This window comes from Stenella coeruleoalba (genome assembly GCF_951394435.1).
Source record: "Stenella coeruleoalba genome assembly, chromosome: 2".
NCBI classification, from domain to species: Eukaryota; Metazoa; Chordata; class Mammalia; order Artiodactyla; family Delphinidae; genus Stenella; species Stenella coeruleoalba.
In genome coordinates this window covers 85,930,535-86,163,180 of record NC_137147.1, presented here as the reverse complement: position 1 = coordinate 86,163,180, position 232,646 = coordinate 85,930,535, and the positions used below count along the sequence as shown (strand labels likewise).

The 232,646-nt window shown below is 42.8% G+C and overlaps 6 protein-coding genes across 15 annotated transcripts; 4 read left to right on the top strand and 2 right to left on the bottom strand.

Moving 5' to 3' along the window:
* The first annotated feature begins 15,701 nt into the window (after positions 1-15,701).
* On the top strand, positions 15,702-84,448 carry TP53BP1 (tumor protein p53 binding protein 1). 6 transcript variants are annotated; one of them, XM_079911939.1, is made up of 28 exons: positions 15,703-15,875; positions 16,449-16,633; positions 16,914-17,007; positions 17,235-17,319; positions 24,882-25,012; positions 25,595-25,747; positions 26,100-26,229; positions 27,574-27,740; positions 29,074-29,200; positions 29,997-30,091; positions 32,682-32,887; positions 40,569-41,895; positions 46,169-46,288; positions 47,060-47,263; positions 50,664-50,721; positions 52,579-52,671; positions 57,427-57,910; positions 61,472-61,624; positions 68,352-68,623; positions 69,287-69,436; positions 69,732-70,162; positions 73,168-73,359; positions 73,779-73,994; positions 75,599-75,814; positions 79,870-79,964; positions 80,498-80,697; positions 81,198-81,343; positions 81,739-84,447. In XM_079911939.1, exons 1-28 carry the CDS (start codon positions 15,869-15,871, stop codon positions 81,924-81,926), a joined length of 5,925 nt encoding a protein of 1,974 aa, XP_079768065.1. In that variant the 5' UTR covers positions 15,703-15,868; the 3' UTR covers positions 81,927-84,447. The 6 variants fall into 6 exon arrangements, with proteins under 6 accessions (XP_079768069.1, XP_079768066.1, XP_079768065.1 ...); XM_079911938.1 differs by having other exon boundaries at positions 29,071-29,200; XM_079911941.1 differs by having other exon boundaries at positions 29,071-29,200; positions 82,704-84,446.
* TUBGCP4 (tubulin gamma complex component 4) lies at positions 83,733-128,890 on the bottom strand. 3 transcript variants are annotated; one of them, XM_079911947.1, is made up of 18 exons: positions 128,753-128,890; positions 118,793-118,921; positions 115,780-115,902; positions 115,339-115,392; positions 114,841-114,897; positions 111,978-112,057; positions 110,359-110,560; positions 107,492-107,657; positions 107,129-107,253; positions 93,690-93,740; positions 93,178-93,283; positions 91,312-91,419; positions 90,746-90,884; positions 87,486-87,681; positions 86,796-86,930; positions 85,231-85,347; positions 84,474-84,613; positions 83,733-83,863 (listed from the first exon to the last, which is right to left on the bottom strand). In XM_079911947.1, exons 1-18 carry the CDS (start codon positions 128,828-128,830, stop codon positions 83,851-83,853), a joined length of 2,019 nt encoding a protein of 672 aa, XP_079768073.1. In that variant the 5' UTR covers positions 128,831-128,890; the 3' UTR covers positions 83,733-83,850. The 3 variants fall into 3 exon arrangements, with proteins under 3 accessions (XP_079768073.1, XP_079768074.1, XP_079768075.1); XM_079911948.1 differs by having other exon boundaries at positions 87,486-87,663; XM_079911949.1 differs by lacking the exon at positions 128,753-128,890 and adding an exon at positions 120,286-120,393.
* Positions 128,891-129,133: 243 nt separating this feature from the next.
* Positions 129,134-140,933, top strand: ZSCAN29 (zinc finger and SCAN domain containing 29). 3 transcript variants are annotated; one of them, XM_079911945.1, is made up of 6 exons: positions 129,134-129,232; positions 130,115-130,552; positions 131,036-131,240; positions 133,214-133,912; positions 136,208-136,675; positions 137,680-140,933. In XM_079911945.1, the coding sequence occupies exons 2-6, from the start codon at positions 130,238-130,240 to the stop codon at positions 138,546-138,548; spliced, it is 2,556 nt and encodes an 851-aa protein (XP_079768071.1). In that variant the 5' UTR covers positions 129,134-129,232; positions 130,115-130,237; the 3' UTR covers positions 138,549-140,933. The 3 variants fall into 3 exon arrangements, with proteins under 3 accessions (XP_079768071.1, XP_079768072.1, XP_079768070.1); XM_079911946.1 differs by lacking the exon at positions 129,134-129,232 and adding an exon at positions 129,451-129,564 and having other exon boundaries at positions 133,217-133,912; XM_079911944.1 differs by lacking the exon at positions 129,134-129,232 and adding an exon at positions 129,451-129,564.
* Positions 140,934-142,373: 1,440 nt separating this feature from the next.
* MAPDA (N6-Methyl-AMP deaminase) lies at positions 142,374-190,497 on the bottom strand. The gene is given in 12 exon segments (XM_079912603.1): positions 142,374-143,195; positions 143,198-143,377; positions 143,918-144,018; positions 146,101-146,239; positions 148,442-148,522; positions 149,566-149,692; positions 151,829-151,910; positions 154,967-155,051; positions 158,547-158,607; positions 159,097-159,227; positions 159,469-159,697; positions 189,973-190,497. Coding segments are annotated over 11 exon segments (1,107 nt in total). The 5' UTR covers positions 159,532-159,697; positions 189,973-190,497; the 3' UTR covers positions 142,374-143,138.
* On the top strand, positions 165,720-169,144 carry LCMT2 (leucine carboxyl methyltransferase 2). The gene has a single exon (XM_079912602.1). It carries the CDS (start codon positions 166,199-166,201, stop codon positions 168,257-168,259), a length of 2,061 nt encoding a protein of 686 aa, XP_079768728.1. The 5' UTR covers positions 165,720-166,198; the 3' UTR covers positions 168,260-169,144.
* LOC307182346 (protein-glutamine gamma-glutamyltransferase 5-like) lies at positions 180,466-225,449 on the top strand (the record flags this gene model as incomplete). Its single annotated transcript, XM_079913590.1, is given in 18 exon segments — positions 180,466-180,514; positions 181,239-181,340; positions 182,086-182,321; positions 182,325-182,331; positions 201,700-201,763; positions 201,765-201,816; positions 209,163-209,240; positions 209,244-209,291; positions 209,857-210,034; positions 217,329-217,464; positions 218,112-218,215; positions 218,321-218,382; positions 218,386-218,560; positions 222,599-222,663; positions 222,665-222,953; positions 223,469-223,629; positions 225,008-225,141; positions 225,294-225,449. Coding segments are annotated over 18 exon segments (2,094 nt in total). The 3' UTR covers positions 225,448-225,449.
* Positions 225,450-232,646: the final 7,197 nt, after the last annotated feature.

The window sequence follows — 232,646 nt, the reverse complement described above, 5'->3', positions numbered from 1 at the left end:
GAGGAATAGGAGATGAGATTGGAGATAATAGAGGCCAGATTACGTAGGGCCTTGTAGGCATTGTTAGGACTTTGGTTTTTACTCTGAGTGAATTAGGGAACATATGCAGGCATTTGAACAGAGGAATGGTATGGTTTGATGTAGATTTTTACAGGATCACTTTGGCTGCTGTATTGAGAATAGACTGTAGAGGTTGTAAGGATTAAAGTGGGAAACCACTCTCATGATGTCCAGCACTGGACTCCGATCACCCCTGAGGATGAAGTGCCTGCCGGACTTTGACACCTGGGGGTCTGAGGCGCCCTGGTTAAAAATAATAATAATACAGTGAGAATACAGCCAGGGGACTTGCAGTAATCTTGGTGAGCAATGATGTAGCTCAGATCAGAGCAATGTCAGTGGAGATGGTGGGATGCTAGACACACAGTATTTTAAAGGTAGAGCCAATCTGACTTCCTGCCTCCCAAATGGGGAGTGAGAGAGAAAGAGAGTAAATAGTGACTCCAAAGTTAAATGAAAAACTTTTCAAAAGTTGTCTATAGGAGGAAAGAAGAAACAGATTGTAAGGCAGCCAGGGATGGAAGGTAGACTTTTAGAATTTATCTTATTTTGTAAATTTGACATTGGAATCATGTAAATGGTTTACATAAGTATAAAACAAAATTAAATCAAAATGACCAATCTGATAAATAACCTGTCCCAGAATATATTTTTAAAAATCTACAAATCAATAAAAAAAGACAACCCAATTATAAAGTGGCCAAGCAATTTGAATGGGTTTTCACTAGAGATGATATACAAATGACCAATAAGTACATGAAAAAGTGTTTAACATAATTAGTCCTAAGGAAATGCAAATTAAAATCCCAGTGGGGAGTCCCCTGGTGGCCTAGTAGTTAGGATTTCGGGCTTTCATTTCCATGGCCAGGGTTCAGTCCCTGATCAGGGAACTGAGATCCCACAAGCCGCGTGGCACAACCAAAAAAAAAATGAAAAAAAAAATAAAAAATAAAACCACAGTGTAACATCACTTATCCATAAAATGGCAAAAGTTAAAAGACCAATAACACCGAATGTGAGCAAGGATGTGGAACAACTAAGACTCTTATATACTGCTAATAGTAGTGTAAAATGTTATAATGACTTTATTAAAGTATTTGGAAGTTTCTTATAAAACTAAACATCTACACTATGACCTAGAAATTGCATTCCTAGGCATTTACCCAAGAAAAATCAACACACGTATATCCACAAAGAGATTTGCGATAGTTGTTCATAGCAACTTTATTCATAATTGCCAAAACCTGGAAACAACCCATCCATCAGTAGGAAAATGGATAAACAAATTGTGTTACCTTCATGCAATAGAATACTACTCAGCTGTAAAAAGGAACTACAAATATACACAGCATATATGAAAAATAAAAAACATTATGCTGAAATAAAAGAAACAAAACACAAAAGAATATTTTTTGGTCTCCTGAGAAATAGATACCAAGACGTGATTAGATGTGCAAGAGATTTATTGGGGGAGTATATTGGTTATCTATTGCTTTGAAGCAAATTACTCCAACATTTAGCAGCCTAAAATAACAAACATTTATTACGTCACATAGTTTCTAAGGATCTGAAACCCAGGAGCAAATTAGGTGGGTGTTTTTTTTTTTTGCCGTATGCGGGCCTCTCATGTTGTGGCCTCTCCCGCCGCGGAGCACAGGCTCCCGACGCGCAGGCTCAGCGGCCATGGCTCACGGGCCCAGCCGCTCCGCGGCATGTGGGATCTTCCTGGACCGGGGCACGAACCCGTGTCCCCTGCATCGGCAGGCGGACCCTCAACCACTGTGCCACCAGGGAAGCCCAGGTGGGTGGTTTTGACTTAGGATTTCCTGTGAGGTTACAGTCATGATGTCAGTTGAGGTTATGGTAATCTGAAGGCTTGAGGCTGAGGCTATATGATCTGCTTCCAAGATGGCTCATTCACATGGCTGTTGGCAGGAAACCTCAACTCCTCACTTTGTAGGACTCTCCATAGGTCTGCTTGAGTATCCTCATGACAGCTGGCTTCTCCCAGAGCAAGTGAACCAAGAAAATAAGGAGGGAGCTATAATGCCTCTTTATGACATAGCGTTGGAAGTTAGGCATCATCACTTCTGCCTTGTTTTATTTATTAGAAGCAAGTCACTGAGTCTAGTCCACTCTCAAGAGGAAGGAAATTGGCTCTACCTTTTGAACGGAGTGTCACTGAATTTGTGGATATATTTTAAACCACCACAGAGGGAGATCAAGGGAAGGCAGAGAGAGCTTCAGACCAAGATACAGGTCTGACATGTGTGGAAAAGAGAGAGGAAAGGAATGAGGATTGGATAGGAAGAGTCTTATCGTACAGCGTAGGTCCCAAAAAGGTTTGGCCAGGCAGATGAAGAATCTTCAAGTCAAAGGACCTGTTGGAAGAATCCTTTTTATCACAGGATTGGGCCTGCCTTTGTAGCCCTGTTGTTCTCTGGCATTGGCTGGGATTAGCCTATGGAAGTGTGGCTTTGGTGCAAACGTGGGAGTAGGTCCAGAGGGGCAGCAGGTGTGGTCACCAACCAAATATACTCTCTGAAAGAAGATTTCAGTGATGCGTATTCATGATCACCACAAGTGCATACTGCATGAATAAGTTTATGTGAAATTCTATATAGAATGGGCAAAACGTATCTACAGTGATAGAAAGCAAATAAGTGGTTACTGGGGCTGGGGAGGGGATGGGAATTGATTGCAAAGGGGTACAAGGGAATTTGGGGTGATGAAAATGTGCTGTACTTGATTATGGTAGTGGTTACACACATATATACATTGTGGAGTTGATCAAACTCTATACTTAAAACAGGCACATTTTATTGTACATAAATGATGTATAAAGTTTACTGAAAAACACGATGAACTACCACTTCACATTAACAATACCAAATGTTAGTGAGGATGTGCAGCACCTGAAACTCTCATATGTTGTTAGTGGGAGTATAAAATTATACAACCATTTTGGAAAACCGTTTGTCAGTTTCTTATAAAGTTAAACAAATACTTATCCTATGACCCAGCAGTTCTACCCCTGCATATCAGCCCAAGAGAAATGAAAACGTATGTTCACAAAAAGACTTATTTATGAATATTCATAGGAGCTTTATTTATAATGGTCCAAAACAACCCAAATATCTATCAATAGTTGAATTGATAAATTGTGGAACATGTATACAAAAGAATACTACTGAGCTGATACATGCACCAACATGGATGAATCTCAAAAATGTTGTATTGTGCAAAGAAGATGGAAACAAAAGACTACATACTGCATGATTCCATTTATATAAAATTGTTGAGCAGCAAAACTAATATATAGTGATAGAAATAAGAGTATAGTTGCCATGAAAAACTCTCTGGAGTGAGGAAAATGTTTTATATCTTGACTGGTATATAAGTTTAATAGGTGTTTATATTTATCAAAACTCATCAAATTATACAAATGGGCTGTGCATTTCACTGTATTTAAATTTTACCTCAATTAAAAAATCAAAATGAAGAAAGCAGTCACTAAAAATAAAAATCAAAGTGAAATAAATTAACCTGTTTATTGGTAGAATTCTTTCAAATGACTTTAAAATATAATAGTTTAACTGTATATTATTTTCAAAAAATTTTATTGTGATAAAATACACATATGGGACTTCCCTGGCGGCACAGTGGTTAAGACTCCCAGTGCAGGGGGCCTGGTTTTGATCCCTGGCCAGGGTACTAGATCCCACATGCATGCCACAACTAAGAGTTCGCATGCCACAACTAAGGAGCCTGCATGCCGCAACTAAGGAGCCCACCTGCCGCAACTAAGAAGCCCGCCTGCCACAACTAAGACTCGGCACAACCAAATAAATAAATAAATAATAAAATAAAATACACATAAAATTTACCATTTCAACCATTTTAAAGTGTACAGTTTAGTGATATTAAATATGTTCATAATGTTGTGGAACCGTAACCACCATCCGTCTCCATACCCTCCTCCACCTTTTTTTTTTTTTTTTGGCGGTACACGGGCCTCTCACTGTTGTGACCTCTCCCGTTGAGGAGCACAGGCTCCGGACGCGCAGGCTCAGCGGCCATGGCTCACGGGCCCAGCTGCTTCGTGGCATGTGGGATCTTCCCGGACCGGGGCACGAACCTGTATCCCCTGCATCGGCAGGCGGACTCTCAACCACTGCGCCACCAAGGAAGCCCTGTAGCATACTTCTTAATCTTACATTTTTATGGGATATACCCAAAGGAAAGAAATGAACTGCAAAAAATGTTAAACTGTTTTCATTTGCCATCTTGTTAGTAATATTGGGTTTTTTCAGAAATGGTTTTATATATGTAATAGAATAAAGAAAATAAATAAATCGTGCTAATGTTATCAGGAACCAAGATGTTGATTATACTAGAAAGAGATACAAATATAAAATCAAGAAAGTTAGATAAAATCCCTGAAATCCTACATTTAGTTAGAAAAAGGCAAACAGTGACCAACTCAGTAGCAACAAGCATCCAACCATCCAAATTGTGGTCTTTAAATGCCATTTACTACTAAATGAACTAAGACTTCTTAGAGAAACATCTGATTCTAGATCTGAGGCAGGAAATAAACAAGATGAACCTGGAACATCTTGTTGTATCAGAAACATCTGATTCTAGATCTGAGGCAGGAAATAAACAAGATGAACCTGGAACATCTTGTTATATCAGAAAGCAAGGAAGCTATCCAAGACTACTGGAATCATGTCAAGAGAAATCTGGGGCTAATCTGAAAGGACTTCCACAGCTCAACGATGGGACAATATGCTTTTTTCTTTTTTTAAAATGTACTTGGGTCCTCTTTATTTTTTATTTTATTTATTTATTTATTTTTAGCTGCGTTTGGTCTTCTTTGCTGCGTGTGGGCTTTCTCTAGCTGCGGCAAGCAGGGGATACTCTTCATTGCAGTGCGTGGGCTTCTCATTGCGGTGGCTTCTCTTGTTGTGGAGCACGGAGCATGGAGCACAGGCTCTAGGTGCATGGGCTCCAGTAGTTGAAGCACGCAGGCTCAGTAGTTGCGGCCCACAGGCCCTAGAGCACACCAGCTTCAGTAGTTGTGGCTCGCAGGCTTAGTTGCTCCACGGCATGTGGGAATCTTCCTGGATCAGGGATCAAACGCATGTCCCCTGCATTGGCAGGTGGATTCTTAGCCACTGCGCCACCAGGGAAGTCCCAAGGGACAATATGCATTTCAAAATGAAGAATAATTGCAGTGGGTTGAAGCACACCAAATGTGTTAAAACCCATAGTTCATAGTGATACTAAAAACAAAAAAATCTCATAAGTCATCCAGTATGCTGGAGAATTTCATTATTTAGAGAACTATTCTCTATTACATGAGAACCTCAACTCATTATTTTGAAAACTAGTAAATCAAAGGAAAGAATCAAACATTTATCCTGCCATTCCTTAGGTAATCAAATATTTGATGAAGGGAAAGTTCTTATTTATAGAAGAATTCCAGCTAATGAATAAAGATAGTGTTCTAAAATTAGAATATCACTTTTTTACAGCCCCTCATGAAATAATGCAGCTAGATAACGATTACCAGTGACTGCTAAGCTGTCAGGTAAAAAGATGGTAATATTTGAACCTATTAATCAATTGTAACAGAACAAAAATACATTAAACCAGATGTTACATGCCTCCTGATGAGATGCAATAGGAAGTTTATACCAGTTATTCTTGCCAAAAAAAGGAACATAAATCTGAACAAGTATACCTATCTGTTCATTTATAAAAAATAAAAAAGAAAATACTTTATTTATTTATTTATTTATTTATTTTTATTTATTTATTTTGGGCTGCATTGGGTCTTCCTTGCTGCGTGTGGGCTTTCTCCAGTTGTGGCGAGCAGGGGCTACTCTTCGTTGCGGTGCGTGGGGCTTCTCCTTGCGGTGGCTTCTCTTGTTGCGGAACATGGGCTCTAGGGCACGTGGGCTTCAGCAGCTGTGGCGCGCAGGCTCAGTTGCTCCGCGGCATGTGGGATCCTCGTAGACCAGGGATCGAACCCATGTCCCCTGCACTGGCAGGCAGATTCTTAGCCACTGTGCCACCAAGGAAGTCCGGAAAATACTTTAAATACTTTAAATACTTTTTCTGATTGCACAACAGGGATGCAATCAGAAAAATCCACGAAGTTGGAAATTTTACAGAACAGATGATGTGATTTCATCAACAAATAAATAAATTGCAGGAAATAAAAAAGAGGAAGACTTACAGATTAAAAGAGGCCTAAGGTAAGTATCATCCAAATGCAATGTGTAAACTTTGTTTGGAATTGTAAAAAAAAAAAAATTATGAGACAATTGCAGAAACTTGAACACTATATATTTGATAATATTAAAAATTACTGTTAATTTTCCTTGGGTGTGTTAATGATATTATGTTTAAAAGATTCTCTATATTTAAAACACATACAAGTATTTATGGATGAAATGATATGATGTCTGGGATTTTCTTAGAAATAATCAGTTGGGGGGAAGTGGGTGGGAATATAGTTGAAACAAGATTGGGCATTTATTGCTGGAGAGGGTGTGGAGAAAAGGGAACCCTCCTACACTGTTGGTGGGAACGTAAAGTGGTGTAGCCACTATGAAAAACAGTATGGAGGTTCCTCAAAAAACTAAAAATAGAGTTGCCATATGGTCCTGCAATCCCACTTTTGGGCATATATCCAGACAAAACTGTAATTTGAAAAGATGCATGCACCCCAATGTTCACTGCTGCAGTATTTACAATAGCCAAGACATGGAAGCAACCTAACTGTCCATCGGCAGATGAATGGATAAAGAAGTTGTGGTACACACACACACACACACACACACAGACACACACACACACACACAATGGAATACTACTCAGCCATAAAAAAGAATGAAATAATGCCATTTGCAGCACATAGATGGACCTAGAGGTTATTATATTAAGTGAAGTAAGTCAGATATAGAAAGACAAATACCATATTATATCACTTATATGTGGAATCTAAACTATGACACAAATTAACGTACCTAAGAAACAGAAACACACTCACAGACATAGAGAACAGACTTGTGGTTGCCAAAGGGAAGAGGGGAAGGGGGAAGGATAGATTGGGAGTTTAGGATTAGTAGGTGCAAACTATTGTATGTAGAACGGATAAACAACAAGGTCCTACTGTATAGCAGAGGGAACTATAGTTAATGTTCTGTGATTAAATCATAATGAAAAAGAATGTATGTATATGTATAGCTGAATCACTTCGCTGTACAATAGAAATTAACACCACATTGTAAATCAACTATACTTCAATAAAATAATTTTTATAAAAGATTGGGCATTTGTTGATAATTGTTGAAGTTGGATGATAAGTACATGGGTTATTTTTTCCTTTCTATTAAAAAAGAATGTCTCCAAGCTTTTTGTTATAAACAGCAGGAGGGATGAAGTTGCCATCAACTGAGATGGGGAAGGCTGCAAGTGGAGCAGATTTGATAGAATGAGTTCAGTTTTAAACATGTCGAGTTTAAGATGTCAATTGGACATCCAAAGGGAGATATTGAATAGGCTGTTAGGTATATAAGTTCAGGATTTGGGAGAGAGGTCAGGGCTAGAGATATAAAGTTGGGAGTCATTGGTATATAAATGGTAGTTACAGCAATGAGACCGGATGAGATCAGAAATGAGTGAGACTAGACAGAGCTTAGAACACAGTAAATGCTCAATAATATTCATTATAACCACATGATTAAAATTCTTTCTTTTGATTTCTTCTTTGCACTCCTACAGCACTTTTATTGTATTTTGTATTATAGTTATTTGTATATCTCTTTTTGAAGAATATGGGCTACTTATTTGCAGAGCTTCCACCAATTTGGGCTTATCTGATGTTTCCTCATGATCAGATTCAGATTATGAATTTTGGGCAGGAATACAATTAAAGTGATGTTGTTTCCTTCTCAGTGTATCATATCAAGTGACACGTGATGATGTTTTGTCCCATTACTAGTGATGTTAACTGGGATCACTTCATTAAGTTACCAGATTTTTTCACTGCAAATTTACTACTTTCTGTTTGTAATAATTCAGTACATTTTAGGGAGATAGTTTGAGGCAATGTAAATACCCCCTTTTCCAGCACAGTACTAGTTTTAGTATCAATGATATTTATTTATTTTAAATCATCTTTATTGTAACACATTAAAAAGTGAATGAAACATAAATGTACAGATGTATGAATTATAAATACAGTAAATCCCCTACAGATGAACGAGTTCCATTCCGAGAGCATGTTTGTTAAGTCCAATTTGTTTGTAAGTCCAACAAAGTTATCCTAGGTACCCAACTAACACAATTGGCTATATAGTACTGTACTGTAATAGGGTTTTTTTTAAAAAAATATTTATTTATTTATTTTTGGCTGACTTGGGTCTTCGTTGCTGCGCGCGTGCTTTCTCTAGTTGCGGGGAGCAGGGCCCCCCTTTTTGCTGCGGTGCGCAGGCTTCTCATTGTGGTGGCCTCTCCTGATGTGGAGCACAGGCTCCAGGCTCACAGACTTCAATAGTTGTGGCGCACGGGCTTAGTTGCTCCGCAGCATGTGGGATCTTCCCGGTCCAGGGCTCAAACCCGTGTCCCCTGAATTGGCAGGCGGATTCCTAACCACTGTGCCACCAGGGAAGTCCTGTAATAGGTTTATAATACTTTTCACAGAAATAATACATAAAAAACAAACAAACAAAAAATAAAGAAAACATTTTTAATCTTACAGTATAGTACCTTGAAAAGTACAGTACACCAACTGCCAAACACGGACTGGCATCGAGTGAACAGGCAAGAAGAGTTACTGCCTAGTGGAGGGAGAGGAGGTGGAAGATGGTAGAGCTGAAGAATTGTCAGCAATAGGAGACGGAGGGCAAGCTGCAATTTCACTCGTGCATGACGTTGTTGGCACAGTTTCTGGTTCCTTGCTGGAACCAGATGCACATTCGCATCTTTGAAAGCTTGCAGCTTGAAGGTTCATATGTAGGAAACTTAACTGTAGTACACGTGTGTAGTGCCTCTAGTAAGAAAATAGAATTTCCAAGCACCCCACTTGGCTCCTAAAGAATTACAACCTCTTTATACCCTCTAAAATTAACCACTAGGCCTGACTTAAATATATTTATTTATTTATTTATTTATCATTTATTTATTTTGGCTGTGCCGGATCTTAGTTGTGGCACGCGAACTCTTGTGGCATGCATGTGGGATCTAGTTCCCCGACCAGGGATCGAACCTGGGCCCCCTGCATTGGGTGTGCCGAGTCTTACCCACTGGACCACCAGGGAAGTCCCTAGGCCTGACTTTTATTGAATCAGATAATTTCTTTATTATTTTTTTATGATTTAGGTATGCATCTTTATTAAAATTTAGTTTTGTCTCATTGAAAAACTTTTTTATTATAGTAAAATACACATAACATAAACTTTACCATTTTAAACATTTTAAAGTGTACAGTTCAGTGGCATTAAGTACATTCACACTGTTGTGCAGCCATCACCACCATCTCGCTCCAGAACTTTTACATCTTTCCAAACTGAAACTCTGTGCTTATTAAACAATAAGTCCGTATTCCTCCCTTCCTCCAGCCTTTGGAAACCACTGTTCTACTTTCTGTCTCTGTAGATTTGCCTATTCCAGGTATATAAATGGAATATAAATGGAATCATACAATATGTGTCCTTTTGTATCTGGCTTATTTCACTTAGCACGTTTTCAAGGTTCATCCATGTTGTAGCATGTTGGTAACACTCTTGATTCTTATTCTGTAGTACTGGCCTCCAGGAAATTAGGGATTGGAAAGAAAAACTGAGAGGGAGGACAAGAGCCAGGAACTCTGGAGTCATGAGATGAGAATTTTATTTTATTTTTTAAATTTATTGTTTTTTAAATTTATTTATTTTTTATTGAGGTAACATTGGTTTACAACATAAGTTTCATGTGTACAACATTATATTTCTACTTCTGTGTGCCCTACCGAGTGCTCACCACCAAAAGTTTAGTTTCCATCTGTCACCATACAGTTGACCCCCTTAGCCACTTTGTCTTTACCCAACCCCTTCCCCTTTGGTAACCCCTACTCTGTTCTCTTTATCTATGTGTTTGTTTTTGTTTGGCTTGTTCATTTATTTTTTGTTTGTTTGTTTGTTCCTGTGGTATATGTCTCTCTCCATCTGACTTCACTTAGCATAATACCCTAAAGATCCATCCATGTTGTCACAAACGGCAAGATTTCATCTTTTTTTTAATGGTTAAGTAGTATTCATATATATATATATATATATATATATATATATATCTCACATCTTATTTTCATCCATTCATCTGTTCATGGGCACTTAGCTTGTTTACAGGATGAGAATTTTAAAGAGGAGGGAATCAGCAACACTATCAAACATGATAGAGGTCAAAGCTAATAAGATAACTTGACAAGAAATTTTCAGAATCAGTTATTAACAAACATTTTTAGAGTAACTGCTTTGTTCTAGGCACTAGATTTATGGAGGTTAAAGCTAGATTGCAAAGGATTATGGAGTTACTGGTATGGAGAAAGCAGAATTTGGAGGGCAAGGACAAAAGAAAGCCCTGGAGCTTGATAAAGAAGTGGAGTGGAGGGGAGATGCTACTAGGATGTGGAGATTTGAATACTTCTATAAGGGGAGGGAATGAGCCAGAGAAGGTAAAATGGCAGGCCCCATCAGTATTCAGATAGACAAGGATTCCATTTTGTTCCCCCCTCATACCACAACCTTCTGTTTCTACCTCTCTCTTTCCAGGTAAGCAGCTTCTGGTGGAGTTGAGCTCTTTGGATTAAACATTTGGAAAGGTAGAGTCACAATTGTGCTTGGTGTTGTGTGTTTGAGAGACTCGGGTTGATAAGAGGGCCTCCAGCTAACTGGTTGGCTGGAAAATTAAGCAACCTTGAAGGGGTGGCAGTGTGCTGCCTTGGTGGGGTTCTGCTAATGTGCCTCCAGGGCCTTATCTATATTTTGGTGTGGCAAAGTTGGGGCTCTGGAAATGTTTGAAAAGTGGGTTAAAGTGAACAAGGATGATAAACAAAATGTGATCTATACCTACAAGGGAATATTATTCAGGCTTTAAAAGGTAGGAAATTCTAACACATGCTATTAAAATTACAACATGGATATACCTTGGGGATATTATGCTAAGTGAAATAAGCCAGACACAAAAGGACAAATATTGTATGAGTCCATTTGTGTGAGGTACCCAGAGTAGACAAATTCATGGAGACAGAAAGTAGAATGGTGGTTGCCAAGGGCTGGAGGGAGAGGGGAATGGGGAAATAAATGTTGAATGGGTACAGAGTTTTAGTTTGGGAGGATAAAAAGGTCTGGAGATGGATGGTGGAGATGGTTGCATGTCAATGCACTTAATGCCACTAAACTGCACATTTAAAAATGGTTAAAGCGGTAAATTTCATGTTATGTATATTTTACCACACTAAAAAAAAGCATAGGGGGGGCTTCCCTGGTGGCACAGTGGTTGAGAGTTCGCCTGCCGATGCAGGGGACACGGGTTCGTGCCCCGGTCCGGGAAGATCCCACATGCCGCGGAGCGGTTGGGCCCGTGAGCCATGGCCGCTGAGCCTGCGCGTCCGGAGCCTGTGCTCCGCAATGGGAGAGGCCACAACAGTGAGAGGCCCGTGTAGCGCAAAATAAAAAGAATCGGAGCCATGTGGCAAAATGTTAACAACATGTGAATCTAGGTGAAAGGGTTTATGAGAGATCATTATACTGTTTTTTTATTATACTATTTTTGTAACTTTTCTGTTGCTCTGAAATTTTTTTCAAAATAAAAAGTTTACTTAATATTAACAGGAGGACGTTCTGTAGAGGTAAGGTATAGACCAGTTAGGATTGCTTCCACTGCAGGGATTGCAGGTACCTAGTAAGCATATAAGCCTGGTGTTAAGAAGCTAATATAGTATCATAGGCAATTATTGACTACCTTAGGCAATTTATTTTCACATTTTAATCATGTCATCACCTTTTTGTTGACTTAACTTCTTCATAAGGATGTGGAATTGACAACTTTTCATTTTTCTCCTCTGTTTTCTTCATATTATTTTAATTATTATGAATTTCTAGAACACTAGGGACACCCATATTTAGTATTCAAATAAAAATACAAAAAGAACAAAAAAGTTTTGTATCAACTGTTTTGCCATTTCTTTGTCACTGTTCTCCTCCATCATGGATATATAAAACCTCTGCAGTTAGACAGACTGGGTGGGTTCTCACAGATTCTGAGACATCGTGCAAATTATGTCATCTCTCTAAGCCTTAGTGTCCCCATCTGTAACCCTCAAAGAGATATGAGGCTTTTAGGTGAGAAAATGAATGTAAAACAGAGCAGAATAGGGACTTCCCTGGTGGCGCAGTGCTTGAGAATCTGCCTGCCAATGCAGGGGACATGGGTTCGTGCCCTGGTCCAGGCAGATCCCACATGCCACGGAGCAACGAAGCCCGAGAGCCACAACTACTGAGCCTGCACTCTAGAGCCCGCAAGCTACAACCACTGAAGGCCGCGCGCCTAGAGCCCGTGCTCTGCAACAAGAGTAAGCCACCGCAACGAGAAGCCCGCGCACCACAACGAAGAATAACCCCTGCTTGCCGCAACTAGAGAAGGCCTGCGTGCAGCAACAAAGACCCAACGCAGCCAAAAATAAATAAATAAATAAATAAACAAACCAACAAAAAAACCCAGAGCACAATACCTGCCACATAGTATAAATGTAATACATGTTAATAATGAATTATATCATTGGTATATGACTGGGCGTGATTGTTTAGGTCCAAGTGCAACAGAAGGCAGCCTAGGGGTCAGAATAATTCTATGTTAGATGTAAGTCAGTTTGTAATACTTTAATATTGCAGCTTAAAAGGGATATGTGACAGTTTATCATTAAATTTAGTACTTATCCTCAGTAAAGTTCTCTGCCACTGAGCTTCAAAACTATGAGTTTCCAGAGGAAAACCATGAAGCAAATGTAAAGATTGGTGAATAGTGTCTGTGAGGTAGGGTTAAACCATCTGGGGTTCTTTTACTTAGAGAAGTCTGTGAGGAGACCTCAGAAAAAGACTATTAAACTAAGTATGTAGCATTTATGTTCATTGTTTGATTGGTAGAATTATTGGAACAGATGACATGATCCCAGCCTTAGTAGAATTTGTCCAGGTTTTAAACTTTCCGATTAAAGACAATATGAGTGGGACTTCCCTGGTGGTCCAGTGGCTAAGACTCTGCTCCCAATGCAGGGGGTCTGGGTTCGATCCCTTGTTGGAGAACTAGATCCCGCATGCATGCTGCAACTGAGAAGCCCACGTGCCAAAACTAAGACCCGGCGCAGTCTAAATCAATAAATGAATATTTAAAAACGAGGATCCTAATGTAATACAAATTTAAAAATGGGATAACGAATAAGATATTTAAAAAAAAGAATTTAGGTTAGATAATTAGAAGAAAATTTTCAGGCAATGAGGTCTGTTAAACTTCAAAGTGAGTTAACATAGTGTCTGATGGAATTTTCTGACGGAATTTTCTCCTCTGGTGGGCTTTAGAGGTAGATTAGATTTCTCGGAGGTGGCCTAGGTAAAGATGCACCTGTAGATAGGCAGATATGCTGATGGTCCTTTGCAGTCTAAGAGTCAATAAAGGACTTTGGCTCACCTGACTCTAATCAGTCACAGCCTCAGTGGGTAACCATCCTGCCTGCATTTTCTGATCTTTTTGGGTAATTTAATGATTAATTTCATTATCATCCTGCTTAACAAGGAATTCACAGTTTTTCTTCACAGTTTTGTTTTGGTTTTTTTAAAGCTCTTGTTCTATTTTGTAATGGGAATGGCTCAGGCTCATTTATTTATTTTTAGTCATGCTTATTGAGGTTTAATTTACCTTTTAGTATATAGTTTTATAAGTTTTGACAAACATACAGTTGTTTGTCAAATGAGCAAGAAAGCCTGCTTATTTATGTCTTGCTTGGTGATGGGAAATGCAGTAGCAGGACAGAGAAGGGAAAAATATAGTGACTTTGGGGAATTTTTATGGTAATCAAGGTCAAGATTTGTCACATCAGGACCTGATTGTTGGTGTCCTCTCACATCGAGCAGATGAATTCACTTTGTCTACCGAGTGTAGTCAATATTGACCTTACCTGTTTTTTTCAGGATTAAATTTATTTGGTCACTGGTATTCTGTAGCATTGGTGGGGGGGGGGAAGAGAGGAATCAATTATAAATGATTTCAAGATTAAGAAGTGGGATGTGTCTCTGTGTTCTCCATTCCACTTATTGCTCCACTCATAAAACATTCTGGGGACCCTAATTATATTCTAGTTATAGCAACAATAGATTCTAGATTTTTCAGGAAAGTTTCATTTCAAAGATTCTGTCCTTTTGTTCCCATAAATAACATATACTGAGATGACATGCTTTGATAGGGAGAACATTCGTTGGTAGGAAGGTCCACTTCAGCTTAGCCTATATCAAGTATTGAATTGGGTATTTACAGAATTGGAGAATCATGGTTGGGCTGTGCTTAAGTCATTCTGAGGCTGGGGTAGAGAGAGAAAATTACTTCCTATTGAATGCCTACTATGTATATGCCTGGCAGTGTGCTAGGTGCTTTCCCTATTGACAGCTGCTCTGGCTAGAATTCCATCCCAGATCCAACCACCACTTAAAAACAAAAATCAACACCCCCTGAAAAAAACCCAGAAACAAAACCATATTCCTCATGGAGCCTCTTTCATTAATACAAGTCACAGCTGCCACACCCTCCATAAGACTCCGGCACCATAATTAGGATAATAGACTCTCAAGGCTTCGAGGGACCTTTGAGGTCATCTAGTTAAAGGGGCGGCAGCTGTTCTCTTCACCACCGAGTCTGACAGTTACTGTGCTCAATTGTCTCAACCGGACGTGCAAAACATGTCTCGGTCTATGGTCTCTGTAGGCTGCAATTCCACAAAAGATAGGTCAACGATAAGCAAATGTGAAGCTTGAACTACGACGTTTCAGACTGGAAAGGGCAATGGGGAAAAATATGGCTTACCGGGGCCCTCAGACAATGTAAATGGAAAAAAAATTTTTTTTTTTTTTAAAGAACTGGCAGAGACGTAATGTGAAGCCCTTGAATTCGCGTAGAGGCCTACAAAAGGGATCCTGATTGACCCGGTAAACCCCAAAGAGTCCTCTCTCTTCAGTTTAACCAGCTCTGAAATTCTAGCCATCCTGGATCTTCTTTGCCCTTTTATCAGAAAGCCGGGAAACCCTCTCCTTTTCCACGCAAGAGGGTGAGAGAGGGGCCTTATGGTGCATGAACGATAGAAAATTGGTCTTTTCTCTTATGTCTGACTAGTGGTACAAACAACCGTCCTGGAGGCAGGGGAATATATTTCACGCCCTCTCAAGGTCCCTTCGGTTCAAGGATACTGTCATTCTCCGGCTGTATTAGAGGGACGGCCTGCAACGTCCAGGCTGCCATGGAAACACGCCGCCGTGTTCCTTTTTCTTACGTGGGGCGGGGCACTCCGCCCAGCCACCAATCATCCACAGGTTTTCTTGAGTGGCGGGCAGCAACAGCGAATGGGCGAGCCGATACCGCGTGACGCGACGGGAAAGGGGGAGTTCGCGGCCCGTGGCGGCGGTGGCTACAGCGTCGACCTGGGGATCGAGCTGGAGGGACCTCGGGAGCGAGCGGAGATCTCTAGCTGGAGCGCGAGGGACCTCCCGCCGGGATGCCTGGTACTGTTTCGAGAAAAGTGGGGGAGTAGTAGGCTCTGAAGGCTTGGGTTTCGGGTCTGAAGGGGATGGCCGACCGGAGGGGGCGGGGTGGCAAGCATGGCGGCGGTGACAGGGAAAGGGTTGGAGGGCCCTGAGGAGGGGGTGGGGTAGCCCTAGCTGGAAAGGCTGGGTGGTCGTGAGGAAGCGTGAAGACCTGTGGGGGTTAAAACGAGCAGAGATTACAGAGAAGCCTTTTGCGGGGTGGTAGAGGCTCCAGAAGGACGTAGGGAGAGTTGTGGGGGATGGAAAAAGGGGCGGGGAGAGAAGAGGTTAGGAAGGAGGGGAAAGGGTGTCTACGGGAAGGTGATGGAAGGGGGAGAGAAGGATAGGCAGGCTGATTGTAAATAACGAGGAAATCGGGCCTTGGAAGGTATGATAGGAAAGTGATTGCAGCGATTATAATGTTCTAATTGGAAGAGTCCTACACTGGTCCCCTTTTCCAGGTCTTGTACTTCTGCCTCGTTTTTTAAGCTCAGACTGCATGAGGAAGGCTAGTAGGTTACACAGAACTGATCTTTTGTTATTCCATTCCAGGGGAGCAGATGGACCCCACTGGAAGTCAGTTGGAGTCAGATTTCTCTCAGCAAGACACTCCTTGCCTGATCATTGAAGATTCTCAGCCTGAAAGCCAGGTTCTAGACGATGATTCTGGTTCTCGCTTCAGTATGCTATCTCGACACCTTCCTAATCTACAGACGCACAAAGAGAACCCTGTGTTGGTGAGTGATAGGTTGCTTGGAAATGATTGAGTAGATTTTTTTTTTCCCCTAATCTAGACCAAGCTGCAAAGTAAGTACTTGGGAGATCACTATCTTTTGGATAAAGTTGGCTGGAAAATAAAATCATTTTCACAAAAATATGTATCATTTTGGATTACTTCATATATAGTATATTATGAAATGTATATTTCATATTATGTGCATATGTATGTATACATTATGAATGTATATTTTGTATGTATATTTTCTGGGATGTATATTATATATGTATATTTTCTAGGATGTTGTGTCCAATAGTGAACAAACAGCTGGAGAAGAACAAGGAGACAGTAATAGTGGCTTCAATGAACAACTGAAAGAAAACAAAGCTGCAGGTGAGGTCCATTTTGCAAGGGTGCTCTTGTTGGAGCTGGGTGGATATAAACATTATGTGGTTGTGGTGAATGTATGTAAGGAAGTCTGGCATAGTATCTGGTGCACAATACTCAAAAGGTTGGTTTTCTAATGTAGCTGATTAGATTGGTATTGTCTGCATTCTTGAATTTGTATTACAGTTTGGTGGTAAATGCCTTTTCTGCTAATATCCACTTATTTTTTTCAGAGTCTGTGGATTCTTCTCATTTGGACACATGTGGTTCCATCAGTCAGGTCATTGAACAGTTACCCCAGCCAAATAGGACAAGCAGGTATACTAGTGTTTGAAGGAATTTATTTAAATGTATTAGTGGATCAGTTTTTTTATCTGTACCTGTTGTCTCATTCCAAGGATAAAAGGATTAATCTTATTTTTGTGAATTAGGGAGTGGGATTTGAGAATTGTATTAGCTAGCATTCTGTTGGTACAGATAGCTGGAATCTCTTTTGTGAGGTGGTAACATTTTTTTGCACCTACATTATTCAGATTGTGATCTACCTTGTGCATGTGAAACAAGCATTCCTTATTCTTAGCTTGGATATGACTTATTACTAGAAAAAATAATCAAAAAATATTTAGGTATATTATCAAAACAGTTAAGCATGGTTTCTGCCTACCAGCCAAAGAACCTCGCCAGTTTTAGACCCAGAATGTTTAATTCATACCCTAAACTGTATTCAGTTTTTACTTTGTCTCCTGTATATCTTTACATTGTCCATTTATTGAGTTTATCCTCTATGTTGGGCACTACATGGGATGTTTAATATATACTGCCATTTAATTTCATCCTTAAAGCAGTTGTACGATGAACACATTATGTTACTTCCCTTACTTAGGTGGGGAAGTGTTAGGCAAAGAAGTTAAAAACCTTGCTCTAGAATGCATTGCTAGTAAGTGACAGAGCTGGGCTTTGAGTCCTTCTGACTCAAGTGCCTCTCTTTCTTTTTTACTATTCAATACCCAAATTCTCCTAAGATCAAAGGAGAACATAGGAGTCTTGGGGTGGTGGAATAGAAAAGGGAGGTAGTCAGAGAGGAGGATGTTAGTATGAGGTGAAAGACTAGGGTTTTATCTCAAAAATAAGTGCTTTTTTGTGTGTGTATGTTTGTGTTCTATTTAATACTCTGTGTTTGCACTTAAATTTTTTCTCTCAAATCATCAGTTGGATGCTTTAGAACAATCCCCAAATTGGTGGACTTATTTTGGCCCTCAGGTGGGTTCTGGTTGGCCCACACATAGTTGTAAAATATATTTGAATTAGTTGATAGAATTTAAAAATAGGGAAATTTCACATAGAACTTAGATTTCCAGCTTCTGGGATTACTAGGCCGGAAGTAATGCAACTGTTGTATTATTGGCAGCAGTTGGCGGGAGCTGTGAGCAGCCAGCCTCTGCTTAGATAGGGCATGAGTGCTATGGTCTGTCATAGTGCCTGTAACTCACTGTTGTATTTGGACACTGAGGCCAGGTATTCTTCTTTCATTTATCCTAGGGCTTGTGCTTTTGTTCTTAAACCCAGCCACTTAACTCATTTATGTTACCTTTCTTTGCTTTTTGTAGGCATTTAAGTTTTTGTGATACCTCTTTAGGAACATGTGCCAGGCTTATCTGTGTTTTTGTGGCTCGGCATCTGAGTTTGAACCAGTGGGGACAGAATGCGTGTGTACCCCTTGTTATAAATTAATGGTACTGTTTGAGAAGTCTCATGCTACTTCTTTTCCCTTTTTGCATCAAGGTGTTGCTCTTTCCTTAAAAAAAATACTTGAATGCTTACATTTAGTAAACGTGCAGGCACTGTGGTAGGTGTTTTAAAGCATGTTTGCCATTATGGAGCTTACAATTTAATAGGGGAAGCAGATGTTAAATAATTACATAAATAGCTATTCAGTGAGAACTGTGATCATTGTAAAGAGGAAAAAAATAATATATAACCTAACATGGGGGATAAGGGAAAACCTCTTTGAGAAGGATGATCTAAACTATAAATACAAATTTGTTAGGCATAGTTGAAGGGCTGGGGAGAAGTGTGGCATGTGGGAGGAGGAGCTTTCCAAACACAGGGAGCAGCATGTGTAAAGGCCACGAAAACCGCAGAGAATGTGGGGTTGATTCCAAAAGGGGTTGACTTCAAAGCACATGTATACTGATCTCTTTATGTTGTCTTTATTTATTAATGCAGATATTTTGAAAAAGGCTGTTTGTGAACTTTTATATATCATAAAATTCCAAAAGATCTTCCTCTCTTATCTAATGTCCTATTGTGATGTAAGCCTGTGGTCCTAAACATGAAGTGTCCTAAAATATGATGCTGAGGATATTTTTATTTCCCTGTTAAACATTTAAGAAAATTGAGGTGATTGTAGATTCACATGCATTTGTAAAAAATAATAGAGAGAGATTCTTTGTGTACTTTTCCCAGTTTCCCCCAATGGTACCACTTTGCAAAACTATAGTATACTTTCACAACCAGAATATTAACATTGATAAAATCCAATGAACTTATTCACATTTCCCTAGTTTTACTTGTACTCATGTGTGTGTATTAATTTTTATACAGCTTAATCACCTGTGTAGGTTTATCCACCACTGAGGTCAAAATGCCGAACAGGAGCTCCAGTGTTGCCCTTTTATGAACACACCCACCTCCCTCTCCTGCACATGAACCTCTGGCAACCGCTAATTAAGACCATCCTCTGGGGAATTCCCTGGTGGTCCAGTGGGTAGGACTCTGTGCTTTCACTGCTGAGGGTGTGGGTTCGATCCCTGGGTGGGGAACTAAGATCCAGGAAGCCGTGCAGTGGGACCAAAAAAAAAAGATCATTCTCCACTGGTAAAGTTTTGTCATTCAAAATGTTATATAAATAGGATCATACAGTATATAATCTTTGGGGATTGGCTTTTTTCAATTAGCATAAGTCCCAGGAGATCCATCTGAGTTGTTGGATGTATCAGTGGTTTGTTCCTTCTTATTGCTGAGTAGTGTTCCATGGTATGGATGTACCACAATTTGTTTAACCATTTGCCTATTGAAGGAAATCTGGGTTGATTCTAGATTTTGGCTAATGTAAATAAAGCTGCTATGAATATTTGCATACAGGTTTTTGTAAGTCTTCGTATCTCTAGGATAAATGGCCAGGTGGGCAATTGCTGGGTCATATGGTAGTTGCCTGTTCAGTTCTTTTAAGAAACTGCTGAACTGTTTTCTAGAGTGGCTGTATCGTTTTACAGTCCCACTAGCAGTGTATGAGACATCCAATTTCTCTCCATTCTCACCAGCATTTGGTGTTGTCACTATTTTTTATTTTAGCCATTCTGATAAGTGTGTGATGATATCTCACGGAGGTTTTAATTTGCATTTCCCTAATGGCTAATGATGTTGAACATCTTTTCATGTGCTTCTCTGCCATCTGTACATCCTCTTCAAGGAAATGTCTGTTTATGTCTTTTGCCTATTTTCTAACTGGATTTTTTTTATTGTGTTTTGAGACTTCTTTATATATTCTATATATTAGTCCTTTGTAGCATATGTGGTTTGCAAATATTTTTCTCCTACTCTGTAGCTTGTCTTTTCATCCTCTTAAGAGGCTTTTTCCATAGAGCATGTTTTTAATTTTGATGAGGTCTGTTAATTTTTTTTTTTTTTTTGCGGTACACGGGCTTCTCACTGTTGTGGCCTCTCCCGTTGCAAAGCACAGGCTCCGGATGCACAGGCTCCACGGCCATGGCTCACGGGCCCAGCCGCTCCGCGGCATGTGGGATCTTCCCAGACCGGGGCATGAACCCATGTCCCCTGCATCGGCAGGCGGACTCTCAACCACTGCGCCACCAGGGAAGTCCTGTTAAATATTTTTAAGAGTGATATAAATACATAATTTATTTTAAAAAGAACTTATGAAAAGCAAATAGTCCATTCCCACCATTGGTCCCCTTTCACAGAGGTAATGCTTTTTAAGTGTTTGTGCTTTTATTTCTTTGGGAGGTTATCTTCCTAGCTCTTAATACTGTTGTAAAACTAAGTAACACTGTTGTATTACCATTTCTTGTTTTATCAAATTAAGACACTTGAGTTCCATAATGAAAGATGAGGTTTTTAACTCACAACAACATTCTCCTAATTTTTGATGATAATTGTTTTATTTCTTTCATTGGCTACTTCTGTATTTTTAAATAATATATTTAAACCTTTGTTTTCTTTTTCCATCAGTTTTGGATAGTGGAGAAAAGTTTAATATCAGTACTACTTTTTGTTTATAATTGGATTAATTTCAAGCCTCTTCTGATTCACCTGATCATTCTAATTAAATATTTATTGAGTATTTCCTATATGCAAAGCACTGTTGAGTTTTGGGGATGCAAAGTGATCAGAAGAGATAAGAAACCCTAGACCTTAATGGAGCTTACATTCTGGTATGGGATATAGCAATACATGATAGATAAGTAAAAATATATAGTATCTTAGACTCTGATAGGGCTGAAGAGAAAAATAAAGCAGAGAAGGGGATGGGAAACATCAAAGGAATTGCAAGTTTAGGTAGGGTGACTTAGGGGATGCTTTAGTGATGTGACATTTGACTAAAAATCTTAAGTAAGTGATCTCTACTATTATTTGGGATAAATGTAATCCATGCATAGAGAACAGCAAATGCAAAAGCCCTGAGAGAAGCATGTGCCTGGAATACTTGAGAAATGACAAGGAGGTTAGTGTGGCTGGCGTGGAGTGCTTGAGAGGAGTGGGAGAAGAGGTCAGGGAAGTAAAGAGGGAACCAGAATATATAAAGCCTTATGGATCATTGTGAGGAATTTGGCTGTTACTCTTAGGAAAGTATTTAACGGTTTTGAGCAGAGGAATGACATGATCTGACTTAGATTTAAACAGGATCACTCTGGCCGCTGGATCAAGAATAGACTGAAGAGTATACAATTTTTATTTGTCCATTATACCTCGATAAAGCTGGGAAAAATAAAAATTAAAAAAAAAAGCTCTTCAGATTAAATTTAAAAAGGAATAGTCTGAAGGGAGAGCAAGGGTAGAGTCAGGAAGACCTACTAGGAGACTACTGAAATAATTTAGGCAAAATGTGACAGTGGCTAGACCAGAGTAGAAGTGGATGAGGAGTGGTGAGATTCTGGGTTTGTGAAAATATGATTCAAAGATAGATTGGATGTGAAGTATGCAAGAAATGAAGGAGGTAACAGTGATACCATGTTTTTCATTTGGGAACTAGAAGAATGGAGTTTCTGTTAATTGAGATGAGAAGACTGCAGGGGAAGTTCAGTTATAGACCTGTTACAGTTGAGCTGCCTTTTCAATTGCCAGTTGGAGGCAGTTGACAATGTGAATGTCTGGAGAAGGTCTAAGCTGGAGATTTAAAATTCCAGAGTCATAAGCATATGGATGATGTTCAAAGCCATGAGTCTGGATAAGATCACTAAGGGGGCGAGTTGTAGGTGAAGAAGAGGTCCAAGGACTCACTGTGCCTACGAGCGTTAGGAACTTGAAGAAAACCACCAAAAGAGACTGAGGAAGATCCAAGGTGTGTGGTTTGTGCTGTCTTTCATTTGCTCTTCTACTTTTTGTCATACACACTCTTGACTTTCTTTCCCTATGTTTCCTGAGGTCAGGCATCTGGTCCTCCCAGTTGTGTAGGTAACATTCTATTTTATTTTTGTGGAAGTCTTTATTCAGTCCTTTTTTCTCTTCCTTGGATCATGGTCCCCAACTTTGCAAATTTATGTTTTCTTCTCTTTTATGCTTATTAAACTTATGCTTAATGGTCTTTATATGAAATGTTACAGGAGGCAAAAATGTCATCTATAATTCTGCCACCCAGAGGCTAATTGCTGTAAACATTTTGGCTTATTTTCCCTGTTGTTTTTTGTTGTTGTTGTGCATTTGATATACATAGTTGACACATGGGAAGTAAAAGTTCGTGTGTTTCTTGACCTTTTTGCTTAACAACATGAGCAGTTAATTTCCCCTGCAATTAAAACTCTAAATAACATTTGCCCCTAGTTTTTTATTTTAAAAGTTTAAACCCACAGTAGAGATGAAAAGATACTATGCATTTTTTCAAAAGATACTATGCATTTTTCTGTGTGTGTGTATAAAATATACCGTTTTGAAACAAAGTTGCAGAAATCATAGTTCCCCTCAAATACTTTAGCATTCATCCCCTAAGAAAAATATTATCATAATACCCTTATCACACCTAAGAAAATATCGATTCTGTAAAACCTAGTAATAAGTGCATATTCAGATTTTCCAGGTTGTCTCAAAGATGGCTTTATTTTATATATATATATATATATTTTATCCAGTATCCAATCCAGATTATGGTTTACATGTTGTATTTGGTTGTTTTGAACATTTTTAATGGCTGCATAAATTCCATTTTATGGATTATGAAATTAGTTAATCATTTACCTACTGTTGGGCTTACAGTAGGTTGTTAGTCACAGTGAACTTCGAAAGTAAGTTTGTATCAGGATCTTTTCATATTTCAAATTATTTTTTACAGTTGAAATTACTAGGTATGAACATTTTTTAGAGCTCTTGATACATATTTCCCAGTTGTTCTGCAGAAAGGTTCTATTAGTTTATACTCTCATAAACAGTATGTGATAATGCTAATCTCACCTCAGGTTTGGGCAGCACTGAATAGTAGTACAGTATTTACAGTTTTTCTTTTCTAATTTGATTGGCAACAAATGGTTTCTCTGATATCTTACCTTTTTTTTTTTTTCCGCGGTACGCGGGCCTCTCACTGTTGTGGCCTCTCCCGTTGCGGAGCACAGGCTCCGGACGCGCAGGCTCAGCGGCTATGGCTCACGGGCCCAGCCGCTCTGCGGCATGTGGGATCTTCCCAGACTGGGGCCCCAACCCGTGTCCCCTGCATCAGCAGGCGGACTCTCAACCACTGCACCACCAGGGAAGCCCTGATTTCTTACATGTTTAAAGATACTTGTATTTCTTTTTTTTGTGAGCTGTCTTTTCTGTTGTTTGTCCATTCATATCTTGAGCTTCTTCTTACGAGTTCCTTGTATATTATGGAGACTATTTTGTTATATTGTTGCAGATATTTTTTCCTAATTGTTATGTGTGTTTTACTTTTGTTTATCGTTTTTTGACCTGTGATGTCTTCTTTTCAATACACAGATGTCTTACCTGAATTTTTTTCAGCCACTGTGGTTCTCTGTTATGTATTCTAAGAATTTTTACTAAAATTCTTTTGTGAACTGTGTTCTATTAAATAGATGTTTTTTTTTTTTTTTTGCGCTACGCGGGCCTCTCACGGTTATGGCCTCTCCTGTTGTGGAGCACAGGCTCCGGACACGTGGCCATGTCTCAACGGGCCTAGCCGCTCCGCAGCATGTGGGATCCTCCCGGACTGGGGCACGAACCCGTGTCCCCTGCATCGGCAGGCGGACTCTTAACCACTGCGCCACCAGGGAAGCCCAATAGATGTATTTTTGAGCCCCTTCTCTGCACATCTAATGCACATCTTCTCTTGTCACTTGTCAGTAATTCTCTTGAGTGCAAGATTTTTCTATCCCTGCTCAGATTTTTTCAGAGAAAGATAAAAATCAAGTATGTTTGTTTCTTCCTCTGTCTCTTATTTGTATTACTTAATTCTGTACTACAGTGTTTTGAGTTGTTAACCTTTTAGGTGCCTTTTGTAGAAAGAAGCAATAATGGGGTGAGGTTTTTTACTTTTTCAAATTTGCTTAAAACGTGGTTGGTGTGTGGGGAGTCACAATAAAATTTAAAGAGTTCTTTGAGCAAAATATCCCGGCCTATCTGCGAACACATGATTGTGTCTTTTTGCTGTATAGTGTTTTGGGAATGTCAGTGGAATCTGCTCCTCCTGTGGGTGAAGAGAAGGAAGAAGAGGTGGAAGAGAAGGAGAAAAAGGAAAAAGAAGGAGATATTTCAGATGATACCATACACTCCCTTGGTGCTGAAGGTAGCTTTATGCCTTTTTCAGGATAGTAGATTGGTCTAACCCCTTTAACATGAGCATGCAGATGTCTAAATTTCTCCCTTTTATCAGGTTATAGATTTCTTATTAAATTGAGAATAGTCGTTAGGAAATTTGCTGGTAGCCTAAGATAATCCACCTAATTTGGTGTTCAGGAATTTTTAGCTCATTTTTTAGCCCCCTTTTTGCATACTGACTCCTACTTCTTTTGTATTCATTTGTTTTTCAAATATTTTGGGGATGCATGCCTTGTGGGGTGGAATTACAATATGAAGTACAGTGCTCTCTGCGTGTGTGTGCGCGCGGCTTATGTATTTCTTTAGAAAGTAGAAATAGTCTACCTTTATTAGGTGCTTATAAGGTTTTATGGTACACAGTTTTTGCTTCATTATGCATTTTCCCCCTTTGCTTTTAGTGCTTCTATTCTTAATTTTATTTTGAAAAAATTTGGGGTGCAGGGCTTTGATGTGAAAGACTTAATATGACCTTCTTTTGCTAAAGGGCAGCACCTTGCATAGTACATAATGTTGTGGGATGATACCTGATTTCTTGTGGTTTTCTTCCTAGATCCTGCCTCATCACAGCTGGGCTTTGGGGTTCTAGAACTTTCCCAGAGCCAGGATGTTGAGGAACAAACTCTGCCACGTGAAGCAGACAATCTACAGTCAGTAACCACCAACTCTGCTTATACTAGGCTATCTGATGTGGATGCTAATATTGGTACGTAACATGTTTTCTGGCATTTAGAGTTTGTTTATAAGTATTTTCCTCCCATGCTAGAGCTAGTTGTTTTTTCCTTGATATATCTTATAGCTATCTAAGTTAATATAATCAAAGTTAGTATAGTAAGGTTGTAGAGTTGTCTGGCGAGTACTTGTCAGTTGATGGCTTGCATACTAAGGTTTTTTGTAAGTGGGTAATTGGTTATTTTCCTTTCTGGAATGATGCCTGTATATATTTTCAGTTTGTATTTCTTTCTTTAATATCTTTGCCTTTTAAAAAGCATTTGGGACTACTTTTAGTACTTTGAAAAATTAAATATTTCCTTCCTGTCTTCTTCTAAAACTTTAAGCAATTAAGCATGAAGAACAGTCTAATGAAGGTATCCCCATGGCAGCACAGCCCAGTAAGGATATCCCTGTGGCACCACAGCCCAGTAAGGATGTATCTGTGGTAGAAGAGCAAAATTCACCACCTGCAAGGTAAACCAAGTTCTTTCTAGAAAGTATTTTTGGGTTTCTGCTATCAGGTTACACTCATTTCACTTGGCCAGGTGGAAACTTTTTTAGAAATTCTTGATTTTTTTTCCCCCCTTGCCTGGGCATATTTATGGTCCAGTAGAAACATTTATTGTTTATGAATTCTCATTGTGTCATCTTATCTTTAGGCATATTACAAGTCCAATTTATTGCTGCTTTAACTGTAAGGATGATCCCTTAATCTTTGGTTGTTACTCCACCTCTCTGTTCTTTGTCTGCAGAGGCACTATCTCTCTGTGGTCTGTCTTTCTAAATTCTCTAGTGTTGTAAGAGTCAAAAGAATATTATATTTGAAAGTCTACTGTTTTTATACTTGAGGAGCACCCAGATTGCTTTGGGTCCTCAGGTATCCTGCGTCTGGTAGCTTATGGCATAGATAAATAGGGAGGTATTCTTTTCCCATGTCTTTCAGGCTCTTAACTTGGTGGGAATTGGGCAGTATACCTCTGTTCTGCCTATGGTGATTGTTGTATCCAAAACAGCGTTGTCTCTGGTCAATACCTCAAGTTTAGATATGGCAGAGGACAAGTGGGATGCTTCCATTTTGGAGAAGGGAATGAGTAAACATTTAGTATTCTTTTGTTTCTTCCTTCAGTAGAAACAGTGGGGAATGGGGTACTGAACAAAGTTGAATATCAAGAGAGGTTGTCTTTCTAATGCAAAACACTCAGTTTAACATTCCGCTTTTCCTTAGGAAATTACTCTCTAGGTAGTTTTGCTATCCTGTTTACTCTGGGGAATGGTAGAGTAGGTGAACCGCCTAAGTCTCTGGAACGGAGCCAGCAGTGAGTGTCTTACATGTGTAAGTAGTATTTGTGTGAAGGAGTCTTGGTTTGGGGCTTGGGTTGAGTAGATCAGATCAAAAAGGTCAGCAGAAGATAAAGTGTGTGGCTGGTGCAGAGGATGATTTACATCCAAGCTCTTTCTGTGGGAGGTCATTGTTCTGGCATTGCTGCCGTCTGGATCACACTGCTTCATGCACCTCTAGATAACAATGTATGAAACAAAAATCCCTAACTCACTTATCAGAAATCTTGGACAGCATGCAGCACTGCAGTGAGCAGAGTGGAAAAGAGGTATTGCTTTGTGAGAGACTGAGACACACTTTGAAATGGGCTGAGGGCTTTGCATCATTATAAAGCGTAGCTTATTTCACTTTTAATAAATAGTTTCTGGAAGTTTTGAAATTAAAAAAGGAAAACACACAAAACAGGAAATGCTTCTTTCTTCAAAGATGAAAGCCTTTGAACATGGTAACTTTTTTTCCTGGTGATACGAATTTCCTAGGTCAGAGGACATGCCTGCTAGTCCCAAAGGCTCTCTTGCTGCTGTGGAAACAAAAGAACAAATATCTGTTCAGGAACTTCTGGAAGGTGGGATGCAGATTCAGAAGTCACCAGAGCCTGAGGTTTTGTCAACTCAGGAAGACTTGTTTGACCAGAGCAATAAAACAGGTACAAAGAGTAATTCGTTGCCGTAGCTCTTCTTTTCTGAAGATCTAAACTTTTATTTCTGTTCTGAAACTACTGTTTTAAGTCAGAAGGCACTTTATAGGTGTGCAGACTTGTTTGTGGTATGGAAGGAAAGTACGTTTCTAGCTGATTGATGAGAAGGGCTTTTTGGAAATAATTGCTATTTAGCGTGTGGTAACATAATTTTCTTTCTCTTTTGGAAATGGAGATACTGAAGAATACTAGCTAATAATATGGCAGATTTAATGTTATGGAAAGAGTAGCTATTTCTGTTATCATAAGTCTTCAAATCTTAAATATGATAATTAAGTGAAGAATTTCATGTTCACCTGGGTAACAGTCACTTATTCATCTGTTTATTAGTTCCTCTGCCACAAATAGGAAGTTATGGTCCAGCAGAAAGAATATAATACCTTTAGAAGACTAGAATGGTATTTGTTTCACCTTTCATTAACCCCCACCAGTGCCCCATGCTGCAACCTCACAGAGCCAGAAAGCTTCAGTAACAATCAGCAAAATATGATGTATTGGTTGTAAGTAGGGAGGAAGAGAAGGTTATACTCCGGTACTATGCTGTGAATGTGTGCAGGACATACAGAGCATCACCAAGAAACCTTTTCTGGTCTCTCATTAAAGCTACAAGGTTGTATTTAAGAAATTTCTTTATTCTTGCAATTAATACAGCTGATACTTCATTTGTTGCTAAGGAGAAGGGACCAACAGGAGCCTCTTCATAGTATAAATCAGTAATGACTGCTCATATATCCTTTTACTTGTGCTTTAGTATTTTTTCTGTCTTTTGAGGAGCCCAGGTTCTAATCATGAAAATTGTTGCGTTCATATCATCAGGTGTCATGCACATCGTTTTGACTTCTCCCATCTGCATCATGGCATGAGCTTTACTTCACCTTAGGTAGACCTTGGAATAAAGGGCTCGCTTGCTGTCTTATAATAGAAACTTGACCAGAAAGAAGAGCAGCCAAGGAGAGGTTTAAGCGTCCTGGCTTTTCTTCTCCAAGCTTTAATCATGACAGAAAGGACTAAGGAGTTCTTTTTGTCAATTCTTTATTAAAGAAACCCATAATTCATTAGGGAGAGGATGTTTAATGGTCACTCAAGATTTGTGTTAGTGTGGCATTCCACTAATTGTACAGCAGTTAGAAAACAGTTTCTGCCCTCTTGGAACATGGGTGGATATATGAATATTATGCTTTTTGTACTACTGAGTGTGTTTTGTTTTTTGTTTTTTTGACAGTTCAGTAATGTCAATATGAGAAGTAAATGCAACTAGAATTTTTTTTTTTTTTCTCAGTAGCTTCTGATGGTTGCTGTACTCCTTCAAGGGAAGAAGGTGGGTGTTCTCTGGCTTCCACACCTGCCACCACTTTGCACCTCCTGCAGCTCTCTGGTCAGAGGTCTCTTGTTCAGGAGAGTCTTTCCACGTAAGTAAGCCTAAAATAACCCTTTAAAGGAAACATGTGCCTGATGGTTTTAGGCTAAGGTTGAAAGAGCTAAAGTTGGTAGTCCAGAAGTCTTTTTGAAACTGAAAAGTAAACTCTAGGCTTAAGAATTTTGGGGAATAAGAACTTAGTGGAATTATCGAAGGCAGGTAGATCTGCTTTCCCATTTGGAGATTTTAAAATTGTAGCCCAAAAGTTTCACCAGGAAAGAAACTGCCCAGTTATTTAGAGACTGTTACATGTCCAGAACAAGCTGCCTGCTGCTCCATTTGGCTAGCAGTTCTTCCCAGCTAATGGCATAGGGGTGCAGAAGAGGTTATGCTAGAGTTGACAGTAGTTGGATTTCTTTATCCGTATTAGGGCAAAGAGGTTGCTTTTTCTTTTTTTAATAAGAATATACATGATCTTTCTCATAATAGGCAAAAAATGGAGTAAATATTTGTCTCAAATCTGCAGATGAATTAATTTTTTTAGCACTATCTCATCCTGCTTTTCAGTCATGATGTCTTTGTGTCTGGTCATTTACTTTCTCTTGTAATCATATGACTTTTCCCTTAATCTTTTTTTTTTTTTTAATTCTAATTTTGGATATGTGTGGTGTGAGAAATAGTTATTGAAGTATTGTTCATGGCTCTTCTACCAAGGTCAGTTAGCTGTTTGAGAGAAGCACTAATAAGTACTTGAATGAGTTACAGATATTTTTGCTGTTAAAAAGTAGAAAGCAAGTGCGAAGCTGTAGCTGTGGTAAAATAACCTGTGGCTCTCTCTTTGTATAAAGGAATTCCTCAGACCTTGTTGCTCCTTCCCCTGACGCCTTCCGATCTACCCCCTTTATCGTTCCTAGCAGTCCCACAGAGCAAGAAGGGAGAAAAGGTGAGCTCTCTTGATCTATCTGTTGATCTCAGGTTAGAAGAGGGGCAGCACTTCTTCTGCCTTGTGAAGTGTACTGTTCCTTTACATGTTAGAACACTGTGACCTCAACTATTCGCTAGGACTCATGTCTAAGCTTCAGGGGAGTGGCCTAGTGTTAAATGCTTTCCTCAGTTCTTTGCTCTTCTAGCACTGATTCTTCTGAGAGTTCTCTATTGACAGTTTAATTTTTGAAAAGACCCTTAAGGGAAAATTGTTCAAGTTGAACTCAAATGAATTATCAATAGTATAATGAAGAGCTTTATTGCTATTGGCCTAATAGTGTCCAGCAACATGATAGCATGTTACTGGTCAGAGGGAACCAAAAATTGTTTCTTTTGCTCTTTATAGGTTATTTCTGCTATTATCAAAGCAGTTTTAGCCAAAGCGTCATTAGGAGCAGGTGGTAGAAATTTTGGCTTAATTCCCTTCCTCCGTTGAGGACCTAGTGATTTTATATTACTTTATACACAAGAAAGTTTTTCTTTTTACTTAATTTATGTCATTATCTAAACCTCTGTTGCTCTCTTCTAGTCTCCTATCCAGTCATTCAAGATATTTCTAAATTTTTCCTACTTCTACAAAGCCTTTTCCAATAAATTCCATGATTTTTTTCCTTTTCATTCTTTCATATATCAGTAATGGTACAATAGCTAATATTTATTGAACACTTATTTTATGCCAGGCACTGTTCTTTTTGCTTCTCTTTCGTTCTGGGTTCTTCTGTTTGTTTCTTTTTTTGTTTTTTGTTTTTTAAATCCTCACAACATTCCTAAGAAGTAGGTGTTACTTTTATCCCCATTTTACAGATGAGAAAATGGAGGCACAGAGAGATTTCACAACTAAGTCCACAGAGGCAGGATTTGAACTTGGGCAGCTGCCTCCAGAGCCTGTGCTCATGGGTTTTCATTTACCCATGACAAAATTTAATCTTAGACTTTCTTCTGTCACAGAGTTTGTGTCTGGCTATTTTCTCTTGAAATCAATGTAGGTATCCAAATGGACTAATATCATTCTAAGCATAACATGATTAGTGATATCTTTAGTGAAAAATAAAAGTGAATCCATTCTACAAAAAAGGCTGTTAATGCAAGTTAAGTTTGGCTTATCCTTAGAACCATTTTTTCTATCTGTAGTGTGAACACTGAAGATATATAAAAGTAATTATATTAAAAATGCTCTCTCCCTGACTGTAAACATAATTAGTACTTACTGTGGAAAGTTTGGAAAGCATATGGGAAAGTAATGAGAAGAAAATAAAAATCACCTGTGATACCACAGTCCAGATATAATTAGTATTTGGATATGTGTTTCCTTTCAGAGTGTTTTCTATGCATAAATATAAAGAAGTATGTTTACACAAGTGGGATCATGTTATGTATATGATTCAGTGTTCTTTTTTTTATGTAACATTGTATTTTCCTTTGTTAATTTTAGATTTAATGCATTTGCTTAATATGTGCATAACTATGCATGCAACTGTATGGTTTTTTGTATTTTGCTGTTGTTGTCTAAGAATATTAACCTAAAGCCTTTTTATATGTAGTGCTTAGAACAGTCCTTAATAAGTGCTTTGTCACGGCAATAAAGATAAAAAGGTGTAATGAAAATACTTAACACAGCTGTGGTAGGGAACTAAAGGCCTACAGCATCAGTTCCCGAACATAGCATTAGAGTGGAGTGTGCGTTTGAGGCCAAGCTAAGCAGCAGGGGTAGGTATTGAGGTGGAGGTGGGGCGGGTACCTGGTAGCATGAATGTGGATTATAGGGAAAAACTAAATGGCATAGGTACTTTGTGAGAGTGGTCTAATGGAAGCCTGTTTGGGGTCAAGCTGTAAGATAGAGGAAAAGGGGTTGATGAATCAAATACCTAGCAAGCTAGCCTGGCTCTGAGGAAGATCCTGTTAGCCTACAGGTGGGTAGGATACTATACGAAAAGCAGTGTTTTGTGTTTTGTTTGTGTTTATGTTTCCCTCCTGAGCAATTTGTCTCAGGATTAGTGTCCTGTACTCTGTTCTTTGATAAATCATTGCTGCTTGTCACTGATAGATTTTTTTTTTCCTTCTTCTCTATTTGTCCTGGCATCCACCTCTCTGCACTTAGCAGTTAATGCAAATAAAATGAGTTCATAAATATGTAGATATTTACTTAGAGTGATGAACAAGTTCACTGCCTTTCAAGGCCTGTGGTTAAATTAGGTGCCATTAATCTGGGCGTTCCTATGCAAATGTGAAAACTGAGCTATAATCAGGAAAGGGTCTGAGAGGAACCTAGTTAATTTACTATCATATGGATGGATGGGTATCCCTAGATGAACCCTATTTTAATCTATATCTGAGTATTTTAGGAGTGTGGACTTCCCTCCCCCAGGGGAATAAAGTGTTGCTAGATTTCCAGGACTCAATCTTCTATTAACCTATCAGCTTTTCTGAAAATTGTCACTGTTTTTTTTAGGGATGAAAATATCTGAGTATAATTGTTATTAGTGGTATTGGAACATGAATAGTATTGATGAGTGCTTATTTCTCAATTTGTGTTTCCTATTTTAAACTAGATGAGCCAATGGATATGTCAGTGTTATCTGAAGGGGGAGAGTCTTTTCAGAAGAAACTCAAAGGTGATGAACCGGTAGGGATAGAAAACCCTCCTCTCCCACCTGAGCCCACTATATCACCACAAGCCTCAACACCGGTATCTCAGAGCACACCAGTCTTCACTCCTGGGTCACTTCCTGTTCCATCCCAGCCTGAGTTTTCTCATGTGAGTATCATAGAAAAAGTTTTTTCCTTCTAACATGTTTTTTTTTTTAAACAACTATATTGAGGTGTAATTTAGAAACCATAAAACTCACCCATTTTAAGTGTATAGTTTAGTGATATTTTAGTAAATTTACAGAATTGTGCAGCTGTTATCAGAATCTAGTTTTAGAACATTTCCAGGGTCATCTAACATCTTGATGTACTTTTTATGTTTGAATTTTGTACTACGTCTTTTTTTTTTTAACATCTTTATTGGAGTATAATTTGTACTGTGTCTTTAACTTCTTAAAAATGTTGCTTTGAAATTGAAAGGGGGCATTAGTCATTATTCTGCCTTAACACATGAACTTCTCACTAAATCAACCCTAGGCTCTCCACCAGTTGTCAATATCTCCTTTCAAGATGTTCAGGGGCCTCAAACTTTTTCATTTTGGAGAAACCACTTTTGGAGCCTCCTGAGTTCTAATCTGTGCTATTACCTTCTATTCCTGGTATATAACTGTCACCTCCCTTTCATTGTCTTTGGAGATTGTCCTTACCTGTCTTTGTGTTGGATTCCTCTTGGGCTCCGTGTCTTCTTGCTTGGTTTATTCCCTCATTTTGATGGAGGACATTCTTTAGTAGCATACTTTCTACCCTCATACATGATTCATAGTTTGTAGGAGTATAGAATTTTAGGTTGGAAATAATTTTCCTTTAAACTTTTGAGAGCATCGCTCTACCGTCTTCAGACTTCCAGTGTTGCTGTTGAGAAGTGTGGCCAGTTTGATTTTGATCTTTAATATGTGAGCTGTTTTTTTTCCTTACTGGAATCTTGTAGATTTTTCTTTTTATCCCCAGTGTTCTGAAACTTCCAGACCCTTGGCATAGGTCTGTTTCCTTCATTGTGTTGGTAAGCCCTCTCAATCTAGAAACTCAAGCCCTTCAGTTCAGGGATATTTAATTATTTAATTTCTTCCCCTTTGTTCTTTTTTTTTCTTAATGGAGTACCTATTGTTCGGATATTCATATTCCTAGAATAGTTTTGTAATTTTATTATTTTGTGTCCTACTTTCCATCTCTCTCTCCTTTTGTTTAACTTTCTGGATGATTTCCTCAACTATTTTTTTTTAAAACTTAAAAAAACCCTCACTTTATTGAGATATAATTCACGCATCGTGTTGTTCACCCTTTTAAAGTGTATAATCTGGTGGCTTTTAGTATATTCACAAAGTTGTATAGTTATTCACCAGAGTCTAAATTTTTTTTTTTTTTTTGCGGTATGCGGGCCTCTCACTGTTGTGGCCTCTCCGGTTGCGGAGCACAGGCTCCGGACGCGCAGGCTCAGCGGCCATGGCTCACGGGCCCAGCCGGTCCGTGGCATGTGGGATCTTCCCGGACCAGGGCACAAACCCGTGTCCCCTGCATCGGCAGGCGGAATCTCAACCACTGCGCCACCAGGGAAGCCCCAGAGTCTAATTTTAGAACATTTCATCACGCTCCCCCTCCACCCCCAACAAAAGACCCCATGCTTATTAACAGTCACTCCCATTTCCCCCACCCCCAGCCCTAGTCAATCACTAGTCTACTTTGTGTCTCTATGGATTTGCCTGTTCTGGGCATTTCACATAAGTGGAATTATACAATATGTAGTCTTTGGTGACTGTTTTCTTTACTGTAATGTTTTCACAGTTCATCCACGTTCTGACATGTATCAGAACTTCATTCCTTTTTATTCTGAATAATACTGTGTATGTACATACCGCGTTTTATTCATCCATTTATCAGTTGATGGACATTTGGGTTGTTTCCCCTTCTTGGCTATTATAAATAATGCTGTGTACATTTGTGCGCAAGCTTTTGCGCAGATGTGTATTTTTATTTTTCTTGTGTATAATTAGGAGTGCAACTGCCAGGTTCAACCATTTTTTAACTTTCTCTGAGACATTAATTTCTACTCTTGGATTTTTCATTTCTATACTCTTTTTTTTCCTTGAATGTTCTCCCTTTTTAAAAAAAAAATAGCATTTTGTCATTTCATGGGTATACTATCTTATCTCCTTAATGATATTAGTAATAGTTTCTGAGAAGTTTTCTCCCTGCAATAGTCACTATTTCTTCAAATAGATTTTAGTTAGTTTTGTTAGTTTTGATGTTTGACTTTTAAAGAGGCTTTCCTCAAGAGTCTGATAATAATCCTTGATTTTCTGACTGCTTTAAGAGTGAAATCCCAGAAAACTGATTAGAAGTTCTGAATTGGTTGTTAGTGCTTCATGTGTCTGGAATTTACTGTAGTGTGACATGCAGGGCCATTTTTGGGGTCCCCTAATGTCAGTATCTTGATTTATCTTGTCTTGTTCACGTTCCCTCCTGTCTGCCATTGCTTTAGAAGTCTATGATGGAAGAGGACTGGGGGTGTTGAGAGGCAGGTGCAGGTTCCATTGAATATGTAAATTTTCATTTAATCTCCCTGTTTTCAGTCTGGTACTTTCTGATAACTGTGCCTCTTTTCCTCCAGTTCAGGGATGCTCTGTTTTACCCTCTCCAGGGCAGAGGAGGGTCAGGAAGAGCGAATCTGGGGATTAAACTGCTTCTTAAATAGATTTCCAGCCAGTGTTCCTCCTGTTTTTAGCACTACCCTCATCACCACTTCCAGAGTTACCTGGGCTACTGCCAAGTTCTGAATCTTTTTTGGGACATGGTAGTTCTGAGGTATAATTTGGGTTACTTCTTAGCTTTCTCCACTGCTGTCTTAGGAATTCAGTTTTCACTAGTCTGCTAGATGGATGACCACTCTTGCAAAATTTTATTGTGGTTATCTGTTCTTTGTTCTCTTTTTCTTTCTTTTTTTTTTAAAATAAATTTGTTTATTTAGTTATTTATGGCTGCATTGGGTCTTAGTTGCTGCGTGCGGGCTTTCTCTAGTTGCGGTGAGCAGGGGCTACTCTTTGCAGTGCGCGAGCTTCTCATTGCGGTGGATTCTCTTGTTGCAGAGCACAGGCTCTAGGCTCACGGGCTTCAGTAGTTGTGGCTCACGGGCTCTAGAGCACAGGCTCAGTAGTTGTGGTGTATGGGCTTAGTTGTTGCGCGGCATGTGGGATCTTCCTGGACCAGGGCTCGAACCCATGTCCCCTGCATTGGCAGGCAGATTCTTAACCACTGCGCCACCAGGGAAATCCCTGTTCTCTTTTTCTTGAAAATGCATTTTAAAAAAAAATCCCTTTACCATTGCTTAGTGAGATTTTGGAAGAGAGTTAAAGAAAATGTGTGTATTAAATCCACTGTTTTTATTTGGAAGTTCCATACTTTTTTCTTTATGTATCAAACTCCTTACATGTTAGTCTTTTTTTTTTTTTTTTTTCTTGCGGTATGCGGGCCTCTCACTGTTGTGGCCTTTCCCGTTGTGGAGCACAGGCTCTGGACGCGCAGGCTCAGTGTCCATGGCTCACGGGCCCAGCCGCTCTGCGGCACGTGGGATCTTCCTGGACCGGGGCACGAACCCATGTCCCCTGTATTGGCAGGCGGACTCTCAACCACTGCGCCACCAGGGAAGCCCACATGTTAGTCTTAATGACTCACCTTTGCACATCTGTTATTTCTTCTGTAGATTGGTTATGGAAGTCCAAGTGAACCTAATTTTGATGTTGTAATATCTATTTATTAATTTTTGTTTGCGTTGGGTCTTTGTTGCTGCACGCGGCCTTTCTCTGGTTGCGGCGAGTGGGAGTGGTGGCTTCTCTTGTTGCGCAGCATGGGCTCTAGGCGCGTGGGCTCAGTAGTTGTGGCTCGAGGGCTCTAGAGCACAGGCTCAGTAGTTGTGGCACACGGGTTTAGTTGCTCCGCGGCATGTGAGATTTTCCTGGACCAGGGCTTGAACACGTGTCCTCTGCATTGGCAGGCGGATTCTTAACCACTGTGCCACCAGGGAAGCCCCATGTATTTCTTTCTTTTTTTCCTAATATATTTGTTAATTTCATAGCCTCTTCGACCCTTCACCAGGATGTGAGGGCTGAGGAGAGGATTAGTAGAAAATAGTTTGATATTTAACACTTTCTCATTCTTGATATACATATTAATTTGGGGATGACAAGTCAGAGTATAGATGATTGTTTGTGTGGCTCCTAAACTCTGTGTGTGTGAGACCAGTTTTTGACTGGTTGGATACTATGGATTTATGTCTGTTGAATCTAGACTGGTTGACTCATTGAACGAAGTCCTGACAGTTCTTCATCAGTCTTTATCCAGAGCCCTGAGGTGGTTTTTTCACTTAACTTCGTTATTCTGACTAGGCCTTCAGGGAGCCTCAGCGCTGTGGATTATTAGGGGCCAGACACTCTGAGGCTAGATCCAGGCAGTCTTAAGTACAGCTTATTGATAGGCTGGTTAGCCCCTGAAGTTTTACTTTGCTGACTGAAATTATACATATATTGAAAAAATTCTGTAAAAGGTATCACGTATTTACTTTGATAACACTTAAAACATATTCAGAATGTGGACAACTGCTTAATGAATATGAGGTTTCCTTTCCTTTTTTTTTTTTTAATTTATTTAATTTATGGTTTTTTTGGCTGCATTGGGTCTTCGTTGCTGCGCACGGGCTTTCTCTAGTTGTGGCAAGCGGGGGCTACACTTTGTTGTGGTATGTGGGCTTCTCATTGCAGTGGCTTCTCTTGTTGCAGAGCATGGGCTCTAGGCACACGGGCTTCAGTAATTGTGGCACGCGGACTCAGTAGTTGTGGCTCACGGGTTCTAGAGTGCAGGCTCAGTAGTTGTGGCACACAGATTTAGCTGCTCCGCGGCATGTGGGATCTTCCCCGGCCAGGGCTCGAACCCGTGTCCCCTGCATTGGCAGGCGGATTCTTAACCACTGTGCCACCAGGGAAGTCCCTGAGGTTTCCTTTTGAAGTGATGAAAATGTTTTCATTTTCATTTCAGTAGATAGAGGTGGTGGTTGCACATTGTAAATATTCACTTTAAAGTGGTTATTTTATGAGTTTGACTTTTAAAAAGGTATTTATAATTTTATTAGCAATGTCTTAACTATAAGCCTTTGTAAAATGACTTATTTTTTACAAGAAAAGTAAATACATTTTTCCTGTAGAGTGTGTATAATATACAGATACGTGAAAATAAGATCATCAATTATCCTGTCTCAAGTAACTGCTCATAACTTTTTTGTTTTGTTTTTCATAACTTTTTGATAATATATATTTATTAACTTAAAAAAATGAAAATTATATAAAAATGTATAGACCACAATAAAATATATATTCATATACTTTTTTAACTAAAAACCTTTCTATTTAATGCATAGCCTGAATGTTTTTCTATATTTTAAAATACTCATCTACAATTTTGTGTAATTACAAAGTATTCCATCATGTAGGTGTATCATAATTTTTAAATGAATCTCCTATCAGTGGATATTTAAGATATTTTATATTATTTCCTTTTCCAAATAATAATTTTAGTACTGAACAGCAAGCACTGTAGCTAAATCCCAGTGTATTTTCATCAAATAATTTCCTGGAACTGGAATTATTGGACTAAAGGGTATATAAAATTTCAAGGCTGTTGTCGTGTATTGCCAAATTGCCATTAGAAGTGTTGAACCAATTTAAAACCAATTTATTCAGTCATGCCTCAGAGTATATGAGCAGATTGAAATTTAAGACTATTTTTATAATCTAAAAGTGTAAACAGTAACACCAGACATTGAAATACCAGAAGTTATAGAATATACAGAATGTTTGGCAACCTATTTTGATTCCTCATTCCCTTAAAAATAGGAAATGAATGCCTTACCAGCTATGTCTAGAGCGTTACAGCATTTATGTTAGGCAAAATAACAAATTAAATTCTTACATAAAAACATATTTTAACTTTGGGTTATTTTCTTTTTTTTAAGGTATTATTTACATAAAATAAGAACGCCATTTTAAATGTATAGTTTGATCAGTTTTGGTAGTTGTATACAAATGTATAACCACCATCACCATCAAAGTACAGAACAGTTTCCTCACCCTAAAAAGTTTCTTCATAATCCTTTGCCCCCATCCACTCTTCTACCCTAGGCAAGCATTCATCTGCCTTCTGTCACTATAGTTTTATTTTTTCAAGAATTTCATATAGGTTTTCCCTGGTGGCACAGTGGATAAGAATCTGCCTGCCAATGCAGGGACACAGGTTCGATCCCTGGTCCAGGAAGATCCCACATGCTGCAGAGCAACTAAGCCCGTGTGCCACAGCTACTGAGCCTGCGCTTTAGAGCCCGCAAGCCACAACTACTGAAGCCCGCGTGCCTAGAGCCTGTGCTCCGCAACAAGAGAAGCCACTGAAATGAGAAGCCCACGCACCACAATGAAGAGTAGCCCCCACTCACTGCAACTAGAGAAAGCCTGTGTGTAGCAACGAAGACTCAACACAGCCAAAAATTTTTAAAAAAATTTCATATGATTGGAATCAAAAGTGTATGGTGTTTTGTGTTTGAGTTCTTTAGCCTAGCATATTTTTGAGATTCGTTCATATTCTGGCAAGTTTTAATATTTTAATCCTTTTTATTGTTGAGTAGTATTCTGTAATATAGATATCCACAATTTATTTATTCACCAATTGATGAACATTTGGGTTGCTTCTAGTTTTGGGCTATTATGAATAATACTGTTGTGAACATTTGCATACTACATCTTTGTGTGGACATATGATTTTATTTCTCTTGGGTTAATTACCTACAAGTACAATTTCTGAGTCATATGGTAATATTAATGTATGTTTAACTTTAGAAGATAGTACCAAACTGTTTTCCAAAGTGGCTCTAGCTTTTGCATTGCCACCAGCAGTGTATGACAGTTTCACATCCTCACCAACAGGATGTATTCTTACTACCTTCAGCCTTCCTTGTTGGTATGTAGTGGTATCTGTTGACTAATATTATTGTAAACTTTGAATTTTACATCTTTATGAATGCTAGCATATTTTGAAATAGTGGGATGTGAAATAAGGACAGGCATACCTCATTTTATTGCACTTTGCTTTATTGTGCTTTGCAGATAATTTATTTTTTACAAATAGAAGGTTTGTGGCAATTCATCATTGTCGGATGACATTTAGCATTTTTTTAGCAATGAAGTATTTTTTAATTAAGGTATGTACATCTTTTAAAGATATAATGCTATTGCACACTTAATAGACTATAATGTAAACATAACTTCTATGTACACTGGGAAACCTAAAAATTTGTGTGACTTGCTGTATTGTGGTGGTCTGGAACTGAACCTGCAGTATCTCTGAGTTATGCCTGTATATATTCCCACTTTGTGAGAACCGAAGTGGACTGTGTAGGCATATGTTCACGTGATTCCTGTATAATTGATAGGCATATGTTCACGTGATTCCTGTATAATTGAGGGCCCATCATACAGTGTATGACATGATTTTAGTAGTGGTATACAGTTAAATTTAAGTGTCTTCCTACCTAAGTTAATACCTTTAGGTTTTTGTTTGGATTGTGCTTATTCTAGATCAATGATTCACAAGAAGATCATTAAACAGTGACTTGTGTTGATGAACAGACTGGTGATCATGGCCCTAGAGTTTTAAAATTCTTGCGTAGTTGATTTAGAAATTTTAGAATTGAAGGATTAGATATAAAAGAAATACGATTATGACAAAATGATTATTTGTGTCTTTTTGTTCTTCCCTAGGACATTTTCATTCCATCTCCAAGTTTGGAAGAACGATCAAATGATGAGAAGAAGGATAGAGGTTTGCATAGTTCATCTTTGACTGTTGAGTATTCTAAAACTTCAGAGACTGAACCAAAGAATTCCTCTGAGGATCTTGGGCTTTCTTTGACAGGGGATTCTTGTAAGTTGATGCTTTCTACAAGTGAGTATAGTCAGTCCCCAAAGATAGAAAGCTTGAGTTCTCACAGGATTGATGAAGATGGAGAAAGCACACAGATTGAGGATACTGAACCCATGTCTCCAGTTCTCAATTCTAAACTTGTTCTTGCTGAAAATGATAGTATCCTGATTAATCCAGCACAAGATGGCCAAGTAGAACTGAATCAGAATGATGATAAAACAAAGAGGGTTAACACAGAAAGCAGAGACGACATTAGTATTTTAACTGATGGTTGCAAAGGCAGAGAAGAAACTGTGGCAGAAGACGTTTGTATTGATCTCACTTGCGATTCAGGTAGTCAGGCAGTTCCCTCTCCAGCTACTCGATCTGAGGCACTCTCTAGTGTGTTAGATCAGGAGGAAGCTATAGAACTTAAAGAACATCATCCAGAGGAGGGGTCTTCAGGGTCTGAGGTGGAAGAAATCCCTGAGACTCCTTGTGAAAGTCAAGGAGAGGAGCCCAAAGAAGAAAATATGGAGAGTGTTGCATTGCACCTTTCTCTGACTGAAACTCAGTCCCAGGGGCTGGGTCTTCCAAAGGAAGTCCCCAAACAAGAATGCCAGGAAGCTATGGAAGTTGAAACCAGTGTGATTAGTATTGATTCCCCCCAAAAGCTTCCAGTACTTGACCAAGAATTGGAACATAAGGATCAGGAAGCATGGGAAGAAGCTACTTCAGAGGACTCGAGTGTTGTCATTGTAGATGTGAAGGAACCATCTCCCAGAGTTGATGTTTCTTCTGAACCTTTAGAGGTAGTGGAAAAATGCTCAGATTCTCAGTTGTGGGAGGATGATGCTCCAGAAATAGAACCATGTGTTGAGAATAGAGCGGATACCCAAGAGGAAAAGAGTGCAGAATATGAAGGAGATCTGAAATCAGTGACTGCAGAAAAAGAACCTGTAGAGGCAGACTCTTCACAGCCTCCCTTGACTTTAGTGAGAACAGATGATGCTCCAGGACCTGGCCAGGAAATGCAGCAGACCCAACCAAAAGAGACAACAGTTAGCACATTAAGGGAAGACTCAAAAATGGCTAATACAAAGCAGCTGGACTCAGGTGTAGGGGCCCAGCCACTGGAGAAAGCCTCTGCCCATGCCTCACAAAGCTTCTGTGAAAGCTCTAGTGGTAAGTGTGATTACAAATTGTTCTGTGTTTCCAACCAAATTATAATTTGGAATGGAAGGTAGGAGAGAACCACATGCTTATTACATCAGGGCTGAAAATTAACTTGGATTTATGTTTATGAGCAACCAATAATAGTTGGGATATTTAAAATTTGGGGTTGTATTTTTCTTTTGTAGCTGTAATTATTTTTAGAATCAGAGATCAGTTGAGGTTTTTATCAGCTTTATAACTCAGGAGTAATCAACATGAATTTTCTAAGTATTTAGAAATTGTACCAATCTGGTATTTTCTACTTAGGTTCAAACCTTGTTCCATATTTTTATACTTTGAGAGTGGCTTTGTAGTACAGGGATCTTTTTTGATTACCTTACACAGTTAAATCATATTCAAAACTCTCTGGATTGTTTCTTTCTTATGGGCATTAAGTAAACTTTCTAAATTTGGTTCAACATATATACATCTTAAACCTTAAACTGGGGAAGGTGTTAGCTTGTGTTCTTTATAAAGTCAAGAATGAGAATATAGATTACTTTCTGAAATATTTCTAGAATGTCATGTATGACATTAGCTGAAAAGAATTCAAACTTTCTGAATGTCCAAAGTTAGTATAATTTAAAAACAAAACAGGAACTTCCCTGGTGGTGCAGTGGCTAAGAATCCACCTGCCAATGCAGGGGACACGGGTTCGAGCCCTGGTCCAGGAAGATCCCACATGCTGCAGAGCAACTAAGCCCGTGTGCCACAACTACTGAGTCTGCGCTCTAGAGCCTGTGAGCCACAACTACTGAAGCCCGTGTGCCTAGAGCCCATGCTCCGCAACAAGAGAAGCCATGGCAATGGGAAGGAAGCCCGCACACTGCAATAAAGGGTAGCCCTCATTTGCCACAACTAGAGAAAGCCCATGCACGGCAACAAAGACCCAGTGCAGCCATAAATCAATTGATAAGTAAACAAAGCAAACTCCAAAAACAAAAGAATAAAAACAAAATGCAGACTTAAGAAAGCAAGCTTCTAAGGATATGGAAATGAGAAACAGTATTTAGGTAACACCATCGCTATCAGTATGGGTGATCATACCTTTCGGAGTTCCTGGAACAGTCCCGTTTATACTTCTTGTTTAGGAGTGATTATTAGTAGTACTTTTTTTAATCTCAAAATTTCCCCTGTGCATTAGGCTTTATATTCATGAATATTTTTTTTCCTCTTCAGAATGAGAAATGTTAGAGCTGAAAAGGAGGTTAGCCGATATTGAGTTCAGTCTCTTCTTCCTAAAGTCATGTGGCTAGTTAATGATTGAAGTGGAACTAGAACTTAGGTCTCCTGATTCCCAAGTCTATGCTTTTTCCTACTATAAAACTGTATGATATAGTTTCTCTGATTCTGTTGAGTTATGGTAAAGAACTGTCTGAATGACCTAATATTCTATATTATTGAAGATTTTTATAATTTCATTACATCTAAATACTGTTGTCAATCTAAGTCATGTTTTACAGGAAGGTTGCTTTGGTTGCTATACAGAAAGAATCGTGGGTTGGGGAAAGGGGGAGACTTCAGGCAGACAAGGTAATTGATAGGTTGTTGTAATAGTCCAGGAATGAGGCATTGAAGACCAGATAAAGGTAGTGGCAGTGCTGCCTGTATAAGAGCCAATTTTCCATTAGGTTTTAGTGATGTGTTAGATCAGTGGTGCTAAGATAACTTTTCATAAATAGTCTTCTGTAATTAACGCTTGCATATTACATTTGCGTATTATGGTTTGTCACGTAGAAGGATGTACTTAGAGATTTTATACAGATTTTCAAAAGTCTGAATGGTCGATCATAATGTGAGGGATGGTTCCTGTCAAGAGAGCAGAATAGGTGGTTGTTCCAGGAATGAAAATTATATAAAATATATCTTTGGAACGTATGATGCTTTGTGAGGTGTTTTTTTTTTTTAATTTTAGTTTCTGTATATTTTTAAAGTTCTTTATTAACTTAAAGGACTTGCTTTTTAAGGAGTTGCCAAAGAATGAATGCTTACCTATCAACCCATTTCTTTTTGCTATAACTATGGTGGAATTCTTTGCCATTTAGATAATGACGTTGAGATTCTCCACTTCTGCTTTTCACAGTTTCTTTAGCAGCGCATGTGTACTTTTCATCCTTTATTTCTGAAGTCCATTCATTTTCTCTTTTCATCCCTTCAAGTTGCTAATTCATTTTCTTTCATGTAGATGTAAGAGATGTTTTTTGTTGTTGTTTTGTGATTTTGAAGAAAAAATATCAAGGTGTGCTTGATATTAAAGATAATGAAGGGTGGAAGTGGAATGGGAAGAGATGAAAGAAGAAAAATGTGGTATAATAAGAAGTATATTTGGTCTTCATCCAGTTCCTGGCACCGAGCTCCTAAAACCCTTGTAATTTCCTAAGTGATAGTAATAAGCTTAAGCCCTTTCTGTCACACCTGAGTAATGCTATTGAGGTGATTTAGGGTGGGATCTTCCCTACATAGCCTCAGGGATGGGGCTGTTCACCAGAAAGACAAAGTGATTGGAGGGTTGGAACTTCCGGCCCCACCCACCAACCTCCTCGATGGTGGGGGTGGGGATTAAAGCTCTATAAAAACTCTTGAACAACAAAATTTGATGTTTCCTGGTTGATAAATGAGCCAGGAGGGTATCTAATCCCAATTCTAAGGGAGACAGAAGTTCCTGCTATCAGAACCCTCTGGACCTCACCCTATGTACCTCTTCATATAGCTGTTGATCTGTGTCCTTTATAATAAACTGGTAAACGTAAGCAAATGTTTCTCTGAGTACTATAAGTAGCTCTAGCTAATTAATGGAACGCGAGGAAAGTGTCATGGGAACCTGCAGTGTAGAGCCAGTTGCTTAGAAGCACAGGTAACAGCCCGGACTCTCACTGATGTCTTAAGTGAGGGCAGTCTTGTGGGACTGCGCCTTTAACTTGTGGGATCTGATGCTACCTCTGGGTAGATAGTGTCAGAATTGAGTTAACTTCATAGGACACCCGCTAAGTGTGTGCTGGGAATTGGAGAATTGCTTGACGATGTTGGGAAGCACATTAGACAAACTGTTTTCACAAGGAATAGTGACTGGGTATGCCAGATTATAGTTATTTTGAGCCATTCCAGGAAAGTAAGTACAAATTTTCATCTGTCAGGTTTAAGAACAGCAATCTGGAGTAATTCTTTTATTCTCCCAAACTTAGTCGTTTTATTAAAAGAGATAATTAGAAAATCAGAAAATGTGATTTTGGCAATTTGCTAATTCTGATTAGAAATTGGAACTGAGACCTAGTTAAAAAGTAAAGTTTTGTTTCTTTACAAATGTTTAATTTAATAATGACTAACCAAAATGTGTACAATGGAGATGCTCATATATGTGAGATTTACCATTGCACAGAGATTTAGATATGAACACTACCGCTGTGGCCTAGAGTGAAATGCTGGTCAGTACTGCTGAACTGTGAAACCCAAATGATTTCTGTTAGAACCAGTGAGTATTTTGAAGTCCTTTAGCCCAGTGGTCCCCAGCCTTTTTGGCACTAGGGACCGGTTTTTTGGAAGACAGTTTTTCCACAGATGGGGTGGGGGGTGGGGCAGAAGGCGGGGGTGGGGGGGTGGATAGTTGAAGCGGTAACGCAGGCGATGGGGAGCGGGCAGCGGCAGATGAAGCCTCGCTTGCCGCTGCTCACCTCCTGCTGTGCGGCCCGGTTCCTAGCAGGCCCAGTGGTTGGGGACCCCTGCTTTAGCCCATGAAATCCTTTGTCACCTCTTTGAGTAGATTGTAAATTTTAAGTATTAACATCAGATTTTAACATAGAGAATCCTACAGATTGCTAAAGCTTATAAATTAACTCCTTGGGTTAGCATTACACAAAATTAAAACGTCTAGATTTGAAACTATCCAACTTTGTATCACTGAGTATCCCCATATGTACTTACTGTCTTGAGGCTCAGATGTTTCTCTGTTCCTTTTGACCCCATGTTCCTCAGGCCTCCAAACTTTTGGGCTTCCTCTGTTTGCCTGGCCCCTGGTTGTCTGCTTTGTGTCAGTCCTGTTGATGGTTGTACAGAGAGCAGAGAAAATAGTAGGAAATTGGTTGAGAGGCCTGGTGAGGGGGGTTGGGAATGAGGCAGAATTTGGGAGCAAAGGAAAAGAATAATTGAGATATTTCTTGCAGTTCTCCTCACCTTTGCTTTTTTTATACTTCTGTTTTGGTTTCCTTTTTGTTTATCATTGTTTTGTTTTGTTTTTTGTTTTCTCCAGAAACTCCATTTCATTTTACTTTACCTAAAGAAGGTGATGTTATTCCACCATTGACTGGTGCAACTCCACCTCTTATTGGGCATCTAAAATTGGAGCCCAAGAGACACAGTACTCCTATTGGTGAGTGATTAAAATGTAATGATGTTTAAAGCAGAATTTCTGAGATATCATTCTTTATGCCAGTGATTCTTTTATATCTCAGGAGTTGGGCCTGCCTGATAAGATTGATTTTTGTCTTAGGAAGAATAAGGTTGTGGTGTCTGATTCCATGAGTTTACTCCCAGGAGATGTTGAGCAGTGATGAGAGGAAGGAAAGAAAGGATGGAAGGAAGGAAGGAAGAATATTTATAAAGATTTTATTCTATTACTTGCAAGGCCATAGACTCTGAGTGCTAAGCAATGATATAGAGCTGTTTTATGAGGAAGAGGTAGCAGGTAGGGTAGAAGTACTGTTTATTCAGGACCTTGGCTAATCAGTCTGCTGCTTGACAGGGGAAGAAAATTTAGATCCTCCTTCCCTGAAGCAGCTGGTAGTCTTCTACATTAACCTATTTGTTTTCTCTAGTCAGTGCTGGGAGGTAACAATCATGCCGTCTGGAGTCTCCTGCTACCTATGCTTGATGCTGGCAGATGTGGGTTGGCTGAGGGCTCATGCAGCATCCTTTGTCCAGATGCAGAAGTGGAACTGAATCCTGTTGCTCTTCTTAAGACCAGGTGTCAATACTAGTGCGTAGTTGTTGATACTTGTGACAGGATCTATCTTAGGAATCCTCTTCAATCCTGCAGAGCTTTGGAGCCAAACAGGCAAATTGATGACCTTGAATTGTTATTTTTCATATTTGTATTTTAGTGTTCTTTCTTCCTTCCTTCCCCCTGCCTCCCTTCTTTCAGGTATTAGCAACTATCCCGAAAGCACCATAGCAACCAGTGATGTCATGTCTGAAAGCATGGTGGAGACCAACGACCCCATGCTTGGGAATGAAAAAGGAGATTCTGGGGCTGCCCCAGAAACGGGTGATCAATTGTGTCTGAGAATGAAATTGGTCAGTCCTGAGACTGAGGCGAGTGAAGAGTCTTTGCAGTTTAGTCTGGAAAGTAAGTTTTATTTTGTGTTAATCTTGGGTAACTAGTAGCTCCACATCTTCTGGAAGTATTAATTATCTTTCTTCTAGTTTTAATGATGATACTTTTATAATTATAAATGTATTTGTAAAGTCTTATTCTCATGAATTTAATTCTTTGTTTTAGGCTAGTCACTGTTAATGTTACTGCAGATGTTCTGTTTTGTAACCTCCGTGGTACTGCTTGTATCTCTGTATTAAACTTGTGTCTATATAAACTAATTGGTTTTCATAATCAGAAGGAGTTCAGAAGTGGGTAGAAAATTTAGGATTGTGGATTCACATTGTAGGTTTATGTTAGCTATTTCCCACATTAATTGCAAGTTGTTTGGTATGGCTAGAATACAGAGAAGGTATGAGGGAATGGCTGCAAAGTCGGGACTAGATTCTGAAAGGCCTTTTACATCATGCTGAACAGCTGAAGAATTTTAGGCAAGGGAGTAATACTATCAGATTTGCTTTTTTTAAAGGATCAGCTGAATGTTTGAAAAATTTGTGCCTTTGTTCATCATTCCTTTCCTTGCCCATTTTCTATTCTGCCTGGCAAATGCGGTCTTTAACCAGGAAGTGGGGTCATTAGTAGTGGGGATGGAGGTGAGGGGATGAATTTGAGAGATGAATAGTAGAATAGAGAGGACCTTGGGACCAATTAAATATGGAAGCAAGAGAGAGGAAAAAATATAGAATGACTTTATATCTACATTTTGTTTTCATGATAGCACTCTGAAGTAGATATCCTTATTTCCATTTTATTGGTGAGAAAACTGAGACTAAGAGAGGTTTTAAACCTGAGGTTACAGTAATTGGTAAGAGGTGGAGCTGGAGTGTGAATCAGATCCATCTGACTCTAAAGCTTATAATTCTTCCATTAGGTAGTTTGTAAAAGTGGTTTAATGGCGTTAGAAGAGGAAGAAGTTTTATAAAGGAGATTGTAAAGGAATATTCCAAGAAGAGGACTAGGAGAGTATAACGCCATGGAAGCCTAAGGGAAGGAGAGTTAAAAGAAGACAACAATGTTATATGCAGAAGTGAGGGTCTAGTAAGATATATCTGAAAATGTACACTGGACTTGCAATTAGGATCCGTTTGGTGACTCTAGCAAGAACTACTACAGTATAGTGGTTTGGGTAGGAGCTATACTGAAGGTAATTGAGGAGTGAAGGGGAGGAGAAGAGGCAGCAAATGTATTCTACTTTTGAGAAGTTTATGTGAGAAAGGAAGAAAAAATATGGCAAGTTAGAAATACAGGACTGAAGGAGGTTTTGTTTTGTTTTTTTTTCATTTTTAGACTGAGGGATACCTGAGCAGGTTTATAGATTGAAAGGAAATCTCCAAAAGAGAGATGCGTTAAAAATGAGACCCCTGAGAGAGAGATGGAAGGGGAGCTTTTAAAGACCACAGATAGAGTGAATGGACTTGAATAAGGATTTCTCATTCTCTGAGACCAAAGAAAAGAAATTTTAGCTAATATATTTTGAGTTCTTACTATATGCCAGGCATATATTCCATACATGTACAGCTCATTAAATCTCATAACAAACCTGTAAAGTAGATCCTATTGTTATTCTCATTTTACAGCTAAGGAAACTGAGGCACAGACAGGTTGGGCATGTTCTCTAGAGTCACACAGCTAGTAAATAAAGTAGCCTGAATCAAAGTAGTTCCAAGAACCAGAAGTCTGGTTCTGAATTATAGTGCTATTCTGTTTCTCAGTGCTTATTGATTTGAAAATTAGAACCTCAGTAGAAATAAAGTATTTCATGTTTCCATCCTTACTGTCATCTTCTCTGAAATCAAGTAGGACTTATCAAGAGAGAGTACATGGTAGCTTTGAATCTTTAGATTTGAAATTACAATTGGGAAGACCTTAAATGGAGCTAAATGTTAAAGATGACCATATTAGTAAATTTTCCTACCTTTCCTGATAATCGGGCACCATACTCACAGTTTTCCTCATTTTATCCTCACAACAAACCTATGAGGGTTGGTCTTGCAGCTTGTGGGATCTTAGTTCCCAGACCAGGGATTGAACCCCAGGCCCACAGCAGTGAAAGTGCAGTGCAGAGTCTTAACCACCTGGACTGCCAGGGAATTCCCGTGTTGGTCCCTTTTTATCCCTATTTTATGGATGAGGAAACTGACTCAGAAGATGAAGTTTACCCCCAGGTTGGACTGCTAAGTGCTAGAGCCAGGGCCTGAACCAGGTTTCTGTATCAGAGCCAGTGCTCTAACCACCAAACTTCAGCTGCCTCCTTGATGGACTATTCAGATTATATTGGGTTATGACTTATTTTAGAAATGTTTAAAAATATTTGTTATTTTCTCTAAGACTGGAATGAATTGTAAATGAACAAATTTTAATCCCTAGGCATTAGTAGCATTGCTTTGAGGCTATGGGATTCTCTTCAGTATGACCTTTAATTTTTGCTACGGATTCTTTCTTGAAAATGTGTTTTATTTTTCAAATATCTATCCCAAAAGCACTTTGGGAAGAACTTGAGTACCTTCTATGTATGGGTTCTTTTAAAACTGTACACTGTTTAAAATTTGTGCATGAACCTGAGACATTTTCCTACATAATCGATTTTATTAAAGTTTTTCCTTTTTAAAAAAATTTTATTGAAGTTGATTTACAATGTTGTGTTAGTTTCAGATTAATAAACGTTTTTAGAAGTTTTTTTTAATTTGTTTTAAAATTTTTAAACTAAAATTTTTTTGTTTATTAATTTTGCGTTTTTTTACTACATAATTTTTTTACTTGTATGAGAAGAGATGGATTGAGATTCAGAAGTTTCATTTTCATTTTTAAATGTTACTACTTAGTAATTCATTATATTGTATTTCTGGAGAAACTGAATAGTCTTCTGTAGGAAGTTTGAAAGAAAATTGGTAGAAGTCAGAAAGACATACATGGTGGCGCAGTGGTTGAGAGTCCGCCTGCCAATGCAGGGGACACGGGTTCGTGCCCCGGTCCGGGAGGATCCCACGTGCCGCAGAGCGGCTGGGCCCGTGAGCCATGGCCGCTGAGCCTGCGCGTCCGGAGCCTGTGCTCCGCAACGGGAGAGACCACAGCAGTGAGAGGCCCGCGTACCGCAAAAAAAAAAAAATGATAAGTCTTTTCATGTTCACTTATTATTCTTACTCATTTCCTTTTTATTATTTGTTGCAAAATACTAGTAAAGCAGGTTTTTATTTTTCATTTTTATTATTAATTTTTTATGTCTTAGTGAAAGGAGGCCTTCAGAAGCTTCTGAAATCCAAGCATTATTTTAGAGTATCATTGGGTTTGAGCAGGTTTTTAAGAGAAGGTTTTAAGGTGTGATACTGAGTTCTGTTTCTCTTTCCTTTCTTTACTTGCTTTTGTTTTTATTCAGAGCCAGCAACTGGTGAAAGAAAAAATGGATCTACTGCTGTTGCTGAGGCTGTTACCAGGTAACCAGAGCTGGTTGCTATTTAGAGGAGTTTAATATACAAAGCCACTGGTAATGAGGGGAAGATAATTTATCAAGAGAGGAAAAAAACTTAAAATGAAACTTCAGCATAAAGGGTTTAGCAGTGTGTTGAATGTAACCCTAGGCTTTCTTATTAATACTTTAATAAAGCTTTTGCTATACTTAGAATAAGATATTTAATGGTGTTTCCCTTTCTCCCTTTTGTTCATGTGGGAGTGCCATTTCTTCTTTTTCTGTGGGTGAGATTGAGATTGTTTTTGCTATTGGTGAGGAAACAGGGTTAACGAGATAGCCATAGACCTTTTTCCTTTTACGGTCCAGCGCCACTGCCTGACCCCCCCCCCATAGCCTCAGGCCATTTTCTCTTCTGCCTGCCAAATTAGCTACAGCCTTGAAGTGTTATTTTTGCTTTGTCATGAATGCTGTAATGCTTTGAGGATGAGTATGACCCCATCCTGAGGCTCTGGTGGTAAGCTTTGCCATCTGGTGGCCGTGAGAATAGAATTGTTTCATTGGTTTCTGGCGTGAGTCATCCAGTATGAAAATACTACCAGCGGTTGTTGAAATATAAGTGAGGATTCTTAAATCAGGCTAGACAGGTACTGTACGTAAGTAAAGTGCAGGCTAGGTGCAAGAGCATGAAATGTTGACGATGATGGCCAGCTGAACGTGTGTCCCATTTAAAAGGGGGGGTTAGCCCTTGCTCATTTCCAGCCGGTCATTACCATGCACACCTACTGCTGCCAAATCTTTAAATTTGTAAAGAGAAATCAGGATTTTTAAAAATAAAATTTTCTGCTTGTCTGTAGACTAAATTTGATCCTTAGTTGGAAGTTTCTGACCCATCTGAATCCTTTGATTTGTACCAAGCTGTGTCTGGAGAGATTGGTTGTTTTCTGAGTTTTTGCATATTTAATCTGAAAGATAAGTACCTTTGAATCCTTATTCAGTTGAAGACTCTTTAATGATATGTTGAAGAAATCTCTTTGGTTTTAACAGAATTGTGTACCCGACACAACTTGTTATTAGTCTGTACATGTGCTTGCTAAGAGAGAACAGAATATGCTGCTGAAGATTCCTGGATCCTTTGGATGGACTGTAGCGATGGAAAAATAGGGGAAAAACTTGAGGCAGAGGGTTGGATTGGTGGATCATGGAATGAGATTCACTGGTATTGTTGTGAAGCAAATTTTGTATATGAGAATCTAGATTTTAAGAATCTTTGACTATTTACTTTACCATTGGGTTCACCATAAGAAATCATTTAAAGTAAGCTCTGTAGCACGTAGCACAGTTTAAATGATCACTGCTTCCTCTGCATTTAGGTGAAGCAGTACCGCTGTTTTTAAGTGTTGTCTGTAACTGGGCACTGTTCAGATTACTTGCTGCCATCTTATTTCTCTCTCACACATTTCATTATTGAAGGTTTCAAGTATATACAAAAGTAAAGAGAATAGTATAATGAACTACCATATATTCATCACCCAGTGTCAAAAATTACCAACTTATGACTAGTCTTGATTCATTTATAAATACTTCCAGCACTCTCCTCTCCACTGGATTATTTTTAAGCTAATTCTAGCATTATATCATTTTATCTGTAAATATTTCAATGCTGTCTCTAAAAGATAAGAATTCTTTACTTTGAACTTAACCACAGTACTACTGTCATGCTTTTAAATCTGACATTGATTCCTTAATGTCATCAAATATTTGGTATTCAGATTTTTCAGATTCAGAGAAAGGATTTTATTCTCTCTGTGCCTAAAAGGATAATTTCCAGAGGTACTTTTCCTTTCAGAACTAACACAGTATATTGCTTTAATTTGTTTCTTAGTCCCCAGAAGACCATGTCTGCGTTTAGCTGTGTCTGTGAAGCCCCGCAAGAGGATGAGGCTCGAAGTCAGGATTCCCCCTCTGTACCCATCAGGCAAGCATTATTTTCATAGCATCTTTTGGGCTACATTGATTCACAAAATGGTAGCAAAATCTGGAATATACTGCTACTGTTTTGTGAACTTGAGCTTACTCTTTTATCTGAGGGACTGTGACATATTCTAGGTGGATTTATAAATAAGCTGTCAGAAATTTTATTAAATATTTTATAGATACAGATTTTTGTCTTTATCTACCAGTTCTAGCAATTTAAAATGATTCAGTCTTCATAAACTTATGAAAATATATCATTCTGTATTTCTAAGATTATTTCCTTTTACTTAGTTTGAAAATGTTTACTTTTTTAATTAACTTTATTTATTTATTTATGGCTGCGTCAGGTCTTCTTCGTTGCTGTGCGCGGGCTTTCTCTAGTTGCGGTGAGCGGGGGCTGCTCTTCATTGCTGTGCACACACTTCTCACTGCGGTAGCTTCTCTTGTTGCGGAGCACTGGGCTCTATGCGCGTGGGCTTCAGTAGTTGTGGCTCGTGGACTGTAGAGCACAGGCTCAGTAGCTGTGGTGCACAGGCTTAGTTGCTCTGTGGCATGTAGGATCTTCCCAGACCAGGGCTCGAACCTGTGTCCCCTGCATTGGCAGGCAGATTCTTAACCACTGCGCCACCAGGGAAGTGCCGAAAATGTTTACTTTTAACAGACTTTTTATTTCTCTTTAATTTCCCATATGGCAAAACTGAGGTAGATGTTCAACATCTCAAATTTAAAGTTTGCCAGACTCGATGGAATTAAAAAATTCCCATAATTTCTTTACTCCTTCATCTCTTAGAACAGCTCTGAAGTGGGAAAAACTTTTTTGAATTACAAAGTATTTCTTCTCTATTAGAAAAGTATCTTGTTTGGAATATGTGGTTCTTATATTTAGTATAGGGAAATAAGTAATGGCAATGGAATAAGTTTGTATTATCATTATGAAGTGGAATCTTTTATCTCTAGAAATCAATGATTTTGTAATTAGGGAATATAATAATGTTTTGTCAACAGGTATATTCCTAATAGTGTTATTTGCAACATAATTTATTTTTTTCTTTTTTTGTTGGCTGCACCGTGGCTTGCGGGGTCTTAGTTCCCCAACTAGGGATTGAACCCACGCCCTCGGTAATGAGAGTGCAGAGTCCTAACTACGGGGCTGCCAGGGAATTCCCTGCAACATAATTTCTGTGTTCCTTACTGATAGAAATATTTAAGAGAAACATGTCAGTGCTTTTATTGGACATTCTGATGATTAAATGTGAACTTGTTGGTATTTTTGGGAATCAGATAGCCCAGATGATATCCTCTGTTGTATCAGGAGGCTTGTTAGGCGAAATGCCACCTTGTTTTATTCCAAAAATGGTATGGTGTTGACCTAGCAATTAGGAAATTAATCGATCGCATCGTATTGCCTTCCTATTTTAAAATAGAGACTTTTTTTTTAAACATACTTATTGAAGTATAATTGCTTTACAATGGTGTGTTAGTTTCTGCTTTATAACAAAGTGAATCAGTTATACATATGTCCCCGTATCTCTTCCCTCTTGCATCTCCCTCCCTCCCACCCTCCCTATCCCACCCCTCTAGGTGGTCACAAAGCACCGAGGTGATCTCCCTGTGCTATGCAGCTGCTTCCCACTAGAGACTGTTTTAAAATAGAGAGACTAGGATGCTGGTGATTTTTGTTCAACCTTGGTAGAACAAGGGCCTGAGAATCCAGCTGTTTTTTGTTGCTGTTGGTTTTTTTTTAATTTATTTATTTTTTATTTTTGTTTGCATTGGGTCTTCGTTGGGGTGCACGGGCTTCTCATTGCAGTGGCTTCTCTAGTTGCAGAGCACGGGCTCTAGGCACATGGGCTTCAGTATTTGTGACTTGCGGGCTCTAGAACACTGGCTCAGTAGTTGTGGTGCACGGGCCTAGTTGCTCTGCAGCATGTGGGATCTTCCTGGATCAGGGATTGAACCCGTGTCCCCTGCATTGGTAGGCAGATTTTTAACCACTGTGCCACCAGGGAAGCACTCCAGCTGGTTTTGATTCCAGTTCCTCCGCAGACAGACCTACACTCAAAACAGAATGGTTAGAAGTTTATTAAATATGGAGGTTTTTTCTTCCATGTTTCACTTTGGATTAATTTTACCCAGGCTTTCCCTGCTAAAATTTGCTTTCTTTGCATCAGTTTCTAAATCTGACAGAGTAGAATTGTGTAGCTGGAACTAATGAAGAAAGAGAAGTGTGGTCCTTCTTACAATTATTGAATTTCTTCTGTCTCTTTTCTGGTACTGAAGTTTCCTTCTTTATTGTTTCTTGGGAGATTAATATACCACATCTTTATGATAGATGTTTCTTGGAGGGAAGTGACTGTGATTTGAACATCATTTAGTTATTTGACTGATGCTAACCCAAGAAAGATAGATACCAAAATTCTGGTATTTGACAGGAATCTGCTGAATATTGCTGATGTTGCAATGATATACCTTTAGTCTTTAGAGAGAGAGGAGTTCCAATTAACAGTTTGGGAGAAAAAAGCAGCCTAATATTTGTCAATAAGAATTAAAAAGTCAAAAATAAAACAAAGAAAAAAATAAAGTTTTGTTTTAGAAGTAAAACTCTATTCGGAAGTTCTACACTAAATAAATAGCTTCTGAGGTAAAATGTCTAGGCTTATTTAAAGTGCGGGGAACAATGGTAATTGAATTCTTGAAATGGTTAATCAAGTCTTGTCCCTTCTAGCTTTTGGCTCACTTTCATTATTGCTCAGCTGTTGATATGTTAGATGTGTTAAAGATTCAAACATGGGTATTCAGTTCATACTTTGTCTTATGCAACTAATATCAATGAGCATCTGCTGTGTATCTAGCACTGTGCTAAGTAATTTATATATATGATCACTTATAAACCAGATAGGTGTTATTCGTCTGTCTTCTGGTGATCTTATTCTTACCTATTCTTCACTGGACCATATATCCCCATTCAGTTGAGGTTCCTGACAGAGAAGACACAGGCTCTAACAACCAAATGCATACCAGGCTCTCTTTGGCTAGAACTCTTTTCTAAATCCCACTTTGATCTCCTGTTTTGGTAAACTGAGCTGCACAAGATAGAAACCTCAGAGACTTCTCCTTTTGTCTTTCTTCTCCAAGATCCAGAGCAGAGCAAGCCCCAAAGAGTTCTTCATGCTTCTTTTTTCTGTCTACCCAGGTCAGTTCAGCTTCTAAGGGTGAGAGCTCCTCCCAAGTTGGAGACAGCTTTTTCTGTCTAGATGGCTCCATCTTTCTCTGGCCAAACACAACAGCATGTGACATAGTTTCTAGACCCTTTATCATCCTGGATGTTATCTTCTGGGTATATCTCAGTTTATGCTTTGTAAAATATGATGACCTGAAACATTCCAGATGTTTTTCCATGGTCAGTTCAGAATGGGTTCTTTTTATCTTATTTTGGTTATTATATATTTAACACAACCTAAAAATGCATTAGTATGTTGTTTTTTATAGTACAGTGATGCATTCAACTTATGGTTTACTAAAAAGTTAGAAGTTACGGGCATTTTCTATATGATGAACACAGTTATACAATTAGTTAATCTGAAAGTAGATTTTTGCAGTTAATTGAGAGAACATTCTTTTGTTGAAAGTAAATTTATTAAGCACTTTATTTATTTTTTTAAATTTATTTTTATTTTTTGGCTGTACGCGGGCCTCTCACTATTGTGGCCTCTCCAGTTGCGGAGCACAGGCTCCAGACACGCAGGCACAGCGGCCATGGCTCACGGGCCCAGCCGCTCCACGGCATGTGGGATCTTACCATACCGGGGCACGAATCCGTGTCCCATGCATCGGCAGGCGGACTCTCAACCACTGCGCCACCAGGGAAGCCCTAAGCACTTTATATTAAACCCCGTGTTAAGTGTTTTAAGTGTGGAGATGAATAAGATGTGAATGTCAAGTTTCTGTGTAACCTGCTCACTTGGAGTTAATCTGGGCCTATTTATTCTGGTGTATTGTTGAGAGCATTTAAGAAAGCTCCTAGGCATCTCAGGGCTTCATGGTATCTGGTTTGTAGGAGACATGCATCAAATGCTTGTGGGATATATGAATAAATCACTGATAGCCAAATGGGAAGACTAATGAAAAGAAATACCCTGAACTGTGAGGAACCAAGTCATTCTGAAATGGTTAGTTGTAGATAATGTCAATATAGCTAGCAAAGACAGAATCTCACCTACAACTCTTTCCTTTATAGATTGGGTTTCTTTTCCTAAAATTATTAGTCAAGGGGTGTAATGAACAGTATCTAGAATGCTAGGAGTCATTTAAGGAATATTAGAACCATTAATAAAGCCAAATGAGACATCTTGACCTAATTGATCTGTTTTGAAGTAGGTCCCTAAGTTGCCTTCAGTGTTTATGACTTCAATAATGGTTTTGCATCCTTTGTTTACCTTATTTTCCTGTGTCAGTTTTCAGAGTTCATAGCTAATGGAGAGAAGAAATTTTATGGCTATTTTACCATCATGGTGGAATAGTCCTGTGCACCGTTCTTTTTTCACAGGAGTGAAATTATGATGAGAAATCTTGTAAGGTCATATACTCGGTCACCTCATTTTCACCCTTCCCCACTTATCTCAGAGTGTCAAATTATGGTTCCCCCTTGACACACACACACACTCACACACACTCACACTCACACTCACGTATACACTTGCTTACTTGATATGGTTTCCTTTTTTTGACATGGTTTCTTTATGTGCTTGATTTTCAGGGGGAACTTGCTGCATTTTCCAAGTACTCAAGATGAAGAGGAGAAGGGAAAATTAGAAGGTGACCAAAGGACCAGCCAGAGTCAACAGCCTATGAAGCCCAGTAGTCCTATCAAAGACCCTGCTTCTCCTACCTCCCTGGAGATGGCCGCACAGGAACCATCCAGTCCTCAAGGGGAAGCAATGGAGACAGATATGCCAGAAGGCCAGAAAGAAGGACAGAATACCAGTCAGGAAAAATCTAGTGAAGCCTTGATTGAAAGGCCCAGCCAAAATAACGTAGGAATCCAGACCATAGAGCATTCCCTCTGGGTCCCCGAAACTGTTTCAGCAGCAACTCAGACTGTAAAGAATGTGTGTGAACAAGGGACCAGTACAGTGGACCAGAACTCTGGAAAACAAGATGCCACAGTTCAGACTGAGAGGGGGAGTGGTGAGAAACCAGTCAGTGCTCCTGGGGATGATACAGAGTCACTCCATAGCCAGGTGAGAGAACATACAGGGTACCTCAGGGGCCCTGTTTTCAACTTTCTGGATTCCCAGAGAATTTAAGTTGTGGTACTTGTACTTAATGATAATTCTTAACAGTTTTATACAGACCAGTGTTTAAAGGATAAAAACAATTCATCCAGGATTGGGATAGGGTAGTGAAAATTATGGGTAGCTATAGCCAATAAGATAATCTTTCAGGGAAATGGAATAGTACTAGAGTTTGTCAAGTAGGTCTTTACTGGAAGAGAAAGCCAGGAATATAGTCTGGGTCCTGTAATACTTTTCTACATTCAATCTTTCCTTCTGCCATCATTTCTCATCCTCCTTCATAACTGTAAGAGCTAATTGCTTGTCCCCCAAGTCTATTTAACCAATGTTCCCAGGAACTGAGAGAGTAGAAAGTAAAGGAGGAAGGAGTAGAAGAAGCATGAAGGATAGTTTATCACAGTATTGTAAACAAAGAACACTAACAGGGAAAGTCCCCAGGTGACCAGAGACTGCAGAAAGAGGCTAGGAATAGACATACTGGGAAGAAAAGGTTTGGGGCTGATGAACGTGAGACTGGAAGAAGAACAGCTTCTTGGGAATAGAGTAGGGAAGTGTAGGTACTAGTGAAAATTGAGTGGGTAAGAAGTGGTGGTAGTAATGTACATGCTAACAAGAGGAAGTTCATAAAATTTCATTAGTAATAGTGGTTAAATTGCCTTTTCAGTTGCTCTGGTAGATCATCTTCACTTGGGATCTGCCTAGGAAAGCTTCACTAGTGATGTGCCTCTCATTCGAATGGTCCAAGTTGCTTGTTTTATAAAAATAAAATAATTCCTATTTATTGAACACCTACAGTATATCAGCATTGTGCTCAAGACAACCCATGAGGTTGGTATTATTATTCCCATTTCACAGGTAAAGAAACCAAGCTGAAGAGAGGTTAAGTAACTTGCCCAAGATTTTGCCATCAGTAGGTGGCAGAACTGGAATTTGAACTCAGCATATCTGACTTCAGAATCGGTATTCTTTTCATTATGCTATGTTGCTTTTCTGTTTTTAAATCACAACTTGTGTAGTCTTGTTCTGTTTATCCATGCCTCTCCAAAAATTCTGTTTATATTAGCCTTTTATAGTAACACAGCCTCTGAGACCTAAGACCTTATCAATTCAGGAAGTTTCAAAATAGCATAGCCTTTTGGATATAGGGGCTGTAGCACATCAGACCCTATTTTGCAGCTGTTTATTTTCGCCCTTAATTTAAAGTGTTTGATTCTGCCACATAGTAATTAGGTTTCTCTGCCTTTATAAAAAGAGTTTATCTTAAAGACAGCAATCATGTGGGTGCCACTAGATTGTATTTTCTTTTACTTCTTCATATTCTCCCTCTGTCAAATAGGAAAATAATTTCTGTTCCTGTCTCAACATGATGATAGGAGCCAGTGAGCCAGAGCTCAGGCTTTGGAGTCAGACAGCATCTGGATGTTGTGAAAGTTGAGATAAAGTTTGCAAAGCTCTTAGCACTGGGTCTGACACACAGTAAATGCTCAATATGTGTTGGCTACTGCTACAACCTATTGATTATTATTGTTTTAACTACTACTACTGCAGCTGTTACCAGCACAACCACCACTTATGCTGTACTACTACTATGTCATACAGAGCGAAATGACATATTTAAGAGCTAGTTGCTCCTGCTAAGGAAAGAAAAGTGCTAAAAAAATACAGATGCAGATTGGGTACAGAGTTTCTGTTGAGAAAGATAAAAAAGTTCTGGAGGTGGATATGGTGATGTTTTTACAATAATGTGAATGTACATAATGCTACAAACTGTTTATTTAAAAATGGTTAAAATGGTAAATTTTATGTTAAGTATATTTTACCGCAATTAAAAAATATAAATGGTGGGTACAGTAACAGAAATTGGGGTTGGTGTGCCATCTTTTGAAGAATGGTTGGAAAATGAGGAACGCGGTATGGAGGTTTTCCAAACATCAGTGCTTTTTTATCCCTTGCAGTCTGGGTAGGACTCAGTTCAGTACTCAGAGAAAAACATAGGCAGCCTACATTTGACATTCCTTAAATTTCCATTTATGTGTCAAGTGGGCCTAGAGCCAGGTTTTCTATGAAGTGAAAGTACGGTTTTATTTTTATTTTATCTTCCCTTAATCATAACAAGATCCTCAAGCTATTTATCTTTACAGAAACTTCTTTTCAGAAGACTATTTGAAGAGAGTAAGCATAACTTTCTTTTTATCTGCCCTTTTTCCCTTCTCTCCTTTCTTATTCTATCAGACATCTTTATTTAGGTATCTCTCTTGAAGTGATCATTTGTCTGGCTGTTGTAATGGAAGAATACAGGGAGGGTTTTTGGCCACATTTCAGGGACATATAAAGCACACTGAAACCTTTTAGACCCCTGTGTGTGCAGGCAGGAAGTCCAGGCTGCCATGGCTCTGATACACCCTGATGACTGACGTATGCCCTGACCATTCATTAACCAGAGTTGTATATACAGAAGTATTTTAAGGAATTGGTTGAGTAAGTTTCCACGCATTTTATTTTATTTATATTTATTCACATAATTTTAGTAGATATTTCACCCCTAACATGAAGTTGGAGTGCAAATTATTCAGAGAAATTACTTTAGGTAAATTACTACCACACTATCAGGAAAAAACCAGACTCATTATTGCAGTGGTAAATATAACTCTTTTGAAAGACTTAGATACCTTGACACTGACTGCAGAAAGTAAAATCAGTCTACTATAGGGGAAATAAGGTGGGAGAAAAAAGTGTGCATTTCCTCTCACAGTTGCAGAGCCATGGGGTAGAAGGGGGGTGAGGGGCTTGGATATGGATAAATGTGATCTAGGTGTTATGAGAAAACATGTAGGTAACAGTTGTCATAAAAATGTAGGGTTTTATTTAAAATATATAACTGATTATGGTGCAACTAGATATGAAATCCTAATTTGCTAATGTTCTGTGTTTCTGGACACTAGCTCAACTCTTTAGTTACAATCTCTTATTTGGAATAGATCAAATATTTCATATTTAATTCTAGGAGAAATCAGTGTGTCTTGTTCCAGGTATAAATAAACCGTAGTTTTTACTTACTAATGCAGAAAAAACAGACTGCACTGAGACTAACAGATGTTATTGCTTTATATAAAGTTCTAAAGAATGCCTTCCTTTTATCTGAAGAGCCTGTTGTAAGTGTAAACTTGAATGCTGATTGACAAGTCGGCAACAAAATCAGAAGGATTACAGTCTCAATGTGCTTTTAGGGGTCAAAGTTTCACTTAAATATCCTAGATATAAGTGCTAGATGTTATGCTTTTAATTTAGGCAGGAATAGGTTGTTTTAGGTGAAACTGATACAGACTTTTCCTAGCCTCTGGCTAGACAGCTGGTCCATCCCTAGTGTTACCTATAGGTGAATAGAAACAAAGCAACGGGAAAATTCCATCACATTAGATTCATGGAACCTCTGAACAGTGCTCATCATGAAGCAGTTGACTTGTGATTCTGACAGTTTGCAGTGAGACTCTCTATTTTTTATCATAGGGAGAGGAAGAGTTTGATATGCCTCAGCCCCCTCATGGCCATGTCTTGCATCGCCACATGAGAACAATTCGTGAGGTTCGCACACTTGTCACTCGTGTCATCACAGATGTGTATTATGTGGACGGAACAGAGGTAGAAAGAAAAGTAACTGAGGTAATGTACACTGTGGGTCTATGTGGCAAATTTTTTTCAATAGAAGAATTACCCTGGCTCTCTACCTGCTCCCCTCTTCCCTATACAACTAGCTACTAACACTGTTTTCTTTAATCCTTTTATGAGAAAGTATAACAACTGGGCTAGAGTTCTGAGTTCTGTCTTTCCCAACTATGGGTTTGCTGTTTGACCTCTGGTCACTTATTTAACCAATCCCATCATGCACTCTGTATCTATAAAGAACAGATTGATAAATCTCTCATGTGTAAAGATTTTATGTGTTTAAAAAAAAATTTTTTTTTAATTGTAGTTGATTTACACTGTTGTGTCCATCTCTGCTGTACAGCAAAGTTACTCAGTTATACACATAGAGACATGCTTTTTTTAAATATTCTTTTCCATTATGGTTTATCCCAGGATGTTGAATATAGTTCCCTGTTACGTGTTATTTTTAATCCGTGGAAACTAATGAAGTGTAGAACTCCCTGCTTAGCTGCATGTATTTTCTCATCGTTTCTCACTGTTTTCTCACGTGTTACCATTTTTTACTCATTGATCTTAGTTTCCATTCGTGTGTGGTTATGAACCTGTTAGTAGGAGATGTACCTTTTTTTTTTTTAATTATTTATTTTTTTGGCTGTGTTGGGTCTTTGTTGCTGCGGGGGCTACTCTTCAGTGCGGCGCGTGGGCTTCTCATTGCGGTGGCTTCTCTTGTGATGGAGCACAGGCTCTAGGCGCACGGGCTTCAGTAGTTGCAGCACTCGGGCTCAGTAGTTGTGGTGTGTGGGCTCTAGGGCTCGTGGGCTTCAGTAGTTGTGACGCACAGGCTTAGTTGCTCCACGATATGTGGGGTCTTCCCAGACCAGGGCTCAAACCCATGTCCCCTGAATTGGCAGGCAGATTCTTAACCACTGCACCATCAGGGAATTCCTGGAGATGAACCTTTATTTCTTAGTAGGATTCATTATGGACTCATTCCCAGTGTCAGCATTACTATTGGTGTTTATTGACTGTTATAGTGTACAACGTTGTATGCTGACTTTGTTTAGATCTAATACTTGCTGAGGTTAGAGAGGTTTTCTAGAATTAAAGATCTAGCACTTTTTTCTTGGTATATATGTTAATATCTGGGAACCATTTTAGTAATTGATAAGAGGCATAGCTATTCTATTCCTTAGTCAAGCACTTTTCTTTAATTCTGCCAGCTAGCCATATAGGAGGTTGTGCTCAGGGAGAATTAAACTGGTGTATAGTTTTATTTATTTTTTTTGAAATTTTTAAAATGAATTTATTTATTTATTTGGCTGTGTTGGGTCTTTGTTGTTACGTGCGGGCTTTTCTCTAGTTGCGGCGAGCAGGCTTTCTCTAGTTGCGGTGAGCGGGGCTACTCTTCATTGCGGTGCGTGGACTTCTCATTGCAGTGGCTTCTCTTGTTGTGGTATGCGGGCTCTAGAGTATAGGCTCAGTAGTTGTGGCGCACAGGCTTAGTTGCCCTGCGGCATGAGGGATCTTCCCGGACCAGGGCTCGAACCCGTGTCTGCTGCATTGGCAGGTGGATTCTAAACCACTGTGGCACCTGGGAAGTCCAAAACTGGTATATAGTTTTAAGTGGAACATATTATTGCTATTGTTCATTATTGGGCCATTGTGGCCCTCATGTCAGAAAGGATTTTATATTAGTTTGAGAAATTGTCTTTTTTTTTTTTTTTTTTGGCCATGCTGTGCAGCTTGCAGGATCTTAGTTCTCCGACTAGGAATTGAACTTGGGCCCTCAGCAGTGAAAGCATGGAGTCCTAACAACTGGACCGCCAGGGAGTTCCCAATTCTTTATTTATTATACACTAAGTTCCAGAAATAATTCTTTTAAAACGTTGATTTACCTTCAATTTTATGTTTACAAAATTTTTTCAGTGTTATTACTATTTTGGAAAAATTGTGAGCTTAGCAGCTTTATAGAAAAAATTTGCTTTCATGAAAAGCTTTTGTAACTGTTGTAGTCTACACTGAACTATGTGCCAGGTACTAGTTTTAAGTGTTAAACATATTACTTTATTTAATATTTTTTATGGTGCTTTCTAAAGTATATTTTTGGAAACAGCAGGCCTGCTAGATACTCTGAGAGGGAAAACAAAGTTCCATGGTCATAAATATTAAGTTTGAGAAAACACCTAGTGCTGTAACTGCCCCCTCCCCCACCATGGAGATTCACAGTGCATATTACATTAAAGGGTCTAAGAAGCCCTCCAGTAAAGATATCTATTTTGGGACTTCCCTGGTGGTCCAGTGGGTAAGACTCCGTGCTCCCAATGCAGGAGCCCAGGTTCAATCCCTGGTCGGGGAGCTAGATCCTGCATGCATGCCACAACTATGAGCCCGCATGCTACAACTAAAAGATCCCGCACACCACAACAGAGACTCCACAACTAAGAACCGGCGCAGCCAAAGTAAATGAATAAATATTTTTAAAAATCTATTTTATTGTGTAACACAGCATTTCCTAAATTTATTTGACTATTGAACTTTTTTTTTTTGTGGTACGTGGGCCTTTCACTGTTGTGGCCTCACCCTTTGCGGAGCACAGGCTCCAGACGCGCAGGCTCAGTGGCCATGGCTTATGGGCCCAGCTGCTCCGCGTCATGTGGGATCTTCCCAGACCGGGGCACGACCCCGTGTCCCCTGCATCGGCAGGCGGACTCTCAACCACTGTGCCACCAGGGAAGCCCAGCATTTTTTAAAGTAATGTGTATTATACACCTATGTTACATAGTTTGGGAAACACTTGCCATGATTAAATAAAATAGTAATAGCAAATAACATTTATTGAGCACTAGCTATATGCCAGGCACTCTTTTTTTTAAATTTTTATTTATTTTTTACACAACAGTTTCTTATTAGTTATCTATTTTATACATATTAGTGTATACATGTCAATCCCAATCTCCCAATTCATCACACCCCACCACCTTCCTCCCTTGGTGTCCGTACGTTTGTTCTTTACATCTGTGTCTCTATTTCTGCCAGGCACTATTCTAAGGACTTTTACGTGATTTAACTCATTTAATTCTCACAACTAAGCTGTGAGGTGGATATTGTTATTCCCATTTTGCACTCAAGAAACTGACATAGCAAGTTAAAATCACTTGCTTAATGCTACAAAGCTAATAAACAGAGGAACTAGAATTCATCCCAGGCAGTCTAATTCCACAGCCTGCATTCCTAACTACTACATTGTGCTGTCTCATAAGAGTGAAAGGGATGTGTGTCAAACAGAAGGTGTGTGTAGTAGTTCAGAAGAGGAGGAAACGTCTGAAGAGAATTTTGATAAAGCCTTTCTGGGTGAGGGCCAGAAAGTACTTGAGTTGGACACTGAAGCTTTTAGATATTGGGAGATACAGGGAAAGGGTGTTCTATACAGAAAGAAGGCTTGGTGAGCAAAGGCACAGAGGCAGAAAGTAAAGAGCACAGATGTGGGAACAGTACACTTGGTGGGCAGCCCAAAGATGTGTAGAGGTGTGAAGGTGGACAGGTTGACGTCAGAGGATTCTGGGAACTTTCCTTCCCTCATCTCTTGTAGCCTTTGTTTATCATATTTTAAAAATTTTATTCATCTATTTACCAGCAGCTTCTTTTTTGCTGTGTTCCTAGCACTATGGTGGGCACTGAGACTAAGAAGATAAAAAGACAGGGTCTCTATTCTCTTAGGAGCTTATTTACACTTGACATGCAACAAATCCAGAACTTGTGGTTGCTGTAGTAGAGGTATGGAAAGATGTGTTAGAAAGAGGGGCCAGAGCCTGCTAGCTTACCTGAAGGTGACTAAAAGGCCTCACAGAAGATGTAGTGCTCAAAGTGCGGCAGATGAGATTGAAGGGCAGGGGAGAAGGACGCTGCAGGCAGAATGAAAAGGTTTGTAAATATGTAGACAGCATGGCATGCTTAATGAATATTTAGAATGTGATAAGGACGGTAGGGTAGGGAATTGTGAGAGAGGGTGCTCTTGAGGATGGTAGGGGCCCAGAGCATAAGGCTTTGTATATCATAGAAGAGAGTTTAGATTTTTATCTTTTGTGTGATGGAAAGCCTTTAAAGAATTTGGGGGAAAGGGATGACATGCTCAGATTTGCATGTTGGAAAGGTCCGATTGGCAGCAGTGTAACGATTGGAATGGGAGGGGTTAGAGGCATAGTTCAGACAAGAGGCAATGAGTGTCAAATTAGGACAGTGGTAGTGGGGATTGAGAGGAGGGAAATAGATGTGAAAAAATACATATATAGAAGGTGAAATTGATAGACTTTGGTGAATTCCTACATGTGGGGTTTGTGGGAGAGGGAGGAATCATATATGATGCCTGGGCTTTTTGCCTGGGCAGATAGATGGTGGTACCATTTACTGAGAGAATATAAATAGGACACTGGTTTGAGAGAGAAGATCCTTCATGCAGTAAATATTTACTGAGGACCTCTTTTGTGGCAGGCACTGTGCTATTTTGAGGATAAATCCAGGAAAGAAGGTGGTCACTACTCTGTCTTAATGTGGCCTCTGTAGTCTAGTAGGAAGGACGCACAGGAAAAAAATAAGCAAATACATTAAAAAGATCATGAGGCCACCTTGGAGCCTGGGCCCAAGTCATTATAAGAGCAAGGGCTCAACTTTTGAACAGTTGCAAAGGCAGGTATAGTTAGCTACTGTTCTTTGGGCCTACTCTCCAACTGAGACACAGCCTGGAGTCCCAGCCCTCTAGGCTGGTCTTGCCCCTGCTCATTTGCCGTGTCCAAGAGAAGGAGTTGACTTAAGTTCTGAGCTCTCAACACCTGCTTTAGTCAAGTGGCCTTGGCAGATTATGCTGACTCACATCCAGCTAAAGAAGGCAAGTTGGATGATAGGAGATGGTAACTGGAGAATGGTGAGATTTCTGGAGGTGGTGCAGCTTCTGGTAATGACCCTGGTAGTAGCAGATGGCTGAGGTAGAGTAGAGGAAAAGGTTAATGGTGGTAATTAGATCAGGAAAGATTGTTGCTGGATGGGTCATCTGATGGATGTTAGCCTCGGAAAATGACAGCGGAAGGGAGGCTGTGAACCAGGAGTATAAGGTGTTCATGCATGAAGAGTCAGTAATTGATAGAATGTTGGTGAGTAACAATGAGGGAAGGAGAGAGTTTAACAGAATGGCAAATAATGATTTGGTAGGAACAAGAAGTGGGGAGTTAGAAATGATCTGTTAATGGCAGTGGGGAGCAAGGAGGCCTCTCATCTCCAAACGCTTGAATTGAGGTTTGGTTGAGAAAAACCAGCCCGTGCTACAGAGAGCTGCAGGGGATATGAGTTTCACTGGGGAGGTCCAGGATTCATTCATTGAAGGCAAGGAAATGAAGAGAAGATGACAGATTGAGTTTTGGATCGGTTAAACTGCAGGTGTCCCTAGTACATACAAGGGGAAGAGTTTAGTAGGCATTCGCATCCGTGAATTTGGAGCTGAGTCATCATTGTATTTTTGGTAGACAGGCCGGAATAAGTCAGGTAAGACTGGCCAGAGAAAGCATGGGAGAGTGAGGAAAGGAATGAGAACAGAGTCCTGGGAAATACTAATTTAAAAGGAATAGGCAGAGAAAGAGGAACCAAAAAACAAGTGCAAATAGAAGTAGCTAAAGAGGTAGAATGAAAGGAAGAAAAAGTGACTTTATAGATTTTAGAAGAGAAGAGATTTTCAAGAAGGGAGTGGTCAAAAATAATCATTTAATCATCTTATAGCATTATTTAAACATGTGTGCATTGCATACTGTCTCCCAGAGAGACTGTAAACTCTTTGAGGGAAGAGTCTGTCTTATACTTCTCCATATTTTCTCTGATAATTAGCACAATAAGGCATGAACAGGCTAGAGTAGGAAAGCAAATGTACAGCACCTGTGCTGTAATTTCTCAATCCTGTGCCCATAGAGGACATTGCTGATTGGTCCTAGAACCTTTCCTCACTAAACCTGGGAATTAGCCTTAGTGGCTGCTTAAAACTGAGCTCCAGGCAACCACTACCAATCCATCAAAGTAGGCATGTGAGTGAGATAAAGTCAGTTTGATATTCCTGTCCTCTGTAGATACCGGAAATTCATATATTTTGATTATTGCCTTTTTGGTTTTCATTTTGGTAAACAGTGATACCATTATATAGCTATTTTTGCCTATAATTTTTAATTTCCTTGATCACATATTGAAAGGTAATAGAAAATATCTAATTTCAAAAAACATGTAAGGCTACCCACTGCTATAATCATGTACCCAGAAGGGCTCCTAACCACTTCTTCCTCTAACCTACCTACTTCCTTACCTTTCTTCTGTTAGACAGGGAATTACCTGTGTCCTCTGGGTTGGAATCCTTGCTGGGTTCTCAGCAGCCAAAGGTTGTGAACTTGTCCAGTAAAAAGATAATTTAACTTAGCTCAGGATAGAGGTCTCTTTCTTCTGATCTAGTACCACCTTTATCTTATTTTTTACGGAGATATGTATTCCCTGTAGAATGCACAGGTCTTAAATGTTCAGTTCAGTGACTTTGACAGTTATATGTAATCACTACTCAAAGCAAGATATAGAACATTTCCATTACTCCAGAAAGTTCCCTCCTAATTCCCACCTTTCTGAATTGAAATTTCTTGCCATTTAGGATTTTCCAACCATCACATGAGCATTATGTTACTGTGGCTTTTTTTAAGCTCTTGTATCCATTTCTTCCTTGCAGGAGACTGAAGAGCCAGTTGTAGAGTGTCAGGAGTGTGAAACTGAAGTTTCCCCTTCACAGACTGGGGGCTCTTCAGGTGACCTGGGGGATATCAGCTCCTTCTCCTCCAAGGCATCCAGCTTACACCGCACGTCAAGTGGGACAAGTCTCTCAGCCATGCACAGCAGTGGCAGCTCAGGGAGAGGAGCCGGACCACTCAAAGGGAAAACCAGTGGGACAGAACCCGCAGATTTTGCCTTGCCCAGCTCCCGAGGAGGCCCAGGAAAACTGAGGTGCAGACAGGGTCTCCAGAGAGAGAGCCACAGCAGGGGCAGGGTTGCTGACGTTTTAATATCACGGGAAAAGGGGAGTAATGGGAAGTCCCCGCATCCTCCTCCTAGGATAAATCAACTCCTCTTCCTCCCCTTTCGTTCCTCTTCTATTTTGGGTTTGCACGGGAGGTAGGGTGGAGCCCTCTGGGAGGCAGACTTCCTGAGAAACTGTAGAAAACAGGTGAGGGGACTTTGGGAAAGCTGGCACATATTCCTGTCCCCCAGCCCCCATTTTCTGCAGCCTATGAGTGTTTTGGTTGGGAGTACAGAAAGTTTGGGGTAGCAGCCCCAACTTGACACATTCCCTAGCTTTTTGTTTTCCTCTACAGGTATCCAGAGCCTGAAGTACAAGAGAAGGCAGGGCAGAAATGGATGTGCTGTTTTTGAGGGCAGCAGTAGGAAGCTTTGTCAGGAGGGAGTAGACTTGCATAGAAGGATGTCCTTTACTTGTTACCCTGTACTCCTGCTCCCAGCTGATTGGGTGGTGGGTGTGTGGACCAGCTTCCTGCTGCCCTGGAGGCTCAGCACGTGTTGGCCTGGCATGTAGTCTGAGGACCAAGGGGAGACTGTGAAGAAAGGATCCAGTAGCAGGTGCTATCAGACTAACCTGTCTTCATTCTCTAGTCCTAGAAAAGGGGTCAGTCAGACAGGGACGCCAGTGTGTGAGGAGGATGGTGATGCGGGCCTTGGCATCAGACAGGGAGGGAAGGCTCCCGTCACGCCTCGTGGGCGCGGGCGAAGGGGCCGCCCGCCTTCTCGGACCACTGGAACCAGGTACCCGGGTAGTGTGAGATACACTTAGTCTATGACTTGTTCAGAAAAAAAGGGAGTAGAGAGAAGAGAGGGGAGTAGAGAGTATGTGGGGTGTCAGGAGGGAGAAGAGGGGCCCACACTGACCGGGGAGTGGGCAGGGTTCAGAGTGAGGCTGCTGAGACACCAGGCTTCTGCCTGTGATGGGTTAGCAAAGAATGGGCTGGAGACCCATGGACAAAGGAGTGGGAAAATTGGTAGATAAGTACTGCTCTCTGCTTATTCTCACTGCCTTCTCCTTTTTCTTATCTCTCTTTAGGGAAACAGCTGTGCCTGGCCCCTTGGGCATAGAGGACATTTCACCCAGCATGTCGCCAGATGATAAATCCTTCACCCGTATTGTGCCCCGCGTGCCAGACTCCACCAGACGAGCAGACATGGGTGCTGGTGCTTTGCGTCGAAGCGACTCTCCAGAGATTCCTTTCCAGACTGCTGCTGGCCCTTCTGATGGCTTAGATGCCTCCTCTCCAGGGAACAGCTTTGTAGGGCTCCGTGTTGTAGCCAAGTGGTCATCCAATGGCTATTTTTACTCTGGAAAAATCACACGAGATGTTGGAGCTGGGAAGTATAAATTGCTCTTTGATGATGGGTATGAGTGTGATGTGTTGGGCAAAGACATTCTGCTGTGTGACCCCATCCCACTGGACACAGAAGTGACAGCCCTTTCGGAGGATGAGTATTTCAGTGCAGGTAATAAAAGAGGCAAGACCTCTCTTAACACCTCTCCAATACCAACAGCGTTCACTGCAGCCTGAGTACTTTTCTGTGTTCTCTAAAGTCGTATTTCATTCCTAGCACTGGTTACTCTCACCCCTGGCTTTTTTGTTCTTCTTTATTGCTTGTTTATTTTTGAATAAACTTCTTATTTTTGAAAAATTTTATATATGCAGAAAAGTTGCAAAGTACAGAGTATTAATAGTATATAGAGTTCCCATGAACCCCTCACGCAGCTTTCCCGTTTCCCTGTTGTTAACATTTTACGTTAGCATGGTACATTTGTCAAAACTAAGAAAACTACCTTGGCTCATTACTATTAACTAAATTCCCAACTTTTTTGGATTTCACCAGCTGTTCCATGTCGTTTTTCTGTCCCAGGATCCAATCCAGGATTACTGTATTGCATCTAGTCCTCATGTGTCCTTTTATTTTCTTTTTTTAAAAATAAATTTATTTATTTATTTATTTTTGGCTGCGTTGGGTCTTCGTTGCTGCACGCGGCCTTTCTCTAGTTGCGATGAGCGGGGACTACTCTTTGTTGCAGTGCGTGGGCTTCTCATTGCGGTGCACTGAGGGGGCTTCTCAGTGCGGGCTTCTCATTCTCTTGTTGTGGACCACGGGCTCTAGGTGCGTGGGCTTCAGTAGTAGTGGCATGTGGGCTCAGTAGTTGTGGCTCGTGGGCTCAGTAGTTGTGGCTCGCGGGCCCTAGAGCGCAGGCTCAGTAGTTGTGGCTTGCGGGCTCTAGAACACAGGCTCAGTAGTTGTGGCACATGGGTTTAGTTGCTCCACAGCATGTGGGATCTTCCCGGACCAGGGCTGGAACCCGTGTACCCTGCATTGGCAGGTGGATTCTTAGCCACTGTGCCACCAGAGAAGCCCCCTCATGTGTCTTTTGTTCTCTGATCTGTAACAATTTCTGAATCTTTTCTTGTTTTTCATGACCTTGACGGTTTTGAGGAGTACTGGTCAGGTGTTTTTTGAACGTCCTTCAGTTTGGGTTTGTCTCATGTTTTCTCTAGATTGGCGTTATGGGTTTTTGAAAGGAATGCTGCAGAAGTGAAGTGTCTTTCTCAACACATTGTATGTGGGAGGGCAGTATGTGACATCCAAAGGGCATCTCTGCTGATATTAACCTTCATCATTGGTGAAGGTGGTGGTTGCCAAGTTTCTCCATTGTAAAGTTAGTGTTTTTCCCTTTCCATTTTCTATTCTTTCACCACCGACTTTCTTGATGGGAACCTTAGGTAGCTGAATGTGGCAAATATATTGAGATATTTTTGCTTAGGAGGAGGTTGTTAGTGCTGTGTTTGTATGTCTGCACACCCACCACTTACTCTCTGGTTTGGAAAAATGGTGCCTTTTTTTTTTTTTAAACCGGTACAGTTCCCTGTACCGGTGATGGTGAGAGATTTCTGTCTGTTATGACTGTTTCATGTGCCCATTCTTTGAATATATTGCCTCTTTTCTGTGAAGTAATTTGGGAATACATGTTTGCATTGAGTTTGTCATTTAAAAACATCCTTTTTCTGGGGGATTTTTTGGAACAAGGATTGGTATATAATGGGCAAAAATGCCTCTATTGAAGTCTCTTCAGACTTTCTCGTGATCTGGACTCCTGAGTAGTTGCTCTTTGCCCCTTTATTTCATTGTTATATGGGCCACTTCACCTTCTAGTTCTGGATAACACTTAGCTCCATGTAGCATCAGTTAGTAGCACATGGATTGAGATCTTTTATGACCTGTGACCTAACATAGTTTGTATCAAATGCATTTGTTCCTGTTTCTGGTGTAAAGCCTCTCTTGGAGGTCCACATTAGGCCCTCTTAAGAGAGAGGCAGTTCTCTATCCTGAGTGAATTATGGCATACAGGGGAGGGGATTCCGTGTCCCATTTATTGAGGCTGTCTGCTAATGTTAACACTAGACAGCTTCTAGTTCTAGTAGCTCGTCATTAGTGTGAAGTGTATTGTTGGCCTTGGGCTTCTTTGTGCTCTTGAGGGGTCTTTTTGATTTAGAGATTTAAGCCAGGAGATGAACAAGCAAAGGGGAAAGAGAGTGATTCTGTGGCATAGGTGAGGGAGAGAACCAAGGCCTGCTTTCTCCTCTATCGTTTTTTCCCCCTTGGTGCATGCTCTGGGTTTCTTTAGCCCTTCATTTAAGCACAGGCTAATGGGAGAGAACAAATGAACCCTTCTGTTCATAGGAATGAAAAAGTATTCACATTAGTGCCCTGTTTTTATATCATATGTGTGTTGCATTTATGTTTATATTTATATATGTATCTTTTTTATAGGATTGGAAATGGGTCTTGCCCAAGATCACACAGCTTGGTGGTAGCAGAATTAGGCCTAGGCTCAGGTCTCCTGAATTCTAGCCCAGTTTCCTTTTATACCCCACATCGTGTTCCTTCTAATCTAAAGGCCTTATCTTGAGGTTCTGAATCAGAACAAGAGCAGAAAAGTAGATAATAAGGAGGGAAGATTAGGGAGGAGAGGCAGGATTTATTTTTTTCCTTTCTCTGGTCTATATCTCTATTGTGATTTTGCTACACAGACACATGCTTTCTCTCTTTGAATGATGTCATCTTTCATCTACAACTTAACTCGAGAATTACCACCCAGCCTCCAAAGAAACCAAGAAGGAAAGGTTTAGTAAAGTTGTAATGGGACTGTTTAACAAACCACATGCCGTTTCACTTCAAGAACCATTTGAACCGCTAACAACCCACAAAGGCTGGCTTTAGGAAGCTTTATTTTATAACTAAAGGGCTCCTTCTGCTGAGAAGCTTCACGGTCCAGTCCCTGGGTGGTGTCTACATGTACCCTAAGTGGTGCGGTGTCTGGGATTGACAGCCAGGGTTCTGTGCAGCCCTAACTGCAGTCCTCTGTTGTACCTCCTCTAATTCCCTGACTCAGGCCTGCTCTGAGTGGATGCTGAACAGCCTAAACAGCAAGCTGCTTTTATGTTTTTCCTACCCAGGAGTGGTGAAAGGGCATAGGAAGGAGTCTGGAGAGCTGTACTACAGCATTGAAAAAGAAGGCCAAAGGAAGTGGTATAAGCGCATGGCTGTCATCTTGTCCTTGGAGCAAGGAAACAGACTGAGAGAGCAGTACGGCCTAGGCCCATATGAGGCAGTGACGCCCCTCACCAAGGCAGCAGATATCAGCTTAGGTAAGACCTCTGCTTCCTGAACAGCTAACTGCCTCTGGACCCTGGCCTGCTTGTGGTAGGAGGATTGGTTTTTAGAGCAATCGGTAATGCTTCCCTGAATCTTATCATTCCTTGGTCGTTTATGAGATGGTAATGAGCCAGTGTTTTTGGAGCCACTTCATAGCTCTGTTTTCTCGCCAAGACCAAATAGTAAGTCCTCAGATTTTTTTTGGCCTCCCCAGTTCTATAAGGGACCCAGCACATTTTAGTCATGGCAGAGACTGAAACAGAAAATATGGTGGCCTTAAAAGAGGCTTCCTGCCCCCATGGGAGGTGGGGGAAAGGGTGTGGCGGTCTCTGAATCAGGCTGTGCCCAGCTTCTTGGCGTTCAGGGCCTCAGACCATGGGAGTTGACTCACCTGCGGCTTATCCTCCCATAGACAATTTGGTGGAAGGGAAACGGAAGCGGCGAAGTAACATCAGCTCCCCTGCCACCCCCACTGCCTCCAGCAGCAGCAGTACAACCCCTACCCGAAAGATCACAGAAAGCCCTCGTGCCTCCACCGGAGTTCCCTCAGGCAAAAGAAAACTTACCACTTCTGAGGAGGAACGGTCCCCTGCCAAGCGAGGCCGGAAATCTGCCACTGTGAAACCTGGTGAGTGCTCCCTTTTGCCTCATTCTCCCTCAGACCACAGCAAATGCAGGGTCAGCTGCTGGAGAGACAGAGCCTGATACACGCAATGGCTCCTCCATCGCGGTTACACAGCTGGAGTCCTGCACAAACCTCCATCTCCCAGCAGAGTCCAGTTGGGTAGATAGGAAGCCGGGTCTTGATTGGCAACATCCGCTGACCCCGGTGTTGGTTCTAGGAGGGAGAGGAAATGTGATGCATTTGAGCAGATTCAAAATAGGTGAAATTTTTCTTAGACCTCTTCCTTTTCCTGGCACCATTTCCGTCCAGAAGCTCTGCTCCCCTCTCCCTTGTGCTCAGGGCCCTTTGGCTTTCCCGGATGTCCTATTGAAAGCCAGTACCTTGGCTTGTATCTCCCCTCTCCCTACCTACCCCCAAATAACCCCTTTCTAGTCCCTCAAGTCATATTAATAGAGGAGTTCAATCCATTTATTGTTTACTGGGTCTCTGCTGTGACCCAGGCCCAGCCACTGTGGCTTTTGGAGACACAGAGGTAAAGTCCTCAGAGTCTGCCCCAAGGGCGCTTTCTGAGTCTCGCAAACTGAGGAAGTTCATTGGTTGTTACATCGTCCTGGCACCAGAGCTGCTTTTGTTTCCTGCGTATTTGAGTTGTGTCATCTCCATATCTATCTAACACCTCTGCTGTGTTTCAGGGTATGTGAGGCATGGAATTAAGTGCGTCATACATACTACCTCATATAATCCCTATGAGGTATAGGTGCTAGAATTCACTTTATAGTTGAAGAATCTGAGGCACAGAAAAGTTGGCTAACTTTCCCAAGGTGACACAGTAATCCAGAATTCAGACTCAGGCAGTCTGATTTTGAAGCCCAGGCTTATACATGCTACATCAGACTGTTCTCTTGCTGCTGGTTTTATTTTAGGGAGGCATGACCTGTCTGTCATCTTAGCCTCCTAATGAGCCTACGATTCAGCTTCTCCAAGTCAGGTATTTGTTTTCTTCTCGAGGATTTATTGGGGCACTCCGAGCATGGGTGTTCTGGACTGGCTGATTCACTTACCTACTCCCAGGTGTTGAAAACTAGGGCAGTTGAAGCAGGCTGTTTTGATATTGTTCTATCAACACGTAAAAACACTTTATTACAAAGTTCTGTGCACTGTTCTGGTGAGGGTCAGGGATAGGGTGGGAGTATCTGCTGGGGACATTTCTTGGTGAACCCACTTTTTCAAAGGCTGCTTCAAGATATCACATATCCTGGGGAAATCAGGGCACTGGGCAGAGGAAGTGGGCTGAAGATTTCCAAACGTTTTTCACTTTTACTTTATCTTTGTATTAGAATCACCTTTTCTGCAGATGACCTCAGAAGTATTTGGTTTGGCTGTATGAAAACAATACTAGTTGATTTTCACTTATGAAAATAATGTATACATTGTCATGACTGTAAAACTTAAATACATAGAACTTCTCTGCACTGCAAACTTGTTCCTAGGTTGTTGGCCATAGGATTGGTCCTTGGTTTATAGCTCAAAAAAGTTCATCAGGACACTGCCTGCACATCCCATCGTGCCCAGGAATGGTCTGTACCCTGTGCCTCTGTCCTTCCCAGGTGCAGTGGGGGCAGGAGAGTTTGTGAGCCCCTGTGAGAGTGGAGACAACATGGGTGAACCCTCTGCCCTGGAAGAGCAGAGAGGGCCTCTGCCCCTCAACAAGACCTTGTTTCTGGGCTATGCCTTTCTCCTCACCATGGCCACAACAAGCGACAAGTTGGCTAGCCGCTCCAAATTGCCAGATGGTCCTACAGGAAGCAGTGAGGAAGAGGAGGGTAAGACCCTAAGAAGCCCTGAGGGCTCTAACATGTGTACTTCCTTCCTTTCCATTCACTTTATGAACCATCTGTAGAGGAGGAAGAGCAAGTGGCAACTGGAATCACTGTCAGGGAAAATTAATTTAACCCTTCTTGGTTTATAGACTATTCTCACAGAATTCCTTTTAGTGATCAGTTCCTCAAAACAATCCTGTGAGGCAGACGGGAGATAGATGTTACATTTTATAGACGCGGAAACAAGCTTGGAGAGGTCAAATAATTGCTTTTTATCCACGATAATGGTAGACTTGGGACTTAGAACCCAACGTTAACTTTACCTACTACAATCAAATCATCCATGTCAGTCAGGTTTCTGAATGCCCTGCCATCCTTCCCATTTGTGTTCTAGGGGCTAGAGTGAAGTTTATTCTCTTGAGGTCTGTGTGTAAGACTGGGAATGTGAGGTACCCAGTGTCCCAGGGTGATTTCAGAGAAAGAGCCTCTAGGCCTTTTCAACTCTTGTGTTTCAACCTTAAACTAAACCTACACATTTCTGTGTTGTCTGTTACTCAGGGTTTGAGTAGACTGCAATGGGGAGAGGTAGAAATTATTTGACATGTCTAAAGAGTGTGTGATCTAGGAGAGAAAACTGGGCAGGTACAAATATACATTGCAATATAAGTGACTGACAGCAGTGCAGTACCCAAATGTGTCTGCAAAGACTAACAGTCCAAATGGAATGATGTTCTACAAGTTAGAGTTCTGACTAATGCTGAGTCTTGCAAGAGGGAATCGAATCAGGGAACATCGTTATCAGAAAATAGCACCAACTGCAGATCTGTGATGGTTGGCGCTTCAGGTATGTGGATGATTTTCTTTTAAATTTATTTATTTTATTATTTATTTTACTTTTGGCTGTGTTGGGTCTTCATTGCTGCACGCGGGCTTTTCTCAAGTTGGGGAGAGGGGGCCACTCTTTGCGGTGCACGGGCTTCTCATTGTGGTGGCTTCTCTTGTTGCGGAGCATGGGCTCTAGGCGCACGGGCTCAGTATTTGTGGCTCGCGGGCTCTAGAGTGCAGGCTCAGTAGTGGTGGCACATGGGCTCAGTTGCTCCGCGGCATGTGGGAATCTTCCCGGACCAGGGCTCAAACCCGTGTCCCCTGCATTGGCAGGCGGATTCTTAACCACTGCACCACCAGGGAAGCCCCTGATTTTCTTAATTAACCAAAGCTATATCTCACCAGCTACAGCTATGTGGAGATCTGTTCAGGGACGTGGGAATGGTGGTCAGGGAGTTGCAATTGAGGTTTATACTATCTGGAAGGTGCACAAACAGTCGTGAGTATTGAGGCTTTAGGGTGTGGGAGCAGGTGTAGAGTGGGGGGGTTTCAAGATTAAGTGTGGATCAGGCCTGGTTTGTCAGACAATTCAGATAGGTACAGTGGGAAATGAGGTGTGTGAGGAGTTTCCTAGCCAAGAATGTAGTTTGACTTTGATCATAAGGGATTGGGATTCCCTTGAGGTTTCTGTGAAGAGGTGTCATGGTATCAAAACAGTGTTCGTGGTCTGGTTTTGCTTTCACAATATTGATGGACTCTAGTCTTTATTCTTCAGCACACTCGTAGCCCTTTCCTAGACCAGGACTTCACAAAGCAGCTCTATAGATGTTTTATTTGTTGATTAGTACAGCATGCCTAAGAAAGCTGGCTTTGGTATGAGATGCAAACTGTCAAATTCCTTCAAAATCTGTGAGCCTGTGTGAGATTTAATAAACCTGAGAATTCCCTCCATTCCCCTTTGCAGATATATCACATGTTTTTAATCCCATTCTTGTAACCATGTGTGAGGGGAGGTAGGTTTTGTCTAAATGAGGAGGAGTTTGGACAGTTTTTTAGAGGGATCTCCATGTTTCTTATAGAAAGTGTGGTTATGGTGAATATGTCTGCTTTATGTTGCTCCTTCATCCTTAGACATTGCCCCAACAGTACGAAAATCCTTTGATATTTTTGGTATATGAGAATGTTTAAAGGTTCGTCTATCTCAAGAAGCCCGAGACGTTTGTATTAGAATGGTCCTCCACAGAATTACAGTTTTTAAGAAACTATGTGGTATATCTTCCAGATAAATGGGAATCTCTTTTATTTATATCGGGAGCTCAGTAAAATATTTGAATCAGTCTTGTGAGACATACTTAGTAACGAGTTAAGAATATGGCACCTAGTCTCGTTAGGTGGCACACCATCAGGGACCCATCAGCCACAGGGATGGACTCCAGAGTTAGGTTTTAGTACCTTCATCCTTGATTTAGATGATGGAATTAAAAACCTGTTCATTTTAGCCTCTGGTTGGCAGGGCCATTCATGAAGTCAAAAGTAAAGAAAATTAAATCCAAACTAACTGAGAAAAATTAGAGAAAGGGACTGCCTAGACAGGGTAATATTTGATTACACAAATGCAGGAAATATAGATGGGGATTAAAATCTAAACAGGTTGGGACTAGAAACGGTCCTGGATTAAGTTAGACATAAAATAGAAGTCTTGAGACAAATAAAGAGCTGTGCAGGGCCTTGGCAGTGACTCAGCAGCAGAGTGCTGGTACTGAAAATTGTGGCATGATATATTGATATGGGTCGAGGATGCCACGGCAAAACAAATAGTCTTGCTGTATTCTGAGTTTCTTATAACCCTTTAGAGTTTCCAGTTTCATTTTGAGTTTTCATTTTCAAGAAAAGAGCAATAAAAGTGAATAGGCTGGTCAGTCAGACCTAAACAGAGGCCTGAGTTTGAGGCATCAACACTGCCTGAGCAGCCCCAGCAGCAGGGAGAGGGCACCAGAGAGCAGGGGGCTGGGCAGCCTCCTCAGGGGGTCTGCTCCAGCAGGTTTTACTACGGGTATGAGGGGGAAGGGAGTGGTCTTGGCACTGAACTTTTATACATTTGGTTGGGTTTTTTATTGGTGATAAGTTCAATAGAGCTTAATTTCTACAATTTCCTAATTAAATAAAATATATTTTTAATGTGTTATTTATATAAGAGGAGCAGATGACGAGAAAACAAGCTCAAATTAGATATTGGTCAAAAGAAGCAATTTCTAATTGCCTAGGGTCATTATAGCTTCAGCCTCATGTCTCATAACTTCTACTTCTACTTCACCCTCAAGATTATAGAGCAGGGAAGCCCTGGTGGCGCAGTGGTTGAGAGTCCGCCTGCCGATGCAGGGGACATGGGTTCGTGCCCCGGTCCGGGAAGATCCCACATGCCGCGGAGCGGCTGGGCCCGTGAGCCATGGCCGCTGAGCCTGTGTGTCCGGAGCCTGTGCTCCGCAATGGGAGAGGCCACAACAGTGAGAGGCCCGCATACCGCAAAAAAAAAAAAAAAAGACTATAGAGCAGTCATTGATGTTCAGTGTCCTGAGGTACTTCAAGACCATCAAAGGGAGATAGTTTTCAATAAAAGGTTGAATCAGGATTTTCTGGCTAAACTTCACTTTAATTAGTTAAATTTTAGAAACCCTGTTTTCTTTGAGCATTTTGGTTTATCAAAGATTTAGTGTATAAGGGGGTAAAATGCTGATGAAGGGCAAATTTGAAGGCTTTATTATAAAAAGTGCTAATCAGTCATTCTTCATCTCCAGAGAAGGCAGAATTAGAGGAAATAGGCTTAGTTTGCAGAAGGAGAGATTTAGGGTAGACATAAGGAGGAACTTCCTGATGGTAAGGGTTACTCAAGTTGGAGTACAGCACTGTGGGAAGTGGGTGCGTGTCCATCCCTGTGCACAGTCCCATGACTCATTCTTAGTATAGAAACCTTTGATGTTTTCAGGTGTAGGACCTGCCTCCATTTCTCATCTTCCCCCACCCCTCCTGCTCTTTCCCTTCTTTTGGCAGCATTTTATAGGCCTCAAGACAGATCTCTTTCTGACCCATGGGGAAGCCCTTCACCTGCATCTTTGGGATACAGTGCTGTGGAGATAGCTGGGGAGTAGAAAAGGGGGCAGTAAGAAGCAGGCATAAAGTAGCAAATAAAAAAACAGCTGGTAGTAACTATTATCTTGATAATGTCTCTTTAATAGAATTTTTAGAAATTCCTCCTTTCAACAAGCAATACACAGAATCCCAGCTTCGAGCAGGAGCTGGCTATATTCTCGAAGACTTCAATGAAGCCCAGGTGAGGAGTTTCTTTGTGTAGATTCCCAAAGGGGCAGTGATGAGAAGAGTCCACTTGCTGTACCGAGAAGGCTGATAGGGGCCGGGGACGATGGATACAGTTGCTAGAGATTTCAGGAACTGGGAAACTGCCAAAACATTGTCGCATGAAACAGAATTTTTACTGTGTACAAGGAGGAGAAGTTAGAACCTTGGGTTACTTAATAGCTGTGGTTCTGTTGCTGGGACAAAAGCAGATTAAAATTGGTGTTTAATAGCAATCCCTGTTACAGTGTTGGCCAAATACTTGGGGTTTGGTTGTCCCTTGAGGATTTAAGCCCCCAGAAAGCTGCAGGTGAGGCAGGGGGATTATCTAGGGAAGCTACTTGGGCTTTTTAGTGAGAGAACAGGCCTTGAGCAGAAGGACAGACTCAGTCACATTTTGGATAGTATATGGAAGTGTTCAGATCTGTTCCCTATGACTCATTAAGGCTACTATTCAGGGGCTTTCCCTAGAAGTCACTAGACCCATGGGTGCCGTTCCTTTTCTTCCAGTGTAATACAGCCTACCAGTGTCTCCTAATTGCGGATCAGCATTGTCGAACCCGGAAGTACTTCCTGTGCCTTGCCAGTGGGATTCCTTGTGTGTCTCATGTCTGGGTCCATGATAGTTGCCATGCCAACCAGCTCCAGAATTACCGCAATTATCTGCTGCCAGCTGGGTACAGCCTCGAGGAGCAAAAAATTCTGGATTGGTGAGTAGCTGAGAGCCCATCTAGAACGGCAGACAGGAAGACAGCAAGCTTCCAGAGGGGGAGAATCTAGGAGAGTAAATATTTCTAGAAACTAGAATGATCATAGGATAAATTACAGAATTTCAGTGGGTTTGAGATTATTTTAGCAGTTCATCTAGTTTATTATCCTAGAGTATATTGGTTAGGGACCTTTTGAAAATGTGTGAGATTTTCATGTAGATTCAATATTCTCAACTTGTTTTAAGCAACACGTTTAAAAATACAGGCTCAGGAGCATGATTTGGCTTAAACTTGGCCTCAGGATAAACATGGAAATCAGAAGGGGTAGATGAGAAGGTCAGGATCTCAGAAAATACACATCATTCAGAGAAAGAGGGAAGGGGCGGGGGGTGATACCCTAACGCAGGGCTATTGAAAGCAGTCAGCTGTACCTGCGTCCCTTTGCAGAAAGGCTGTCATTGGATATTATCTGTTGTGCTGTTTCTCTGACTCCTTCGTAGGCAACCCCGTGAAAACCCTTTCCAGAATCTGAAGGTACTCTTGGTATCAGACCAACAGCAGAACTTCCTGGAGCTCTGGTCTGAGATCCTCATGACTGGGGGGGCAGCCTCTGTGAAGCAGCACCATTCAAGTGCCCATAACAAAGGTACCTGAAAAGTTTGTGTGTGTTGTTATTGCTCCAAGGATGTCCATGACCCGTAGCACTTAGGCCTTGTGGTCTAAGTCTCAGTCTTGATAGGCTGACCTTACCCGTGTTTCTAAGAGAAGAAAAGTACCACCTTCAAGAGGTGAGCCAACATGAGTGACGCACCGGGCTGTTTATGCTTCTCCTGGTGTCCACCGGTATACCTGCTAAACTCAAGGCCAGCACATAGTGATTGTGACTTTTCACTTTTGGTTGTGATCACTGGCACTGTGTTTGACATGAAGGGCTTTAGTTTGGGCAGAGCGGGATATACTGGTGAGAAGGCTCATCTGTCTTTTAACTGGAGGACTAAATTGAGTCTCCTTTCCTCACTCACCTTCCCCTGCTTCCTGCAGATATTGCTTTAGGGGTATTTGATGTGGTGGTGACGGACCCCTCGTGCCCAGCCTCGGTGCTGAAGTGTGCTGAAGCATTGCAGCTGCCTGTGGTGTCACAAGAGTGGGTGATCCAGTGCCTCATTGTTGGGCAAAGAATTGGATTCAAGCAGCATCCAAAATATAAACACGATTATGTTTCTCACTAAGGATACTCGGTCTTACCGGTTTTATTCCCTGGTGTTGTGGAGACTGTGTTTTAACCAGGTTTTAAATGTGTCTTGTGTGTAACCGGATTCCTTGCATGGATCTTGTATATACTTTTATTTGCTGGACTTTTATGATAAAATAAATGTTGAATCTCTGGTTGTAGTAACTGGGATTTCTTCATCCATTTCTTTGAGCTTAATCTCAACAAATAGCAAGACAAACATAGTACCTTCTCTGCAGTTTTCAATGGGCTTGTTCACTGTAGAAGGACAGCTAGCCAAGGAAAATAACAAGGAGTGAATTTTTTTTAAAGTTTTCTGTGGTATCATTGTCTGTCAAAAGATTAACCTGGGCTGTCTAAAATTCAGCACTTTCAAAAACCTGATTTTACAATAGGCCCAGATTTATAGTTGTGGCAGAAGTTGAGTGGAATTGGGCACAGCTTAGTTTTCTGTCAATGAAAAAAAAAATCTCTCTTTAGAGTTGAGCTCACTAACAGCTGACCTGTGGGTACTGTACGCTCAGCCAAAAGGGTAAAGGACCAATTGTTGTGAATGGGTGGTGACTATAAACGACGACTTGCTGCAAGGATATAAACATGAGAAACAGTGATAACACTTGGAAATGTTTGTTAGAAGCTCTAGCCAGAGGTCCAAAATTTTATTACGGTTACTGTTACAGTTGCTGGAAGCTGTTCCTTCTGTACTCCTAGCATCATCCCTGTTGATGTCCTCTCATTCTCTAAAGTGGGCTTAAATATCTTTTTTTTCTTCCAGATAGACAGTAAATATTTTAGGCTTTTTTGGCCATTTGGTGTGCCACAACTACTTATCTTTGCTACGACAGCATGAAAGCAACTGTAGACAATAGGTAAGCAAATGAGTGTGACTGTGTCCCAATAAAACTTTATTTTACAAAAACAGGTGGCTGGCCATAGTTTGCTAACCTCTGCTCCAGAGGAAGCAGTGGAAGTGGTCATCTTTAGCTGGCAATTACAGGGAATAAGGGTGTATAGTATGTGGTGGAAGATGTAGAGACGAGGACCAGATTGAGTGGCTACACACTGAGGCCAGAATGCTGCATTCTTTTTCAGTTTGGAGGGGGTTATTCAATGAATATTTCGGTTCACACTGATATGAAGATTGATGGTTATCAGTGATGGTTGAGCCAGATTACTCCTGTGGTCCTTCTAAGTGGGATAATTAGACCTGCATCTTTCACTATTCGAAATCTAACAATTTTTTTTCTTAAGGACCTTTTTTCTTTGTTAAAAAATACTTTGAATACATTGTCAATAGCCAGAATTATTACCCTCTTACCAATCTGAAATAATTGGAAGTTACTGGTAAAATTCTTCAGATTCACAGTTTTGAAGATCCTTAAGGATAGGAGATGCTCAGTTTTAATTTCTGAAAGAGGAAAGGAGGTCTGTGGGGTGTGGGGAAGCCTGTCTTACCTGGTGCCTTTCTTGCTCAGTGGTAACAGCCAGAATTTGACTTATTAATAAATGTAATTCCTTTTTCACATGAGCCATTTAACGTTCTGATCTGTATAGCTTACTGCTGTCTCTCTCCCAGTTTGAACAGTACCTAGGCATATAGGTGCTCAGTAAATGAACATATCCGACAAATGTTCTCAATATAACAGATCCTGCATGGTCAGCAGAGGGAGGGCTGACGCCACAAGTCCTCCTTGGTGGATGGGTTAAGAACTCCCCTAAGGTGGGGCAGGTGCCCCTTCCACATAGGAAGGAGGGGGGAGGATTTGTATCCATGGATGTTCAATAACTGCTTCTAGGAGAAAAGGTAGAGCTTTTCCAGTAGCTGCAGACATACAGTGTCTGGCCAGAGAATGGGATGTTTGTTTTGAATCTTCTGTTACAACGCAGGGGATTGACTTACTTAGTTTGTGGACCAGAAATTCTCACATCCCGAAACTGCAAAAGAAAAAAAAGAGTTGCATCAAAATATCATGCTTTCCCAAGATTTTCTTCAAAGAAATATGAATCAGGGCAACGTGTGATCTAGATAATCTCATCTTAAAATTCTTCTTGCTAATAAAATCACTTAGGAGAAATCTGCTTGACATTTCAGAGAGAGAAAGCAGAATAATAAATTGCTTTTTTTGAATGGGACAGACCTCTGAGAGAAGACATCTACCACTGAGTCTCACTATTAGATTTTTAAAAAGTTTGGAGTTAGAAGGAGCAGTCCCCTCCTTTCAGAGGCAAAAAGCTGGGGGGCAGGGAGGCTGGGGTGGGGGATGCTAAGGCTGCACAGCCGGTTCGCGTCACGCTAGGGACTGACGCCCTGCCTCAGCGCCAGGAGTGTTGGTTCTTTACTCTGATGACTTTGACTGCAAAATAATCTTCACTGATGATCAGACACAGCCCTTTCTCTCGCTGAGCCTTACTTTGCTTGTTTATAAAAGGAGGGTATTTGGACTAGATGATGGCTAAAGTCTCCTTCCAGCTCTGGAATTCTACAACTCGTTACAAAGCCATACACGCACAGTCCACTGAGTGCCCCAAAGGCAGTTGTTCCTACCTGCCCAGGGTGCCACCAGCCTGGGTGTAATATTTGTTATAATCTAGTCGTAACAGTAGTTGAGCCAAATCCGAGTTGATCTGATGATTGCGAACACTGGAGAGAATCTTGAATAGGAGTGAAGACTGGCGGCTAAAACCCTGCAGAGAGAAGGACTCAAGCTGTCATTCCTCTTAGACTTACCAGCTATCCATGTGGAGTGAAGGGGCAGGGGAGATTCCTTGGAAAAGTCTTGCTGAAAATTCCACAGTACCAACTGGCCTTCCCCATTCCCATTTCTATTAGCTCCTAAAATGACTTCTTCATACCGAGTCCATAGAATGCATGACTTCCTATGAAAGTACTCTCATACTCAGTAGGAATTTAGCAGCCAGCTTCAAATTAATATATTCTGCTGTGTACTGGGGTTGGGGAGAGCCTGTGTTTCCGTTACAGGCAGATAATTATAATCTCAGTGAAACAGAGGGTTAGTTCAAGGAAGTAAGGAGGTTAGATGTTAGAAAGTAAGAACAAAGCCAGTGCATATCTGGTGGGCTGAATAAACTATTCAGGGCTGAACTATATTTGAACGCTCAGGCAGCACATAATTATCTGCTTTAAAAACTGATACCAACATTTTTTATCTTATTATTTCTGTGTGTATGTATTGGGGAAATGTTTTAACTGACTCAGAGGAAAAGATCACGATTTCCCATCCACAAAGCCACCTCTGTCCTTTGGACAGGGCTGCTTACTTTCAGTGGCCAGTCTGACTTACCTTCACCAGGATGCTCAGCTGGGCGGCCCCACGTTCATCCAGTGGGCCCAGATTCTGACTGACCAGTGAGCAAAAGCTGTGGCAGAGATCTAAGATTTCATTCAGGCAGTGAAACACCTAGCCAGGAAACACAGTTGACGTTAGGAGAAAAAGGAAGATACACCTGTGAAATTAAAGATTTGGGAAAATAAGAGCCAACCTATTCCCATTCTCTACATCTGACCTCAGGAGAGACAATGCAAGTCCTGCCAGCCCCTCAAAATGCAACATGTGTAAAACACTCTTCCCTTCCAGGCAAAGACACTGTCATTCTTAGTCACCCTGCACGAAACCTCCACTCGAGCCACATTAAACTCATTGTCTCTGGGACCCACCGAGTGTGCTCCCACCTTGAGCTTTGCTTTCAGTGTTGTTCCCTGTGCCTGGGATACTCTCCTCAATACCAGCTTGAGTCCTACTCCTAACAGCGCGCTCCCTTCCCCACCACAGCCTTTAGCGACCCCTTGCTTCCCTCTCCTCTATATTATCTGTACTGTTTACTTGGCGTTTGTTCAGGCCGTCTGTGTTGTTACTGATCTGTGATGTATGTAAGTCCTGTTTCTCCAACTAGATTGTGAGCTCCTTAAGGGCAGAGCCATGACTTATACCTCTTTGTATCCCCAGTGCCTTGCATACAGTAAGCACTCAATAAATATTTAATGACGATCACCTGCTCTGATATTCTGCTTTCCCCAAGGATGCACTCATACTGTACAAGGACAGTCTACCTGTGACAATGGTTCTTGGTTGTTTTCAATTCACAGAACCCTTTGGAGTGGCATCTACAGAACTCTCTCTACCTTAAAAATAACAGCAGCCCCAAATACCAGAACAAAAGAGTGTGGCACAACTGAGGAATAACAAGTAGCTCCCGTCAAAGATAAAGCATAACTGTTCTATTAGAATCTACAAGGGGTCATTTTCATCTTCCTGCTTTTTCATCCTTGAACTGGAATCAGCTTGTGAGCTTTCAAAGATTGGTGCCTGGGTTCTACTAATTTAAGTGCTCTGGGTCCTAGATTACTTTAAAGCTCCCAGATGATTCCCACATGGGTCCAAGGCTGAGAATAACTTCCCTGAGGGAGATACACAATATATGTATGTACATATGTACACACACACACACAGAGGGAGACACTGCTGTAGTTGTCTGTGAAAACAACTTCCAAACTGGTCGATCCTGATCCACAAGATTTCTAAGAAAGTAAATTCTACATGCTTTTCATTAGTCTTTCTGTGGTGTCAGAAAGGTTTTTAAAAATTTCTTTAAATCCTTCCTTCTGAGGGTTAAGCATATATTCTTTTATCTATAGCTGCTCACCACATCTTGTGATATAGTATTTCAGAAATTCAAAGACATTTAAGTTCCTTTTTAGTATTCCCTCTTAGTTTTGCTTTATAAGTTGTTAAAAATGTTTAAAGACAGAGATTGGAAAGTTGCTTAGTGATAGTTCCATATCCTGGCAAGTGCCTAAGGGAACAGTCAGGCTAGAAGCAGTCTGAGGAAACCAATCAGCCCTACTTACAGGTTTCAACAAGATAAAGGACTGGGCCAGCAAATTGCTCAGGAAGTGGTCGTGAGCCAATCGGATGCTTTCAAAGTCTCGAGTAGAATTGATTTGATGAAGCAGCTGTGAGAACTGAGACTCCAGCACATCAACCTGGTAGACAGTTGCACAAATGATTTTAGTACCTTGCATAGTCTAAGTACTCAAGAACATCAAATGCCTGAGAGGATGAAACAGGAACTCTGCTCCCACTCACCTTCCTCCTATCCAAGCCCCTTTAAAGCTGAACGAAGACCCCCTTATGTTGCCTCGCCTTGTAGGAAGTCGTCTGCCTACTTCCTGACAACCTACAATGTCTTGGCAGATCTCACCCCCACACCCCCATCCCCCGCACGCCACATCCCCTCCGCCGACCGACTTGGTTAAGTCCTATGGGATTCCAGAAGCTACAGCAAACTATAAAATAAGGGGGCAACAATAATTAAATACTGCATTACTGATAAGGACCTTAACTCCTCGTTCTCCTTCATCCACTTATTTCCATTACCCTCTAAAATGCCCCCCAAGAAACATGCCTAGTGATATAATCCATGAATTTTCTCAAATTCCAGTTTTTCACCAAATGCAGGATTCCTCTTCAATGACTCCTGCCAACCTCCTGGACTTTTTTTTCACACCCCTTCCTTCTACTCATCCCTCGACACAGACCTGGAGGTAGTACTGAAGATTATCCACCAAGAAGGCCATGTGATTTCTTAGGCGCCACTTGACTGCGTCGGTCTGGTTGGACTTGAGGTGCTTGCGCTGCATCTGTAGGGCCCAGCAGTGCTGCAGCTCAGCTTGTACCCGGCGCACACTCAGCAAGTACTTGAAAACAACATTGTACCTTGACAGAAACACCAGACTATTCAAGATAAAAACTTCACCCCCCTCAAGCCCCACCTGCGTGACAAACCCTAGAACTCTGTGCCACCCATTTCTCCCCAAAAGGCAGGAAGGATATAAGTTTGCCTAGAGATGGGAACAGATAAACTGGTTTATTTATATGATGGAATATTGCACAGCCATTAAAATGAATGAACTTCAGCTGTACAACATAAAATGACTCCTAGCAATATGATTTTGAATAAAAAAGGGAAATTTAAAAAGATTACATATAGCCTGATACCTTTTTTTGTAATGCTTCAAACAACTAAATAGAAAAAATATATATACTTTGGGAGAACATATATAGATGTTATAAAACTGTGTAAAAAGGATAGAAGGGACTTCCCTGGTAGCGCAGTGGTTAAGAATCTGCATGCCAATGCAGGGGACACGGGTTCAAGCCCTGGTCCGGGAAGATACCACATGCCATGGAGCAACTAGGCCCATGCACCGCAACTACTGAGCCTGTGCTCTAGAACCCGCAAGCCACAACTACTGAAGCCTGTGCACCTAGAGCCCATGCTCCATAAGAGAAGCCACCGCAATCAGAAGCCCGTGCATCGCAATGAAGAGTAACCCCCACTCGCTGCAACTAGAGAAAGCTTGCGTGCAGCAACGAGGACCCAACACAACCAAAAATAAAATGCGTATAAAACAAACAAAAATTTTAAAAATTAAAATTTATAAAAAAAAATAAAACATGGAATTTAGGGTAGTGGTCACTTAGGGTTGGGGGAGGTAAGGGGGCAGGGCTGGGAAGGACCACACAGGTAGATGGACATTACTGCCAGTGTTCTAGACTTTGTTCTAAAAGTGGTTCTGTGGCATTTGTGTGTGTGTGTGTGTGCGCGTGTGTGTGTGTATGAAGGAGGAAGGAGGGCCCTGCATGGACAAATAAGAATGTGTTGGGAACCAAGGATTTTGGTTGCTGTGATTCTCTGTCCCTGAAGCCCACAGAAGAGGAGATAAAATTGAGGGCTCTGTGGGGAGTGGGGGTGGGGAGGGATAGGTTAGGAGTTTGGGATTAACAGACACACACGACTATATATAAAGTAGATAACCAACAAGGACCTCCTGTATAGCACAGGGAACTATATTCAAGATAATAACCTATAATGGAAAAGAATCTGAAAAAAAAGCATCATCTATATGAATCACTTTGCAGTACACCTGAAACTAACACATTGTAAACCAACTATACTTCAATTTAAAAAAAAAAATCAAGGGCTCCCCTCACAGAGCTCTAGGTAGCTGCCTGACATTGAGCCCTGTACCGAGAAGATGCATGGGAAGAGCAGCTGATTCCTGGTGGAACTGGGCTTATTTACCTATTCTTAGGCTGGCTTGCATAAGATAACCTGATTCCATCTGCCTTTAAAAATTATTTCTAATGGAACAATGTACTGAAAATAGTACACCTTGTTTGTATTCTGATTTGAACAAACCCAACCGTAAGACATTTTTTAGATAATGGGGGAAATTTCAATGTGGACTGGATATCAGATAATAAGGAATTATTGTTAATTTTACTGGGTGTGATAATAGCACTGTAGTTATGTTAAAAAGATGCCTTTTTTTAAAAAAAAATTATTTTTGGCTGCATTGGGTCTTTCTTGTTGGGTCTTCGTTGCTGTGCATGGGCTTTCTCTAGCTGCGGTGAGCGGGGGCTACTCTTCGTTGCAGTGCGTGGGCTTCTCATTGTGGTGGCTTCTCTTGTTGCAGAGCTTGGGCTCTAGGTGCACGGGCTTCAGTAGTTGTGGCACTCAGGCTCAGCAGTTGTGGCTCGCGGGCCCTAGAGCGCAGGCTCAGTAGTTGTGGCGCACGGGCTTCGTTGCTGCGCGGCATGTGGGATCTTCCTGGACCAGGGCTCGAACCCATGTCCCCTGCATTGGCAGGTGGATTCTCAACCACTGCGCCACCAGGTAAGTCTCAAAGATGGCTTTTTTAAATTGCACAGTGGTGGAGTAAAATGACATGTCTGGGATTTGCTTTATAAGGCTCTGGCCAAAAAAAAGAGGAGATGAAACAAACAGCGTGATGTTGCTAGTTACTGAAGATGGATGATGCGTCCATGGGTGTTTGTGATAGTCCATACTTCTGTTTATATTTGACAATTTTCAAAGTAAAATGTTTAGGAAAATACTTCTGAGCTTGATTTCTTCAAGGGTGTTAAGAGCATCTCAAGTGAGAAGGAAAGTGGACTGGGAGCTACGGAGGCTCTTTGGACAGAGTCCAGGCAGCTTACTTATGTGGGCTGTGGGCTCTGCGTCTTCTCCCTAAACCAGCTTTATCTTTCCAGTTTATGTCTAGTCTCTCATACCCTAAGCTTCTCTTCCCCCCAAAAGTAGAGGGTTATGAACAGAAATGGAGAGGATGAAGAGAGGCCAGAAACTGGCAGCCTGTAAATTGCTCGTTATTTTGCAATTAAAAAAAAAAAGCTCTGATGGGGCTTCCCTGGTGGTGCAGTGGTTGAGAGTCCGCCTGCCGATGCAGGGGACATGGGTTCGTGCCCCAGTCCAGGAAGATACCGCATGCCGCGGAGCGGCTGGGCCTGTGAGCCATGGCCGCTGGGCCTGCGCGTCCGGAGCCTGTGCTCCGCAGCAGGAGAGGCCACAACAGTGAGAGGCCTGCGTACCGCAAAAAAAAAAAAAAGCTCTGATGGTTTTAAGGGTTTGACCCGCCCACTCATCCCAGCATCCACTACTCCTACCGTCTCACATCTGCAGCTTCACTTATTAATGTTATCTGTCCAGACCCCGAAGACATCTGAGTTTGCAGCCTCTGACTTATAGACTGTTAAAAACCAGCTGGGGGACTTCCCTGGCAGTCCAGTGGTTAGGACTTGGTGCTTCCACTGCAGGGGACCCGGGTTCAATCTCTGGTCAGGGAACTAAGATCCTGCAAGCTGCGTGGCGTGGCCAGAAAACAAACAAAACCAGTTGGCTGGCTATCTTGCTCCCAACCAATTCTACTCCTGATAATTTCTTCTCGTGGAAGTAAGATGTGTAATAATTACCTGTGAGAAACTCAGAAATACTCACTTTTCCAGGACAGCAGGTGTGAAGAGAATGTGTAGTGGCCACTGCACTTTATAGGAAAGACCTAGGGCTGCCCAGCCGGATGCAGGGGCTTCCCGGGGAGAAGTTTCCCGAGAAGGCCCTTCTCTTGCCTGAGTAGCATCTGTTAAGAACAGAGAAGATGACTTTGCTCATCTAGAACTAGAGTTTCAACAAGGTGAGGAACATTCATGAAATGAGCGCTCACTCGAACCTGCAGTGTCAGAAGCATAAAGGGGATACAAAGGGGACTTGTAGAAGGCAAGGAAACTCCCATGAGGTGTTCTCTTAGGAGGTCTTTTAGAGATTCTTTTTTTAGTCTTAACTGTGGCTATAAATAAACAGAGACCATTCCAGCAGCATGACAAAAACAAGCCAAAACCATGGCCTGGCCATCTCTTAGCCTCTCGACTTTTTTCTTTTGTGTAAAATTAGGGCACTGGACTAGGTGATTTCTAAGGTCCAAAATGATATGGTTTCTGTGGAAGTGGATGGAAGCAGAACAGATAATGACCAGTAGGAGCAGAAAGACTCAAGGAAGCACAGCAAACCTTTATGCTCCTTTCCATGATACTCGATTGTTAAGTGCAACAGAGGGAGGAGGTTGTCATCATCTAGCAGCACCTTGTGTGCTGACTGTTGGAAGGCCACATTCACATCTGCAAGAAAGAACACATGGGCTGAGAGAAGGCTTGGCTATGTAACAAATCCAGACTCCCCTGGCTTTCCACCTCTCCTGCAGCCCGCCTATCACTAATAGGATACGGTAAACAGTAGTTGCTTCTGCCTGACTAGCATGCATTCCTTCTCCTGTTGCTGATAACAGCGCCCTGGTTTTCCTTGGAGAATCACCCCTGTCCAGAACAATCCATGTAGTTCCAGTGGGGTGGACAATACCTGACCGTCAGGGTAGGCAGGTGACCCAGGAACGATCTACCTTGTTACACTATTTTGTTTAGGGATATGAACATGACCCAAGCCAGGCCAATCCAGAGGCTCTATTCAGATTCTGAAAGAGGGTAGCTATTTTTTATTCAAGATAAACACGGACTCAGTAGGATGTGAACTTGGTTGCAAGCCATCTTGCTACCATACGGAGCAGGCCTGTCTCAGAAGAAAAGGCAGAGGTGAAAGATGGAATGACACCAAGTCCTGAAGGCGTCATGTAAGCCTTGGAGCAAAACTGCCTAGAGCCATCTTACCTCTGACCTTTTCAGTTACGAGAATCAATAAATTCTCTGTTTTCCTTTGCTTAAGTGAATTTGAATTGGGTTTTCTTGCAACCAAGGAAGTCCTATGTAAGCACAGTGGACATCTGTTGTTTTATAGAGCTAGAAAAACAGTAACCCTGTCTCCCCTCCTGCCCCACTCCCCTCTTTTTTGACTCTGATCCTTATGTAACTCTCCTCAAGTAGTTTGATTAGGATTGGTAATCCTTCCCATTGGTCAAAGGTGAACACTTTACTGAAGTAGGCATATCTTCCTTTTTTTTTGCTGCACCTTGTGGCATGCGGGATCGTAGTTCCCCGACCAGGGATCGAACCCGTGCCCCCTGCAGTGGAAGCTCAGAGTCTTAAACCACTGGACCACAAGGTAAGTCCCCAAAGTAGGCGTTTCTTAGTCTGACCTCTTTGATACAGGGATAGGTATATGATCCAGTTGGGCTAATCAAAACCCTTTCCCTGGAATCCCTTAACTTGCTACCAGAGAGACCAGGTTTGACTCCCTCAGTAGACTCTGTGTGGTATGTTCCTGGGAGCTGCTGGTGGCCATGTGGCCAGATGGGACTGGAAGGCCATCAAAGAGCACACAAGAGGCACAGACAAGATAAGGTAAGAGAGAGAATCCTAGCAATCCCTAGTTTCAGTTCTCAGGACCAGATATATCCCTATCCCGCTGGAGTTACAGATACAATAGCAAATACACTCCCCTTTTCTACCTAGGTTAGTTTTCCATCACTGACAGCCTAACGAGTTCTAATACAACAAGTGGCCATAAGTCCCAATATGGAGACTTCCCTGGCCGTCCAGTGGTTAAGACTCCACGTTCCCAATGCGGGGCGGGGGGGGGGGCACGGGTTCGATTCCTGATTGGGGAACTAAGATCCCATGTGCCACATGGCGTGGCCAAAAAAAAAGAAAATCTCAATATGTCCCTTAAGAAATAAATGGCTATAATCTGATGAGATGAAATACTGGTTTGACGGCCTGTACCAACCCTTCCAGGAAGAGTCACGAGCTGAAGCTGCTCCCAGTAACAACAGTGTGAGCCTACCTGAGTGGCCTTCCATTTTGGAAACACTCTCTGTAACTCACTAGGCTGCTCCTATGTAGCCCAGGCCTAAATGGTTTAGCAGCAGCTAAGAAATACACTACAACTTCAGTAAGCTGGTAATTTTTGGGCCCCAGGGCAATTACCATGTTCAGTTACTGCAGTGGGTGGTGTTTTTAACATGTGTTGAGCTGTATCAATGAAGGCCTGGAACAGTTCTCCACGTCCCAGAAGATAAAAGTCTTTAATGATCTGCAGAAAGAATTTCAATTTACAATTCAGTAATCCAGCAGAGCTTTTCACTATCCTAAGAGAATTATGCATATAATTTCCAATTTCATCAGTTTGAGCCCAACCTACAAAAGGTCGTAGGCTTTTGGCATTTTAAAGGGACATACTTAGTAATGGCAGGATGACTGGTGTGTCTTTGATATCATTTATTCAATGAAAGCACAATAATGCCAGAAGAAAGTAAGCCAAAGCTTTGTACTGTAATAAACCTGTAGCATTAGATGGAGTTTGCCCACTTGGATGAGGACATAAGGAGCCACTCTGGAAGTCTGGGGACAGGCAACCAGTACTCTCAGGAGAGGATAGAGAATAACGTCATTGTCCACCAGCATCATTTTAAGAGTTAAAAGAACAGCTAAGCTATTACCTTCAGCTGACCCAGTAAATCTGACTCTTCCACCATCAGCTTCCAGAGATGCTGTGAAAAGAACCAATAAAACAGCGTCAATTGAGGATACAGGGTGGGAAGGGGAAGCTGGGACGAAGTGAGAAAGCAGCGCTGACATATATACACTACCAAATGTAAAATAGATGGCTAGTGGGAAGCAGCCGCATAGCCCAGGGAGATCAGCTCGGTGCTTTGTGATGACCTAGAGGGGTGGGATAGGGAGGGTGGGAGGGAGGCTCAAGAGGGAGGGGATAAGGGGATATACGTATACATATAGCTGATTCACTTTGTTGTACAGCAGAAACTAATGCAACATTGTAAAGCAGTTATACTCCAGTAAAGATGTGGGGAAAGAAAAAAAAACAGGGTCAAAGTTTCATTACAATGAAAACTCCTGTAAAGAATGTTTTTGTACAAATCCAGCAAGGTATTGGAAAAAAGAATATATACCATGACCACACTGGGTTAATCCCAGGAATAAAAGTCTAACAGTTAAAAAAATATATGAGATGGAAATATTCTGGAATTAGATAGTGGTAATGGCTGCACAACATCGTGAACATACTAAAACCCACTGAATTGTACCTATTTTTAAATGGCTCAAATGTTTAACTTTGTTGTGTGAATTTTATCTCAAAAGTTTTAATATGAATATAATTCACTACATTAAAGATTAAAAAAAAATATGATCACCTCAATGGATGCAGAAAAAGCATCTGATAAAACTCAACATCTGTTCATGATTTTAGAAAAAAAGCAAACAAGGAATAGAAGGAAATTTCTTTATTCTGATAAAGGGTATATACCAGAACCCCACAGCAAAGAACCTATTTGATGGTGAAACATTAGAAGAAATTCCTTTAAAGTCATCCAACATTGTACTAAAGACTTGCCAATATAGAAAAAAAAAAAAAAAACTGAAAAGGAAGAAACAAAACTGTTATTATTGACAGATAATATCACTCACTACCTGCACAGAAGGTCCAAGAGGACTGACATATAGATTATTAGAACTAGTAAGAGAATTCGGCAAGCTTGGTGACTGAGATACAAAAAATCAACTACATAGCTGTTACCAGCATCAAAGGATCCTGACTAGGATTTGCCCCGTGAAGTGATCAATGTTGTGAAGTGATCAATGTTGATTCAGGATTCCTGGAATCTCCACCCTGGTGCTCCCCTTTGCCTTCTCTCACTGGAACTGATACAGATTAGGAACTGGCCTTCGGCCCTTCTCTAATACACAATACTAGACAAAATAGCTGACATCCCCAGAGGAATATAAGCACACAGGTCAAAATAATTAGACATGGGAAGAGTAAAAGAAATACAACAGACTAGGTAACATATACCATCTGAAGCAGAAGTTTTAGAACTGACTGAGTGGCTAGTATAGTGAGATATCCCCTGTAAGACTGAGGTTTCCCATATCCCAGCTGTTCAGAGTACTGCCTGCTACTGGCGCTTTTGGCTAAAGGGAGCTACCTTGCCCATCGTTCCCTCCTGAGGAACCAATTTCTGATAGATGCAGAGGTATAATGGCCTAGCCCTCTAACCTCAATTTGGGACATCTCTGAAGGGCCATTCTAGCTTCAGAGCTCTGCATAAGATGGCCAAGTCTTCTGCTGCAACCACATCACAGTTTATTTCCCCTCTCTACTCAATCCTGCTTCCCTCACTTCTTGCCAAATCTCAGTCACAAAATCTGTTTCCTGGGGAAATCTGACCTTTGACACAAACCAAAAATTTTAAATACTCTTTACAAATATGCTTAAAGAGGTAAGTGTAATAGCAATATAAATATACAAAAATAAATCATAAAAAAGAACCAAGACGCTGGATCAATTGAATATCCATATGCAAAAAATTAAAACTTGATCTATACCTTGCACCACATACAAAAATTAACTCAAAGTGATCATAACCCTACATGTAAAACTAAAACATATAAGTTTTCTAAAAGAAAACAGAGGAGAAAATTTTTGTGACTTTGGGTTACACAAAGGTTTCTCAGACACAACACCAAAAGCATAAGCCACACACAAAAAAGAAATTGACAAAACTGGACTTAATCAAAATTAACAACTTCTACTCTTTGAAAGACGCTGTTAAGAGAATGAAAAGACACGTCATAGACAGGAAGAAAATATTTGTAAGTCACATACCTGATAAAGGACTTACATTCAGAATACATAAACTCTCAAAACTCAACAGTAAGAAAATAAAACAAAAACAAGAAAAAATGGACAAAATTTTGGACACTTCACCAAAGAAGATATATGGATGGCAAACAAGTGTATGAAAAAAGTTTCAACATCATTAGTCATTAGCGGAATGGAAATTAAAACTACAATGGGGGAATAATCCAAATGTCTATGAACAGATGATGGGAAAACACATTGGTATGAACAATGGGATACTAATCAGTAAAAAAGACTAAACTATCGATATATGTGACATGGATTAATCTCAATTATGCTCAGTAAAAGAATACCTAGGAATAAATTTAACCAAGGAAGTGAAAAATCTGTACAACAAAACAAGTCTTTGTTGAAAGAAATTGAAGATAGCACAAATGGAAAGACATTCCATTTTCATGGATCAGAAGAATTATATTGCTAAAAAGTGTATACTATTCAAAGCTATCTATAGATTCAACACAAACCCTGTAAAAATTCTTATCAAAATTCCAAAGGCATTCTTCACAAAAATAGAAAAAAATACTAAAATTTGTGTGGAACCACAAAAGACTCCAAACAGCCAAAGCAATCCTGAGAAAGAATAACAAAGCCTGTGGTATCACACTTCCTGATTTCAACTATACTACAAAGCTAAAGTAATTAAAAGAGTATGGGACTTTGGGACAAGATGGCAGAGTAGAAGGGTCTGAGCTCACCTCCTCTCATGAAAACACCAAAATCACAACTAACCGCTGAACAACCATCAACAGAAAAGTACTGGAACCTACCAAAAAGATATTCTACTTCCAAAGACAAAGAGGAAGCCACGATGAGATGGTAGGAGGGGTGCATCTGTGATACATTCAAATCCCATACCCACTGGGTGGGTGACCCACAAACTGGAAAACAATTATATTGCAGAAGTTCTCCCACAGGAGTGAGAATTCTGAGCCCCACATCAGGCTCCACAGTCTGAGGGTCTGGCATCAGAGGAGGAGCCTCCAGAGCACTTGGCTTTGAAGGCTTGATCACAGGAACTCCACAGGACTGGGAGAAACAAACACCACTCCTGGTGGGTGCACACAAGGTCTCGTGTACCAGGACCTAGGGAAAAAGCAGTGACTTCATAGGAGCCTGGGCCAGACCTACCTGCTGGTCTTTGAGGGTCTCCTGGGGAGGCAGAGGGCAGCTGTGGCTCACTGTGGGGACAAGGACACTGGTGGCAGAGGTACTGGCTACGCACTGGCGGGAGCTGTCCTGGAGGCCACCATTTTGATGCCAAGACCTCACCCCACCCAACAGCCTGAAAGCTACAGTGCAGGCATGCCTCAGGCCAAACAACCAACAGGGCAGGAACACAGCCCCACCCATCAGCAGACAGGCTGCCGTAAAGTCTTCCTGAGTCCACAGCCACCTCTAAACCCACCACTTGATCCTGCCCTGCCCACCAGAGGGACAAGACCCAGCTCCACCCACCAGTGGACAGGCACAAGTCTCTTGCACCAGGAAGCCTACACAAGCCTCTTAGACCAGCCTCATCCACCAGGGGGCAGACACCAGAAGCAAGAGAAACTATAATCCTGCAGCCTGTGGGGCTGCAAACACAGAAAGTTAGATATAATGAGGCAGCAGAGGAATATGTTCCAGACGAAGGAACAAGATAAAACCCCAGAAGAACAACTATGTGAAGTGGAGATAGGCAATTTACCTGAAAAAGAATTAGGAGTAACGATAGTAAAGATGATCCATGATCTTGGACAAAGAAGGGAGGCACAGACTGAGAAGATACAAGAAATGTTTAACAAAGGGCTAGAAAATTTAAAGAACAAACAAAGATGAACAATAACTGAAATGAAAAATACACTAGAAGGAGTCAATAGCAGAATAAATAAGGCAGAAGAATGGATAAGTGAGCTGGAAGACAAAATGGTGGAAATCACTGCCACAGAACTGAATAAAAAAAAAGAATGAAAACAAATGAGGATAGTTTAAGAGACCTCTGGGACATTAAATGCACCATCATTTGTATTATAGGGGTCCCAGAAGAAGAGAGAGAGTAGGGCCTCAGAAACTATTTAAAGAGATAATAGCTGAAAACTTCCTGAACATGGGAAAGGAAACAGTCACCCAAGTCCAGGAAGCACAGAGTCCCTTACAGCATAAACCCAAGGAGGAACATACCAAGACACATATTAATAAAAATGACAAAAATTAAAGACAGAAAATATTAAAATCAACAAGGGAAAAGCAACAAATAACATACAAGGGAATCCCCATAAGGTTACAGCTTATTTTTCAGCAGAAATTCTGCAGACCAGAAGAGAGTGGTATGATATATTTAAAGTGATGAAAGGGAAAAACCTACAACCAAGATTACTCTACCCAGCAAGGCTCTCGTTCAGATTCAACAGAGAAATAAAAAGCTTTACAGACAAGCAAAAGCTAAGAGAATTTTGCACCACCAACCAACTTTACAACAAATGCTAGATGAACTTCTCTAGGTGGAAAAGAAAAGCGCACAACTGGGAACAAGAAAATTACAAATGGTAAAGCTCACCAGTAAAGGCAAACATACAGTAAAGGTAGAAATCATCCATACACAAATATGATATCAAAACCAGCAATCGCAGGGCTTCCCTGGTGGCGCGGTGGTTAAGAATCTGCCTGCCAATGCAGGGGACATGGGTTGGAGCCCTGGCCCAGGAAGATCCCACATGCCGTGGAGCAACTAAGCCCGTGCACCACAACTACTGAGCCTGCGCTCTAGAGCCCGTGAGCCACAACTACTGAGCCTGTGTGCCACAACTACTGAAGCCCGCATGCCTAGAGCCCGTGCTCCGCAACAAGAGAAGCCACCACAATGAGAAGCCCACGCACGACAACAAAGAGTAGCCCCCACTCACCACAACTAGAGAAAGCCCATGCACAGCAATGAAGACCCAATGCAGCACAAAATAAATAAATTTATTTTAAAAAACACCAGCAATCATGAGAAGAGCGGAGTACAAATGCAGGATACTGGAAATGCATTTGAAATTAAGAGACCAGCAACTTAAAACAATCTTGGATATATAATAGACTGCTATATCAAACCTCATGGTAACCGCAAACCAAAAATCTACAATAGATATACACACAAAAAGGAAAAAGGAATACAAACACAACACTAAAGATAGTCATCAAATCACAAGAGAAGGGAACAAAAGAAGAAGGGAAGAAGAAAGACCTTCAAAAACAATCCCCAGGGCTTCCCTGGTGGTGCAGTGGTTGAGAGTCCACCTGCCGATGCAGGGGACACGGGTTCGTGCCCCGGTCCGGGAAGATCCCACATGCCGCGGAGTGGCTGGGCCCGTGAGCCATGGCCGCTGAGCCTGCGCGCCCGGAGCCTGTGCTCCACAACAGGAGAGGCCACAACAGTGAGAGGCCCGCGTATCACAAAAAAAAGAAAAAAAAAAAATCCCCAAACAATTAACAAAATGGCAATAAGGACATACAAATCAATAACTACCTTAAATGTAAATGGATTAAATGCTCCAACCAAAAGACACAGACTTGCTGAATGGATACAAAAACAAGACCCATATACATGCTGTCTACAAGAGACCCACTTCAGATCTAGGGATACATAGACTGAAAGTGAGGTGATGGAAAAAGATATTCCATGCAAATGAAAATCAAAAGAAAGCTGGAGCAGCAATACTCATATCAGACAAAATAGACTTTAAAATAAAGACTGTTATAAAGAGACAAAGAAGTACACTACATAATGATCAAGGTATCAATCCAAGAAGAAGATATAACAATTATAAATATATATGCACCCAACATAGGAGCACTTCAATATATAAGGCAAATGCTGACAGTCATAAAAGGAGAAATCAATAGTAACACAATAATAGTGGGGGACTTAACACCCCACTTACATCAATGGGCAGATCATCCAGACAGACAATTAATAAGGAAACAGAAGCTTTAAATGACACATTAGACCAGATGGATTTAATTGATATTTATATTCAATCTGAAAGCAGCAGAATACACATTCTTCTCAAGTGCACACAGAACGTTCTCCAGGATAGATCACATGCTAAGCCACAAAGCAACCCTTGATAAATTTAAGAAAATTGAAATCATATCGAGCATCTTTTCCGACCACAACACTATGAGATCAGAAATCAACTACAAGAAAAAAACAAAAACACAAACATGTGGAGGCTAAACAATATACTATTAAACAACCAATGGATCACTGAAGAAATCAAAGAGGAAATTGAAAAATTCCTAGAGACAAATGAAAATGAAAACATGATGATTCAAAATCTAAGGGACACTGCAAAAGCAGTTCTAAGAGGGAAGTTTACAGCAATATGGTCTTACCTGAGGAAACAAGAAAAATCTCAAACAACTAGAGAAAGAAGAACAAACAAAACACAAAGTTAGCAGAAAAAATCATAAAGATCAGAGAAGAAATAATTGAAACAGAGACGAAGAAAACATTGCAACTAAAAGCTGGTTCTTTGAAAAGATAAACAAAATTGATAAACCTTTAGCCAGATTCATCAAGAAAAAAAGGGAGGGACATCCCTAGCAGTCCAATGATTAACACTTCACCTCCCAATGCAAGGTGTGCGGGCTTAATCACTGGTTGGGGAGCTAAGATCCCACATGCCTCGTGGTGAAAAACCCAAAACATAAAACAGAAGCAATATTGTAACAAATTCAATAAAGACTTTAAAAATGGTCCACATCAAAAAAAATCTTTAAACAAAAAAAAAAGGGAGAGGGCTAAAATCAATAAAATTAGAAATGAAAAAGGAGGAGTTACAACAGACATCACAGAAATACAAAGGATCATAAGAGACTACAGCAAGCAACGATATGCCAATAAAATGGACAACCTAGAAGAAACAGAATAAATTCTTAGAAAGGTACAAGCTTCCAAGACTGAACCAGGAAATAGAAAATATGAACAGACCAATCACAAGTACTGAAATTGAAACAATGATTTTAAAACTTCCAACAAACAAAAGTCCAGGACCAGATGGCTTCACAGGCAAATTCTATCAAACATTTAGAGAAGAGCTAACACCTATCCTTCTCAAACTAATTCAAAAACTTGCAGAGGAACACTCCCAAGCTCATTCTACGAGGCCACCATCACCCTGGTACCAAAATAGACAAAGATACCAAAACCAAAGATACCACAAAAAAAGAAAGTTACAGGCCAATATCACTGATGAACATAGATGCAAAAATCCTCAACAAAATACTAGCAAACTGGGACTTCCCTGGTGGCGCAGTGGTTAAGAATCCGCCTGCCAATGGGGACACAGGTTCGAGCCCTGGTCCAGGAAGATCCCACATGCCATGGAGCAACTAAGCCCATGTGCCACAACTACTGAGCTTGCGCTCTACAGCCCGTGAGCCAAAACTACTGAGTCCACGTGCCACAACTACTGAAGCCTGCGTGCCTAGAGCCCGTGCTCCACAACGAGAAGCCACCACAATGAGAAGCCTGCACACCGCAATGAAGAGTAGCCCCCACTCACCGCAACTAGAGAAAGCTTGCGCACAGCAACAAAGACCCAATCCAGCCAGAAAAAAAAAAAAAGAATGAAATTAGAACATTCTCTAACACCATACACAAAAATAAACTCAAAATGCATTAAAGACCTAAATATAAGACCAGATACTATAAAACTCTTAGAGGAAAACATAGGCAGAACACTCTTTGACATAAATCACAGTGATATCTTTTTGGACACCCCCTTCTAGAGTAATTTAAAAAAAAAGGTAGCTAATGAAACTTAAAAGCTTTTGCACAGCAAAGGAAACCATAAACAAAATAAAAAGACAACCCACAGAATAGGAGAAAAATATTCGCAAATGAAGCTACCGACAAGGGATTAATCTCCAAAATATACAAGCAGCTCATGGAGCTCAGTATCAGAAAAACAAACAACCCAATCAAAAAATGGGCAGAAGATTTAAATAGACATTTCTCCAACGAAGACATACAGATGGCCAAAAAGCACATGAAAAGATGCTCAACACTGCTAATTACTAGAGAAATACAAATCAAAACTACAGTGAGGTATCACCTCACACCAGTCAGAATGGCCATCATCAAAAAATCTACAAACAGGGGCTTCCCTGGTGGCGCAGTGGTTGGGAGTCCACCTGCCGATGCAGGGGTCATGGGTTCGTGCCCCGGTCTGGGAGGATCCCACATGCCGTGGAGCAGCTGGGCCCATGAGCCATGGCCACTGGGCCTGCGTGTCCGGAGCCTGTGCTCCACAACGGGAGAGGCCACAACAGTGAGATGCCCGTGTACTGAAAAAAAAAAAAAAAAAAATCTACAAACAATAAATGCTAGAGAGGATGTGGAGAAAAGGGAACCCTCCTACACTGTTGGTGGGAATGTAAATTGGTACAGCCACTATGGAGAACAGTATGGAGGTTCCTTAAAAAACTGAAAATAGAGCTTCCATATGATCCAGCAAGCCCACTCCTGGGCATACATACGAAGAAAGCCATACTTTGAAAAGATACACGCACCCCAATGTTCATAGCAACGTTATTTACAATAGCCAAGACGTGGAAGCAACATAAATGTCCATCTACAGATGAATGATGAAAGAAGATGTGGTCCATATATACAATGCAATATTACTCAGCCATAAAAAGAGAATGAAATAATGCCATTTGCAGCAACATGGATGGACCTAGAGATTATCATACTAAGTGAAGTAAGTCAGACAGAGAAAAGACAAATATCATATGATATCAATTATATGTGGCATCTAAAAAAAATGATACAAAAGAACTTACTTATAAAACAGAAATAGACTCACAGACTTAGAAAACAAACCTATGGTTACCGAAGGGGAAAGGTGGGGGGTAGGGATAAATTAGGAGGTTGAGATTAACATATACACAATACTATATATAAAATAGATAATCAACAAGGACCTACTGGATAGCACAGGGAACTTTACTCAGTACTCTGTAATAACCTACATGGGAGAAGAATCTGAAAAAGAACAGATGTATGTATAACTAAATCACTCTGCTGTATATCTGAAACTGACACAACACTGTAAATCAAATATACTCCAATATAAAAAAATAAAACAGTATGGAACTGGCAGGAAAAGACATAGAGCAATCGAACAGAAAACTTAGAATCAAAGCCCCGCTTATATAGTCAATTAATATCTGACGAGCCAAGAACACCCAAGGGCAAAGGATAGTCTCTTTTCAACAAATGGTGCTGGGAAAACTGGATAAGCACATACAGAAAAATGAAATTGGACCCCTGTGTCACACCATGCACAAAAATTAACTTGAAATAGATCAAAGACGTAAACGTAAGACCTGATAGCAGAACTCCTAGAAGAAAATGTAAGGAAGAAGTTCTTCAACATTGGTCTTGGCGGGACTTCCCTGGTGGTCCAGTGGTTAAGACTCCACACTCCCAATGCAGGGGGCCCAGGTTCAATCCCTGGTCGGGGAACTAGATCTGGCATGCTCCAACTAAGAGCCCGCATGCTGCAACTAAAAAAAGATCCTGCATGCTGCAACTAAGACCTGGTACAGCCAAATAAATAAATAAATATTAAAAAATAGAAAACAGTGGTCTTGGCAATGATTTTTTTTGGATGTGACACCAGAAGCACAAACAACAAAAGAAAAAGAAAACACAAAGTGGGACTATATCAAACTTAAAAGCTTCTGCACAGCAAAAGAAACAATCAACAAAATGAAAAGGCAACCTACAGAATGGGAGAAAATATATGCAAATCATATATTTGATATGGGGTTAAAATCCAAAACACAGAAAGAACTCATTCAACTCAATAACAACAACCAAAACCCCCAAACAATCCTGTTGAAAAATGGGCAGAGGTACTAAATAGGCTTTTTTCCAAAGAAGACATCCAAATGGCCAACAGGAACATGAAAAGATGCTCAACATCACCAACTATCAGGGAAATGCAAATCAAAACCACAATGAGATATCACCTCACACCTGTTACAGTGGCTGTCATTTTTTTTTTTTTTTATTTTTTGGCCACGGTGCACGGCATGTGGGATCTTAGTTCTCTGACCAGGAATTGAACCTGTGGCCCCTGCAGTGGAAGCATGGTGTCTTAACCACTGGACCACCAGGGAAGTCCCAAATAAATTTAGATGAAATGGGTAAGTTCCTTGAAAAGTAGAAAATACCAAAAGTGCTACAAGAAGAAATAAATGTCTTAAATAGATTAATAGGTTTTAAATATATTGAATCAGTGAAGATTTCCTCTCCTAAAAAAACCTAACTTACATAATTTTTCAGGTTAGTTCAATCAAACTTTCAGTAAAAATTCTTGTCTTACATTAACTGTTCTAAAAAACAGGAAAACAGTGATAGACACCAAGCTCATTTTATAAGGCTTATATAATCTTTATTCCACTACCACATAAGAACAATACAGGAAGAGAAAAGTATAGTCTATTTCACTAGTAAATGTAGATACAAAAATTCCAAACACGTTTTGGCTAACTAAATCCAACAGTACATTAAAAAATAAAACATCACGCTCAAGTATGGTTTATCTCAGGAAGATTCAACATCTGAAAATCTAAACAGGAATTTACCTTATGAATAGACTGAAGGAGAAAAAGAACTCAGAGCAAAAAACTGCACCTTAGGGCTTCCCTGGTGGCGCAGTGGTTAAGAGTCTGCCTGCCGATGCAAGGGACGCGGGTTCATGCCCCGGTCCGGGAAGATCCCACATGCCGTGGAACAGCTAGGCCCATGAGCCATGGCTGCTGAGCCTGCGCGTCTGGAGCCTGTGCTCCGCAATGAGAGAGGCCACAACAGTGAGAGGCCTGCGTACCGCAAAAAAAACAAAACAAAAAAACTGCACCTTAACTGATAGAGAATAAGCAGTGATAAAATTCAACATCTATTTATTATAAAAACTCACAGCAAACTAGGAAGAGAAGGTAATTTTTTTAAACTTGATAAACTCATGTGCCAAAGCCTACAGCAAACACTAAAGTAACAGAGAAACTTTAGATGCATTATCTTTAAGAACCAACAAATCAAGGATGCCCATATCACCTCTATTGTTTAACATAGCTTATATCAACTATCAACCCAGCTGTTGAATGCCGTACTAGAGATCCTAGTTAAGGCTGTAAGAAAAAAAAGAAGCAAAAGTTGAAAAATTGGAAGGAAAATTGTAAAACTTTCAATAATTGCAAATGATATGATCATTAGTGAGGAAAATCAATAGAATTAACAGACAAACCATTAAAACTAAAAAAGAAAAAGACTTCAATAAGTTGCCAGGTATAAGATTAACCTACAAAAATTAATACCACAATTTTTCTATATAAGTAGTAACCAACTAGAGATAAAATTAACAAAAAAAAACCTATTACGTATCTAGCAATTAATTTTTTAAATATTTTTGTTGAAGTACTAAAATACATACAGAAAAGTGCACCAACTGTAAGCTTACAGCTTGAAGAATTCTCACAAAATGAACACACCTGTATAACCAGCATCCTGAAAGGCCCACCCATGTCCTTTCCACCTACCAAAGGCAAATGCTATCCTGACATCTAACACCAGATTAGCGCTGCTTGTTTTTAAACCTTATATAAAGATTCATATGGTATGTATACCTTTTTAAAAAATGAAAAAGGAGAGAAGGAGCTCCAAAAGGGGGTGAGTATGATATGTATTTGCAAGACACTGTTCCCTTTTCCTCCCTGGTACACTCTCTTTTTATTACTTTAAGCTGTTATTATTGTTACAATTATAGCTGTCAAAGTATTAGCTTCCAAGAGTCTGAGCTTCAATTCTTTGTCTATCATTTTTACAAACTGGAAATATAATTTTGAGCAACATATGCGTTTCAAAATTTCCCAAGGAAACAATTTTGAAATTCTATGTTATTCATTTAATAAAATTTTACTTTCCTCCATTAACTATATTTCCTAAAGAGTTACCACAAAAATGATAACAGAAGAGAAATCAAGTCAGTAAGATGAAAGGGAGTGAAGGCACCAGTCCCCTAGACAACAGCTGCCTTGGCTATAGATGGAGAGGCAGTGTCTTGAAAGTCTGAATGGACAGAAATATGTATTCTGGGTAGTTTAGATATTTACTTTCCCATAAGGAATCAAATCAAGTGATACTTCAAGGTCACCTCAAGATCTAATATTCTATGTCTACATCACAGCTCTGTCTCCAGTGCCTTGGAATTTTTGAGATAGTGACCAGAAAAGGAAATCATATTCATGATAGATTACTGTGCTTCCAACATGAGTATATCTGACACTAATCTTAGCAATTTTAGACACTGACCCTAGTGCCCCTGTGCTTCAAAATCACCTGCAGAGGTTTGTTGATTGGCTGGTGTAAATACAAGTACCTACCAGTACTGACTCCCTCCTGACCTATGAGTCAGAAACTCTGGAGGTAAGGATTTGGTGCAAGTGCATGTTTTCAGATTTCCCCACGTTGTTCTATGCATAGCCAGAGTTGAAAACCACTAATAAGTTAACACAACTAACAAAAGATCTCATTTCACATTATCACACACCTGTGCATCAAATCTTATTATACGCCACAGAACATATGCCCATTTGAAAAATTACTGGTCACAATTTAAGTTGGTGGATGAAGCACAATTCACTTAAAAACACTGAACTAGGAGTCAAAGACTTGTTTCTGAGCCCACCTTTGTTACTCACTATGTGACATCAGAGAAGTTAGCTTTCTGAGAATTATTTTCATTTATAAGAATGGAAAAATGTTACTTGTTCTGCCTTCCTAAAATTATCATATCCATAAATTAAGGGATATATAATAAAGCCATTCTAAAATATAAGTAAGGCACTAAATTTAGTCAGAATCAGTTGATTTCCTGAAGTCATTGCCAACTATACAGACAGACTCAAAATGCTGACAGTCTGAAATGAAACCAAGACCTCCCTTTATTCAACTAATTAACTAACTAGCTAACAATCAAACTCCTGTCAGGTGGGAAAAGGCTAAGGCAGTTCTATTATTAAAAACAGAGAGAATGCTTTTATTTTCTACTTCCTGCCCTTCAACTCTCTCAATTCCCTCCAAGCTAAGTTCTAATCACATGAAGAAGAAACAAAAGTCAAGTACTCAATTTTGGGGGAACTAACCTATTTTCTTCCGAAGAAAATATACTAAGAAAGACAAACCTCGGCCACAGTACTACGTATACGATCCACCACCTGCTCGAAGTCCACCAGGCTGAAGAGGGGTTGCTGCTTGAGACGATGCAGCTCTGCAGCAAAAGTGTCCTCCTGGTTTTTCAAAATGGATCCTGCAAAACAGGAAGGCACTGTCAAAGGAAGACAGGGAACCTGCGCAGGCAAGGGTTTCTCATCCCAGTGCCACAGCTATTTCACCTGCCTCTCAGGTAAGCATGTCACTCACAGCTGTGCTGAAATCTCAGAACATAAAGGTCAGTAACCACCCACCCTGCCCAGGCAGACTTTGGGGCCACACAGCATCAAGTAAGCCTTTGAGGATGGGGTACAGTTGGGCAAGGAGATTCCTACCTTTCCTAGTCAGGTTTACATTTTGATTCTCGAACATCTGGACAGATTCTCCAACAAACAGGATTTTTTCAGCAACCCTCACTGGAATGTAGGACGGCAGAATCTCCACTCGCAGAGAAAATTGCTTTAGAGATGGTGCCAGCATGTTCTCTTCTTCTATCAGGCGCTGGTCAAAGAAATAATCCGTATCAGAGATGACGTAGGAAGTGAGAAAGGGAAAGCAAGGAAACATCCGGCAGGTCTCCCAACCCGTGATTTACATTTTCTAGAAGCAGGGACTTTAAATATGAAGTTGCATAATTGTTACATTACTGGTGCTAGAGAAATGTATTCCATTTTTAGGCAGCAAGATAGCATGGTGGAAATAGCAGTGGTTTTATTAACATTAGGATTTTAGCCCTCTGCCTTGGCTACTGTGTAAAAACTTGTGCAGGGGCTTCTCTGGTGGCGCAGTGGTTGAGAGTCCACCTGCCGATGCAGGGGACACGGGTTCATGTTCTGGTCTGGGAAGATCCCACATGCCGCGGAGCGCCTGGGCCCGTGAGCCATGGCCGCTGAGCCTGCGAGTCTGGAGCCTGTGCTCCGCAACAGGAGAGGCCACAGCAGTGAGAGGCCCGCGTACCGCAAAAAACAAACAAACAAAGAAACAAACAAACAAAACTTGTGCAGTAGGTCTGGAACCCAGTCTCCTTACTTGTACCATGGAATAATTGATCTTTGTTTTTTTCCAGATCTACATGTCTACGATTTATTATCTTGTGCATATGCCTGCTCTGCCCAGCTCTTTACACAAGCCTGACTCATTTAGCCAAGTGGTTCTTAAAGCCTGGCTCCTGGACCAGCACCATTGGCCTCACTTGGGAGCTTGTTAGAAATGCAAATTTTCAAGCCCCTCCCCAGATTTACAGAAAACCTGGGGGGTAGGCCCAGCAGTCCGTGTTTTAACTAGCTCTCCAGGTGATTCTGAGGCACTCTCCAGTTTGAGAACCACTGATCTAGCCCACTCACCACCACTTTCACTCAGGCCCCTTCTGTTCCCTGACTTGCTTTTGAGTTGACCCTTATCCAGCTCCAACTGGAACTTTAGGCTCCATACTCCTAACTTTGATCTCTGCTATTCACCCTTTTAGTTTTGGGCTTGGGTGCTGGTGTGCCTCGGGGCACTATCCTAGACTCTCTTCTCCTCTGGCTCTCAACACTCTTCCTAGACAATCACATCTTCTTCTAAGGCTGAAATGATCATCATAAGAGATATTTTTAATCTTTCTGCATCACAGGACTCTGCAATTATAAAAGCTACGGACCTTCCAGAAAAATATATAACCGTACACTTCACAGACCCTCTGACGCCACTCGTGAACCCCAAATTAAAAACTTCTGTATGCCGATGACTCCTAAGACTTTAAACTAGATTACTCTCATGAGCTCTAGGCTCAGCCCACTGGTCATTTCCTACAAGTACCTCAAACTCAATGTGTCCAAAGTTAGACCCATCTTCTTTCCCCTGACACCAGCAATCTATGTTCCTTATCATCACCACTCGCCCACTACTACAGGCAGAGACTTGGGTATCATCCTTGATTCTTTCCTCTGGACCCACAGCCAATCAATCACCACGACCTACCTGTTCCAGCTCCTTAATATCTCTCAAGCCTCTTTATTCTTCACCATATTTACTGTTCCCACCCTTGGTGTAGGCCACCATTATTTTTCAGCTAATGTCCCCAACATTCTCCTAACTGAACTACCTGCTGCTAATCTTAATTTTTAAAAAAACGATTCCCCACACAGTTTCTAGAGTGATCTATCATAAAGTCTGATCTAACATACAGAGGTAGGTTAACCTCTTGCCTAAAATTCTTCACGGTTCCCAGCTCTCTTCAGGCTCAAGTCTAAATTCCTTCCCATTGTTTACAAGGGCTTTCATGATCTTACCTCTGCTCATCTCAAAAGCTTCATTGACTGCCACTTCCCACACCCGCCCCCCGACTGTCCCTTACACTCTACATCTCAGCCTTTATTTACTTGACTCTCTCAATTGAATCACTAATGGTTCCCCAAATGAGCCATGTCCTTCATGGCCTCTGTATACTTTACACAGTCCTTTCCTATGCTTGGAATTTTTTTTTTTCTTTTTGACCGTGCAGCATGTGGGATCTTAGTTCCCCGACCAGGGATCAAACCCGCACCCCCTGCAGTGGAAGCTTGGAGTTTTAACCACTGGACCGTGAGGGAAGTCCTCCTCCCAAACTCTTTGCAATTTAGACATACATTCCACTGAAAAGCCTTCTCTAGTTACTCTAAGACCATGTTCCCAGGATACCCATACTTACTCTTTCCAGAGCACTTAGTACACGGTAATATATCTTCCACTAAACTATAAGCTCTTTAAGGACAGGGACTACTACATTTTATTTGTTTATGCAGTTGTGGCATGTGGAACAGTACCTGGCATGTAACAGGCATTCAATAAAATGTTGTAACAGGATAAATGAATGGATGAATGGATAAGAACAATACAGGACTTTGGGGAGCCTAATCAAAACTCTAAACTGCATGTAAAAGCTCTGGGTACCTACAAGACTACCTGAAGAGACAAGACTTATTCTCTTAAACGCGTATACCAGGAAGAGGGGAAACAAAAGGAATCTCACAAATATATTTTCTATTTTATAGTCTCACATTGTTAGGCATTAAGTATTAAGCTAAGATAAAGCCAAGTGTTTACATCTAAAGAATTTATGGAAGGTACCCAGGCTATGATGAGCTGGGGGCTGGGGGCAGGGGCAAGTCACCAAAAGGTCATCTAGCTGTAGACTTTTCCAACTCCTGGCAGGAGCAGGTTAGGCTTCTGGTTGGGCTCTCACCAAGTCCTGGAGTTCTCTCAGTTGTTTTCCTGTCAGTCCCCCAATGCCCAGATCCTCCTCATCCTCTTCTGGTTGGGCACTGACATTACCAGAAGATGGACCCTGTTTGATAAAGAACTCTTCGTGCTGGTCCAAGAGGAGTCCATGTAGCATCCAGGCTGAGAGCTGCTTATACATGACCCCGTGACACACGGCCAGGATTCTGAGTGGAGAGGAAAGCAAGAGCCTTAGAAGTCCACTAAGAGGACACTAAACCCATGCTTTAAACTGCTACAGGATAAACAGAGGCCTGAGGGTTTGGTCAGCAGAAGGGAAATGACCAATTAAGCTAAAAATAATTGTGCTATTTTAACTTAAATGTCTGCGGATGAACTAAGTGGTTAAATTTCCAAACTTGTAGCCAGTGTACTAAAGTCTGAAATGTTCAGTAAATGTTCTGATAGTCTTTTAGAAGAAGCACATTTTTTTTCCTCTTTTTGAGTAAAGTAAGTTTCAAAATGGATGATTCCTTTTAAAATTAAATGGACTTACAGGAGTCTCTTTTTGGCTAACACAGTATTAAATTAGTTTTTATTTTTGTTGGAATCACATAAGGAAAGTAGATTCAGTATGTGAGAAGCTGATATACCTGAAAAAGTATTATCCAACAAAATCCAGAGACTGAAACAAAATGCAGAAAGGTTGCTGGAGAATGGGATAGATTCACATGGTCTCAAGGGATCACATCTCAGGTAACATATTAATGACAAAGGGGAAAACGTCCCTCTAAAACAGAGTGATCTGGTGGAAAACACCTAAACCAAGTGATGAAACTTAACACCAGTAATGGGACAAACTTATTTTTTGTGCTTTCTGATATGCTGTAACAGGAAATAATATGACCTATGTAGTATTCTTGCCAAAAATGTTCAACCTGAATCTAATCATGAGGAAATAATCAGAAAAATCCAGATTGTGGAACATTCTACAGGCAGTCTTTGATCATACTCCACATTTAATACAGTTGTAATCATAAAATTTTGTATCCTTTTTTTCAGATAGTATTATAAAAATATTTTTACATGTTGTTATAGTATTTGTAATTTTAATTGCATTATAGTCTATCAAGTGAATATATCTTTAATCAGCTTTCTTCTGCTGCTGGTAATTTTCTAATTTTTTTTTTAATTTCTTAATATAGTAGACAACATTGCAGTGAATAATGATTGTGCATATGGTTATTTTCTTCTTTTGAATAATTTTGTTAGGATAAAATTTTTAAGAGTGGCATTATAAGATTATAAAGCTACTCAAAATACACATGTTTAGACATAGCTAAGCATAATCCAGCACATGTAGTGGAAATTCTCCAAGGATAATGAGATCCAAAAATGAAAAAGGACTGCCTCAAGGTCATCTAGAGCCTTGCTTCGATACTCAACACTTTATTAAAACCCCCTTTTTGCAATTTCTGAGCCACCGTAAGGATTACATGGGCTCCTCTGCTCATGGGGCTTTTCCATCCTGGTCATAACTTTCCCCAGAAGGAAACCTGAGATGACCTGAAAATAAAACTTGTGCAAAATCAAGTCACCTGACCACCCACTCCGCCTCCCAACCCCAATGAAGCCGTGACTTACTTTTCTAGTGCACTGCGAACAGGAGGCAAACCTCCACAGCTGTGTTTGTACACTGTTTCCAGGATTTGACAACCATGAATCTGTGGAAAATACAGCCTTGTCAAGCTGAATTCCATTTTAATAGTTCATGTAGCACAATCTCATATTCTATATTCAATCCAGAGGGCACAATCTGCAGAGAATGGGGATAAACTTTCTCATAAGATTTTTGTATAGTTCTGATTCTGACTCCAATGCCAATGTGTGGGGGGTTTCCCCACACTACCAAGCAATCCTCTGACACCAGCTTGGGTGTCCTACAATCCAACTCAATTCTGATACTATGCACCCAGAGATAGCATCAGATTCCACAGGTTAAGGGCTCAGTCCCACAAGACTGCCCTCCATTTCCGACGCCAATCACAAGTTCAGGTTGTTCCCTGTGCTTCCAACTGGCTGATTAATAGATCAGAGGTTCCCCCTCCCTGGATTCCACTAATTTGCTAGAGCAGCTCACAGAACTCAGGAAACCCACTTATTCACTAGATTACCTATTTATTATGAAGGATACTAAAGGGTACGAGTCAACACCCAGATGAAAAGGATACACAGGGCGAGGTCCCGAACAAAGGAGCTTCTGCCCGGCATCGTGGCACATAGAGGCACTCTGGCTCACCAATCTGGAAGCTCTCCAAACCCCGTCCTTTTTGGTTTTTATGGAGCCTTCATTACACAGGCAGGATTAATTAAATCACTGGCCATTGGTGATTGAACTCAATTTCTAGCTCTCTGCCCTGCTCTCTGCCCTCCTCTCTCCCCAGAGGTCAGGTGGGAATGGTGGGACTGAAAGTTCCAACCCTCCGATCACGTGGGTGTTTCCCCTGGCAACCAGCCCCATATTAAGTGCTTTCCCAAAATCACCTCATTAACAAACTCAGGTGTGGTAGAAAGGGGTTTGTTATGAATATCAAGTCACCTTTATTGCTCTTATTACTTAGTAAATTCTGAGTTTTAGAAGCTCTGTGCCAGAAACGGGACGAAGACCAAATCTATATTTCTTATTATAAATCACAACATCACAATAGTTGTTGTCGAAGTATGGACCCTCCACCTCCCTGCCCCTCCCCATCCCACCCCATCCCCCAGCAGCATCTGCATCACCTGGAAACTTGTAAGGAATGCAAATTCTTGGGCCTCACTCCAGACCTACTGAATCAGAATCTCTGGGGTAGGGCCCAGCGATCTGGTTTTAACAATCTGCTCCAGGTGATTCTAAGGCACAATGAAGTGAGAACTACTGCACTAAGGAAAAACCAGAATCATTTAGAGTTGAAATTCCAAGAAAAGAGGTAAAGAAAGCTCTTACTTCAGATTAAGGCCTAATCCAGACTACTTACAAGGTATACACTTTTCTAAAAATCTGCTTCCTCTTTCAATGTCCTTTTGCCTCTGCTTTTTTTTTTTAACTGCTTTATTGAGGTATAAGTTATATACAATAAATTCACCTATTTTAAGGGTACTTTCAACAACTTTTAGTAAATTTACAGCATTGTGCAACCATCACCGTAATCCAGTTTTATAACATTTCCATCACTCTAAAAGGATCCCCTGTGCCTGTTCGCACTCCCCCATTCTCACCCACAACCTCATTTTTTAGAGCCTTAGCACTCAGCTTCCTACAACCTCCTCAGCAGGAAGGAAGGTTCACCCATCTGCAATCCCTCTACTCATTTTCCACTCTCCTTCCTTTGGCCAACAGAAGCTCAAAGTCAACTGAGATGTGCCGGCATGTATGGACCCTTACACTAACCCCACTTACCTAGAAGTTCCCCTCCAATTTTGGGAGATGGTTTAGTAGAGTGGTTAAGAGCATAGTCTTTGGAGTCAGACAGCCCTGGGTTTACATCCTAGTTGTACCATTTACTACCATCTGTGTGACCCTAAGCACATTCCTTAACCTATTTGATTTTTTAGAGGATTGACTGTGATAATGTATGTAAAGCATTTAGCAGAGTGCCTGGTATGCAACAAGTGCACAATAAAAGCTCGATGTTATTTGATGAGGGCCATCAGCTTTGCATCCCCTGCTGGCTCTGCTAGCACAGAATGAATGCAGCCGAGGGTAAGTTTCTTATACAGCAAAAAAATGAAGTAGCAACCTGGCAAACTGACTAGTTAACTAGTTATATTCAAATGAACACTCTTAATAAGCTAAGGCACAAATATAACAGCTTAAGAACATGAATGAACTAAACATATTTAATCCATCTGTCCTTTTTGATCCAATTATGAACCAGCAGATACTTCTTCTAATGTAAAATCTCAAAGCATCTCAGAATTATTAATTCTACCCAGAAAAGACATTCTCTGGACACTGGAGACCCTAACTTTTCAATGCATATAATAAAAACTTGTGATAAGAATAGGCATATTTAACTAATAAAATAAACAGCTGGGTTTCACCCAATGATTTAAGAATTCTCAGAAAACTGCCAGTACCCTAACGATAAACCTACTACCTTCTTTCTTTCTAAGGATTAACTTTCTGCTTCTCTTCAAGATCCATATCCAACAGTTCTGAATCCTTAGTGTAAAATGCTCTCACCTCCAAGTATCTGTAGCATTGTTCTCTTACCCAGCAGCATTCTTGGGTATATGTATTATCATTTCCCCCACCTTCTGGACCAGGAGGTGCTTAAGGGCAGGGTCCTAACTTATTTTTGCATTCCTGATACTTAGCATGATACTCAAGCAGATATCACTGAATGAATAAATAATAAAAACTTCTGAAAACTAGGCTCTTCAAAAAAGAATGTAAAGGAAAATTAATTACGAGTATTTCCTTGGTGCTTACCAGAGCAAAAGGAAAAAGGAAAATTCTCACCTTTTGACTTTTAATTTGTTCTACTACAACCATCACAGAGGGGAAAAGGAGCTGGAACTGCAAAGGAGAGAATAATTAGGATGGTATATAATCAAATACAAGGAAAAAAAATTAACTCAGGAAATGCCTTTGTTTTTAAATAGTCCCACTTAACATAAAGATGGCAATACCACAGAACAGCCAAGATCCAGTATCCTAAGGCAATTTGCTACAGGGGTTGGCTGCAGATAGAAAGAGAATGGCAGACAGAAGCAGTTTCTATGTTTGAGGCTAGCATAATTGCTAATACTGAGGCCAGTCTAGAGCATTAACATCACACAGTAAGTTTTCACTAAATTTGGAACTTTTCAAACAGTTCTGATCTAGGAAAGCACACAAAATATCAAATGCCGAGCTCTGAATCCAGAAGGAAAAAAGTTCTCAAAAATAATATTTTAAGTTAGATTATTCTAATGATATCAACAGATTCCAAAGCATTTTGTTATCTGGGCATCATACCTGATCTAAGGAGTAATTGACATGTGATATGGAGAGATGGGGGTCAGCCAGGAACTGCAACAAAAAAACACTCTGATTATGGCTCCATATAAAATATCTTGAATCTATTTCTTCTATGAAAACCGGAAGCGAATGTGAGAGTAGGCTTAGGGTTCATTTTAGGGTATTGAGAATTGATCATTTATAGAAGATTATTAATGTTGATTTTCAGGTGATAACAAAACCAAAGCTAGGGCTCTTCTAAACTCACTCAGGAACCTTTGCCGTGATCCACTTGCCACTTTGATCATGGCTTGGGCAATCACAGAGAGCACACTTACCCTCCAGCCACGCAGAAAATAGCTCATTCTTAACCACCTGACCGTATCAAAGGGCATTACAAATCAGGAACATGTCCTCATCTGCTGTCCCAGAGGTGTTCCTTCCCGTATTTCTTCTCACCTCTTGTTCCAAATCAAGCAGTGCTTGGCGATAAGGCTGCAAAACTGAATCCAGCCCCGTGCAGAAGGCCCTTAGGTAGATTCCATGTGACCCACCTTGGCCCTGCTGAGATGGATGGTGATCCTGAAATCAAACAAAGAGAAGTCAACTTTTCAGCTCAGACCCTGAAACCCAAGGAAGACATTATCCTTTATTAATGGCATTTTTTTGTTTAAATAATTCCCTATCAAAGCAGTGCTTCAATGAGAGGAATACCTGACTGAAGAGACCTTTTAAGATGTGATAATATTTTCATTTTCCAAGTGGCTCAGATGTTACAAACAACCAGGTATTACTCCATACTGTCACTAGAGGTTTTCCAACAACTCAATTCTAACCTTATAACTTCTAGCTCAAATCCCTTTGGTGGTTTCCCCTTGCCCCAGAATAATATCTAAACTCCTCTACATGGTATACAACTTCTGGCCCTTACTCTCTCTCTAAAATTATCTTTAACTGCTTCCAACTTCACATCTTCATTTACAAATTACTCAGCAGTTCCCTGAATGTGCCTTGTTTCTCTCTCTCACCCCTGTGAATGAGTGTAGTCTGCTTGTAACTCATGTTTGTGACAAATACCTACTCTTCCTGCAGGACCCAACTCCAGCATCTCTTCCCTGAAAAGCCCTTTCTAACTCTCCCTAGGGAATTAATAGCTCCCCTTTGTTGCTTTCATAGCATCCCTGTTTAGTGCTGGAACTGAACTTTTGTTTATCTGTCCCCTCACTAGACCAAGAGCTTCATGAAGCAAGGGCCCACACTTTGTTCATCTTTGCATTTCATTTCCTAGCACAGTTCTTTGAACAGATGGTAACTATTTACTGAATAAATAAAATGACCTCAGTCCTCCTTCTAACAACCCTTCTCCTGCCTAGATGGCAATTCATCAAAAACACGAACCTGATAGCCAACGTGGGGAGTTAGAAGACACTCACCAAGAGGCTATTAACAAATATGGTTTGTCTTTCCAGAAAGCTGCAGTTTCTTTGTAAAAGCATTCTTTTTCTACACGGGGGAATTGCAGTTAACAGTTGACTAGAGGCCATGATGACTAGCCTTTCTGGCTATGTACTGATTTGCATGATCAGGCTCTGGTGGTGGTAGATACCATAGCAGAATTCAGCAACAAATGTGGTAGGAAGCTTGGGCTCAGAGGTTATAAGGCACACTGTAGCCAGAGGATGCTGCAGAGGATACTAGTAGTTCCTGGAGATAAATGTTCCCAGCTATAATAAGAATAGCACAGGCATAGGGTGAAATAGACCAGATTGGCTTACAACCAGGTGATTTTGTTTTGGTTGTGTCATTCCAGAGAGCTGAATGTCTTCATTTATCACAAAATGAAAGAAAAAATGAGACTGCTTTTACTTTTCAAAAAAGAAAAAGGTACTACAAATATCTTTAGAATTTGGGAAAGTAGGAATTCACATATAAGATCCACATCGTCACACGAATATAGGACAGGTTTGGTTTTTTTTAAGTGTTATACAAACACTTAAAGAGCCCTTTTCATCTATATTAATATGTACACAGGTTCCAACTTTGATCATTGTGTTCTCATTATGACTTCATAGCAAACTGGCACTGATTAGGTTTTTTTAAATATAAATTTATTTATTTATTTTTGGCTGCGTTGGGTCTTGCTGCATGCGGGCTTTCTCTAGTTGCGGCAAGCAGGGGCTACTCTTCGTTGCAGTGCACGGGCTTCTCATTGCGGTGGTTTCTCTTGCTGTGGAGCATGGGCTCTAGGAATGCAGGCTTCAGTAGTTCTGGCACATGGGCTCAGTAGTTGTGGCTCGCGGGCTCTAGAGCGCAGGTTTAGCAGTTGTGGCTCACGGGCTCTGTGGCATGTGGGATCTTCCTGGACCAGGGCTCAAACTCATGTCCCCTGCCTTGGCAGGCGGATTCTTAACCACTGCACCACCAGGGAAGTCCCTGGCATTGATTAGATTTTAAATTCTTTTCTCTGCAACAAAATCTGTTTGAATCAGAATCCCTGTCCCAGAGATGAAAATATAAGCCATTATTCTCTGACTCCTTTGTCCATAGATTACCACCAAGGGCCTGACAACCAGTTTATATAACAGGGGCCAGGTGGTACTGACTGCATTGTTTCAGAAAACTATCCTTCCTTTTCCTTTCTAGAAGTCTCTGCCTTTCTCTTCAACCTGAATCATTCTTTCCACTGGGAAATAGTCATCATTGAATCAGAGTCACACAATGCAGCAATCTTCTTACTTACCACTGACAGAATTGCAGACTGTTAAAAGTAAAAAAGAACTTTAAAATTTCTCTTAAAAAAAAAAATTTGAGTGTCTACTATATGCCAGGCACTTCACATGAATTACCTTGTTTAATCCCCACAACCCTATTAGATAGGTACTATCTATCCCCATTTTATAGGTAAGGAAACTGAGCCTCAGGTTACTGCTGAGCAGTCTATGGCCAGTAAGTGATGGACAGGAAACAAATCTTTGGCCACTACACTATAAAGCACTGACTTCCAATTAATTTATATTAATCAATAATATTTATTAAGTCTTACCACATGCCAAAACCTTCTCCAGTTTAACTCTTATTTACAAATAAGAAAAAGGAAGCCTGAAGATTTTAGTTGCCTGCCTCAATGTAACTACGGTAGTTAGAAGCAAAGTGGCAAAGGAATTTTAAATAATGCTTTGTGTTTTCACCTCTGGGACTGGAACTCTGGTCCAGCTCAAACTGATTTAATTCAGGTCTCTTAAAACTTGGGCAAAGCATACTTTCTCTTACATCCATCTGCCTAAATTGGTCCCCATGTATATTTTCCCCTTGTTTGAGGTACAGTCACCTTGCCTTCACTTGAATAATTCCAGTGATGAGAAATTCATAACTTCTTGACACTTACATCACATGAATTACCAATGGATTCACTGAAAGCTTAACATAGCTCCAGCCCTGGGGAGGTGTACGTTCCCTGAGAACAGGAACCTACCTGCTGCTGCACATGGCCCGTGTACTGTTCAATGAACTCGGTGAAACGAATGTAGTCTGTGCCCAGCCGGCAGAGTCGATTCAGGACACTGGTTTCACTGGGATGGAGAAATGGGAAGTCCTGTGACACCTGCAGGAGAGGAATAATGTTAAAAACGCTGATGCCCGCTACTCATTGCTCACTAGAACGATTGTCTCCCTTTGCAAGATAGCTATTTAAGACTGGTAAGTTCTAGATAACAAAAGTATTTCCAAATCACTACAAAGACGTTGTTCCCCAGTCCCAACTTAGTTATTTATTGAACTAGGCAGTAATGCATGGTAAAGAATTTAAACAGTACAAAATGGTATACATGAAAAATAAGTCAACCTCCACAGAGGCAGCCACTACTACCTGCTTTTTTTTTTTAATTTTAGTATAAATATTATATTGGTTTCAGGTGTACAACATAGTGATCCAGTATTTTTACAGATTACAAACCATACTAAGTTATTATAAAAGACTGACTAGGGGCTTCCCTGGTGGCACAGTGGTTAAGAATCTGCCTGCTAATGCAGGGGACACAGGTCCTATCCCTGGTCTGGGAAGATCCCACATGCTGCGGAGCAACTAAGCCCGTGTGCCACAACTACTGAGCCTGTGCCCTAGAGGCCGCGAGCCACAACTACTGAGCCCACGCGCAGCAGCAATGACCCAATGCAGCCCAAAATAAATAAATAAATAAATTTATTTAAAAAAAAGACTGACTATATTCCTGTGCTGTACATTACATGCCCGTGACTTGTTTATTTTGTAACTGGTAGTTTGTACCTCTTAATACCCTTCACCTATTTCATCCCTCCCCCTATCCCTCTCCCTTCTGGCGACCACCATTTGTTCTCTGTATCTATGCATCTGTTTCTGTCTATGCATATGTTTGTCTGTTTGTTTTGTTTTCTAAATTCCACATATAAGTGAAATCATAAAGTATTTGTCTTTCTCTGTCTGACTTATTTCACTAAGCATAATATCCTCCAGGCCCATCCATGTTGTCACAAATGGCAAGATTTCATTCTTTTTCATGGCTAAGTATATTACCTATTCCTTATGGAATCTTCCTGGGATGGTCTATAAGGATATATGGGGTTTTTGATCTGGTTGCAACAAAGTCTCTTAAGCAATATTGCTCACTCTCGGTTCTGCAGATTCCAGAGGTTTCTCAGACATATTCTTAGGATTTACAAATTCTCTATGAAAATTTAAATTTTGTTTTCATTTTGATAAAAATGTAAAATTAACGTAGCATATTATAATCTGTAAAAGCACCTTATAACTGGACATATAATTTAGTGTCCATATTTTCATTTGTATTTTTAATTTAAATCATGGCCAAATGATAGCCTAGTATGGTATGTAAAGATTTCACAGCAGTTCAAGCAGAAAAATAGTAGTGGGAGAATGTATTCATTCAATCAACTAAGAAAAAAGTCATAGCAAAATATACATAAAGTTACCATTTTAGCCATTCAAGTGTACAGTTTAGTGGCATTAAGTGCATTCGCTTTGTTGTGCAACCATCACCACCATCCATCTCCAGAACTTTTTCATCTTCCCAAACTAAAACTCTGTACCTCTTGAATGATGACTCCCCATTGTTCCTTCCCCCACACACCCTGGTAAGTACCCTTCTAATTTCTGTCTCTATGAATTTGACTACTCTACAATATTTATCCGTTTGTGACTGGCTTATTTCACTTAGCATAGTGTCTTCAAGGTTCATCCATGTTGTAGCATGTGTTAGAATGTCTCTCCTTTCTAAGGCTGAATAATATTCCATTGTATGTACATGCCGCATTTTGTTTATTCACTTCATTTGTCTATGGACATCTGAGTTGCTTCTGCCTTTTGGCTATTGTGAATAATGCTGCTATGAACATGGCTTTACAAATATCTATTTGAGTCCCTGCTTTCACTTCTTTTGGGTATATACCCAGGAATAAAACTGCTGGATCATTTGGTAATTCTGTGTTTAATTTTTGGAGGAGTCACCATATTGTTTTCCACAGGGACTGTACCATTTTACATTTCCACCAGCAATGCACAAGGGTTCTAATTTCTCTACAACCTCACCAACACTTGTTATTTCCTGTTTTTTTGGTAATAACCATCCTAAAGGGTATAAAATGATATCTCATTGTGCTTTTTTTTTTTTTTTTTTTGCGGTACGCGGGTCTCTCACTGTTGTGGCATTTCCCATTGTGGAGGACAGGCTCCGGACGCGCAGGCTCAGCGGCCATGGCTCACGGGCCCAGCTGCTCCGCAGCATGTGAGATCTTCCCGGACCAGGGCACGAACCCATGTCCCCTGCATCGGCAGGCCGACTCTCAACCACTGCGCCACTAGGGAAGCCCCTCTCATTGTGCTTTTGATTTGCATTTCCCTAATGATTAGTGATATTGATCATCTTTTCACTAGTTGCCCATTGTATATCTTCTTTGGAGAATCAACCAACTTTTAGTGACTACGTACTTATCCCAGGCACTGCGCTAACAGTCCAAGATTAAATAGTGAACAAAATCAGACATATTTACTACTCCCAAGGAACTCAGAATATTTCACATTCATATTGTATTTTGTGGAAGCCATCTTTATGTGACAGTAACTGTAGTAATAAATAGGCAAAGAAGAATTTTTCTGTTACTGATTCCACAATAATTTGATTAGGAATCCATTTAATGTAGATTTTAATGACACAATGCTAACCATATCTTCAAGTTAACAACTTAAGAGGTAGCATGACATAGTCCTTAAGAACTTGATCTCTGGAGCCAGACAGCCGAGGTGTGAATCCCTGAGTTGCCTCTTACTTGCTTGAAATCTTAGGCAAGCAATACCCCTCTGTGCCTCAGTTTTCATACCTATAAAGATGATAATTGTGAGGATTAAATAAATTAATACATGTAAATCACATGTGCCAAGCACATAGCAAGTGCTCAATACATGTCAGCAATTTTTTATTATTAGGACAGCTCTACTCAGTTATTAAGTGATACTCCTATTAAAATTGGCATTTGAGGGCTTCCCTGGTGGCGCAGTGGTTGAGAGTCCGCCTGCCGATGCAGGGGACGCGGGTTTGTGCCGCGGAGCGGCTGGGCCCGTGAGCCATGGCCGCTGAGCCTGCGCGTCCGGAGCCTGTGCTCCGCAACGGGAGAAGCCACAACAGTGAGAGGCCCGCGTACAGCAAAAAAAAAAAAAAAAATTGGCATTTGAGCAGTGTTTGTTGGCAGAGTTTTAGAAAAGTTCCAGGTCTGGTTACTCTGAAACAACAAACGATACCTTAAAGTTATTGGTACCATTTGGTACAACCTACTTATATGAACAGGCATTCTCTTCATTAGAGTTACTGAAGTCAAAATAGAAAACAGAGAGCCAGATCTGCAGAAAAGTCATTCTACCATTTAACTCAATGTTGACAATTTAGTTTTAGCAAAACAACAGTATATATTACATTAGATCAGTGGTTCTCAGTGGGGGCAATTTTGCCCCCAAGGGACATGGTAATGTCTGAAGATATTTTTGGTTGCACAACTGAGGGGATACCAGTGGCATCTAGCAAGTAGAGGCCATGGATGCTGCTTAACATCCTACAGTGCACAGGACGGCCCCCACATTATCCAGTCCAAAATGTCAGTAGTGCCAATGCTGAGAAGCTGCATTAGATTAACGTCAATTTGAATTGATCAGTTTGATAGTTTTATTTACTTTGTAAAAATAACCGGTTTTACAGTTGTTAAAGAGCAATATGCTTGAGTTTATACTTAGCTTAATGTGTATACATATTCAATATTACAATAAACTTATTTTTATCAACACTGGGCATTCATGACAATTTTTCCCTTTATCGAAATGTGAAAAACACCATTCTGCAAAAAGCATGCAATATTTGCTGATTTTGGTGGAATTTTTTTCTTTCACAAATAGCTTAATACCTACTATGTGGCAGAAACTGTACTAGGTGCTCCTGGTACATCTATGAAGAAGACCACTGTGGTCTTAGCCCCCATGGGCAATCTATGTGAGAGAAAGACTAAACATAGGTAACAACAATAAATAATATGAATTGTGATGTCCTATAAGGGAAATGAACAAGCTGCTGTGATAGAAAATAATGGCATAAGGAGTATACTTAAAGAGGTGGTCAGAGAAGGTTTTTCTGAGAAGTAACTTTAAAGCTGAGAACTTAAGGAGGAAAATATCCGACTGAGACTATTTTATAAGAAAAAAAGGAAGGCAGCTATTGTTCCCATATTCTTTCGTCTCTTTTTACTTCTGACAGTCAGGCACAAACAATTACCTCCTGAATATTTTTCTCCTATATTCCTGGCATTGTGCTAGTTTTACAGAAGAAAAGAAACAATAACAAAAGCAATCTGTTTGATTTATAAGTTTTATAGACCAAGAATGTATATTTTCTGCTCCTCTACAGCCTATACTACCAATTCTCATAGGAACAGGTATGACTTTGTGATCAGACAGAGCTAGATTCAAATCTTGCCTTATCAAGACTAGCCACCATAAAGTTCTCTGAACTTCAGTTTGCTCGTCTGTAAACTGGGGCCAACAATACCTAAGTTACTAAGTTATGGAGATGATTAGATAATATTACTGGAAGCAGGAGTAGAAAAGAGTGGTTGAGATACTGGAGCCAGACAAAACTGGGTTCAAAAGAAACAGAAGCTTTAAATGACACAACAGACCAGATAGATTTAATTGATATTTATAGGACATTCCATCCAAAAACAGCAGATTAGACTTTCTTCTCAAGTGCGCACGGAACATTCTCCAGGATAGATCACATCTTGGGTCACAAATCAAGCCTCAGCAAATTTAAGAAAATTGAAATCATATCAAGCATCCTTTCTGACCACAATGCTATGAGATTAGAAATGAATTACAGAGAAAAAAACGTAAAAAACACAAACACATGGAGGCTAAACAATACGTTAGTAAATAACCAAGAGGTCACTGAAGAAATCAAACAGGAAATCAAAAAATACCTAGAGACAAATGACAATGAAAAAACGACAATCCAAAACCTATGGGATGCAGCAAAAGCAGTTCTAAGAGGGAAGTTCATAGCTATACAAGCCTACCTCAAGAAACAAGAAAAATCTCAAATAAACAATCTAACCTTACACCTAAAAGAAGTAGAGAGGGCTCCCCTGGTGGCGCAGTGGTTGAGCGTCCGCCTGCCGATGCAGGGGACACGGGTTCGTGCCCCGGTCCGGGAAGATCCCACATGCCGCGGAGCGGCTGGGCCCGTGAGCCATGGCTGCTGAGCCTGCGCGTCTGGAGCCTGTGCTCTGCAACGGGAGAGGCCACAACAGTGAGAGGCCCGCGTACCGCAAAAAAAAAAAAAAAAAAAAAAAAAAAAAAAGAACTAGAGAAACAAGAACAAACAAAACCCAAAGTTAGCAGAATGAAAGAAATCATAAAGATCTGAGCAGAAATAAATGAAATAGAAACAAAGAAAACAATAGCAAAGATCAATAAAACTAAAAGCTGGTTCTTTGAGAAGATAAACAAAATTGATATACCATTAGCCAGACTCATCAAGGAAAAGAGCGAGAGGACTCAAATCAATAAAATTAGAAATGAAAAAGGAGAAGTTACAACAGACGCTGCAGAAATACAAAGCACCCTAAGAGACTACTACAAGCAACTGTTTGCCAATAAAGTGGACAAACTGGAAGAAATGGACAAATTCTTAGAAAGGTATAACCTTCCAAGACTGAACAAGGAAGAAATAGAAAATATGAACAGACCAATCATAAGTAATGAAATTGAAACTGTGATTAAAAATCTTCCAACAAACAAAAGTCCAGGACCAGATGGCTTCACAGGTGAATTCTATCAAACATTTAGAGAAGAGCTAACACCCATCCTTCTCAAACTCTTCCAAAAAACTGCAGAGGAAGGAACACTCCCAAACTCATTCTATGAGGCCACCATCACCCTGATACCAAAACCAGACAAAGATACTACAAAAAAAGAAAATTACAAACCAATATCACTGATGAATATAGATGCAAAAATCCTCAACAAAATACTAGCAAACAGAATCCAACAACACATTAAAAGGATCATACACCATGATCAAGTGGGATTTATCCCAGGGATACAAGGATTCTTCAATATACGCAAATCAATCAATGTGATAAACCATGTTAGCAAATTGAAGCAGAAAAACCATATGATCATCTCAACAGATGTATTAAAAGCTTTCAACAAAATTCAACACCATTTATAATAAAAACTCTCCAGAAAGTGGGCACAGAGGGAACCTACCTCAACATAATAAAGGCCATATATGACAAACTCACAGCAAACATCATTCTCAATGGTGAAAAACTGAAAGCATTTCCTCTAAGATCAGGAACAAGACAAGGATGTCCACTCTCACCACTATTATTCAACATAGTTTTGGAAGTCCTAGCCATGGCAATCAGAGAAGAAAAAGAAATAAGAGGAATACAAATTGGAAAAGAAGTAAAACTGTCACTGTTTGCAGATGACATGATACTATACATGGAGAATCCTAAAGATGCCACCAGAAAACTACTAGAGCTAATCAATGAATTTGGTAGTTTCAGGATACAAAATTAATGCACAGAAATCTCTTGCATTCCTATACACTAATGATGAAAAACCTGAAAGAGAAATTAAGGAAACACTCCCATTTACCATTGCAACAAAAAGAATAAAATACCTAGGAATAAACCTACCTAGGGAGACAAAAGACCTGTATGCAGAAAACTATAAGACACTGATGAAAGAAATTAAAGATGATACAAATAGATGGAGAGATACAGCATGTTCTTGAATTGGAAGAATCTATATTGTGAAAATGACTATACTACCCAAAGCAATCTACATATTCAATGCAATCCCTATGAAATTACCAATGGCATTTTTATGGAACTAGAACAAAAAATTTTAAAAGTTGTATGGAGACACAAAAGACCCCGAATAGCCAAAGCAGTCTTGAGGGAAAAAAACGGAGCTGGAGGAATCAGACTCCCTGACTTCAGACTATACTATAAAGCTACAGTAATCAAGACAATATGGTACTGACACAAAAACAGAAACAAGATCAATGGAACAAGATAGAAAGCCCAGAGATAAAACCACACACCTATGGTCAACTAACCTATGACAAAGGAAGCAAGGATTTACAATGGAGAAAAGACAGTCTCTTCAATAAGTGGTGCTGGGAAGACTGGACAGCTACATGTAAAAGAATGAAATTAGAACACTCCCTAACACCATACACAAAAATAAACTCAAAATGGATTAGAGACCTAAATATAAGACTGGACACTATAAAATTCTTAGAGGAAAACATGGGAAGAACACTCTTTGACATAAATCACAGCAAGATCTTTTTTGATCCACCTCCTAGAGTAATGGAAATAAAAACAAAAATAAACAAATGGGACCTAATGAAACTTCAAAGCTTTTGCACAGCAAAGGAAACCATAAACAAGACAAAAAAACAACCCTCAGAATGGGAGAAAATATTTGCCAATGAATCAACGGACAAAGGATTAATCTCCAAAATATATAAACAGCTCATGCAGCTCAATATTAAAAAAACAACCCAATCCAAAAATGGGCAGAAGACCTAAATAGACATTTCTCCAAAGAAGACATACAGATGGCCAAGAAGCACATGAAAAGCTGCTCAACATCACTAATTATCAGAGAAATGCAAATCAAAACTACAATGAGGTTATCACCTTACACCAGTTAGAATGGGCATCATCAGAAAATCTACAAACAATAAATGCTGGAGAGGGTGTGGAGAAAAGGGAACCCTCTTGCACTGTTGGTGGGAATGTAAATTGATAAAGCCACTATGGAGAACAGTATGGAGGTTCCTTAAAGAACTAAAAATAGAATTACCATATGACCCAGCAATCCCACTACTGGGCATAGTGGGATTTCTCTGGGTAGAGAAAACCATAATTCAAAAAGACACATGCACCGCAATGTTCATTGCAGCACTATTTACAATACCCAGGTCATGGAAGCAACCCAAATGCCCATCGACAGATGAATGGATAAAGAAGATGTGGTTCATATATACAATGGAATATTACTCAGCCATAAAAAGGAATGAAATTGGGTCATTTGTTGAGACGTGGATGGATCTACAGACTGTCATACAGACTGAAGTAAGTCAGAAGCAGAAAAACAAATATCGTATATTAACGCATATATGTGGAACCTAGAAAAATGGTACAGATGAACTGGTTTGCAGAGCAGAAATTGAGACACAGATGTAGAGAACAAACATATGGACACCAAGCGGGGAAAGCAGCGGAGGGTGGTGGTGGTGTTGTGATGAACTGGGCGATTGGGATTGACGTTTATACACTGATGTGTATAAAATTGATGACTAATAAGAACCTGCTGTATAAAAAAATATACATATTATTCAAGTCATCCAATGATGGAATGACCCAGTTGACTGTATGACTGATTTGACCAATAACAGAGTGATGTGAGTAACAACAACAAAAAAATTAAATAAAAATTTAAAAAAGACATAGTTTGAAAGTAAAAGGAAGGAAAATGACATACCATACAGTAAACATAAAAATCTGTTTTTCTGTCAGGTTTGGCTATGTTACTATCAGAGAAAGTAGGTCTCAAGAAAAGAATTATTACCAAGGATAAAAATAAGGCTCAACAAAATTCTGAAAATTTGAAATCTGACAGAGTTTGTTCTCTGACTATAATGCAGTTAAATTAGAAATCATTAAGATATCTAGAAAAACCCCTCCAAATACTTGGAAATTAAACAATACAAATCTAAATAACCCATCAGTCAAAATATAAGAAAATAAAATAACAGGCATGGATTTGAATTTCTACTTCATCACTTACTATCTTTGACTTTCACAAGTAACTTAACTTCACTTTGCCTCAGTTTTCTCATCTTTAAATCTAAGTAAACTGGTTAAAATCACTCCTAAATCTTAAAATATATCAGATTTGTATTTTATTTCAATCCCACCACCAATAACGAATGCAGTTTATTTTCAATGGTAATAACAGCAATAAACTCTATATATACATAGAGGACACTATTATTTTTAAAATACCCTTTAGATGTGGAAAGATGTTCAACATCCCTACTTATTAGAGAAATGCAAATCAAAACTACAGTGAGATACCACTTACACCAGTCACAATGGCCATCATTAAAAAGTCTATATAAAAAAAAAACTGGGTTCAAGACCAAGTTTGCTAATCGCTACGTGATCCCTGACACCGGGAGTTAATCTCTGAAATGGAGATAGGTGGTTGTGAAGATTAAATGAGATAAAGCATATAGCACATAGCCCTTCCCCCTCACACATTCCTGGTTACATGAAGGCCCCCCCTCCAAATTCTCCTAGTGCAGAAATTTCCCGGGCGAGGTGTAATAAGGGAAAGACTCTCACTTTTTCGTCCAACAAAACTGGCTGAACCCTTATTGTGCGTCAGGCACTATGTATTTGAACTAGCTTTCAAAACTCAGTTTAAAAGCACATACAGGGCTTCCCTGGTGGCGCAGTGGTTGAGAGTCCGCCTGCCGATGCAGGGGACACGGGTTCGTGCCCCGGGCCGGGAAGATCCCACATGCCGCGGAGCGGCTGGGCCCGTGAGCCTGCGCGTCCGGAGCCTATGCTCCGCAACGGGAGAGGCCACAACAGTGAGAGGCCCGCGTACCGCTAAAAAAAAAAAGAAGGAAAAAAAAAAAAAGCACATACAATTACTGAGCCCTCCGGTTACCTGCCTAGGGACAAGCCCCCCCCACGCCTCGGGCCCTGCAAGCCCCGCCTTGTCGGTCCCTCAGACTCCTCCCCTTGGCACTAGCTCGCCCCACCCATTCCGCTCTCGCTAGTTCCCGCGCTCTGAGGCGGACAGTACCTGCAGGCCACTCCGCTTGTTCCAGGTGAAAATGGACCCTGGGTACCCGCTCAGAGCCAAGAGCAGTTCGTGGATCATTCCCACGGCGGACCGCGAGTCCCTATATCCGTCGCACCCTCCTCCAGAGCCTCACCAGGCGACCAAAGAGGCGAGCGCTCCCTCCACTACACGCGCACAGGACCCCGGGAAGGGCAGTTCCTCCTGACTGTACCCGCCGAGACTACTGCTGAGGAGAGCTGACGGGAAGCCGGGAAGGGGTCGGCGCGCCGCGTCCCGGAAGTGAGCCGCGCTCGCCTGGGCCCACTTGCGGGCTCCAGCTGGTGCTCCGCAGGAGTCGCGGGAGCTTCCCTCGCGCATGCGCCTCCAGCGCCCGGGTCGCCCGCTCGGACTTCCGGTTTGGGAGCTGAACTGGAAGGCTGGAGAACCCGGGCTGGAGCCCTACCCCGAGTGGGTGAGGCTAGCCCGCGGTCAGAAATGCGGGTGGGTTGAGTGACAGCCCGAGAAGGAGAAGCACCCGGGGGTGGGTCGGAGGGTGCTCTCAGGGCGCTTAGCCCGGTCGGAGGCCTCTGGAGGGGCTCACGACGGCTTTCGAGAGTGACCTGGCCGGAGGGAGAGAAGACAAAGAGGCCGGAACCCCGCATCCGCGAACCTTGCAGCCCTCGGAGCGCCTGGCCAGCACCCGAGCTTGTCCTCAGGAGACCCATGACTACTGCCCCTTCGGACTCCCACTCTCCACCAACTCAGTGGGACTCTCCCCCAGCCCACCCGGCCCTCGCTTCAGGAGCCCAAACCAACTTCTCTCAATGCGCGAGGTTTCCATTCAGTAGTTCCCGGCTATTTACTGAGCGGTTACTTTTGCTGTGAGGGAGAACAAAGACCCAGTATTCAGTACTTGATTTTTGTTTGGGGTGGGAGTTGGTAGTGGTGGAGTCCGAGGGGGCGGGGCGGACGGAGAGGGCCCGGGGAAGGACGGCGGAAGTACTGGAGGAGATAGCTGCGACCCGCTGGACAGAGGCTTTTTGTTGCCTTCAGCAGGATGGTGACATGCCTTTAGAACCTCTCGAGCTCCCATATGGTTCGAACACACTATGCTACACTGGTCGGGGGAGCTTCAGTGGGTCAGATTTGGGGGAGGTGGAAGAGGAACAGACAGTACTTTCTATTCTTTGCTGCTTACCCGGGCTGCCCTGCAAGTCGCCCAGAAATGCAGCTTTTGAATGGTCTCTCACCTTCATGCTCGGTTTTGGCTTGCTGTCCTGAAGTTGGTGCTACGTGGAGCATCTGCGAAGTCAGGCCAGCTCTGGCAAGACTTCAGACATATGAGTATGTTCCTTCTGATAGTGCCGTCTCTCTCTATCCTAGGAGGAAACTCTTCTTACAGAGAGAGACTCATCTGCAGGTGGTTCTCCAAGGACATGAGAAGATGGGTGTAAGCTGTGGAACCTAGACCCTTAAGTGGAGGGAAGCTGCTTTCTGCTGTGAACGATGGCCAAACCCACCCTGAGAGGGAATGGCACTAACTCTGAGACCTTCCGACAGCGCTTCAGGAGATTTCATTACCAGGAGGTAGCTGGGCCCCGGGAGGCTTTCAGCCAACTCTGGGAACTTTGCTGTCGGTGGCTAAGGCCGGAGGTGCGCACCAAGGAGCAGATTGTAGAATTGTTGGTGCTAGAGCAGTTCCTGACCGTCTTACCTGGGGAGATCCAGAAATGGGTACAAAAGCAATGTCCAGAAAGTGGAGAGGAGGCAGTGGCTCTGGTGGAAGAATTAGAAAGAGAGCCTGGAAGACCTGGACGTTCGGTGAGCAGGGAGGGGGTATTCAGAAGTGTGTGACTGGGCAGGGGCAGGATAAAAAGCCAAATTAAGGCACAGTCAGATTTAAAGTGGGGCACAGTCTCCCTTGGTGATGCTTATACTTCTGGTCCTTTAATAGGTAACTTTTTCAGATAGAGCTTATTGGGAGATGCTACCTGGGTGTACCTTTGCTAGGTATCATAACGAGTTATTCATAGTTTCATAGTTTTTTACTTAATAGGGAAGAAAGGGGAGTTATTTTTTAGCCTGGAGTCGGGTTTACTATTTTGATCTTTTTCTTTTGTAGTTCCAGCTGCTCTAAGCTAACAGTAATGGACTAAGAAAGACCCTTGTTCACTATTAACCACCCCCCGCCCCAAGCCTAGCCATGTCCCAAAAGGATGATTTCTTTTGGGGTAATAAATAATCTCCTCTGGGAATACCCCTCATTATGACCTTGCAGTGACAATTCATGGGGGTTGTTTCTAGGTCACAGTCTCTGTGAAGGGGCAGGAAGTGCGCTTGGAGAAGATGACACCCCTGAAATCATCACGAGAGTTATTAAGTGTTCGGCAGGAGTCAGTGGAACCCCAGCCCAGGGGTGTACCCAAGAAAGAGAGGGCAAGAAACCCAGACCTGGGACCACAGGAGCAGATGAACCCAAAGGAGAAGCTCAGACCTTTTCAAAGGAGCGGTGAGGAGTAGATTTATATGGGAAGATAGGATGCCATTCTAAATTGGGAAGTAGGGTTGGGAGTAGTGAGTGGGAAAGGGATTTCAGGAAAGAGTGGAAATAGAGTATGCAGTGTTGGGGACCTCCTGAAGGCATATAGTTTAGCTCTCTGCTGCAATTCTTATATTTCCTCTTTTGATAAGTCTGCCAGAGGATGGCTCCCTAGTTTTTCCAGAACTTGGAATTTCTTTCCTCCTGGTAATGATGACACTACGTCAGTATTTTCTAGATAAAAATCCTTTTCTATACTTGAAAGCACATTTTCCTTTTAGTCATTTTCTTTCTCCATATTAAACTATATTTGTTTCTTTCTGCTTTTCCCCAGAAGCTCCATTCTTCAGACCTACTAAGTTTTTGTTACTCTCCCTTGGAAACTTTAAGTTCTCCAAATAGCATGTTAGTTGTGCAGAATTAAATTATATATATTATTCCAGTGAGGGTCTGGTAGGTAGAGGCAGAGTAAGAATTTTACTTCAGAATTTCACTACACTTTCTTTCCGTATAACTCAACTAATGATTGTCGTTCACTTGATACTCCCCCGTCTCTTAGAGCTTTCCCCATTGTCTTTGTGCCTAGTTCTTATTCTTAAACTTGATTTTGTGGAACTTGTTTTTCTTCTTTGTACTCTGCAGAACTCCATTTTGTGTGTTTTTTTCTTTGATCACTTCTTTAACTTGTTGAGGTTGTTTTGAATTCTGATCTTATCTAAGACGCTAGGCTTCTCAGCCAGTCTGGTAGTGGTCTCTGTTTAGTCATCCAGATGCAATCCCTCAACTGCACACACAGACTTGCAGAATTAATCAGTTTTGAACACCTACCATGTGCTCAACACCTTGCAGGGTACTCTGCAATGAGAAAAGGTGCCTATCCTCAAAAAGCCTATAATATGATTGAGAACACAAAAGTGAACATAAATATGTGCTGAACTGAACTGTATTGAAACAATGCCAAACAATGACTTGTCACTCAATTGTGAGTACAATAGGGGTTTGGCAGAGTGGGAGACGAGGGAGGGCTGTAGGGAAGGCTTCATGGGGGCACTGATGGGTTAAATTTCGATAGAAGGGAGGGAGTTAAAGGAAAGGCACAGAGTGGTGAATAAACATGTGCTGTGTTTTGGAGAGGAGTCTGCTTTGAATGGGCCATGCCTGGTAACCACTCAGGTTAAGGCTTGGCAATACAAATAGCATATGAGCTGAGGAAGCAAGAGCCTGGAGTTAGGTAGGACAGTGACTGCTGCAGTTACCCAGGTGTGAGAAGGTAAGGGGTCTAGACTTGGATGGTGGCAGTAGTAGGAATAAAGGATATACTAAGGGAAAAACCTTTAGAACTTCGTGACTCAGTGTGAAGGAAATGGAAGAGTTGAAGACAGTCTCCCCCTTGAAATCACTCTGAGTTTAATTCTCTGGCCCTAAGTAGAGAACTACAGCTGATCCTTGAACAACGTGAGTTTGAACTGTGTGGGTCCACTTATACGTGGATATTTTTCAATAGTAATTACTACAGTACTGTGGTTGGGTAAGTCTGCAGATGTGGAGGAACCATGGATCTAGAGGGCCTGCTATGAGCTGTACTTGGAATAACCCCCACATTGGTCAGCTGTGTAGGAGGCAGGAGGTGACTTTCCAGCAGTGCAGGACTTGCCTACAAGTGGTTAGGAGAGCTAGGGAGCAACTTGGAACAGAATTATCTGCTCTGAACACACAACAGAACGTTTTCCTCTCGTCACCCTGCTCTGGAAAGTAAAATATTTCTCATTTTTTGAGGTTTCATGTATTTTTCCCCACTTTCTTCAACCCATTGAACTTTCTGAAAACATTTTCTTAGATACTTTGCTTTATAAGCCTCTTGGATAAAAAAGGCAGGTCTGAACTCAGAGATGTTTTTTATGGTCAGTCCAAACTATGATATCCTTTGTTTGCCTCCCTGCAAGCAGGATTTCCATTTCCTAAATCCAGTGTGGTCTCCAAGTTGGAGCAAGGAGAGCCATGGATCCCAGATCTGGGCTTCAAGGAGAAGGAATTCCCAAGAGGAAGTCACACAGGAGACAAACGAATGCATGCTGATCTGTTACCATCCAGGAGAGAGAGAAGAAGCTGGGTGGAACAGGATCACTGGGGCTTCGAGGATGAGAAGGTGGCAGGTGTGCACTGGGGCTATGAAGAGACCAGAACTCTCCTCGCAATTCTCAGTCAAACTGAGTTTTACGAGGCTCTCCGAAACTGTCATCGAAACAGCCAAGTGTATGGGGCTGTGGCTGAGCGGCTCCGGGAGTATGGGTTCCTCCGGACCCTGGAGCAGTGTAGGACCAAGTTCAAAGGTCTCCAGAAGAGCTATCGGAAAGTCAAGAGTGGCCACCCACCTGAGACCTGCCCCTTCTTTGAAGAGATGGAAGCCCTGATGAGTGCCCAGGTCATTGCCCTGCCCAGTAATGGCCTGGAGGAGGCAGCCTCTCACTCTGGCCTGGTGGGCAGTGATGCTGAGACTGAGGAGCCAGAGCAACAGGACTGGCAGCATAAGGAGGGAGAAGATGCCATGGCTGAAGAGTCTGACAGTGAGGAAGTGGGCCAGGAGGCCACCCCCCAGGACCCCGACAAGTCCACCACACCCGTCCTTTTCCGAAGCCCAAGTGGTAAGCTTTTCTTCTTGGGGTTTTAGGATTAGACTGAGGAGTTATGAGGCTGGATGTGGAGTCAGGAAGCTTAATGTCACCTGCCAGCTTTGTCACTTAGAGAACAGAGGCACTTCTTAGTTCTCTGTGTATTTCATTCTCTTTTGTGGGAAAATCATTGAGCTAATAGTAAGTAGAGAATAATTTTAGATATTTTAAAGAAGTACACTCAGAGAATTCAAGAGACTCCTGAAAAGGAGTATCATTCCTTCCATTTCTTTCTTAAAATATTTTTTCCTGATTATAAAATCACTGAAGGCTGAGAAAAACTTGGTACTGTATTATCTTTAAGGAGAACTAATATTTGTTGAGCACCTTATATGAACTGGTGTTTTATCTTTACTTCTCCAAACTCAAGGTCAGTTTATTATGTGTTCCTTTTTACTTAGAAGAGCATAGTGAAGGACTGCCCAAAGTTGGGGAAACATTTTGTTTCCTCTGTGAGGTCTGCAACACACATTGGCATTTTAACAGGACTAAGAGGTCTTGCAGCAAGAAACCTTGCTTAACACTCTGCTGAAATATTATTTGCCTATGGAACGATTTTAAAATATCACTTATTACTGTTGATGTAATTTGTACAACCATGTTGCTATGGGAAGAGCACCAAGTATGAATCAGGAGACTTCATTTCTAACCCTGACCACTAATCAGCTGGGTGACCTGGCACAGCTATCTGGCCATTTCACAGTTTGCGTCAACTGTAAAATGTGGCACAGCAGCAGGACTACTCTAGAGTTGCAGTTCCACTGGGAACAGTTATGTGTCCCTTCCATGTTTTATCATATGTGTTGTTACTTTTGTTCTGTTCTAGTCTTCTTCTGTCTTGGACTTTTTCTTTTCCTTTTTAAAATAAATAAATAAATAAATTTATTTATTTATTTTTGGCTGCGTTGGGTCTTCGTTGCTGCACGTGGGCTTTCTTTAGTTGTGTCGAGCGGGGGCTACTCTTCATTGCGGTGCGCTGGCTTCTCATTGCAGTGGCTTATCTTGTTATGGAGCACAGGCTCTAGGCACGTGGGCTTCAGTAGTTGTGGCATGCAGGCTCAGTAGTTGTGGTACACAGGCTTTGCTGCTCCATGGCATGTGGGATCTTCCCGGACCAGGGCTCGAACCCATGTCCCCTGCATTGGCAGGCAGATCCTTAACCATTGCACCACCAGGGAAGCCCCTCCTTTTCCTTTTTTAAAAAAATTTTGGGATTTCCCTGGTGGTCCAGTGATTGGGACTCTGAGCTTCCACTGCAGGGGGCATGGGTTCTATCCCTGGTCTGGGAACTAAGATCCTGCATGCTGCATGGCCTAAATTAAAAAAAAAAATTTTTTTTTCCCCCGTTTTGTCACTGGAATAAATTTTGGTAAATCACAATCATGGCACATGTGCTAGCTGCATTACTTGCAGTAAGTGGAGGGTAATGGAAGCAGTGTAATCTCCAGCTAGCTCTCAAGTGGGAGGAAGGCTCTTAGAATCTTCGTTCCCTCTACCTTGGGTACCTTCAGGGAGCAGAGCCTGTAGTCATCCTGAAGAAGTACTGCCCAAGCTGGGATGGCCTGCAGCATTAGCAGAGCTCAGGCCAGAAGATGCTATCTGCTCTGCTTCCTTCCTCTTTCTGGCTCTGCCACTCCTTCACTCCTAAGATGGTGCATGACTACAGGTTCTTATCTTGTACCCTTCAGGCCTTTGCTTTTGCTGGGTTGGCTTTTTTTGAGATTGTGGCAAGTGAAGAAGGGCCGTAAAAGGGATTGGATTAAGCAGCAGTGTGATTCTGAAAGAGACTCTTCCTTGGGATTTTGAGTCATTCTATGGGAAACTTAATTCATAAGGAAGTAGGACTGGTAGAAAAAGATTGATCAGAGAATTTAGGGATGGCTCATGGCTGACAGTGACTGATTGTGGGTCTCCTTCCCCATACCAGTTATTTTCTAATTAGGATCAGAATTCCGGAATTACCAGAAGAATGGGGAAATGCATTCTGTACACCTGCCTCAGAGTACATAATGATTGTTACAGTGATAAGGTGGAAAGGCCTCTTTTGAACAGAATGTAGGAATAAAGGTCTCTGTGAAATTGATATAGGATATAGAGAAGCAGAACATTCTGAGAGTTTGTATTGATTTTGGAAACATGAGGTGTTTTTACTTTTTCACCTAGGAGCCCGAGCTTAGGTGATTTTTCATGATGCACATGATAGGACTGAGGAATTGAGACTATAAAGCCCTGGATTAAGTGGTGCTGAAATTTCTCTTCTGGTGGCAGGTGTACACTGGGGCTATGAAGAGACAAAGACCTACCTTGCAATTCTTAGTGAGACTCAGTTTTATGAAGCCCTCCAGAACTGCCACCGCAACAGCCAGTTGTATGGAGCAGTAGCTGAGCGGTTATGGGAATATGGCTTCCTTAGGACACCAGAGCAGTGTCGGACCAAGTTTAAAAGCCTCCACACCAGCTATCGGAAGGTCAAGAATGGCCAAGCACCAGAGACCTGTCCCTTCTTTGAAGAGATGGATGCTTTGGTGAGTGCCCGGGGTGCTGCCCTGCCCAGTGATGGCCGGGAAGAGGAGGCAGCCTTGTGTCCCACCCGGGAGACCAGTGAGGCCGAAGCCGAGAAGCAAGCCGAGGAAGCAGATGAGGCCATAGAAGAAGATTCTGAAGATGACGAAGAAGATACCGAGGTACCCCCAGAGGCTATGACCCGTGCTCCAGTCTTATTTCAGAGCCCCAGTGGTAAGATCCTTTTACTTCTTAAGGTGGATATAGCAAATAGCAAAGGGAAGGCAGTGGGATTTAGGAGAAAAATCATGAGACTGAAGACCAGAAGTGGCCTCTACACCCAGCTCTCATGGATTCTTATTGTGACCACCTTCTCTTTTCTCCATGTTTCCCGTCTATTATAAAGCAGCTAGTTTATATCCCCTATTCACTTGACCTGCCTCCTCGCACTACAGCATCAATCTGAGACGGCTGCAGACTTTGTAAACTAGCCATCATCTGCATGTGACCTGCTAGGTTACTAGGCAGTTTACCTAGCAGGGAATCTGAAAGCCTACATTTCCCAAGTAGCATGTCATATACCCATAGATGGATGAAGTTGATTTTTAAAGTTCATTCTCATTTGTTTTTTCTTCTAGCTTCAGCTTGTAAACCAGCTGTATGCTTGCTTTATTCACATATATGAAAACCTGATAACCTCTTTCTTCAGACACACTTATGCAAAAGTCTGAGATTCCTGAGGGAACTGATCCTTTGAATCTCAGCTACTGTATAAGAAAAAGAACCCCAAAACTTCATTATGGCTTCCCTCCTTGTGAGGAAAATTATTCTGATTTTGGAGTCACACATATATATGTATGTGAATCTAGACTATGTTGTTTATTAGTTGAGTACCTTACAGCAAGTTACTTAACCCTGTACATTCGCTCATATGTTAAGACCTACCTCATAAGGTTGATGTAAATGAAGTACCGCAGTGAAGCACTTAACACAGTGCTTGGGCATTTGATAAATAAGTTTTCTTTTCCAAAAGTTCTTTAGATCAGCATTCTTTTAAGTGTGTTCCATAGAGCATCGATTCCATTAGAGAAGTAAAACATCGGAATTTTAACAGATGGTAGTTATTTGGGATCTAGAGCTCCCTAATTTTTACATTTAATCATCTAATGTGATACTTGCTTTACCCTGGTACATAACTGAGAAAACGGATAACTTTTAAAATTCTATTCTTATGTCAGGTTTTGAGGCTGGATTTGAGAATGAAGAGAATCTAAAACGGGATATTGCTGAGGAAGTACAACTACACAGGACGTTACTTGCAAGGTCTGAGAGGAAAATTCCCCGGCATCTTAATCAAGGTAAAGGCATTGAGAGTGAATGTAGATCAGGAAGACAGTGGGAGAAGACCCCAGGGGAGAGAAGAGGAAAACCAGCATTCCCAGAGAGGAGTTTAGGTAAAGTTCTAAGTCATCAGAGACCTTACTTGGGGGAGAGACCCTATAAATATCTCAGATATGGCAAAAGCTTTGGTCCAAACTCCCATCTCATGCATCAGATATCTCCTCAAGTAGAAAATCCATATAAATGTGCTGACTGTGGGAAAAGCTTCAGTCGGAGTGCACGCCTCATTAGACACCGGAGAATCCACACTGGAGAGAAACCTTATAAATGTCTTGACTGTGGGAAAAGCTTCCGTGACAGTTCAAATTTCATCACCCATAGAAGAATCCACACAGGAGAGAAACCGTATCAGTGTGGTGAGTGTGGAAAACGCTTCAACCAGAGCTCAAGCCTTATCATTCACCAGAGAACCCACACAGGAGAAAAGCCCTATCAGTGTGAAGAGTGTGGGAAAAGCTTCAATAACAGTTCTCATTTTAGTGCACATCGAAGGATACACACAGGAGAGAGACCCCACGTGTGTCCTGACTGTGGAAAGAGTTTCAGTAAGAGTTCTGACTTACGTGCACACCACAGAACCCACACAGGAGAGAAACCCTATGGGTGTCATGACTGTGGCAAGTGCTTCAGTAAAAGTTCTGCTCTTAATAAGCACCGAGAGATCCATACACGAGAAAAGCTTCTCTCACAGCCAGCCCCTAAGTAAGCCCCTGAGGATCTATGAAGAAAACAGTCTCATTACATGTATTGAAATTGTTTAGAAAAGTCCTCCAGTAGTGAGATCCATCTCCTAATTTGTGCCTGACTAGTTTAGGAAATACTCTAGAATTTACCCCACTCTTTGTTCCTATGTTTCTTCTGGATCTAGAGTCAAATTCCCAAAGCATCTTAAGAATGAAAGGAAGATTTCATTCCCTCTCCTTGCCTTTATTGACGGCAACACCTTTCCCTCTCAGTGCCTATGTTGTTCCCTTAATAGAGAGGACACAGTAGTAGATCCTGTGAGTGTGACGTGCACCCTTCTTGCACCCTTCTTTACTCATCCTGTTATAGACTGCATTTCAACTAGAAAAACCCATCACAGCAGCATTTCATGGAGAAGTAGTAAGAATTCTCATTGAATGGGTGTAGCTCTTTATATAGCAATGGAAATGCAAAGAAGAATGACTTTTCCTGCTCACTTAACCCTGTGCTCAGAATGATATATTTGTCATGCACACTCTTCCTTTACCTTAAAGGAGAGTTTAAGTGTTCAATTTGGTTCTGACCTATAAGTCATTTTGTCAAGAACCTAGGTGTAAAAAAAAAAAAAAAAAAAGAACCTAGGTGTGCTATATGGGGAAACAATGTAAACCTCGTATAAATATTGAGGTGTGAACCCTGGATTTCTTAGTTTCTTCCAAGCTCTAGAAGCTTTGGAATAGAAAAATACTGTATTTACAGCGTCTGGTGTGATTTTTTTTTTCTGGTCCATCTCATCAGAATTTCATGTGTCCCTTGTGGTCCAGAAGCTTAAAGAGCAAACCAGTTGGATGCGGTGATAGGGAAGGCAGTTAGAACTGCCAAGAGGGAATTGTCCATATTCCACACACTCTAAACACATGGGCCAGTGTCATGCACCCTGTGGACATAATACTGACCTGCAATGCGCAGAGGCCACTTGCCACATTCCCACGGACTGGGAAAACAGACCACTTTGTGCCAACAACTCTTTACCCTAATGGTAAGGAGGACCGATTACCTTTGGTCAGTGGAGTTGACAATACTTACACACACACATGCACACATATTCAACTGTATACATCTACTTTTAAAAGCAGCTGTTCAAGTGCAAGTGTAATTCTGATCTTTATGATCAAATAGTATTGAATTAATTGCCCACATGTTCATAGCAGTATGATGAGCAGGTACAGCACAAGTTAAACAGACCCTGTCCTCTTCCTTACAAACTAAAACAGATGACACTGACATGGACAAATAGTGCACATGTATAGCTGCAACAGTTTTAGAGAAATCTAGAAAGCTAGGTAGTAACACTATGCATAAAACTTGAGGTCTGATGCATTAGAGTTTGGAAAAAATTTAAGAGGTATTTTCTTCTCTTTAATCAGGAAGGCTTCATGAAGCAGGAAGTGCTCAGAGGGAAGGTTACTGGGTGGGATGAACTTTCCAAAACTCATTGCAAAACTGAGTGCTGAATGGGTGAAAAATGGGAAAACTGGGGAGCAAGGGAGCAGAGGGCAAAGGACAGACTGTAAGGAAGGTTAGACAAAGCTTGGAGTAGCACAGAATTGGAGAGGTAGCAAGATATGGGCCGTGCAGAAGGCAGAGAGGGACTCGCCTCAGCTAAAACATGGAGTGCCAGGCAGATCAGGAGATGGGCTCCCATCCTCCAGAGTAAATCAGGTACTGTGCTGTGCTTACTGACAAGGAAACAGCTGACTGGCACTGGGGAAGAAGTATGAGCAGTCTTAGGGGACTAGCTCCTATGGGAGACGAAGGTCAGAAACCAGTATCTTAAGAAGATACTTCAATGGGCAGTTCAGAGGAAAGAAGAACGTGCGTGATGGCCAAGGCCTGGGATAAGTAGCTGCATCATTAGTCACATTGAATGAGTTGGGATGGGAATGAGATCTGAGAGAGAAGTGGGGAGGTAGAATTTTCTAAAATCCATAGCTTACTGTGGTAGATGAAAGATTAGTTAGGGTTCTGGTGCTGAGGGAATTTCCTAATTCCTAACTCTTACGAATTAAGGGGAGATGGTGTCTCAATTATGTTGCCTAAGCAGACAGGAAGATACAAGAAACACGAGTCTAAAGCAATGCCTCGGGATCTGAGATAGTTTAGGAAGTGTGCTATAGTGTTTTTTAAAAAATGAGAGATCACTTGTCTTCAGTATATCTATGTATATAGTCTTGTGGGAAAAGCACTGGTTGTGGTACCAACAGATATAAATTCTGGTTCCAAATGTCTTATGTGTAAGTCAACCTGCCTCCATTTCCCTTTCTGTAAAGCAGAACAGTGTTTACACCTTAATCTGCCTCTCAGGGATACCATGTTAATAAAAATTCTATCTATAAAATGCCCAGTGGTTCTCTAGGTGTTTTTTAAAAAAAATGTATATATGCAAATTATGATTAAGTTGTTGCTGGTAGGAAAAGATAAATCTTTACCTGCTTTTTCTGGCTGCCTGTGTGGGGTTACTACAGGTATGCCTGTCTGAATCTTTATGTTCTAGGCTGAAAAACAAATTAGAATGTGGTAAAATAGAAATAAAAATCTTGCCTTAGTATCTGTATCCATATCCATTGGGACCCATCATAACTGGGCATGGAGAATGAGTCAATTTTAAAAGACCCAGGACCAGCCCTCCAACCTCCAGATGAAGAGAATGTGCAAGAGGAATAGGGCAAGAAAACCATAATTCACAGAGTCATGTACCACAATGTCCACGCAGCTCTATTTACAATAGCCAGGACATGGAAGCAACCTAAGTGTCCATCGACAGATGAATGGATAAAGATGTGGCACATATATACAATGGAATATTACTCAGCCATAAAAAGAAACGAAATTGAGTTATTTGTAGTGAGGTGGATGGACCGAGAGACTCATACAGGGTGAAGTAAGTCAGAAAGAGAAAAACAAATACCATATGCTAACACAGATATATGGAATCTAAAAAAAGAAAAAAAAAAAGGTTCTGAAGAACCTAGGGGCAGGACAGGAATAAAGACGCAGACGTAGAGAATGGACTTGAGGACACAGGAAGGGGGAAGGGTAAGCTGAGATGAAGTGAGAGAGTGGCATGGACATATATACACTACCAAATGTAAAACAGGAAGCTAGTGGGAAGCAGCCGCATAGCACAGGGAGATCAGCTCGGTGCTTTGTGTCCACCTAGAGGGGTGGGATAGGGAGGGTGGGAGGGAGACGCAAGAGGGAGGAGATATGTGGATATATGTATATGTATAGCTGATTCACTTTGTTATACAGCAGAAACTAACACACCATTGTAAAGCAATTATACTCCAATAAAAATGTTTTTAAAAAAAAAGGAATAGGGTAAAGGCAAAAACTCTTACCAGGGAAAACCCAATTTTATCTCAAACTAGCTCACAAACCATTATCTGCCACCCAATCTGCCACTCCTGAGGATGGAAGCAGCAAGAAATAATACATAGTCTTCAAACATTCTAAGAAAGAGTAACCAAGCCCACTGATGGGGGAGCAAGAGGATCTATGCACCCCTCCCTTTTAATACTCGTTCAGCCTTTGTAGGGACAGACTGGATGGCATGTGCAGCAGAGGAAGCAAGAATATATTAGGAGCTGGACAGTCATATCTGTTCTCATCAATTGTTTCCTTAGTGCTATTATTTCTTTTTATTTTCCCCATGCTATCATTCTTCCCTTTATTGCTTATTCTCTATGGCCAATGCCACAGAACTTAATACACACACACACACACACACACACACACACACACACACACATACACATACATACACTCATATATATACACAGAGGGAGAGAGAGAGAGCACTGCCATTTCTCTTTTACTGTAATCTGAATATAGAGGCTGTCTTGTCAACTCTGTAGAGAATTATTTTTATGGTAACCAGGTAGGGGAGGGAAGATGAGATATGAACATAAGAATGGATCAATTCTCTCTCCATTGTTCGATTCAAAATCTAAAATGTATCTTGACTCCAGGAGGATTAATCATGAGAAGGGCAAAGGCAGATATCAGAAGCTAGCTTTATCTGTCACTTAGGGTCACCCACCCAAAGGAGACTAACCCTGGCTACTGGGATTCACAAAAATGCATGGTATCCCTGGAGTCCACAGTTCTGGGGAATACTTAAGTGAAAGGAGTCCGATTAAAGTAAGCACAACAAAATACAGAGCTGTCATCACAAGCTAGATGGCTTAAAGGTTTTGGCGACAATCTGTTTTTCCTTCTCTCTTCACCTTATTTAGACTAGTAATTCCAAAACTTTTCCTGATGAGAACCTACTTTGATTTTCTTGAAGTTTCATGATCACTAATGAAGGACTGTTAAGTCAAAATCACTGCTGGAATGGGGAGTTCAGTGAGCAGCAACTTTCAAGTCCCTTCCTGTAAGCAGCATGGAGGTGAGCCATGGACAACCTCAGAGCCTGCCAGTCAGTTTAAGAGAGACTGGGCATCCGCCATGAGTAAGGTGCTAGTGTCGGAGCCCACGGCACTTGGCTGCTATGCTTCCACGGGAGGGAGCAGTGGACAGCTTACTAAGTGGGATACAGCAGGGAGATCTAGGTTGTCATACATACTCGAAAGTAGTTCACCTCATTACAGCTTAAAAATGGAACACTTTTGGCTTCAGATGATTCCACTTCTTCCTCAGATCAGACTTGGTGCTGTCAGAAGCAAAGATGTAGCTGATGGATTCATAAGACAGATCCCACACCTGAGACTGGGTCAAATGAAATGTTTCAGCTGCCAGCTGGTACTCTTGAGAAAGGTGTGTTGCAAAAACACCCTTATCATCGGTCTGCCAACATAAGCAAGAAAGTTTCAAAATGAACGAGGAAATGATTTTTTAAAAAACAACAGCTTTCGTTTAGAGTATTTTCCTATTTACCATGCTTCTTTTAAGAATTTAAACAGGGGCCTATAAATATATCCATGCACATCTATGACTGAACAGGCTTGTTTATCCTTTTTAAGAACAAAAAATAAAACACCAGGGCAGTGGCTCTCAACCACGGCTGCATGTTTAGATCACCGAGGGAGCTTTTAAAATGTATCTGTGCCCAGGACTCCCCTCAGATCAATTAAAGCCGAATCGCAAGGGCTGGGTGCTGGGCATCAGTATTGTTGTTCCCCCAGGTACTGTCCAGGACCTTTCCCCGTAGAGCCAAACCAGAGTCACGCTGGCCCTTTGCAGCCTCTCAAGCCCCAATCTCCTCTCACTCCTCCACTTGGGCATCACCCCCAAGGTGTGCAAGGCAGCCAGCTAGGTAGTGAATGTCTGACTATGGCAACTCAGGGACTAAAGAGGAGCAAAATACCTCACAAGAAAACACCTTACACAGATCACGGCAGGATGGAGCATGCTGTACCAGAATCCAAAATGATGCTGCTTATAAGATGGAACTGTCTGACTTTTGACGTTCGAGGTCAAACAGAGTTCTAGATGAAGGGGGGAAAGGAAGAAGCCTCTTATTAAAAGCAGATTAGTAGACTCATTCACTGTCACCAAGTAGATACATGAGAAATCTTTCCAAACTATGCTAGTTTTCAGTAGTTCATTATTTTACAAAACTGACCTTTCTTACATGTGAAAATTTGTAGTCCAATAAGTGTAGTTGTGTGGGAACTATGTGCTGCAGCTCATGGCAGGGAATTAACATCCCCTTCACAGCCCTGTGCTTCTTTCTCCCTTTCTTTTACCAAAGAAGGAGAGGAAAGAGGGGTGTGATAAGCCAGTCACCACGAAGAAGGCAGGGAAGTATCGTGATAGGGGAGCAGAAGGAATCTTTGAAGGGTTGCTGCACTTCTTCCTGGTCTTACAGTGGGAGCTAAAGTAAAGGTAAGAAAATGGTAGCACTGTCGAGGGTTACAGTATTATAAAAAGCCAAGAGCAGAAATGGACTTCTTCTGTGGCTTCAAAGAAAACCTCTAAACTCCTTTACTCAGACAACCATCCATTCACTGCCTGCTGCAAGTCCATCTTAAGAACGACTTCTATGATTATAAAACTCCTGCCTTGAAAAGCTATGCCCGGCTCCCCAGCCAGAGTAAAATACTTCACCGACTTGACTGATGGCATCTGCTCCCTTGAGTAAGGCGGCTGCAACACAGGGCCACTCAGTCCCAGCAATGGCAAACCCAACCTGCCCCTGCTGAGAGCAGAGCCGGGCCACCACACCAAGTAACATCACTATGCAAGTGGTTTCCAAGATCCTCTACTTTTGTAGAGGTTTAAACATTTCCTTAGTAAAAAGAAAAGAAATCTCACCCATTATGAATTGCTGAAAAACTCTATGTTAGTTAAAAAAGACACCCACACAGGTGTTACTACAAATTGTTAAATTTGTAAGTTCAGTGAATTCATCATTCAGTAAAGAGGTTTTCAGCCAACTGCTTCTTTCCCTCATCAGAAAGGCCTTCCCCAACTATCCAATCAAAAGTGGTTATCTCATCACTATTCTACCGGCCTGTTTAATTTTCTTCAAAGAACTTAACACTGATATTTTCTTGTGTATTTGCTTACTGTCTCTCTTACCTATGCTAGAATATAAGTTTCTTGAGAAAGAAACATTGTCTGTTTTGTTTACTGCTGTATTCCCAGCAATTTGAATAGTGACTGGAACAGAGTAGGCACTTCATAAGTATTTGTTGTTAAATAAAAATAGCTCCAGGGGGGCTTCTCTGGTTGTCCAGTGGTTAAGAATCTGCCTTCCAATGCAGGGGACGCAGTTGAATCCCTGGTTGGGGAACTAAGATCCCACATGCCGCAGGGCAACTAAACCCATGCGCCACAACTAGAGAAGCCCACGAGTTGCAACGAAGACCCAGCACAGCCAAAATAAATAAATAAATAAAAATAAAAACCCTACAGCTAACATTATACTTAATAGCGACAGACTGAATGCTTTTCCCTAAGATAGGGAACAAGGAGAGATGTCAGCTCTCATCACTCTTATTCTACAAATAATGGTGAATAAGTTAAGTTCGGCAATGTCACATAACACATGATAAATATAAAATAATCTACTGTATTTCTCTATACTAGCAATGAAAAATAAAAATAATAAATTAATAAAATAAATTAATTTAAAAAAAAAAGCTCCAGGTATACACATGCAGACAAGCAAGTGTGTGATGGTTAACAGACATATAAAAATATACTTGGAATCTTGCATAAGTCTTAATTTTTAACTAAATGTTACACATTTTCACAACATACGTAAATTGGTTAAAGTCATTCCAAAATACTAGACGACCTTATTCCCTCAATATAATACCTGGTTCCAGGAACTGGGGAATGTGGCAGTGAACAAGACAGATAAGGGCCCTGCTCTCATGGAGCTTATACTCTAATGGGAGCTAAAACTTCCTGTTATTTAATGAGGCTGAGAAAGCATCACTTAACTTCTAAATGATATTTATGTATTTAGAACAGTGCTTCTCTACATATGGGTTGCAACCTGGGGGCTGGGGAGGAAGGGACAGTGAGTTGCCTGGAGGACCTAAAGCCTTAAGCCTTACCGAGCGGTATCTGGTGTTGCCTCACAAAGTCCACCAGATCCAGGGATCCTCCCTCCAAGGAGTTGAGAAATGTGCCGTGCCCGATTCGGTCAGGAAGCAGGTCCAGGAGTACTTGTGTTTCTTTTTTTTGGTTTGGAATCTCAAAAAAAGGGGAAAGAGGGCATCAATAACCTCTTTCAGTGGTTCTTAAAAGTACTTTTTTCTATAGCCAGGTATTTTGTCCCTCTGGGAAGGTAATGCAGACATTCTGGGAAGCTGAACCACTTAGACCTTCCAGCTCCCTTCTTTGCCTTTTATCTTCCCACTTATTTCCCAGTATTCTTCTAGATTCATTTTGATGATAGTAACTATGGAGTCAATAGCCTTTTCACACCATTCTCCTTTAAACCTCACAAGAATCATACAAAAGTATTAAGATGAAGAAATCAAAACTCAGAAAAAGTAATTTTCAAAAACAAAATCTCACAACTCTATATGCATATGTGTGTTTTGTGTTGTGTATATGTCTTCATACATATTACAAAAAGGGATAGAAAAAATATATATAAATAACAAAACTGTTAATAGGATCAACTCAGGAGCAGAACTAAGGGGACCTTTCATTTTTTATTTCTTTACTTCTACTTTACACTATTTCTGTACACGTGGATTTTCTTCAGATACATATAACTTTTGTAGTTAAAAATACAAAGCATTTTAAAGAAAAGCTGTCCAGGCTCACAGAGCTAGTGAATGGTGGAGATAAGGGTGAAACCCGGCTCCATCTGACTCCGGGGCCCAGACTCCATCCACATACAGTGCGCTCATGTTCTATCTAACGACAAGGCTAGCTAAGTGCAAACCACAACCACCATGAAAATGTCTGGCTGTGCTCTTCATCTCCTAGATAGCCTAAAAGACAAATGACCATAACATGTTGAAATGAAATGTTTTATATCCAATGGACCAAACAAGAAAAGCCACAGAAATTAAGGTAAAGAGCAGGTTCTGATGCTGTGCACAAAGGCCAGAGGTAACTGGCCTCATGCTGGCTGTTCTGTTATCCTGACCAATGACTTCAATCTGGCATCAGTTTGGTCAACTAGAGGGTGTCCTACACAAGAAGGATCTTTTGATCAGAGTGTGGAAACATGGATCCTAGATTTTAAGTTCTGCCACTAGATTACTGACTCTCTGCTTTGTAGACATGAAAAAGAGCCAGTACTGACACGAAGCTCCCATTTTTCCCCTAGTCTTTAAATCATGACCTTAATTCTCAAAATAATCATACGAGGTAAGTAAACTAAGTATTATTTCCTGCATTCAAGAAACAAATACAGGGGCTTCCCTGGTGGCGCAGTGATAAAGAATCCGCCTGCCAATGCAGGGGACATGGGTTTGAGCCCTGGTCCGGGAAGATTCCACGTGCCACAGAGCAACTAAGCCCGTATTCCACAACTACTGAGCCTGTGCTCTAGAGCCCGTGAGCCACAACTACTGAGCCTGCGTGCCACAACTACTGAAGCCCGTGCGCCTAGAGCCCGTGCTCTGCAACAAGAGAAGCCATCAATGAGAAGCCCGTGCACCACAACTAGAGAAAAGCCCGCACACAGCAACAAAGACTCAAGGCAGCCAAAAATAAAAATAAATAATAATAATAAAAAAAAGAAACAAATTCATCAAGTTGTATAATTATGTATAGCTTTTTGTATGTTAAAAAAAAGAAAAAAAATAATAAGTAGAAGTACTGAAGTAGAAAGTAAATCCATCTGTAAAATGGGGAAAAGTCCAGGAGAGTCCCTTGGTTGCCTCACAGGGATGTGCTGATTAAGAAAGTGACTGTTCTCCAGCTACTCTCTGTGCATTATCTGCACTGTGCTCATGCTGCCAAGGAGCTGGTGCCACAGGGGCACTTGATCTTCTGCTGAGCCTTATAAAATGATGATGAGCTACTTCCTTTCTTGCCAGTGTACGTGACACATTCAGGTCCCTTCCCTGCAAGGACAGGTGAGACAAACTCATGCTTTTCTCAGTGTCATCTTGCCGCTAACAAGGCTGCTGATATAAATTCATGCATTTTCTCTAGCAAGCTGTCAATTAAGCTGTTTTAAGGACACAACCATAGTGCACGTCAACAGCCAACCCCAGGAACCACAAAAACAAAGGAACAGTAACGTGAGGGACTAAAGCAAGTTATGCCTTCATCATTATAATTTACACAAAAATATTTCTACTTTCTCTTTCTAAAAATGTTTTCCCAAGCCAGGTCTATCTTTAGCCATGTACAAATGATTATTATTTTCCATTAATTATTTTCCATTGTAATCTATCCTCTCCAGCCTAATTTTACAATATTATTTACCTCTGAAAGATGCAATGCCAACTTCAGACCTGATTTTTTAGCTTCTAAAAGAGGTTCCAAGAAGTCTTTTGCTTGTCCTACCTTGAAGACAAAAGTTAAAATGAGGATGTATGAGTACAGGCAAACTGAAGAACTGGTTACTCTGTCTCAATAAAAAAAGAAATAAAATAATGGCAGAAAAAAAACGGCAGATGGACTTATTTGCACATTTTGTTTATAAAGTATCTATGGTGTGCTAGACATGTTAGAGAATTCAAAGCTGGCACAGACACAGTCCTTGCCCTCAAGAATCTTAAGTATCAGTGAACCTGATGACAATCAGCTAAGCTTGATATAACAGTCACCAAATTTTACTTTTGGAAGGATATCTAGATATCTAAAGCTAAGAAGGAGAACTCACCTGATTCAGGAACCAGCATGATTTGTAAAGAAAGCTTCTATCAAATGGACGGATGAAACAAGGCCAGAACAGCCCAGGTTTTGACAAAGCCGTAAGAACCAGGTTCACAGGACTTTCTATTTCAATGGTTTTCAACTGGGGTGATTCTGCCCTCCAGGGGACATTTGGTAATGTCTACAAACATTTTTGGTTGTCACAACTAAGAGGGTGCTGGTATCTATTGGGTAGAGGCCAGGGATGCTGCTAAACATCTTATAATGTACAGGACACCCTCCTACAACAAAGAATTCTTTGGCCCCAAATGTCAGTAGTGCCACAGCTGAGGCACCCTGCTTGAATCTGACCAAGAAGCTCTAGACCAGCCTTTCTCAACTGGGGCTTCTGTGAGACAATTTAAGCCCTAGCCATAATTAAGCATTAGACATGGATTACATGTTAATAAATTAACTTCTCTAGTAGAATGGTACTAGCTGTGAACCAAAATAAAATAATCATATTGTCATGCAAATCTTTTCCTCTTTTTTTAGGGGGCTTAATTCTTTCACAGAACCCTGTCTGAGAGCAGTTGCTATAGACGTTCTGGTCATCCAGGGCAGGATAGGGCTTCATCCACACAGAGAGTCTGCTGGACCTCTGGAGAAAGCAGGATGCTCCAAGCTAATCCTCATCCCACAAACTGATTCTACCTTTTAGACATAAAATATGTTTTGGAAAAGTAACTTACAGTAGGGTCTCCACTGAGGTCAAGGCCAAGAACTGTATCCTCAGTAGAAAGGAAGAACTCTTCAGCAAGTTTAACAGTCTCCTTGGCTACTGAAGGGCCACCTCTTCTGTCGACTGATATCAAATACCTTTGATACAAGAAAAACACAGTTGAAAATGAGTATTGATTGTGTAGATGAAAAAGACAACTCTTGAGTATGGCCAGAGAGGTATGGCAGGCTACATGGAATACATCTTACTGGAAAAGTACAGCCTGACTAACTTGACATCTTACTTTGCCATAAGGAATGAGACATAAATTACTAAACAGCACCAAATATCTAGTTAGTGTTCAAAGTTCTATCTCCTGTTTTTTTGTTCATGTATTTGTTTTTTACAGTTTGATTCGGAATCCAACTAAGGTCCACACATTGTGTTGGTCAATGTGTCTCAAGTCTCTTTTAATCTATAGCCACTTCCCCCATGCCTCCACCCTCTACCTCACACCTCCCCCCGGCCTCTTTTCTTGAATTTATTTGTTGAAGAAACCACATCATTTTTCCTATAGTTTCCCACATCTGATTTTGCTGATTGAATCCCCATGTTGATAACATATTCTCCTGTCTCTTGTATTTCCTATGAATTGGAAACTGGATCTAGTCTAGAGGCTTAATCAGATCAGATTCAATCTTGAGGCAAGAGGATTTCATAGGTGGTGATAGTTCTTTCATCAGGAGGCTTAGATCCCTTATTTCATTAAGGGTTACAAGACTGGTAATATTCTAATTCTAACATGTATCCAATAGCTGATACAAATTCATTCTTCATACATTACCTGGATTCCTACAAGGAATCAAATACCCAGAGAACCCCTGTTAATATTGTGTAATTTTCCTCCAGCATTTATTAGTTTATCTATTTATTCACAAAATAAAGAAATCTCTCTAGCATATATTTATTTACAAAATCTGGATCAACTATATATAAAATGCAGTCTTTTCTTTTTTCCACTTAACAATTTCCCCTGCCATTAAATGTTAGAAAACAATATAAATCATATGAATATAACATAATGTAATTGTTCTCTGATTGTTGGACATTTTAGGATATTTTCTACTTTTTGTTATAAATAACACTACTGTGAAGAATCTTAACATTAATCAATCTATTTCCTTAGGATACATTTCTAGAACAGAGTTACTGGATCACAGAGGGAAATTATTTTTATAGATCTTAATACCTCTTTAGAGAGGTTTTATTAATTACATATGCTCACCAGCAGTGTGTAAGTTCACAAACACTGGTTAATACTCTTTTTGGGGAGCGGGGTACCTGTTGAAATGGCATTGTAATATTTCGTTTTAAAATTATTTGATTAGTGAAGTTAAATAGTTTTCTATACATTTATTGGCCATTTGTATGTCTTCTTTTCTGAATTCTCTTGTCTTTTGCCTGTATTTTTTTTTAATTGGGGTATTAGTCCAGTTAAGCTTAATTTTGAGAGATTTTATAGCCAGAAACTATACAGTTAGCTTTCTTCCTTTCTTCCTTCAAGGACTTACTGAGCCCTAATTATGTGCCAGCTCTGTTCTAAGTACTGGTGGGGTAGTGGTGAATCAAAAGACAAGGGCCCTGGCCTCACTGCATTTACACTCTAGCGGGTGAGTGTGTGTACACAAATAAAACAAGAAGACTTCTGATCTTGTTAAGAAGAGTGCCATAAAGGAAATAAACGGGGTGACTAGAAGATGTGGGGAGGCACTTTAGATAAGGTGGTCAAGGAAGGCCCCTCTGAGGAAGTGACAGCCACACTGAGACCTGAATAATGAGAAGCCAACCATGCGAGGATACAGTGGAGGTGTGTTCTAGGCAAAAGTAACAGGAAGTACAAAGGTGCTGATGTGGGACAGTCTTGGACTACTTGAGGAACAGAGGGTGGGCCAGTGCGTGATAAGTGACCAGTGGTCCAGATGAGGCTGTTGAAGTAAGAAAGGCAGCCACGTGGGACCTTGCAGGCCATAGTAAGAAGCCTGGATTTTCGCTGAAGAGCCATGGGAAGCCATACTTCACAAGAGCAACAGGACTCAGAACTTTACTGCCACACGAAAAAATTCAGAATTGCATTCTCAACTTTAAACAACAAGGTTCTTGACTCTGTTTTTTATTAAAAGATAAAAATCGATTATTGGTTGATTTATAAAATCCACTATACTCAGGCTCAAAAGAGTAAATTTTTCACATTCTAGTATTTTAAATGGTGACCACTAAGGTACAATGCTTCTTACCTAACATCAATGTCTATGTTTTCTTGTTTGGACTGTTTTATACCCTCAAGTACAGATTCCACATAAGTCTTTTTAGTCATTCCTGGAAAGGACACAAATAAAACATTTTTAAAGAGATCATCAACTACTTCATCCTTCAACATTAGCATCCCTATATGAACAAATACATTTTCATTTTATGTGTGATACGGGTATGGTTAAAGATGAGTTATGGATACATTTTAGTAAATACCATTTATACTTTAATAAAATTGAAAAAAATGAAATACTAGAAAAATGAAATTAAAAAAAAGACATAAAATTCAAGCTTGTTTAAAAATTATTCTCAAATTCAACAAACATAAAGTTACTCTCAGGACTTCCCTGGTGGCGCAGTGGTTCAGAATCCGCCTGACAATGCAGGGGATACGGGTTCGAGCCCTGGTCCGGGAAGATCCCACATGCTGTGGAGCAACTAAGCCCGTGTGCCACAACTACTGAGCCTCTGCTCTAGACCCTGCGAGCCACAACTACTGAAGCCCACGCACCTAGAGCCCGTGCTCCACAACGAGAGAAGCCACTGCAATGAGAAGCCCACACACCGCAATGAAGAGTAGCCCCTGTTCACCGCAACTACAGAAAGCCTGCGCACAGCAACGAAGACCCAACACAGCCAAAAATAAATAAATAAATAATCAATTTAAAAAAAACAAAAAACCTACTCTCACAAATTGCTATAAAAAGTTTAAATGCTTGTTCTAACAAAACAAGAATAACAAAAGCCCTTTTCTGGGAATTCCCTGGATATCCAGTGGTTAGGACTCCGTGGTTCTACTGCAGGGGGGCATGGGTTCGATCCCTGGTTGGGGAACCAAGATCCCCATGTGCATAGTGTGGCCAGAAAAAAAAAAGAAGCCCTTTTCTAAGGCCTGTCCTTAAAAACAAAAAATGCCAGAAAATGTTTTCTCTACTAGCAGAATGTTTTCCTGCTTGTCCAGGAAAAAATCCTCTCCCTCAACCCTGCTCAGACTCAGTGTTTCTCATCCAGGGCACTAGAGACGTTCTTTCAAGTTCAGGTGCTCAAGTCCTCCTCTTCTGTGGGTCTCTGAAAAAGCACTCTCCAGAACAACCTCCTCTAAAATACTCTCATACCCCAGTTATAAAATGTTTACTTTTGTTTTGTTTTGTTTTGTTTTTTTGCAGTACGCAGGTCTCTCTCTGTTGTGGCCTCTCCCGCTGCGGAGCACAGGCTCCGGACGTGCAGGCCCAGCGGCCATGGCTCACGGGCCCAGCCACTCCGCGGCATGTGGGATCTTCCCAGACCGAGGCACGAACCTGCGTCCCCTGCATCGGCAGGCGGACTCTCAACCACTGTGCCACCAGGGAAGCCCAAAATGTTTATGTTTAGTGGAAAATCTCTAGAAAAAACACAGACGATTATAAAGAAGAAAAATAAAAATAACCTGTAATCCCACCACTCAGAGATAACCACTGGCTGTTTTTCTAAGTGTGTGTATATGTGTAAACATATATAGATAGACAGACAGACAGATAGATAGATAGATAGATAGATAGATAGATAGATAGTTTTGAACAGATGAGATGCTACTAGGTATATATGTATCCTGTTCCTTCATTTAACACTGTATTCTGAGCATGTGTTCACGTCATTAAAGTGTCTTTACAAATATTTTTAATGGTTGCCAAATATTCCATTAACTTTTATTTAACTATTCTCCTATTGCTGCATACTTAAGGTGACATTCCCCTTTGAATCTCCATTTGAAGAGTCAACTAGCCCTAATAATTGGCAGGTCTCTTCTTTCCTTCCCTTTCACTATCCTCATCAGGATCCTACAGTTTAAAAATGTGAGATAAGAATCTTCTGCTCAGGGGGAGGAATAAATCGGGAGATTGGGATTGACATATACACACCACTATACGTAAAACAGATAACTAATAAGGACCTACTGTATATAGCACAGGGAACTCTACTCGGTACTCTGTAATAACCTGTATGGGAAAAGAATCTAAAAAAGAGTAGATATATGTGTATGTATAACTGATTCACTTTGCTGTACAGCAGAAACTAACACATTATAAATCAACTATACATATAAATTTTTAAAAAAAAGAATCTTCTGCTTGTCTCATTTCAGCACTTACTTTACTATATGCAGTTTCAAAAATTTTACCCCCTGAATGATGCTGGGCTACACATATCAGGGTGCAAGATGATCTGGTAGGGCCTCTTTAGGTCACAGACAAAGTGCTAAGGAGGACCCAAGGGCACTACAGAATATCTCCTGATGCTGCTCTTATGGAAAGAGGGTCCCAGGAAATTTCTCCAGATCACATCCAGATCCACTCATCTCCATCCAGAGAGGTTTTGCCACATCACAGCTTGCTCCTGGCCTAAGATACCATCAGTCCCTGAGACGTGAGTCAATAACCTTCATTTCAGTGATTGTCATGAAATGTGATTCTGCATCCACTCATTGTCTCACAAGTGCCTTGATGCAGGGAACTCGAACTAGCATTTATTTAAGACAATGTAACTATAAGGAAAAAGTGTTCTCTTCTCAGAGTGAGAAAAATAAGAACAAACAAAATGTTTGCAGGTCTTTTTATTTCCCTTCAACAGACAATACCTGACCTGATTTTTTTAAGTTAAGAATAACTCACTCGGGGCTTCCCTGGTGGCGCAGTGGTTGAGAATCTGCCTGCTAATGCAGGGGACACGGGTTTGTGCCCTGGTCTGGGAAGATCCCACATGCCATGGAGCAACTAGGCCCGTGAGCCACAACTACTGAGCCTGCACGTCTGGAACCTGTGCTCCGCAACAAGAGAGGCCGCGATAGTGAGAGGCCTGCACACCGCGATGAAGAGTGGCCCCCGCTTGCCACAACCAGAGAAAGCCCTCGCACAGAAACGAAGACCCAACACAGGCAAAAATAAATAAATAAATTAAAAAAAAAAAGAATAACTCACTCATTAATAACATACATCATTAATGTACATCAGAAGATTTGGACCACTGACCCTACTTTTACAATAGTGTAAAAGTAAATACTTCATAGTCTCAACTTGCAAACACATGCATCATCAAAGCACACGAGAAAAAAGATAGACATCTCCTGAGAAGTAGTTAGATTCTACCTGTAGCATTTTCTCTGGGTGTGCTCCTTAGTTCCAGGTACTTGACACCATCATCTGCAAATTCTTTAATGACATCTTTCGTGACCTGATAATAAAGGCAATGTATGCAATATTGATTATGTTAGTGTAAGCGTCCCCATGAAAATGCCACGTGCTACAGCTTTATTTCATGCATTAAGTTTGACTTGCAAGTAGTGTTGGGAGTCTCCCACATGGTGAGGATGACCTGCTTTGTCACACCCCTGGTGGAGGCTGTGACAAAACTACCACATTTCCAATAGCTCCCCTTACCCAGCGCCCATACTCACATGAAATCCAAATCTGGACATCACCCACACCTTTTGTTTCTCTTCTCCCCTTTTAACCATTTCTCTATTTGCTAATGAACAGCAGACTGATAAAACAGAGGCAAAACTAAAACCAGTAAAACCACCTATGAGTGTATACTATTTGAAATTTCATTACATATGGAAATAAACAACTAAAATGATTAGGTAGTACTGATGTACCATTTAAAGTCATGGCTTAAGATTCTTATTCAAGCTATTTAGGGATAAGTTGTATTTTTCAAGAATTTCTTCCGGCAGGGTTAAATTCCCCCCAAAAGTACTTAGGAAGATTCTTCTTAGGCAAAGAAAATGGGTGATAAATTTGAGTAAAACTGTATCCAATCTAGCACAAAACTCAACAATCCAAAAATTACTAAATCACCAAGATAAATGACATCTAACGGCTGAAGGCATGTTTTCCTTCATTGCCATCAACCCTAAAATATACCAAATCTAGAAGAAAAAAGGACCAAGTTAGAAATGCTGTGACAACCAGCCCTAGTTAGTCCTTACAGCTGGTATCCTACTCTTAACCTGCTTTGACCATGTGCACATGGGCACGCAGGTGCAGCGTCCTGGCCAAGGAGCAAGGCTGGCTGGTTGCGCAGATGGTGCCTAACTGGGTGGCCCCGCCCGGTGGATTCATTGCAATCCAAGATCTGGGCCTCATCTTTTTTCTTTACACTAAAGCCAAAAAAGGAATTTATTATAATATGAATATAACGGGTGGTTTGGATTCACCAGGAGGTCTGGAGAATCAGCCTCAGAGATTACACAGCTCAGGACAACACAAAAGCATTCAAAATCACGTGACACCCCTGGACCAAGCAAGACACCACTGCTTCCTCCACCACTGAGCATAACCCTGCAGCCTCTGCAGCATCATCACAGGCACTGGACCCCATAGCACTGCTTTCTCAGGAACCCCATGATGCTGCCACTGCCACCACCAGAGCACAGGCCTCATCTTTGCAGGTTGAAGAACTCACATCTTATCATTGCTCCAGAACTAAGCAGACCCAGAGACACCCTACCCCAGCTCACAGGAGACTAACGCAGAAGCCTATTTGTAATGTATGAATTGCGAACGAGGGTGGAAGTGAGGGTGTGAAGCGATCCTATCTACTATCCAGGGCACCCCCTTTCTTGATGGTGAGGTACGTGTGAAACCAAATAGAACAACAGAAGATTGCTGGCAAATACTGATTGAGAGCAATGGGAGGAAGATTTCTCTAGGCCACATTAAGGCCTGTGGAATCATCTCTAGCTCACGTCCAAGAACACTCCCCTAGGGTCCATGTCCGTGTTGGCCAGATTCAGCCCTTTCTGCTCCATGCAGCAACAGGTACCAAGGGCAACTCTTGGCACTTTGGGCTTTCCTCTCCTATGCGCTGGACTGAGAACATCTACTCAAGTACTTTCTTCAGATAGAATCCATCACAATTAAATTTCCGCTTTCTCCAAGAATGGTAAGACTGCACATCTTGAATGAGAAAGAACATGGGCTCTGGAATCGGACAAAATAGTCAATTCTGCCACTTACTCGCAGTGAGTGACCTTGAACAAGTTACACTTAACCTCTTTAGGCCTCAGTTTTTTTCATCTGCAAAAAGGGAACAATAAAAATGCCCACCTCGATAGGGGGAGTGGGAGGGGGATGCAAGAGGGAGGAGATATGGGGATATATGTATATGTATATAGCTGATTCACTTTGTTATAAAGCAGAAACTAACACACCATTGTAAAGCAATTATGCTCCAATAAAGATGTTAAAAAAAAAATGCCCACCTCAGAAAGTCATCTTGAGTATAGTGTCTGGCACATGCAACAGTTAATATTATTTCAGTCACATTTCAATCCTGTCTCTTTGAGATTACACCCAGTCGCCATAACTTGACTGTTAAGTGATCCCCGCTCAGTCCCACATCTGTAAACAATCTCTTGGCTTACTCTCACACATGATTCATTTATTATATGTAAATGTTATTAATTTCACTCTCTGGGGCAACTCACTGTCATCCTCTCGACCACCTACAGGTGTTCGTCTAAGTAGCACTAAGTCAAATGCTACAGAATCTTAATTCCTCGCCTCATTTTAATAAAGCTTTTTACCAACTTTGGAAGGAATGAAACAATGAGCATGGCATATGATACCCATGGAGCTCTCAGAATCTAAAATTTTATCAGGTTTGCTCTGTTACACTCAACAGCAGAAAGTGAGACAGAGCCTCCTGTGGTGGACGTTCCTAGCAGGGTTCAGTGGTACCTGTTGAGTGGCTGATTAGACAATGCTCCCTTGGGTTCCTATAAATCCCTGTGCATGTCTGTAACACAGAGCTTACCTCATGATGTTGGATTTATTCTCTTATGGGTCTGTCTTTCCAGCCTGACTATAGATTCCTGAGGGGCAGGGACCATGCTGATCTATCTTTATATCTCCCAGTCTTTAGCAGGGTGCTTGGAACATTGTGGGCACTCAGTCAACTTTTGTTGAACTAAACTTTTAGAGTTAACACTCCTCCAAAAGGTGATTAATTTACTTAATAACTACCATGAGGATCCGTGTCAGCCAAGGAGGAAAATTCTTTCTTGACCAGTCAAAAGTCACCTCTCCAGAAACGCAGGTTACATTTCTTACTTTGCATTTTTTCTAAGGGTTAAGAACACTGATAGGATTCTGCTTCTCTCCAATTACAAAGAGAATATTTAAAAATGCCAACCTGGTCAGATCAATATACAGAAGCCAGTCTGCCATATCAGACTGTAGTATCACAGAGCTTCAGCTAAGGCAACACAGTGGAGTCCTCTAGCTCTTCATCCCCAGAGGGAAGGCACAATTTCCCTAGGGATTAATCATTCAATCTGTAAGCACCTCTTGAACTTCTTCATTCTCTATAATGTCCACCCAGGGGCAGTTCAAAGTATCCCAAGCAATACATGTAAAGTCTGTGGTCAGATATTTCATATATATATATGTAAAACAGGACAAGATTTTCTCCTCCACATTGTCCACTACCTAACAGAAGATTCTGATCTTGATTCTTTCCTCATATCTTTTATAATGAACATATCTTTTGATATTAGCTCGTAGACAAATGTCTTACACTATGTTTTAAAAGAGTTACCATGAAAAAAGCAGAAAACATTTTTCATCAGATTCTTGATGACAGCAAAAGGTCACATGCAACAACAGAAGGGCATCAATTACTCACTAATTTTTAAACCAGTCTAAAAATTACTTCATTTCTCACCATTAGAATATCTTCAGGGCCAGTAGTAAGCTGATGAATAATTTGAAACATCTGGAAACATCTGCAACATGAAAAGTTTTAACGTACTTTAGTCATCAAAAACTTCACTAAATTAACTGATTTTAGGCTAATAGTAATCATATATTTATAAAGAACTAGAGAATAGGTTTTTCAAAAATTACATTGATCTGGAGGGATAATCAAATGACTGAAAATCATACATTACTTTTAAGTGGGAAGTAACAGTTTCCCTTCTCCACCCCCAACCCCTACCCCAAGTGGTAGCAGGAAACTGGGGGAAAAAACCAACAAGTCTATATTTTCAAGTCTAAAGAATATTACAATATAGTGTAACTTCACAAACAATACAAATCACTAAAAATACTATCAACAGTCTGACAGTTGGAAAAAATGCTATAAGTCAAGTTATACTCTCCATACCAGACGGCTACCCTATTCCTTTAACTACAAAAATCTGAATCCTTACATACTATTTACAATCGCAAAATAGAGAAAAAAAGAAGTATGTCCACAATCTCCCCAAACTCACTCTTCTAAAGTTCTTTTCTTTCCCTTGTCAATCATAGTCATCTGATAGTGGATTTTAAGACCTGGCTTCTTGGCTATTAACTTCTTTATGGTATTGGAACTAATGGATCCATTCAAGTGGGCATGAAGTTCCTAAAATAAGAATACAATCAGTAAAAACTTCTCAAGTCCACTAGATTCATAGCATCATACCAGGTGCTTGATGTCTGTAGTCTGTACTAGGCAAACTGCCTACTAGATGTAGCTATATAACTTTTAAAATATACAGAGTTTGCAAATTCTACTTATAAAATGTACTTGTCTTTTGTGAAAAGAAACAACACAGAAGTCATTATAATTAACAACACTCCAGATTCCTTGGTTGAATTCTCACCACTTTAGGTAATTCTGAGTAAAAGGTTGTCTTCCATGGCTGTTGTTCTTCTGCCTCCATCATGATTTAGCAGAATAGCAAGGTCTTTCTCCAAACACTTATTCTTGGCATGAACAATACAATGTGGTTCAGTCAATAAGTTCTGTGGTCTTGAATTTCCTTCAGATTGCTTCACTTCCACCCATTTTGATAAGATAAACAGTATGCATGGTTCTGGGCTCAGCTTCACCTATTTAAATGAATGTGAACATTTTCAGATGTTGATGCAAAAGCAAAGAAACAGGTTTTGTTAATTTATTCCTCTATAGACAAAATCTACTCCAAAGCTAACTTAAGTGAGCCAACAACCTGAACAAGAAATAAGAAAAGCCCTCAAGCTGGTAAGAGGTGAATTAAAATCTGAAATTTAGTAGGGTATATTCCTTTACCTATTAGCACTTTCTATAAAACTACTTCTAAAACTAGAAATTTATAAGACCTATTTTGGGTCCAAAAGTTTACATTTTTTAACTATTTAAAATATATAAAGGAAGAGGCATTGGAGTCAGATGGACCTAGGTTAATTCTTTTACCAGTTCTGCTCTTAAGTAGCTGTGTGGCCTTAGTCACTTTTAACCCCATGGCTTCAGTTTCTTTATTCGTAAAAATGGGATAAAAATTCGATAAAAATGCAGAGTAGCTGTGAGGATTAATAAAGTACTTTAAATTCCCCTCTTCTATGTTCCCACATAATCCAGTGACTACCTTTAACTCAGTACTTTATCACACTGTATCTCAATCACTGATTTACTTGTCTTTCTTCCTCACCAGACTATATAAACTTCCTAACAGGGACTATGGCTTATACTACCTCTCTAGCACCTGATAGGGATAGAGTAGGATAGAGTAGGAACAGTTACTTTAAAAATCCCACTAAAGGATTAAAGACAGAAAGGGAATTTCAAGGGAGTCTGGGAGACTGTTGTAAACTAACGACCACTTAAAAGAAGAATCCAGTAACCTAGCAACAATCTACTCTACCTTGAAGGAAGAACAGGTGCACATCAGACGCACTCAAGCCACAAACCCTGATAGTTAAAACACAAGACAGTAGATACCGGTCTGAATCTTGTTACATGAAGTCAGGGAGTTAATAGTCCTTGAAGAGTAGCATTTCTTTGTGTAGCCAAGACAGAAATACAGGGAAACAAACTAGGTGAAAGGGGACATTATACTGAAACCTGAGATGAATTACCATATTTTAGTATATGTTACCACCTTTTTGCTAATATACATATGATTTAAATAGCAGCATGACAGTCCTGGTTAAACCCTTCAGGGCCAAAGGAGGAAATAATGACGTAAGCCTTGACGTCTGCCCAAGAATGAGGAAGAAGGTGGTCTTCTTCCCCTCTCCAATTTTCTTTTGTTTATAAAAATGAAGCCTTCTCAGTCCTGGGGCAGAGCCTTCTCCCCTGCCCGCTTGAATTTCTTACAAGCATCCCATGCTAATAAACTCACTCTTTGGGAATTCCCTGGCAGTCCAGTGGTTAGGACTCGGCGCTTCCACTGCACGGGGCTCAGGTCTGATCCCTGGTGGGGGAATTAAGATCCCACACGCCGTGCAGGCACAGCCTAAAAATAAAAAAGTAAACTCACTCTTTGTCACTTTCCCTCTCAATGAATTCTTTCTGCGCCAAGACAAAAGTACCTGAGTTTCAGTAAGTCCTGACACCAGGAGAGCGGTTTCAATTAAAAGACAGCGGGAACTACTGAGCCCGTACGCCACAACTACTGAAGCCTAGAGCCCGTGCTCCGCAACAAGAGAAGCCACCGCAATGAGAAGCCCGCGCACCGCAACGAAGAGTAGCCCCGGCTCACTGCAACTAGACAGAGCCCACGCACAGCAACAAAGACACAACGCAGCCAAAAATTTAAAAAAAATTTTTTTAAAGACACTGGTTTCAAGTCCCTCCTAAGTCAGGGATCATGGGTTCAAGTCCCAATCTGAGGTGCAGGTGGGTTCGAGCCCCAGCCCGTGGGTTTGAGTCCCACCCGAGAAGGAGTGCAGTTTCACACCTAACACAGTGCCCAGCATTTTGTAGGTGATAAATAAATCCTGATTTCCCTTTACCTCTGAAGGTGGCTTATAAATTAAGACAAAATTCCAAGTGAAATTCAGTGATTTTCAAAGTATGGTCCTCAGATATTAATGATGATGATGTTGATAAGAATAGCAGTTTCCATTCAGAGCCTACCAATTAAGTGGCAAGCACTTTTAATAATATTATCTATAACCCTCCCCATAAGCTTGTAAAATAAATATTTTCACCACATTAAAAATCACTAAATTGATACTGAGAGGGTTAAATAAGTTACCAAGATATTAAAATGGGCAATTAAGAAAATAGTTTGTACAGATCTAGACAGAGCCATAGAAATCCACAGAAAGGCTAACCCAGTATGAGATACATTTCAATAGAATTTCAATAAAATGCCGTAGTAAGTGCTTAATAGTAACAAATGAAAAAGATAGACTATTTAATCAATATGTTTAATATGTCTACTGAAGTACATAAGAGATGTCATTAACACAGAAAAACATACCTTGACATAGTAAAGTCAATTTGTCATAAATTGACCTATAAAGTAAATGTTAATCAAAATATTCCCAAAATTATTCCTTAGAAATTGATTTTTAAAGTTCATGTGGAAGACTTAACTTGTAAAATTATTCAGAAAAAAATATGAAGCTCAGAAGAATACCCAATATGGGTGAAGGTAAGAGTAAGAGTTCTGGTGGGAGCAGAACTTGGTATGATATTTTTGGAAGGTACTTTGGCAACACACACACACACACACACACACACAAACCCACATACTTTTTGACCCAATAATTATACTTTTAGGAATTTATCCTGTATCTTATAGGATACGTACAAATACACTTCTTGTAGCATTATTTATAATAGCAAAAAATTGGAAACAACCTACATGCCCATCAGTAGGGTACCGGTTAAATTAATTGTATATCCATCCAACTGAATATCTATGACTATATGGAAAGACTTCTATAATATAGTGTTATTTCCAAAAAGTAAGTTGCAAAAAAACATTGTTCACAAAGATGACATTTATAAACAAAGCATGTGTGTATACACACACACACTCTTATTTATATATATCTTTATTCCTAAAATAGGTATGAAAGGATACATAGAAAACTGTTCGCACTAGAAAGTGGGTTGGAAGCGGCAAAGGTCAAGGGACAGAATTTTATTTTTACTTACCTTATAAAGTTTTGCGCAATTTGAAGGTATTACAACTTGCATGTAATACCTGATTACTTTTTGAAATAATTTTAATAAATTAAAATTTAAGTAATAAATTTAGGTAATTAATTCACTTATTACTTTAATAAATCCATTAAAATAAATAATTAATTAATTTTACAGAATTGTTCATAAAATAATTAAATAACTTTTTAGAAACCTTGCAAAACAGCTTCATTAATATGAATTACGAGAGGGAAGAACTTTTACCTTTAGACAACAGAATGACAGCCTGAAAAAGAATTTAGGACATTTTACATAGCAGGCTGTTAACAAATGTTACAGATGGCTAAATTTTCCTATAAATTTTCAGTCCTACTCTAGGATCCTGACCTGATTTTGTGGCACATTTCAAACCACCTCCAGATTGCCCCTTAACTAGTTATGAGTAAATTTACTGACCCAATAGCTACAATGTTAACCTATGGAAATTTGAAAGCCACCAAAGCAAGCACAGTTTTTACACATTTTTAAAAGTTGTTTCACTGATCATTACCTAAGCTATTGCTATCAACAATTCCATGCCCTGCCAGATTCAGTCTGCCTGGGCTGGCTTTGGCATGGATTAGAAGCAGGTGGGGTGGGAGTGATGTGCCAAACGGCAACACATTGAGATAAGATCTTTCTACATTTGTACTAATATTTCATCAAGTTAGAGCAGGGCCAGAACCAGGTCTCCTGTTCTCCTGGAGCAGGGGTCCCCAACCCCCAGGCCACGGACCGGTATTGGTCCCTGGCCTGTTAGGAACCGGGCCGCACAGCAGGAGGTGAGCGGTGGGTAAGCAAGCGACGCTTCATCTGTATTTACAGCCGCTCCCCATCGCTCGCATTACAGCCTGAGCTCCGCCTCCTGTTAGCATTATGGTGAGTATAATTATTTCATTATATATTACAATGTAATAATAATAGAAATAAAGTGCACAATAAATGTAATGCGCTTGAATCATCCGAAACCATCCCAACCCCCAACCCCGTGGAAAAATCGTCTTCCACAAAACCGGTCCCTGGTGCCAAAAAGGTTGGGGACCACTGTCCTAGAGAACTTTTTTCCTCCCCGCCCTCCACCCCCACCCCCAAAAGGGAACTCAGGATAATAAAAACACTTGTTACTATTTATTAAGCACTTAGTATGAGCCAGGCATTCTGCTAAATGTCTTGGATGGTAATTTTACTTGATTCTCATAATAACCCATGAGGTATTACTGTCTCATTTTACATAAGAAAATATAGATTTTTAACAAATAACCAGAAAACAACTGTAAGGCACCCAAATCACAAATTTTGCTCCATTCTCTTTCTTCTTGAATCACTTTTCTTGATCTGTTCTTTACCAAAAAAAGTAGTATTTCTAATATATCATGTACATTTTACTAACTTGTCATATAAAAATTCATTTCTGGGGTTCCCTGGTGGCGCAGTGGTTGAGGGTCCGCCTGCCGATGCAGAGGACACGGGTTCGTGCCCCGGTCCGGGAAGATCCCACATGCCGCGGAGTGGCTGGGCCCGTGAGCCATGGCCACTGAGCCTGCGCGTCCGGAGCCTGTGCTCCACAACGGGAGAGGCCACAACAGTGAGAGGCCCGCGTAGCGCAAACAAACAAACAAAGAAAAAAAATTCATTTCTACAGCACAGTATATTTTTTTTCAAAGTCCTACAACTTTTTTTTCTCTTTGACCCTCGATAAACCCTGAAACACCACACAAAGCAGCACTTAATCCCCTCATTTTAGAAATGACTATCTCAAAGTCCAGCAAGCTCAGGAAAGTCCTTCTCCCATTCCAATTCCAAACTCAAGCGTTCCATAGACCCAGCTGCCTTAGGCTGAACTTTACAACTCAGTCACTACCTTTATAGAGACAACGAAAGCCTTCAGACACGAATTCCCTCTATTTCTCTCTGCTTCCCTCACACTTAAATTTATCTTTATCTATACCCCTTCTTCCCTCATGAATCAGAGAAAGAGGATTCATTCTCTTGTCCCCAAGACTAATTTGTGCCCAGGATCCCATTCCTTCCTATCTATTCCAAGTCATTACTCCACTAATCTTCTCACTTTTCTGTTCATCAACCTCTCTCTCTCCAGTTGCTAATTTCCCTCAGGGAACCACCAGGTAAGTACAGTACTTGCTTCCACCTTAAAAAAATAAAAATAAACTTTCTTTTATCCCCCATTCCTCTTTAACTACTGCCCTGTCTCTTCTTTCCTTCTGAGCTAAACTTGAGCTGCCTCCATTTACTTATCTCCCATTCATTATAACATGGATTCTGCCCTTACTACTCCACAGAAATTGCTCTCCCTAAAGTCATTAAGAGCTCTTAAACACCACATCTAAATGACACAGTTGTATCCAAATCCAAATTGGCTGGACTCCAAAACTCATGCCCTTCACCATTATACTATGCTGCTTCAAGGTAACCATACTTATAGTCATCCTGATTTCCTTCTCCATCTCAGTCACCAAATCCCAATTAATAAGTTACAAATCCTGTAAATATCTCTGCAAGCGATTTCCTACGGGTGACGACTCCCAAATACTCAAATTAGAAACTCGATTATTTTAAACCTCCAAGACTCAGACCGTATCAGAGGGAAAAATCACCTCTCTTCCATGATTCCCTCTTCCACAGACATTCAACTTTGTCTTAGAAAACAGAACTTTGAACGTGGAGGGGAATGTCATTTTACAGCTGAGAAACAAGAGGCTGAGTGGTTTACTTATTGTCAGCTTAGCACAGAGCCGGGAATACAAGGGAATCAATAGTGTACATCTGTGGGGAAACATTGATTGGGTGAGTCACAACTTCTGTAAAGGTTTCTTCATTTTGCACCTGGCCTCACTGGCTTGTTTTCAGATTTAAATGGGATCTCTTAGTAAGCACTCGTAGTTAGCATCCGAGGAGCGACCCCTTCTCCTTGCCCACCAAAGTCAGTGGTTCTAACCCTGCTTTGCCCCTACCAGACACTCAATGCAGACCATACCGTCCAAGGAGCTCTGGTTGTCAGTCCCCACAGACTCACCTCTTAAAGATTTTTGTCAGCAGTTGAGTCAACTTATGACAGCTTAAATTTTCACTTCAGACAGGAAGGCTTGTAGAAAAGTGATAACCCGCGCTTCCCTGACACAGTCCACGTGTCCACAATAAGCCGCAGCCGTCAGTCTTGCCGCGAAACTGCAGTCCCAGAGAATCAAAGAAATGTCAATCACAGCCGAATGTCAGCACCAGCTGCACCCTCCTCAATACTGATTGGCGAGGTGCGCTCTTCCCGGAAGTGACGCACACCTGTCCAAGGAAGAGGCGTCACGGGGCGGGGTGCGGGGGGGGTGTGATTTTTCCGTACAGAGTCCGCGAGGTGGCTACTGGGAAACGAAAAGGCAGCTCACCACCGGGACGGACCGTCGCTCCTGAGTTCCCTAACCATGGGCCCGCGGAGCCGCGAGCGTCGGGCCGGGGCAGTGCAGAGCACCAACGACAGCAGCGCCGTCAGCAAGACCTCCCTGGCTGCGCGCGGGTACGTGCACGACGCCTTCGCCGCCTTGCTAGTTCCAGGGACCGCGCGCCGCGCGCCGCTCATCCACCGCGGCTACTACGTCCGCGCACGCGCCGTGCGGCACTGCGTGCGCGCCTTCCTGAAGGGGACGTGCGCGGTCCCCGGCGCGCCTCGCGCCCAGATTCTGTCGCTCGGCGCTGGCTCGGACTCGCTGTATTTTCGCCTCAAAACTGCGGGCCGCCTGACCCGGGCTGCCGTCTGGGAGGTAGATTTTCCGGACGTGGCACAGCGCAAAGCGCAGAGGATTCGAGATACGCCGGAACTGTGTGCGTTAACCGGGCCTTTCCAGAGCGGGGACCCCGGGTACACGTTGTGCTTTGAGAGCTCGGACTACTGCATCCTGGGCCTGGACCTGCGACAGCTTCAGCGATTGGACCACGCCCTGGGCACCGCGGGCCTTGACGCAGCCGCACCGACTCTTCTCCTGGCTGAGGCCGTGCTGACCTACCTCGAGCCGGATGATGCCGCGGCCCTCATCGCCTGGGCCGCCCAGCGTTTTTCTAATGCCCTTTTCGTCGTCTACGAGCAGATGAGGCCGCGTGACGCCTTTGGCGAGTTCATGCAGCAACATTTTCGGCAGCTGAATTCTCCCCTGCATGGCCTGGACCGCTTTCCCGACGCGGAAGCCCAGCAGCAGCGCTTCCTTCAGGCCGGCTGGACCGCCTGCCGTGCCATGGACATGAATGAGTTCTATCGCTGCTTTCTTCCCGCAGAAGAACGCCGGCGCGTGGAAAATCTCGAAACTTTCGACGAGTTTGAGGAGTGGCATCTGAAGTGCGCCCACTATTTCATTCTGGCCGCTTCTCGGGGAGACGCCCTCTCGCAAACTCTGGTGTTTCCACCCTCAGAGACGTTTCCTCGGATAGATCCTGCTTCCCCTTCAGGAGTCTTCCCTGCCAGTATAGTCACTGGTGATAGCCAGGGCCCAGACCTTAAGAGGTATGGGCACGCCTCGGTCCTTTTGAGCCCAGGTCTTATTCTCAGTGCTGGAGGATTTGGAGAGCAGGAGGGGCGACATTGCCGAGTGAGAAAGTTTCACTTGCTCTCAAGATACTGTGACTTTGAATGGAAAGGCAACCAAATATGCAGTTGGGGGGCTGGAGCTCAGTGGGATGGACGCCTTTATCACACCATGACAAGACTTTCAGATACTCAGGTTCTGGTTCTGGGAGGGAGACTGTCCCCAGTAACTCCAGCCTTGGGGATTCTCCAGCTTCTTTTTTGCAAGAGTGAGGATAATAACCCTGAGGACCTAAATGTCACAGTCACAAAGGTCGGCCCAGAAGAAGATTCCACTTTGTCATGTTGGCGCCACTCGACAACAGAAGTGTCCTATGAGAATCAGAGATATTTGTTTGTGTATGGGGGCCGCAGTGTGGCCGAACCTGTACTAAGTGACTGGCATTTCCTACATGTGGGGACAATGGCTTGGGTCAGGATCCCAGTGGAGGGAGAAGTACCTGAAGGTCGGCATTCCCACAGTGCCTGCAGCTGTCAAGGGGGAGCCCTCATTGCTGGAGGTCTGGGTGCTTCTGAGGAGCCGTTAAGCTCTGTACTCTTTCTGAAACCAATCCCTTGTGGATTCATCTGGGAATCAATAGCCATCCAGCCTCCCATTACCCCAAGGTACTCCCACACAGCTCATGTGGTCAATGGGAAGCTTTTGTTGGTTGGAGGGGTCTGGATTCATTCCTCCTCAGTTCCTGGAGTGACTGTTATTGATCTGTCTACAGGACTGAGCTTCGAGTATCAGATTGACACAACATGTGTGCCATGGCCATTAATGTTACACAATCATACCAGCATTCTCCTTCCTGAGGAGCAACAGCTCCTGCTCCTTGGAGGTGGTGGGAACTGCTTTTCCTTTGGTACCTACTTCAACCCCTGTACAGTGACATTAGACCTTTCTTCCTTAAGTGCTAGGCAGTAAGGACTGGACTTGTGATATATTCAGGACCCACTAAAGTAGACAATAAAGCTTTCCAAAATAGTATTTGACTCTGGCTATAGATATTACCACTCCCCTGTTCCCATTCCTTTTTTTGTTTTTTTCTGTTCAGTGCAAAAAGAAAAAAAGTTGTTTAAACACACACCAACATTCAAAGAGATGGTACAAAAATAAAACATAAATAGGCCTATCTGAAGAGAGTGGTCATATAGTCCTAGAGTAGGAATTGGGGGCCTTTGGGTCCCTGTATCTAGTTTACTGGTCTTCCTCCCATTTTCTAATCTGAGTTTATCCATTTACTGAGTTACAATGACCTGTAGCCTAAGTCAAGTGAAACTTTTCCCAATGCCAGGCTTTGTGATTTTAGATGGGACCTTGGAAGAAGTTTCACACAGATCCTTGGTAAGAATACAAGGCTGAATATAGGTGAAGGGACATGGTATTGACCTCGTTCTTCATGTATGAAACCTGAAATGAACCCAGTTGCAGTTTGATTAAAGCATTGTGCCATTTAGTGCAGCAGAGAACTCTGTGATAGCTTTAATAAGACACATTTGTATGACTTTATTGACACATGGTTTTGTTCCATTTTTTTGCCACCGGTTCTATATTTAGAATTATAAGTGCTAATAAACCAAACATTTGATTTCTCAGCTCATTTTGTATATGGTATGAAAATGTTTTGCTCCAGATCTACTCCACCCTTCACTATGTTCTGTGTACCAGGAGGCCAACCTTTATGAATTGCATCAATGAGTTTACTTGTTCTCTGGTGTTTGGTGAGTTCCATCAGTCAGAGGTACCAGAGAGGGATGGTTGGACAGTGAGAGTATTCCAGGTGTTTCCCCTACCAGTCTGCAAGTTGGCATTAGCTGCATTCTTTTTTTTTAAAATAAATTTATTTATTTTTGGCTGTGTTGGGTCTTCATTGCTGTGCGCGGGCTTTCTCTAGTTGTGGTGCGTGGGCTTCTCACTGCAGTGGCTTCTCTTGTTGCAGAGCACAGGCTCTAGGCGCATGGGCTTCAGTAGTTGTGGCTCGTGGGCTCTAGAGCGCAGGCTCAGTAGTTGTGGTGCACGAGCTTAGTTGCTCTGCTGCATGTGGGATCTTCCCAGACCAGGGCTCGAACCTGTGTCCCCGGCATTGGTAGGTGGATTCTTAACCACTGTGCCACCAGGGAAGTCCGCAGCTGCATTTTTTTCGTAAAAGCCACAGCTCCTGTCATGTAGTCTTCTATAAGGTATAGCTCTAACTCTGCATCACTCCAAAGAATTCTGTATCTTAGTTGCATTAACCATATTTTAAGTGTTCAATAGCCACATGTGACTAATGGCTACAGTATTAGACAATATAGATGTAGAACATTTCCATCATTGCAGAAACATCTGGACTCCACTGAGGTACTTCACCATCTTGACTTGGTTTCCCTTAACCCTGCTCAACCCCTTTTAATTAGTATCTTCATTAAACTCTCCTCAACTATCCCCTTGAAATGGACCATCTTTCCTGGTGAGCCTTGTGAGATCATGAAACATCTTAGGTATTCATCCTTAAAACTTGAGCCTTAATTTGTCATCTAAATTGTGAATACCTTGTGAAATTCGTGTGTCAAAAGGTAGTGGCTTTGTTGGTACTTAAGTGTACCACTTCAGTATTTCTTGTTAGTCTTCAATCCTTGAAACCTTAATAATAACTTGAGATTCTACAAGTACCTAAATTCTACAAGTACTATCAATGTTAACATCTTGATGGACTTAGTATGACCGAGAATCTTTTTTCCCTAATATTTTAATTAACAACTTTGCATATAAATGCATGTAAAAAGTGTTCAATATGAAAACCAAGTAGCAAACACAAGCCTAGTGTATGGAGAGGGCAATGTTGGCTCTGTTGGATGAAGGTTCCCAGGAGAAGACAAACTGAATAAACTGTTGTTTAACTTCAGCTTCCCTGAGACTGCACAGCCCTTTCTGGGAGAGTTACTAGTTACTGTCATGAGTCCTGGTAAACAAAGGACTTAACTATGGCTAGGCATCTGCAAGGCTATCAGTGGGCCAGGTACTAGGTTACTGGCAAGACTGTGACTGGAAGGGGAAAAGGCTGCTCTGTATTTTTTAAGTTCACCACAAGCCCACCTCCAACTTTTAGGAGCAGATCAAAGCAGAACATGAATGAAGTGAGTGTTCTCAGCTATGTAGTAGTTAGTACCAGAATTCTAACCTAGAAATAACTCCAAAGCCCAGGGTATCCCTTCCATTATGTTACTTCTTAGATGGTACCATCAACCATTACTATATCATTACTTTGGGGCCATATAGAGGGGTGGGGGTGGGAGGGGGAGGCTGTCAGGAGAATGTGGATATATGTCAGACCTAAATTACTAGCACAGTGATGCCTATTCTCTCAAGTGCTGCCCAGTATGGCACATTGTGAGTAATTGGGCTTGTTCCACATTTCTATATGATTACCGGATTAAGCATGTGCTCCACCTCTGACCCTACACATGCATCATACTCAGTTAAAGAGTTATTCATTTCTCAAGCTCTACTCTTCAGAGCACTTAGAGTTTTGTCCTCAACATTAACTCTGTGCCTTTGGAGCAGCACTCAGAGGTGCTGGGTCCCAGTTTCATAACAGTAATCCACAGCAGTTAGAGATGTGGGCCAGATTAAGAACTGAAGTTGGACTATGCTTTTTGTTTCTCCATTTCACCTCTGAATATCTTTGTTTTAAAATTCTGGTATGGAGCTCTGGGGCAGTTATGAGAGTTATCAACTTCTTGATTGCAGTTTCCAGCTGATCTTCACCCCTTTTTGCTCAACAATGGACCATGGTTACCCCATATCCATTGGAAATGAAATGAGTTCACGCTGCCAGAAGGCTAATCTGAGGGAGTAGGAACATGCATAAATGTGCTTGCGAGCACATGAATACAGGATTTTCCTAGGATGTGCTGATGCTTCACTGGGTATGACTTGGTGTGTAACTCTCAAAGTAAGTTTAACAGGGATAGGAAAGACCTTGCCCTAATATTTATGTGAAGAGTCATTTGCCACCTAATTGTCAGACTAAGACTGGGAAATAAATTGTAATAAGAATGATTTTTAGGATATTACACTACATAGAGCTTTTCTCATTCCCTAGCTTTTGTCCACATTTTTAGGCTTTTCTAATGAAAAGAGCCTCAACCTCTGATTCATATTTAGACTTGCTATTTCAGGAAAAGTTAGCAAAACTGATCTTTCTTATTCAAGGATACATCAGCAATTTAAGGAGGAAAAAAGCTTTGCCACCACCCTTCCTCCCCCATTGTCTTGCTTTTTTCTAATTATCATTTATTTCTCTATTAATATTTATTATACATACTATGTAATTCTTCATTGGCAGCTTTTTCATAAGGCCAGAATCTGACATTCCCTATCTCACAAGCTTCATCCCCTGCCACTCCTCCTCCCCTTATTGACATCCCACTTATATAGGAAGTATACCTGGGACCCAAAGGACAGAATACTGTTACATGCTTCCATTCTTTTACTTACCGTGTTCTCCCTGTTGGGACTCTTAAGACTGCCTCTCCTACCTTACTCTCAACCTCACTATCCCAACTTTGTTCATAAAACTCCTACTTGACTCAAGGCTTATCTTTGGAAATCATTCCCTGGTTCGAATCCACCACCCTTTCAGGCTGGGATGGGTTACTCTTCTGTGTTGCCAGAGCACCTTGTAACTATCATCCATATTGTGTTATAATCTATTTTCTCATCTGTCTACTCACTAGATTGAAGATCCTTGAGGGTAGGGATAGTATCTTATTCACCATTATATTTCCAGCACCTGGAAATACAGGTGTCAACATCGGAATTGAACAACGATCTCTCATTGTTGGGGTTTAACATCACCAGATCTTTCTCATACCTTTTTAATGTAATATATCCTGTGCCACTGGCTTCCTGGGGAAGAACAGAGTAGCAGTAGTGAAAAATAATACAATGACACCCCAAATGCAAACCTGTCATGCAAACCTGTGTCCTTGGTCAGAAGTGCAGAGAGAATCAGCCAGAACCTTTAGAACACAGCTGTGATTATAAACACCTGCTTTTGGGAACCCCTCTCTTAGTCCCACTGCTTCCCCCATCTTCCACTCAGACATCTGGTGGGTAGTGACAGAGATAAGTAACCACAGAGACAGTGGTTTTTTTTTTCTTATTTTAGAAGGAGACTAGCATATTAACCACATTTAACTATAAAGAAGATCCACTCCATAGTGACTTGAGCCTGCAACCTACCCTCTAGCCCAATTTCCTTTGAGTTTGCAGTTTGGGTAAGATTTGCTTGTGGTCACTTTGGGTTTGAGCTGACGACCTAGACTCACACCAGTGTCAACTCGACTAGAACACACAGCATCGAAGTTTCTGTACTCTGCTATGTGTTAGCCAACAGCTCATTGAAAAACCCTTATTGTTAATGATAAAATGAACGTATTTACAAAACAGAAACAGATTCACAAAGAAAACAAAGTTATGGTTACCAAGGGGAAAGTGGGAGAGGGATAAATTAGGAGTTTAGGATTAGCAGATACAAACTACTATATATCAGGTAGATAACTGAATCACTTTGCTGTACACCTGAAACTAACACAACATTGTAAATCAACTATAGTCTAATATAAAATAAAAATTACATTAAAAAAATAAAATAAACGACAAAGTCCTACTGTGTAGCGCAGGGAACTATATTCAATACACTATAATAAGCCACAATGGAAAAGAATATGTATATATATGTATAACTGAATCACTTTGCTGTACACCAGAAACTAACACAACATTGTAAATCAACTTTACTTCAATTTTTAAAAAGCCTATAGATTAAAAAAAAAAACCTGTTGCTATTTATTGTGTATATGCTCATTATAGAAATATTTAAAAAGCAAGATCTGATACATTTAAACATTTTCCAGGACTTTCTAACCATGTTGGGGTTACACTGTATGCCTTTTTTATAAACTCTGAATAAAAATTTTCACAGCCACAAAGAAAGTTAACTTCAGGGGGATAGAATCAAGTGATTGATAGTTCTTGTGCATGACTCTTGTTCAGCTGGTGTCTGCATGACAGTTCCTCAGTTGATGAATCTCCTCTTTGATGAGTGAGTGCCTTCTCTTGCTATATCTGATAAGAATCACTTCAAGTCCCTAAGGTTACTAAGATTATGAAACTAAGATATATGGTATTATTCATGCTATTTTTTTTTTTACAAGCAAGATGAGAGCTATGGTCTACAAAATCAGCTCTGGGGAGACCTGAGAAAAAGAATGAGCAGGTGAAGAACCAACGTACCGCTACCCAAGGTAGAAGAGAAGTAAATACAAAACTGAGGAGCACAGCAAATGTGTAGTCATTGGCAACCTGAATTAATGTTCTCTCATCCTGAAGAACTAACCAGAGAGAACTGTGACAAAAATTCATGCTGGGGCTTCCCTGGTGGCGCAGTGGTTGAGAGTCCGCCTGCCGATGCAGGGGACACGGGTTCATGCCCCGGTCCGGGAAGATCCCACATGCCGCGGAGCGGCTAGGCCCGTGAGCCATAGCCGCTGAGCCTGCACATCTGGAGCCTGTGCTCCGCAACGGGAGAGGCCACAAACGTGAGAGGCCCGCGTATCGCAAAAAAAAAAAAATTCATGCTGAACAACTAAGCCAATGGCAGCTGTGTAGTTTAAGCTCATGGGATTTGGAGTTAGATAGACCTGGGATTGAATCCTGGCTTTCTTCCTTACTGGTATGTGACCTTGGGAAAGTACTTAACTTCTGTAAACCTCAGTTCCCACATCTGTAAAATGGGTGGTATAATAATGGTACCCACATCAAAAGTTGATGAGAGAATTTTATAAGACAATGTAAATAGTGCATTTTAGCACAGTGTAGAGCATACAATAAGGCTCAGTAAATGTTAGCCCAGGACATGGCACAGGTAGGGAGGGATATTCTACAACCTCCCCTGAGTAGTTTGTCCCCGGTGCTTAACCAGTAAGTCCAATATATAATGACTGTTTAACACTGTGCTAGATCTTAAGCGGGAGAAACGTGGTCTCTTCTCCCCAAGAAGCTTACAATGTAAAAAAAAGAATACACACGGAACAACTGGAGAACAATTAGAACGGACAGTGTAATGTTCAGGGACTCACAGAATATCCTTGAGAAATCAGATAAAGAGTTTGAGAGATGTTACACAGCTGCACAGGTAATTCTTGGCAAAATGGGTTTTGACTGGCATGAGAAGGAGTAGTCAAAGGATGCATCAAGGATAATGTGAGAAAAATGCCTCCTATGGAAAGGATGGATAGAATATAGATGAACAGAGGCGAGAAGCAGGGCTTCCCAGGTTCAATTGTGATGATGCTTTTGGAATGCTTCCCAACACATTTTCTCTTCTTGATGATTCCTATTTGGTTCCCTTAGGTCACATAGCTTTTAACCCTAGGCCGTGAGGCTGGAGTACAAAATAAGGAGATAAGACATAAGAGAAGCACCTTCTAGATGGAAAGGGAGCTAAAGGTCCTCTGGTCCTGGAAGGGAGAGAAAAGGAGAGATTATGGTGATCATCCGGATGACACACAGAAAGATGAGAAGCCTAGAGGGGAAGACCAAGTACACAAATGAGCAGTCAAAGAACATGATTTGCAAAACCATAATGAATATTGATCATAACTTAATCAAATGATTATAACTTAATTAAAAATTAGTGGCCCAATATAGTTGCTTCGCTAGATTCCAGGTGGGGTTGGCAATCATGTATAAGAAGCTGATGTGGGAACTATATTCAATATCCTGGGATAATTAACAAATTGAAGAAGAAAAACCATATGATCATCTCAATAGATGCAGAGAAAGCTTTCGACAAAATTCAATACCCATTTATGATAAAAACCCTCCAGAAAGTAGGCATAGAGGGAACTTACCTCAACATAATACAGGCCATATATGACAAACCCACAGCCAACATCGTCCTCAATGGTGAAAAACTGAAACTATTTCCACTAAGATCAGGAAAAAGACAAGGTTGCCCACTCTCACCACTATTATTCAACATAGTTAGGGAAGTTTTAGCCACAGCAATCAGAGGAGAAAAAGAAATAAAAGGAATCCAAATCAGAAAAGAAGAAGTAAAGCTGTCACTGTTTGCAGATGACATGACACTATACATCGAGAATCCTAAAGATGCCACCAGAAAACTACTAATCAATGAATTTGGTAAAGTAGCAGGATACAAAATTAATGCACAGAAATCTCTTGCATCCCTATACACTAATGATGAAAAATCTGAAAGTGAAATTAAGAAAACACTCCCATTTACCATTGCAACAAAAAGAATAAAATATCTAGGAATAAACCTACCTAAGAAGTCAAAAGACCTGTATGCAGAAAATTATGACACTGGTGAAAGAAATTAAAGATGATACAAATAGATGGAGAGATATACCATGTTCTTGGATTGGAAGAATCAACATTGTGAAAATGACTATACTACCCCAAACAATCTACAGATTCAATGCAATCCCTATCAAACTACCACTGGCATTTTTCACAGAACTAGAACAAAAAATTTCACAATTTGTATGGAAACACAAAAGACCCCAAATAGCCAAAGCAATCTTGAGAAAGAAAAACGGAGCTGGAGGAATCAGGCTCCTGGACTTCAGACTATACTACAAAGCTACAATAATCCAAACAGTATGGTACTGGCACAAAAACAGAAATATAGATCAATGGAACAAGATAGAAAGCCCAGAGATATACCCACGCACATATGGTCACCTTATCTTTGATAAAAGAGGCAAGAATATACAGTGGAGAAAAGACACCTTCTTCAATAAGTGATGCTGGGAGAACTGGACAGCTACATGTAAAAGAATGAAATTAGAACACTCCCTAACACCATACACAAAAGTAAACTCAAAATGGATTAAAGACCTAAATGTAAGGCCAGACACCATCAAACTCTTAGAGGAAAACATAGGAAGAACACAGTATGACATAAATCACAGTAAGATCCTTTTTGACCCACCTCCTACAGAAATGGAAATAAAAACAAAAATTAAAAAATGGGACCTAATGAAACTTAAATCTTTTGCACAGCAAAGGAAACCATAAACAAGACGAAAAGACAACCCTCAGAATGGGAGAAAATATTTGCAAATGAAGCAACTGACAAAGGATTAATCTCCAAAATTTACAAGCAGCTCAGGCAGCTCAATAACAAAAAAACAAATAACCCAATCCAAAAATGGGCGGAAAACCTAAACAGACATTTCTCCAAAGAAGATATACAGATTGCCAACAAACACATGAAAGAATGCTCAACATCAGTAATCACTAGAGAAATGCAAATCAAAACTACAATGAGGTATCATCTCACACTGGTCAGAATGGCTATCATCAAAAAATCTCGAAACAATAAATGCTGGAGAGGGTGTGGATAAAAGGGAACACTCTTGCACTGCTGCTGGGAATGTGAATTGGTACAGCCACTATGGAGAACAGTATGGAGGTTCCTTAAAAAACTACAAATAGAACTACCATACGACCCAGCAATCCCACTACTGGGCATAGGTCCTGAGAAAACCATAATTCAAAAAGACACATGCACCCCAATGTTCATTGCAGCACTATTTACAATAGTCAGGTCATGGAAGCAACCTAAATGCCTGTCAACAGACGACTCGATAAAGAAGATGTGGCACATATATACAATGGAATATTACTCAGCCATAAAAAGAAACAAAATTGGGTCATTTGTAGAGATGTGGATGGATCTAGAGACTGTCATACAGAGTGAAGTTAAGTCAGAGAGAGAAAAACAAATATCATATATTAACGCATATATGTGATACCTAGAAAAATGGTACAGATGAATCAGTTTGCAGGGCAGAAATTGAGACACAGATGTAGAGAACAAATGTATGGACACCAAAGGGGGAAAGCAGCGGGGTGGTGGTGGTGGTGGTGGGATGAATTGGGAGATTGGGATTGACATGTATATACTGATGCGTATAAAATAGATAACTAATAAGAACATGCTGTAAAAAAAAAATAATAAACAAAAACCAAAAAAAACCTGCCTTTAATCAAAGGAACACTTTCCCTTAAATATAAAAGTAATACATGTTCAAAGCAAAAGCTTGAACAACACCGAAAAGCTCAAACTAAAGAAAAATTTCCCATAATTTTACCACCTACAGTTAATCTGTAACGTATTGTTTTTTAAACTTCTTATGTTGCTTTTTAATATCTCATGAATTATTTCCCAATATCCTTTGTCCTTTTGTTGATTACATCAGGATGAGAGGAATAAAGTTTACGTATCTGACTCATTGTAGGATATTTGGGTTGCACTGAATATCCTTATGTTTACATTTTTATACACAAATTATGATTTTTTCTTAGGAAAAATTCCTAGAGGAGGAATCTGTGGATCAAAGGAATTTATGTTTTAAGGCTTTCTTTTATTTTGTAAGAAATGTTGATAAATTGCCCTCAGAAAGGTGTAACACTTTATCCTTCCATCAAGGAGAGGTATACCCATTACTACTGAGCAAATAGCAGCACCTCTGCCTGGAGTCAAGCCACTCATCATCCTGGCCCTGCTGCCCTCACAGGCTTTTCTCTCTCTCCTCCTCTACAGCCCCACTGCCCTCCTGCCAGATTATTCTCCTCGTACCTCACACATGCAAGCACATATCCATTCAGCAAACATCTCTGAGCACCCACCAGGTAAGGCGGGAGATTGTGGAGGTTAAGATTGTGCCTGGGTTTGATCCCAGTCCTCCCATTCCTGCATGTCAGGGACAATATGAACACCTCCATCCACAGGCTGTAAGGACATAAACGATTTCAGACACGTAAAATGCTTCTGACAGTGGCTGGCATGTAGTGAGTGTTCAGCGAACATTAGCTGCAATTATCAGCAATTAGGAACAATGCTCCGTTCTAGGCAAAGGGGGTCCAGGTGTAAGAAGATGGCCAAGGTCTCTGCTTCCGTGGAACTAATTCTAGATGCTATGAAGTGCTCTTCAGAAAATAAAAAGGGTGTTGTGATGGCAGATGATCATAGGGTGGGAGATGGGGCATCATGTTCAGAGGTCAAGGAAAGCCCCTGTGTGATGTTACCTCTCAGCCAAGACCCGAGGGGGAGACGGGCACTCAGGAGAACAGGGCTGGCTTGGTTTTTGATGTCTCAGATGGCAGGAGCTTTGCATCCCAGAGCTCATTGCAGGCAGATGGCTGTTCTAAATTCTCTATTTGTTTTAAGGCTCATAATACATGGGGATATATTTTGATCCTTTTATATCCTTGTCTTTATCTTAGTCAAGCGCCAGGAGTCATGTGGCCAGGCTTTACATCTCTTACTTGTCATTAACCAGCGTGGGCTGGTGGCCAAGGCGAGAAGGACTTGTGGGCATTGCCATGTTTTTTTTACTAATTGATTCTGCTTGATTTCCTGCTTTGCTGAACCTCTTCCTAATCCTCTTGGCTTTCTTTGCCTGCTCCCTTGAAGGCCCTCCCTTTTGTTCTCTAAAGTCATTGTCTGCCTGACATGAAAAGCACTTCAGTGAGCCAAATGCATAATTATATTAAGTAAAATAAAAACAAAAACAAAAACAAAAAACTGAGTCCCCTAATGGAGAATGAGTTTTCTCCATGCATTGTATACCTTGGGCGTGGAGGGGAAGATATCTTCCTTCTTCCCCCTCCCCTTTCCTTCCTAAACCAATAGTTGGCCTGGGTAAAGGGGAAACAGAGTGGGCTGCCCTTAGGAACAACACTTTGAGCTGTGGGCAGCGGCCAGGAAAAGGCTGCCCCCAGTCCCGTTCCCCACTGTGGAGGTGATGCACACACCTGTGTGCTCTTCACTGCCCCTTTCAGGTATCTGATCTTTCAGGATCGAATGGCCATTGGTTGTTATGTATCGGGTGGAGAGGCTTCTGTGAAGGCTCAGTAGGTCCTGGTATGAAAATGCAGGCCCCTCAGGAACAAATGAGATGTATCAGTTTCCACCAGGATCTAGGCTAGTTGCTTTCAAACTTTTTGACTATAACCCACAATTTATATCATGATCCAGTTATATAATACATAAAATTATGCTTGCTTTTCCTATGTAGGGTGCATTGTGATATTTTCTATTCTATTCTTTAAAAAAAATATTGGCCACATTTCTCTAAATTTCTTTCACGAACTACTAATAGATTAGACGTGTTTACAAAATGTTGTTTAATAACTCACAGGCATCTGTCTTAGATCTTGCCCTGAATTTTCTCGTTCCAATAATATAACTATTTAAGTGCCTGAGTTACATTTAAGAGGTTGAAAAACTTTGTACTATTTGATCCAGTGATTCACCTTTGAATCTGCCTCAAGGAAAGATTGTTACTAGGAGGGAGGGCCTAGGGACCATCATGCACGTTCTGTTTTCAGCCAGATGTTTGACAAATTTGTGGGAAAGATGCAAAATGAAAGCTGGATTTGATTTTAGACTGTGAAGGAAATTTAAAAACACCTAATCCAATTTCCTCACGTAAAGAATTAGATGTAATCACAGCTAGTTGAACAACTATACTTAAAGAGTATTTCCTAATGGCTCAGTGTTAACGTGGAACGAGTCTCCAACAATAATACTCCACTGGCCTCTGACTTAAGCCTTAATGCTTAGAACCATCGTATTACCAATGACTTGGACAAAGACCTGGAAGACTGTTTAGCCAGTTCCCAGATAGTAAGATAAAGCGTTTAGGTGAAATAATTAGGACTCAAAAAAAATCCAGCCAGGTAACAAAGATGGGCTAAAACTATCAAAGTGAACACATTTAGTGAAAATATAGAGAACTTATGTGAAGAAAGTTCAAAATGCAAATGGCACAGAAACTGGCTGGAGCAAACATGAGCTTTTCCGCAGCATCCCCAGCCTCCACCCACTAGACACCCGTAGCAGCCTCTCCCCGAGTTGTGACAACCAAAAATGTCTCCAGACTTTGCCAAATGTCCTCTAGGGGGCAAAACTGCCCCTGTTGAGAACCACTGAGATAAACTGAGGTACTACTGGGGGAAAGGACCTAATGAATTTTTATCACCAGAAAAAATAGCAAAGCAAATGCAATCTGAGGCTGCATTATTATCAGTACTAAGAGCAACTACTGATGACTGAGTGCTTACCCTGCACCCGCCACTATGCTAAGGTCTTTACTTGTGAGTCCTCAACGCCCACATGAATTCTAGGAGGTAGGAACACCATTGTCACCATTTTTTTGATGTCTAGGGACCTTAAGTGGCTTGCTTAAGGTTTCACAGCCAAGATGGTGAGAGCCTGCACCTTGCCCATTATGTTATGAGAGTTTTAAAATTACACACTAAGTGTACATCCTAGGAAGCAGCCAGTACCCTCATCCACCTGGAATGTGACTGAGAAGCAAGAAATAAGCTGCAAATAACCCTGAGGTGCCCACCCTCCCCCATATCCTAAAGCAGGGACTTGCCTGTAGCTGAGGCCCCAGCCTCCAGTCAGCTCATTGACTTAATTCATACAAAATTCGAGTATGCTCTTTCTTCTATCATCAGGATAATAGAGTAATTTTTAGAAAGATTGTCAACAAAAGTGATTAAGAGTAAGTACACGGCGGCACTTTGAGGTTAAGTTTCAGTTATCTGGAAATGTTGTGCTGTCTGGGACCCCAGTTCTCGAGCACTGTGGCTCCAGGTCCAGGTCCAGAGGTCACTGGGATCACGATGCTGAAATGCTCTCTGAGGCTGAGTCCTGAGATTAGGGGGCAGGTGGCAGAGGGCTAAGATCTGGACAGCAGTCTTACCCAAGTCAGAGCCAGGTGCCATGAAATGTCAAGAAGTGTCAGGGGATGCTGAGCCCAGGGAGCCACAGCTGGGCAGTGACCTGTCCCCCCGCCAACCCCCGTCCCAGTGGCAGCCTTGGAGCTCAGGTCCGTCGACCTGCAGAACGCCAGGAACAACCAGGAGCCTCACACGCAGGAGGTGGGCCTGCAGTGGCTCATCATGCGCCACGGTGAGTCCTTCACAATCCAGCTGCATTTCAACCGACGCTTCCACTCTGGGACCGACTACATCATCTTTGTGGCTGAGACAGATGAGCCCGCCCCTCCCCAAGACAAAGTTCACCTCAAGGGCCCCTGCCTCTCCTTTCTGAACTTCCACATTTTTTTGTGTGTGTGGTACGCGGGCCTCTCACTGTGTGGCCTCTCCCGTTGCAGAGCACAGGCTCTGGATGTGCAGGTTCAGCAGCCATGGCTCACAGGCCCAGCCGCTCCACGGCACGTGGGATCCTCCCGGACCGGGGCACGAACCCGCGTCCCCTGCATCGGCAGGCAGACTCTCAACCACTGCGCCACCAGCGAAGCCCTTGCCTCTCCTTTCTGAACCGCCCTCCCATCTCTTCTCCTGGGACCCCGGGGACCCTATTAGCGCTGTTAAGAAAAGATTTGGCCAACTCAGCAAACTAAGATTGTGATAATAACAGACAACTTTTAAATACACAACAGGCACTGTGCTAAAAATTCACACACACTAACTCATTTAATCCCTGTGACAAGACTTTCAGGTGGGTACTACTAAGATCCCATTTTACAGATTGAAAAACTGAGGCCCACAGATCGTAAGTGCATGGCCAAGGACACCCAGTGGCAGTAAAAGGATTAGCAAGTGGTAGGAGAAGGTAAGGGTCCTCCCAGTTCCTCTGAAATCGTGTCACATAGATTTTGCACCTCACTTTGGGGTCATTCTCTCTTACACAGGACCACAGCCCACCGAGCTGCTGGGAACCCGAGCCACCTTCTTGCTCACCCAGGCCCGACAAGGCAATGTCTGGAGTGCTTCTGACTTCACCATTCATGCCAACTCACTCTTTGTCTCCCTTTTCACACCAGCCAATGCAGTCATTGGTCCCTACACTCTGAAGATGGAGATCTCTCAGGGCCCTGGTCACAGCACAACCCACCCTCTGGGGACTTTCATCCTGCTTTTTAACCCTTGAAGTACAGGTATAACTTGCTCACAGGTTGTAATTCTAACTGATCCATTGGGAACACTCCGTGAGGATCTACTTAGAAAGCCCTGAAGATAAAATGCTGCACATCTATGCAATGTGTTACCATGTACTCACTAAAAATCATCTTTACAGAGAATTTTTAATGGCATGATGAAAATGTTCATGGTGTGATGTTAAGTGAAATCAATTAGGAAATGGAACACATATGATTCTAATTACATATATGTGCTGAGAAAGAGAGCACAGCCAGAATACACTAAACTGTAACAATGGGTGTTTCTGAGTAGTAAGAAGGGAGATCTTCATTGTCTTCTTTCTGTCATCCATATTTTCCAAATCTCTATGAAAAGCTTGAGGCTTTTATAACCAAGAAAAGATCATCTTTTTTTAAAGTATAGATTATATCGCTGGCCTCTAGAAAAGCACACAAGCTTTTAAGGGGTCCAGTCTTGATTTCTATTGCCATCAACCCATTGCTTATCTGATTATCCAGCAAGATATTGCCATTACTGTTTTTAATTTTATTACTGTTTGTTTTTTGGTTTGGGGCTTTGCCCCCTCTGCTATTCTTAACTGTTCAGAGGATGACGTCTACCTGCCAAGTGAAATACTGCTGCAGGAGTATATCATGATGGACTACGGCTTTGTTTACAATGGTCATGAAAGAGTCATCACCCCCTGGCCCTGGAACTATGGGCAGGTAACACTGTCACCTGAAGTGGGCCTTAGACAACTCTATTAGGTTATGAAGTGCCACTAACAGAAGTCAGGATGTGCAGTGCTGGACCAATTTCCCTTCCAGTGAGAGGCACAAGGAGGGAAGGGGAGATGTCTTTCCTTCTCAGTTTTTAATATTTTATGAAAAACTTAAAACATGGAGGTTCAGGCTACTATAATGAACCTCCATGAACCTCTTACCTTCAATAGTGCTCAATTTATGGTGTATTTTGTTTCATCTAATCAGGGATTTGCAAACTATAGCCTGTGGGCCAGATGTGGCCCACTGCCTGTTTTTGCATGGCCCAAGAGTTTAGAATGGTTTTCATACTTTATAAACTGCTGAAAAAAAGAATTTAAAAAAAATAACACAGTCGGGCTTCCCTGGTGGCGCAGTGGTTGAGAGTCCGCCTGCCCATGCAGGGGACGCGGGTTCGTGCCCCAGTCCGGGAAGATCCCACGTGCCGCGGAGCGGCTGGGCCCGTGAGCCATGGCCGCTGAGCCTGCGCGTCCGGAGTCTGTGCTCCGCAACGGGAGAGGCCACAACAGTGAGAGGCCCGCATACCGCAAAAAAATAAATAAATAAATAAATAAAATTAAAAATAACACAGTCATCCCTTAGTATTTGCAGAGGATTGGTTTCAGGACGCCTCCACAGATACCAAAATCCAAGCATGCTCAAGTCCCTTATATAAAGTGGCATAGGCCGCTCTCGCCTTCTGAGATGGCCCACGCTCTGTCTGTGGAGTGTGTTTCTCTCTAAATAAATCCACTTCTTACCTATCACTTTGTCTCTCACTGAATTCTTTCTGCCATGACACATCAAGAACCTGAGCTTCATTAAGTCCTGAAACCAGATACTGAAACCCCTGCCAGGTGGGAGAAGTTAACTGTATGCTGCCACAACTGGCAGGACCCAGGACCGGTTGGAACCAGAAGGCTGATGATGCTGACTCCCACTTACCTCACACCAACCAATCAGAAGAAAGTCCATGAGCTGATCACACCCTCGTCTTTGAACCATTACTATAAAACTCCTCACTACCCCCTCCAGGTTGGGACACTCAGTTTTGAGAGCATTAGCCCTCTGTGGCCCCCTTTGCTTGGCAAAGCAATAAAACTATTCTTTTCAACTTCACCCCCCAATAAATAAATAAAAAATAAAGCGGCATAGTATTTGCATATAACCTATGCACAACTTCCCATGTACTTTTAAATCATCTCTAGATACTTAAAACACCTAAAACAATGTAAATGCTATGTAAATAGTTGCTGGCACTGTGCAGCAAATTCACGTTTTGCTTTTGGGAATTTTCTGGAATTTTTTCCCCTAATACTTTTGATCCTATTGGTTGAATCCATGGATGTAGAATCCACGGACACAGAGGGCCAACTGTATTTTGTGATGTGCAAATTATATGAAGTTCAAACTTCGGTGTCTAATAAACAGCATTTCATTGGAACACAGCTATGCTCATTCATTTAGGTATCATCTGTGGCTGCTTTCATGCTACAGTGGCAGGATTGAGTAGTTGAGACAGAAACCCTATGGCCTGCAAAGCCTAAAATATTTATTATCTGGTCCTTTATAGAAAAACTTTGCCGATCCCTGATGTATTCTTCCCCATTCCTCGCATCTCATCACTGGATTTTTGGGAAGCAAATTACCATATCATTTAATCGAGTAATACTTCCAAATATAGTTCTAAAAGATGATGACTCTCTGAAAAACTGAGCCACAATACAGTATTATAACTGAAATAATGAACAGCAATTCTTTAATAACACCAAATATCCAGTTAAGGTACACAGCGGGGGACCTTTGACTCTGGGCAACTTTTCTACTCTCAACCACCAGCCGTGGCTGGGATAGTTTCTCTCCGCCTCCCACTGCCTTCTCAGCCCTGTCCACACCCACCGGGAGGGAAAAGTGGGTTGGGGGTAGGAAGCAGGGAGCCTTGCTGAGGAAGAGCAGGTTCCCTGTTCTCCAACAACTTGTGTAATTTTTTGAAACTTAGAAAAATACCAGGGTATTTGGTAGCCAAAAGGGTTACGACACATGTAGCAAATACATGTTGTAGCTGTATGTCATGAGTGTACACTGGCTTCTCCTGTGCTCACACCATCAGCACTGAACCCTCTACCTGATTTGAAGGTTCTCCACGCTCTTCCCCCTCTCCTCACATGCCTGGCCTTATATGTATCCATCCGATCTCTTCCTACTCTCGCAAGTCCTCCAGGAGGAAAATCTCTGAGCCTCTGTCTCTGGTACCCATCCCGCCCAAAGACCTTGGGTGAATGCCTTCACCCTGCTCTCTTCCTGTCTACCTTGTCCTTCCAAGCCCACCGGCTCCAATAGCCTTCTCTGATGCCTTCAGCTGACTCGCATCTTTCCAAATTCCATTTGCATTTTCCATCAGAAACACACAGGTTAGTTCTTCAAAATTCTGAATCTTAACACATTCCCAACTTGACTTACAAGCTCTTTGAAGGCAGGAACTTGTCTGATATTTGGCCCCACCCCAAACGTCGGTGTTACTGACTTGGCTTCAGAATTCTAGACGTTTTTACTCTTCTCTTTGTTCTTCCTTGAAATCCCCTGGAAGTTTGAAGAGGACATGATAGATATCTGCTTTCAGATTCTGAACAAGAGCCTGTACTTCTTAGAGAACCCAACCAAAGACTACTCCCAGTGGAACAATGTGGTGTATGTCTGCAGGGTGGTGAGCGCCATGGTAAGGCCAGAAGCTTCCCCGGCCCTGCCTGAGCTCCCTGCCCCCCACCCCCACCGCACCGCGAAAACCCACCTGTCTCTCCTCTGCAGATCAACAGCAATGATGACAGCCGTGTGCTGCAGGGGAGCTGGAGAGAGGACTACTCCCAGGGGGTCAGCCCACTGGAGCGGACGGGCAGCGTGGCCATCCTGTGACAGTGGGCAGCCAGGGGCGGGCAGCCTGTGAGGTATGGGCAGTGCTGGGTATTTGCAGCTGTTATGGGTACCAGTGAGTGAGGGGGAGATGGGAATGCAGAATCACTTATTGACTCTTCGTGATAACTCTTCGAGGTTGGGCTGGGATTATCTCCACTTCACCTGAGTTGACTGTGGCCTGTCCACAGCCCCATGGCTAAGGAGTGGTGGTCACTTGACTTTTAACCAGCACACTCTATAGTCTCAAGGAATCCTGCAATAACCAGGGAAGGTGTGACCTGCTGCAATCACTCTTCAGTCTCCTTGATGGAGCAGTTAGGCTATTAAAATGGTCACCTGGTCCCAAAGTGGAGGCAAAACTGGCTTGTTTCTGACACCTGCTCAGGATTCTCAGCTCAAGGTGAGCCTGGAGTCAGGGGCAGGTTGAGGGAAGCTTGAGGTGCAAGCAGATAATCTGGAAGCCTGATCTCATCTGTGGGCAGAGCTGGTGGCTCCCAAACACTTCTCAGAGAGATTCTTGAGGAGTTACAGTTAGAGATTGACTACTTTGCTGACTACCCTTAAGGAGCATCCATGTTTCATGCATTATCAGTTATTTACAATTTAGTCCCAAGTCATTGATCAGATTATCTGTGAAGATGAGGGAAAGATGAAAGCACTGTGGTACCTGCCTGTCTTCCCCCAAGAGGCAGGAGTACCTTGCACAGTGCTGCCTGTTACATTGTGATGCTCAAGAAGTGTTTACTGAACCGGTGTGTTGACTCTGAGTTGGAGAACGAGGGAGCACAGAATGGGGAGGACAGAGACAGGGTCCAAAGACAAAGTTCTAGACTTTTCTGAGAGGGGCAACATAGCTTGGCAGTTATGTACAGGTGCTACAGACAGTGGAGGGGTTTAAATATGAGTGTTCAAATCAAGTGACCTCATTTTGTTCATTTGTTTTCACGGGAAAATGCTCAGCACAGTGCCAGTATTTAGTACAGCCAAATTTGCCTTGGACTAGGCAGGTGTTAAGGAGGAGGGCTCAGGCCTTTAGACCTGCAAAGAGAGGGAGAAGGTCTAAGTCTGCATCTTTGCTCCACCTCCGAGCCTCTCCCCACGGCTAGGCCCTAGAGTCTACGACCTTTGAGCGAGGGGAAAGCTGCTCCTGCCAAGTTGCCTCTGGCCACTGGCAGCCCTGGTCTACCTCTCACCAAGGGTTAAGGGTTTGTGAAAGCCCAGGAGCTGTGCTGGCAGTGGATAGGCGACTGTGGACAGGTGGCGTCCTTTGGGGATCTTCAATGAATCGAAACAAAAAGATTGGTCATTCTTAATAGTCCTCTTACATTTCAAAGCATTGTAATCCTCCCAGCAGCCTCAGCGGGCACCATCTGCTCCTAAGCAGGACAGGGGTGGAATAAACCTCTCTCTAAACTCACCTTGCTTGCTTCCACACCTGGCTGTCGGCTTAATTTCATCTGGCCCTGGTCAAGTGTGTGTGGTGGTGGTGGTGGTGGGGATGACGGTGATGTAGTGACTGCTTTGTGTGATTCCTGAGACGCCACAAGAGGGTGCTGTGGTCTTATCAAAGATGGTCATTGCCTCGTACATGCAAGGTTCCCTTCGTCGCTGTCTTCCACATATCTCCATAAGTCTATCTGGCTCTTCTATCTGTGCTTTTATTTCTTTCTTTCCTCCAAACCCTTTTATTTGAGTATAATTACAGATCCAGAATTTCAGAACTGAAAATCATCTAGTCCAACTCTTCATTTTGTTACATATAAGAAGACTAAGGGCCAGAGAAGTTAAGCCAGTTACCTAAGGTCACACAGCTTCTCTTCTGGCCACAGCATAGGTCTAATTTTTTAAATTTTTCTTTCCAATTATCAAATGTTTAGGTTCTCTTTTTTTAGTTTGGAAAGCTGCTGAATAGAAAAATCCCTAAATGATAAATTGAGTTGTTGTTAAGTGACCCTCAAATGATTTCTTTCTCCTGGTGGAATGGAGACTATGGATAGGGCAGGTAGGCCACAAGGTTCTGGGCCTGGGTGAGGTGCTCTGAGGATAAAGGAGTGACAGGTATGGATCTGCAAGAATCTTGGCCTTTTTTTCTCCTCCAGCTTGAAAGTGAGAAAGTATGCTCATGAAACCAATGATTCTTCTTGAAATAAACTCAGTTAGTCCTCATGCTTTTCTTCTCTTTAGTAATGAGATGCTTAGGTGTTCCAACCCGTGTCGTTTCCAATTTCCATTCTGCATACAACGTGGATGCAAACTTGACCATCGACACCTACTATGACCAACAAGCAGAGATGCTGCCAACTCAGAAACAAGACAAAATGTGGTAAGGGGCACTGTCTCCTACAGGTCTCTGCTCCGTGCCAGGTAGGGTAGGAAAATTCTGGCCTGATGCTGTCTGGCCTTGAGGAAATATTGCCCCGTACATTGTTGCCGATGCTCAGAGAATAAGTTCCCCAGCCAGAAAGCTGTTCTGGCTAATCAGAGCATCACATCAAGTTCATTTCAGAGATAGAAGACTATGGGATAATGTATTCTGAAGCTGGCAACCAAATGAATAGGTCGTGTCTCCTCTGAATACTGACCTCAAAATCTGTTTCATCTTACTCTTCCTTCTTTGAGCCTTTCTGTTTCAGAAAACAGAGCACATTTCTCTGTTTCTCTGTCAGGGCAAAGCCAGGACTAGCTGCCTCTGCATATTTCCTTTGGTCTCTGCTGACTTCTCCTCTCCCTGCCCCACTCCCTCTCTGTAGGCATGTGTATATACGTCTGTGTGTGTCTCTGTGTGTCCCTTTATTTTTGGACCTCTAGTTGCTTCCTCTGGTTCCTTTCTCCTCTGCTCTACCCCACATCTGATTTCCCGTTTTTGCTTTTCCAGCCAGTTTCCAGGTGAGACCTTTGAATTGTATGAGAACTAGCTGCTGTCCTTGGAGCTCCCTCCCTCTCTGGGCTCCTCGAGGGCTGAAACTTCTCTGGGTCAATGAGCAGTAGTGTATCTAGGAAGGACATGTCACTTGTGTAGAATTCTGTCTGTGAGCACGTAAGCTGAATCTAATCATGAAGAAACAGCAGGCAAGTCCAAAATGAGGGCCACTCTGATAAAAATAAATAAATAAATACTGTATTCAAAATGTCAATGTGATAAAACAAAGCCAGAAGAACTCTTCCAGATGAAAGGACACAAAGGTTTTTGGTCAACTAAATGCCATGTGTGATCCTGGACTGGGTGGAAAAGAATGCCACAGAGCTGCAGTCCCCAACCTTTTTGGCACCAGGGACCGGTTTTGTGGAAGATGATTTTACCACGGGAGCGGTGGGGCGATAGTTCAGGCGGTAACGCAGGCGATGGGGAGCAGCAGATGAAGCTGCTGCTCACCTCCTGCTGTGCGGCCCAGTTGCTAACAGGCCACGGGCCGGTACCGGGGGTTGGGGACCCCTGCCACAGAGGACATTATTAGCTGACAACATTGAAATATAGACAGTAAAGTAGATAAAAGGATAGTATCAATTTTTTTTTTTTTTGCGGTACGCAGGCCTCTCACTGTTGTGGCCTCTCCCGTTGCAGAGCACAGGCTCCGGACGCGCAGGCTCAGCGGCCATGGCTCACGGGCCCAGCTGCTCCGCGGCATGTGGGATCTTCCCGGACCGGGGCACGAACCTGTGTCCCCTGCATCGGCAGGCGGACTCTCAACCACTGCGCCACCAGGGAAGCCCAAGGATAGTATCAATATTAAATGTGTGAGGTTGATAACTGTACAAGAGTACACCAGGGAAGATCCCTATTCTAAGAAATCTCCATATCCACACTGAAAGAAAGCTAGTGATAAAGCAAATGGGGCAAAATGCTAACAACAGATGAACTGGGTATATGGGTGCTCTTTGTACTATTCTTGCAACTTTATTATAAGCTTGAAATTACTTCCAAATAAAATGTAGAAAAAAAAAAAAGAAGAAACAATGATATAAAGCACTCAGTATAGGGTTTGATACCTGGCAAATCCTCTGAAAACGTGAGTCCTTTTCTCCTTACTGCTTTCTGCAGGAATTTCCATGTCTGGAACAAGTGCTGGATGATCTGGAAAGATCTCCCTCCAGGATACAACGGGTAGCAGGTTCTGGACCCCACTCCCCAGCAAACCAGCACTGGTGAGAGCAGACCATTGTGGAAGGGTCTGGGCTCTGTGGGGACGCCGGTCAGGGTGACTGGCCTCGTGAGCAGGAGGCCAGAAAGGAACGATGCCTTTCCCACTTCATCCGCTTTCCAAAGTCGTAGCAGAGACAACTTCAGGTCAGGGGTCTAACTTTGCCTTTGACAGTTGGGTGAGCTGATGAGTCACTGGACCTCTCAGTTGTTTCCTCACCTGTAAAGTAGGGAAGATGAAGGTGATGACTGCTGCTTCCCAGGGTGGCTGTGAGCATCAGATGAATTAATGGGAACTGGAGAGCACCCCATGGATGAGGGTCATTAATGCCACTGCCCCTCCCCATCCCATCTCCCTACCTCTACCTCCCATGGCCAGGACCCGCTGGCCCTGGTCCATATGTCAGCAGCCAAGTTAATGGTCCACAACTCCTGTTCCCTGAACAGGGTTGTTCCACTGTGGCCCTGCCTCTGTAAAGGCCATCAGGGAAGGGAAGGTCCACCTGCCCTACAACACCCCATTTGTGTATGCTGAGGTGAACGCCGATGAAGTCGTTTGGCTGTTGGAGGATGGCCAGGCCCAGGAACTCCTGGCCCATATCATCAGTTCCATCAGGAAGGAAATCAGCACCAAGATGGTAGGGTCAGACCAGAGCCAGAACATCACCAGCTCCTACAAGTACCCAGAAGGTGCCTGGGGCCCCAGTTTTTCAGGGAGGGGGGCAGCTGTAACCTCCTTTGTGTTGCCTCCCAAAGGACATGAGGATGGCTCTCACGTTGAAACCATCACCACCTAACCACTGCCTCCGCAAAAGATGACAAAAGACACCATCCAGTGCTTAAAATCAGGAACTCAATTAACCCAAATTTTTGGCAACTCTATGAGGCAAGGAAATATCCCTGGGCTATATGTGACTGAACTGAGCACCAAGAGATGAAGGGACTGTGATAGAGCAAGGGTTTGAGCCCAGCACCAAGCAACACCAATCGTTCCAGCCATGATGCTGTATTGTCTCCTTAGGCAGCTATTCTTTGTGGCTGAGGCTTCGGGAGGGGACCTGGGAGTTGCTGGGTGCCTTGTTTCCAGCAAGAAGTTCATTGGTCCTCCTGACCCCTCCCCACTGATGTCTTTCCTGGCTCTCCTTTCTGTCAGGATCCTGTGAGGAGCGATCTGTGTTCATGAAGGCCTCCTGGAAAATGCTGGGCCCTTGGAAGGCCTCTTCACCCTTCCTGGACCTGCTGGGGTCTGGGGGCTTTGAGGATCAGCCAGCACAGCTGCAGCTTTACCTGACCAGGAAGGCTGAGTGGGGCCAGGACCTGCTGCCGAAGCTTAATGCCGGGAGTCTGGCAGATAGAGCCCAACCCCAGGGGCCCATCCGCCTGGTGGTGCATTTCTGTGCACAGACCCTGCTGCACGACGGTGGCAGCTGGGAGCCCCTCTGGAGACAAATAGTGCGCTTGACCCTGGACTTCGGGGAGGGTGAGTATGAGGCAGGCCTGGAAAGGCACATACAGGGAGGGAAGCTTGGGGCCGTGAACAAGGCACCCCCCCACACACGCACGCACACACACGCGTGCACACACATGCACGCACAGCACACACGCACACACACACACGTTGGGCAGTGAAGCTGCTGTTGGCAGGAGATTGAATGTCAGGTACTGTACCTCTGATGCCATCCCACCAGGTGAAACACAGCAGTGACCTCGGGGGGTCAGGGGCGCAGGGTAAGCACCATCTGTCTCTCTCTCTTACACACACACACAAACACTTTCACACATGCACATAGACTCATACTCATATTCTCTCTCAAACACAAACTATTATTTCCTCTCTCACACATACACGTTTTCACTCTCTCTTTCCGAGACCCATTCCTGGACTCAAGATGTATTTTGTCTGTGCTTAGAGACACAGTGGCTGCTCTTGCTACCCTACAACAATTATAGAAACAAACTGATGGATGAAAAGCTGATCTGTGTGTCTGGCATCGCCAAGGTGGAGGAGACAGGGAGGTCCATGCTGGGGCCTCCCCACTTATCTACTGAGGTAAGGCATCTGGACAGAGATGGGGCCCAGGGGCCCTCTGACTCACCCAATTCGGGGGCTGGGGGCACAGCAGCTAACAAGGCACAGTCCCTGCCTTGGACACCAAACAGGTGATTAAAGTGCAGTATGGTGTGGTCCCTTGCACTCTGTGCAAAGGGAAGGCTTCCCAGAGGAGGTGACATTTTACAGAAGATGCACAGGAAGACACTCTAGAGAAACGAGGTGGAGTTGAAGGCATTTTAAGTAAGGAAGTAGCTTTGCAGAGGCAAAGAGACAAGAAAGGTGGTATCTGGGAGATGGAGTAGAGAAGACAGGTTTGAGAGAGACTCAGGCCAAATTCCTTGTCACCTGATAAGACAGGGGTGACAAGGAAGAAGGAAACAAATGAAAGGTGAGCCTCACATTTCACGTTCAGAGGCTTGAGTGGCTGGTAAGGCAATTGCATGAGGAACGAATACAGGTGAAGGAAGGGTAAATGGGGGAGGGCAGGGATGACCTCCATGTCCTATAACCAGGGTTTTTCTTCCTCTGAAGGCTCCTTTCCTCACTTTCCCCTCCTACCTGAAGGCCTTGCCCACTGCCTAATCCCCACCTGACTGTGCACCTGGTGGATCTGTGAACAGAACCCTCCACCCCCACCAGAAAGAGATGTGAGTGGCTCCTCATCATAAACCGTCTGGCCACCTGACAGTTTTCACCTGGACATGCTGTGAGGTCATCAGGCCAAGTGATGCCAGGCAGCCTCCGTGAGTGGGGAGGGGGTAACAGTGGGCAGAATCACAAGAGCAGACACAAGCCTGGGGCTGAGGTGAGGGCCCTGCCCATTACACAAAGCCCTGGTTACAACAGGATCCAATGCAAACACATCAAGTGCCAAGTAGGCTATTAATTGGTCCCCATTGCTAAGGAACCCCAGGATGATTTGTGTGACCATGCTGGATGCCAAAGCTATTTTGACCTTGTTCAACTTTGGCACACTCACTAGAGTACAAAGGACTTGTTTCTTTTCTTTGAATTCCAGAGAAGTCAGGATGTGTTCTTCCTTCTCCTCGAGTCTCTGGTTGAGCCAGAACGTGCCCCCAGTATGATCTGGGTGGTCAGGTCATTTCAGTTCAACACTCGTTTACCAAATATCCATCATTTGGCTGGTACTGTGCTAGGCACTGGGGCTCTAGAAGTGAGTAGGATGGATCCCTGCCTCCCACTCACAAGTCAAGGCCATGCTGCCCTATGACACAGACCTCACATGTGATGCACTGAATACACCTGGAGAAACTCAGGGTCTGCTAATGTATATGAAGACAGAGCAGCATGGGAGGAAGATCCTGACTGGGGTCTAGGACACCTGGGTCAGGTCCTTCTCTGCCATTAACATATCCTGCAACTTGGGCCTCAGAATGACATCACGAGTGGCACATGGATGGCACACATGATACCACTTCCTTATCCCATGCCTGTGTCAGACACTACTAATCAATCATGACCCTCTCACTGGCTCTGGATTGTCCTCAGGATCCTTTTTAACACACCATTCCTATCAGCCACAACTAACGGATTGGAGCTGGCACTTAAGTTGAAATCTAATTGCCATCCTGAGCTAGATGACGGGGAGGGAAATAGATTTCACTTGGTGCCAATTCCCAGTTGGTGGTGGCTTCCAGTAGTACTGTGAGCTCCTAAGGCAGGCCAGTGTATGTGTTAACCGTGAATACTGTGGGCTCATGTTCTCGCCCCTGCAGCGTCTTCGTGCTAAGTGAGCAGTCCCTGGTGGTCATCAGAGGGATGGGGAAGTGAGGTAGCTGAACTGAGTGTGGACATGAGGCCAGTTGCCCATGATAACCCCGTCTTCTCTCCACACAGGTGCCCGAGAGGGCCGAGGTGGGCAAGGCCCTGAGAGTCCACATCACGCTCACCAATACCCCCTCGGTGGCTCTGAGTCACTGCACAATGGTTCTGGAGGGCAGTGGCCTCATCAGTGGGCAGATAACAAATGAGTAAGTACCATGGCTATCCACCTGCCTCATGCTGGTTTTAGATAAGGGGATGCCTCGTGGGGTCATAGGATGGTCATAGTCTCCTGGATGCTGCCTCCTTTCCCCCACCTTCCCACCTCCTTGGGGAAGGTTGAGCTCAGTGGTGTTGAGGGTGCGGGGGTGTGGGATGTGCTACCAACGAAGAGAGGAAACCAGATCACCCACCCAAGCAGTTACTCAAGGCTCTAAAAGGCCCTTTTTGACTTTCAGTCTTGGAACTCTGGTGGCCAGACACACCATCCAAATTCAACTGGACCTCTACCCCCATCAAAGCCGGACCCCACCAGCTGCAAGTCCTCATTAGCAGCAACAGATCAAGGAGATCAAGGGCTACAAGTACATCTTCGTTGCTGCAGGAAGGGCTTCTTGAGCCTCACACCCACCTCCTCAGGCCTTCCCAGTCATCCAGCCACTCCCCCGCCCCCCTCCTGACACCCTCTGGGGCCCCCGTACCCCTCCAGGCCCATTTTGCTCTCTTCTCCTCCTGAGGGTGTGGTGTTATCTTTGCTCCTTCTCTGTCCTCTTCCCCCCCTGCCTGGGGGTGAAGGAAGTGCTGTTAGAAGCACTGTGCACCTCGGGAAGAGACAATAAAAATGCTTTATCTATCATCAGTGTTCCTTTTTGTGTGCTAACAAGCTACTTATTGCTACTGGCTGGTCCTCTCAGCCTGACTGCCACCTGTGTGGCTGGGCCCTCCCTGCTCTTCCTGTCTTCTCTCTCCTCCTGCAAGATCTGCAGCCACAAAATAAGTGCAACGTGATCCCCTCTAAACCACCCTCTCTGGAATCCTAGATCCCAGGTCTCTCCATTTAAATTGTCTTAGTGAGCCCGCAAGCAGAGGCTGGAGGGAGGTCTGGGGAGGGCGGCCCAGACATGCTGGGAGGACACTGTGGCCTGCGGGGACCGGCCAGAAGCTGCTGCCGGCCTGAGAGCCTGGGGACAGTGGGGCAGGGCCCACTCACAGGGGTAGCGGGCTGCCCCCCAAAACAGGCCCCCACTTTCCCTGACCCCATCTCCCCTTCTTGCTCCCTCACCAACTCCCTCTCCTCAACCTGACCTCCTCAGCCTCTCTTCCTTCATTGTGTGTGTTTTTGTTATTTTAAGAACAGGGAGCCACTCTTTTGTATTTTCTTCCTGTGATTCTCTAGATCATTTGTGCTCTTCTTAGATAATTTGGAAAGTACAGAAAAGTGAAAAGAAACAAAAGAAAAATCACCGATAGCTTCCCCATCCCAGAAGAAATCTCTGCTAACATTTGACACTTATCTTTCTGGTCTTTTCCCCCCTTTCACTGTGTTTTTGAAAGTTATCATTACATGGCTATCATCAAAAAGACAAGAGATAACGAGTTTTGGTGAGGGTGTGGAGGAAAGGGAAACCGTGTGCACTGTCGGTGGGAGTGTAAATTGGTGCAGCCACAGGGGAAAACAGCATGGAGGCTCCTCAAAAAATTAAAAATAGAACTACCATATGATCCAGTAATTCAACTGTTGGGCATATAACCAAAGGAAATAAAATCACTATCTCGAAGAGATATCTACACCTCTGTGACACTAGCCAAGATGTGGAAACAACCCGTGTCTGTCAACAGACGAATGGATAAAGAAGATGTGGTGTATACAATGGAACATTAGGCAGCCGTGAGAAAGAAGGAAATCCTGCCATTTGCTACAGTATGGATGGACCTTGAGGGCATTATGCTAAGTGAGAGGTGATTCAGATAGAGAAAGACAAATACTGTATGATACCGCTTATACATGGAATCTAAAAAAGCTGAACTTGTAGAAACCGAGAGTAAAATGTTGGTTACCAGGGGCTGGAGGCAGGGGATTGGGGAGTGTAAGGCCAACTGGCCCGAGGCAGGGGAACACAATCAGATTCACAGGTTGCATCAGACCGAAATTCTCCGGACCACCCAGTTCCAGAAACTGACCTGGAGACTTTCCGGACCACCCAGTTCCAGGAACTGACCTGGGGACTTTGCACCCGGCCCAGCCTTCCCGCCTTTCGAGGGGCGGGACTAACGGTCCCCCAGGATACCCGAAAAGACCACCAAATAAGGAATACCCTGCGCCCTCCCAGATTCACCACACCCCTTTCCCTTCTTCCCCTATAAAATCTTGCCCAACCCTCGCCCCGGGTGCGACTTCTCTGGCCCCTTTCTATCGGACCAGTGAACCTCGCCCGGGAGCGCTCCCTAATAAAGCTCACTTGAGGCTTTCCTCTGTTTCGCGGTGCCGTTTGTTAAGATCCGACCTTACATTTGGTGCCGAAACCCGGGAGGGGTACCAAGCCCCGCGGGTTACCGTGCGGGCCGCTCCTCCCCTCCCCCAGGAGACAACCAGGGAACCTCTCCGATCCGGCAGAAAACGGGGTAAGTCCCCCTCCCTTGTTCCCTCCGACCCCCAGAGTCCCTGCCCACCGGACTCCCTGTCCCTAATCGCGGCTGCGTCAGGGACTCCTCCGTCCTCTCTCCGGGCCTCGGGCAACTGTGGAGACGTCCCAATTGCCTGACCGCTCTCCGACCCTCCGGGCCTCGGGTGATTGTGGAGACGTCCCTATCGCCTGACCGCGCTCCGACCTGCCGTGAATTGGAGACTGAGACCAGGAACGCCTCTCTCCCTCTCCATTCACTCAGGGACAGACTGGGGGTCATGGGAACCTCACAATCGAAACCAGATCCTAAGACGCCCCTGGGGTGTCTCCTAGCCAAGATCTCCGTTGCCGATGGCTTATCTTCTATTCCACTGTGGCCTGGCCACAATATCCTCTAGACAATTAATCCTGAAGGTACTTTCGATTTTAACATCCTCCGTGATCTAGATAATTACTGCCGCAGGACGGGCAAATGGTCCGAGGTACCCTATGTTCAGGCCTTCTGGTATTTACGCTCCCGCCCTTCCTTCTACATCTCCTACATCCAAGCCCCTAATTTCCTTTGACGATGACCCCTCTCCACTAGCCGACCCACCCGAATCTCTCGCCTCTCCTCCCTCCAGAACTCCTCTCCAACCTCCACCCTACCCTGAAGCGGTGCCTCCTCCTCCCGAACCCGCTCCGGCCCATCCAACCGCTCCCCCGCCTCCCTCAACGGTTTCTCCTCCCACGCCCCTTGCTTCGCCAATTAGTGCACATACACGCTCTCACGACTCCCAAGATCCAAATCTCCTCTGCCCTCTGAGGGAGGTAGCAGGAGCGCAAGGATTAGTTAGAGTTCATGTTCCCTTTTCCCTCCAAGATCTCACTCAAATAGAAAAGCGATTAGGCTCCTTTTCTGCCGACTCTTCCCGCTACATCAAAGAATTTCGCTACCTCTCTCAAGCTTACGATCTAACCTGGCACGATATCTTTGTGATCCTATCTTCTACTCTGACCCCTGACGATAGGGAAAGAATTCAAACTGCTGCCCGAAACCATGCAGATCAGGTTCACCTTACCGACAACTCCATGCCTGTCGGAGCGACTGCCGTACCTGGCACCGATCCAGGCTGGACTTATCAGGATGGCCAAGATGGCCGTCGTAAGCGCGACCTCATGATCCAACGCCTCCTGGCTGGCATGCAGGCTGCCGCTCATAAGGTAGTCAATTTTGAGAAACGAAAAGAGATAACCCAAGAACCTAACGAAAATCCAGCTATCTTTCTCAATCGCCTTACAGAGGCTTTAACTCTATACACCCGGCTGGATCCCGACACCCCGGCAGGGGCAGCGGTCCTAGCCACCCATTTTATCACCCAATCAGCCCCAGACTGATTTCCGAAAGAAATTAAAACAGGCAGAAGACGGCCCTCAAACCCCTATTCGAGATCTGGTAAAGATGGCCTTTAAAGTCTACAATGGCCGTGAGGATTTGGCAGAATCCAGCCGACAGGCTCGGATGCACCAGAAGGTGGCCCTCCAAACCCAAGCTCTTGTAGCCGCCCTAAGGACGGCCATCTCCCATGGATCACAGCATCCACGGGGTCCGCAAAAGGCAACCCCGCCGGGGGCCTGCTTCAAATGCGGAAAAAAAGGCCACTGGGCTCGCCAATGTCCCAATCCCCCTTCTAAGCCCTGTCCCAGCTGCGGGCTAACGGGCCACTGGAAGAGTGACTGCCCTACGACTGGCCCTCCCTCAGCGTCTCCACGCGGGGGGCAGGGCCGACCCAACGGCATTACCATTCGAACTGCTGGGATTGGCTGACGACTAACGGCGCCCGGACTCGAAGACCCCCATCACCCTCGCCGAGTCCAGGGTAACGCTACAGGTAGCGGGTAAGTCCATCTCATTTCTGGTGGACACGGGGCTACCTATTCGGTCCTGCCTACTTATTCCGGGACAGTTTCTCCTTCCCAGATCTCGGTCATGGGTATTGATGGCAAACCATCCTTCCCACTCCAGACCGGTCCACTCCCATGTCATATCGAAGGACTCCATTTTACTCATTCCTTCTTAGTCATACCATCCTGCCCAGTTCCCTTGCTAGGCCGAGATGTCCTTTTCCACTTAGGGGCCTCCCTCCAGCTGGTTAGACTTGACCCTAAGGTCCCCTCCTCCCAACTCCTGCTTCCTCTTCTCGGCCTGTCTCTAGAACCCTCCCTCTCCTATCCCCCTCTTCCAATCACCGAACCCAGTCAATCCCCAAGTCTGGACATATTTTCCTATCAGTACATTCTTTTTAATAGCTACGATCACTCCACTGTTTGCATGTACCAAATGTTTCTCATTAGTCCCCTACTTATGGGCATTTTGGCTGTTTCTAGTGTTAGTCTTAGACAGACAAAGCTACAGAGAGTGTCCTAGCACCACATGTCCAATAATTCCCATCCTCTAAATCTGCCTGGGGGCAGGGGTAGTTCCACAGGCATGCAGACACAGTGTGGGCAGAAGGAAGGGCGAGCCAGGAGGAGAGAGCAGGAAGAAGGGCAGGGAGGGATGAGAGTAGGGAGTGGGTCTGGTGGGCTTTGGGGGCAGAGGCCAGACTCAACCAAGCCTTACTTCTGACTTAAAGGATGCTGAGTAATATTCCATTGTATATATGTGCCACATCTTCTTTATCCATTCATCCGATGATGGACACTTAGGTTGTTTCCATCTCCGGGCTATTGTAAATAGAGCTGCAATGAACATTTTGGTACATGACTCTTTTTGAATTACGGTTTTCTCAGGGTATATGCCCAGTAGTGGGATTGCTGGGTCATATGGTAGTTCTATTTGTAGTTTTGTAAGGAACCTCCATACTGTTCTCCATAGTGGCTGTACCAATTCACATTCCCACCAGCAGTGCAAGAGGGTTCCCTTTTCTCCACACCCTCTCCAGCATTTATTGTTTCTAGATTTTTTGATGATGGCCGTTCTGACTGGTGTGAGATGGAATATTACTCAGCCATAAAAAGAAACAAAATTGAGCTATTTGTAATGAGGTGGATAGACCTAGAGTCTGTCATACACAGTGAAGTAAGTCAGAAAAAGAAAGACAAATACCGTATGCTAACACATATATATGGAATTTAAGAAAAAAAATGTTATAAAGAACCTAGGGGTAAGACAGGAATAAAGACACAGACCTACTAGAGAATGGACTTGAGGATATGGGGAGGGGGAAGGGTAAGCTGTGACAAAGCGAGAGAGAGGCATGGACATATATACACTACCAAACATAAGGTAGATAGCTAATGGGAAGCAGCTGCATAGCACAGGGAGATCAGCTGGGTGCTTTGTGACCGCCTGGAGGGCTGGGATAGGGAGGGTGGGAGGGAGGGAGACGCAAGAGGGAAGAGATATGGGAACATATGTATATGTATAACTGATTCACTTTGTTATAAAGCAGAAACTAACACACCATTGTAAAGCAATTATACTCCAATAAAGATGTCAAAAAAAAAAAAGACGCCCCAGCTTCCCTTCCTCCCTCTCCCCCAACCTTATCCCCAGGGGGCCTGCTGGGTCGTGCCAGAACCCAGAACCCTCAACATCTCTCACCACCTCTCACTGCCCTGTCGCTGAACGGCTCAGAACTCTTAACCTATCAGCCCGGTGAAGAGGCACTGCCACTGAATCAAGGAGGACAGCTGTCTGTCTGTCTCTCTGTTCTCCCAGTCTCTGTGTCTCTCTTACACACACACACACACGCATATCTCCCGGCCTCCAAGACTAGGGGTTTCCGACTTGTACTGAGGGCCCCCCTGAGCTGTGGGGAGGAGAGTGATGCCTGTGAGGCCTTCTCTTTTCAGTCTTGTGCCCCACCCAGGTCCCAGGGAGAACCTATAGGGGCTAGGGATTGGTAGGGGCTGAAATCAGGATCAGTGGCTCCCCCATCACCACGGCCAAGATATTGGCTGGGGAGCCCCACACACCCTGTCTCAGGCCACTGCTGCTCCCCACTATGGAGAGGGATGTGCGTGCTCTCAACCATGAACCTGCAGCTCTCACCACACTGGTCCAAAACCTGATAAAATGCATGTCAGCCAGGAGTCCTTCTCCACCAGCGACGCCCCCCCTCAGACTGTCTGAGGCTGCCTCTGAGGAAGGGGGGAGGGTACCATCACCTGACGCTCAGGCAGGGCTTCCAGACAGTTCCAGGACACTGCAATGAGGACATCTGCCCCCATGGCCTTTGTTTGTTCATTCTTAATTTTAAAGAGAAAATTCTTTTTATATCATAAAAGGGACATGTTCATTCCAGAAAATCTAGAGAACACCAATAGGCAAAAAGAAAAAAAATACTGCTAACATCTTTCAGAATAGGGTTCAAAATCCTCTGTTCATACACATATGTTTATAACAAAAGTCAATTCGTGCCCTACACATTATGTAACCTATTCAAGCTTAATATATCAAACGTAGATTTCTGTCTAAATATACAATTTTGCACCCATATATTAATAGTGTACAGAATTCTGTGATGGAGATGATCATTTAACTAGTCCCTAAGAACAGGGCCTTTAGGTTGTTTCCAACTTTTCAGTGTTATAAACAGCACTCAGATGAGCAGCTTAAGTATCTAAATCTTTGTGCACTTTCTAAATACTTTGCTTAGAATAAATTCCTACAGAAGGAATGCTGAGGTCAATGCCAACCCCTAGGTTCCAGTTTTCTCATTTCCCACCAGGACTAGTTGAGTGTAGCAGAAAGGGAAGGGAACATGGACTCACATGGGCTCTGTGTTCAAATTTCACTCTACATATGTGTGGTTTGGGCAAGTTTCTTATCACTCTGAGCCTGTTTCCTCAACCTTGAGATGGGGCTAGGAGGTAAATGTACTCTGTAAACCAAGAAATTCCACCAAAGGTAACTTTTACTTCTACCCCATGTTCCTATTGAGCCTGTTGCTGGTGTTGATGGGGGGTAGGGGATGGGCCTCCCCAAGACGCCTCACTCATGCCCTTCTTGGAGTCACCGGGTTCTCTCCCCAGAGCTCAGTTTCCATGGCCCTGGGCCTTCTGGGGGTGGGAATGGAACAGGAAGGGTGGCATGACTTTTCTGCTTTGTGTCCTCCCACTTTGATTCCCAGGAGACGCTGTCTCCTTGGACGGTGAACCCCAGAGGCAGGAGTATGTCGTGAATGATTACGGCTTCCTATCAAAGGAACAAGAACTGGATCTGTCCCTGCCCCTGGAACTATGGACAGGTGAGTCTCAGCCCTGTTCATGGCCCATCCGGGCCCTGGGCTCCTAGGGAGAGGGGAGGAGGACCAGATGGGAGGGTGCCCTTCATGCAAGCTTCACCCAGAACTGCTGACAAGTGGGGACTAAACGGCACCAGGAAGCTGTGAGACATGACCCCACAACTTCCTGGGAGCTAGGGGAGCAGCCATAGAAAGTTGGAAGGTGTTCTTTGCTGATCACGTCTGATTAGGACAACAGGATTTAAGGGGGAAGGACAGCTGAAGGCACACACTCAGGAATTCCACTAAGTAAGAGGGTGAAGATGAAGGGACAACAGTGACAACGGCCATGATGGCGGCTAGTTTTTTGTTTGTTAACTGTGTTTCCAGCGGGGGCCCAGCTGCCACGCTTACTTAATCCTCACAACACCAGGCGACAGTCCCTAGGGTCAGTTCTGTCACACTGAGGAAAACTTGTGCCCGGAACATCTCATCCAGAAGCACGGCTGATGAGCAGCAGTGCGTCTCCCTCCCCATTACTATTTGCTCTTTGGTTATTTGCTTTTGAAAAAAATATATATATATATATTTATTTATTTGGCTGCACAGGGTCTTAGTTGGAGCACACAGGATCTTTAGTTGCAGCATGTGAACTCTAAGTTGCGGCATGTGGGATCTAGTTCCCTGACCACGGATCAAATCCGGCCCCCTGCACTGGGAGCATGGAGTCTTAGCCACTGGACCACAAGGGATGTCCCTAGTTATTTGCTTTGATTACGTATCTTTTTATTATAAAAGTAATACAGGGATTTGCCTGGTGGTGGCCCACATCACAAAGTGTATGAAGAACCCAGCAGCAACCACCTCACAGAAGAGGGCCCACAACACAAAAAGGTGAGGAACCCAACATGAACACCCTCAAACCAGAGGGCCCACACCGTAAAGGGGATGGGAACACAGCAGGAACCACCTTAAACCAGAGGGCCAACATAACAAACGGGATGTGAATCCAGAAGGAACCACCACACACCAGAGGGCCCACAACACGAAGGGTATGAGGAACCAAGCAGGAAGCACCTCACACCACAAGGCCGACATCACAAAGAGGATGAGGAACCCAGCAGGATCCACCTCACACCAAAGGGCCCACATCGCAAAGGGGATGAGGAACCCAGCAGGAAGCACCTCACACCAAAGGGCGCAGATCATAAAACGGTAAGGAACCCAACAGGAACCACCTCAAACCAGAGGGCCCGCATCACAAAGGAGAGGAGCAACAAAGCAGGAACCACTTCACACCAGAGGGCCCACATCACAAAGGGGAAGGGAATCCAGCATGAACCACCGGACACCAAAGTGCCCACATCACAAAGGGGATGAGGAACCCAGCAGGAACCACCTCACACCAAAGGGCTCAGATCATAAAACGGTGAGGAACCCAATAGGAACCACCTCAAACCAGAGGGCCCACATCACAAAGGGGAGGAGCAAGAAAGCAGGAACAACTTCACACCAGAGGGCACACATCACAAACAGTATGAGGAACCCAGCAGGAACCACCTCACATAAGGAGGCCGATATCACAGAAAGGTTAGCAACCCAATAGGAAACACCTCACACGAGAGTGCCCACATCACAAAGAGGATGGAAACCCAGCAGGAACCACCTGTCACCAAAGGGTCCACATTACAAATGGGATGAGGAAACCAGCAGGAACCACCTCACACCAGAGGGCCCACATCACAAAGGGGATGGAAACACAGCGGGATGCGCCTCACACAAGAGGGCCCAAATCACAGAAAGGTGAGGTACCCAACAGCAACCACCTCACACCAGAGTGACCACTTCACACCAGAGGGCCAACATCACAAATGGTATGTGGAACCCAGCAGGAACCACCTCACACACCAGAGGGCCCACATCACAAAGGGGATGATTAACCCAGCAGGATCCACCTCACACCAAAGGGCACACATCACAAAGGGGATGAGGGACCCAGCAGGAACCACCTCACACCAAAGGCCCCACATAATAAAACGGTGAGGAACCCAACAGGAACCACCTCAAACCAGAGGGCCCACATCACAAAGGGGATGATTAACCCAGCAGGATCCACCTCACACCAAAGGGCACACATCACAAAGGGGATGAGGGACCCAGCAGGAACCACCTCACACCAAAGGCCCCACATAATAAAACGGTGAGGAACCCAACAGGAACCACCTCAAAACAGAGGGCCCACATCACAAAGGGGATGATTAACCCAGCAGGATCCACCTCACACCAAAGGGCACACATCACAAAGGGGGATGGGAACCCAGTAGGAACTACCGCTCACCAAAGGGCCCACATCACAAAGGATATGAGGAACCCAGCAGGAAGCACCTCACGCCAGAGGGCCCGCATCACAAAGGGGAAGAGCAACAAAGCAGGAACCACTTCACACCAGAGGGCCCACATCACAAAGGGTATGAGGAACCCAGCAGGCAGCACCTCACAGAATGCGGCCCACATCACAAAAAGGTGAGGAACCGAACAGGAACCCCGTCAAACCAGAGGGCCCACATCACAAAAGGGATGAGCAACAAAGTGGGAACCACTTCACACCAGAGGGCCCACATCACAAAGAGGAAGGGAATCCAGCACGAACCACCTCACACCAAAGGGCCCATATCACAAAGGGGATGGAAACCAAGCAGGAACCACCTCACACCAAAGGGCCCACATCACAAACGGGATGAGGAGCCCAGCAGGATCCACCTTACACCAAAGGGCCCACATCACTAAGGGGATGAGGAACCCAGCAGGAACCACCTCAAACCAGAGCGCACACATCACTAAGGGGAGGAGCAACAAAGCAGGAACAACTTCACACCAGAGGGCACACATCACAAACAGTATGAGGAACCCAGCAGGAACCTCCTCACACAAGGAGGTCCATATCACAGAAAGGTTAGGAACCCAATAGGAAACACCTCACACGAGAGTGCCCACATCACAAAGAGGATGGAAACCGAGCAGGAACCACCTGTCACCAAAGGGTCCACATAACAAATGGGATGAGGAAACCAGCCGGAACCACCTCACACCAGAGGGCCCAGATCACAAAGGGGATGGAAACACAGCAGGATCCACCTCACACAAGAGGGCCCAAATCACAGAAAGGTGAAGTACCCAACAGCAACCACCTCAAACCAAAGGGCCCACATCACAAAGGGGATGAGAAACCCAGTAGGAAGCACCTCACACCAGAGTGCCCACATCACAAAGGGGATGAAAAACCCAGCAGGAAGCACCTCACAACAGAGTGCCCACATCACAAAGGGGTAGAGGGACAAAGCAGGAACCATTTCACACCAGAGGGCCAACATCACAAATGGTATGTGGAACCCAGCAGGAACCACCTCACACACCAGAGGGCCCACATCACAAAGGGAATGATTAACCCAGCAGGATCCACCTCACACCAAAGGGCACACATCACAAAGGGGATGAGGGACCCAGCAGGAACCACCTCACACCAAAGGCCCCACATAATCAAATGGTGAGGAACCCAACAGGAACCACCTCAAACCAGAGGGCCCACATCACAAAGAGGATGGGAACCCAGTAGGAACTACCGCTCACCAAAGGGCCCACATCACAAAGGATATGAGGAACCCAACAGGAAGCACCTCACGCCAGAGGGCCCGCATCACAAATGGGATGAGGAACCCATCAGGAAGCACCTCACACCAGAGGGCCCACATTACAAACGGTATCAGGAACCCAGCAGGATCCACCTCACAGAAGAGGACCGAAATCACAGAAAGGTGAGGTACCCAACAGCATCCACCTCACACCAGAGTGCCCACATCACAAAGGGGATGGAAACCGAGCAGGAACGACCTGACACCAAAGGGCCACATAACAAAGGGGATCAGGAAACCAGCAGGAAGCACCTCACACCAGAGGGCCCACATCACAAAGGGGATGAGCAACACAGCAGGAACCACTTCACATAAGAGGGCCCACATCACAAGAAGGTGAGCTACCCATCAGGGACCACCTCAAACCAGAGGGCCCACATCACAAAGGGTGTGAGGAACCCAGCAGGATCCACCTCACACCAAAGGGCCCACATTATAAAAAGGTGATCAACCCAACAGGAACCAACTCAAATCAGAAGGCTCACATCACAAAGGGGATGAGCAACCCAGAAGGAAACACCTCACACCAGAGGGCCCACATCATAAAAAGCTGACTAACCCAGTAGGAACCAACTCAAACCAGAGGGCCCACAGCACAAAGGAGTTGGGAACCAGGCAGGAATGACCTATCACCACAGGGCCCAGATCAGAAAGCAGATGAGCAACAGAGCAGGAACCACTTCAGAACCACCATTCACAAAGGGTATAAGGAACCCAGCAGGAACCACCTCACACAAGAGGGCTCACATCACAGAAAGGTGAGGAAACCAACAGGAACCACCTCACAGCAGAGTGCCCACATCACAAAGGGGATGAGGAACCCAGCAGGAACTACCTCACACCAAAGGCCGACATCACTAAGGGGATGAGGAACTTAGCAGGAACTACCTCAAACCAGAGCGCACACATCACTAAGGGGAGGAGCAACAAAGCAGGAACAACTTCACACCAGAGGGCACACATCACAAAGGGGATGAGGAACCCAGGAGGAACCACCTCACACAAGGAGGTCCATATCACAGAAAGGTTAGGAACCCAATAGGAAACACCTCACACAAGAGTGCCGACATCACAAAGAGGATGGAAATGATGTCAACGATGTCAAACGATGGATCGATGTCACACCAAAGGGCCCACATCATAAAAAGGTGAGGAACCCAACAGGAACCACCTCAAACCAGAGGGCCCACATCTCAAAGGGGATGAGAACCCAGCATGAACCACAAAGGGTATGAGGAACCCAGCAGTAACCACACCAGGAAGCAGGCTAAGATTCAGGCTAAGATTCCATGCTTCCACTGCAGGTGGCATGGGTTCCATCTCTTGTCAGGGAAATAAGACCCCCACATGCCATGGGGCACAGGCAAAAAAATTTAAAAAGTAATACATATTATTTTCCCTTATAGGTTATTACAAAATATTGAGTATAGTTCCCTGTGCTATGTAGTAGGTCCTTGTTGGTTACCTATTTTATATATAGCAGTGTGTATATATTAATCCCAAGCTCCTAATTTATAACCTATAAGGGAAAAGAATCTGAAAAAGGATATATATATATATATATATATATATATATATAACTGAATCACTGTGCTATACATCTGAAATTAACATAACATTGTAAACCAACTATACTACAATAAAAAAATAAAATTGGTATAAAATTTTTAAGAAGTAATACATAATTGCTTTAAAAACTTTATAGAGAAACATTACAAAAATAGGTGCCTAGAATATGAAGGTCTTTCTAAGCACTGTCACCAGCAAAATGTATGTTCCTCTACATTTTGTTTTCTGTGCATATTCTAAAACATGCGATTTTATTTGTAAAAATTGCATCGTATTAATTGCAATGCTCTGCAACTCCTGCGTTACTGAAAGCCTGCCTCTTGCTGAAAGCTCAGCCGACAGCAGGAAGCCCAGTGCCAGGCCAGGGAAAGGATTCTTAAGGCTGAGCCCCAGCACAAAAACACTCTCGGGGTAGCAGGGGAGAGGGCCAGCTCTGGCTTCTCAGAAGGGGTGTTGCCTGGAAAATCCTGAGCAGGGGGCTTGTAGAGCTTGTATCAGTTTAATATGGGTCCCTCTCCTGGACTTGCCCAAATAGAACTCCAACATATGTAGCATCAGGCCTAGCCTCGGCCCCTGGGGTGGCTATAGTCAAGATGAGACATGGCAGCCTCAACTGGTCCCAACTGACATCCCCAGCTCCTCACGCACCATGGGCAGATGCGGATCCTGGAAGTGAGGAGTTGATGCCTTCTGAGCCCTGGGTTCTTCTCTCTCTCTCTCTCTCTTCTTCAGTGAACGTATATTGAATGCCTGCTCAGTGCTAGGCAAGGCACTGGGTGCCAGAAGCATGAAAATGAATGAAACACTGTCCCTGAGCCCACAGTAAAGTGGGGACTTGGTCACATAAGCAGGTCGCTTATTACACAGTGGGGTATGTAAAGACTGAGCGCCAGGCAGAGGGTATTCTGGGAGCCTGGAGGAAGAGCACTCGGCTGGGCATGGGGGTGCCAGGGAAGCTTCCTGGGAGAGGGTGTGCTTGAACTGAGTTAGCCAAGTGAAGGAGGGGGAAAATATCCCAGTCAGAGGGAAGCGTGGGCAAAGACACAAAGGTGAGAAAGGGTCTGGCCTGCTGCAGGGGTTACAAGGAATCTGGTGTTGCTGGAGCAAAAAACGGTGAGGCGGCGGGGGGTTACTGAGACATGAGGCTGGAGAGGTAGAAGGGGGCCAGATCAGATAGGGTCTTATGCACCTTGTAGAGGAGGTTACAGCTTTGATCCTGTAGGCCACAGGAGCCGTTGAACATTTTAAGGCAGAAAAGTGAGCCAATCAAACTGTCCCCTGGGGATAATGGATCAGAGAAGCCTCCGAATCCTGATTATTGCCCAGTGTACCATGGGAATAAATGGAACACTGTCATTTACTCTCATTCAACAAAGATGCACAGAGTCACTACTATGTGCTGGGCACTGTGCCAGGTCTGGGGGTAGAGTTGTGAGAACAACTGGAGAGAAACACGCATACAGTCAGGCAGGCAGGACAGACCTTGGCTACCGCATTGTAACAGAGTCTGATGAGTAAGAGACGTGGTCAGGGCCGTGGAGAAAAACCTGGCTCACGGAAAGCCTCAGAGGAAGTGGTGTTCATGACAAGCCTGAAGGATACGGAGTCAGCCTGCCTTCGCTAAAAATTTTCCATAACTCACATGCTATTGGTCAATCCAAAGCCCCACTGGATCACAGGTGCCGTGGCAAGTCGGGGCCATCACCTCAGCACTAGCTGCCAGTGATGAGCTGGGTCAGCAGGTGCGGGTGGAAGATGAGGCAACGTGGCTTTAGCAAGAACATCCCAGGAGCTCCATGAGTGTGGGATTAAAGGGGAGAAGAGGGAGAAACAGATGTTTCAGCCAGTCAGACTCATTGGGAAAAACTACAGGAATTTAACAGGCAGGACCTACAAACTGGGTGAGTTGTGACCCCAGAGCTTTGAGACCCTGTACCTGCCCCAGAGGCAGGGCAGTCCATAGCTGTGCTGCTAGACACAGTTTCCTTCCAAATGGGCTTGTATTCCACAAACGCACTCCATTGGACAGCTGGGAGGGGTGGGTCATGCATTTCTTTTCATCTCACGTGTGCCAAGTCTGGGCACCTTGCCTCTCTGCATCTCCTCTCGCAGTTGGAAGAGAATATCATAGACATCTGCCTGGAGCTGCTAGACAAGAGCCTGAACTTCCAGATTGACCCAGCCACAGACTAGGCCCTGCGGGGCAGCCCCGTCCACGTCAGCAGAGTGGTGTGTGCCATGGGGAGGCTGGGTCTCTTTCTGCCCACCCAGGGCATGTCCAGGGAGGGCGGAAGCTGTGCAGGGGTGCCCTACCCACTCACGGTTGCCCCTGCAGTGAGGGAATGAAGAGTCGAGAGGCAGAGGCCCTCCAGCAAAGCCATTTTTGATGAGACTGATGAAAGAATGTGGGTAACAGGTTTTCTCAGCTGAGCTCTGAAAGAGCTGGATGTGGACCATCACCTTCATTAATTCCAAATTGCATTTTTTGGGAAAGACTAAGTGTAGCTCTGGTTTGGGAAATAGTCTCATTGTTTCTAACTTTCTGCTCTTAGAGCCAAGCTCTGGCTTTGCAGGGATGGGGCATGGAGGGGTTAAGAGGGTGGGTAGAAACAGAATAATAAACTAATTAACAGTGGTACACAAGTCAGAATAGCTGGCTTCCCACCCTCACCCCTTCCCCGGCAGGTAAAATGAGATCAAAGCCTCCTGCATCTCAGGCCCAGGGTCCTTGCAAAGGCAACCCACACCTCACATCTCGTTGAGGAAAAGGCTGCTTCTAATGCTTCTACATATGGCTTCTCTTCAGATCAACAGCAACGATGACCGTGGGGTGCTCAATGGAGACCGGAGCGAGAATTACGCAGACGGCACCAACCCCGTGGAGTGGACGGGCAGCGTGGCCATCCTAAAGCAGTGGCATGCCACAGTCTGCCAGCCAGTGTGCTACGGGCAGTGCTGGGTCTTTGCCGCTGTCATGTGCACAGGTAGGGAGTGGAAAGGGCGCCACGGAAAGATAAAAAATACAATGGCTCATGTCGCAACCCTCTGAACCATTCTTGTCCCAGAAATCTCACACAGTTCCCACCAAGGGACATTTGCAAGGAAGCAAAACGTCTCATCAGTGACCTCAGGCTTCACATATCTGAGCTCATTTCAGAGGGTGGTTCTGAGGGGGAAACCACACACTTCTCAGAACCTGGCGCCCTTCCCTTCTTTTGAACTTGGACAAACCTAACAGAATCCTCTTAAGAGCCTGGCTGGGAATTGTCCAGGTCTAAGACAGGAATGAGGTGAGAGGCCAAGTAATTAGAAAACTTACAAACTGATTAGTGTCCTTTCTGAGCACAGAGAATGGGCTTGATGAAGATGCATACATGGGAGGGAAAGGTGTGTCTGAGCAGGGGTATGGGCCACGGGGCCAGAGCAAGATGGCAGACGAAGAACAATGACCTTGAATCTAGAGTTGTCACATGTTCAGAGGGCCTGGAGGCCTGATTCAGCCCAGGGAGTGAGGGGAAGGGGGACCAAGAGAGATCAGCTTCTCAGAGAGGGAGTGAATGCTACATTAGTAGAAGAAAAGCTTAAAAATTAGTACTGGGAAAGAGGGCAACTGGAAATTGGTTTGCTGGTGACAAGAGGAGCAAGCTGAAGGCAGGGGAGGAGGCTGTTGAGGGAGGGCACACCTGGAAATGAGTTATATACTGCAGGTAGCAAGAGGAGGCTTTCTGCTTCACTCAGGGCCACACTTGCTTCTGGTCCTCACCCTGCCCCCAGGCCTAGGCCGGCTCTCCGCCTTCTGGCAGGCGTATCTATGTACCTGCCTTGGGCCACCATCAGGAAGTTATTCTTGTTGGCTGGGCAAAGAGGTCAAGTATGGCTTTTTCTCACAAGACTCTCTAGTCTAATCCAGGGAAGCCAGATCTGCCCACAATTTGGTGTTTATTGAGGGCTCAGGCCTTTTGTGTAGAAATTCCCTGTATGCAAAGGCTGGTGCAGTGTGCGTGTGTGTGCGCACGCGCGCTGGACCCATCTCCAGGCTCTCCCAGGAAGCCTGTGGAGCCCCAGGCTGCTAAGAAGCAGATGCCAGCTCCCTGTCCAAGGGCACCAGGAGGTTTCTGTCAGCACCCACACAGGATGACTTCATATGGGTTGGCGAGGGGGAGCTACTCCTCTGCAGCTGCACAGCCCCATCTGGAGTCGGATGCCTTGATTGCCCAGGGGTAAGAAACCAGGAATTCGACAGCTTTGATGCCCAGAGTCACAGACATTTGGGTGAACTGGGATGTCTGAGTCATCCAGGGATCAGGCGTAAGACTGAAGGCAGAGAATGTATCACTCCTGTATATGTGAGAGAGGGAGCCTTCCTGGGCCTGGAAGAGCCTAGAGTCTAATGGGCCAGGTGCGTGTGTGTAGAAGGAGAGGGTCAGGGGTCTGGGTGTGGTTGTCTGGAACTGGTTGGTGAGAGAGATGGAGCCAGTGAATGGAGATTATGGTATGAGAGCAGGCCAATTAAAATGTTTATGAGAATCACGGCGCTTTGGTGACCTAGGAAGCAAAGGGTTGGGCAAAGTGGGTCAAACGTGGCCGGGTCCACCTGCAGCTCCATCAATACCAGCCTTCCCCAACAGGGCCACCATGTTTTACATTAATAAATACGTCTATCAGTTTGGAAAACTCATTCATTCATCCAACAACACATACTGAGTCCTTATGCTAGGCACTGTGCTTCTAATAATCTTGGTTATAAAGACGGATAAGACCCAGCCTCAATCCTCCACTAAAAGTCAAGGATTTAGTCAAACTCCTTAATCCAATACAGTTGCCAAAGCATGTTGTTAAAAATTATTATTATTCTTTAACAATCACAATAGCTGACACTGGGGACTTCCTTGGTGCCAGGCATTGTGCTAAAACCTTGACAGCCTAGAGTAATGGTGAAGCTTGGGTTCAAATACCAGTACTACCATTAATTGTCTGAGTAACCCTGGGCAAGTCATTTAACTTGTACCTCAGTCCCCTCAGACATATGATGGGGAAATTAATAGTACCTACCTCGTCGGGTTATTGAAAGGACTGACTGAGTTCATACATGGAGAGCGCTTAGAATAATGCCTGGCTACAGTGAGAATTCAGTAAGTTCTAACCAGGATCACCTTGTTTGATTCCCCAGAAGAGCTTTAGAGGTAGGTTCTATCATTATCTCCATTCTACAGATGAGGAAATTGAGTGGCAGGGCTAGTTTCACATTGAGGTCTGGCTGGCTGTAACCACTAGACTATACTGCTGCATGAACGATGCTAGCAGCTGCCATTTAGCCAGCATCCCCTGTGCTTAAGGCACATGCTGGTTACTTTACAGTGCTCACAACCATCTGCAAAGTAGGTATCATTAATTACAATCCACAGATGAGAAAACTGAGGCTTAAGGTGACCACGTGACTCCAGTCTGACTCAGAAGTGCATTCTCCCCTCTGCAGCCCTTCCTCCCTGTATTACCTGTTTTAATAACAACAGCATATTGACTTCAAGCTTCCTAAAGAAAAATCACAAAAAGGAGATTTTCCATGCATCAAAGATACGATTATAATTTTTTGGACAGATGTTTCCTTGACATCAATTTACTTGGCTGTTACTTTGGGAATTTCAGAGAAATCCCTGACCTACCTTCCTTCCAGTGCTCATGTCTGACTGCTCCATAGGTCTCTCTCAGTCATTAGGCTTTTCCTGTCCTGGCCGTCCACTCCTTGTGACAACGTCAGACCCCTCAGCCCTGAGGTCTATGAAGTAGCCTGGATGCCTTGCTCTGTAACAAGGGAACAGAAGGGACAGTGATGTTCTGTTGCCTGAAAATTCTCCCCAAAACCAGGCGTCAAAAAGCCACCTATGGTACTATATGATTCCATATATGTGAAATGCCCAGAATAGGCCAATTTATACAGACAGAGAGTGGATTCGTGGTTGCCTAGGGCTGGGGGCACGGGAGAATGGGAAGTGACTGCTGGCGGGCATTGAGTGTCTTTCTGAGGTGATGAAATGGTCTGGGATTAGACAGTGGAGATTGTTACGCAACCTGTGAATATATTACACACCACTGAGTTGTACACTTTAAAAGGGTAAATTTTGTGACATGTGGATTGTATCTCAATAAAACTGTTTAAAAAAGAAAAGCCAGGCATCCTGGGGATGTGCCTGGTCTGTCCCTGCCCACAGCTGCAGGGGGTGGGGTGGGGGCAGCCGTGACTTGGGCTTGAGGGTTGGGATTCTGAGCAGGCCTATGGGCATCATCCCCTCCTCTGTAAAGTAGGGTCCTGGGCCCAGAGCCCCAGAGGAGGGTGGTGGGAAATAGCCCGGGAGATGAGGAGGCTGTGTGCTTAGGGCACCCAAAACTACCCCACACGTACATCTTTTACATACTGGATTCCCAATGATCTGGCTCGCATGTAGAGTCCTCTGCTTAAAACCACTGTGAACACCCTTGGGTTAGAAGTCATCTAAGATTTCTTCTCACTCAGTTGTATAGTGGTCTCTATGAAGTGTCTCATTATCTTCATTTCAGTACAATAACTCTAGTCCTCATTGTTTTTACTGAGCCCTTCCTTCTCAAAGAAGGAACCCCAGCCAAGGTCCTGGCACATTATTTTGCCTCAACCTTTGGCTTAAGTATGAATCTACTGTTATTCCCCACTGATTTATGAGACATCAACGACTGTATGGAATGTTCCCTCGCAGGGTGGTGGGTTAACATGTGGCAAGCACTTGGGAAAATGTCTGGCACATGCTGAGATTGACATGAGTGTTAGCTATTGTACAATTAGCCTGATACTGCCTTTTTTAAACTATAAATTTATTTATTATTTTATTTATTTTTTGGCTGCATTGGGTCTTTGTTGCTGCACTCAGGCTTTCTCTAGTTGTGGTGAGCGGGGCTACTCTTCGTTGCAGTGCACGGGCTTCTCATTGCGGTGGCTTCTCTTGTTGCGGAGCACGGGCTCTAGGCACACAGGCTTCAGTAGTTGTGGCATGTGGGCTCAGTGGTTGTGGCTTGTGGGCTCTAGAGCGCTGGCTCAGTAGTTGTGGTGCATGGGCTTAGTTGCTCTATGGCATGTGGGATCTTCCCGGACCAGGGCTCAAACCCATTTCCTCTGCATTGGCAGGCGGATTCTTAACCACTGCGCCACCAGGGGAAGTCCCAATACTGCTTTTTTTAAATTGAAGTGTAGTTGGTTTACAATGTTGTGTTAGTTTCAGGTATACAGCAAAGTGATTCAGTTATACATATATATATATTCTTTTTCAGATTCTTTTCCCTTATAGATTACTGCAAGATATTGAGTAGAGTTCCCTGTGCTATACAGTAGGTCCTTGTTGGTTATCTATTTTATATATAGTAGTATGAATCTGTTAATCCCAAACTCCTAATTTATCCCTCTCCCTCCCTTTCCCCTTTGGTAACCATAAGTTTGTTTTCTCTGTCTGTGAGTCTATTTTTGTTTTGTAAATAAGTTCATTTGAATGAGTGCTGAATGGCTGAGTGAAGAGACATAGTAATTAATGCCAGGAGTGTGGTTCCTAATATACCTTAGGAACTCTGCAGTCCTTTTCCTGACTCTGAGATCTTGTCCCCCTTTGTCCATGTGCAACTGTGTGAATGTGTATGCATGTGTGTGCACACATACAAACACACACACCCCATAAGGGTTTCTCTTTTACGAGGGACTCAGCTCCCACCGAATTATCCATGAAAGAGTCACGTGAGTCTCATGTCAAACTGAGGCATCAGGACTGATAGCCTGCAGAAGTGAGGTTAAAGAAAACTCACTTCAACATGAATTTAATGAGCATCTACTCTGGGCAGCACTGTGCTAGGAATGAAGAAACGCAAGAAAAGTATTTGATCTGAGCCCTACTCTAGGGGGATTTGCAATCTGGCTGACAAGATAAGATAAATATATGAGATCATAGAGAGCTTCATGCATTGATAAAATGTGTGGCATTGGTGGCTGGAATCAAGTGAGAGCATGGGAAGGGAGATTAGTGTGGCATGGAGTAGTCAGTGAAAACGGCACAGAGGAAGGCGCTTTGAGAATGATGCCTTCCCAGCGTTGCTGGGACGTCTAGTGAAGTTGCAGTGGGGTTTTGAGATCAGAGAAATGTGGGTTTAAATCCTGCCCTGGCTCTCCTCTTCCCGCCATGTGACCTCAACCTCTCTAAACTTCAGGTCTGTCCTCTTCAAAGGTGGGATAATCACAGCGCTGTGGAGAGGATTAAGTGTGATTATGCCTGTGCAGTGATTGGCACCATGCCTGGCACCTATGAGGATGATGATGTCATCGACTGGCAAGGAAGCTTGGAAAGAATGAAAGACAAGCTCGGCTGGGGATGTGCTTAGTGACGGCAAGGTGTCCATGCAGGCTCAAGATTCAAATTCAGGAGTCGTGGGCAAGGAGTGAGAGATGAAGCCACAAGACAGGAGGAGCTCTTTGCGGGGGTACAGAGAAAGCAGGACAGACGGGGCAAAACCCCGTGAAACATGTATGTGCACAACTGTGCAGATCTGAATGCTGTCAGCTCCCTTCGTGTGATACCGGAGCTACAGCCTTGGCCTTCTCCCTATGTAAGAAACAATTCTTGTCCCTCTGTTGCCTCACTGCGACAGCTGTTGTCCCCTATCCCAGTCCTCTCACAAGGCACGATGAGGAAGTGGTGAGAATGGATCAGTGCAAATCCATTACCACTCAAAGCTTATGCTCTACCGACAATCAAGCTTGGTAACCACAGCACAGCACACAGTGACGGTGCTGTGCTGAAGTCGGAAATCACCAGAATCGACAAAAGATTCAAGACATTCATTCACCCATCCAGCAAAGATGCACTATGTTTCTGCAATACAGACCTGCCTTGTATTGTTAATGGTTGTATAACGATAAAGCTGACTATCACACAATCCCTGCCCTCAGGAAGACAGACTCATAAACAAATCATTACACACCATGTACCATGTCTAGTAGAGAACTCAGAGCGCCATGAGACCAATGACCTGTGCTCAGGTGGAAAAGTGCCCATCCCGCCATGTCTGGCAGGAGTTGACAACACCACTGGCACTTCATGAATTCATCAATCATGGTGAAGAATGGAGGCTTGCTCCTTGCTCTCCCTGCCCACCCCTCCTTGGCATGTGCTCTTATTACTGTAAGTGTTATACACCCTTCTGACTGTAATCTTAACATAAATGTGCCCATGCAATGCTCCTGAGTCACTTGCATGCTCTCGCCTCACTCCTGTCTCATGCTCCTTCAGTGGCAGCTTTTCCCACCTTCACCCTCCCCTCCGAGGCGGTCCTGTGTCACCTCCACCTACAATTCACTGTCAGCTCTGCTCACTCCCTGCCCTCCATTCCTTGCAGATCTGTGCAGACCTGCCGTTCCAAGGAAGTGCATCCTCCCCCTTTGGGCTTCTCTGCATCCAGGGATGTGTCCCCACCCCATCCTGGAAGGGCTTTGTGCCAAAATATAAGAAGGAGCCTAAACTAAAATCTATAAGCAAATAAATGCTTAATATAAATAAGTATCTAAACTAAAAATTATAAACATTTTTAAATGACAGTAGTATTTGTGAAGAACCCTTAGAAATATCTGTATTTTTTGACTCAGTCATTTTACCTCTTGGAATCTGTCCCAAAGGGGGAAAAGTAGAATTGATCTACAGAGATGTCCATCACAGTATTATTTACAACAGGGGAAAAATTAGAAACCAAGCAAATGTCTAAAAATAACCTCTGCTGAAGTGAAAAAAAAAAATATGTGAACCCATAACAATACCAAAAAATGGGAGAGGGGGATTGAAATGCTTTTCTTTATAGAAGAATGCCAGCTAATACAGGTAGAAGAAATGACAGTGTTAGAATATAATCATTTTGGTACCACCAGTATAATAATTAATTCAGGCAAGGATCATCAAGGATGCTTGTCAAGGCAAGTCAAGCTGCTGAGTCTTGCCAAAGGAGGCATGCCTCTCCCACCCTACTGGCTGGGGCAGGGGAACCCAACACTTGCTAGACCCTCTATTGGCCCTGGCAGTGCTTGTCTGAGCAACCAGCTGCCTAACCTCTGTGTGGAGCCCCAGGGAGAAGAGCTCAGGAAGGTGGGGAGGGAAGTTGGAAGTGTCGCCAACCCAGTGCCCCAGGCAGCTCCTGCCTGCCAAATGCATGATTTCCCTGAGCCTAAGGGAACTAAGTCCAGGAATCCACAGCCCACAGGAGATTTTTCTGTCCTTTCTACAGTGATGAGGTGCCTGGGGATCCCCACCCAAGTAATCACCAACTTTGACTCTGGCCATGACACAGACGGAAACCTGATCGTAGATGAGTATTATGACAACACAGGCAGGACTTTGGAGAGTAAGAAGGACAGTGTCTGGTGAGAGACACCTTCTCTTTCTAGGGCAAACCCTACCAGCAGGAAGCAGGCCAGGACTGTACCTATGAGCCTGCTGCCCTCTCATGCCTCACCCCCATTTTCACCAGCCCCAGGGCTTGCTAGCCCCAGCCCGAAGGCTGGGAGGCAGCTGAACACAAATACGATGATTTTCTGAGTCTAGAATTGTCACGTCACAAGAGCTCTCTGCCCTGGGGGAGTTTTCCCCTTTGTCACCTCCTTCATTTAATACTCAGCCTGTGGCTCTGACCACAGGAGGGCCTGAAGCCTCACTTCTGGACACAAAAAAACCTCTGCCTCTGTGACTGCTTCTGTGAGTCAGCAGCACATACAGGAAAGGGCTTCAAGGGTCTCTTTGAGAGAGAGTGAAGGGTTTTTAACTTCCGTTGCCTCTGGAAACCTTCACTCTTATTTACAAAGAGAGGAAATCTCTTTTCCAGGCAAGTTGAGGCTCACAGGAGGAAGAGCGGTCACCTGTCACCCACGGAGGGGTGCAGGCCTGTGGTGCCCTGTCTTTCTATCTAGCCGTCCATCACACATCGCCCCCTGCCTTGCTCCAGAAAGAACTTGAGCATCATAAACTCTCCCTCAGCTTCATGTGACACCCACTCCTCTGGCTTCTCCCTCAGGAATTTCCACATCTGGAATGAGTGCTGGATGGCCCGGAATGACCTCCCTCCCGGATACGGAGGCTGGCAGGTGCTGGACGCCACACCTCAGGAGATGAGCAACAGTGAGGCTCTTGGGAGGACAGGCAGAGCCCACTCCCACAGAAACAGACCCGACTCCACCCGGCCCTGCAGTCACAGCCCACTGAGGCCCCCCTGTTCCCCTTTAGGCCTCTACTGCTACGGCCCTGCCTCCATCAGAGCCATCAAAGAAGGAGAGGTGGATCTGAACTAGGACACAGCCTTCGCCTTCTCCATGGTAAATGCTGACTGCATGGCCTGGCTGGTCTTTGGAGGGAAGGAGCAGAAACTTCACCTGGACACCAATTCTGTTGGCAATTTTATCAGCACCAAGAGGATCCAGAGTGATGAGCGGGATGACGTCACGGAAAACTGCAAGTATGGAGAAGGTACGACCAATCCCTGTAGGCACCTTCCCCACTACCCCAGAGAACCTCTCTGCCAGCTGGGGCAGCCCTCTGGGGTGTGGATGGGCAGGACCCAGGCCCACTGTCTCCTCAGCCCTACAGGTTTTTTTTTTTTTTTTTTTTTTTTTTTGCGGTACGCAGGCCTCTCACTGTTGTGGCCTCTCCCATTGCGGAGCACAGGCTCCGGACACGCAGGCTCAGCGGCCATGGCTCACGGGCCCAGCCGCTCCGTGGCATGTGGGATCCCCCCGGACCGGGGCACGAACCCGTGTCCCCTGCATCGGCAGGTGGACTCTCAACCCCTGTGCCACCAGGGAAGCCCAGCCCTTCAGTTTTAAGGTCCCAGTTGGGGTGTCCCCACTGTCTCACTTCCTCATGCCCACCACCACCCCACTCCCCACAGGCCAGTGAGCACCCTCTACAAGATGGTCACATTGATTGCAGGGCCACTGACAGGCATCCCATCAACAGTGTATGAATTCCTTGCGCCTGCCTTCCCGAAAAATCAGCCTCCCACTGAAGATGGCAGGGGATTGAGTAAACTCTCTATTAATTTTATTAATTTCATTTAGCTTATTGTTTGATTCACGTTTCATTGGGTGTTTGGAGGACAGGCCAGACCACAGCCAGCACCGAGGCCCATGTAAGGCCAAATGTTCACTCCTACGTCCACCCTGTGCAGAGGATGATTCTGAGAGATGGGAGCCCTAGCAGGGTCTTCTGACCCAAGCCAGCAAGAGCAAGGGGCATCTACATCAGTCAGCTGGACTGATTCCTGGAAACTGAGACAAACCACCAGTTTCAACCACCAGGGAGCCAAGCAAAAATATGCAGTCCAAGAGGGCCAGAAGCAGGGTGAAGGGCAGGACCCAAGCAGGAGTGATTCATGACTACACAGGGCGGGGGCGGGGGTACCTGAGGTTCCTGGGAGTGCCAGCAAGTGGGTGTCTGTGGTGTGTCCGTGTCGGCCTTTGGGGCCAACACAGAGGAGCTCCAGAGTCTGAGCCTGAGAGACAAGCACTGAACACATCCAAGGTACTGGCGATCATCCCCTCCACCCCCGTTCTCTCTGTGGCTATTTTGGTGAGGGATCCTGAGGACAAGTGGTTTATCACTGAGGAGATTCAAGAACTACTGGACAGGTACATGTAAAAGCATGAGATTAGATCACTCCCTAACACCATACACAAAAATAAGCTCAAAATGGATTAAAGACCTAAATGTAAGGCCAGACACCATCAAACTCTTAGAGGAAAACATAGGCAGAACACTCTATGACATAAATCACAGCAAGATCCTTTTTGACCCACCTCCTAGAGAAATGGAAAGAAAAACAAAAACAAATGGGACCTAATGAAACTTAAAGCTTTTGCACAGCAAAGGAAACCATAAACAAGACAAAAAGACAACCCTCAGAATGGGAGAAAATATTTGCAAATGAAGCAACTGACAAAGGATTAATCTCCAAAATTTATAAGCAGCTCATGCAGCTCAATAACAAAAAAACAAACAACCCAATCCAAAAATGGGCAGAAGACCTAAATAGACATTTCTCCAAAGAAGATATACAGATTGCCAACAAATAAATGAAAGGATGCTCAACATCACTCATCATTAGAGAACTGCAAATCAAAACTACAATGAGATATCATCTCATACCAGTCAGAATGGCCATCATCAAAAAATCTAGAAACAATAATGCTGGAGAGGGTGTGGAGAAAAGGGAACACTCTTGCACTGCTGGTGGGAATGTGAATTGGTACAGCCACTATGGAGAACAGTATGGAGGTTCCTTAAAAAAACTACAAATAGAACTACCATATGACCCAGCAATCCCACTACTGGGCATATACCCTGAGAAAACCATAATTCAAAAAGAGTCGTACCAAAATGTTCATTGCAGCTCTATTTACAATAGCCCAGAGATGGAAACAACCTAAGTGCCCATCATCGGATGAATGGATAAAGAAGATGTGGCACATATATACAATGGAATATTACTCAGCCATAAAAAGAAACGAAATTGAGCTATTTGTAATGAGGTGGATAGACCTAAAGTCTGTCATACACAGTGAAGTGTCAGAAAGAGGAAGACAAATACCGTATGCTAACACATATATATGGAATTTAAGAAAAACAAATGTCATGAAGAACCTAGGGGTAGGACAGGAATGAAGACACAGACCTACTAGAGAATGGACTTGAGGATATGGGGAGGGGGAAGGGTAAGCTGTGACAAAGCGAGAGGCATGGACATATATACACTACCAAATGTAAGGTAGATAGCTAGTGGGAAGCAGCTGCATAGCACAGGGAGATCAGCTGGGTGCTTTGTGACCGCCTGGAGGGGTGGGATAGGGAGGGTGAGAGGGAGGGAGATGCAAGAGGGAAGAGATATGGGGATATATGTATAACTGATTCACTTTGTTATAAAGCAGAAACTAACACACCATTGTAAAGCAATTATACTCCAATAAAGATGTAAAAAAAAAAAAGAACTACTGGAAGGAAGGAGAGTGAGCCAGGGAGGCGGGGAAGGGGAGAAAGCCAATGCAGAGCACCTTGTCAGGCGGGGTTAGCACTGTGGGCTGCTGGGCCTCAGTCCTGCTGGGGGCCCTGCCAGTGGGGTGACCTGGGAAAATGCAGGACGAAGAATGCTGTTGTCTAACCATGGCCCAAATTAGTTGTTGTTAATCTGAAATCCAAATGAAACTGCCCTGTATTTTTATTTGCTATATCTGGCAACCCTATCAGAGATTTAGTGTAAAGTGTAGAACAACACCGCAGATTCATCCCACCCACAAGGCAAGGGGCCTAGGCTCTTCATCCACCAACTCCTTTCAGTCAGGGGTTGAGGGCTGCTCCTTAGGGGGCGTAACTTCCCTAGCACTCCTGGCCTGCTCCACGCATGGGCGGAGTCAGCTCTGGTGGCAGAGAAAGCCACAAAGAGCCGCAGGTGCTAGAATTTGAAATTAGGGCACGTGGGCACTGACACAGCAAGTGCCAAGGAGATGTGAGTGGGGCACTGACAGCATGTGCTACAGAGGTCCACAGGGTTCTGCTGTGAACTTGGGCTGGGGGTCCAGGGGGTGATTGGAGCTATTTTCCAGTGGGCCTGAGTGTCCTGTTCAGTCAGATAGCATTCTGTCTCCTCCCACTGGACTGGCAGAATCTGGGGGTCGAGCAGCCCACAGATGAGCTAAGTCTGATTCACACCTCTCTGGGCTCACTCTTACTGAAGCCAATGTTGCAAGATCCTCTTCTGCCTGGATCCAGGCTTAGAATGACCCCAGAGCGAGGGGAGAAGAGTGGCCTCAGCCTGGGGAGATTGTGGGGTTGCACTGAGGGGACCAGTAAGTGCTCAGTGAAGGCAGCTGCTGGGATTATTAGGGAAGCACGGATGAGTGTTCCTGCACATCCTGGCCACAGCGCCTGCCCAGGACTGAAGCCTGGGTACTCTGGAAACTCGGCTTCCTTAATTTCCTTTTTTTTTTTTTTTTTTACCGTAGCTTCTCAGTTTCTCAATTTCCAGGAATTAGTCTTCAACTGACCCATAATTTGGTCCTGGAGCAGAAAATCACACCATGTCCTGTTGTCTTTAAGGTTTATTCCTCTGCATTGTGAGCCTTCATCTTTCCCTTGGGGAACACGGGATAGAGTCCAGTGGTCGTGAGCACAGATTTTCACGTCAGATGAATTTGGTTTCAACTTGACTCTGCCCTGTGCAAGCTGTGTGACTTGGGCGAGTGACATGACCTCTTTGAGCCCCATTTTCCTCATCTGTATATGGAATGATAATAATAATAGTAATACATCTCTCTCACAGTTGATATGAAGATGAAAGGTGTAAGAGCTCAGCAGAGTGTGACTCCTGGAAAGACTTGATGACTAGTAAGGAGCCTTTGTTATTGGAAATGAAGGTTTTAACACCCTGGTGGAGCCTTCACGGAGGGTATTCAGCCAAGGTTTACCCTCTGGGTCAGCCTGGCCCACAGCTGGTTCTGTGCTCTGTCCTCCCAGGTTCCCTCCAGGAGAGGCAGGTGATTCTGAAGGCTCTTCAGAAGCTGAAGCCTGGAAGGTCCCAAGGCTCCCTCCAAACAAACTTCCAGGTCCATGATGCCAAGGGACAGTCCTAGGAGCCTTGCTACGCCTTCCCTTCGGCCCAGTGATGTTCTCCAGGTCTCCCTGACATTCCAGCTGCTCGACCCACCCGACATGGGCCGGGACATAAGGTTTGTCCTGCTGGCCCTCAACACGGCGCCCCAGTTCAAGGACCTCAAAGTGAACCTGAGTGCCCAGTCTCTGCTGCATGATGGCAGCCCCCTGCCCCCATTCTGGCAGGACACAGCCTTCATCACACTCTCTCCTGAAGAAGGTATGGGCTCTGGGTATGGGCATGGGGACAGTCTGTGAACACAGTGGCTTATGGAAATGCCAGTGGGGTCAAGCCAGCCAACAAGGGTTTGGGGGCAGACCCCTGTGACACTGGTCTTCCTAGTGTCCCCTCCAGCACAGAGTCTTCCTCCTTCCCTTCCTTCCTTCCCTCTCCCTCCCTTCTCCTCTCCTCCTTCTGTTTCTTTCCTTTGTCCTCCTCCTTCTTCTCCAATCCTTTCTTTACTACTTCAAGGAATATAGCCTGGGTTAGTGGGGAAAGCCTGAGCTTTGAAGTCATCCAGACCTTGGTTACAGCCTCAGTGCACCCATTTACCAGCAGAATGACCCTAAACAAGCCATTTCACCTCTCAGCCCCTCCATCTGAAAACTGAGTACCTACTTTACTGGGGATCAGTACAGGTTGGCCCCCTCCTCTCTGTAGAAGGGTCCCCAGATCCACCCAGGCCCAGCTGATTTCCCCAGCGAGTCTCACCTCATCCTGTGTTCTCTCCCTAGCAAAGACCTATCCCTGCAAAATCCCCTATTCCCAGTATGGCCAGTACCTGTCCACAGACAAGCTGATCCGCATCAGTGCCCTGGGTGAAGAGAAGAGCAGTCCCGAGAAGACCGTGGTGAACAAGATCATCACCTTAGCCTGTCCCGGCATCATGATTAATGTAGGCAAGAGCCCTGCGTGTGACCTGAGGGCTCCTTGGGTCCAGCTTGGGCCGGGGGCGGTGGGGGAGCCCCCTGAGAGCTTGCTCAGGAGAGCAGCCCCTCCTGTCCCCTGCCTCTTCTGTGGCCTCCAGGAACCTCCCACCAGGAGCGGGAGGTTTATCTGAACACACTCGGTCTCCATCCTCTTACACCATGAGAGGCCTTCCCCAGGGTCAACATGAGGAAACACGGGCTCAAATGGGAGGGTCCTGAGAGGGGGAAAAGCACTGCGCGAACAAAGGTCAGCTTAGGTTTGACTTGCCATTTCCTGGCTGTGCATCCTTGGACAAGCCCCTGGGCTTCTGCATCTTGAACTGTCAATGATGGGATTAGACCAGATGGCCTCCAAGGACCCCTCCTTCTCTGACATTCTGGTGGGGAGACTTCACAGGGCCCTTCCTGCCAGTGCTGTCTCCCCAGTGCCAAGTAGCCCCCTGGACCCTGCTGAGTGAGCCTGGGGTGCCCCCTGGTGGGGTGTGTCTGGCAAGCCCAGCCACTGGAGTCTGTTTTAGGGAGGGTTTCCAAAGGTGCCTTCAAGTTTCCTGAGGCTACTTCCTTCTCTCTATGCCCCAAATGATCCTTTGCTCTTGACTCACGCACTGGTGTGAAAAGAAATCAAGCCAGTCTGGGCTTCCCTGGTGGCGCAGTGGTTGAGAGTCTGCCTGCCGATACAGGGGACGTGGGTTCATGCCCCGGTCCGGGAAGATCCCACATGCCGTGGAGCGGCTGGGCCCGTGAGCCATGGCCGCTAAGCCTGCGCGTCCGGAGTCTGTGCTCCGCAACGGGAGAGGCCACAACAGTGAGAGGCCCATGTACTGCAAAAAAAAAAAAAAAGAAAAAAAAGAAATCAAGCCAGTTAAGATAAGAGGGTAGGAAGGGATGGAGTCAGATTGCAAAAAGAAGAAACCAGCAAAAATTGCCAAAAAATATTCTATCCACTCAAATTATGCATGAGAATCCTTTGGGAGCTCTTGCTTATTTCACACTTGGATGAAATCCTTGGAGCAGAGGAAATATTACTGGAGACTCCCAACTCATCAGACCTTTCCATATGCTGGGCTGAGTAGAAATATTTTACACAAACATCCATACATGTATAAGTGAAGTAAAAGTTTCATGTAACAATATCTTTTGTGATGTACACTGATATTCTCTTCTATTTCATTTTTTTAAATGTTAATGACAACCCATTAAGTTGTCCATAGTTGGAAAAACACAGGCCACGGAAATCCAGCTCTTCAGGAACAGATCTAGGGAACAGTGCCCTCCATAAATGCCTGGTGAACCGGGGGATGAGACTAATTCTCTGCTCCCTCCTCTCTGGATTTCCCTGTTCAGGCTTTAGGAGCAGCCATTGTGAACCGGCCACTCTTCATACAGGTGATATTTTCAAACCCTCTCTCGGAGCAGGTTGAAGATTATGTACTGACTGTGGAAGGAAGTGGTCTCTTTAGGAGACGGCAGAGAGTGCTGTGAGTGCTCCGCCCTCCCTCCCATCTTATCCTGGGGGTAGCACTGTCCTTTCTGGACACAGGGAAAGGGGAGGCCTGGTTGCTGCGTGGAAAGGGACTGTGGGGTTATCATAATCCTATGGTTTTCTGACATTCTCCTTTCTCTGCTGCAGCATTGGAGTCCTCAAACCCCATCACAGAGCCAGCCTCACTCTGGAGACTGTCCCCTTCAAGAGTGGCCAAAGGCAGATCCAAGCAAATCTGAGCAGCAACAAGTTTAAAGACATCAAGGGTTACAGGAACGTCTATGTAGACTTTGGGTTATAAATTCTGGGACAATGAGGTGGACACGTAGATGTTAAGCTTCAGGGAAAGAGCAGGTTCAAACGCAAGCTGTGCCATTCCCCACCCAAACAGAGGCTTCTCTGGGCTCCGACGTGAGCAGCAGAGAGATGCTGGCAATGGATAGTCCCCTGGGCCATTTGCACAGCTCCCCAGGACTCTGTTAAGGGCCCAGGAATTCCATGGTGTCCCGCCCAGAATTGTGAGATTGGCCACGCAGTCCAGAATTGTTGGACTTGGCCATGATTTACTGATCCCCAGATGTCCAGAAAAGAAGAAGACTGGCTGAGCAGCTCACTGTCACTTTGTCATTGCAATGGCTACTTCCCTAGTACCAATAAACTTCAGCCCTCATTCTCATCTTTGTGCCCATACAGTCAACACTTCCCCCACAGCAGCTCCCACCTGTTCCCTGGATTCTGGGAGTCTCCTACTGTTTTACTACCTGAGCCCACTCACTCATTCAAGAAACATTTACTGAGTGCCTGGTATGTGCCAGGCACTGTTCTGAGTGTACAGGATGAAGTGGTAAATAAAGCAAAGTCCCTGCCCCCCTGGAGCTTACATCCTGCCGGGGGGTGGGGGAGACAGACAATAAACATGTCAACCAATAAGGAAGGCGCTTACAGATGGTGTATCAGTCGTGATTGAGTTAGGAAAACAAAAGGTGTTTCTACATGCTACTATCTTTGTGACACAGAAAAAAGTCTGGAAGATCTCTCACTTGGCCATCCTTTGAATCCCTTCCCAAATCACATCCAAGAGGTCCCTCAGTCTTAACAGTTCCAACCCCTTGGCTGAAAGTCCACCAGTGCGTTGTGGTCTAGCATGGCCCTGGGATGGCTGTGTTCCAGGGAGAAAGCCAGCTGAATAATGCAGTGAGGTAGATTTTGGGTAGGGAATGAAATACTCTCAGACTTTTCTATTGGTTGCAGCTTGTGTTTATGGTCCTACTGAGCACAAAGCAACTGCAAGCATTATCTCCTCTGGGACACACCCACTTTCTCACAGCAACGCGAGAAGCTCTGCACAAAGGCATGATACACCTGCCCTCTAGGAACTGGCTACCTGACTGAGTCAGCTGTTTACGGTATATATTAAATGCACACATTAAATTAAAAAGTTAAATACTTCTATTATATATGAACAAAAGGGTAAGTGCAGTCAATCAGAGAGAGAGGAGAGGGTGTGGTGGGAATTACAGAGTAGGTTGATAGCCATGTTAAAGGGAGGGCTGAGAACCAGGAGAATCCTGGCAGCATGGAGCTAGAGGCAGCCTATAATTATTTTTTCTATAATTATCATCTGACAATTATGAAAAATGGCTTAAGGAAAACATCATGGAGGGGAGCATCTTACAGAGACAATGACCTCTGAAACACTTAAGCTACCGCACTTCCAGACTCTTTCACAAATCCTAATTTTTTTTTTTTGGCTGCCGCACAGCATGCAGGATCTTAGTTCCCCGACAAGGGATCGAACCCCTGCCCCCTGCAGTGGAAGCTCAGAGTCCTAACCCCTGGACAACCAGGGAATTCCTACAAATCCTGATTTTAACATCATATTCATTTACTCTTTTCCTCAACAAATATTCACTGAGTTTCTACTAGGGGCCAGGCCCTGAGTTAGGCACCGAGGACATAAGAAGGACCAAGACTCGCCCTCATGGAGCTCAAGTCTAAGCATATCAAGAATGAAAAATAAACAGGAGGTTACAATACAGAGTGGTGAGAACCACCATGAGGGTGAGTACGGGGTGTTGTGGGAGCGTGAGGAGGGGCAGTTAGTCTAGTCTTACGATTGTGGATCAAGGAAGACTTCCTGGAGGGAGTGGCATTTAAGCTGAAAGCTAAAAGCCCAGGAGTTAGCCAAAGAGACTCAGCGGTGTTGAAGGGTTGGGGGTGGAGTAAAGCAGTCAGGAACTGCATGTCACTGAGATAGCTAGAGATCAGAGCAGGATGGAGCAAGTTGCAGGAAAAAAATGTGGCAAGAGCCAGGGGGTGAAGAGCTTCAGGTGGCAGTCTAAGGAATTTGGACCATGATCATCTTCAGGCATCTGTTTCCTCTAAATCTTGATTCATAGTCATTGCCTGCGATGTCAATGCTTAAAGTTGATCCTATTTTGCAGAGCTGAGCAGACTTCATGTGATTTGAGAAGTACTTAAAGGACAAATAGTTCTCCATCCTCATCTGTCACAGGACCTTGCAATTTCCATCAGAGTCACTCTGATGGCCTTGGAGTTAAGGCCTTCCTTAAGGCCTTCCTTGAATGTCAAGGTTGTCTTTCATCTATTCATTTAACATAGGAGTACCTATGTGTAGAATATTCTAGGCCCAGGGGATAGAGCAGTAAACAAGGCAAACAAGGTCCTCCCCCATTCATTCTCAACTCCTAACCCCCAACCCCTGCCAGTGGAATTCAGCACTGGCAGACCTCAGAGATATTGCAGGTTTGGTTCAAGACCACTGCAATAAAGCAAATATCACAATAAAGCAAGTCACACGAATTTTTGGGTTTCCCAATGCATATAAAAGTTATGTTTACACCATACAGTAGTCTATTAAGTGTGCAATAGCACTGTGTCTAAAGATACAATGTACAGTCCTTAATTAATACTTTATTACTAAAAAATGCTAACTATTATCTGACAACACAGAGTTGCCACAAACCTTCAATTTGTAAAAAATACAATGTTTACAAAATGCAGTAAGTAAAGTGCAATAAAACGAGGTGGGTCTGTACAAAAGTCTAGCTGCAGGCACAAAGGAGCCTTGTACAGACTTGTAGATGCTGGAAATCATGAATTCCGTATGTGCTTCCACATGTTTCAACCTCGCAACACCTATGAGATCAGTATTGTTATTATCCCCATTCTGTAGAAGGAAAAACTAAGTGTCAGAGAAAGTTACGTGATTTGCTTAAGGCCTCAAAGCTTGAAAGTGACAGAGCCAGACTCAAACCTAGGTCTTCTAATTCCAAATCCAGGGTCTTTTTTTTTTTTTTCCCCAGCACCACTTTCTTGCTGTAGGTATTGACATTAATAACATCATCTATCTTCTATCAATCACCTTCCCCTGTACCTGCCAGTCATATGACCTACATTACATTAACTCACTCTCATAACAGTCTTGCAAGATAGATATTATAACTCCCATTTTATAGAGGAAAAACCTGAGGCACAAAAGTGTAATGGACATTCATTGATTGTTCTCGCCTTTCCTTTGGTGACAGCATCCCAGCTTCTTCTGGAGGAATCCCTTTGTTCCTCATAGTAGCTCTGGTGGGTCTGTCAGCCAAGGCTCCCTGCCTTCCTCTAGCCAAGAGGTGGGCATGTGACTTACACTGGACCAGACGCTTCTCCTAGGACTTTGGCTGCAGAGGGAAGTGAGCCAGAGAAGGCAGAGACTTGGAGCTGATCCATTCTGGCAACAGAGCCCCAGAAAGAGACCATCCAGCAGCTCCTGCTTCCTAGACCTCCTGAGCTGCCCTGGATTCCACCCTTCTCCTGGTTCTGAGCTTGGTCCTCCTTTTTCTATCAGTTCTAGGAGTTCCCTCAATTACTTGCATTCAAAAGACTTTATCTGGTTCAGAGAGATTAGATAACTTGTTTAAGATCACACAGCAAAGTCATTGCGACTCCAAATTCCCACTATACCATGCTGTCCAGTGCTCCTAGAAGTCTGCCCTTTGGTCCTAGGGGTGTCCTTGTTAGTGCCAGAAACGAACCTGAAGTTCAAGGAAGTGGCAGAAACCCTCATTCACCCCAACCCTGTAGATAACAAAAGAGGCTGAGGCTGGCAGTGTGGAAAGGGCAGGCAGCAGCAAGAGCTAGACTTTGTTTCCCAGGCCCTGCTCCTCCTTTGGTCTCTGGCATGATGCTTCAAGGCCCATTGCCCAGCATTTCTCGCTCACCATCTGCCCACTGACTAGCAGGGAAACAAACAATGTGCAGCAAGTACTGCCTCTCTACCTGCCCATAAGACCCAACTTTTCAGTGTCTGGAAAGCACCTGGTGCCAGCTTTGGGCCTGCTGCTTTTTCAGAAGTACAGACAAAAAGAATTTGATTGCAAAGTGCTCCCAGCTTGCCTCAGACCCATAGGATGGGACCTGGCTTCAGACTGTACACGAGCACAGAGCTTCCTAAGGGGAGGCAGGCCAATTGCTGGGGATAGCAAGGGGGTTCAGTAAATGCTTGAGCTGGGACAATATAGGAATCTGTGGGAATGTGAGAAAGAGCTCTGTCACTCTTCACCAAGTTGGAGGGAGAAGGGTCAAGATTAGAAACAGAGGGGGAACGAAAGGCTGATTTTAGAAACATATTTTTTACATCCATTGTACTTGGGGATTTTCTAGTTACCTTTTGGTACTGATTTCTAGCCTAGTTCCAACGCGACTAGATTACTCTATCTGATTTTAATCCTTTGCAATTTGTTGAGACCTGTGCTGTGGACCAGAGTGTGGTCCATTTCGACAGATGTTTCATGTGCTCTTGAGTGTGTGTTCTGCAGTTTTGTAATGCATGTTTTTTTTGTTTGTTCTATAAATTATTAAGAGAAGTGTATTAAAATCTCCCATTATGGGACTTCCATGGTGGCGCAGTGGTTAAGAATGTGCCTGCCAATGCAGGGGACACGGTTCAAGCCCTGGTCCAGGAAGATCCCACATGCCACGGAGCAACTAAGCCTGCGAGACACAACTACTGAGCCGCGTGCTACAACTACTGAAGACTGCGTGCCTAGAGCCCGTGCTCCGCAACAAGAGAAACCACCGCAGTGAGAAGCCTGCACACCACAACGAAGAGTAGCCCCCGTTTGCCACAACTAGAGAAAGCCCAGCAACAAAGACCCAACACAGCCAAAAATAAATAAATAAATAAAATAAAATAAAATAAAATAAAATCTCCCATTATGGGACTTCCCTGGTGGTGCAGTGGTTAAGAATCCGCCTGCCAATGCAGGGGACAGGGGTTCGAGTCCTAGTCCAAGATGATCCCACATGCTGCGAAGCAGCTAAGCCTGTGCGCCACAACTACCGAGCCTGCGCTCTAGAGCCCTCGAGCCACAACTACGGAGCCCACTCACCACAACTACTGAAGCCCGTGTGCCCAGAGCCCATGCTCCATAACAAGAGAAGCCACAGCGATGAGAAGCCCGAGCACCGCAGAGTAGCCCCTGTTCGCTGCAACTAGAGAAAGCCCGCGCACAGCAACTAAGACCCAAAACAGCCAAAAATTAAAAAAAAAAAAAATCTCATTATGACTGTAGATTTATCTATTTCTCCTTTTAATTCCGTCTGTGAGGGGGGTATATTTTTAGGAGAGGGGCTATTTAGAGGTGGGCAGGGGGTAGAGAACCACAGTAACTGTGGGGCACCCAGAGACTTAGGCCTCGAGGAGCGAGAGGAGGCGGAGACTGTTGGAAACAGGAGACAGAAGGAGCTTTGTGGAGAAGGCTGCCTGCCGGGAACTGACCTTTGGTGATGCTACAGGGAGGGAATCAGAAGAACTGATACTCCAACCTTGCTTTTCTCCATCCTCTGATTTTATGTTTGTGCCCCTTGTTAGGCAAAGGACATAACGGGGGTCAGAGGGCAGGGAGCCTTTGTGTATCATCCACACTGGTCCATCAGCCAGCTTTGGGGCACAAGGCAAGGTGGAGAGGGGTGCAGAGTATATACAAATGGAAACTGTCCAGCATAGGAAGTAACTAATCCAACCTCCTGATTTTAAAGGTACTGAGCCTCAGAGGCGGAATACTGGCCCAGAAAACCGTGGGTGAGGAGCATAGCTTGGCCTGGGTACCAGTTCACACTCCTCTACTCTCCATGTTACCTTCTTAAAAGTGTGACTCAAACCTTAAAAAATAGTTGGTCTTCATGTTAGCTGGAAATGGCCTATCTCTCATTTATGGATGGTATATTCTACAGCCACTCCTCCATGGTACAGTCTGCATTCTCCAGGAACTACTTCTTAAATGCCTGCTTAGTTTATTACTGTGTTACACATTTGGCAAGGGAGTCAAGCTTCCCACAGTTTAAAGGGGCTATAATTCAGAACCAAAAAACTTACAGCAGGCATAGGTATGCAAACACAATGAACCTGCAGAGTATGTCTGAAGTTCTGCAGTAAAGCCCAGCTGCTCACACACTTTGGTGTCCAGCTGGGGCACAATAAGGATAAAGAAAGTTCCTGCATCCAGCACCCCAGCTCAGCCCCTGACCTTCAGTGAGCTGACAGACAGACCACTCTCCCATCCTACTTAAATCCAGAAATAGCTGTGCATTGACTCACAAGTTGTTCAGGCCTGGAAAAAATCCTGCAGGAAATGTTAAAAGTCATATGGTCTTACAAGCCCTTTTAAACTGGACTGCAGAACACTTTGGCTAAGAAAAGAGTGACTCATTAAGACCCGTGTTGTAGGCATTAACTGAGTTACAAATACAGAATGACAGACCAGGAATTATGTTAATTGACTTTCAGTTTCCTTATATATTTTTAAACTTTACCCCTTTTATGGAATGAGGTGAGCTATCCAATTCTTTGGGTAATAGGCTTCTATCAAGAAAAACATTAAAAGACTATCAATGATTAATCTCACCCAGACATTAGCATTATCATTCTATAATTCAAAACTAAAAAAAAACAAAACAACAAACTAGGGAATCCTTGTTCAGCTTTCTAATTTTTCATTTGTTCATTAAACCCATCAGTCCATAAATGTTTCTTGAGCCCCTGTGTTTGCTGCCGTGGGCATAACAAAAGATAACAAGGAAAGTTTGTTTGCCTGGAAATATAAGCCTTCGTTTGTTGGAATATATTCTCTCATATATACAATTCTAGATTAGCCGGTTTCTCCTTCAGCATTTTTGAAGATCATTTCATTTATCTCCTGGCTTATATTGTTTTCATTGAGATATCATCTATTTATCTTATTTTACTACTTTGAAAGTAATATGTTTTTCTCTGGTTACTTAAAAAAGTTTTTTTTTAAATCCTGACTAGAGGGACTTCCTTGGTGGTCCAGTGGTTAAGACTCTGTGCTCCCAATGCAGGGGGCCCAGGTTTGATCCCTGGTCAGGGAACTAGATCCCGCATGCCGCAACGAAGATCCCATATGCGGCAATGAAGATCCCATGTGCTGCAACTAAGACCACATTCAGCCAAAAAAAAAGTCCTGACTAGAG

Bases quoted from the DNA above. Each gene is read 5' to 3' on its own strand.
- TP53BP1 (XM_079911938.1), top strand. The intron at 25,013-25,594 runs GTAGCTTTATGC...TTTTCTTCCTAG, and splicing joins ACACTCCCTTGGTGCTGAAG to ATCCTGCCTCATCACAGCTG. The intron at 69,437-69,731 runs GTACCCGGGTAG...ATCTCTCTTTAG, and splicing joins TCTCGGACCACTGGAACCAG to GGAAACAGCTGTGCCTGGCC.
- TUBGCP4 (XM_079911947.1), bottom strand. From the start codon at position 128,830: ATGATCCACGAACTGCTCTTGGCTCTGAGCGGGTACCCAGGGTCCATT. The intron at 112,058-114,840 runs GTGAGAATTTTC...TATTTTCCACAG, and splicing joins AACAAATTAAAAGTCAAAAG to ATTCATGGTTGTCAAATCCT. The intron at 107,658-110,358 runs GTGAGAGCCCAA...TTCTTTGACCAG, and splicing joins TGAGAGAACTCCAGGACTTG to CGCCTGATAGAAGAAGAGAA.
- ZSCAN29 (XM_079911945.1), top strand. From the start codon at position 130,238: ATGGCCAAACCCACCCTGAGAGGGAATGGCACTAACTCTGAGACCTTC. The intron at 130,553-131,035 runs GTGAGCAGGGAG...GGTTGTTTCTAG, and splicing joins CTGGAAGACCTGGACGTTCG to GTCACAGTCTCTGTGAAGGG. The intron at 133,913-136,207 runs GTAAGCTTTTCT...TTCTGGTGGCAG, and splicing joins CCTTTTCCGAAGCCCAAGTG to GTGTACACTGGGGCTATGAA.
- LCMT2 (XM_079912602.1), top strand. From the start codon at position 166,199: ATGGGCCCGCGGAGCCGCGAGCGTCGGGCCGGGGCAGTGCAGAGCACC.